Here is a 288,358-nt window from a genome sequence, read left to right as displayed (position 1 = left end):
ATCGCATCCGCCATGAGAGGGCGGATTTTGGACCTATATTATGGGTGCTAAAAGTGCAAGTTGAACCATTACTTCCATCTCACCAGTAAAGGGGGCAGACCATCGAGCCAAGCCGCTGTGAGAGGGTGGTATGACTTATCCCTCCTCCCCCCTTGGACTGTGTCGACCTGGAGACGGACTTGGCCTCTGTTGTGAGAGAACAGAGGACTGGGTTTTGAATCCTTTTGTGGCTCCTGTCTTTTTTATGTTCTGTGTCCTTGGGCTTTTCTGTATGGACCCTTTAGGGAAGGTCATCCCATCCCTGCGGCAAGATGTACGCAACAGTGGAGCTTCTTGGTCTGCGAGATTCCCCCCTCTCGCAGGCTTGGCCCTCCACGTTATCGAGGGCCTACCTCGATGACGGATTTTGGAATCCCGAGAGGTGGCATGCCGCAAAGAGGGGTCTGAGGGGCTTTTTAAAATTGTCTTTGTGTAAATTTTTAAGGGGTTTGGGGAGGGGGTGGGGAGGGAGGGTGATAGGTCAGGCTTGGCACAGGGGCACGAACTGGGAGGTGTGGAGCCGGGTGTGGAGGGGCTTAGTCTAAATAAGGGGTGGGGGGGTTGTGTGGGTTTGGGGGAGAACCCACAGGGGATGGCCAGTCCAGCTGTTAATGGTGCCATAGGAGGTACGGATTCTGGGGGAAAGGGGACTGTTAGAATGCCCTCTATTGAGGGCTTCTCCATCAATATGCTGAGTGGGAGGGGCAGGTATGGCGGGAGCAGGGGGCCGTATCATGTGGTGGGGGCACGCGCTCGCTATCTCCGAGCGATTGCGTGCCCCGGTCCTATTTTGCCACTCTTATCGCATCATCAGATAACCGCCCAGCCGCCCTGTTCAGGGTGACCCGCTCCCTCTCCATCTGGGAGCGCGGGAGGACCCCTTGCAGGGCCGAGCTGAGGACTTTGTACAATATCTGGATGATAAAATAACTCAGATTCGGGAAGACTTGGCCGCTGACTGGGTTAGTTCAGACGAGATGACTGAGGCTCGACTGACTTGAGAGTGTTATCTGGGAGGAGTTTGATCCTGTGGCTCCCGAGGACATGGACAGGATCTTGGGGCGGCTGAACACCACCACATGTTTATTGGACCCGTGTCCCTCCTGGTTGGTGCTGGCTTCCCGGGAGGTTACACGAGGCTGGCTCCAGGGAATTATCAACGCTTCTTTGAGTGAGGGTGTTCTGCCGGCTGCCTTGAAAGAGGCGGTGGTGAGGCCTCTCCTCAAGAAGCCATCCCTGGATCCGGCTGTTTTGGCTAACTATCGTCCAGTCTCCAACCTTCGCTTTATTGCGAAGGTTGTTGAGAGTGTGGTGGCGCGACAGCTTCCCCAGTACCTGGATGAAGCTGTCTATTTGGATCCGCTCCAGTCCGGCTTCAGACCTGGGTACAGCACAGAAACGGCATTGGTCGCGTTGGTGGATGATCTCTGGAGGGCTCGGGATAGGGGTTACTCCTCTATCCTGGTCCTGTTAGACCTCTCAGCGGCTTTTGATACCATCGACCATGGTATCATGTTGCGCCGGCTGGAGGGACTGGAAGTGGGGGCACCGTTTTGCGGTGGTTCTCCTCCTATCTCTCCGACCGGTCGCAATCCGTGTTGACAGGGGGGCAGCGGTCAACCCTGAGGCGCCTTGTTTGTGGGGTGCCACAAGGGTCGGTCCTCTCGCCCCTCCTGTTCAACATTTATGTGAAGCCGCTGGGTGAGATCATCCGTGGTTTTGGGGTGGAGTTCCATCAGTACGCTGATGATACTCAGCTGTACATCTCCACCCCAGACCATCCCAACGATGCCTTGGAAGTGATGTCCCAGTGCCTGGAGGCTGTGCGGGTCTGGATGGGGAGAAACAGGCTTCGACTCAACCCTTCCAAGACCGAGTGGCTGTGGCTGCCGGCGTCCCGGTATAGCCAGCTGATGCCATCGCTGGTTATTGGGGGCGAATCACTGGCCCCCACGGAAGGGGCCCGCAACTTGGGCATCCTCCTGGACGCACGGCTGTCTTTAGAAGGGCATATGATGGCCGTGGCCAGGGGGGCTTTTTATCAGGTTCGCCTGATACGCCAGTTGCGCCCCTTTCTGGATTGGGACTCCCTACGCACAGTCACTCAAGCACTCATCACCTCTCGTCTGGACTATTGTAACGCTCTCTACATGGGGCTCCCCTTGGGGTACACCCGGAGGCTCCAGCTGGTGCAGAATGTGGCTGCGGGGGATCCCATGTGACTCCTCTCCTGCGCGAGCTGCATTGGCTTCCGGTGGACTTCCGGGTGCGCTTCAAGGTGTTGGTGATCACTTTTAAAGCGCTCCATGGCTTAGGGCCAAGGTACTTACGGGACCGCCTTCTGCCATCAATAGCCTCCCACCGGCCAGTTCGCTCCCACAGAGAGGGCCTCCTCAGGGTGCCGTCGGCTAGACAATGCCGGCTGGCGACCCCCAGGAGGAGAGCCTTCTCTGTGGTGGCACCTACCCTTTGGAACAATCTACCCCCAGAGATACGAGTGATCTCCGACCTCCGGACTTTTCGTCGGGCCCTAAAAACTCATCTCTTTCAGTTAGCCGGTCTCTCTTGATTTTATGATTTTATGGTTGATTTTAAATTTTGATATGGATTTTAAATTGATAAATTTTAAACTTTGGGCCAAATTTAATTATTTTAAATCTATTCTTAATCGTACTTTATGTATAAATGTTTTATTTTGGCTGTTCACTGCCCTGAGTCCGAAAGGAGAAGGGCGGTATAGATGATACTCAGCTTTACATCTCCACCCCGGACCAATCCAGTGATGCCCTTTCTGTGATGTCTAAGTGTCTGGAGGCGGTGGGGGTTTGGATGGGTAGGAACAGGCTCAAACTCAACCCCTCCAAGACGGAGTGCCTGTGGATACCGGCATCCCAAGATCTAGTGGCCCCATCACTTTTGATGGGAGGGGAGATGCTCACTCCCTCTGAAAGGTTCACAACCTCGGCGTCCTCCTGGATTCACGGATGTCTTTAGTAGACCATCTGACAGCCGTGTCCAGGGGGGCTTTTGCACAGGTTTGCCTGATGCACCAGTTGCAACCCTACCTAGACAGGGATGCCTTTTGCACAGTCACTCAGGCTCTCGTTATGTCTTGTCTGGACTACTGCAATGCCCTCTACATGGGGCTGCCCTTCGGGTGCACCCGGAGGCTCCAACTGGTCCAGAATGCAGCTGTGTGGGTTATTACGGGAGCTTCCCGATACTCCTGGGTGACACCTCTCCTGAGCAAGCTGCACTGGTTGCCGGTGGTCCTTCAGATCTGCTTCAAGATTTTGGTTTCGACCTATAAAGCCCTTCATGGCATGGGCCCAGGATATTTGCAGGACCACCTCCTACCGGCCTCCCACCGCCTAGTGTGCTTACATAGAGCTGCCCTCCTCCGGGTGCCCTCCAGACAATGTCGGCTGATGGCGCCCAGGATGAGGGCATTCTTTGTGGCTGCACTGACCCTCTGGAACGAGTTACCCACCGAGCTCCAGACAGCCCCTGATCTCTGTTCCTTACGCAAGGACCTGAAGACATGGCTCTTTAAGCAAACTGGCTGAGTCTGTTCTGGGAGTTTTAATTAATTGTGGGTTTTAAACTGAATTTTAATTGTTAATTTTAAATCATATTTATTATCGTTGTTTTTATTGTGATTTTATTGCTGTGAGCCGTCCCGAGTCCTTTGGGAGAAGGGCGGCATATAAATTTTAATAAACTTAAACTTACTGTATATTACATACAGGAAACTTCACAAACCCGAACTTATGAACTGGGTGTACAGTTGGTATTGCTACATGTGTGCAGTGGTGGGTTGCTATCGGTTCACCCCAGATCGGGCGAACCAGTAGCGGTGACAGCGGGAGGCTCCACCCACCCGCCCAGACGCTTCTGCACATGCGTAGAAACTTCTGCACATGCATAGAAGCGTGCGAGCAAACTGGTAGCAACGGGCTTTGAAACCCGCCCCTGCAGGTGTGGTGGATGAAATGACACATGACAACAGATGGAAGCTTTCTACTCTTTTCCTTGGAAGCAGCAAAGAAGTTATAACAGCAGGGATGTTTTTTTTTCTGACCTAATAGATTAAATGCAGATTTATGTAAGCATATTTATCTTGGAGTCCATAATGGGTAGAGAGTAAAAATTGCCATCAAAGCCACCTTCCCCTACTAAAAAAACCTGAGGCTTAATCAGTATAAATACTTTATACCATTATGAAGTATCCCACTGAGTTCTCCGCTGAAGATGGTGATTGCATTAAAGTTCTCCAGATAGTTATATAGGATTTCAGCCTGAATGTCCCACTTCAGTTTGATTTCTGATTAATATCTAATAAGCATAAAACATAATAAATGGTAATTCAAAATAAGCTATTTTAAAGGCAGCGGCAGATAACAACACACTTTTAAATGTTTTTAGAAATTAAGGGAACTAAAATGAACACTCAACCTTGAAAAGCCACCTGCTTTTAGAATACAACTTCATATGCTGGGAAAAGATCTTCTGCATAAGAAACATTTGAAGCGGGAAATTCTGCATCTTTGGCCAGCTATAGAAAAATCTTTCCCTTATGTCACCCAATACCGTTTTTCAAAATGAAAAACTAGAATCACAGGAACATCTTTATATCAATACCAAAAGAACCACTGAGAGAATAAAAGTGAATATTGTAGTAGTATCAAAATATATTGCTGGCTGACAGCTTCCTTTCTTAGAGTTAGGGATAATACTTTGGTCAAAAATAGATAGGGCACAGATTGTTCAGAAATTGAAGGCTTTTCTCATCTCCCCTTCCCAGCACTCATTATTATTATATTCGTTCATATATTTTTTAAAAAAAGGAAAAACAATCAAGTAAATGAAATATAATTGATGCAATCAAATATCAGTGAATAGACAAGAAAGTTACTGAAGTTGTACAGTTAGCGTTCAGAACATCATTGATGAAAAATTAATCATTAAAAAACCAGAATACAGTAGGTAATTTTAACAATAAGAAAATATATTTTTGAATCTCTGAGTAAGTGCCAAGTCTCCACTTAAAAATACAAAAAAGAAAAAGAAAAAAAATCTTTTTTCTGCATTTGGAATGAGATCAGGGCCAAATTACTGATGAATGTGAATGCAAGGGCTATAACCTCAACAAAATTGAACTATCTTCTTATAGAAGTAGTTCCAATTGTCAGCAACCCAGCTAATGCTTTTGCTCGGCTGTCGTTTAAACTTCAAAATATTTAATTTTTAGTTACAGATTTGCCTTTGTTTTGCTGTAACCTTTTTACATTCAATATTCTTTGTATATATTTTTTTACTATCTTACTCTTTAACTGTTATCTTATTGCACACTACAACAATAAACTTACTGACTGACTGAAAATATTACAGGTAAATAGTTTCCTACTTCCCCTCTAACTGATTTTGCCCCATCTCACTTAGATGATGTATTGATATCATTAAACATACCCTTGTTAGCCCCGGAAGGCTTCAAAAATCAAATCTTCTGCCACAAGAGAACTTCACTCTTAAAGTAAAGTAATTGTAAATGAACTCTCCTTTCTAAGGCTATCGTGTATAAAGGAAAATAAAGTTAATTGGTCCAAGGATTTTTCATCAATCTGAAGAAGAGGTCCAAGTAGATACCATGATTGAACATAAGGATTGTGTGTTTCAAAATAGGCTGACTGACTTAGAGAACATATCAGTTGCTTCACATACTTTTTCCGAGACTGTATCACCTTCTGAAAGCTCAGCAAAATTTAGATTTTTTTCCCCTCTTTATTTTCAGAAAATGTTCCAGCGTTATTAGACACACTCTGCAAGCAAGCAGATTGCTTTACAGACTTTCCGGCTTAATTTACTGTAACTTTTCACCTTGCTGCTGACATTACAAAGACTTTCTGTTTGCATGTCACCTTCAACTCTGGAAGAGTTCTGATAACAGCAGTATAATAAAACTGATACAAGGTGATACATGCTGACATATTACTTACTGCACTCGCTTGAAAGGAAGGTAATCTTGAATGTAACATGATGCTTGTCTCCTGAAAAAAGGGGAACTGAAAAAAATCATAAATTCAGTCCAAATCCTTTTCAGTGTCTACCTTCTCAACACCACCTTGTCAACATCAGAATATCATGTCTTGGAGATATGTGTCTGCCTGCTACATGCTTGTGTGTGTGTGCACGCGTGCACGTATATATATATATATATATATATATATATATATATATATATATATATATATATATATATATATATATTGCATTAACCAATTAAAATAAATTGTGTACTGTATTCTACTCACAATATTAATTTATCATCATCTGCATATATCAACCATTTTATGTCTTAGAACCTACTGCCATACAAGAGACACAAACATGCATATGGAGCACTGGTGGGTTGCCCCCAGTTCAGACCGGTTTGCATGAACCAGTAGTAAAACCGGCGGGAGGCCCCGCCCACTGCCCCGGATGTTGTCATCAGAGATCTGCGCATGCGCAGAAGCAAGGCGTGTGCGCGAGCGAAGCAAAGGCACCCGCGCGATCCCATTGCGAAACGGTAGTAAAGGTAAGTAGAACCCACCCCTGATATAGTTGTCCTCTCCTTTTCTTTCTGGACTTTCTAATAAGAAATTAAAGAGAAGAAAACAACCATTTGAATTTACACTTGTGGGTAGAAATAACTACTATGAGTAGCAAAACTGGAAAGAAACCTGAATAGACACAACCATAGTATTCATGAGATGCCATAATGATGTTGCATTGTAGGGAGGGAGGGAGGGAAGAAAGAAGGAATGATCCAATGGAGCATAGGTTATCTAGTGGTTTTTTTAAATCCTGGTTTTGGGGGGTGGAGTGAGAGAGAGGGATAGAAGGAAAAAGAGAGACAGACAGGAGAGAGAATGAACTTGACATCAGATTGAGCTAATAATATTTGTTCAAATTATGGTTTCTAATAATTTTAGTAACAATTCCTGCTACCATAGTTCTGCACTTCCCCGACACATAAATTCTTCAGCTCAAATGTTGGGCAGAAAGTAAAATACTCATTTCCTTTCATGCTCTTTGAGATGTTTTTTTTTCCTCTTGGAATTGTGGAGCTTTTGTTTTTGCTACTAACATACGTATATTCTTGAGCTGCTTTAAAACCTAATAAATCTTCATGTATTAAACAGCTTTTCTTCCTATCTCCTTCAATCTCTTTGATCTAGTCATCCAGGAGTAATCCAGGGCTAATTATAATTTCTGAGCTTCTTTTAGCCTAAAAGGAGCCAATTTATCACAAACTGTTATGAATCTCCATTTAAAATTATCGAGAGTCCAATTACCAACAGAAATAAGGGATATTTCTTTCCAATTAAAATGATTGATTTCACTTAAAAACAAAGTAACATTTCAGTTTTTAATTATGCACCTCCTTATCAAATGTGAAGACATTTTTTTCCACACATTTTATTTAACATTCGAAGAGTGTAATATAACAAACATTAATCATATGCTGATATAATACCAAGCCTAATAATGTTTTCATCTTAATTTGACAGAAACTAATCCATCAAAATATCCTACCATCTTTAATGTTACTTCTAACATTTAATAATTTGGAGGCACAAAATAAGAAATGTGGTGTGGTTTTTTTTTTTTGTTTTGTTTTTTTTTGCCATGTTCAGTCACCTTAAGGTGATATTAAATTCACCTCTCAGATTTAATTTAATGTCAGTGCATCTTGGGTTGACAGACAAGATTAAAGATCTATGCTGTCATGTCTGTTAAAAAATAAAGCTATCTCTAGGAAGACAGTTTAATATCAAACATGTTCATGTTCAGGAATGAGATTACGCATTTCAGATAAATGGATATAACCTTTTAAAATAATGCAAAATAAGGTTCACATAGGAATTTATGTTTCAAAGAAATGAAACTGCATACCTTCAGTCTCCTCAAAACAGAGAATTGCCACATACATCATGAGGCACAAAATCAGTGCCTTTGACTCTAATGAAACCATTTTCCTTTGATTTGATAGACAAGAGGCACTTTTGATCACTTCCTATTCCACTAGTCAACATCATTGGCCATTGATGACAGCACCAGTCATATCTTCAGTTGGCACAGAAAAGGGAATTCTTGCTTGTAAAACTTCAAATACACAAGTTTGTTGTGATCAACAGTCTCCAAACAGGGAGCAGTGTAAGTAAGGAGGGATGTTTAATAGACTGGCTTCAGATTGGCAAAGGAATATAATGGGTCATAATCTGTATAATCTTCCCTTAATTTATTCAATATATATAACATACATACATACATACATACATACATACATACATATTCATGAGAAGCCATAATGATGTTGCATTATTGGAGGGAGGGAGGGAGGGAAGGAAGGAGGAACATATGAATATGTATGTATATGTATAATATATACTATACATACATATACATATATACACATACACATATACACATAGTTTTGAAATTGAAGGAAGAAACAATAATTATGTTGACTCAGGCCTGATAGCCAGAAATTCAAATGATTTGAAAGCTCTCGTGATAAAAAAAAATTAAGGGTCAATGTGAAAAACATGGTGCTAAAATTAAATACAAAAGACCAAACTAATGCCAACAGGTAGAACCACCAACCTTACAACTGACAATGAAGATATTAAAGTGATGAATAGTAAAGGAACCAGCCCCCAAGAAATATGTCACAGATTAGCACTTGGCAGAGTAGCCATGAGACTTTGGGGGGCAAAATTCAAATGCCATAATGTGTCTATATATACAAAGATCAGAATCATACCAGCCATGGTATTTCCAGTGACACTCTATGGAAATGAAAGTTGACTTTGAAGAAGCAAGATAGGAAGAATATTGACATTTTTGAACTTTGGTGTTGGAGAAGACTCCAGAGAATACTATGAACAGCAAAGAAAAAAAATGATGGATTACTGAACAAATCAACCCAGAGTTCTTCAAAGTACAAATGACCAGGCTCAAATTATTCTATGTCAGATACATTATGGGAAGACCTCTGGAAAAGGCTACAATGCTGAGAAAGATGGAAGAAAAGAGAACAAGAGGATGACCACCAGCAAGGTGGATGAACTCAGTTACATGGCAATGGGACCTGAAAGAGCAGGTTAGTGACAGATTGTCATGAAGAAAATCTATCCATGTGGTTACCAAGAGCCAAAACCAACTTGATGGTACATACTCAATCAATCAATCAATCAATCAATCAATCAATCAATCTGAGATAGTATCTTCTTAATACAGTTGAATTTTAAATTGCATCAGTCTCAACAAGTATGACCAATTATGAAAACTGTTAAGTCAAAATACTGGAGATGAAGGGTACTTAATTACCTAATTAGTGAAAAATATGGAATAAGATCTAAACTTTCATCCTGCTATATCGGTATCTATACCAATGCTTTTCAGACATTCCTATTACGCTTTGCTATCAATATTTGGCTTTAGCAACTTCCGGTTGACATTGTGGCAAGAACGGTTTGGAAAATAGTGGGCTCCGCCGAGCCTGCAAAATCCAGCCAGCAACTGCTGTGGGGAGACCCTATGGGGTTAAAGCCGCCTTGTAGGGGTGGTGAAGAAAGAAGAGGCGCTATGTGGATCACAAGGAACTCGCAATTTCATCATTAGGTCCGAAGTAAGCTCTTCTGAATGGCAGCAGGAACGACGGTCATTTTTGGCCAGTCGCAAGCTGGGACAACCAGGACCATAAGATTTATGCTGGAGCGGTCCATGGACAGAGCATTGAAGCTGGGTGAGATAACTTCCAACTCTTACTCTAAAGAGTTAAGTGCAAGAATTTCAAAAAATAATTTCCAGGCGTTAAGGAAGCGGCGATTAGAGAAGACTAAAGACTGAAAATTAAGAGACGAAAGAAATGCCCAAAGGAAGCTTTAAAATATAGAAAGCCTAGAAAAAAGCTAAAACAATCTGAAAGGTGATTTTTGGGAGAAACTGTCTTTCTTATTTGTATCTTTAAACCCCCTGGACTTATCGGATAATCAGCTGTTTTTGACATACTTTTAATGTTGGAGCAGGAGAGCCATCTACTGGAAGAAGAGGAGCACTACAGTGTGAGAACTTTCAATGAAAGTGAGGAATGTCTAATACATATAATAGAAGAAAGTAAACAATACCTGGAAAGCGGCCTGATGCTGATTCTATTTTAGAAGACAATTTGGATATTTTGAAACACTTAGGGAGTTTCTTTTCTTTTTTGAAGATTTTTAAGATGAACTAAATTGCAAATTTAAATTGCAAATAACTAAATAAATTTCTATTGAAACTGGCTATTTGATTGTGGATTTGAAAGATTGGAGTAAACCTAGTGGATTAATTTGGATTTGGTTTATTAATGTTATTTAACAGAACACTCTATAAGGCAAAAGAAGAAAGGTGATAGAAGAAAAGAGAAAAGAAGAAAAGTTTTAAAAGACTTTAAAATTTGGACAATTGGGAAGACCAATAACTGGAAAACCAAAAGGCTGTAAAATTTAAAGATTATAAATTTAGGGGATTTGGAAGTATAACTATGGGATTAACTAAATCTTATTAATAATTGGCTCTGTTGGAGGTTTTAAATATTGAGATGTTGGACCATAAAGGTATATTGAGTAATTTTTATCAAATTGTTACAAAATGGATTATCTGGGGATGATAGAGGTATATGAAGAAATAATTTTGATGCTCAAAAGCATGCATGAAACTATAAAGAACAATAAGGAGACAAGGGGATTGTCTAAAGATAAAGATATGAGTGTAGAAGCCTCTCAACAACTGGGGGGGGGATAGATGAATATGATATTCATAAAATAGATAGAAATTAGAAGGAATGGAAGAGAAAAAATCAAAATGAGATGCAGGAAGACAAAGATAATGAAGAGAAAGGATTGATAAGTAGGAATCAAATCGATAATTCCTTAAAAGTTTATAATAGAACAGAGGAAAAAAAGAAAGATCTCTTCCAAAAAAAGAAAGATTTATGGATGGGTGCCCAAATGATACAGCAGAAAGAGACAAAGCATAACCCAAAGGGAATACTCAGTGGGTATAAAAATATCAAAAAAGTTATACAATTCCAAGAGACGGAAATAAAAGGGTGATTAAAATGTCAACAACATTTGGAGGGGGGGAGGAGGAGGAGGAGGAGACTAAATGGCTGAGGAAACTAAATGCTAGATCTCAAATATGGCCCTCTGGTATTTGGGCACTTTGTAACTGGGTGCACAGCCAAAATGTGCTCTTCCTCCTAAAAAAAAAAAAGGTTGGGATTCTCATCCTAAACAAAGTTCAACTTTGTCAGAATAAAACATATTTTTCCATGATCTTTATGAAGTTTAAGAAGTTTTCTAACCAATGCTAATTATCCTACAAGTCTCAAAGAATTTACATTTATCATGTTCTATATTAGAAAAAAATCAAATCACAACAAGCTATTTTAAGTTTTTTTATTATTATTATTTTTTCGATTAATAGTGGAATACAAAAAATAAAACATTGCTATTTTAAAATCAGCACACACACCTTTAAATGGGTACATGGACATCTACTTCAGATCTTATGCCAAGAAATAAACAAGGAATATTATTAAGTATAGTAAAGATGTTTAAATAATGTTAATACTGTACAGAATGGTGCACAATGCAGCTGCTGAATGAATGCTGTGCAATTTTAGTCTTAAACTCAAGGAGCCAATTTTCATTTAAAATGTATTTATCCCATTTGTAAAGTTGACTCATTTCATAGTGACTCTGAGCAACATACAATATTAAAAACAAATTAACAACACTGGGAAAATAAAATTGCATATATCTGGAAAGAGTAAAACCCAACACCGCATCAAAGGAGCCTGCTACTAAATTTAACTCAAAGCTGGGTGAAATACCACATTTGAAGAACCAGGTTTGAACAAGACATATACAAATCTCAAGGAGGGGGATGTTGTTCCAGATGGCAAGCACCACGATATCAGACGATACTTTGTAATAGAAAGACCCAAAGTATATCAACTATCATAATAGGACAGGCAGATACTGTGGAATGATGATGATGATGATGATGATGATGATGATGATGATGATGATGATGATGATTTGAATTTGTATACCACCCTACTCCCGAAGGACTCAGGGCAGTGAACAGCCAAATAAAATACATATAATATATATGGAAGACAGAAGGTCTCTCAAAATGTAATGCTTTTAAATCCAGATGTGATTGGAGAGGTATAACATCTAATGATATAACCATTAAAAATGGTTGGAATTAAGAAAAATATAGCTTACTCTGCAGATGGACACCTTCCCCACCTTCATAGAGTCCTCAATGCTTCTCCCAGGGCACAACATATGGCCTTCTACCCAAATATAATTCTGCACTCATATTGAATGTAATAAAATTCTGCATTCGGTTGGAAGGTCTGTTCCTTGTTTGATAAGCGAAACTGATCAAACAACCAATTTACGATCCTGCTTATAATGTGCTGTTGTTGGTTTTTTAAAAAAAGCAGCTGGGGAGAGTTTGTTCAATGTTATAAATTAACAATATAGTTAATTATGAGATTATAACTGTTTTACTTTTTTTAAGAGAAACATTATTGGACAAGTGAGAGAATTAGATTGAGGGTATAAATATGGAGAATGTATGAAGATCACAATATATGAAGATGGCATTCAAAATTAAAGAATATGAGTTGTTTCACGGGGGTCAATTCTCCTAGATGGAGACCATGCAGGACTGAGGACAGGAACTCTGCAGTGGAAGGGAGTTGGACTAGATGATCTCCATGGATCCTTCCAATCTTTTAAATTTGATTTTGTGAATTAAGTGTGTAGAACTTAAGTGTGTAGAAGCTTACTGCAGTTGCCTTTTCTGAAAAAGCATAATTATACATCTGACCAATTATACATCTGACCAAATAAGGGGAACCTTGGGGTCAGTTTTATAAAAACATGAAAAGTAATTTAATTTAATTTAATTTAATTTAATTTAATTTAATTTAATTTCCAATTTATATACCGCCCTTCTCCCTGAGGACTCAGGGCGGTGTACAGCCAAGATAAAAACATAGAATACAAATATTAAAAAACAGTTAAAAATATATATAAATTTTAGCCTGAAAGTTAAGAAATCACAGACTGATTAAAAGAATTTAAAAATTTCTTAAGCCAACCCGGCTTGCTGGAAAAGATGGGTTTTAAGGGAACGACGGAAGGCATTGAGGTCATGGATTCTCCTAATGTTGACTTCAAAAGGGAAAAGGATAGGAAAAGAATTTTTACTTTTGTGCTGAGAACATAAGATTGCCAAAATGACTTAAGTGTACTATTTTAAAAGTAAAAAAAAAAAAAAAAAACCTCCACCTTGGTGTAGTTAACTATACTTATATAGCTATACACCTATATATAACTATAGCTAACAGTTAGAAAATAACAATTGAGCCAGGCCTTCAATTCATTAGGCATATTGTTTCAAAATATTTGCCAGATTGAGGCCCGTGGTCTGCATAATTGGCAGCAATTTCTTTAGGCACTTTTAGTGATATGCACTTGGAATGATCAGACATTGAAAAAGTGGCCAGCTCAAGCTTATGGCAGTCTTTCTGAAGATTTAATCTTTAAATTAAATAAATCAAGGCAAAAACAAGCGTCAGGGGAAATGTAACAAAGTATACTTAAATATATTTTATACAAGATAGGATTGTGTGTGGCACTGAGACTGTATGTTTCAGAGAATTCTTAGTACCTTATGACCAATATAATCTGTTTAAAAATTAAAATCTTACCAATTCTTTTATGGACCACTGAACAGTCACAGAAACAAGCACTGGTTTTAGGGTGAAATGTGCAGCTTGGGTGCCTTCAAGTAGGCCAAAACTGCTATGCACATTTGACTGGCCAGAAAAAAATATCAACATCTTTGTTTCAAAAATACAATGCCATGGAATATTTTGCATTAACTTTTTTTCTAGTTACTAATTCTTTGCTGGTTTACTTCACAAGCGGTTCACCACAACGCCATCTACTTGAGTTTGTTATGAATGCAGCTTCATGAAGCTTTTCATCAATGTTGCCAGCTTCTCAACATCTTCGATCGTCACCGCATTATACAAAGATGCCCGAATTCCTCCCACAGATCTGAAATATGAAGGAAAATGGGGAGGGGAGAGGAGGGGGGTGCATGGTGACTCGGTTTCACAAAGACATTTATTTCTTGGCAAATGCCAAAATAATTTATTTATACCGAAAGCAGGTTTATTCATCCATGATGACTTTTTACTGTTCTGCGAGAATATAAGCATAAAAGGAACCTCCAAGGCAAACCTTCCAGCAATATGAAACTGGGAAGAAAAACACATACAAGAATGTCCCAAAGGTGCTTTTCCAAAAGGAAATTGGAACTTTCTTGGGTTTTTTCCTTGAAAGCTAAAGAAACTTCTTGGATGAGAAGCAAAACATTTTTAAGGAAAAAGCCAAGAAAGTCCAGTTCCTTTTTGCAAAAGGATTGGACAATCATGACCTGGATGACTGAGAATCTCCACAGACACAACACAGGAATAGAAGAATGGAGAGTGTACATGTAAGGGATATGTCTATAGATGAGTATATATTTTCAACAAGGAACAGCTGAGTACTGGAACTTCAGCTCTATTAGAGAATACATCTGTATCCTAAAACCTAAAGTAATTGTTAAAAATCTCCAGTTGTCGACATTATACAATTATACATTATACAATCACGAGGTCAGAAACAGAAGAGGGTATTTTTCAAGAGGCTCATTTACCTCAGAACAAAACAATTTGTCATTTTAGACTATTGTCAATAAATTCTGACTAAATTCTGCTTTTCCCCTTCTGAATATGTTTCACTGTCCTTAAAGAAAGGATCCTGAATCACCCAGTATGTCTTCAGTATCTGTATTTCATCTTGAAATTATCATATTCATATGATCCAGGACTGTCAAAACTGCTCTGGGAACCAGAAATTATTGCTTGAGTGAAAAAATTATATTTTAAAAAAAGATACATGAGCAAACATTCACTATAACCCTTATTTATATACAACTAAAACTCTTGTGCCTGTTCAACTGTTTGTAACTTTCAACTGGACGAAACAGTGCGTCATAGGTCAACTGGTTTTGAATCAATGTAATTCAAATGAGCTAACTTACAGAATGTGTCCTAAATCCAAGACCATTATTTCTATGGGATTGAAATTTGGGAAAGTTGTGGCTGTTTCAGCACTACCACACTACCATGGTCAGCTGCAGTCATGTGACTGTCATTTCCAATACTGTCTAACAGCTTCCCATAAGTCAATGCGGAAGGCAGTAGGAAGTTTAAACACGGTTATGATTTTCAAGCTCCCTGCCTGCTTCTCACTAGCAAATTCATTGGAGAAGCCAGCAGGAAATTGCAAATCCAAGGCCAGCAGGCAGGAAAATTGCTGCTGGATGCGCAAGAGGTGGGGCAAGGGTCATGGAGGGTGTGAGGAGTGCCAAAGTGATGTGGTGAAGTCAGAGACGGTGCACAAAGGTGTTGCATGAAGAGAGAGCGTATATGGATGTGTAAGTGGCTGGCATAAGCGCAGCAGTACTAAGGGAAAGTGAGTGGCTGGGGAGACTTATCCAAGCAACTTGCAACCTTCCCTGCTGGCTTTTCCACTGACTTTCTCCCTGCAAGCTTATCATAAGCAAATTCAGTGGGGAAGCCAGCAGAAAGTCAGAAATCACTCCCGTTCCCATTCCAATTTTTTGCCCGCCTGTGGTCATTCTATTGAACAATGACACAACTGAAACAATCACCCAATAGGTTTCAGGTTGTCTACTATGTTACATTTTTGTCCATTAATTCTGAAAACAGAAGGTATTTATCATTCTTGAATGAATATGCGTAGATGCATCCACACATATATGTGTAACAGTAGTGGATTGCTCCTAGTTCTGTCCGGTTCTTTAGAACTGGTAGTAAAAGTGGTGAGAGGCTCCGTCCACCTGCCTGGATATCATAATTGATGATCTGTTCATGCGCAGAAGTGTGCGCGGGTGCATGAGCGAAGTGAGAGTATGAGCTCCCGTGGCGAACCAGTAGTAAAGATAAGTAGAACCCACCCCTGATGTATAAACCACAAGCTCAAGACTCATTTTATTCAGACATATCCTAAAAAGACCTGAGACAAAAAAAAGTTTTAAACAAATCTCTGTCTTACCTGTGACCTTTCAGGGATATCATGTTGTTTTCTACAGCTTTTTCAAGGAATTCTTTTTCTAGAGCTTCATCACCCTTAATGCTGCCAATCCGGAAGGGAACATTCATTCTGCTTCTGCTCTTTTTTTCCACGGGGCATCTGTAAATGTCACAGATGTAGAAGCTATTACCGCCTCACTCTTATTGATTTTGTATATATATATATATATATATATATATATATATATATATATATATATATATATATATATATATATATATATGTTGATGTATTGAATTATTAGTGAGCTAGTTATGTTTCTAAATAGCATGGTATTTGTTCTGTCACAGTCGCTGCTTTTCTCTGCAAAGATCTATTCCAGAGATAATGACATGGCATTTGAAAACTCTGCTCAACAAAAGGACTTTTTCCAGCAGTTTTCTCCAATTTGGTGTCCACTTGATATGCTGGAGGTCAACTTTCATTATTCTTAGCCAGCCCAACCAGATAAGCACTTCTCATGCAGAGGACATACGTGATCATTATGCACACCAGCTTGCATTGCACTGAACACTTAACATGTTGCGAATCAGAGTCAAAGGCTAATTAATGTGAACAGTCCTTAATTTTTCTTTTAAAAAATCATTAAGCCTTTGAAGCTTTTCTTGAACTAAAGCATAATTCTCATTAGTTAATGTAAGAGCCCTGAGAGACCAGAAGAGAGAGACTAGACTGAGTCCTACTGATTTTCCCCAGTGTCTAATTTGAAGCAGCGTATCACCTCTGGCTCCAAGAGCAGTATATATAAATGTCATGGCAATTGCCATAAATTCTTGGATTCACGCATGCTCTTAAAGAGATAATTGTTTTATAAGCACCAAACAGTAATTAGTAACTAAATTAGAGGCGTAACATTTTTAAAAAGTGGCAACAATTATTTGAAAAACTGTAATCTCTCTAGTCCTTCCAAATATAAGCTTCAACTAGATTTCCTCACCTAAATAAAAAGGAGGAGGCACTCTATAGGTCCGTGATGGTGAATTTATGGTACACGTGCCAGAAGTGGCACGCAGAGCCACCTCTCCAGGCACACAAGCCATTGCTCATTGCTCTTCTGGGTTGTGGCGCGCCGGCCAGCTGGTCTTCATATGTGCGGGAATGCCAGAAACTGGAAGAGCAGCTGCCTGGTGCATGCGCGCACCAGGAAGATGATCTTCCAGTTTCTGGCGCACGCATGCACACTAGCCAGAAATTCTTCAGGTGTGCATGCACGCCAGAAATTAGAAAACCAGGTGGCTGGCGCGCATGCACATGTTGGAAACCAGAAGATCATTTTCCTGGCATGCACATGCACACTGGGCGGCTGTTCTTCCGGTTTCTGGCATGCACAAGCTCCCGTTTCAGTACTTGGTGTCAAAAATATTCGCCAACACTGGTATAGGTGGAAGGACAAGGCCGAATGGCTTAAGCCATAATACTTTCTTGAGACATGATTATGCTTTGTCTTCAGCTCAATATGTTCAATTTAGAATGAATTTTAAATTTTAAATTGTACCTAAAGCAACCAACAAACCAAGCATCGAACTGGTAACTGTAAGGCATGCAGAGTTACCCTATGGTAAGATCAGTGGCCAATACATTTTATAAATAAATAAAAATAAATAAAATATCCCTACAATTAGTGCAATGTGTTAAGCCCAAGACCCTGAAGTTTATCCTTAGACAATCCGTAAGAAACTGTTGTTTTAACTGTTCGTTTTACCACATTTCAGAATAAAGATGCTAAAAAAATGAGATGGGAAACAGGCTTGAGAATAAACTGACTCCAAGATGGGAGAGCAACAAGCAAATTTCACTTGAAGATGGCTGATATTGAAATGTGTTTGAACATTAGTATTCAGCATTAATATACTTGAACATGGGCGATTTTCTTTAGTGAAAATTTAGTTTTTAATTTTACGTCTTGATCGGAAACTTGGAGAAAAAATATTTTACCTGCCAGATACCATAGCCTGAAAAAAATGGAACACCCCCCCACCGGACCATGACACTGTGGTGAAAGCTGAAGTTTCCTAGAGAAATAATGAGATAGTGGATTTCTTCCTCTTCAGAGATCCAACTGATAGAACCGGAAGTGGAAGCTGCCAATTACTGCTCCTGCTGTTCCTCTACACTTGGCAGAGCAAATCCTCTGTCACCTGTAGTCGAACATATGTCTGGGTTCATACATTGCACTAAGCCATCGTAAATTTTAATATGTTGTTTGCGAACCATTTCAAGAAATGTTTCAGGACAGTTTATTAAAAGTTCGAGAAAGTTTATTAGGATTGAGAAGAGATCCAGATTTGAAGGGGAAAGGTGATTCAAGGTACATACCTCACACCTGTCAGCCTCTCCTTAAATGAAATAATCGTTTCCTGGGTTGTACAAGCTTTATGGAATAAACACTCCATTTAGTCCAATCATTGCTTTCCTTTTAAAATCTGGCTTTCTGCACAAACTTTATATTTATGGATTAGCATGTTCTGCGCATCCGGCCAATTGTGATTCTTCAATCATGGTTTAAATGCAACATGTTAACCCACCTCTACATTATACAGTAACTATTCCACACATATTTTGCATATTAATTGAAGAAAAGAGGCAACTGAACGGTGAAGCACATTGTTCATCTGCAAGCCTACTTGTCAACTTGTTATTTTACTCTTGAACTATATTCCCTTCTTTTGCCAAACGGTAGGTCAAACTATAAAAGCGACCAAACTTGATATTAGGACTCATTTGTTTACTTTAAAAGTATTTATCTTTTTCTGACCCTTCCTACATCAGACAAAAGTTTTAAATATGTTTCCAAAATATTTCTGCTTTGCACAGTAATGTTTCATGTGCCATTTTCTTCTGTTTGCTATAGTCTTTCTTTTGTGTTTATTGAAAAGGACGCACATAGCCTCTGATGTGATCATTAACCTCTTTGCTTGCTTCTAACATGTGGAAAAGTTTCAGTGGCAATTTTAAGGGAGTTAATTCCCTCTTTCTTGACATGAACAGATATATTCGGGCATCAAGCCATGCCTTACTATAAGCCCCTTTCTTTACAGTACTTACGCATAGAATCCATTAGATTTGTCGATAATATCATAAATCATTTGTGATTTAATTTGGCTGAGTTTATCCATAGCCGTAACACCACCATTGTTTTTTATCCACTCCAAGACCAAGCCCATGATATAGATACTGGAAGAAAGAAGAAAAGACACCAATTACTCATTCAACAAATTCTGCTTCTCCAATATAAAATATTAGGCTTAGGAAAGCTAGCATAGAATTGACTCAAAACTATGGAGATTTGAAAGAGCAGGAAAAAGAAAATCTCTAACTGTATATCAAAAGAAATTTCCATCATTGGAAATAACCTCATTGGATAATTTTCTGTCATAGAAATTATGGTGAAAACATCTATGTGGAATATTAGTCCCTTTTATGGCCCCCAAAGTGCATAAAACTTTGGTCGCCACGATGTAAAAAAATGTGGAGACTCTAGAAAGAGTGCAGAGAAGAGCAACAAAGATGATTAAGGGACTGGAGGCTAAAACATATGAAGATCTCAGGAGCTGTCACAAAGAAGACAGAGTCAAGCTATTCTCCAAAGCACCTGAGGGTAAGACAAGAAGCAACGGGTGGAAACTAATCAAGGAGAGAAGCAACTTAGAACTAAGGAGAAATTTCCTGATAGTTAGAACAATTAATCAGTGGAACAACTTGCCTCCAGAAGTTGTGAATGCTCCAACACTGGAAGTTTTTAAGATGATGTTGGATAACCATTTGTCTGAAGTGGTGTAGGGTTTCCTGCCTAAGCAGGCGTTTGGACTAGAAGACTTCCAAGGTCCCTTCCAATTCTGTTACTCTATTCTATTCTAAAACCAAAATCTTTGTCCATTTAGTTGCTGTTGCATTTTGAGAACATCTAAAATTTACAGACATCTATTTTGCCTTTGAAAACTCCTGAACACCCTCCTCAAATACACTTTGACCAAACTCATTTTTGGAGAAGACCCTTTACGTGCAGCAGAAAACCTGACGTGATCTTTAAGTCAATGGAAATTGCACTCTCCTGGTAAAATTGCAAGGAAAAGAAATTTTCTGCAAGTGTGGAACATTTAATCTCAGTTCAAACAGAGGAAAGGGAGAGGAATTCGCTAAAAATTGCTGGTGTTATGCATGTAATATCCCCACCTATCCATTCCATCCGCTTCTTTCATGCATATACTGTAGCATGTTTTTGCAAAGCTACTTGCAACAACAATTACTAGAACACAGTAGCTTTCATACATTTGTTCGCTAGCATTTTCAAAGAAAGTTATTGCCTAGAAATGAAAGCACAAAATGCAAGCAATTCGCTTAGTGTGATTTTAGCGATGAAATTGCTGAAGCAGGGACCTTTCTTGTGGATTCTGTTTTGCATAATAATAAATTGTGTGCACGTTTGCAATGCTTCCAAAAGGTTTTCTTTTGCTATAGTGTTTAATGAATACTTCAAAAGCTATTAGACCAGCATTCTCCAATCTTGGGTGCTTCAGAGGTTGGAATTGCCTTCAAATATTAGCACAGTCTCAGAATTTTCACACAATATGTGACCTTTGAATTTGTCTTAAAAGAGCATAAGAAGCCTCCATTCTAAATGCTTTTAATTCATTTGCAGGTAAACTTTCATACATTTCTGAGCAACAATGCAAGAGGCTGAAACCAAATGATATTTACCACAATCACTAGTATGACTATTCTACACTAGAGTTTCAAACAATTTCAAGTACTCACAAAATCTCTCAACAATCCTTTCAACCCACTTTAAAAGATATGTATTATCCCCTTGCCAAGGTTAACAGTATTCAAAGCCTCTGAATACATTCAGGGCCACGGAAGGCTTTTAACCAAAATACTCCAGCTTCCTAGCTACTATGAGAAGTATTATGTTCACTGAACTTGAGGGGTATTATTATAAATCAACAGTCTTGGGACCAAACTATTGTCCAGCACTTAACAGTATTAAAGCCAACAGTGTCTTCAGTCTTTCAGTGGCCAGTATAGTCTTACAACTGGCCCAGTCTTTAGAAGCTCAAAAGTTACAATTCTTCACAGAGCAGGTGTACACTAGTCCCTGTAAAACTGGTCTCAGAGAATGTGGCCTTTTTCACAGTGAATGCTCCAAAGAAAGGCTTTGTGAAACAATGTTTAAACTAAATATTTTTTTAAAAAAAGCATTACAACAACAAGAAAAACTGTGGCAAAAGAAAGCAAAGATAGTACCAACAGTAATAGGTGCCTTGGGTGCAATTCCAAAACATCTGGAGCACCACTTGAACACCGACGGCATTGACAAAACCACCATCGGTCAATTGCAAAAGGCAGCTTTATTAGGAGCAGCTTACATTCTGCAAGGACACCTTTTATACTATCAAACAACATCTGCCTATCCCATGCCCATGGAAAAGGCTCGATAGGTGGATAAAAATGCCAAATACGGTCTAAACATCTGGTTTATTATGTGACCAGCAGTAATAGTTTATTAGTGTTCATTAAACTTGCATGCTGCCCAACTCTCAACAACTCTGAATGCCTGAAACCATGTAAAAATGTATGAGAAGAGAAATATTGCTCTCCCCTAAGATTTTGCTGGCCTTTTGGCTTTTTATTGGCAGAATATAATCTACAAACATTGATGACAGCATTCAGTTCATGAGCACTTTTTTTCCTGCCTCCCTGTGCACTCTTGCCAAGTCAGATTTGGCCAATGTAGAATCCTTTCTCCTGAGCTGAATTTCAACTAAGCTTCCCTATTCCCTAAGCAGATGGGAGGGAGGAGGAGGAAGAGGGGGTAGAGAAGTATAACTGAATGACCCACTTTAAAGCCACACTGCCAGTTTCAGTGCTGTCCCTAAAGCAGGTTTAGTCATAGATTTAAATATCAGGCAAATCCTTGTAGCTAGGAAATGAGATTTCTTCTGGGGAAAAAAGGTTATTAATATCTACCCAGAAGATTAATGTCAGGAAGGCAAGTCCGCTATTGACAGGAAGTTAAAATGATCCACACTGCAGGAATTTAATTCAGCGCATCAGTCTGCCAACTCTTGAACATTTAATTCAGGATCTTGGCAACCCATGCTGTCACTAAAAAGGAAGAAAAGTAGTAGGCAGTATTGAAAATATAGCCAATCTCTAGCAACACACACACAGCACAGTGAGTTTGATTTTAAAAATAAACTTGGAATACACATACCCAGCCAACTTACAGGTTAATAATTATCATACTAGTACATGGCATGTTCTGCAAATATGCTAGTACTATTATATATCTGTGACCAAAATCTTTACCAAATACATTGAGCTTAGAAATTTGAAGCTGATCAGCCCCAGAAGAAAGAGAGGGCTGTCCTACTATATTATGTAGCACAAAGAACTGACTGTTCTAGAGTTAACATTTCTTGCAGCACTCAAATTTTCCAAAATGTTCTTCAAAAGGTTTAAGGTTTTCCCTCAAGAGTAATCTTAGCACAATAAGTTTTGTGTGCTGGTACTAAATGGACTAGATAGGACAATACATCCAACATTCACCAATGGCCAAAAGGAAAACACTAAGCCAGGCTTTACTTGAAATTTGGGGCCACCAGAAAAAATTACTTCCCTTCCCCTTCCCTCCATTTCTTGATAAATCTAGATGAGGAGAAGAAATCTGGCACCATAAAGTCTAAAGCTACTGTATATATAGGCTCAGAAAGAATGTAGTCCAATTCTTTGGAGATTACCAAGTTACTTGATCTTTGGTTTAGTTAAAGCGAAGCTCTACTTATAATGCCATTGGATCCAGAGTTAATGGAACAGGCAGCCACTGTCATATTTGTTTGCTTGCTGGATTCATATCTCAACATTTCATTCAGGAGCTCAAGTTGGGATATATAGTACTGCCACCTGCTTTATGTCACTACAGCCAATCCTATGAGATAGAAAGTGACTGGCTCAAAGTTCACTCAGTGAGCATCTATTTCAACCAGGTGTTTGTAGGTGACATATAGAAGAGTATGATGTGGAAGGAGATACCCAGTCAAAGTAACGCCTGGGTTGGTTCTGAATACCTCTTGGTCTCTTTCAATACATTGTTGGGCAATAGTCAAAAGGGAACAACCACAAATAAGCTTCATTTAGGATTCTGTTTGCAATCATTGCATTCCTATTCAGATATTAAGTGTCCTCATATAATCTGAGCATGAGAAAGAGGAGATGCAGTATAACAATTAGTTCAAAATTGTCTTGGGACCTCAGAAGATTGAAGAACCTGCTGTATTTTAGAAGCCCTCCCAACTCAGAAGTTGATGTCACATACATTCTCCAACTTCTCTTGAAGTTGTTAGTCCTTTCCACTAATAATCAAAAAGTAAGTCAATTGTAAGAAACTTCTAAGTAATTAGTAGAATGAAATTAATATTAACTTTAGCAAAAGTACCTGTAGCATGGAGGTGTGTTGTATAATGAAGAGTTTTCTACTTGCACTTTGTAGTCCAACACAATGGGGCACTCTTTCAGAGTATACCCGAGTAAATCCTCACGCACTATTACCACTGTGACTCCGGCACAGCCAATATTTTTTTGGGCACCAGCAAAAATGACACCAAACTTATCATTGGGGGAAAAAATAAAAAGAAGATACATTACATTCATGAGTGCATTTGAAAAACATTTATACAGTTCTAACTGCTCCATTAATACATGGAACATATTCAAGTTTGTAAATTGAACATGATGAGCCCTCAGTAAGAGTAGCGGAGGCATTGGCCCTGGTGACCTTAAATTTGAGATCATTACGTATTGCAAAATGCCTTTTGGAAAGTTACCTTTGAAACATCCACTGGCCTGGAGAGGAAGTTTGATGACATATCACAAACTAAAACTGCTTTTCCAACATCAGGTACAAAGTCAAACTCCACACCATGAACAGTCTCGTTAGCACAATAATAGATATAAGAGGAATCGGGATTAAGGTTCCAGGTGCTTGAGTCAGGGATTTCTGAAAAAGATAAGATGATGGAAAACAATGGTGTGGTTTTTTTTAATTTCAGCCTGTTGGTTGCATTGATATGCCAGGAATGATGACTGTCAAAGGTCAAATGCACTGCCAGCAAAGTAATCTCCTACTTCAGCAAGGAACGTGTTTTTTTAAAAAAAAAAAAAATATGTAAGCCTCTACAACCTTGTGCAACTACTTGGAGAAAGCAGAGTCTGATAAACTGGGAGAGGAAAATCCACTTGATATGGAAAGAAAATAATTGACTAGCAATCAAAGTAAGTTTCAGTTTCAAAATATTTGGGCATTTAAAGGAACATACTTTTTTTAAATACAAAAGCTCCATGTGTGCAACTTACCTGGTATTTCACTCTAGGTTTGAATGTTAATTCTTATTTTGAAAATCATTCAGAAGACATTTTTCAAACTTTACATGGGTAAACTATTTCTGCTACTCATTAAAGTAGCCTGTTTTTTTTTTTAAGCCTCTGCATGATCCTGAAAAAAGATTGCAGCTACTGCAAGAATTGCTGTAACTTGAGCCAACTTTTGAAAGCAGTCATACTTTCTAAAGCTCACACAGCAGCCTTAAAAAAAAAAAGGTGGGCTGCTTTAATGAACAGTAGAGAAGTGCTCTGCTGAAAATTTCTTCTAAATTTTTGAAGCAAGTAAATTAATCGTCAATTTCTTCTCCAAACGTAGACTATTAATGCTCCTGAATATCAGCAGAATCTTTATAAATAATCATAAAATATGACAATTATGACTTTATACTTTCTCTCTCTCACACACACATACCAAAATTGTTCACCTATTTACTTTGAAATCCATGAATTCCTCATGATTGCCATCTCCCTGCCATCTCAGTCAGGGAATGAGCAAAGGTTGCTGGTTTGCATCAGATTCAAGACACAGAAGCAAATATTCAATACCTAATATTTGCAGTAGCTAAAGAAACCAACTTTGAAACACTGCAGCGAATCCAGAGTAACACAATCCATCTTTTAGAATAGAAAGATGATGGTATGTGTCCACTAGCTCAGTGACAGGAAACTAAAGACCTTTCAGATATTTTAAATTTCTATCAGTCAGTCAATGAGGGGGGCGGAGGGAATGGTTTTATGTGCACATCCGCCATTTGTGCAAATGGAGCTTAATGCACTCACTCGCCACTTGCATGGTCTAGTTCCCAATGGGCTACAGACCAGGTCCAGGTGATTTAGCAGTTTCACAAAGTTGGACACCAACTGAGCTAGTCTAGTCATGATGGAGTCAACATCATACTTGGTTAGTGGAAGAAGCCTGATCCTGTACCTCCTGATGAAGTAAACAGCATCTTTGAGACTGTCAACCTGGTCATTTGTTTGTTAGATTCTTGTCTATCCTGAGTGCTGAAGTCCTCCCAGGAGATTGCATGTGGTTAGTTCCATGCAGTGATATCAGCCTCTTTGGGTATATGTGTGCTTCCACTGTTGTGCCACCTCTTTAAGAGGCCATCGCTTAACCCAATTGCTCTAGACAATTTTTGTCCAGCCTCCAACCTCCCCTTTCTGTGGAAGTTTATTAAAAAGGTTGCAGTTGTAGAGGGCTCTGGAAGAAACAGATTATCTGGATCTTTTGTAAATGGGTTTTATGCCTAGGCACAATATTTCACCAACATTGATGGCACTTCTCAGGGATATACAGCAGTGCCAGAAAAGGGATGATGCCGCTAACCTAGCCTTCCTTGAACTCTCAGTGACTTTTAATGCCATCAATCATAGCATCCTTTTGGACCAGTTGAAGAGAACTGTAGTAGGGAGGAATAAGTGCAGAGAGATACAGGCATAGGAAAGTTGCATATGTACATGCTTCTATAATGTGAAGACTATCAAACAATAGAAAGAAAACAACCTAGTATTTATTTTCATGCAAATAAGTTAACTTACTTGTGTAACTTGAAAGCTTGGGATGCACAAGGTTCACCTTTGCATATTTCTCTGCCTCCTTTGCTGCTTTGGCTGACCAACCTCCCGTAACCACGTAATCGGCACACCTGGCTTCTTTAAGCCCAATGAGATTAAGTGGAATGCCACTGAATTGGCCAGATCCACCACCTTGGAGAAATATCACTTTGTAATTGTCTGGTATATTGCTGTGCAAAACAGAAGAAAGGGTTTGTAGGGAAGGGAGCGATAATTCATTCATTATGCCTGGTAAAAACAGCATCTAGGTAGAGAAAACTTTACATTACGTTACATGTACAACACATTACATTACAATATATTAATGTTTATTTAGAAATAATCACCCCAAATGGTGGCTCAAATGCATAATCTTCTTCTGCCAGAGTGATAAATACCATTTGTAAAGTATAATGCATATATTTGCTCATATTTAAAAACTTGAAGTATCTTGATAATCTATGAGCTTTATTCTGTTTTATTTTTTTGTCGGCAGAATGCATAACTATTCTGCTTCCCAAAATGCCAGAATTGAATTTTTAAAAAGTCTCAATATTGGATTAATAAGATTTAATTAGCTCTCCTAAAGAGAGATCTTCAAGAAATCAGAACCAATTTTATCAATTGCTCCAATCTAGATACATCACATGCCATCCAGTTTGGAATATGCAAGGTGACAATGTTGAAATCATGCCAGCTCCAAGTAGATGCCACATGCAGACATGTTTGGTAGAATCTGGTCTTCACAAAAGACAAAAACTGGCAAAAGCAGCCCTTGTTGTGACTGAAAGAATGTAGAGGGATGCTCCTAAAACTTCAAGGCAATTTTTTAGCCTCTGTTGAAATTAAAGTATGAATATGCCATCTCTGGAATATATTCTGAGTGGCATGCTCAACTATTGGCAGCAACTGTGTTAAGAATGAATCAAAACCCAGTACAGCATATGCCGCAGATTGAGGCCTTATTAAAAATGTATATATTCTGCCCTTATTAGCACTCAGGAGCTCCATATGGCAGAAGGAGACATAATGGAAAGTGAAAATATTCCCAATCATGTTATAAGGTAGTCCAGAAAACAAACAGTGTGAAACTCTTGATTTCCTTCCCCCCAATACATTTTCCTATGCATACTAAACTTTATCAAATAGTTGTATCAACTTTTGCAGAGCAATGTTGTGCTTCAGTCCCTCATAAGTATTTAATAATACACTTCAATGAAAAAGAGTCAAATCATTCTGATTGTCAGAATAATGTCACATAGCAAAGAGGATCTGCCTTTCTATGAAATTACCCATTACAATAATTCTCAGGACAATTGACAGCTACATCCTCTTCGCAAACCTAGCAGAAAAAGGATTTTAAAATCCACTCACCGATTCTCTACTTTAAATTACCCTCTTCCCAATAGTTAATATATTTGTTTAAAAGACTGCATTGGATCTAATTAGTTAAATTTAAATCCTGTTTAGATCAGTCTGAAAAATGCCAACCTGATTTTAACAATGGCTAAATGCAAAGAGTTTTGTTGAGATTCAACCATTAATGTTAAGTACTATTATAGACATTATATGTAACACATGGCTGTTACAAGCTATCATAAAACAGAAATGATAAAAGAACCTTCCTGAAAAAAATGCATAACAATCCATGCCAAAAACAAATCACAAAGTGTCCCATTTTATCTCTGCAGTAATAAACCATACACAGATAATGTTTCATTGAAACATCATAAATATACTATACATTCAAAGGAAAAACATATATTGCAGGCACAGTATTTTCAGAAGTCAAGCTTTTAATGGCGTGAATAAACAGGATAACTCACAGGAGTTCACGTAAGCAGTTTTCAGCAGCTTTGATTATTTTTGAAAAATCAGATGTTCTGTGACTCATTTCTAGAGAAAGGAAATCAAAAACATCATGTTATAAAAACAAACATACCGTAGCTTTTCAAATGTTTGCATTTTAACTTGGCTTTCTTCAGGCAGCTTAAAAAGCACCTAAGAAACTGTAAACAGAGCAGACTAATTAGTTTGCTAAACTCCACAAGGGTGTCATGGATAAATGGAGCTTAGGCCCAAATGAGGAATTATCTATCACATGCGCCAGTGAGCACATTCTACTTACGTATCATATTTCATATACTCAATAGAGGCAAAAGAACTAAGGCTGTAAAAATGGGGCGCATAGATCAGCTCCCGCCACTGAAATGACTTTCAGACACCAGAATGCACGGACATTCCCATGCTCATCACGTGATAAAGAATAAGAATAATATAGTGAAATACAATAAATTTTCTTGGTTCAGAAGAAAGAGCTGAAGCACTTGGAACCTCAATTCATTTCATTAGAGAACTTAAATGGGGAATAATAACAAGGGTTGGCATTATATACTAGTGTGGGAAAGCTGCAACAGGACCAAAACAATTCGATTACTGCTCGATCTCTCTAAAGATCAAATATTTTTCTTTTCTTTTTTTTTTTTTTTGTCCTAGCATTTTTCCACAAGCACAAGGTCACCTTTTTTGGGTCAACCAACAGAGTTGGAAGGGACCTGGGAGGTCTTCTAGTCCATCCTCTGGCTCAAGCAGGAGACCCTATACCATTCCAGACAAGTAGCTATCCAGTCATTTTAAAAGCCTCCGGTGATGGAGCATCACAACTTCTGAAGGCAAACTGTTCCACTGGTTAATTGTTCTCACACTTAAGATATTTCTCTTTAATTCTAGGTTGCTTCTCTCCTCGCTTAGTTTCTATTCATTATTTCTTATCTTGTCTTCTCGTGCTTTGGAAAATAGGTTGACCCCCTGTTCTTTGTGGCAGTTGTTTCCCTACATTTTTATTTTTGGTAACACCCCAAATAAAGATGAGTTCCTTACCAAGGACGCTAATACCAAGGCCTTTGTAATCCACCAATTCTTTCTGGGCTTCCAATAATACCTGAAAAAAAATTTGACATAATTATGCTCATGTCAGGCAAATCGTATGTTCTATATAGAGATAAAGTCACTTAGATTCATTATTGTTTGCACCTTTACATGTATGCTTTAACATTTATCCAAGAGTAAGTAGTATAATTCTACCAAGATCCTAGACAGGTATTGCCTCATTTGAGTGGTACAGCTCTGGGTGTTTCTATCAGCTGAGATGCCAAAGTTTGGTCCCAAGAGCTTCCATGTTGTGAAGTACCGGTATGTGCTTTGTAATACTGAGTAATCTTCTAGGCTTATTTTATCTGGCCTGCAAAAATCCAGAGGACCACTGGAGGGCAATGAGGAGATGGCAAACTCTTGATCTTTGTTGCCAACTACTGGTCATCTGAAGTTTTACAGTCTGCCATAATAAAACTACTATAACTGTACAATAATATGGATTCTAAGAGGAAAAATAATTTGAAGGATGCATTGGCCTGCATGTTGCATTTAATCAACTTAACTCAAATGGATCGTAAGTCTTTTCCTAGGATTACCTACACAATCCACCTCTTCTTCAAATTTGGATTACTCTGTCTTCTTTTCACATTCCAATATCTATTAGATTCTAAGATATTCTGGATTATTTAATTTTTTATTATTTTAAATGAGAGTCACTTTGGGAAATCTTTGCCTGAAAGACTCACCAACACAAAAATGTCATTTAGATTTTACAAGTAACACATGGATTTATTACCCAATTGAATCATAGGCCATCTGTAACTATTTAAATATAAAATCTGTTTTGAAAGCTGGAATTCCCAACAAGATGCCAAGAGATGCCAGTTTGCTGTATATACTTTCTGGAGGACTTTGCCAGGTTTTCATTCACAGCTGACATTTTATCCTTTTTATAAATAATAATAATAATAATAATAATAATAATAATAATGGGAAACTGGCATCCTGCAAAGTAAAGCATCAGCTTTCACCATCTTTATTTCCAAGATTATATCTAGACATAAACATTATTTTGGTTATACATTTTCTTAAGAAGTACAAAAAAATAAGCAGCTGCAACCCAGCAATTATTTTTGAAGTATCCCTACTGCCAGAAAAAAAGATTTTAAGAAAGAAAGCAGATGGATTTACCCCTCAATCTCTAGTACTAATGAAAATGATAAAAGTACATTTTTCCCCCACACTTCCCCCCTAACAGTTTTTATATTTGGATTTTATTTGTATTGATGTTGTTTTGTTAATAATTTATATTTTATTTACTATTGTAAGCTACCTTTGTCCAACAGAAAGAAAGGTAGGGTATAAATACCATAATAAATAAATAATAGAACAGCAAACAAAACAAGAGCGAGAAGTGGCCAGGAGTTTGTATAAACTAGTGTTTTATAACTGATGAGGACTTCTGTAACAATTATTCTGTAATTGGACAAGCCCACAATTGCAATTGACATGCTGCAAAAGTTCAAACATGTGAACAAAAATTCCGTGAGTGTCTAGCAGCCCAAACAGACCCATGTTCTAAAGTTTAGCAGACCACAGTAAAATCCTCATTTACACTTTTTACACCACTTTCATTTACATCCACATCTTGGATAAGTAATTCACAAAACAACTTTTATCATTTATTCTTCTTTTTTAGAACATAAAAAAAGAATCATTCTCTGTTTTGTTTCATTAAACTGTAAAGGGTTTTCTAGATCTTCAAAGTTTGCACACTTTTGAGTTACTATGACTTGCCAGCTCTGATAATGGGATCATCAGCTATAGATTTGGGCTCCCTGAAGATATTATCCTTTGGGTCGGCCTATTAAATTAACCATTTAGGCTGCCATTTTCAGAAAACTATCTATCCATCCATCCATCCATCCATCCATCCATCCATCCATCCATCCAAATCTAACTAAGAAATAAAGATGCCTTTATACAGCCGATTTCACTAGTGCCTTCAGGTGTAAATCTTACTAAACATCAAATCTGATAAAAAGTTCAGCTAGTTCTACTCTATTTCTGAAATAAGGCTCCGATACAGTAATCCTTACTAGCTATCCCAAAGCAAAGGTGGGTTTCAGCAGGTTCTGACCAGTTCTGGAGAACCAGTAGTGGAAATTTTGAGTACTTAGGAGAACCGGTAGTAAAAATTCTGACTGGCCCCACCCCATCTATTCTCTGCCTCCCAAGTCCCAGCTGATTGGGAGGAAATGGGGATTTTGCAGTAACCTTCCCCTGCCATGCTCACCAAGCCACGCCCACCAAGCCATGCTACATCCACCAAGCCACACCCACAGAACCAGTAGTAAAAAAATTTGAAACCCACCACTGTCCCAAAGGTGCTTTTCAAAAGGCAACTGGACTTCTTTGGTTTTTTCCTTGAAAATGTTTTGCTTAGCTTCTTCAGTTCTGACTGAATGGTGGGGAAATGGTAGGATTTAGATTCCTTGCATTGTTAGCACCAGGGGTGGTATGCACTTACCTTCGCTACCTGTTCGCAAATGTGAGCATTGAATCGGATGAATGCCACCACTGGTTAGCACTTAGGGTTTTGTCAGCACTCTGCTCCGTTGTTTAGGCCACTTGGGGTTTTATCTGTACCCTCAAGGTCACCTGAATCAGAGTTACAAATGGGTATGGAGTGCTGAAAGGACTATGTTGTAGACAAGAGATAGGTGGTATTGTATCCCTCCCCCTCTGTTAAGAGAGGGCTGTTCAGTTTTAACATTGGTGGGCTCTTTGACCCCTCTCAAACCAGTGATCCTCTTTGTCCAGGATGTGGAATTTGATGTCTTTAAAAGATGATTCAGGTTACCTGGATGTACAGATAAACTCCCAAGTGGCCCTAACAACTCTAAGAGTGCTTTGCAGTTGACTGCAAAGAATATAAATCCTTCCATTCCCCACCATTCAGTCAGAACTAAAAAAGCTTTCTGGATGAGAAATGAAACGTTGTCAAGGGAAAAAAACAAAAAAGTCCAGTTGCCTTTTGAAAAGCACTTTGGGACAACCATGATCTGGATGATTGAGACTCTCCATAGATACTCCTTACAAGCTGCTTCACATAGAAAATTGTTTCTTTTAAAAGGGAGGGGGGTATGTCCCAGATAAAATGTTAATTAACCAAAATAGATAGCAATGCCACTTTTTTCTCAACCTCAGTAAGAAACATGGTTATTTTTGAAACTGTTTAGACACGCAGTTCTGCTGGAAAGCTGAAAAACCAGATATAAAGAGCCACACCCTCCAAATGTAATTGGATCAAGACAGCTGCTGATGCAACATTTTGGATTAAATTGAGTTAAATACTTGGAAAATAGTTCAGTGAGCATGAAGCTGCCTGAAGTTGTACCCTGCTGTATCTATAATTATATCTGCCCTACACATTCACAAAGGATTTATTCAGCAAGAGAAGACAATGGACTTTTCAAATACTTTCCTCTCTTGAATGCACAAACAAAATGGTTAAGAATTAGATACTCCAGTTTTCCCAAATGGAAAAGAGTAGAACCTACTTTTTTGCACATATCAGAATTTGTGCTCTGGGGTACAACAATAACTTGAACAACATGCACTATTCTTAAAGCCATGAGGTGCCTCAATTAGCAATACACTTTTGCTGCTATACCAGAAATACAACTTGTTATCCCTACCATGATTGAAATAAAATGAAATGAAAATGCCTAACAAGTTGGAGATCCGATTGGGTCATGCTAATACTAGGAATTAAAGAGGGGGAAAATGCAAAGACAAAATAGCCTGCAATCCTACAATGTGGGCAGTTGCTTTGTAAATATACCTTTGAAATAATATATTATTTTTCCATTTAGCAATGTCTGTTTTGCAAATGTTAATGTTCTAGGTTTGGTTTTTTGGACTGCATCAGATATAGAAAGGTAAAACACCAAAATGCCAAGTTTCTATTACTTTAAACTAGGATTAAAAGATAAAAGTCAATATTATGCTAAGCATGCTAGGAAACTTAATCGAGTAAAATAGCTTGAAGAGTATAACGGAGATCCCTAACACGGAGTTTCCAGGACAACCATGTCAACAGGGGCACCGTTTCCTGCCTTTTTTTTTGCATCCAAAGAATTCGTTAAAAACGAAAATAAAATTGGCCCAATGCAAAGGATAGAAGTGTCTCCCCCATCGTCTCTTTCCAAGCACAGACCCGCAAAGTTTTGCAAGCATCCTTCCAAAAGTTGCTCTCTTAAGATGGGCACTTAACGAGAGCAACCTTCGGCATTCAAGTTTTAAAGTAATCCCTATTTAAACCAAGGTTTACTCGGTAGCAACGCTTACTCTCCAGGCATAGCGGCACCACAGCCTCAGGGCAAATTTCCCCAATTAAACAGCGCGGAGCATCCCTCCCGCTCCGCTTGTAGGACATCCTCCCAGATGCCTTCGGCAGTTCCGAGTACCTACCGATCGCGGGAGTTTCGCTGGTCCGGCGCCGAAATTGGCTACGTGTTTCTTAGCGTCCATGGTTGCCAACGGCGGAGCTCCTCTGCCTGCTTCGACGCGCGCCTCTCTATCTTCTACTTAGCTCTCTCGAACTCAGAAGTTCCCTAAAACTGCAGGGCTCCTCCGAGGTTCTGCTTTTCTATTGGTTTCTTTCTCAGGGGGTATGGCAATTGCTCACGATCCGATTGGTCGGCGCTTCGCAGCCGGCCCAGTTATTGACCAGTGGCCACGAGCAGGCGGCGTGATTGTCCCGTCCTTCAGTGCAAAGCAGGGAAGAGATTGCAACATCCGATCCACCGAGCCGGAGAGGCGACTGAGCTTGCCGAGTCAGCGGCAGCCTTTGGACGAGCCTCCCCCTCCGGCAGCTGAAGCTGAGTTGTTGGATCTTGCTGTGAAGAGTAACAACCTCCATTCGGGAGGGCTGGCTTCCACTGGAGATGTTTTATTAGCACGATCCTGTGTCATAAACTATGGCTCGACCAGAAAGAGGATGTTTCACAACAACGATGGATGCCCTCGGAGTATTGGACGGGAGGGGTGAAATCGTTCCCGTTTTCTGCCAGCCGTCTTTAACTTCAGCTGAGCAAATTGGGGTGGGATGCCTGTCTTGTGCGGTCGCTAAGAGTCGACACCAACTTGATGGCACACAATCAGTGCCTTTTGTTAACATTATTATACCCTGAATCACTTCCAGCATATTGCCCAATTTGTCCAGCTGCCCAATTTGTTATAAATGTTTTATGTTATGGGTCCTTATCCTAAATATAAAGATATCTTTATCTGAAACATTGGAGTCAAACAATAGGAGTGATAGTAAGACCAATGATTCAATTCAGCGTTGGGCATCTATGTTCATCCTGTTTCACAAATTTAACTCATTGCAAGTTAATTTTCAAGAAAGAATCTTGGGATTTCAATGTAACGCTGGGAATTTTAAAAAATTCTTTTATTCTGGTTAAGGTCCAATTACACAAGGATATATGTGGTGCAATTCTCAACCCACTAAAAATGATGAGGTATAAGGATCAGAAAAGACACTGATTTTTGAGCTATGTGTATTGCATTCACAGCGTATTTCATGATTACAAAATGGGCAAACTGATGTCATACTGAAAGAACAAATGTTCTCATTTGTGATAAAGGAATCTGGCAAAAACTTTATCAATTGTTGCAGATGACCTTCCAGAAAGTACACTACAGAAAAGTTGCATATGAAAAACTGTCCAAGAACCAATCTAAGCAAATCAGAACAGAAGAGAAGCTGAAAGATGAAAAATCTAAATGAGTGTTCCTTATCTTCTGATTAGTTATGCAACAAAAAAGGTCAGTATATCGATTTAAACTCTTTGACCCTCAAACATAAAGCATTCAAGAGTAAAACGTTAACCATCATGTGTGGCTTTCTTTTCCTCCAGTGCAATGATAACGAAAAGTCACATTATGCTTTTCTGTTATAAGCTACATATGCTGACAGCAAATTAAATACTGATTTTATAAGAAAGATTTAAAATAAAAGCCTAAACTATTACAATGCAAAGCACTTCATAGTAACTTGATTCATTTTGATGTTTTAAAATTGATAAAAAGTAGCTTTACTAATTATCCTTGTGGAAAACAAGGCATGCTTTTGTGTTGGTTTTTTTAGTGAATGCTTTTAATAGTAAGTGTTTTCATGGAACTGTAGGAAGCCCCCCACCTCCAGATTAAAATATTATTTATTCTTAATATTAAAAAGAGGCAGGATAAAATATTTCCCCAAAAGGAGAAATGGAGGAAAGTCTTAACAAAGGCAGAAAGGAAGCCCCGTTTTCCTGCCATAGAAAAACAGCTTCAAACTAAGAAGCTTGAAGAGGCTGCTCCTTAGAGTGCAGATTTTGCATCCATTCATAACGACTAGACCAGTGATGGCAAACCTTTTCAGCACTGAATGCCCAAACCGGAACATGTGCATGTGACGGTGCACACGTGCACTGGAGACCAGGTGGCCAGTGTGCATGTGTGCGCCGGAAACCAGAAGAGCAGCTGGCGATGTCGCACGTGCCCACAGAAAGGGTTCCGTGTGCTACCTCTGGCACACATGCCATAGGCTCACCATCACAGGACTAGGCCATCCTATTCATAAACAAAATGCCTTCAGCCACAGCTCCCCCAGGCTGGAGTTGATGGGATTAAGAATTTACATTCCCCACCCAAATTCTATGGATAGGACATGACCTTTAGGACATAGCAGTGTTGGAAGAAAAATCCAGGTCCAGTTCCAAGATGGGAATTAAAATGGAAGCTGCTTAAGAAAGAAGGTCCATTTATAGATGAGCAGAACCAACACACACACAGCATGCAGTTCTGGGACAGCTGACAAATTAGCTTGATTTGTGCAAGATTTTTTTATAGTTTCTGAAATGCTGCTGGGGGTTTTGCAATGTCTGAAATGCCCTTAGGAGGTTGTGCAATGTAGTGAGCTCTGTGTCTTTTGCTAAATGGTAGTGGGTTAATTCTATTATGTCCTAAAGGGTCATGTCCTGTTCTTAGAATTTTGGTGGAAGAGAATGTAAATTTTAATCCCATCACTAGAGATGAAGGTCATTTGTTTATGAATAGATTGGCCGGATTTCTTAATGGCCACAAAATATCTGCTGGGGCCTATTAAGAAAGACTGAGTCTGCTTTCTGTCTTTAAGAGCATATTTCTCCATTTCTCCTTTGGGGAAATATAATATTCTGCCTCTTTTAATGTTCCCCAAAATATTTCATTCTTCGGGGAGAGGGGGGGGCTTCCCACAATAGAATTAGCCTACCACCATTGAAATAGTAAAAAGCCCACGGCCCACTACATTGCATAGCCCCCTGGAGCATCTCAATCACAAAATCCCAGAACCCTATCAAGATCCATCCACTCACTCAGCTATTTTGTCAGCCACTCCAGAAACATGCTGCTGTCACTGAAGTTTCTGGAAACCTTTCCTTGTAGCCAGCCTCCATTGACTTTTTTTTTCTTCCAGCTTGGAACCAGACTGGATTTTTCTTCCAACAGAATTTTATCTTCTCTCTCTCGTTTGCCTGAATCAATTGTGTTTTGCCTGAATCACTTGTGTAATTTCAGCATCAAAAAAAGAGCAATTTTTAACCCAAATGATTAGATTTTTGTTTAAAACTTTACATTGAGACTGATTGGGACTAATGTAATAAATCTGTTCAATTAGTGTGGGAGAAAAACAAAACAGGTATATCAATAATAGATAGGAAACTCAATGACTTTTCACTTCAAAATAAATTGTAAATAAATAAACTGCTTATGCCAACTCAATAATTGGGAATTAGGCAGGAAACAAATGAACAGATAACCCAAAAATGAAGTAATTAAGCAGGAAGCAGCAGGAGTCTCAGGTAAGGAGTATGGGGTGGAGTGGCCAGAAAGACCCTGGGAGGCCTGAGGGAATGACATAGTAACAAAGTCAGTAAATACATCAGGACAAGATTCAGCAGTCTATCTGCATTTGAAAAACAAAGGTCATTCTTTTGAAGACAGCAGCTAAGTCCACATTCTGGATAGAGGACCATTGGTTTGAAAGGGGGGTAAAAGAGGCCTTTTATATTAACACTGAGCAGCCATCTCTCAACCAAGGGGGAGGGATACACCACTTATATCCTGTCTACAACGCAGTTCCAAGAAGATTCTACCCCATTTGCAGTCTGATACAGGTTTCAGTTTTCAGTTTCAGTTTATTTAGATTTATATACCGCCCTTCTCCCAAAGGATTCAGGGCGGTGAACAACCAAAGATAAAACACATACAATATAAAGTTTAAAAAACAATTTAAAACATATTAGATAAATTTGGCCCATACTAATTAAAACACCCCTTTTTAAAAAAACAAATCAAAATTAAACAAAGAGTTAGGCCAGCCCAGTCTGTTGGAATAAAAAAGTCTTGAGGGCACGGTGGAAAGTGCATAAATCTGGGATTCTCCGTATCTCCGGGGGGAGCTCGTTCCAAAGGGCAGGTGCCCCCACAGAGAAGACTCTCCCCCTGGGGGCCGCCAGTCGACACTATTTGACCGATGGCACCCTGAGGAGCCCCTGTGGGAGCGTACTGGCCGGTGAGAAGCTACTGGTGACAGAAGGCAGTCTCGTAAGTACCCAGGTCCTAAGCCCAGGTGACCCTGAGGGCATACATAACCCCCAAGTAGCCTCAAGAACTGTCAGGGAAAGTACTAAGATCAGATGACTGCTCTACTTCTGACATCATGGGGCCCCATGCTGTCAGAAGTAGAGAGTAGGGTAGGGTAGGGTAGGGTAGGGTAGGGTAGGGTAGGGTAGGGTAGGGTAAGGTAGGGTGGGGTAGGGTAGGGTAGGGTAGGGTAGGGTAAAGTAGAGTAGAGTAGAGTAGAGTAGAGTAGAGTAGAGTAGAGTAGAGTAGAGTAGAGTAGAGTAGAGTAGAGTAGAGTAGAGTAGAATAAACAGAGTGGAAGGGGCCTTGGAGGTTTTCTATCCAACCCCCTGCTCAGGCAGGAAACCCTATACCAACTAATCCCTCTATACACTATTACCATTCAGTGGCACAGAAAAAAAGTGACTTATGACCAGTTTTCCTCAGACAGGTAATCAAACTTTGGGTGCTTGGTAACTGGCAGGTATTTTCGATGGCTGCAGCGTCCCAGGATCCTGGGATAGTCATTTGCAACATTCCTAGGGAGTTTCCAACAAGCGAAGTCAATGGGAGAAGTCAGATTCACTTAATGACTGCATGATTCACTTAACAACTTCAGTGATTTGCTTAGCAACAGGGGCAAAAAAGTCATAAATAGAGCATGACTCACTTAACAACTATGCTGCTTAGCAACATGAATTTTGAGCTCAATTGTGATCATTAAGTCAAGGACTGTTTGTAATTTCTAAGTTGTTCAAATTTAAACATTATGTATTTTTATTATGACGAAGTAGATAGGTTGAGATTGATGGATTTTTTAAAAAAATGTATTTGGGATTTGGGGTAATCAGTGGCTGTGCATTGTGTCAGGATGTGTTGGGTTGTATCTTATTTAAAGTTTGCATCTAGTAATGGCTTAATGAAATGCAGGGATATAAAATCTAGTTATTAATGCAAACCTGTTCCACATACAAACTGGATATATAGGTTCCTTGTTAGAAGAAAATTATTTATGCGAAACAAATTGTTTTTAATAGCCAAATTATTAAATTTTAAAAAACCTTAAAGTATTCAAGCTATCATTTAAAACAAGTTATATTTCTGACCAAAAAAGCACCAAAGCTTTTTTTTTAATCCTTTTAATTTTAGTTGCTTCACAACAGCAATGAAACTCAATTTGAGAATGGATAAAATTTGGCATTAAGTAGATCACCAAAATGAATAAAAATAACAAACAAATATCCTTTTTTACTTAGAATCATGTAAAAACTTTATTTACATTTTAATTATAAATGATAATTTGAATCACACCAGATTCTTTATAAAACCATATAAAAACCAAAATGCGCAATCTTTTGGAATACTTGCAACAAAGTTCTTAAGACTCACATGGCAAAGAAGGTAGGTATAAAAAAGCAAATCCTTACATGCAAAAGTGAGGAAATTCTGATGTTCCAGATTGTTGCTAAGTTACAACTCTCAGCAGTTCCAACCAATATGACCAATCATATGGGATACCGGAATTGTTATTCACCAGCATCTGGTCACTGCTTCTCTACTTTTGCCACCATATGTAAATTATTGCATAATAATTTTGGATAACATCAAAGATTTATGCAGTAAATTGATTTCAGTGAACAATCCAGTGGATTCCTCAAGCACTTCCTACAGAATGGATACTTTCTTGTATTTCAGAATCAGACTCCACTCTGTCATTTCTAGAAAGGTCAGGCTGTTGTAGATTTTTATCTTCCGTAGTAAAGCCTGTGGTGTAAGAAAGTTTTTTTGAGGAAACTTTACTATTTTCAACAATAGGAGCACCAAATTTGTTACCAAGCACATTGATAACGGGTTCAGAGACTGAAAGTCGAGCAGTAAGTATTTGCCTCACAGAGGAATCCCTTGTTTCCAATTCTAGAGGCTGGCTATTCTTCTCAGATGCTGTCTGGGCGGGTTTTGATTCATGATCTTCTATTCTCCAACTATCTATTTTAGCTTCAATGTCTTGCCACAAGCTTTGCTGGGATGGACCAACACCTTGAAGGTCTTGAGTTTTTGCTGTTGCAGGTAGGTCACTATTTACTGCTTGACATGAATCAAAGTCTTTCTGGAAAGTGAGAGGACTCAGAAAAGAGGTAGAGCCAGCATTCTAGGAAAAAAAATTAAAATAATTAAAAAATGACTGAAATAATTTTGTATGTCTAAGTGTAATCTATTTGCAAACCTAGCAGGTATTTTGGCAGGAAATTCCACTGATAAAACATGTCATGATACACAGACTATCGTTGTTTGCTGCATAAAAGAGAAACTTAACTGTGAGAATAATTAACCAGTGGAATAGCTTGCCTTCAGAAATCATGGGTGCTCCATCACTGGAAGTTTTTAAGAGACTAGACAGTCACTTATCTGAAATATAGGTTATCTTGCTTGAGCAGGGGGCTAGACTAGAAGACCACCAAGGTCCCTTACAGATTCTATTCTATTCTATTCTATTCTATTCTATTCTATTCTATTCTATTCTATTCTATTCTATTCTATCCTCTTTCCTATTCTATTCTATTCTTTCCTATCCTATCCTTTTCTATTCTTTCCCATTCTATTCTCTTTCCTATTCCTATTCCTATTCCTATTCCTATTCCTATTCTATTCTATTCTATTCTATTCTATTCTATTCTATTCTATTCTATTCTATTCTATTCTATTCTATTCTATTCTTTCCTTTCCTTTCCTTTCCTTTCCTTTCCTTTCCTTTCCTTTCCTTTCCTTTCCTTTCCTTTCCTTCTTTCCTTTCCTTTCCTTTCCTACCCTACCCTACCCTACCCTACCCTACCCTACCCTACCCTACCCTACCCTACCCTATTCTATTCTATTCTATTCTATTCTATTCTATTCTATTCTATTCTAAACAAATAGCTGGGAAGTACAGGGAAACATGGAAATCTCACAAAACCTTCCAAAGGTGTACTTAATAATTGCTTCCAGTATCTTCCTTTCTGTAATGGTTTAGCCATAGTTAGCTATGCTGCTAATGGCATATACTACCATTAGTCACAAGAATGACAATTCCTATAAACCGAGTAAGTCATTTCACAATTGAACAGTGCCACTTCATATGTCTGAACTATTAGTTTAACACAGATTCAGCATATTGAAATACTACCATAACTCAGTTCAATTAGGATATAAACCTGTTCACTCCATGGTTCCTGTTTCAGAACTATCTCAGTAGGAAGATGTAAAGATAAAATATAACATAGAAGCATTTTGAGGCCTTGTCATTTGTTTTTTAGAATTAAAACATAAAGCACATCACACATTGCTTAACAATATATACATACATACACACATCGTGTTTCTGCAAAACTAAGACCCTGTTTTATATTTTTTTGACCCCTGAAAAAAGCGCTTGGCCTTATTGCCATGCGCTCAAAAGCCTGATTAGGTTTATTATCAGGGGATGTCTTATTTTCGAAAACCACTCACGCCGTAATAACAAAATCTCCAGAACCGTAAAGCCTACAAACTTGAAATTTGCCACGTATGTTCCTCTTGGCTTCTAGGTGCTCACTAAGAAAGGATTTTTCGAAATGACCATCAGAGTATTAGTATTTCCTATATTATTATTAACACGCTCTGATGCTAAGGAGTTCTACTCCCCCTCCCACCTGAAAAGAAATGTGTTCCAAATGCAAAACACAAGCAGAGGAATTTCACTTTCAGTTTTACTTTCACAGCAGCAAGCAGCTTTACTACAGAACAGTTGAGCTAAGCCATGCCCAGCCTCCTTCCTGTCTCCTTCTTGCTTACACTGCAAATTCTGTTTGAGTTTCCAAACACCCCTCAACTCTCTCACACACTGACAGGATGCTAGCCAGATGAATACCAATGGATGCTGCGAGCTGGGACATTCTACTCCCCCTCTCCATCTGTTCCAACTGCCAGTTGCATTATATTAACACACTCTGATGCTACGGAGTTACACATTCTACATTACGTTTCAGGCTGTAAGTGTCAATTTATCAAGCCCGAGCACTTAGTTTTGTAGCGAAGAACAGGCACGCGCACACACACACACACACACACTGTATATATATAATTTATTACATTTAGAAGATGATGTAATTTCTTTTTCAAAATGCTGTATAATGCTAATGGACTTTCATTAGTAGGTATTTTGAGAAACTGAATGAAATCACTCTATGTAAAGTGCTTGAAACACAAATTATTGTGTTAAATGTTTAGTTATCAGTGCTAGCTACAAATTATGAGGAAATGACTCATAATATGCAACGAACACCATTCATCTTCAATTTGTTGCACAGAAATACAACAAATGATAAAAGGGCAGAGAGCACATTCTAATTTCTCTCATATTATTCTCTATGTTACTGAGCCCATAACAGGCTAGTAAAAAATTAGTAACAGAATTATTTGAATACAAGTTATAGAAATGCTAGTAGTAATAACGATGATATCTGGTAAATTGTGCTTCAGGTATCTGTTGGTCTATTTTAAAATCCCATAGTATCTTCATCTTAATTTTCTAAGATTTTTTTTTTCAAATATGCGGTCTCAGTAGCTTTTGTTAATAGTAAAGCTAAACTTTCTATATAAATTCCAGTGCATAAGTTTTATCATGGCAGTGCTTTTAATAATTTTGATATAGCCATTAATGAAAATATCTATGGTTTCATCTTTGAACTTGCACAGTAATACAGACCAACAGACACCTGAATCAAACATAGCAATGTTCAGCATCATCATGATCAAAACAAATAAAATGTGGTTCATAGAGACAGCAATAAACAATAAAAAACAATAAATTTGACAAAAAACAAATAGAAAAAGTAACAAACATTGAGATTCGAACTTGAAGGACTTTGGAAGAAAGTCCAATTACTAATTAGTTATAATACTAATAGTAATTGGCGCTCAAAACAAACAAAATATTGAAAAAAAGATGTATTAAAACAAAGGAATCCTCCCCACCCCCACACACATACACGTATTATCCACCCACCCCCCCAGTTGAATTACTACAATATTGGTTTCCCACTTCTTCCAAAACAGGCCCAGAAAAATTTAGTAATTGGAGCTCTTGAAGCCATGCCATTTTCTATTTCTTAAACTACAGGGAGTCCTTAACTTACAACCATTTGTTTGGTGACCGTTCGAAGTTACCACAGCACTGAAAAGAGTGACTTATGACCATTTTACACACTTACGACCATTGCAGCATTCCCATGGTCATGTGATCAAATTGGATGCTTGGTAAGCAGTTCATATTTATGACAGTTGTATTGTTCTGGGGGTCATGTGATCACCTTTTGCGATGTTCTAGCAAGCAAAGCTCATGGGGAAACCGAATTCACTTAATAACCATGTTACTAACTTAATGACTGCAATAATTCACTTAACAACTGTGACAATGTAGGTCGCAAAATGGGGCCAGTCACTTAACTGTCTCACTTAGCAACAGAAATTTTGGGCTCAATTGTTGTCATAAGTCAAGTACTGACTATACCTGGAATTATATTGGAATTGGTGGCCTCTAAATCAATAAACCAAGTTATAAAATTAATAGATTCATTAAATATTTGAAAATTTAATAGACTTGACACTATTGACTTGGCAAAAAAAAATTGCTTAAAATTTCTTACATACTATGAATCCTACGCTCTTAGTTAGAACCAAATAATCAGACTACAACATAATTGAGACACTATGATTGTCGTTGAATGAATAGTTATTTCTATTATTTTCATTATTATTTGCAAGGCTGTTCAAGAGTAGCAGAGGAAAGACAGAAATGCAGAAGAGAACTATGTGAAAATTTTGTAGATAAAAGCAAGCAAATAGTTTTTTAAAAAATACAAATTATGTATTGTGAGCAGTGAGTTAACAAGCTTACTTTAAAATTCTGCATGTGTTCTTGTCTTTCTTCTTCAAATGACTTCTCCCTTTCTATCAGAGTTGGCTTTACACTAGAAGTCATTTGGGGATGATGTAATACGCCAAAATCTGATTGATCTATACCAGCCATTGTTGCAAGCTGTCCAAGGCTACAAAATATGAAAATATGACAAATGCACTTAAAAAATAGTGAAACTATAAATTTTTAATTTAATTATTTATATAATTAAGCTCTGAAATGGTAGAAGAAACTAAATTACTATTTTATTGCAAACAAGAGAATCCCAAGTACCAGCTGTTCTCTAAAATTATAAAGAAATGTAAATTGTCTTCAGATATATTTTAAATATATATTTTTAAATATATCACAACTGGAAGAAAAATAAATACAATACAATAAAAACTGCAGAAAAAGGACAGAGATACCAGTTATGAAATACACAATTTCTTCCTTATTTTTGCCCCATAATCTTGTTCCAATAAAAGGGTGTGCTGAAGATGTTCTGAACTGGACTTGTTCTGCCCAGCAATTTCTTTAAAACCACAGGAACAAGTTTTCAACAAATCATTTTTTGCTTTTCAAGAATGATTTGGTAATTTTGATATTTTAAAAGATAAAGCACTGCTATTCTTTAATCCTGTTATACACAGACATACACCATCAAGGATCATTCAAAAGGCAATCAATGGATTCTCTTACCCAGCATCTTTAAGAAGATCTAAAAAAGCATGAAACTTTTGGAAAGAATTCTCAATGCTACCAAGCACTCCTTCGTCTTCTAGTATTGTGCTTGCTACTGACTGTGCATGGACAACTTCTGAGAGAGAGCAATTTATATTCCGTAATTGAGTGTTTTCCAATTCCAACTAGAATAAATAATGAAACAAAATTGTAATACTGCAAATACCTTTTCTCCAATAAAGATTTTTGGAATGAAATGCTATCATTTCCTTTAGATGCCCCCCTTCCTTTCTGGTATCTCAGATTAAAGATGAAATAAGAAACACACTTGAGCGCAGTAAGAAAGAAATGCAGCAGTGATGGCCATCTAAATAAATAAATATTCATCCACTAGCTTGAGAATTCATCTGCAATTTGCTATTCCATACGGAAAAGGACAAAAAGAGATCAAAACTAGTGTTCTGTTTCTTCTCATTTGAGGAAGAAAAATGTTTTGCTACTATGGTATCAAAATTATGCAACTTATCGGAAATCACCTGGTGCATTATGAAAACTGTAAAATGCCCATTTGTTTATACAGGTCCCTGAAACCAAATATACCTAGATATTATATTAAAAGAGGGAAGGGAGAAAAATCAAAGGAGGGGGTTTCCCAGCAGATACTGCAGTGGTGTTACCTGACAATTCAGTGACTATATAATGTTAATGTTCCTGTAGGTTTCATATTTGGCCCTCATGCCAGGTAAATTTGGGCTCTTGCTATTTCTTACCCCAACAATATTACATAGCATGGAAACTATTTTTTTATAAAATGGAGGTCAAACACCTTGAAGAAAAATATTGTATCCTATTGCATGTTGGTATCCAAGAAAGAAAATGATTACCTCCATTATCCGTTCTTCAGCAATCATTCTTGCTTTTCGTTCTTCTTTTAGTCTTAAGTGACATTCTTCATACTCCATCTGTCAAAATGCAGACTGTGATCCTCTGAAGCATTTAACAATGCTATTTTAAAGACAATGCACTTAAAACAGTCTTATTTTAGAATTTTGAAATTTCTGAATTTCCTTGGTTGAAGCGTACATTCTGATCTTAAAGTGAAAGATTTTAACATTTAAAAAATCAAATTACCTTAAACAAAAAAGCGGTTTTCCTAATTAATTAAAAACCTAGGCAATACAACTGAAACATTTACTAGACTCATGCAAATCTTAGATGTTTGCAGTAATATATTCCTTTATTTTATTTTAATAAAAATAAAAATCTTTATATTTGAACATTAGGTAATAATACCTCAATTATTGGAATAACCTTGCTTGGATGTGAATTTGTTTTAAAATACTTATCTCAAAAGCACTAGTTACAATTCTGCAATTTTTCTAAACTGGTCCTGTAATAATGGTTTTAAAAAGTTGATTCCTTCTAGTTAACTTTGTTTGACACGTTTATTTTAGAAGAGATAACATCTATTAATCAAAAGGCATTGAAAAGTTATATAAAAGCTTTCACTTCCATATGCTAGTCCTCAAATGAAAATGTGTACATTTCTGAATTTGATGGCATCAGGTATTATTCTTTCATTTTTCAATAATTCTAGAACCAGTCTTCAGCTAAGAACAACAACAACAAAAGGCAATAGCTTAAAAATAATGGACTGGCTCGCATTATGCTAAGCCATGATTTTAACCATAATTTGTTGAATATGCCATATTATGCAAGCTAAAACCAAAAGTATACTTTAAAAGTATTGTGAACCACTTATCATACAAAAAGAAGAAGCTCAGTGGTAAAGTCCATATTCTTTATTTGTACAGAGGTCCCAGGTGCAACCTTGAAAAATATTTCAAGTATTGAGTTAAAACCTCCCACACACTAAGGAGATTGACTGTCAGCAGAAAAAACTAAATATATCAGTAACTTAATAAAAAGTAATTTTAAAGACTATAAGTGTGTATTTAAATATCAAGACATAGATTCTAAAAGGGATATGCATGAACGAGGGACTACAGACCAGACTTTCGTCAAAATGACAAAAGCAAGGCTGCACCCTGCCTGTTTTATTTATACATGTAATGTTACAGAAAACATAGAAAAAGAGTGAAGATAAAACAATGCTGATCTCAACACATGCCTCTATGGAAAACTCTACAGTTCCCGCTTAATGCCCATTCACTCAGCAAGTATTCAAAGTTTTAACGGCTTATGAACGGTCCTCAGAGTTCCACCTATAGTAGCACCCCTAATGTCATATTAACAAAGTTCAGGCCCATCTACCTTTTGGCCGCCTGCTTCCCACTGCTACCAACTGCCCCCACCATCTGATTCTGCCCATATTGCACACCAGAACTGCACCCGCAGGGGTCTTCTTTCGTGCCACTTTTTTTGTGTGTGTGCAGGTGGAGCCAGAGTCTCCATTCATGCCCCACCCAGGCCTTCTTTCTCTTTCCTAGGCAGCATCTCTTCCCCTTTTCCCCCAAAGTCATCCACAAGTTCCATTACAATGAGTTGTCCAGGGCGGAAAAAAAATCATATCTCTTTTCCCAATAATTAAGCAATACTTACATGTGTATTCTTTCACTTAAAATGTCACAGGAAAAACTGATACTATTCCAAATTGTGTAACTTTGTAACCCCTCACCAAGATTAAATGAAATGAAGATATTAATCTTTATTAAACATCTACACTTCATTTAAGATCCACATTTTAAAAAAAGGATATTGCAATCTTATTGGGATAATTTCCATAATATTGCTATTAATTTAATAATTGCTTTATAAATTGTTAAGCCATACCTGTAACTGATGCCATTGTTTTAAATTGGTTAATTTGGAGGATTCTGTAGCATCCTTTCTGCAAATCATATTGTCCATGGCACCCTCTGTCTCAGTTTCAGATGCAGAAGCAGAAGCACTTTCTACAGTCACTGTCACAGGAATACCTGTCTGAGTATATAAAGCAAATATAACTGTATTAGCTCTAATTCTATTGTCCCACTTTATAAATAAATGGTATAATATTTGGCAAAGTTGACAATAAGTCAAAGTCAAAATTATGTAACACTTGTTAAAATTTTCTGAATAAAGTACTCTTCAAAAATTCAATTATAAAAGCTTAATTTGTTGATTAGAATTCATTTTACTTACCTGTATCTGCAATGGAAATTCATGGGTGTTTTTTGCAGATGAAGCCCTAAAACAAAAAAAATGATATTTTGAAAAGATCTAAAAATAAAATACATTTGCAGTAGCCAAAGATTTAAATCTATCAATACAATAACGTAAATACTATTTTCTCATAAAACTTTGATCATGAATATATTTCAATACATATAAGTTAACCTCTCACCTTTAGCATCACCATCCTATCTATTATAAATGCAGATCTCCACAATAAATACATACAATTTTTTTTAAAAAAAACCCTTAGCTATAGAATGCAATGTAAACAAGAAGCCACACTTCTTAAACATCAGAATGTCAAGAACTTGGTAATGATGATGAAGTATGGATCATGAAAGACTATTATTTCTTTTTCTCCAGCAGACTGCCATTTATCCCTACTGTTTCCAGCAAAAATCAGAGAAGCAACATCCTTATCAACTGAATGTCAAATGACTCAATGCCAAATCTACTGTACCAAAATTGGATGCTGTTATTCCGGTGGGAAAAGAGAAGTGACTGAGTGAATTTGGGTGAAAGAATTAAAATACTTTGAACATAAGTGGCTCAATTTTAAGAGAGATATGACATACAGAAGATGATTTACATATTTTATAAAGACATACAATTGCATTGCATTTCCTTTTCAAGCAATTCAGATCCATTCTGTTAGCTGACCAGAATGATTGTTTCTTTGAATGTAGACAAAGTGTGTTTCATTGTCCATTAAAATCACAATGACCTAATATCACATCAACTATATAGCTATTTATTTTTTATTATTTCCTTTATTTTGTATGGTGTAAACTTTTATTTTGCTTTTAGAGGAACTCTAGCAAATGACTGCAATAAAATCTGTTCTAGCAGATAGAATTTAGGGTTTTTATAACTATATAAGTTTTCACTGTGTTTGTAAAAATATTGTGGTTTATATTGATGTCATTTCTTTTGTGTGATTTTAATAGATGTTTAATTCTTATCTGTTAATTTTTTATAGTCTGGCTGGACTATATTTCAGGAATGTTATTTTTAATTCCTTTGATTGAGTGCATATACTGTCAATATTGTGCTGCAGTTTAGGGTCTAGCTACAATCTGTGAAACTACCCTGTTTTCCCCAAAATAAGCCCTCCCTGGATAATATGACCAATCGGGCTTTTGTGTGCATGCGCTAAAATACCCCCCCCCCAAGTAAGCCCTCCCCGAAAATATTAAAACACATGCACAGCTGGTCTCTGCCATTTCCTCTGGTTAGGTTATGGAGACAGAACTTGAAATCAGGTAAGACGGCAAGAGGAGCCCCGTCTTACTCCACGTGCCCCAAAATAATAAGACCGCCCTGAAAATAAGTCCAAGCGCTTATTTCAGGGTTCAAAAAATGTATGACAGAGTCTTATTTTTGGGGTAACACGGTATTACTTAGATGTATTTGTGAATTCAGTTTTTCAAAACCCCAACTATATATGTGGACACACACACACACACACACACACACACACACATAAATTTAACACTTTCAGTATACATTACCTATGGTGCTTTGCACGTTCAGCAGTACGCCAGGGCAGGAAGCCATGTGTCCCTGGAGGTAATGGCTTTGGAGCATAGTTGTCTTGATCCCATGAAGTTGTCTTACCAGAACTGGGTGATTTTTTTGATGAAAATCCTGCGCCAAGCAAAAGAAAGAATACTTTCAAATAACCTACATAAACAAGTGTTGAATTTTTAGGTTAGAGAATATGGATGGCATTGAATTTCTACTGTAAACCCAGTCTAAAAAAGCTATTCAATCTACCAAGAAATTATTTCATTCTACAAATTCTAGATTTAATATTCAACAATTGGAAGCTACCACCATGTAATTTTAGCTGTAGAAATGATAATAGAATTATCTTCTTGATACATAATTCTTCCCAGTGACCCAAACTGTTAGTCTCCAGATGTCAGTACATCTGGAAGGTACCAGATTGGACAAGGCTGAAAAAGCAATTTGATTTTGCAGAATTTACTATTAATTTGCTTAAGGTTTCTTTTCATGCTTCTAATCTGCAAAATACAGGATAAACTAAATTCAAACCATTTTTTTTCCCAGAGAAAATGTTACTGCACTTAGGAACATTTAAGGTCATATGTCAAACGAGTAAGGCATCTTTTAGAAGAAAATTATAACCTGTTTGAATATTAATGTAATTTATATAATAAATTGTCTATGGAGCCCGATTTTTCATGCATCCTTTATATTGCAAAAGAAAAGAATATTTTTTTATACATATTTTATTTATTATTAGACTTGTATGCAATCCATCTCACCAGTGGTGATTCTAAGTAGTTTACAGATATATAGTTAAGATACACTTTAAAGCAATAAAATACCGAGGAACAAGTAACATCACATCTTATAGCAACTATAAACAATATTTTATCCAGTCTAACAAATGTTATTAGAAAGCATAACAATTTTTCTAACAATTTTTCCTACTAAAACTTTTATGAAAGGACAGGGTACTTCATTTTCTGCTCTCAAAGACTACTCCTTCGGGAGTAGGGCGGTATACAAATATGAAAAATAAATAAATAAATAAATAAATAAATAATGATGTTTTAAATATAGCTGCAATATATACTATAGTCACTAGAACATGGTAATATGATTCTAAACTCCCAATAAAAACAATGCACAAGCATGTTTTCAGCCTATTATAATCAGGATATGCAAAATGCTTCATTTCAAACTTTTTCAGGTGTGAAACTTCATGAAGTAGAACATTTCAGGCATTATGAAATGTTATGAGCTTGAAATAGTCTTCGATGCTCAGGACAATATTTCACATTTGATAGTGACAATACAATAAATAATATGCAGAATTACAGAATAAATATGTCCAATTAGTTTCATGCCAAAATGAATACAGGACTGCAGTTTTAGCTCCAAAAATCTCATTTTGTATGCTTACCTCTGTGTCTCCAAATTACTGAAGCGAAAGCAGAAAAAATAGCCAAACAGGAAAAATCAACCAAAAAAGCATAGTCTAGATGCCTTTCCATTTATAACATGAAATTTGTGACTAACTTGCTAAGACTTCTTGAATGAAGCTAATACAAACTTGCTAAGCAACTCCGTACTTTCAGTAGAGAGTAGAGGCATTACAAGGCTTGTTTTTCCTTTGTAAATTTGAATCAAACTTGTCTCATAAAATTTAAAATTGTAAATTAGAAAATCCAAATATACATATACACAATGAAAGCTATATGTATTAATGTTTATCAATGTATACAGATACTTGGGCTTCAGAACAATATTGAAATGCTTCCTTTATCAGATGACAAGTTTATATATATATGTAATTCAACATAATATATACATGTAATTCAACATATATCCAAACTATGCTTAAAATGGAACATTTTATAAAATTCTTAATTAAGAATAGTTAGCATTTAAAATTCACACACCAAAAAGTGCTTTGTGGTTGACAGGGACACAAATGTAGCATCTCTCCACAGAGTTTTAAAGCGCTTCTTTTCTTAGAATCATTTGCAGCTGATGAGAGCAACCATGCCATCCCAAGAAATCAGATAGCTGCTTTAAAAAGTTACCCACAAATATTACATTCAGATTCCTACATACTTTGAAGTTTCTTTTTGGAATTCACTCTGAAATGCCAGAGATCTAGTCTCCAGTTTAATAGACAGCTTCATCTATTCTACAGAATGGAAAGGTCAGAGCCAGATAAAACAACAACATGTTGGACTTACTTCCAAGTAAATTTGCACTCTTATACTGAGGGGAAAGGAGTAGCATATTAGTGATAAAAAATAAGTTATATTTTATCTAAATTTCCAAAAATAACCAAGAATAGGCTTTGAGAATCCTTGGTAAATTGAGTAAAGCAAGCATTCACTGCACATTTAAAATCTAGTCAAATTTGTTAGCCTTATAAAGGTATAATTTCCTTACTGTAATGTATGAGTAGAAATGCTACCAAAAGCCTATAACTGGATTGTTTGTTCCTATTTAGTATATATGAAAAGTATTCATATTTCTGTTCAGGTTGACAATTATCGTATGATAGAACAAAATACAAATTTAAACACTTTAAATGGTATTTCGTAAATTTTGGAGCTTTAAAAATACATTAGCTCTCTTGGTTGTTGAGATAGTTTTGTATCTTCACAGAAAGATATGAGAGCTGACTTTTTATTTGGTTGAAACACTGATTAATGAGATTAATCATAACACAATTAGATCATGTTTTCTTGTGATTTCTAAATGTTAAAAGATTAGGTAATCAAATTACCTGTATTAAATAATTATTGTCAGTTTATTTGGGCATTAAAGAAACTTCTGACAACTTGTTTCAGTTTTTAAATTGTTATACATGCATAAGAGAATAAAAACACCGGTGATGTTACCTAGTTTGATAATGAAATGTTTGCAAATAAATAACCAACCTCAGAGAGCACCAAGGACCACACAGTTCAACTATTCTCTTCTACTGGTATAAGACAGCGGCCCCCACCTTTTGGGCACCAGGGACCATTTCCATGGAGAGAGGATTTTCTACGGATTGGAGGGGACATGATTTCATGTGGTGCCTGCATCCTGTGGATGGGGCTTCCTTGTTTGTGCGGCCCACTTTCTGGCATGCTGTGGCCTGGTGCTGGTCCACGGACCGGGGGTTGGGGAACTCGTAATATAAGAGAATAGCAACTCGCTAATATAATAAAAGAATGTATATATCAACTCATACAAAAACAAATAAAATAATTACCAATACGTATAGTAGCTTTTCCTTTTCTGCCATTTCCCAAGACAACTGTTCTTTTTTTGGGTTTGTTTTTAACATCTTTTGAGAGTGGAGAAGGAAGCCACTTGTACTAGAATACCAGGGATGGAAAACAGCAGATATTTTGGTTTAGTAGTAGTTACTTTCAACTTTAAGTAACATGCAATTACACATACTAAAGAGGCTTTAGGATAGCACTAATTTTTTTAAAAAATTAAATAGATACCTTTTTCTTTATTAATAACATTGTTTCTTTAATTGTTTGGGTGGGATGGCTAATATTATAAAAACAAATTCAAAATAATCTTGATAGATAAAAGAAATGTGCTAAAACAGAATTAAATGTAAAAGAGAGAAAAGTTCTTCATTTAGATAACGAATTATACAGTTATAATTATCTAATTATCTAATTATATTATAATTATAGAGTAGGGAATCTCTGGCTGATAACATGTATCAAAAGGATCTTACAGTTGATCAGAAGCTTCATCAGTCAGTCAAATGCAATTTTAGGCTACATCAATAATAGATTATAGAAAATAATATTTCTACTATTTTGCATCAATTAGACTCAATTCAAGGACTGTATCCTCTTTTACAGAACATTCTCCACTAGTAAATTATCCATTTAAACACAATCTAATACCGGTATATTTAGACTAAACAGTTGTCTAAATATTTGCATGAATGGAACAAATGCTATCTGACCTATTTTGATTACTTTGCAGACAACCCAAAAGAGGTTCCTTCACCTACTGATTTCCATGACTACTACTTTGCAGAAGAAATAGTAATAATAAGTTTGGTGAAACTCTAACCTTGTCATTATACTGTCATCACATAATTTGAATTTTAGTCTGACCCGCAACAGCTCTTTTGCCTACTGACGAACATGAACCAGTAAGATAGCAGGTGGAAAAACCATGTCAGATGCCAGATGCAATTCTTTTTATGTACAGTTTTGTAAATAGCAAGTTGCTGAGAATATTACTTTCATACTATGGAATTCACAGGTTTCCTAAAGTACCAATATTATATAAATCTATATTGAGACCAATGGATGACATCATGCTGTGCTTTAGGACTGGAACAACTTTGATTCCCAATCTGAAAAATTGGAAACTAGATAACAGAACTGATATTGATGGAAAATACTCAATATCTATGCAAAATTTACTTGAATTGAAGTAACTGTCTCAAACATATCAGGAAAAATACACCTTTGAACAAACTGAAAAATAAAGTTCTTATACAGGTGGTCCTCGTTTAATGGCCATTCAAAGTTGCAATAGACCCCCAAAAGATACTTATAACCCAATTTTGAAGTTACAACAGCCATACTTCACCCTGCAATCAGATGATTGCATTTTGGTTCCTTGGCATTCGGCTCGTCTTTATAGCCGTTTGTAGTGTCCCATGATCATGTGACTGCAATTTTCAATGTTTGTTGCAGGTTTCTGGCCTTTATTTCTGACAAAGAATGCTCAGTGGCTACAACAGATTTGCTTAATGACTGCTGAAAAACAGGTAGTAAAATTGGGCAGTCTCGTGATGACTCACTTAATGACTGCAACAAATTACAACCATAATTTTGGCTCAATTCTGATCAGAAATTGAATACTACATGTAAGAGTTCCACTGTAAAAAACATAGAGGAACCTACAACAATTTCAACAAGAGCAAAGGCTAGCAGAAACATGCTGCATTATTTTATGTTCATTACATTTTTAATGTAATAATGAAGAATATTTAGCTTATACCTCCACGTTAGTGCCATTGGCATTCATGAGAACCTTTTCAATTATTTTCTTCATTAATGCATGATCTACAAAGATAGAATAAAAAGTTAATGCTCGCATCATATACTTCCAAAAAAGGAAAGAAATTTCTATGTAACTTATTGATCATTGCTTTTTTCTGCTCTTAGTTACAACTAAGTTACAACCAGAACAGAGCCTACCCACTATGGTTGCAAGTCATGATGATTGTTAAGTGAAGCACCTACATGAGCACCTCGCTTAACAATCCTCACTCCACCCCCACTCTCCCCAATGCAGTCATTAAGCATTAAGCAGAGTACAGCACTGTACATCTCCCTAAAGCACCTGATGCTCCACTTCCCACACCTTAGCATCCCTGCAGATCACATGGTGCTGTCCCAGAAATGGGCACAACTTTTAGAGAAGCTATAATTCATTGCAGCTTCTCCAAAAATGGTGCCCACTTCTGGGGCAAAGCCACATGGCCTAGGCATACTTAGGGGCAGAGTGGCCTGCTTTCCTTCCCCAACACAAGTACCAGAGCTCTACAAAAGGTAAATGAACAATTAGTGACAGGAAGGTGGAGGAGGCTTTAAGACCCAGTAAAGTGGGAAGCAGGCACAAGGCCTACAGGATGAGGGAGAAATACAATAGGTGAAAGGGCCACTGCAGCATCCTTGAATGGTAAGGGCAAATTTTCTTCATGTGATCATGGGGCACTGCAGAAACCATAACTTTTAAACCTTTTAAATAGCTTTTAAGGGTCTGTTATAACTTCAGTCACTAAGTGACCGGTCGTAAATCAAGGACTACCTGTATTATTGTAGTATAATACAGGTAGTCTATTCATACATAATTAGTTAATTCTTATACATAGTTTAGATTCAAAATGTAATATATTAATGCTTAGATTTCAAAAGAAACTAGTTTTTAAATAACAGTGCAGGAAAAGATAACCATATTTACTGCCTTCAGTAGTTTTGTACTAAACAAAACTCCAGGGTTCGTTAAGGTAATGTTTGTTTATTCTCTCATTATTAAATGTTTATTTCCTACTTTTTTCTTTTACATTAGGTAGAATATCATGCATGTACTTGAGTTCAATGCTGTTCTGGCTATCTAAGGAAAAGAGGTTAACCCACATACCGGTTTTGAACCAATTTTTCACAACCAATTATGATAACAATCAAGTCTTGCTGTCAGAAAACACATAGCATAAATTTATTGTGACAGACAAGTCAGATGTGGGCTCCTCATATCTTTCTCTAGATAGCTGTATAGCATATGAGGCTTATAAACATATAATGTTGACTGCAATTCCTCAAATCAAATGTTATCTTCTCCCGGGATTGAATTGTAGCCAAGTGATCTCAGGAAATGATTCTGGTGAATTTATGCATTGCAGACAGGCGCTAAAAAGCAACTTTGCATTTTGCTTTTAAGTCTGAAACACTATACAGTACAGCTCTACAGAAGCCAGCAATAGAAATCCATAAGAAAGTACTTTGGGATAAAAGAGTTGAAAGCCTAATGAGAATGGGTTGTCATTAAAAGTAGCAATCATGCTTCTTCAACCCTGTTTAAATTATGACCCTCTACTAAATTTTGGGCTTTGTTTGGCATTATCTTTTTCTATGCATATTTGAAGTCATCTTCTGATGTTGCTTTTCAAAAAGGAAAGTTATAAATGATGCCCTGATTTTTCTTATACTGAAATTGAAGGAAAATGTAAAAAAAAAAAAAAAAAACAGTATACAAAAATAAAAATATGTTTGTTCTGAACCTAAAAGAAACCATCATATTCTGAAAGTTCTAAAGTAACTGCAGCTTGGCAGAACCAGACAAACTAAAAGCTAGGAGGAACTCAGAGTAAATGGTGTAAGTACAGTAAGTCTAGTATACATTTCTCCCTCTTTCCTTCTTCTCCACACAATCTGTGTATTGTTCCATTCCTCCCCAACCCCATATTCTCAGTACCTTCCTTTTCCAACCCACCTTTCTCCTCAGTTCCCCTCCCCTCACCATTACAAATGTAGAAGTGAGGTACTGTATATCTCATAAATCTGCCTATTCCCCACCATTCCAATTCCCTCTTTCCCTGCTGCCACTAGGAATGTTTATATTTGCAATTGTCAAGGAAATCTTCACTTGACTTTTTCCTTCTTTCCCCCTTATCTAATCACTTTGCTCCAGAACAAAAGTTTTAGTATATTCTGAGAATAAATGGTATAGAACGGTTTTCTGAGAACATCAGAAATGTGTGCCAGACTACCCAAAACCAATTGTACATGAAACTGTTTATGCATGGAATGATTTGCACATCCCCATGAAAATGACATTATTTTATAATAAAGGAAATGCTGCGTGCATTATAAATTCCAGGTAAAATGGAATTTCAACTTTAATCCTTTTAAACCTTCAGAAAAAAGAAATAGAAACAGACATACCTACTAATGGATTTTTTCTGATGTCCAGAACCACCAATGTTCTGTTAGTTTTAAATGAATCCAAAAGTGATTTTGCCCCCTCACTGCTAATTCCACATTGCTGCAAATCAAGTGCTTGAATAATAGAGAGCTGACATTAATACACCACATGGTCTATGAATATTTAAGCACCAATGTCTATAAAACAAATATATTATTTCTGCCATCATCTATCAACACATAATTACAATTCAAAGAAAAAATAAACTACTTTAATACTATAATCTTCAATCTCAATAATAATTTGTCAGTTTCATGGTTGCATATGACTTTCACATAGCATTGTTTGACAATAGTTTCCTGATTAATTTTATTTAAGGCTCTTTTACGATTGATGATGCACTCTTTATAATGATACAACCTGGAATGGTCAGTATTGACCTCACATGGATTTTATGATGGTGCATAGGTTAAAGCACACTGACAGGAACTCACTATATGTTTCCATTTCACGAACAATAGAAACACTTTTCCTCACACAATTTCACTAAGTATAATGTAAGAACAGATGCTAAAAAAACACCAAAGCTTCAAGCATATCAATAGTGCTATCAGTTGGCAACTTGTAACACTGGAGACATTACGTTCCATTCATGTCTTGTTGTAACAGTACATAAATCCACTATGTGAATAACCCACCTCAGAAGAAAAGTCTTTTAGACTTATAATCTTCAACACATAACACGTATGTTACTTGCAAGTGAGGACAAACCCTTTAGAATTCAGTTTTTACATAGTCTTGAAAAAATTAAAAATTAGAAAAGATAGCAATTGTGTTAAGCTACATTTAAAAAAGCAGTCCACATAAATCTGAGAGCTAGAACATATCATTAAAAAGTATATAATAAACTTGAATTATATTAAAAGAATCATATTACATCTTTAAATAACTTGGAAAAGCAGCAGTTTGACATTTTAAAATTTGAATTACTGATCAGTAAAACACAAAAATAAATGAACATTCACAACTAAATCTACAAAACATACCTTTTAGCCACAGATCTTCTGCAAGGCAATCAGCTAAAACAGCAGCACCTCGATCACCAATAAGAGCATTGCAGTTGAGAGTGATGCGCCTCAAGCCAGCCATACAATCAAAATCAGGTCTCCTATAGCGGAGACTTTCAGCCCAAGCTTCACCATGTCTTTTCATTGCCTGATGCTGTAAAATACCGTAATAAACATAGCTATTGAAAAGGTGAGTTAGACATTAGCTTTTTAGGAAAAATAAAAACGGAACTCAAAAATGAGTTATTAAAAACAGATATAAAATATTTTATTTCAAATTATTTCCTCTAAGAATAGAGTTTTATCTTATATGAATTTTATCTTATTATGAACTTGAGAAAGATAGATGAGTGTTTATAGTACATTCCTAAACTATGCAATCCTATACCACATCCTCAGGAGAAAATATAATTTGGCTAACAGACTCATTAACAAAAAAGACTACAGTGTAAGACTATATTGTAAGCATAAGTATTTTATAACCTCCATAAATACTATTTATTTAAAAAATGTTTTGTGCAGAAATAAGTGTTGCCATTCTAAATACTTTAAACCAACTCTTCCCAACCCAGTATCCTCCATATTTCTGGGGTTGTTTTGGATGTATCTGATTATAACTATTATTCAAAATGACAGAAATGGATGATGACTGTAGTCTGAAAGAGAGGATGGGAAAATCTGCTGAAATTTAAGAAGCATGCAGATAGAGCAAAATTCAACATATCTACAAACAAGCTAAAACATAAACAAACATATGGCACAGAAAGGAAGAAGAGAATTTTTAAGAATTGTTTCAACAACTGCTTGGAATGGAAATAGACTCCACATTAGGCCCAGATTCACTGCTGTTTAAAATTTTTAACTAGTTCATAGGTTCTCTACGGAGCTTACAATACATTCAAATTTATGAGCTGCAGAAAAAAAGAACTGATAAGTAGTAAACTACATTTCTTAAATATTTTGAAACAGCTACAACCCACGAACATCTTAGGCAGAGAAATTATTAGCGTTATCTTCACAAACTGAAAGCAAGTAGAAATAGATCACTCAAATAGCACAGGTGGTCCTTGACTTACAACCGTTTGTTAATAACAGTTCAAAGTTATGTTGGCCTCAGAAGTGATTTAAGACCTTTCTTCAAGTTACATCAACATACCACCCCACCAATAAGTACTTGCCATTCAGGGGCTTGGCAACCAGTTCACATTTACATTGGTCACAGAGTCTTGTGGTCAAATGATCACAATTTGCAACCTTCCTAGCTGTTTTCCAACAAGCAAAGTCAACTGGGGAAGATGATCTCATGATTCACTTAACAACTGTGTGATTCGATTTACCACAATAAAAATGGTAGAACTGAGTTATCACATGATAACTCACTTTACAACCACACTGACTTACCAAATAAATTCTAGTCCTAATTGTGGTTGTAAGTCAAGGACTACCTGTAATCAAACTTTAAATGAGTTTTATACAAAGTTGTTTTTTTTTTTTTACTTTCAGGATGCTGGCCATGTGTTCTGTTCCTCGCCAGGTTAAACTGCATCCTGTAAAATCTATAGATTTGATGCAAGCCGAATTCTTCACACTCTGACAAATTACTGAAAACAAAAAAAAACCTCCATTATTCATCTTAAATGTATTTTTTTTAAAGTAAAATGATAGTACTTCATTTAAAGACTCAAATGGTTCACTTTGACGGATGGAACATTCTTCTATCACTAGAAGAGAGAAGCTCCCTCCTCCAGTATCCTCACCCATGCCTTTAAAATCTAGTCTGAAAGGATGGGTGGTAGTACAAGTGGGAAGAACGTATTTCTACATAAAAACATTATATTTGGTTTACATTTATAATCTCAGTCTTAGCTACTTACATTTCACATCATATAGCAAACTGGAATTTTAAAAGCCCTATTGTATAGCAACTTTTGTTCTTGCATGTAAAAAATGAATCCGATTTATATGAACCACATATGCCAGACAACATGCATATCATGCAATATGGGGAATTAAAGCATCACTTCTACATCCAACATGTCTTTTTTTATTCTCTACGAAATAATATTTCTCCATCCCTTAAAAAATTAGTATATAGCAGTTACCCAGATGTATATGGCAAATATGGGTGGTAAATCTGTTACTAAAATTAAGCTTATGAATAAATAGAAGGGTTTTACAAACAAGACAAAAATCAACTGATCAAACTCTCCTATTTACCCAAAATTGATCTCAAGCGTATGGTTCAAATCACACAGATAATTTAGGTATGAATAGCAAATTTACTGCCACAATAGGAAGAGAATGATGAAATCAGTGAATTTTTAACAGCACTGATAGATTTTGTATGTATGATAACCCTGTTCCCTTAATCTCTCTAACATGCAAAGGAAAACCTGAAAAATATTATATAGCAATAGCACTTAGACTTATATACCGCTTCATAGTGCTTTTACAGCCCTCTCCAAGCGGTTTACAGAATCGGCATATTGCCCCCAACAATCTGGGTCCTCATTTTACCTACCTCGGAAGGATGGAAGGCTGAGTCAACCTTGAGCCGGCAAGATTTGAACTGCTGAACTGCAGCTAGCAGTCAGTTGAAGTAGCCTGCAGTACTGCACTCTAACCACTTTGCCACCTCGGCTCTATATAGAAATTATGTTAGCATCAACCACTAGCAAGATGCTGTCAAAGAAACATTTATTCCTTACATATTAGTTTACTTATATCTCAGTATTTACTATTTTAACCAATATAATATTTTAATTAACTATCAACAGTTCATGTGAAATGAGACCAAAAAAATAAATATGTAAAAGGTTAAAATCAAAGTATTAAATTAAATGTACATTTTACAGCTTTTTAATAGTTAACAAAGTTGCTTGGCTAGCAGGTAGCTATGTAAAATGAACAAATAAATAGACACTTAACAAATATATGGGATTTACCCCAAACAGTGCTATTTTGAGAATATATTTTTCAGACATATTTTTTTTTTTTAGAAAAAGCAAAACTTACTTTCCAAACCTCCATCACCTATTGGTGAGTGGGCTAAAGATAGTCTCCCCAAAGATGATGTATCAGCCAACCCCTTTAAAAAAAAAAAGACTATTAATAATTTTTTAAAGCAAGTACATCTTGAAATCAAAAATATGTTGCAATTTAATAATCTTACTTTTGTCAATAATATTAAGTCCTTTTCCCTCAAAAGCAACCCATGTAGTTCTAGATTTCCCAGGGCCTTTGATACCATCAGACAACCTTTGATAGCTTTACACAATTGTCCAGTTAAGTCTTTGGATCGAATGGCTGGAATTCTTCTTCTTATACCTGTTCCTTGTTTTTCAAGACCTAGCAAACAAAAATAGCTTAAATATCAGTAAATAGAAAATTAATAAATCGATACAAGAACAGCTTAGTATTAATAAACACACGACGTGTCAATTAGTAAACACACGACGGGCTGGCTTGATCCCACAGTTTTGGTTAAATTTAATTGATTTTAATTGGGTTGTTTTAATTGCGGCCAAAAATATTTAATTATTTTTAAACTGTTTTTAAATTTTGTATGTTCTGTTTTATTCTGGCTGTTCACCGCCCTGAGTCCTGCTGGAGAAGGGCGGTATACAAATTAAAACAAACAAACAAATAAATAAATAAATAAATTGTTTTTTTTAACAAAACAAGACGATGCTTAATATGTTTTAATATCGCCTACCAAAGCTCTGAGAAGAAAGCCTTGTTAAATTCTAAATTTGATATTTTCTCAAGCTTTAAGGATAGAGTAACATAATGAAAGGCTAATTACCTGAGTCCCAAGGACCCTGATGGTGACAGCTCTTTATTGCAATGAAAGTTAAAGTCTTGTTATGTCTGACTGCACGTAGTAGAGGTATCCAATCAGCAGCTTTAATACGATCCGCATTGATATCAAGAATATTGTAAAGTTTTTTGGCTTTCACAGATGTTAAAGGGGCACAGCCTTCTAAAGCACAAAGCTGCTCATAATGAGCATAAAAATCCATACTGCATTGTCTCCTTACTTTGACAGAATCAATCATTTTCAGTTACATACTGAGCTATGATCCAGAGCTACAAAAAGAAAAAATATGAAATTTTTGTTAACAGCTACACATAATCTAACCAATTAAAATTTATCAAAACTATAGCCCTACTATGCCTATTTTTTCTTTCAAGATCAAATCCCAGACTGTAAAGAGGACTTGGCTTCCAATGCTATGTTCCTGCAGAAGCCAATATATATTCTACCTTGTAGAATGGATTTAACTACGGATAATCTCAATGGATAGACAGCTGAAATAAAGGCAAAATAGATTACAAATACAGAATCCATTCGCAATTTTCTTTGGGAAATCCTACAAACATTTAACTGGTTGTGACTCTTTATCTTTAAATACAATAATTTAATGAATAGGTATACATACTGTGTTTCCCCAAAAATAAGACCCTGTCTTATATTTTTTTTGAACCCTGAAATAAGCGCTTGGCCTTATTGCTATGCGTTCAAAAGCCCGATTTGGCTTATTATCAGGGGATGTCCTATTTTGGGGGAAATAGGGTATATAAAAGATGTTTTACAAAACTACTGTCCTAAATATTCCATTTTTAAAAAAGTAATCATTTCAAAGGACAAACTAAAATGATATATGGAAAAGTGACTTCTAAATGCATAGAAATGCTCAAACAGGGGGTTGGACTAGATGACCTTCCAACTCTGTTATTCTATGAAGAGTTTTTCTGTACTTAGTTTTCATACAATGGATCGTTTTTAGAAATTTAGCCTGAAAAGTTAAAAAAAAATACCCAGGAACTATTCATTTTGGAGGATTACATCTATAGACTAAGTAGTTTCTTAGATCACTCAAAGAATAAATTCTGTTACCATAAATATACATATTTTAAAGGCAGAAAACCAATCCTTTGAAACTTGCTGCTCAGTTTTAGAATTTCTGTGTTTAACCAATCAATTATGTTTTCTTTTTGCAGTTTTTAAAGTGTAATTTTAGAACTTTATTATGACTATGGTTATTAATTTTGAAATATTATCATTATTATGCATTTTCTTTTGTTAATTCATTTTATATTTAAATGAAAAATTAAATCTTTCCAATTAATTTGGAAGCAGACAATAAAGCAAATACTCAAGTGTTACTGGCTTATTAATCATCAAAAAACAACTTCTTACTTTAAAGCTCATTCCACTTCTTTAAATGCACTATTTCTTTTTAAAGGTTGTAATATTCTCATTTATCTCTTTTAAAGATACTGCTTTGCCCATTAAAAATACAAGGTATTCATATATCTTATTACAAAAGCAAATCTGTGTACCAAGTTTGGTTGAAATTGCTTGAGGCGTTCCAGAGTTATGGTGGAACACACACATACCCCGAGGGGTGTTAGGGGTGTCTTACCCCCCATAGTGTTTGTCTCCAGGAGGTAAGTCATATGTGTACCAAGTTTGATTGAAATTGCTTGAGGCGTTCCAGAGTTATTCCAGAACACACACACACCTACACCAAGAGGTGTTAGGGGTGTCTTACCCTCACAGTATTTTTTTTCCAGAGAGTAAGTCATCTGTGTACTAAGTTTGGTTGAAATTGCTCGAGGCGTTCCAGAGTTATGCTAGAACACTCACACACAAACACTGAGGGTCATTAGGCGTTTCTTACCCCCAGAGTTTGTCTCCAGAGGGCACATCATCTATGTATCAAGTTTGGTTGGAATTGCTCGAGGCGTTCCAGAGTTATGCTTAAACAAACAAACAAACAAAAAAACATACATATATCCTTTTTTTATATGTATAGAAGATAAATATTAGGATAAAAATCTAATTATCATGAGGGTCCTTGTTGGTGCTCTCTGAGCTTGCTTGTTTTCTTGCAGACATTTCATTACCCTAACTAGGTAACATCATCAGTGTGGGTGAGGGTGGTCTTGGAGATTCATTGGTATCAACCCCCATGTCCAGACAGGCTAGTCACCAGAATATAAACTGCCAGCGAACAGCTCTCTTTACTAGCACTGATGATGTTACCTAGTTAGGGTAATGAAAACGTCTGCAAGAAAACAAGCAAGCTCAAAGAGCACCAAGAACCCCTCATTTCAACCCTGAACTACAAATATTCTCCTTTATTGGTATCTAATTATCGTCTTTATATCAGATACTATTTAGACTTTTTGCTCTTCATAATGTTCTGCTATTGTTTATAACTGAATTGCTACCAAAGATATTTAAATCTTTATCATATACTATCCTACCAGACATCTCTAGTACATAGAGATGGACACGGACAGTGGCACAGAACTAGATTTGGAGGCAGTAATATAGAGGTGATAAATCATTTTTTCTTTTATATTGGCTATGTTTCTTCTATCAGAACCATCCTAAAATAGAAATTGAATGTTACAGCCAAAAATGTTAATTTGTTAAACTATCATGAATAAAATTATTTTATGAATAAGAAAGAATCTTACTGTAGGAAGGAAGTCTTCTAGCTGTAATAAAAGTGAGAACTTTCTGCAAATATTCAGGTTTTCTAAAAACAAAAAATAAGGATAAAAAGGGATTGAGCCAAGTGATTAGAAAAAAATCCAGAAAACTGTAGCATCAACAAAGAATTATACCATGGAATATACAAACAAAGAAGGAAAACTGGATATAATGCTAAAGGTACACGACTGCAAAAAAATACCCAAGCCCCAGGCAATGGCCCAGTCCTGTGCCACGGCCCATTGGAAACCAGGCCATGCAAGCACAGGGTGAGCACACAAAACTGCATTTGTGCAAGTGGCACGCACGCATGCAACTGTGACCATCAAATGTACTAAAAATTTTATTGCGCTTATTTTAACAATACATTTTAGAGCAATTCTGTTTTTAAATTAGAAATATTAAGTCTTAATTTCCATTCATCAGCTAGAAATGCAAAAGTCGTTGGTGCATATACGTTTTCAAAGCAACCAGGCCATCTGTCCAATTAGATGATGTTGACAAGATTATGGAAGAACTAGTATCTGAGTTTAATTCCTCTCCTCTTTCCTGATTCCCATTTATTTTGCTTTTGCTTTGAATCCACTTGACCTTGCAGACAGAACCATCTTATCTTCTAACAACTGCTCAAGATTATTTAGACATTTTTAGGAACTGTTGAGGCTAATACCAAGAATAAACTTTTACTTCTTTCCAAAGCAATTGTCTGTAGGGATTCTCAGACATCCAAGTCATAGATGTCTCAAAGGTCATTTCAAAAGGCAACTGGACTATTTTTTTCCTTCAGGAAGAAAAATACATTTCACTTCTCATTCAAGAAGCTTCAACTCATTCTTCAAGTCATTAAGCTTCTTGGATGAAAGCAAAACAACATCTTCTTCAAGAAAAAAAAACAGTCCAGCTGCCTTTTGAAAAAGCACCTTTGAAGTTTCCAGGCAATTCAGCAACATAAAATAAAGATTAGACTAGCAGTTCACAATCTTTCCTTTTATATGAATATTTTATTATCAAATGGTTTTGAGAACTACATATATTAAGAGTAACTATACAACAGTATTTGGAACCACCAAAAACATCAGTGCCCCTTCAAAGTGCACCAGTCCAAAGGAATTTACATTAAAGCTATTCCTACAGCATTAAATGGCAGAGACAACATGAGGTCACCAAATTTCACAAAGAAAAGTTCTACCATACGGCATTATATTTTGTAATAATAACATATTGCAAAAAATATTATTTTGCAATAATATAGTTTGCACCATTTATGCAAAAATTGTGCAAAATATATCTTTTTCATTTATTATACATTTTAATGCCGTGTCTGTTTTAGAACTTATATGATTTTTATACACCCTACCATTGAGTTTAGTAGAGAACTAAATAATCAAGCTTTTCCAGCAAAATCCTGTTGTTACCAATAACAATTGCCCATGCCCACCATGCACAAAATGCGTATTTGGCCGCCTGAGATAAGATGCTCAGAAATCATTGTTTTCTACCCCCTACGTGCAAACACTTATTGTTGTGTACATGTAAGAATGCCGCCCATCCACCACCCACTCTTTAACCCGTGACGTTTAAAAGCCAAGACTAAAAGAAGTATCTCTGAGCAAATTTATACCTATTGAACGTGGCTTTGGGCGGCGTACAAGCAATAACAATTAAGACATTAGAACAGCCATGAAAACAACCGTACGTAATTAAACCACCCCCTTCGTTTGCCTTTGGGGATTCAGTGCTCTGTACAACCCAGTACCCCACCTCCCTCACTCTTTCCACTCGCCTTCCTATTTACCTTGGACTAACCACGCACATATCCGAAACGAAGATCCACGCTCAAAAGTCGGTCATTCACTTCAGAAAAATCAGAGGCTCAGTGGGAAGCCAGTTGAGGGGGGGAGAGCTTTATTTGTTCAACCTATCCCACCATTAGGCACCTCAGAAAAAAGGGGAGGTTGATACGGGCGGACAAGAAACAGATCGGCGGGACGACGCGCGAAAGGAAGCAAGAAAGCCAAGTCTTAACACTCTCACACAAAGCCCCTCACCTGCCGCTCGCGCTCGGCCCCGCCCCCGCCCTCTCACCGCTTCAGTCCTGCTAACCGTTTCCTTGGTTTCCCAACCGTCTTTTCCACACAAACTTCCCTCACGTGGCCCCATCAGCGAGCTCTCTTATTGGCCCACAGCTCAAGCAGCGGTAGTTGTCAACGTCGCCCCTCTTTCCATATTGCTAACGTTTTCTCTGTTTGGGCGTTTATTAGTTATAGGATTTTCGGGCAACGCGGAGCATTGAGGATACCCGGAAAGATGGGAAAAGATTGCCGCGCTCACCCACGTCTGCTAGCACCCTAGTCCTAACCCGCCGTTCTTCTTAACGCTGAGCAATCCTACTCTTCCGTGAAACACGCCCCCCCCCCCCTTAAAAGGCCTTTGCGTGGCCTTCCTCAGGCTGCACAGTACTTCGCGCGCAGGCGCAGTTTCCTGTTTTCGTTCTCACAAAGAGAAGGGAACCTTTTCCCGTTCAGGGGTCGATTCCTCTTTTCTCCTTTCCAGAGGGCGTTTCTCCCGGGACTGTTATTTAGCCCTCTTTTTTTTTTTTTTTATGACTTGAGGAAAAGCATAACGCTTTTCTCCTTCGCCAGGATTTCTCGACCTGAAGAATAGTTTTGAGTTGGCGGAGACTTGGGCGTGGAGGAGTCTCCCCCAACGCAAACTATTGAAACGGCTAGCAGGATTTGGTCGCGCGAGAGAATGGAGATGACACGAGTGGGGGGGGGGAGGGAGACCTCCAGAAAAGTTGTAATAACCTCGAAGAGCGGCCGGGTACCGCCTTGGTGAAGACAGGAGCCCGGGGGGACCGTCTAACGGGGCAGTTGACTCTAGAAAGAAGCGAGGTGACTTGTTTCGAACATTTGTGGGCGAAGGAGGTCCACCTGAGGAACCAAACGGTAGTTGAGGACAACCAGTGGGGTAATGGAGGTGGGTGGAGGCTGGTCCTGCTTTATCGGCCGCAAAGAGGGTGGCTGTTGGCAGTTTCGATGAAAGGGACGGAGTTGAAGCCGCCGGTGAGAGAAAGGGAGCCTCCCTTATCTTTCAATGTTGAAGAAAAGGGCTGGGAGACACTACAACGGGTAAGGAACTATGGCTCTTTTTATAACTTGTGGACCTCAGTTCCCAGAATTTCCGAGCCAGCCATGCTGGTTCAGGAATTCTGGGAGTTGAAGTCTGCAAGTCAAAAGGGCCATAGTTCCCCACCTCTGGTCAACAAGGAAGCGCTGGAGGGGGGGGGCAATGGGAAGTCGGAAGAGGAAGGTAGGAATTGGAGGGGGACCGTTTGGAGCGACTTGCCGACATGGTGGCACTGATGGAAGGATGGGGCCTTAGGCGGCAGATCAGAGTCAAAAGTCTTATTTTGAAAGCTTTGCAGGCAACTAATCTGGTCTACCATGTGGGCGATTTTCGTCCCTTCTTAAAAATGCTTTTGTACCAAAGCACTTAAAACATACCAAAGTTATTTTTATTTGTACCTTTCAGGTTCAACAGAATAGTGTGAAGGTGGAGCTCCTTGATAAGCTATAGAGCAGTGCTTCTCAACTATTGTTTCTTCTGTAGAGGAAGACTTGTTTCCTCAGTAGCAGTGTTTCAGCATCTTTAAGATATGTTCCCCATGCTGGCTAAGGAATTCTGGGAGCCGATGTCTGCACACCTTAAACGTTGCTGAGGTTGGGAAATGCTGCTGTAGAAGAAATGAGTCTTCCTAATGGGACCTAAGATCATAGAAGAACAGCAAGAGATGGCCCAGAAAATGCAGAAGGAATTTCAGGACTTTACAATAAAAACAAATCTGATTCCTATTACATATTTCTCTACCCACAAGGAGGAAAGGTCATATGCTACGTGATGCAAATGTGTAGCAGCTACACAATTGACAGTCAAAGAGCTAATAAAATTTAAATTCATGGCCCAGCTAGCCAACCAGGTATATTATATGATCAAATCTAATGGGACTAAGCACTGTAGAAAGTGATGGATTCCAGACCTTGGGCAGTGCAAATATATCAGCATGACCTCAATGTATTTTTGAAATAGAAGGAAACCCATCCAGTCAGGGTTAACCCAAGGACTGCAGTGAGTAAAGCACCAGCCAAGCCATGTGAAGTACCACCCAGCTTCCAACAAGTGCACATGCCTTTTGGCAAACTAGCTTCCAAATGCGTCAAATATGGAAAAGCATATACCCTAAGAAAGATTCCCAAAATGAAAGCCCAAATAAATGAGTTTGAATCTTAAAGTCATGGACCAGAGGAACTTCCTATTCCATACTACCAATGTGTTGAGTGAATGTGTTAATAAACAGCCACCTCACTGGGCATCTCTCCATCAATGACTAACATCCTTACCAGTACATAGAGTATAAATGCTGCTTGTCAAGACCCTAGTTAAAATCCATGGGAAATGGGAATTTGCAGTAATGGAGGATCATATCACTGCTGCGCCATTTGGAAAAATTATGGCAGAATGCACATGAGAGACCCTCCCACCACGAGAGGTTTAGAATCAATAAAGATGATACCTCTAATCCTGACCACAAGAGTCATTCAAATACTTTGGAAACCAGGGACATACCTACAAAAGAGAAATCTGGTTGAAGTTTCAGTTCCTTTTCAGAAGGCAACTACAGAACACACTGAGACATCTTTTGGCCAGGAAAATTGGGGAGAGGGAGACCCATGTCAAACAGAAGACTTTGTGCGAGTCACATGCCAGGAAACACATTTTTGAGCAGTTCAATGTAATTTACATCACCAGGAACCAGCTTGGGAAGCTCATGCTACAGTAAAAGCAGATTGGAACAGGTAATTGCAGATACAGTAGTTGCAAGTGAACTACATTGCAGTTTCCAGGAATTAGGTTCAAATCTAAATTACAGCATGTGAACACTATCACTTCGGGGAGCAAATGGTATTTAACCTCATCAGGGATCTGTAGAGAGCATGAGGGCTTGGGAGTTTGCCATTGTGGTACAGTAGGAAAAAAAATCCCATTGCTCCTCTCCTGGCACCCAAACAAATGGAGAATACTAGGCAATTATGCCCAAAGTATGCTTAGACAATATACTAACCTGACCACCTTCACTTAGAGATGTGGAAGAGTAAGCCAGTATATCTTGGCTTGCCTCATAGCAATATCAGATTATTGTGAAGGGAGTTAAGGTGATGCAAGCAATGTATATAATTATTGTATGTCCAAGAGTATTGCGAACCTGAGAGAAATCCAAACCTGGTCTGCAAACCATTTCTGTGTGGTTTATACCGAAAATAAGAGTGGAATTGGCTCCCATATGTCTTGATAATTGCACTCCATGTTAACTATTGACACTCCAGAGATACACTGGAGCAATTGTGATAGACCAAGCTCTTCATTTGGAGTAACCTCCCCCCAAAAGTCTTGTTGGTTTCTGACAGAAAATTTATTATGCCATTATGCTGTTTAGAAGCTGTAGCATTAATTGTGGGACCCTCAAGTTGACCTCGGAACCATCCATAGAACACAGAAAAATATCTGTATGCTGGGGTTTATAAAGCATTGGATGAGTTTGATGTTAAGAATGAATATGTTCAAGGGAAGATATGTCTAATAGTAGATATTATTTTGAGGACTCAAGAATTTCTCCCAGGCAAAATATAGTTTTGTTTTTGTTTTGTAAAAAACAAGTCTGAAGAGCTGGGAGAAAAATGGTTGCTTATAGTTTCTGAGAGATTTTGGGAATCTCCAAGTGGTTGAAGAAGTTCACAAAATGAAGCATAAAACTACTGCTTCAGGGATCCTAGGGTTTCTGTAGAAATGGGTAACATAGTCAGAATTTGTGCTACATTTTCACATTTCTATGTGTGGTATTAAGTCTCATTTTCTTTGTCATATAGCTTCTAGGAATAAATGTTCAATTTCAGCCTTCATTTATATTTCATACTGAGGGCTTTGCATATTAACTTTATGGGAAAAAACATTTTATTATACTTATGTCCTGCAAATTTGATTTTACTGTGAATAAGGGAAATGGTTAAATCCTATAGTCATAGTGCCTCTACACAAAATAGCCAGCAGATGGCACTATAGAAATTATTTCCATTTTTGCATTTTGAGCTTTTAATTATTGAATGGCAATGCAGACTATGAAAGCCTCATCTCTTCTGCATACTGGGGTTAGAAGGTAGATGCCAGGTAAAATACACTCTCTCCCCAGAGGATAGGTGGGACATTGTGAACTGCCTGCAATTTGGCAGTTCAGATCTCACCAGGCTCAAGGTTGACTCAGCCTTCCATCATTCCGAGGTGGGTAAAATGAGGACCCAAATTATTGGGGGCAATATGCTGACTCTGTAAACCACTTAGGACTGTAAAGCACTGTAAAGCAGTATGTAAGTCTAAGTGCTATTGCTATTGTTATTGCCAGGCTACCCCGGGATGCTTCTATATCTACTCTGTTCCAGATATTCCCAATTCTCTTTTCCAGATATTAGATTAGATGAGATTAGATATTTGTCTTAAAGCAGTGAAAACATTATCTAAATATGTAAAATGTTATATTCAGTCCTTTGCCATTTCCTGATTCACTTAAATCATTCATTAAACTAAGCATCTCCAGGGTAAATAAACCCATTAAGTTTAAGCATTCTGCCTTAAGCACCTTATGGACCCTGCTGAAGTCCAGCATAATTTATTCAGCAATTTGGGAGGCAATTCTGTTGTGAATGCCTGGTAGATTTTTGGAATACATAAATCTAAAAGAACATTGACAAAATGCTCCCAAATGAAATTTCACTCCCACACGGATCCTGGAAGTGGGCACTTTTGTTTTTTGATAGAGCTTTAGGAGAGAAAGACATGGATTAGAATATGAGTGGATTAAGGCCAGAAGTTAACCTTATCATACTGGTGTGATATCATATTTAAGCCTAAAGTGTGGTGTTAAAGGTGTCAAAATATTTGTGATCAGCACCTCATTGGAAAAGAAGTTGATACTTACCAGTACCACCAGAAAAGAAATTGTGGTATATCTGCTCATCAAAAGAACATTCTGGAACTATTTGTGCTGAATAATTATCATCCAGGCTCCAAGTTTCTCCTTGATGGGGAGGAATGTTAAGAAAATGGAGGTGCTCCAATTCTAGAGCACCCTGAAAGGAAGCAGATCATTTGAACTTTTTAAAATTAGATTTTAGTCCAAGGCATGGGACAGACTGCATTAGTCATACTTGTTTATTTTTCTTGGGACTTCATGGAAGGAAATGCACCCTTTCTGGTTCTTTTATTTTTTTAACCTCTCAGGGCTATTCAATATTATCAATCATGATAGCTTTCTGGACTGCCTGCAAGGGTTAGAAATTGAAATACTGCTTCTTCCTGAGTAAGCTATTCCATTGGGGAAGGAGAGGTTAGCTTGCCAAAGCGATCTTTCCTTTTCCCCCTATTTTGTAACTTTTCCATGAAACCACTGGGAGAGTTCATACATCATCAGTAGGCTGGTCATACTCCGATATATATTATCCAGATCTTTTTAGTGGCTACCCTGGATAGGGTAGAACTCTTGAATAAACAGTTCAACAACTTGGAGGTCATTCTCAGTTTATAACTATAGGATTGGGTAGGATGGGCAAACAGAGGCCATAACTAAAAGTACCACCTATGACTGGTATTTCAGTTGTCATTTTCCTGGAGAAGGAACGTTGTGCTTACCTGAACGTTCGTTCTATGTGCACTGCGTGAGAGTCCAAGCAATGGGTGATAACCTTGTCTGATTGGCCAGAGATTGAGTTGTAATTTCTTTGTTTTGTCACGCCGCCTCCTTCCTGTTTAGGCTCAATTTTTTTTTTAATTGAAAAGTTTTACAAAAAAGAAATACAAAATTTTTCCCCCATGTTCCCCCCACCCTTTCCCCCCCTTCATCCCACCCTCCCTCCCGACTTCCCAGAGCAAAATACAAGTTATTTCATTTAATCAAACATAAACTAGATTAATCTACTTATCCTCAAAGTACTGCCTCCCCCACTGAAACCTTAACTCCACTACAGATAACCAAATACTTCTAATACTAACATTCATTCATAAGCTATTTGATATTTTCTTGTCTGATACTTATTTTGAATATAATCAATCCATCTTCTCCATTCCGATACGTATCTTTCTTGCGTGTGGTCCTTCAAATATGCCGAGATTTTCACCATTTCTGCTAGGTTTGTTACTTTCAATATCCACTCTTCAATAGTAGGCAAAGAGTCCTTCTTCCAATATTGAGCTACCAGCAGCCTAGCTGCTGATATTAAGTTCAAAATCAATTTAGTCTCTGAAACTGTACAGTCCGTAATTATACCCAATAGAAACAATTGAGGAGTAAATTTCAACCTTTTCAAAATGTTCTGCATCACCCACCAAATTTTTATCCAAAATGCCTTGATTTTCTTACAGGTCCGCCATATATGATAATAGGTTGCATCATTACATTCACATCTCCAACATTTAGCTTGCAAGTACATACATGATAATTTTTTAGGATCTAAGTGCCATCTATAAAACATTTTATAAAAATTCTCTCTCAAGTTTTGTGCTTGCGTAAATTTAACATTTCTGACCCAAATCTTTTCCCACGTTTCCATCATCACTGGTTCCTGAAAGTTTTGTGCCCATTTTATCATACAATCCTTCAATCCTGGAGAAGAAAAAAAAGTAAAATCTTTTTCCTCCAGGTTACGTTCTCTCCAGATATCTCTCAGTTCTATATCTTCCATCATATCAAAAAAAGATTTAGGTAGTTTTGCACGTGCTGAAGTCTTTGATAAGCTTTTTTTATCTTTCTGCGTATCAATTACTCCATTCCAATCACCCATTAATATAAAAGATTTATAGTCCCACTGTATTATTTTAGTATGTAAAAATTTATAAAACTTGTCTTGTTGCTGGTTAGGGGCATATATTCCAATAAGAAGCATTTTTCCAGACTGTGTCAATAATTCAATTGCAATATATCTTCCTTGATCATCTGCCTCAATTAGATTAGCTGATAGTCCTTTCCTTACATATATGACTAGTCCATTTTTCTTCTCTGGCGCTGATGCCACAAAATTTGTACCTAATCTTGAATTTATCAAATATTTTTGGTCTGATAATCTAATATGTGTTTCTTGTAAGCAAATAACATCATTGTTAAATTGTTTCAAGTAGTGAAATACTTTCTTTCTTTTTTGTGGTGAGTTTAGGCCATTAACATTCCAAGATAGGAATTTAGTTGCCATCTTTAGCCTTTCGAAGCCTTGTGAGCATCAGCTGAAGCTCCTCCTCCACCTTACTCTTCGGCCTAGCTCCCCCCACTGCTTCTGTTTTTTGGACTTCTTGAGATGAATCTTGGGATTGTTGCCCTTTTGATTGTTGTTGTTGCAATTTATAAGTTGATCAGGTCAGTCGTTGTGCTTTCGGCTCTCCCTTCTTAGGTGGTTCCAAAGTTGGGGGTAAGCCCCCAAAATCCAAATCTTCTTCCATAATAATTCCTCCAGCTGCAGCTTCAGCGTAGATTTGTATCTGTTTTCCATCTTTTTCTTGTTGTAACATCTCCATTTTCTTCCTTCCCCCCCCCCAGTGAGGGTGGGTATCCAGCCTGTAAAACATTTACATAAAAATCTTTTGCCTTCCAAACTGTGTTTAACCGGTATCTTTCTCCTTTATAAGTCACTATTAGACCAGCTGGAACATCCCATCTGTATGCCACTTGTTGATTTCTCACCTCATTTACCAGAAAGCCAAAGTCTTTCCTGCTTCTCAACAACTTTGGAGGAATCTCTTTCAGAACCACCACCTCCTGCCCAGCCACCTGAACTTTATTCTTGTAAGAAGCTTGTAGAATTTCATTTCTGATCCTCCTAGTTGTAAAGTAGATCACCACATCTCTTGGCAGCTATCTTTGTTTTGCCAACCAGGAATTAACCCTGTAAATTTTATCAATTTGGATTGCTACATCTTCTGGTCTTCCTTTAATTATCTCCGCAATAGCATCAGCACAAATGTCTTTTAAATTTTCTTTACTATTTTCCTTCAGGCCTCTCAATCGCAGAGCAAACTCCATAGATCTGTATTGTAACATTACCAATTCATCATCCACTTTCTCTGTTCTAGTCACGACATCACCCATTTTGCTTTCCAAATTTAAGTTGGCTTCATTAATTTCTTCAACTTTCCCATCAAGCTGAATAACAAGATTTGAGGGTCCTGATACAGCAAAAACAATATCATCTCTTATTTTATCGTGCTCCTTTGCAACTGCTCTCTTGATCGAGCTTATGTCTTCCTCAATTTTCTTAAATTTCCCTTCAACAAGTAATGTTAAATTGTTCATTGCTTCTCTCATTGCTGTTGCTTGATTATTCATGGCTTCTTTCATAGCTTCCTTAAAATCATTAAGTGCTGCATCTTGACTCTGGGTCTGGCTCTGTGTATCAGCCGGAAGCTGTGATTTCTGTGTCACCACTGACACAACTGGAGAGCCTCCCCCTCCTTTAACAACTCCTGGTTTCACTTGTCTAGAAGCCTTTTTTTTTCTTTCTCCCCCCCCCTTTTCTTTAAAAGCAACAAAGTCCTTAAAGATGTTAATTTATAGTCTCTAATTTGCCAGACAGAGTAGTTTTTTTTTTCTCTTCCCTCTGCACTCTCAGTTCCCAGCTGTTAATAGGCAGCTAATCCACTCTCCCAGCGCAAAGTTCTCAAGCACTTTCGTTTTTGGCTTTCACTTTCAAAGCCCTAACAAAGACGCCATCTTCCGCCTCCAGCTCAAGATTCAAATTGAAACAAAGTAACTTCGGAGTTAAGCTCTGTACTTTTAAGGCTTGTTCTCCTGTTTTCCACTCTGCCTGCACTTGGGATCAATCAAACTCACTTTTAAAAGCAGGATCGGATCACGGCTTCTCGCCCTGCTTTTGCAGAGTCGTCCTGGCTCCGGAGCTTCTTGGCAGGCTGACTGAGGAGCTCTCACCCTCCAAGCCTCTGGGAATGATCCAGAGGACTTTCCGGGGGCCCTACTCTCGCCCACCGGCTTTCCTCTCCTTCTTTTCCCGAAGGAGAGTTTTTCAGCCGCTAGACAGCCGATTTGCGCTGTCAAAGCGGCTTTTACGGAGACGCAGGGCTGGCGGTCATAAATGACCGTCCACAGAGCCTGCGGTGCCAACCGGAAGTCCTGTTTAGGCTCAATTTGTTAACGATGGTCTGGATCTGGAGAAGACATAACCTGTAATGAGGGAAAAAAAAAAAACATTCTCCCGGCCCTGGATCCTGTCCAGAAGTTTAGGGCAGTCTCACGCAGCGCACATAGAACAAACGTTCAGGTAAGCACAACGTTCTTTCTCCTGTGTGCTGCTTAAAGAGTCCAAGCAATGGGATATGCACAAGCTAAGTATCCCTAGGGTGGGAATTAGAATCGTCCAGGGGCCGGTCAACCGGAAAAACCTGTTGCAAGACTCGTCTCCCAAAGGCAGCCTCAGCCGAGGCAAACATGTCCAGTTTGTAGTTTCTGATGAAGGGAAAAGGCGATGCCCAAGTGGCTGCCCTGCAGATCTCTAAGATAGAAGCTTGAATAGCTCATGCCGCCATGGTGGCTGCGCTTCATGTAGAATGGGCCGTAATGCATCCAGGAATTGGTCAAGCCTGATGATCATAAACCAGAGGAATACAGGCCTTGAGCCAATGATCAATGGTGGACGAAGTCACCTTCGTGCCCAGGGACCTGGGCTGGAACAAGATGAATAATGTCTCCATCTTCCGGAATGGCGCTGTTCTAGAGATGTATGTGCGTAGGACTCTGCGGACATCTAAGGTGTGCCATCAGTGTTCACTGGGATGTTTGGGATGGGGACAAAAATCTGGTAATATAACCTCCTGGGCCCTGTGGAACTGAGTTGATTTTTGGGATGAATGTCAGGTCAAGGCGGAGGACAACTCTGTCCGGATGGATAATACACAAGCCTTTTCTTACTGATAGAGCCGCCAGTTCCGAGATTCGCTGAGCAGATGTGATGTCGATGAGAAAGGTGACCTTAAAGGTCAGAAGTCTGAGAGGTGCGGAACTCAACAGCTCGAACAGAGCAGATGTGAGAGCCTGCAATACGAGGTGCAGATCCCAAGAAGAGTATCTGTGAACTGGAAAGGGGTGTAGATTGGCGGCCCCTTTCAGAAAGCTATGAATCCTTGGGTATTGAGAGAAGGTCGAAACTCCTTCGCAGGAGAGAATGGTTGCTAAAGCGGAAACTTGCCTGTGAAGAGTATTAATGGCTAGGCCGGCATCAAGCCCATCTTGAAGGAATTCCAATATCTGAGGAACAGAAGTTGATGTTGCAACAAGACTTTTCTTGCTGCACCAGCGACCAAAGGACTTCCAAGTGGGGTCATATATACGGGTTGTAGATGGACGTCTCGAGGCTAGGATGGTAGAGATTACCTTCCTAGAGAAACTGTCCTTCCTCAGGATCTCCCTTTCAAGTACCAGACAGCCAATTGGAGCCACTGAGGTTCTGGATGTAGTTCGGCCCCCTGGCTGAGGGAGATCCTGTCTGGAGGGATTCTCCAGGAAATGGACATCAATAGATTCACGAGATCCGCAAATCAGTCCATCAGGGCCAATGGGGGACCACAAGGAGGACTTCCACGCCTTCCAGCAGGATTTTCCTGATGATCCACAGTATTAGAGGAGTCGGGGGAAATGCATACAATAGGCCCTGGGGCCATGGGCAGTGGAGGGCGTCCGTCCTTTCAGCTCCTGTGGTCTGGAATCTGTTGTAAAACCGTGGAAGTTGCGCATTCGCTGAGGTGGTGAAAAGATCCACCAGGGGGGCCCCAAATTGTGTCACCAAATGGTTGAACAGGTCGGGATGTAGTTTCCATTCTGTCTGATTGCTGGTGGTCCTGCTTAACCAGTCTGCCTGGGTGTTGGACAGTCCCAATATGTGCTCTGCTCGCAGGGATAGCAGGTGTTTCTCTGCCTAGAGACTGATCGCAGAAGCCTCATGCATCAGGGCCCTGGAGCGAGTGCCCCCCTGGTGGTTGAATAAACAGTTCAACAACTTGGAGGTCATTCTCAGTTTATAACTATAGGATTAGGTAGGATGGGCTGTGACATTGTCTGTCAGTAACAACAAGTGGTGGCCTGATAATTGAGATTGGAAATGGCAGAGCACCAAATGAGCGACTCTCAGCTCCAGCCAATTAATGTCGTGGCTGAGGTCGGATGGAGATCCTAGGTCACTTGTGATTGCAAATGAGCGCCCCAGCCAAAAAGGCTGGCGTCTATGTTCAGGGTGAGATGGGAATGCTTCTTGAAGGAACATCCCCATTCCAAGGCTGTTTACATCCACCACCCCAAGGATCTGAGAACCTTTTGGGAAATCCGTTTGTGAGCATTGCTGAGGCCCAACCATTGACTTAGCAAGAGCAACCATTGAAGAGGACAGGAGGGTAACCTCACCCAAGGTACAATCTGTAGGCAGGATATCATTTTGCCTAGCAATTGAGAAAGAAGCACCAATGGTACCTTTCTGAGGATTCGGACTTGCCATATGGTGGTGCGGATGTTGGACAGACGCGCTCTGGAGAGGAAGACAAGACAGGTCTGAGTGTCGATTCTTGTTCCCAGGTGGACAATGTTTTGTGGTGGGAGTCAGATGGCTCTTCTCCCAATTCATGGTAAACCCGTGATTCTTGAACCGTGGTCTTTAAATCTAGATTTGCCCACTGGGGAGAAGACAACAGGATTAATATGTCATCTAGATAACAGAGTAAATGTATGGGTCTTTCCCACAAGTGAGCAGCCACCATGTCCAGAAGCTTTGTGAATACTCTGGGGGCTGACGAGAGCCCAAAGGGCGTGGCTCTGTATTGGTAATGCCATCCGGCACAGGAGAACTGGAGGAATCTCCTGTGAGACAGCCTGATGGGCAGCGATCCCGAAAGGAAGGCCTGTCCTGCGGCCTGTCTACAGTTGGTAGGAAGGGCTTTTTGGTAGGTCGGACTTTGAAATCCTGTGTCAGATGCATGAAAGGGCTGTCTGTCATAAGGATACCCAAATTGTCTGTCTGCTCGACGGTAGACATGAGGGAGGACTTTCTTTTTATCTTTACCCTCCACCAGGACAGTGTCTAAGGTTTCCCCGAAGAGGGAGCCGCCCTTGAAGGGGGCCGCAGCTAGTCTCCATTTTGTTTTCATATCGGCCTGCCAGTGCCTCAGCCATAGGAGGTGTCTGGAGGTGATATTAGACGCTAAGGCTCGAGAAGCAAATTTAGCTGAGGTGAGGGTAGCATCTGCTGAATACTTTGCGGCAGCAATTAGTTTATTTAAGTCCTGATGCAAGTGGATGTCCTCAGGTGACATCCTGTCTTGCATTTGACGAAGCCAAATTAGGGAACTCTGAGAAAAAAAGGATGCCACTGTGGCAGAATGAATGGCTCAGGCGGCTGCTTGGTGGGTCTTATGAGCAGTGAGCTCCGCCCTTCAGTCTTCCATCTTTAGGCCCTCAGCTGAATCAGAAGAGAGAATGTTAGAGGATGCCAAACTGGCCACCAGAACAGCAATGGTTGGAAGTTTGAGGAGATCCTCAACTTCTTGTTCCACCGTATACATTTTCCGACCCATGCTATTAGGAGCAGAGATGGACCCGGGCTGATTCCATTGTCATTATATGACGTCTACAAAGAACTTAGGGGATGGGACCACCTCTTGCTCTGTAATAGGCTTGGCAAAAAGAAGAGCCATGGGATCTTGAGGGTCCGAGGATCCCACAGGTTGCCCAATAAGTGCCCCCATATTGGCTGTTGTCTTTGCCTTGTACAATAGCGTTTTAAATAGGTCATGACAGAACAGACCTGTGACGGGGCTTATCAGGAATGACCCTTTCATCCTCAGAAAAATTATAATCCACCACCTCCTCTTCTTCGCCGTGAAAGGAGGTGTCACTTTGCTGTGAAGGTGAAGGAGAATGAGAGTCCAGAATGTACTCTCTGTCTGAATGACCCACAGGTGCAATGGCTCTTGGATTCGGGTCTGTCGCTGGCAGTGGGGCTAAAAGTCCCTGTTGCATAAGAGCAGCATCAATGCCCTTAGTAATAGTTTGGGCAATCATATCGTACAAATCTTGTGACAGTGCAGTGCCCTGGCTTTCCTCTGGGTGAAGCCCCGCCGCAGTAGGCATAAAGGTAGCAGAGGCACGGGAGCCCCTGTGCTGCTGAGAGGATTCTGGTTCAGGAATGGCTATACCCAAGGGAGCATCCATATCTGCTGTCTGTGTGCTAGTGGAGGCAGTGGAAGACCAACCAAACTGACCTGGCTGGGATTCCAAAGCCAGAGGTTCCTTGTTTAATGAATCAGTTGTTTCCGTGCAGAAGTGGAAGGAGCTTTGCTAGCCTCCGCCCTTTTCTTGGCCATATCAAACTATTTATCTAAGGCACAGTGTCACCTCATGGCATCCTTATCAGATGCAGATGAAGTTGAGGCTTGAACAGAGGACTGGGATCTGGTAATTGGTACCTTGGATCTAGATTTCCCCTTTTTTGTGACTGAAGCTCCAAGGTTTGATGCCTAATTGAGGGACAGGCAGAGGAATGAGAAGGAGATCTACTGCGAGATGCCATTTTGAAAGGCATGAGGTAACTTGTGAATCAGCCAAATAAAATTCTTCTTTTGTAAAACCTCCAGTAATAGTTGTCAATTGCCTTGAAATCACCTCCCTCGTGTACAAAAACCCAGAATGGAGGACAGTTAAGGGCTTCAATCACACCAAGCCGACACCATGGCTTGAAAGCGGAGGGGAATAAAGGCTGCAGTGGGGTGCTGCGCCTACACCAAGGCTTTAAGCGCGAATTCTAACGCAGCCTGCCCAGGGAGCTAGAATCCGATACCACGGATCCTTGCCCAGCTAATAGAGGCGCAGAGCCGAAACCACAGTTCTCCCCGCCCTAATCCGCCGCCAAAACTCACAATACCAGCTCCGGAACAATCAAGGATAAGACTGGAGACTCCACATGCTGCGCAGGCCCCTCTGCAAGAAAAAACGCTGCTGCGGAGCCCCGCTGCTCAGCTGATCGGCGCTTGGCTGGGCGCGGTGCCAGAAACCACTTCCCAGCTGAAACGAAGCCGTTTACAAAGAATTCTGCTGCTGTGCGTTTCTAAAGCAGTCCAAGCAATGGAGATATTCAGAATATGTGTCTCTAGGCCGACTGAGTTAGCAAACAGCCTAAACAGGAAGGAGGCGTGATCAAACAAACAAATTACAACTCAGTCTCTGGCCAATCAGACAAGGTTATCACCCATTGCTTGGACTCTCTAAGCAGCGCACAGGAGAAAGAGACCTTCACAAAAATGATCTACCCCTTTGTCACATCCTATATAAATTACTACAATGCAGTCTACATGAAGCTGCCTTTGAAGACTGTTCAGAAAGTTCCAACTGGTACAAAATACAACAATCCCTTTTTTGAGTGAGAGCTCTTTTTCATATACAACACTGGTACTCCAGGCTTTGAAATGGTGAACAATAGGTTTCCAGGTACTATTCAACTTACTGTTTTCAACCTATAAAGCCCTCTATGATTTGACATTCAGGTACTTTCCAGAGTATATGCTTCAAATGGTATCTGCACATCCTACATTGGCGTCACAAACCAATGCTTTTTAGTGACCATCCCTAATTCTGGAGCCATCCTGCCAGTACTTAGATAAGTGGTGAAAAAAGAATGCTTAAATGAAATTGTTAAGAGGCACCTATAATAGTATAATTTTGGTATTTTAAGTTATGTTATAATTTTACATTATGTTTTTGTTTTTTTATACTGTACACTGCCAGGACTACATTGAAAACGTGTGGTAGATAAAGAACTTTCTGGAATGTCCTTGGAACAACTATAGATTATTACTGGAAGGAGGTCAAAATAATGATTATGGACAATAATGACTATGGAGTCACCAAGATTCAAACATGACTCTATTGTACCATAACTAACAATGTTTTGTAAGGCGAGAGTATGGCAGGCCTTCCAGACAACGTAAGATACGATATCAAATTTGGATGATTTCTGTGTCTCATCAAGTCTTTGTATTATAACTACCATTTTTCAGGAAGGTTGCTAACTCTTTCTATAAAGGTTTTTAGGTCTGAATAATTATTGCTGAAATACTTTACTACTAAAATAATATATTAACCAAAACCCTTTTTCTGGTCACCATTAAAATTGCATGTCCAGAAAGTTTAAAATATGTGACTTTAAAATTAATATAGTATTATGGTTTTATAGTGCTATACCTTCTGTTCAATTTAAGAAACCAGAAAGGATTTAAAGTATACAATGGAATAAAACTGTCATTTTTGTAGTAATTGTTAAAGTTATATGGTGGAGGGGAGAGAGATACTTAATTAAATATTTAACTGCAGTTCTATGCCTCTCATTAAAAAAGAAAACTGGAAAAATATATTGGCAATAATTAAATTCCTGGTAAAACTAGGTAATAAAATGGCTCCCATTCTGAAAATAAAATTAATCTATGTTGATGTCAGATGATCCAGTCTACACAGCTATGACATTAACATGGACAGAATATAGCCACACGGACACATAATTTGTAATACTCCTAACATATGAAAAATAAATTGTATTGCAATTTTGCTGCTTATTACAATGAGACAGCAATGATTAGGTAGTGCTAAGCACCACCCTCTAGAAACAGCTGTATGTGTGTGTTTAGAGAGAGACCACACACACAAATACAGATTTCCTGGGTTTCTTTCTCTAGTTCATTCTGAGATGTTTTTTAGACTAATGGTAAACAGCATGTATGCAAATTTATTTGCAAATATTCTTATGTTTGAAGACATTTTATATAAGAAAAGGCAAGATTCTTGATGATTACATACATTGGATCTGAGTTACTTCACAGGAAGGCATTTTGCTGTCAGCTTCCTGTCAACTGAAATGAGCTGGAATTGTACAGATGAATTATGAACCCCAGCAGTATTATTGCTGAATGTGTTTCAAGAAATGAGCTCAGTATTTATTTCATATGTTCTGCTTTTTCATAGTAGTCTGACCATATTTTGAAAAACAAATTGACCAGTCAGGCCAAATTGCTTACGAAAAATAGGGAATGGTGAGACTAAAGATGTAAGAAGCAATTACTCTCAAAAAACTCCTACTTAATACAATGCATTAGCTTCTATGAAGCATGAATAAGTACATGGCTTAAGAACTAGATGGATAATAGTCATTTTTCAGTCCAAATTATTTACAAAACTTTAATTGTACACACATCCTAATCTTTTCTAACTATTTGCTCACACATATGTTCAGAAATACAACTCTTCCCAAATAGGAAATTTTATTCTGAATTTTATTTTCAGTAGCTACAGAATATATATTTCAATGACTGTTGTGCCTCTGTCCAAGAGCATGGAATCAGGAATATTAAGATGTTAGAAAGGAGGCAAATTAAATATAACTAGTCCACCAGTTATAATCGTTTGTTTAGTGACTGCTCAAAATTACAGTGACACTGGAAAAAAAGGATGTATGACCATTTTTCACACAACCGTTGCACCATCCCATGATCATGAGAGTTGTAGAATCCCCATGGTCATGAGATCAAAGTTTGGATGCTTGGCAACTGGCATGTATTTATGATGGATGCCGTGTTCTGGGGTCATGAGATCACCTTTTGTGACCTGACAAGCAAAATCAATGGGGAAGCCAGATTTACTTAACAGCCATGTTACTAGTTTAACTGCAGTGATTCACTTAACTGCTGTGGCAAGAAACATAAAACAGGGCAAAACTAAGCATTGTCTTGCTTAGCAATGTAAATTTTGGGCTCAATTGTGGTCGTAAGTTGAGGACTACCTGTACAATTTAGCTATAGTCACTCAAAACTAATGAGATACTGAATTATATTGGTCAGTCTTATTCAATATTATCTACTATAGCTGTGCAGCACTTCATTCAATAAGAAAAGAAAATATTTAGAGTGTAGTTGAGCTCCACAGCTATAGCACAATTCCAAGAAAAGATTTTTACAGGAGTTGCATGCATCCATACATGCTCCAAAGAACCTTTTTCTTTTTGAGTTTGAAGTATTGTGCACACTAGCTCTGCAGGTTTTGGACAAAAGTTTTTACTTAACTAAGAAATTAACTTTGAGCATTTTTATGCAAAGCATGTAGTCAATTACTGAGCTTGATTTTCCCCTCTTGCAAGTTAGTTGATTCCCACTTGATGCTTCGATAAAAACCTCTGATCTTTAATGCCGCCATTACTGGAGTAATGCCATAGGATGTGCCTCAGATTTATTCTTCAGCTTTTAAAATGGTAAAACCCATTTGGTCAAGGTGACCTTCAAGATAAAGAGTGAACACATGTCTTATAAATCTCCTTTTTGTAGCCATTCCAATGTAGAGCAAAGATGTTTTCCAAGATGCAGACTCTTGTCTTCAGTCATAGGAAGACATGATGAGCCGTAGACTTAAAGGCTGAAAAGAATTTCATATTTCATCCTTAAAATTTAACCCTCACAATATTTGTGCATATGCGAACCCAAACACAAAAAAATACAATTTTTACAAAGTAAAAAGTAAAAATTACAAAGTAATTTTACTGTAAGTAATCTCTGGAAACAGGCTACCAATGATTTCCTCCACCACCACCACCACCACCCCCACATCACCACCACCTTTCTCTCTGCTGTTAAGCCCTGATGAATGTACATAAAAAATAAAATCTAGAAGGGAAAATTTTTCTCCACTATAAAAGGTAGAATTCTTCACATGGAACTTGACTCCTGTGGACATTTCACCTGGAAACATGGGAGAGGTTTATTGTATACTTTTTGACTTCTCAGTCTAGCTCTAAAATTTCATACTCGTCCTGCATTAAAGAATTAAAAGGTCTGATCCTCTTTAGCTATTAAGATCAACTAAAATCATCACATAATGTAAAGATCTAGCTCTCTGGAGAAGTCTATAATGCTGGGGACAAGTGGAAGCAAAATGTAGTAGATTGTTAGAAGCAGTGATGGATGCACTATTGGAAGCCCTGAAGGACTAAAATGGGCAATAGTACTGTAGAAAATCTATCCATGTGGTCACTAACAGTTAATACTAACCTGATGGCGCATAATCAGTCAATCAAGATTAGGAGCTAACAAGCTTCTGCTTTTTGGTTTTGCTAGCATATACTCTCTTCCAGTATTTGGGAGCTGCCATATCATGTTTCTTGAGAATTAAAAAAAACAGAAACGTCTCTCTCAATATGCACATAGTATACATGAAGGGGAATTCCCATTATCCAGAGGAAATCTTTTTATTTTCTGTGTTCTTTGTAAGCCTGGAATCCCTGTATGTGCAGAAAAGCAAAACTAATCCAGCTTTCCATTTTAAAAAAAAACCCTGCTCTCTCTCTCTCTCTCTCTCTCTCTCTCTCTGTGTGTGTGTGTGTGTGTGTGTTTCTTGATGGAACATGTTATTAAATTTCAATTAGCATATCTTTATAGAAAACAAAATAACCTGACCATGTTTTTTCAATATGCCTACAGTAGTTTAAAAAAACATAATAACCCCAACCAATCTGTTTCTTTTTCAGTCTTAGCACAATCATGTGCATGCAGGTTTTCTATAAATGATCTCATACCACATGGCTGGAGGCTGCACATTGAGTAAAGATACCACATTGCACAATTAAATACTGTAGCTCTCTATACCTGAAATGTTCCATGTGTGTAAGCCCAAGCAAAATGGTGAACTCTCCTTTGAGCCAAATTGGAACTCAAACTACATGTCATGTAATTTTCTTGGCAATATGGAATTGTATTCCATTACCTTCCACAGTGTTTGTTTGTGTTTAATCTTTCTAGTCTCGGCTATAGCCCTGGACTTCCCTGCTAGTTTCCCATCCAGGAAGAAATCATATCTCTTGGACAACTCAAACAACTGCTTGAAAGGTTATCTCTGGCTGTGTGAAGATATCGATATATACAAAGCCATTTCACTTCTCTAGCACTCCCACAGAAAAAAGAGTAGCTTGCAAAGCAGCTGTGTGAGCCTTCCGGAGTAGGTGGTTACATTAATGGCTCAAAAAGGGGTATTTTGTTCATGATAATATGCTTTCTTATGCACCTCTTTTAAACAGCTCTAATATTGATATCCAGTTAAGTAAAGACTATATGACTCAATGTACAAGTTTTTTTATTTACTTAATTGGAAACGTTTATACTGGCAAAACTCTTTATGGCTGTTTACTCTTAAAATGCAATGAAAGAGATCCAGAAAATACAGTATATGATTCTTAATGTTTTGCTGATAATCTGCTCTTAGTATCATATACCAGCCATCATTCCTTTAGGTCCATGATGGTGGACCTATGGCACGTGTGCCAGAAGTGGCATGCAGAGCCATTTTTCCAGGCATGCCAGCCATCGCCCGTTGATCTTCTGGGCTCCGGCACACACCTGCACATCGGCTAGCTGGTCTTTGCACGCCCATGCACATCAGAAACCGGAAGACTAGGTACCAAAAGCTCAACTCAACTGCTCTTCTGGTTTCTGGCACTCCCCCGGGAAACTGCTTTTCCGGTTTCTGATGCTCCCACACACACGCACGCTTCCGTTTCAGCACTCAGTGCAGAAAAGGCTCGCCAACACTGCTTTAGGTGCAGTTGAGAGAAAGAATAGCCATAACCTTTTTCTGTTTTAAAAGTCTAGTTCTTTTTAATTCCTCAGATTGAATAATTTGTTGAGTTCCTCCTATTGCAACTCAAGTAGTACAAAGATTGTGCATAATTGTCCTAAAATATCAAATAATTAAATACTTTATTATGACATGTATTCCCTTTCCTCAAAATATACTTTGAAACTCTGAAATAATTTAGGGTTTTTATGAGCAAAGGTTCATAACCCAATGTCCACTTAAACTATTGTTACAAGCCCTTTTGTGTACATTGTTGGCAATATTGCCAGGCCTGAGAGCAACTGAATATTGTCTTTTATAATAATAGGCACATCTATTCAGAAAGTCCTTCTAGAATCCAACAGGATACACATACAAATAGCAAAGCCTGGGAAATATAGATAAAGATAATATATTATCTTTATCTCCACATTATTAACCCTCACATACAGCCACCTTTCCAATTTTCCTTCTCTTAATAATGCAAATGCACAGATATATGTATTGATGTGTCTATCATAGTGAAAGTGTCTATTGGTGTCTGCAAATACTACAAAGAGGTGTTTCAGAATATCCAAGAGCATACAAATAATATGGTTCAGATGGCTTGAACAGAATCATTCAGGACATTAAAGAACCTTTTAATGATCCATAGACCTCTGCATGGACCATCTCTACATACTTTAAAGTATGTGGCAACATACTTTAAACTATTGGCACCAATGATTTAAAATATAATATGAACTATTTTAGAAAACAACAAACTTTCTGACCTTAAGCAGACTCATTATCCACTCCTCCAAAATTAATTTTGTTACTCCTAAAATGTAAGGCATTGGATGAACAGAAAATCTCTTCAGTCTAAGCTAGGATGAAATCACTTTTCCTCTTACAGACTGGTGGGAAACAGCCCTCATGCACTTTATGTGAGCAATTTTTTTTGAAAATGGCAGACAGGTTTCACTGGAAAATTTAATAAGTATTAATACTTTTGGTAAATTCAATGACAAAAATGCATTGGGGATGATTTGTTATGAATTTCAGCATATACAGCATTGTTACTCCAAAAAGAGAGCAATTCTTAAATATAGTTTATAGTGTTATTTAGGAAAAAGATTTTTTTTATATAATCTTGGTATATATAGTTAACAGACAGGGCAATATGGAATGGAAACACCAACTTTTTACATCTGTTTACAGAATGGTGGGGCTCGACACTAATATGAGTCATTATTCTTCTGAACTTGAGCCTTTGGGTCCTTGATACAGCAAAAAGGCAATGACTTTTATCCAAAAATATTTCTCAGCATCAGGTACATATTTCCCTCTACAGTACACAGATTTCTAAAAGCCCTCTGCCAGCACACTTGACCATGATGATCTGGGGACAAAGAAACAGTTCATGTAAAGAAATATAGATCATTTCCAGCAGTGGAAAACATTTAGAAAAATGGAATTTCAGAGCATCTCATTGTCCTTATGTGAAATCTGTATACAGGCCTGAAAGCTAAAATATTGAAATATCAATCTGAGCTATGCTGATGAAACTATTCTAATAGTCAAAAATATAAAAGAATCTGCAAGTACTAATAATAAAAATCAAGAAGCTGTATTCTGCAAAACCTGGGTGAAACAGCCATCCCCCCACCAGCACCACCAAGTACAAGAAGAAGTATGATTCTTTCAGGTCTTCTCTACAAGCTCCTTTTTTATGCTGTAACTTTGAAGTCCAACTTCTTCGCCTATTTTTCCTCTAGGCTCTTTCACAGCACCTTTCCTTTTAAAGTCTGTTTCCAAAGAGAAATTGGTTTGCTATTTCTCCCTAGTGTTCTTCTAAAAGCCAGCTGGCACAGAATACTAAATGGAAAATGCACAAAGGCACAACTTCCACAAGCATTTGGAATTGTTCTAGGAACTCCTGAAGCTGTTCTTTAGAGCTTTACCGGGAGGTCTTGAAGGGTAGGTTGGGCTGCTACTAGATGGCTATTACTTCATGCTAAAAGATCCTCAAAGAGCCTGAAAATATAATGCCTGTTCAAATAATTATTTGATTGCATTAGCATTCTCATTTGGTTCAACCTACTTTTGCCTGTCACACAATAGTGATACTCCTTAGCAATTCCACTGGATCATAGTAGAACAATGGCAAGAAGACTACATAAAGGCACAGTAAAACCACAAACTACTGTAAACATCCAGAAGAGTTTATGATACCAGATCCTTGATGTTTTCTACCAAATTCCTCTCCCCCACCCTTTAAAAAAATTGCTAAACATGCAACTGCTAGCATAAAACATTTTTTAAAAGTAAGCTCAAATGTTCCATAATTCAAGACACAGTTTAGAATATACTTTCAAATGGAAAACCTATTTATGAAATGTAAAACTAGAAATAGCAGTTGTAGATGTTTTAGTTAGAAAGAAGCTAGCAGAAATGCTAAGCAATCGCAATAGCACTTAGGCTTATATACCGCTTCACCATGCTTTACAGCCCTCTCTAAACAGTTTGCAGAGTCAGCATATTGCCCCCAACAATCTGGGTCCTCATTTTACCAACCTTGGAAGGATGGAAGGCTGAGTCAACCTTACTAACAATAAGGCAAGTGCCCATTATAAATTAACAAATACAGATTTAAAGAACTGCTGTCCTTATCAATTAAGGGGGCTTCTTATATAATATAAATTTAACATTAAAATACTAAACTATAGATTTTATAGTTAAAGGATTGGTGTTTAACAGATTTAATAAGATCGATTTCAAATGCAATACATTATTCCAAAATTAGCAAAACTTTTCACATTGTGATAATGTCACAAGACAGATGACTAGAAACTACTGCATAAATGTTTAGAATATATTACGATATAATTAAAATATTACTAAAGATAATCAGGAAAACTATAGATGTTTAGATTAATGATGGTGCTAAAGGGAAGGTAATATTTCCCCATTTTAAAAATAAAACCTATGACATTATTTTTAATAATATTTTAAGTACAACTAAGAAATTTGATTTTGATTGGAAAAATAGCCATAGATGTTTTCAGAGGCTTTAAAATTATTTATTAATAGACAGGTGTATCCATTATACCATTACAACAGACCATGCAACCCCACCCCCAATGTTCTATGCAATTTGGTACTTACTATATGTTTGTAAAAAAATAAATTATGTATTCCACACTCCAAACCAGCCCTTAAGATAATTATAAGAATTTGGAAACTTAGTCAAAAGAAACCTGCAGTGTGAAGAATGTGTAATGAAATTAACTGTTTAATTGCTTTCCTTACAATTTTGGCTCATATTCACTCCACTGTTTTATATTTTAAAATATATTAAAGGATTCACATATAGTTTGTCTTCAGGTTAAATGTGTAGTCTCTCCTACCCACTTCAGTTTAAAAGATTGGAGTATGTTATGCATATTTGTTATGTAATATCAGGTTTGTTGTTCATTCTACCTTCATTTACATATAGGCAGTCCTTGACTTACAACCATTTATTCAGAGACTGTTCAAAGTTGCAATGATGCTAAGTGGATTTATTGACAGGTTTCTGAAGTAATGGCCATTGTAGCACTCCTGTGTCACGTGATTGTGATCTGAGCAGTTGGCAACCCATTCACGTTTATGATTGATTGCCAAGTGTCCCATGATCATGTGATGACCATTTTCAAACTTCTCTGCCAGCTTCCACAGAAAATCAATGGGGAAGCTGGCAAGGAAAGTTGCATGCTGTTGTTGCCTGCCGAGGGGGTGGCTGAAAAATGATTTTGGCACTGGGAATTTTCAGCTTTCCTTATGGATTTCAGCATGGAGCTTTTTCAGCCAGACCCAAGATGAGAAGGAGTCTTCTTGACCCTGCGCTGGCTGAAAATACCCCATTCCAAAATTCTGATTAGATTTCAGCACAGAATTTTTTCAGCCAGCCCCCACAATCAAAAGGCTTTCCTCTTCATTCTGGGGCTGGTTGAAATTGTTCTGTGCTGAAATCCAATCAGAATTTTTAGCTATGGAAAATTTTCAGCCACAGAATGGAGAGGCTTCAGAAACATTTTAGCTCTGGGACTGAAAATCCAAGCAGTTCTCAGGCTCTTAGGAATCCTCCTCAACTCTGCCACACATCCTCAAGCACCTCCTTATTTCCTTCCCCATCTGGCAGGGCCTGAGACTTTCAACTTCCTAATGGTTTCCCCATTGACTTGATTGTGGGAAGCAGCAGGAAGTTGCTTCAGCTAATGACCACGGCATTCACTTAATAACAGCAACTCAGACAGTTTGGATTGCAAAGCGGTCACATTTTACAACCAAATAAATTAGCAATGGCAATTATGCTCCCAATTGCTGTCATAGGTCAAGGACTACCTATACATAGTGTACAGTGTACAATTACAGTATAACTTTAGATTTTTGCAATCCAGATCTGATAGATCTAGCTCATCAGCCCCTAGACTGCAGTACATGCTGTGACAAGAGCTTACACAATTTGAATGGTAGACTAATTGGGAAAACATATCTAAGGCTTTAGAATTTGTACTATTAAGATGAAATATATTATCTAGATTCAAATGTCACTTATTTGTAACACTAATCCGTCATGCCTCTTGGTGGAAGCCTCATTAATTTGTGCCTCATGGTTGCATGTTAAGAAGGTATATACAGTATTTTATCTTTTCTTCTATCCATTTTTTCATCCTGTACTTATTTTAGGTTCACAAATATAACATTTTGTGCCAAATATAACAAAATGTTATATTTGGCAGGTAAAAATAAAATATATAAAAATGAAGAACCTCCACCAGTAGAGGGTGGCATATTAGCTGCTGATGATAGCTTTTTGATCACAGAATAGGGAAATTTAACTAGTTGTCTAGATCTAGATACAGTTGTCTGATTTGTTCTTCTAGTTAAAGTCACAGTTAGTTGCCAGCTTACAACTACAACTGGAATCACGATTTCTGTCACTAAGCAATGCAATCCTAAACCATCACTTAACAACAGCAATTCCAGCACTCCCCATTGCCATTGTTAAGTGAATTCCACTGGTTATTAGCCAAGGACCCATCCCAAGTTTGGACTTGGTCTCTCCCAGCCCTGAGTTTCAGTTTTTCCAAGGTAAGGGAATGTCTCCCTTTCAACGCCCCCAACTGCCTATTGCCTTCACCCCCCCACCCACCCCCATTTTTCCTCTTTTGGCTTCCTTGCATCCTGTTTTGCAGAGTGGCCAGCAGCCTCCAAACTGCATGATTCCAAGTCTGCTTGCCGCGCTGCAGCTTGGGGTTCTTGGCACACTGTGATCCTAGGGCTGAAAAGAAGTAACAGAGACGCAAAATTTGGGCGCGTCTTATACATCAAATGTAGCCCCGCCCACCCATGGCCCTCACCCTTTTGAAGCTTTTGGAGGCTACAAATGCAGCTCCCAAATGGAGAGCCTCTCAAGCAGAATTTTTTTTCTTATTTTCCTCCCCCCAAAATAAGGGGCATCTTATACTCCGGAGCGTCTTATACTCCGAAAAATACTGCCCCTGAAAACCTCAGCAAGGCCAGCAGTGTGGTGCAAATCCTCTGTATCTGGGAAACCCCAACAGCACTGCACAAAGCCATAACTTCTTGGAAAGCCCCAGCCACTTATTAGTGCAATGCAAAGTCACAGTGCCCCAAAAAGCCCCAGCCATCCTGGAAACCTCAGTTGCCCCAGCCTAGTCCCAGCTACCATTACCTCCATCTACTCTCAATGCCCTGTGTTACACCACCACATCAGATCTTCATCATCTTCTTGCTCCTGTTGCTGATGGGCCATGTCCACCCTCTTCCCATGTCCACCCATGTCCATTCTTCATGAAGCACCAACTGGTCACATGAAGTCATATTTCCCAGATCTTACAAGAAAACCACCATGCACAACTTTGGGAAAGAACCCTCATGCGACCAGCAGCTACAAAAGTCAGTTTGGGCAGCAGGGACCAAAAGGTCCTGGGGGGGCGGGGAATAAGTAAATTGAAGCCCCTCTGTGGCTGTAAGTGTAGATGGGTTGCCAAGTGACCAAATTTTGATTATATGACTATGGGACCACTACAACAGTCAGAACGTCCGTAAGTCCCTTTATTCCACACCTCTGTAACTTCAAACAGCTGCTGAATGAATGGTTGTTAAGTCAAGAACTATTGTAGTATAGCTAGTGCTCTGGACTTATGGAAGAAGCTTACTCAAGACCCTTAGGTTATACATTTGAAATTGGTACAACTATCTACTGTTCCATTTTTAGAGCATCTTAGCATGCAATTATGCTGAACCGTCTATACAACCGTTTTTCATTGTTCCCTGCTTTTTTATATTATATTATAGGAGCTGGGAAGCATAATCCACATGGAGACATTTACTTTTGACAAGACTATGGAAAGCAACTGATTAAGTTGTGAACCAGCCAAAAAATAAACAGGAGGAAGTGGAGGAGACAATACTGGAGAATAGTTAAGCCAAACTGTGAACCAGTTAAATAAATAGAGATAGAAGTGGTGGAAAACACTGTTGGGAAATAGCTATTTAAATTATGAATTAGTTAAATATTAGATTTTAAAATAAAGTATTTTGGGAGTGACAAATTTTAGATGGAAATGTTGATTGATTTAGAAACAATTAAGAGAGGACGAAAATATTCTTTGTCAAGATTATGGATACTAGTTGCCATTTAAAAGAGGTACAATATAGACTCGATGTAATGGGTCTTAGAAATGAGGAATATATATGAAATATTGATTGTTAAAATGACAAAGATTTGGAATGATGTCTATTTAGAAATAATTGTTTAGAATTTAGGGTGACATAGTAGAATGTTCAAAATCTAAATGTTTAGAATAAGATTTCTTTTTCTTTTTTTCTTTTTTTTTAAAGAGGTAAATGGATAAAATTTGGAACAAAATTGGTTGAGGGAATGTGAGTAATTGTATTTACTTTATACCGGATCAAATCCTTGCTCTAAAAAGATGTATTTTATGTTTCATGTTTTAAAAAAACAAAAAAAAACTTTTCAAAAAAAAAAAAGTCACGGATCAGAGGATCTCTGGAAATTGAGTCCTGTTAGCCACATCACAAGGTAGAAGAAATGGCAGTCACCTGCCGGTGGAGAGTGTTGGGAGTTAGACCAGCATCCAATATGTCTTGCAAGAAGTCCAATATCTGAACTATGGAGGCGGAAGTAGGAGCAAGGCCTTGTCGTCGGCACCAGATGAAAGCCCGCCAAGTAGCATTGTAGATGCGTGTAGTGGAAGCTCTGTGTGAGGCCTGGATGGTTTTAATGACCTTGGAGGAAACGTTGGTCCCCGTTAGGAGATGCCGCTCAACCTCCAGGTGATTAATTGATACCATTGGGGCTCCGGATGAAATAACGCTCCTTAGACGAGAATGATTGAGTATTCGGAGAGGGGCAGATTGCAAATTGAATTAATAAATAAATAAATAATAAATGATCCTGTCATCGGGAATCCTCCAGGGCCTTGCCACGGACAGGGACACCAAATCCCCAAACCAAGGCTGCCTGGGCCAATGGGGAGCAAGAAGAATCAACTCCGCTTCCTCTTCCAACAGTTTCCTGATGACCCTGGCTATCAATGTAGAGGAGGGAAGGCATAGAGAAGGAGACCGGGGGGCCACGGACTGAGCAAGGTGTCCACCGCCTCTGCTCCCTGAGTCGGGAATCTGGTATAGAACCTTGGAACCTGATGGTTGTCCCAGGATGCAAAGAGGTCGACAAAGGGTTTGGCCGAAGCAGTTTGATACCTCCTTGAATAAGAGAGGATGAAGGCTCCATTCTCAACCGGGGCCCGGCTGAGGGAGTCGGCTTGAACATTCGACGTTTCTGAGATGTGTGTCCACCCCAAGCCCCAAGCGAAGAGGCTCCTGCATGAGAGCCTTTGAACTCTCATGCACCCTCCAATCCGGTTCACATGTGCCTTGGTTGACACATTGTCCATTAGGACTAACACGTCCTGACAGAGGACCAGGTCTCTGAAGCTCTGAAGTGCGAGATGGATAGCACGGAGCTCCAACCAATTGATGTTCTGTCTCAGATCCAGCTGAGACAACGGCCCTTGAGCCATATGGGGGCCGAGATGGGCTCCCCACCCATAGAGGCTGGTGTCAGTTGTTAGGACTAGCCACTGAGGAATCCGGAATCTGCTGCCCTTGGAAACAGTGCTGGTAGTCCACCAGACCAGGGAATCGACCGCTTGTGGCAGTGGAACTATCTCTAAGGACGTGCTCCTGCGAGCCCATTGGAACGGGAGAAGGAACCACTGCAGGTCCCTGCTGTGAAGACAAGACCAAAGAATAATGCCAAAGGAGGAGACCATCTTTCCCAGGAGCCTGAACAATCCCATGAGGGAAGTGAAACTCTCCGACTGGAAACATCTGCCAGCTCCATGAGGCTGAGCTGCATTCCGGAGAGAGAAAGACCTCCGACGTGACAGCATCTACCAATGCCCCCAAGTGCTTTAGGCATCTGGAAGGCATCAAATGAGTTTTAGACCAATTGATTGAAAATCTGTGATCCTGCAAAAGCCTTGGTGTCGGACTGAGGAGGTGATTTGTGCCCGCCAGGACCGTTTGTCATGAGAGGCTGTACCAGAGGTTCCCTCACCAGGGTTGTTGTTGAGTGGCTTCTTCCCCCTGGTAGATACCATGTGGAATGACTTAGAAGGAATGGAGTCTGCCATCTTGAATGTCCTTTTAACTGCGGCTGGGCCGAAATAAAGAGAACGAACGGGTCCCCGCGGGTGGATCCCCAGCCTGCCACTCACTGCATTGCGTAGGTGTTATTACAGGCTCACTCAGTATTCCCGCCATTGTGAATGAAAGGTGCAGCGAGAAAAAACCAAGCCGCGCTCGAACCGCAAGTCGCTAGCTGTCCGGCTATTGCACGAGTAAAAAAGGCAAGGGATGGATTGTCGCACTGATTGTGGCTGCTGAGCAAAGACTCTAAATGCAGCTGCCTCCACCCATTGCCGATGGTCTGCAACGGGGAGTTCTTTATCAGTGCATTGGAGAGAACTCGTGGGCACTGCCAGTCGGAGCTGCCAGCTAGCAGTCTGATGCCGCCACACGGCCCTCAGTGGAACAAGGCAAAGGCCTTTCACACTGGGAGACAATGTCCACTGATGTCTAGGGAGAACAAATGCCAGATGAATCCCAAAAACACAAAAAAACTGAAGGATAATATCTCTAGCTGAGAGAGGAAGAGAGACACATCTGTCCAAGCCAGACCAAGTCGATAAACTGGAGAGTCACAGGAAGAGGTGGGACTAAAAAGATCAGCAGACTCGGTCCTAATGGCTGACAGACAGAGTTAACCATGCCTGACTGCCGTTCCCACCGAGCAGGAGAATAGAGTCAGCCAGAATTAGAACAAAAATAGAACAAGGAATTTTTTGTATATATTGTTACTGGTAATTTAAACCATGCATTTAAAAGATAAATGCAAATTTCTTATGAGAAAAAGTAAGTAAACTTCATATAGCTTTTTTTTTCTGTTTTAGCATATGCGGGCATATAAATATTTATTTTTCCTCAATTAGTATATAAAGATAAAGGTGATGCACTTGAATAAAAAGAAATGAAAAATTGGGAACATTAAAGTTACTGAGGTTGATAAACACTGAACTAAACTAACGAGGATGCTAGGCTAGAAAAGGCTACTTTATTAAAACTTCATTTACTGTATGTACACAACACTAACTGGAAATCTCATCCGTTTTAAGGTAAGTGAATTTGTGGCGAGTACTATGAAGCTCTTCGCTAAATGAATAAAAGTACAAAAATTATATGCCTCATTATTTACAAAGTGCATTCCATTCTGAACATAAGCTTGCTAAAGCACATTCGTGATTCCATTTATAGGATCTTACAATTTGTCTTTCTAATTTGTTCCATTTAAAAGTCATGATAAATGTTATCCGTCTCTTCAATACTAAAAAATGGGAGAATAACTTTTGCTTTAGGTTGTTATGTTGTGAATTTGTTAATGGAAAATCTTGGTGAATTTTCCTCAGAAAGTTCAGAAATGTAAGCAATATAAAAGAAAGATAAGAAAAAGAGGCCTTTAAGTTGCAGTTTTGGGGAAAATAAAAGTTATTTATGTAGGATTTTGCCATATAATGTTGTTAATCAACATTTCAAGAATAAGAATGAAATGATGAATATATATTTCCTAAGCAAAACACTTTCCCAAAGATTTCATACTTTGTCACCAATAGCATGCTTTAATTTGAAGAAGAAGAAAAAAACTATTCAGTACTCTAGGTCTTGTGCACTGTTACTCATTTCCTTAGAAGAAATGAGCTTTGATGTTTTGAAATATAGGAGATTCACTTATGATTAGGATCTGTCCATGCTTAAATTTACTTCCAACCAGATAAACAGCATTTCAAAGGAAACGTTAGTCTACACCTTTTTAAGATTCGTGACTTTTGCAGGATTCAATAATGTAACCCCACCATGTGCACTCTTGAAATGTATAATCCAGTTATCACTCAGTCTACTATATGGATACCTTCACCTCAACTAGGCATTGCAAAAGAAGAACAGTTATGGGGAATGATTCTTTTCAGCATCTTGTATAATATCACCCTTTATTCTCCTTCCAAAATCTCAAGCATTCCTCAGACTGTAAGAGGTCTGGTGTTTTCAAACATTGGAGAATCAGTTTTGATAAGGAGCCCATCAAACCCATATGAAAAGTTCATCCATCCCCAATCTGCCCCCATCTAAATGTGCTGGGATTGCAATTCACAGAACTACACAATCCATTAAATAGGAACTGATTTTCCAAGACAAACCTAGAGATTTTGGGTTAGGAAAATCTGCCTTGATCAATGGCACACAGACATGATATGCACACAAAAAATATTAAATTCTTCAAAATTAACTCAGTTAAAGATGAAACCAAAATATTATTTATTATTTATTATTTATATGTGAGTCATTTGATTTAATGAACAACTTTATTATTACTGAACAAAAACATTATTTAATCATGGTCATAAAATATGGGTAGAATTAGACAAATGATTTCAAATACTGCAAGCAAAGAGGAAGAGGATTGAAAGTACTTTGAGTGTAATAATAAAGCCAATTAGTCCTACTACACTAAAGAAGTAGTTTGACTTTAACAATACAGACAGTAGTTTGTTCTTCAATCTCTATCAACCACATTCCATTTCAACTGGTGACTAAAACAATTGTTATCTTGTCACTTCCAATTACAGAGGAAGGACAACGCTTTCCAGTTTGAACGATTCTGCTGGCTCTGGAAATACATTTATCATCCAATATCATCAAGTCTAACTCCAATCATTAAATCCACTGAGAGGCATTCACAAGAAAACTATATTTTCTCAGTCTGGATCCACAAACAAAACAAATACTCTGTTATCTTCAGCATAGACTTTGAAAAATCAAGAGTGCATATTTGTATCCTATTTCATTATGTGATTTACTAAAATGGATAGTATTTTCAACACACATACTTTATATTAGCATAAGTTTACAAATGATTTTTTTCTTCCTGCTTCTAAATTCACCTCAATCCAATCTACATTTTTCTTATAATTCTGTTCTGATTTAAATAACCAAGCTCTACAGGCCTTTATGATATGTGCCAGCAAATTCCAATTTATGTGGCAGCCAACCAGCCAAATCAAGCGCTAAGATCAAAGGTGCTGTCTCAGTGCATCTTCCTGGATGCAATCAGCCAATTCACACATTAAAAAATTATATTCTACTTGGTAATCTCCAGATGAATCATATGTAGTTTCCATAATTTCCAATCAGCATCAGTTTGTGGACAGATACATCAAATTCACACGGGAAGATGTTAAGGAAAATAATCTAGCCTTCCTGGACTGTGCAGAACACATTAAGGAAGACAGAAGCCTTAACACTGAAGTTTACAGAAAACCCATTCACACAGATCAATATTTACCTTTTTATTGCCACTACACACTGGAGCACAAAATGGGAGTCATCACTGAGCTGAAGGTCTGCCTACCACCAAAGATGAGAAAGAAAAAGAACATAAACCCATCAAGGAAGCCCTCAGAATGTGTGGCTATCCCAAGTGGGCCTTCATCAAATCTCAAAAAAGACCCTACAGGAGCTTTTCTGTAACAGACAATGTTGAGAACAATAAACGAAGCAACATTGTCATTCTGTACGTTGCAGGCATATCAGAAAAGCTCAGGAGAATCTTCAGCCAACATAACATACATGCACACTTCAAACCCAAGAATACACTAAGGCAGAAGCTTGTCCACCCCAAGGATAAAACACCCAGACAGAAACTGACCAACGTGGTATATGCAGTACAATGCAGTGAGCCATGTGCAGATCTGTACATTGGGGAAACGAAACAACCACTTCATAAACACATGACACAACATAGAGAACAAACACCTCAGGACTAGAATTGGGAGTCCATCTGCATTTAAAAGTTGTCTTTTGAAGACAACAAAGTACATGTTTTGGATAGAGAGGATCTCTGGTTCGAAAGAGGGGTCAAAGAGGCCATTTATGTCAAAATTGAACAGCCCTCTCTCAACAGAGAGGGAGGGAGATGACATCATCTATCTCCAACCTACAACACAGTCCTTTCAACAGTTCCAAGGCGGCTCCACACCAATTTGCACCACTCAAGTGACCCTGATGACACAGATAAACCTCCAGGTGACCTTAATTACCTGCTAAAAGAATGCAAATGACCAGCTGTCTGCAAGGAGTATCAATCCTTCCATTCCCCACCAAAGCTTCTTTTATTATTATTATTATTATTATTATTATTATTATTATTATTATTATTATTATTATTATTATTATTTATATGCCGCCCTTCTCCGGAGACTCAGGGCGGCTTACAATGCGTTAAGCAATAGCCTTCATACTTTTATATATTTTATACAAAGTCAGCTTATTGCCCCCACAAACTGGGTCCTCATTTAACCTACCTTAGAAAGGATGGAAGGCTGAGTCAACCTTGAGCCTGGTAAGATTCGAACCTGCAGTAATTGCAGACAGCTGAATGTTAATAACAGGCTTTTAGTCTGTTGAGCTATCCAGGCTCCTTCTTGGATGAGAAGCGAAACATCTTCAAAGAAAAACCAGAAAGTCCAGTTGCCTCATGAAAAAAAGCACCTTTGGGACAACCTGGATGACTGAGAATCTCCATAGACACTGAAAAAGTAACTTTACTATTGGTCATTGCATTTGCATCCATTGCAGCATCCCTGAAGCCATATGATTAATATTTGAGCACCTTGCAACGGAAGGTATCTGCAGTATCCCCATGGTTATATGATTGTCATTTGAACATTTCACAATCAGCTTCTAACAAGCAAAGTCAATGGAGAAGCCAGTAGTAAAATTGCAAGTTTTGATCACGATGCCTCATTTAGCAACCTGAGATGACTCACAATGACTGAATGGAAAGTGATGTTGTAAGTCCATCACAGTCACATGATGTTTCACTTAGCAATCATGTCGCTTAGCAACAGAGTTCCTGGTCCTAATTGTGATCGCTATGTACAGTCTACCTATAGGCAGAAACAAAAACAGTTTCATTTTCGATAAAAAAAATGATCCTCACAACAGACCACAGATTACTCACTATCTTTCTATCAGGATTTATTTGATTTTTATCCAACCTTCATTACTTTGTAAATCTAATTGTAGAGCCTTGGTAGTACAGTGGTCTAAAGCACCCTGTTATTAACACAGCTGCCTGCAATTACTGTAGGTTCGAATCTTACCAGGCTCAAGGTTGACTCAGCCTTCCATCCTTTCTAAGGTAAGTTAAATGAGGGCCCAGTTTGTGGGGGCAATAAGCTGACTTTGTATAAATATACAAAAGTATGAAGGCTATTGCTTAACGCATTGTAAACCGCCCTGAGTCTCCGGAGAAGGGCGGCATATAAATCAAATTAAAAAAAAAAAAATTCAAAGCAGGAGACATGCACAATACTCCTTTCTCTTCTAATTTCCCTATACAACAACAACCCTGTGAACTGAGTTGCGCTGAGAGAGTGTGACTAGCTCAAAGCACATCCACATATTTTAAAATTTCTCCATCTCTAGAAACGTTCTATCAAGGTACACAGTTCATCAACCTTTTCTTGTTTCCACAATTTATGAAAAAACAGCTTTATAATCATTCATTTTTTAATCAAACAAAATTATTATGATTACATTAATTTTCAGACTCGAAGTTGTACCATACAAGGAATCTAACATTCACTGCAAAGCATTTGGGTTCTCAGCCAACCACACAGTATTATCTGCATACATAATAAATATACCTTCACATCCTCCACTAATGTGTCTCTAATGTCACTGAAAGCATTCCTTTTCAATGATGCAGAAATATATTAAACAATCAAGGGAACATCTTTATCTTTCTCCCTGCTCAACACAGAATCATTTTTAAATCATTCTATTCTAATTCATGCTTCTATCATAAGTCATGTTTCTCACATTTAGCAACGAATTTTCAACTGCATATTTGTGCAAAGCCTTCCATAATTTAAATGTATTAGCTTTCACACTTGTGTTGTCTCTAAATCCACAAATGTCCAATAAAAATTCCTCCATATGAATATTTCTATTACTTGATAACGGACAAAAATCTGGTCTGCAAACCCCATGCCTGACATGAAGCCACAGTATAAGTCCAAAAGTTTGTTGTTGTCAACCTTTGTGTCAGAATTCTGCTGAACACCTTACCAGGCAATCTTAAAATATTGTTTTTTGTAGCCTCTCTTGCTAGCTTTTTCTTTACATAGGAAAACAATAATGGCAATCTTCCAAACATCAAGCACAAATGGATCTTAACACAACATTACTCATTTCACAGTACAAGCATTCATACTCATATCTAAAATATCACCCCCATCTGCAGCCTTACCACTGTGCAATATTCTCCTAGCATTTATGAATTCTTTTCATCTATTTTTTTCTTGTACACTAATATTTAGTGGTTTTCAATTACATTCTTCAATATAACATTTACCATTCCCATAAACATCTATAAATTACTTCTTCCAGTATCTCAAATTATGTCACCACTTTTATCTTTAATTCCATTTAATGCTGGATGTATCTTGTTTAGCATCTTGTTTATCCCTTCATTCATTTCTAAATCAATCTTTTATTTTTATTAAAATTACTCTGCCTCTTGTAATCTCAAATATTTCTTATTCCTTTTGATTCTTTCCCTGAAACTTTTTCTCCCTGTATACATTACTTTTTCTCTCATATTTGTTTTTCACATTCTCAAATGTGCAATTTTTTCATCTATACTTTAATAATTTACCAAGCATATTTCCTACTTAGCACAATTCTGCATTTTTTTCATGATGTTCCAAGTTTTCAGATCCTCTTTCCTTACAACCATTTTCCATTTATTCTGGTTGCCATCCTACTTTCACTTCCCCCCCCCCCCCCCCGGTTTTTCATGTTCACTGTTTTCCAAGGGAAAAAAAATCACTTTTAATCCTACCCCAAATAGTTTGTTCCTTATTCAGAATTGTTCCCCATCTCTGCAGTCTTCACCAATTCTCTCAAACGTTTGTTATAAACAAGATATTTTTCTAAATAAATATTCCTTAAACAGTGCCTTTCCATTTATTCATGGGTTGCTAAATGGCCCGGTCACCTTTTCTACATTCTTTTATCTTGTTTCTAGCTATCCATTCATGTCGGTTACCAGAATAAGTTTTTCCTTTTGGTTGCATGTATTGAGAAATATAAACACATTTTTTTCCAACATTCATCTCTGGTGCTTCTATTGTGATTCACTAGAACAGGGGTGTCAAACTCAATTTCATTGAGGGCTGCATCAGGGCTATTGTTGACCTTGGGGGGCCGGGCTGGTGTGGCCAACTGGGTGGGTGTGGCCGACTGAGTGGGCATGGCCAGCTTGACACCACTCACTGGGCGTGACCAGCTTGATGCCACTCCCCAAACTGCTGTCATGTTTCTTCTTCGCATTGGGTAGACTGGGCCGAAGCTGCATTGGGTAGACCGGGCCAAAGCCATGCTGCCTGATGTTTCCCTGATTATGCCATATATAGCCCTCACTTCTTCCCTAAAAGTAAGCTGGGTTATCATCAGAGCAACCTAATTCTAACTAAGTTTGAACGCAAAGTACACAAAGTAAATTTCAAATTTGCATCTGAAATGTATTACTTCACTGTATTAAACATAGTAATCTAAAAATTGCTGAGTACTATAGAATTCTACTCAAGAAAATGTTTTACTATGAAATAAACATTAGCACTATGAGATTATAAAATTAGCATGTAGTAATTAGAATTCTACTGGGTTATCACAATTTTAAAACAAATAGATCACAATAAGTTATGTATGCCTGTTTAATAAAATGTTCAGTATCTCTGAAGTTTAAATAGGGAAAACATTATAGTCTCAGATATTTGATTGACCTCAGACCATTTATGACTAAATACAAGACTGTCTGTTGTGAATAATCTCATTTATTGCAATTGGATTATTTAATACTAGGGCTAGATTTAGTAGAACTGCTCATATTAGTAAGTATCCATCTTACAAACAATTAAAGTAAGAAGCAAGCTAGCATATTAAACAATACAATGTAAAATTGGTCAGAAATTAAACCAGATGCAAAAATGTTACCTTCAGTATCTATACAGAAATAGACTCGTATATATTGTTTATTTTTTTACATTTAGAGGCTGCCCTAATACAAAGTTTGTATTACAATGTAACATTGTTTATTACATTATTACATTAGAATTTTTTAAAAAACTAGTAATATCCAAAAGAAAAAGCAAACCTGAACACCCAGAAGGACAAACATAACAACCCAAAAAGTATCCATCCCAAAACACTGCAAAGAACCCCCCCCCCCAGGACAATCCAGATCAATCTACTCCAGGATAAAGAGCTGTCCTTTGAAATTTATAGTCCATTATCTACCACTGGTCCAATGGGGGTTGATACACAGGTGTTTTTGATTTCCCAGTGTAAAGTTAAGATAGACTGACTAGCCCAAAATCACCTAGCCAGCTTTGTGCGTAAGGAAGATTCTTCTTATTCATAGTCCAACACTGTAACTACTAATATACTTGGTCTCTGACTTAAACCATATATACTGTATACGCATGCATACACATCAAGCAGGAAAAAAATCTATGTGATAATGTAAGCAGTAGCACCAAAATGCAAAATATCAGATTGCTGATATTTATATGCATGCCCAGATGAGCAAACACTAACGTAACTGCTTTGTCAATATTTAAAATGTTGTATTTAAATCTGATCACTTAGAAAATGATATACTTAGAAATATCAATGAAAAGAATGACACCTATCATTTGTTGATCTTAGAGAAAAAGAAAAAAAATGGAAAAAAGCAATTATTAAAATTATATGTCTTTATGAAAAAGGACTGAAAAGAATCAAAGAAAAATGGGAAGAAATATTCACTGAACAAATAGGTTTTAAAGCAGTCTGTTTGATGTTCTGTGAACTGATGGGGAATGCTTTGCAGCTACTGGCATATATATTTTTTATACATTATATATGTGTTGAAATATATATATGATATATATGATATATAATACAATTCTCATATAAAAATATACTCAAAAACCTAACGTGCTATTTTGTTAATTTCTATTGAGTTCTTCAGCTCTGAATATATCTTTGAAAAAGATGCAATTATGAGTTAAATATGGGATCTTGAATTAGAACATTATGCATACCTTTTGAGAAATTTTGGACACCTCCACTTAATGCAAATTTTCATCCAGGATCCTTTTGGAATTCTCATATATAATACTTTTAATTAATTGGCCTCTTTTGGGTTCAAAATATAATAGATTTACTATTTCTTTTATTATTAAAACTGCAGTATATTATTTCAGAGAATCTGTGCTTTAATGGCTTTTCTTATGCTAAATTGGTGGTGATAGAAGTAGTCCATAAATTAAAGTTTATTAAAAATTATATAATAGATGCTGGGACCCTTACATTAGTGAATGAATGATAAGAATGAATTTTTATTATTTGCTATGTTAAAAGATATGTGCTGGTTATTCCCACTAGTATTGTTTACATTAACAAAATTTAATGACATCTTGATTTGCATCAGCAGCATTTGATACATATCAGAAGAGATAATTAAATCTTATGAAATCAAAAAACCCATAGCTTTATAATTATTTGTTATCGATAAATAAATTGGTATGCAAATTTTAAAAAGTGACCAGAATAAGAAACTGGAGATATCTGTTTTCTATTGGAAAATTCCCTGAACATCATGAGATTTTAGATTGCAGCTTATACAACAAATACATTAGCATTATTAGGCTCCATTTTGTTTGTATAGAAAAGTAAATACATCATCATGCTGTTGGAAATGCATCAAAGTAACACTTTAGTAAAACACATGTTTTTGCAATGTGGTAAAGTTACTGTATTCTGGGAAGAATTAGTGATATGGATAGATTTGACTTTGAGACAAAGTTTAATATTTTCAGACACATACGGTCCTTTTATTTACTATGTGGAAACTGATAACTGGATGATGGAAGGATTCTCTGTGCTCTTATAATTGGCAATTGGAAAGACAAGTTTTATGGCCCTAATTACCGAGTAGATTGAAGATCTGGTGTTATTTACATTTAATGAATGAATTGCCCATATATCTATGTTATACATGGATGATTACAATGGAATATTGCTAGCTTTTACCAAAGCATGTAGAAGAGTTTTTATTTGAGCAATGTCTGTAGGAAGCAACATGCTTCAGAAATGTATGGAGTGGTCACAGAGGCAGGGTGATTTAATGCATATCAGATTTACAAGAGTTGTTTTCTTAGCTTTTGGTTAATAGTTGGGGCGATTTGGATTTATTCCACAGCTTTCAGTAATCTTATTGTGTTTTAGGTTGTAAACTCCTATTTTTGGCAGTTGTGCCACTATAATTGGACAGTGCAAGTAGAGACATCTACAAAGCTATAAAGAGTAGAAGGCTTATGTTTCACATCTCTGCTTCACGGCTGAAGTACTAGATAACATATTGCCTCTTAAGTACTGTATAGGAAAGTAAACTATAGGTGCCTCAATGGCAATCAGAAAAGTATAAGCAATCTGACCATGCAATGAAGTAATCTTACCTATTAAATACTTCTCTATGTCCAAAAAAACCCTTATCTCTGATTTTTCCCCCCTGGAACCAAGGCTATCAACTTCCTGTCATAAATAAAAGCCAATACTTTATTATGTGTCTAGCCAAAATGGGCATGTAAGAGTACAACTACCAAGACCTGTCCTAAGACCTTGTTCAGTGCTGCTGCAACTTCAAACAGTTGCTGACTGACTAGATCTTAAATGAGAACTACGTGCAAATAAATAGTCATGATCTTTTGTGTACTTCTTGAGCCATAAAATGGATTTATGGGGATCACAGATAGTTCTGGGGCCATAGATTATCTATATATGAATCAGTGTACATTGTGATCCTTTATTTATTCTTCTTGTTGCACTGTCTATAGCCTGAATCACCTCCCGTGTACTCTACATGGGACTACCTTTGAAGAGCATTCAGAAGCAGCAACTCGTCCAGAAGCCATCAATGCATGACATTTTGGGTATGCTGAAGTTTTCATGTACAATTCTAGGTGTAGTCATATTTTGTGTTACATTGTTGGCATGTTTTTAATATTGTTAGACACTCTAATATTACTATAATCCCTATGATGAAGTGGAATAATCACCTAAATCATATGCATATGTGTGTTTAATTTAATTACAACATATTTAGTTCATCCAAATGAAATAGCACACAAAGCCATTGACCATTTGCTCCCTCAGTATGTACTTTTATGAATGAGTTTTAAAATGCATGATGAACCATGTCTGAGCTACATTCAATACTAATAATAGATATATAATTTAAAGCTACCCCTCTGCCATTTTATACACGCTTAAATTTATTGTATTGAATATAAATTAGTTATCTAATTTCTACACAAATCACTGTCATGACTAAGGTTTCTTTAGTTTTCAATCGAACTTTATTGTACCTACCGTACTCTAGTGCAGTGTGTTTCAAACTTGGCAACTTTATGATGTATGGGCTTCATCTCCCAGAATTTACCAGCTATGAAGTCCACACATCATAAAGTTGCTAAATTTGAAAAATCCTTTTGATTTAACATGCTAAATTCTAATCTGCATATACAGATAGTCCTCGATTTACGACAACAATTGAGCCCAAAATTCCTGTTAAGTGAGATATTTGTTAAGTGACTTTTGCCCCATTTTATGACATTTTTTGCCACAAGTTGTTAAGAGAATCTCTGATGTTATTAAGTTAGTAACCTGGTTGTTAAGTAAATCTGGCTTCTTCATTGACTTTGCTTATCAGATCACAAAAGGTGATCACATGCCTCTGGGACATTGCAACCATCATAAATATGAACCAGTTGCCAAGTGTCTGATCCAGCAGTGAAATCCACTTGCCTTCGCTATTGTTTTGGGAATGGGAGTGTGTGGGAGCGCACACTATGCACGTGCCTCTTCTGCATATGCTCAGAGGGTCAAAAACGGGATGTAATGACATCCCGGCGGGTGGGCGGAGCCTCCCAACTCTGGTGCTATCAGTTCGCGCAATCCAGATAGATCTGGCCAGATTTCACTGCTGGGCTGATCATATGACCCTGGGGATGCTGCAAAGGTTATAACTGTGAAAAATGGTCATTAGTCACTTTATTCAGTGCTTTGAACGGTCACTAAATGAACTGTTGTAAGTCGAGGACTACCTGTATTGCAGCCTTCTTGAAGTGACTGGGTTTTTCTGTTACTTGTCTTTCTACTTCCAGCATTTCATTTCAATGAACAGCTGTGTGTCTGAGCCAGCAGTACAATGTGATTTCCAGCAAAACACAAAAAGTCCCTTATCGTACAGGGTTATTTCCTGTGGGTTTCATGCTTTCAATTTCACATTATAGCACTAAATTGATGGAATTATGCAACTATGGAAAATCACCATTTGGGACCTTTTGTAAGCAATCTCCTTACTAGCTGCAGCTCCTCTACTGTAAACATCATACTGCCTACTTTCATCCCAGCTTTCTTAAAAGTATGAGTAGAAACCTTTTCCATAATTTATTGTTCATTAATTATGACCCTCTTTTTAAAAAAAAGATGTTAAAATTGATAATCTTGAACTATTGCTTTCTTTCTTATGTAAAATTCATCTGGAATTCATTCACATGAACTCAGTTTGGTATTAATGACCATAATTAAAACCAGAATCACAGGCACTGAGTGAGGCAGTTGTTAAATGAGACTACACACCAGGCACTCCCGCTTGTGGTCATTAAGTGATCTCCCAGGTCATTAAGCAACCAGAATGAAGGGCCTGCCCACTGAAGGATTTCAGCTCTGCACCTGAAATCCTCCTGGTTGTTAGTGAGTAAAAGGGTTACCTGCCAGAGGGTTCCCATGCATGGAAGGGAAATCCTTTGTCAGGCTGCCAGAATGGGCTAGGTTAGTTCTGTTCCTGCAGCCTGACAAAGGATTTGCCCTCCTCTCCATGCACAGAAAGGAAATCCTTGATAGGGGCTGCAAGATTTTGACTCCCTTCTGATCTAAGACCGTAAGTATGACTACTTGTAAGGACTATTTGCAATTGTACATTCTATAATTATCTTTTGCATTCCAATTATGGGCATATTTAGAACAATAAAGAACAAACTTAGTTCTTCTTAAGAGCCTACCACTTTGCAGCACAGCCTACCTATTCATTACGTAAAACAGTAAAGACCTTCTTTATGTCCCAATCAGGGGTGAAATCTAAATTTTTTTGCTACCGGTTCTGTGGGCGGGGCTTAATTAGCAGGCGGGGCTTGGTGGTAAGATGACTGGGTGGGCGTGGCCAAGTCAATGTCACTTCTTTGCCCTTTTTTAATCTACAAAACACAACACAACTGACTCACCCACAATGTAAAAGCAGCTGTGCTAGACCCAAAATGGCCCCGCAACAAGCAGGAACCTCACACAGCCACAAAAAGCCCAAACAAACAACTTTCACACTTTACACACACACAACACAACACAACACAACTGGCTCACCCACAATGTAAAAGCAGCTGTGTTAGAGCCAAAATGGCCCCTGCAACAAGCAGGAACCTCACACAGCCACAAAAAGCCCAAAAAACCAACTTTCACACTTTACACACACAAAATTCCACATAGTTTTCTGAGATTTTGTGTGTTTGTGTAGTTAGAGTGAAACACCACAAAAACACACTAAATCTCAGAAAGCTGCACAAATATTATTTTATTTTTATTTTTATATAAAAGCAGCTAAATTTAAAACTTCCTAAACTTTAAATGGCTAGGTCTAAAAAAAGAACAACTAAAAATACTCCCAATTAACTATTTTTTTTAAAGCTCCCAAAGGGGGAAAAAACTTATCCAATAGAACAGGGGTCTCCAACCTTGGCAACTTTAAGACTTGTGGTCTTCAACTCCCAGAATTCCTCAGCCAGCTTTTCTGGGAGTTGAAGTCCACAAGTCTTAGAGTTGCAGATAGAGCTGCTCACCGATGAGCTTGATTGCAGGCAGGGAGATTCAGTTGCTTGCTGATGCAATGGATTGTGTTGCGACCCGCAGCTAAGGTAAGCAAGCTGGAGGCTGGGGTTGTGGGGTAGAAAAAAAGAAACTTTTTTTTCTTTTAAATGGGTCTGACAATCCAAGCTGGGTTGCCTGATTAGCAGGCAACTCAGCTGGGATCGTCAGAGCTTGGATTGTCAGAACTTGGCTCAGGCTCTGGCTTCCGGTTTGACTTCCGTCGCTGTCAGACGGTCCCTTGGGACCGCCAGCCCCGTCGCCCGTAAAGAGCCGCCTTTACAGCTGAAAGGCGGCTCGAAAAACTCCATTTCCATAAGGAAATGTGAGATAGAGCAGGCGAGGGCAGGTAGAGCCCTCTGCGAAGTCCCCAGAGTTTCTCTTTTACTCTTGGGGATGAAACAGGATGAGGCTCCCTATTTTCTTCGCCGCTGCTCCGGGCTTTGGGAAACCTCTGCCTTTTGCAGAGCCAGGCGACGAGATCAAACCTTTCAATGAAAAACAACAGATTGTTTAATTAAAGAGGATGAGATCTGGACTTGGGACCCTAAATTGCAAGTATTTTTAATGATTTTATAAGCGTTTCTAAGTGAAGGAAAAAAAAAGCTTAAAATGGCGACTGCTGAGGCTTGAGAAGTAGCCGAAAGTGAAAGTCCTTCCGTAACAAGTTACAAAGTAGCGGAACAAACAGTGCTGGCTAGACTAGAGAAAAGAAAAATTTCTATTCTAAGTTTCTTTTTTTCTTGGAGATTTGATATTGATCTTGTTTGGAGAGAAGTCCTCTTTCTTTAAAAAGAGTTTGTCTGTGTGGCAGGATGGCGTTAAAATTAACAAAGCCAGACAAACAAGCAGCGGGGGGGGGGTTTCCCCCATTTACAATTATGTAAACAAGTTTCGAGTCTACAGACTCAGAAGAATGGTTTTAATTTAAAAGAATTTGTTTTGAAGGAAATGGCAAGACATGACGAAATTGTGAACCAGAATTTTGAAAAATTTAGGCAGGAAATTAAAGAATTCATATAAATATAATCTAAAAAAATGTCTCCATCTTTAGGGCCATCAGTTGGTTCTGTTTAGACATCATGTTCTATAATCAAACAAACCACATTATAGTTTGGTGTACTGTAATATGCAGAACCAACTAGTTTTGAAACCCATATGAATAAAAATCAAATGGGAAAACAGAAAAGTAGGCAATAGCCCAAGTCTTTCAGAAGCACCAACTGATGTTTGCAGTAGATTAATGACCAAGTACAGGTGGTCCTCACTTACTGACCACTCCTAGGGACTATTCAAGGTTGGGAAAGTTGGCAGGTCGCAAATAGTGACATGATGTCCTCACTTAACATGTACACAGTGATTCACTTAATGATGACAAACCATTGTTTCTATAGTTTAGTTTCTTAATGAAGAAAAGTGGACTAAATTGCCTTCCAACTGTACTACTAAAAGAATACATGTTTCCCTTCTATCAGTGACCAATGCAGTTATGGGTATTCATGTTCCTGTAACTGAGAGATTACAAACATTTGTGCACCTACTCTTTGTGATTCCACTGAACTCTTCAATTAAAAAACAATGGCCAAGTTCATTGGGTTGTTTTAAATTATTTGGGCCAAAATTATTTAATTGTTTTTAAATTGTTTTTAAATTTTGTATACTATGTTTTATTTTGGCTGTGCACCGCCCTGAGTCCTGCGGGAGAAGGGCAGTATAAAAATATAAATAAATAAATAAATAAATAAATAAATAAATAAATAAATAAATAAATAAATAAATTATATATATATATATATATATATATATATATATATATATATATATATATATATATATATATCAATGCTAAAACTATAATCAGGGAACCCAACTATTATTACAGCTTAGCATGTGATGTGACATATTCAGCAAGCCATGCTTAAACAATTCTAGCCATGTCAAGCCATTTTAGAAGACTAAAGTTTGAAAATTTATTATTAAGTAAATGTCACATTAGTCAATCTTGAAAATGAATGCGTATATCCACCATTTGTACAAAAACACAATTATTCTTCCTTGGGAGAAGGCCCTTGGTACACACTCTTAGAGAGTTTATGTAATTGAGTTCACAATATATCTGGTGTTCAATTCAATAATATAAAACTCAGTGGGTTTAGCAAATTGGAAGAAAAGTGACATAATATAATGAAAATAGGCATCATTGTATGTTCCCATCATATCTAAAGAACTTTGCATGAAAAGCAATACCTTAAAACAAATTATTCTTAATAAAGGGCAAATCTTCTCTGTAATATGACTATATTAATCTACACCTCACATTAGCTTTTTACCCTTAAGTGGTACAAATCAGCCCAAAGAGAATGTCTTACAGCTCTTGCCGGGAAGTGGAAAAAAACAAATCCAGAGTGTGCCTTGCCTCACGTATCTGGCTAGTTATTAGTGGAGATATCTCTATGGTTGTCATGGAGGCCATGCAGTCCCAAGCTGACCCTAAAGGAAGAGTTAGTCTTGGCATAAATGGTAAGGCTGTTTCTAAACAACAAGCTATTACATGATAGCTGCCAATACTGTGTGAAAACACATTTATATGAGTCCCCTGAAAAAACTTAATACTCTTAATGAAGATAACTACAGGAATAAATAATACTTTAAAATTCGTTTGCATGGTACCTAAGAAGTGCACAAACAAAAAAAGGGCATGGAGGATTTTTATCTGGAACAGAAAATGAAGTAAATGAGAAGAGGAAGAATGGCAAATATAGGGGAAAATGTAAAACGGGTCACAGCGGGATTCATAGAAAAGAACTACACAACAAAATTGAGTCCAGAAAACGTTTTTTGGATTCATCCCATTAGGAACTTTATAGAAATCACATTTCTTTTGAACTAAGCTAAATATGGTTACATCTTACCAGAGAAAGCGAATCAACCTAATTGTTTCTTACAACTATATGCTGCTAAAATCACTAAGTGATGTTTTATTTTTTTATACAATGAAAATAAGTGTTGATCATAAATATCCCACATTAAGTTGCTATCACAAACAAAAGCATCAATACTAGTTGAAAAGCTGAAGATCAAAACTATTGTGCGTGTGTATATATGTATGTTGTTCTGACCTAGGCTTCCTTAGAAAGTAAACAGCACAAAGTTAATCTTGGCAAACCTCTCTAATTCACATGGTTGTGAATTATTGTCATTCCCAGTCTGAAAGGCTTCTCAAACAGTCTTGCAGGGGAGTGTTTACAAACACTCACCTTATCTCCCTTGGAATGCTGCCAGAGAACTAATTGCCACATGCAGGGCAAGGCCAAACTTAGCACAGAGTCAAACAAAACTTTTGCACAGCTTTTACCGACCAGATGAACTAATTGCTTTCTGCAAAACCTCACATCCCATTCGCTTCTCTTTTATGTCTTTTGGGAGGGTCCAATCATCTCCAAGCCTTACTCCCAAGTCAACCCTGTTTTCTTAATTGTTCCTGTCTCCTGGCAGCTATATAACGTATTTTTCGGAGTATAACACACACTTTTTCCCCCTCTAAAAGAGGCTGAAAATTTGGGTTTGTTTTATACTCCGAAGCTTTTTTCAGCCCTAACAAGGTGCTAGCAAGTGAAGCGATCTTCCGTGCTTCGCCTGTTTTTCTCAGTGCTTCTCTCTCCGAAGATCAGCTGTGCTTTAGAAGCTGTTTTTCAGCCCTAACGAGGCGCTAGCGAGTGAAGCGATCTTCCGTGCTTTGCCTGCTTTTCTCAGTACTTCTCTCTCCAAAGATCAGCTGTGCTTTAAAAGCTGTTTTTTATACCCAACCCAGCGTGTGCAAGCGTGCACGTTCAAAACCAGCGAAATGTGCTGAAGCTGACCATACTAAGGATACTAGCCAGATGAATACCTGGTAGGCAGATTTTTTTTTCTTATTTTCCTCCCCAAAAACTAAGATGCGTCTTATACTCCGAAAAATACCGTGTGTGTGTGTGTGTGTACACACATACACGGAGAGGGAGGAAGGGAGAGGGAGAGAGAGAGATCTCCAATCTCATTCCAATCTCCCTGCAGGTATTAATTTGGAGGTCCTAGATTTGAGAAGATGCCTTAAGAACTGATACTTCAATAAAAGGAAGAACTTAAAAATACTAAATATTTTTATGTTATCATTAGATTGTTCTTTTACGACCAAACCTTAATGAATCTAGATTCTGGATGTTTTCTCTCATTGTGATTAAATGAGTGGACTTTAGCCAACCAATCATAAATATATGTAACAAATTTTAAAATGGTAAAGGTCTTCTTTTCATATTGTTGGTTTCCCATTCTCATCAGCTCCCACCAGTAGAGCTACTGTAATGACCAGGGACCAAGCTGCAATGGTCAGAACAGGAATGAGGACAGATCACATCAAGATATAATCAATCATGAGTCTGCATAGATATGTAAGCATTCTATTTCCTTGTTCTGTGCCCTTTTAAGAGGTCCACAATAAACCATTTGTTTTTTTCAAGATTTTTACTAAAAGACGCTCAATTCTTATATGTGTATGTATACCGTATACCGTATGTAAGCCATACTACCCATTTCCCAAACAAAAATATGAAATATTTTCATAACTTGCTCAGGATTCCACAATTTGACATAGAAGATACTTTTTATCATTAATTTTATTACTACTGTTCTAATACTGTTCATCACCACTGCTGCGTTGCTAATCTTTTTGTTCCAATTTGTTATAATTCATCAGGGTAGAATCGGCGAAGCCTAAATTTGTTGAACCTTTATTCTAGCATAATGTGGGAATGGTTTATACTTAAGTCTGGCACTTAAACATGGAAGATAAAATGTAAACTTGTGGTCTTTGTTGAACTTTTGTTAGTAAATATATATATGAATTGATTCTCTAACTGTATGACAGTAAATTTTATTTCAATAAAATTGTTTTGGCAGGTAGTCATGGAAATTCTCATATAGATTCAGGTTGTAATGTCACCCTGAAATTATGCAAGTGTTTCCTTAAACTTGCTCTTTCAAAAAATATATTGGTACTGGACATTTTTTTTCTTACAAAAGAAAAAAGATATAACCTATGGACTAACTCTAGAGTCTAAGAATAGTAGCAGGTCACTTAGAGAACAGACCTAAAGTGGCAGCTCTATACTGATGTTGCCCAGCAACAGCACAAATCAAGGAAAGCTTGATCAATTTCTTATGGGTACAAAACAAAAAATCTTGCATGTCCCATTTTATATATTTTGTAAATACATGTTCCTCTCATGCTTATCTTACCTCTAACGCAAATAAAGTTATGAAATTGTTAATTAACTGAGTCCAGTTTCCTCATTATAATTGGAAAGCTAAGTAAGTGAATGTAAAATATCCTATTGAGCTCAACTCCTTCCAATTTCATGGACCCATCTGTACTGCATCTTCACATGAAAACAGTGGTGTAATTCACCTGCAAAAATTGGCTGTGTGAGAATCACTTTCTTGCATAGGGGTGTCAAATTTTTGATTGCTGTGCCTATACTGTAACAATATTAAGTGTTGACAATGTGAAGGTTTTAAGATTATTCTAATGTCTCTAATTTTTGCAGACCAAGATTTTGGAAATCAAAACAGCTACAACTCTTTCTGGAGCCATAATCTTCAAGTAAGCATTTGTATACTCTGAAGTTCTCTTCATTCAGTCATTTGCAGGATTCTAGTTTCCAAGAGAAAAAAGTAAAGCAGATTAGGTCCACCCAGTAGTAATTTATGTTTGTCAATCCCAGACTATTTATTTTATTATGATTTTTTTACACAGGAACCTATCTTAACTGCATACAGGGTAGGCCTTACCTACAACTTTGGTTCTCAGCGACACTCCCCTGTAGAGGAAAACAGATATGGAAATGGTCTGGCTTAAACTTTCACCATCTGGCAAGTGGAGTGATTTAAAGATAATAAACTCTGTTTTACTCAATGGAAATATAATAAATAATGAACCAATGCGTTCAATTACTGTCATTCCCAACATTGAGGAAAAATCTGTGCTCAGACCAAGTAACCTTGGGTCACTCAGTTTCCCAACCAACCTACCTCACAGGGTTGTTGTCAGGAAACCTCGTAGAAGTGCTAGCCATATTGCCTGAACCAGAAAAGGTAGGATATAAATCTAAATATAAAAATAATAGCAGGAATTAAGCATGCAATTCTCTTGGTGACGCTCCTCTAACCTCAGACATAATATTTCTGAAGAACCGGATTTACCCCCACGCAATTCATCTCAGCTTCGCCTGATCCATTAAGCCTCCTTTCTCCCAACAGCGACCCATATCCTTTTAATAATAGGAGAAAGCGAAGGTTCGCCATACACACGATATCGTGGAAAGGGCAGAAAAAGGAATACAGAGCTGAAGAAGGGGAGGCGAGATTTAAAACTGTAAAATTCGAAGGTTTTCAGTTTTCTCAAGCGGCAGCCCCCTGCCCTTAAGAGAATAATAGCGACGCCCATAGTAATGCATTACTTGCAGCCCCTCGCGGGGGTGGGGAGAAAGGGCTCGGTCCTCCCTCTGTGACTGCGGGCGCTGCAGTGCGAAGCGGCGGGTGTGAAGCTTCCACTTCCCTGGGATTTCATTTCGGGGGGAGGGGGGTGCGCGCAGAACAGAAAGCAAGAGAAAAGATCCGCCATATTCCTGCCTTACCACGCCCGGAGAGCTGAGCTACTGAAATCCGTCTGGCTGCACAGTATATGCACCAGTCTCTGCCTCCCCCCCCCCCCGCCTCCCGCGGTACCCACCCCCGTTTCTTACACCAAAGGAAAGGCGGAACCGAGAAAGGAAGAGCTGGCCCTCCCTGGCTGTCGCTGCCGCCGCCTTCGAAGACAAGCAAGCGCAGCCATCTCTCTCTCTCTTTTTTTTTTCCCCCTCTCTCTTTCTTTCTCTCTCCCCCTCCCTCTCTCTTCGCCCTCAGGCTCCCTAGCGAGGGAAGTTGACTTTCCAAGAAGCAGTCCGGAGGGTTTGTCGGGATCAGGGCAGAAGCCGTGTCTCCTGCGCGGGACGCTTGGGGGCCGCCGCGTTTGGGAAAAGGCAGCGGGGGGGAAGCGGGGAGAAAGCGAAGGAAATGGACGGGCTCGGAGCGGAGGGCGGCTTCGGGCGCAGCCGTTAGGGCTTCCAGGCGGAGAAGGGAAGAGCCGCGCGGTTTGCCAGAGGGTCGGGAGGGGAAGCCGAGAGGCGGCGGCAGCGCAGGAATAGAGGGAGGGGTAGGAAAGCGGGGTTGTTTGCAAGCAGGACGCTTTTTGCTTTCTGCCGGGCGGCGCGCTTGCTGCTGCTGCTGCTGCTTCTGCCTGGGCGGATGTTTCTCCGCGGTTTGGCGCAGGATTGAAGGGAGACGAGGACTCGGAAGCGGCCAGGGTTTCCAAAGGCAGGCTTGGGGGGATTGTAGGTGGGGGATACCTGCCCGGGGCGGGGGGCACGTCGCGGAGGTGCCCGGGCGTCTCCGCGTGTTAGCAGCCAGAGTTCTCCCCGGGGCTCGCCTTGCCTTTGCCCGCGCCTGCCGACGGGAGGGGCGCTCCGACTGAGGAGCGGGAGGGCTTTCTGGCGCTCGCGGCTTTGTGGCTCGGGGTCTGCGTGTTTTCGGGGGGTGGGGGGGGCTGCGCCTGAACCAGCTCGGAAGAATGACTCTGGAGTCCATCATGGCGTGCTGCCTGAGCGAGGAAGCCAAGGAAGCCAGGCGGATCAACGATGAGATCGAGAGGCAGCTCCGCCGAGACAAGCGGGACGCCCGCCGAGAACTCAAGCTGCTGCTGCTGGGTAAGACTTAGCCCCCGGCGCCGTCACCCCATTTTGGGAAGCTGCTTTACCCCCCCCCCCACTTTCCCTTCCTCCCCCCCCCATGCCAATCTTGCTTCGTCCCAGACGAAAGAGGGGGACGGCATAAATGCGCCGGAGGAGTTTAGGAGCCCTAGAAAAAAGGGGTGATCCTGGGTGTGCTGGTGTGTGTGTGTGTGTGTGCACACGAGAGCTCTCACAAGGATAATTGCCGTATGGTATTTGGATTTATTCCCGTGCAATTGTGCACATTGTGGTTGCAGCCAAGCCAGCTGCTGCTGTAGGAAATCAGAACTTGGGTCTATTGGCGTGAAAGGTGTGTTCAAATGGCAGGCTGATGAGGGACCGTAAGGGGAGAATTGCAACCCCTTGCCGCTTCTTTGATTTTTTCCCCCCTATTTTTATTTTTGCAATGGGATTGTGCCATCTCCATCCATAACGAGATGCGTTATCTTGGGCGTAGGAGCGAGTTGTGTAGATGCTGGGATGCCTTGCCTTAGCCTCCTTGGCCCTTTTCCTCTCCTGGCGTTTGCCCGCCGTCTCCTCTCGCCTTTCCTAGCAAGCAGCGTGTCTGCAACGAGTCGAATGGCTGCTTGTGCTTGCTGTGGGTGGTTTCGTGTGGAGTGGACGCCTTCCCGAAAATGGAGAGAAAGAGGCGAGGTTGGGTGAAAAGGGAGAGAGGAGAAATAGAGCAAGATGCCGAGCTTCAGGCAGAGATGGGCGGCAAACGCCTGTTGTGGGAATGCGAACAGAGGAAGGAGGGAAAAACACAACCCCCAACCCGCCTTTGGCAAGCCTGACCCGAAATAATGAGCTGGACTGAAGGAGCTGCCTTCTAGGATTCATGGGGACAGGATTTCAGGCTGCAGGATTCTGAGTATATGCTCCCACCTCAGGAAGGCTGGAGTCCTTCCTTCCTCTGCCCTGGAGCTGTGGCTTTTCTTGAAAGGCAGCAGGATCTGAACACAGGTTAGGTGGAAGGCAAGCAAGGGTCTGGATCCAGACCCACAGTCTGCCAGAGGCTGGCTGTGAACAGGGAATCTTTTATTGGTACAGAAAGATGAAGGTTTTGGATCAGGAACACCTATAATTGGTGAGCTAGATAGGTGTGAGAATAGGAACATGTGGAGCTGTTGCCATTTGGGGATTCAAGCCACCTCCTAAATTAAAGACACATGGGAGATAGAAATACATTGTCCATTTGGTGAGGGTATGTATGTCATGCTGTGGCATCGTAATTAATTCAAAGGGGGAGGCTGTGACTAGGAGTAATGGCTTGCAAAAAAATGTCTGCAGCACTGTTTGCTTGGAAGGCGTGGTGTTATAAAACTGACTGCCATGTGTGAACCTCACAAAGAGCTTGTGGCTTTATTGAAGCTTGCCTCTGTTTTGTACCCAGAAATGATTCTTCAGTCTTAGGGACGTTTTCCATTAAGAAAAATTAAAAATGGTGGATACGGAGAAAACAGATTGTGTATTCAGGAGCTGCTCAGCAACATAAATGTCTTTTCTTATGTAAGTTCTGCTGTGTAGTTCATATTGTTATGTATAGAAAAAGAATAGTGCAAAGAAAAGGATCTTTGCTCTTTGGGCTCCATTGGCTCAGTCTTGTCAAGAGCAAGCAGACTTGAAATAAAGAAGTTGTATTCTTGTATTGTCACAAGAAGATCCAGAAAGAATATAACACCTTTGGGGCAAGTTACTGGTCTACTCTTTACCAGTCCACACCAGCCTTCTCAGAGCTGATGCCTTCAGTTGTGATGATACTACAACTCTCAAAATTTGTTGAATGCCTGTGGATTTTGGACATTACAATCCCAACATGTCTGAAGGATGCCAAGTTCAGGAATGCAGATCAATATTATCAGATAATTTGTTCTTTGGTTGTAGATTTATTAAAAATATAGTCTTTAGGTACAATTTCAGATTCGAGAAAAAGGGGATGTGTAGAAAGTCCATTTGGAAACTCGTTAACTTCCTTATGAGTCTTAATGTTTACCCATAGCTGAGGAATTAACCCATACCATATATATATGTATATGTATATGTATATGTATATGTATATGTCAAGGATGTCTTATAACAAAATCAGATGTCTCTGAGTGTCTGTTTTTTATTATTAATAAACTCAGATGATTTGATATATAAATAGATTTTTTGTTTTCATTGTGAACATAAGGAGTTTTGTTCTTTAGAATAATATCCATATTGCTATGCTAGTTAAAAACTTGACTCTATAATAGTGTGCCTCATTTAGAAATATATCAGTTGCCACTAGGAATGGGTCTTAAAACGGATGCATGGAGCCAAATTCTTATAGTATATTAGTTTTCTTCGGGTTTTTTCTAAAAGCTGACAAATGCACTGTTCAAACGCACCAACCTTCCTATGAGCATTTCAGTTATGTGTGTATAGAGCTTTCCAATTAAGCTTTCCAAAGGTTGGTAGATTAAGACTGTTGTCAGCAAACTGGTAGTTACAAAAATGGAGTTGACATTCAATAAGTTGCAAGTAAATTTAGAACTGTAATGGGCTCCTTTAAAAACTCAGAAATCTCTAAGATTTTTTGTGAGGAACAGAAAATTTGAATTTTTTCTTGAGGGTTTCTTCAAACATCTGAAAACATTTTGGCCTGCTGGATTTAAAACAGAACATACAATATTCACTCTGTTTTTGGCCTGTGTGTCAGAATGATTTTAGACATGTTAATCTGAGAACAACTTTGCAGAAATTAAAAAAGGCTTCCCTCAACTCCAAGTAGATGTTCTAGGATTGGAGAGTAAGCCAAAATTACCCTTTCCTTAATGTTATTTATCTGCTGCATTTGACATGGATTTTATTCACTATATTCCAGTTATCATTTAATAAAGGTATGTTTATCATTTGTTTCCAATATTTATTTTCTCGTTCAACTTACTGAAGCTAAATGGTAGCACCTAACTGACCCTGGGCAGTCTTAACAAGCTAAGTGGGATCAAACCTAGTCCATTAATTGGATGGGGAGCTATCAAGCAATAGCAGAACTATAAAGTAAAGTGGGGAGTTGAAACAGCACTTTAAAAAAATGCTATTTATATTGTGATCCACATTCAGAAGGAATATAGATCATAAAAAGAAAGGAAAACCGTTTTATTGAGTCTATTATACTCTTCATTGTTAAAAAAATAATGATTTTATTTAGTCAGGTTCTACTCATGATGTTATGTGAACACATCCATGGTTTTTTTCCTTAACAATAGTATGGAAGTTATGTTGCACTGTATTGTCATCTTGAATTATTTTTACTCCCCAGATTAGCCTATAGCCCTGGGATTTCCTGGTAGTCTCTCATCTCTGAATACAAGCAAAGTCTGCTTTAAGTTTTTTTACATAAGCCAAAGTCTGGTACTGCACCCAACAGATTTTATATACATGGAACCATACCTTGAAATGAAGTTTTTATAAAATATGTACCCAGTTTCTTGAAAGCATCTGATCATTGAAAGTAAAAGCTATTGAACTGTATGTTTTTTATTATTTTTTTAAAAAGCAATCCATGATAAGGGGAATGGCCTTTGGCCTTTATTAAGCCAAATAGAGTTTGCAAAGTAATATGCAAATCTTCCAGTATACAAAAACATAAGAAAAGTCAGCTTGAAATTCAGGACAAAATAAATAGAAAAATGTGGCTAATGTTTCAGAGATGACAGCAGTCTGCAGACTCGCAACTGAAATATTAAGAATCCAAGAATGATGGTCTGAGAACAGCTTGTACAGTAATAGATCTTTGTTGAAGCTGAACTGGTGTAGATCCTTAATGTGAAAAGCACCATTAGGGCCCCATTTAAAATGCATTATATAAATCCTATAATCTGAATAATTAGTTTATTAATATTTTGGAACCTTTTTGCCAAGAACAAACCATTTGCCAAACCATTGTATAAATAATTTGAAATAAAACTTTGATATTAGAACACTAGAATTTAAATATTATTTAAAAGGAACATTAGTGGCATGTCTTACCACTAAGAGATTCCTGGATGAAGTACATTTTGTACTTGGAGAACAACATAAGAGAAAAGCTCTGGACAAATGGGTTCAGTGAGTATTTGGAAAATCTTTTAGAAATTTTTTAAAAATCAGATGAGATACTGTAATAACATTAATAATATTAGAAGAAGAAAGCAACAGTCAGATTCTTGGATAGTCAAGTCCTAACTTCAAGGGTTTTAAAAGTTAAATTTAAGTTTCAGACAGCTGCCATCAAACCTAATTTTGTAGGATATCAAGTATTTTATTGTGCAAAACAAAAAATTAGGCCCTACAAATGAAATAAATAACTTGTTTAATTTCTTTACATTTCCGGTTGTAACATTTCTGGATGAAACATGTCAGTTCAAAACCATGGGGGTGCAGTGGTTAAAATACGATATTGAAAGCTAATTCTGCCCACAGCCAGGAGTTCGATCCTGACTGACTCAAGGTTGAGTTAGCCTTTTGTCCTTCTGAGGTTGGTAAAATGAAATCCCAGATTGTTGGAGGAAATATGCTGACACCGTAAACTACTCAGTGCTGTAAAGCACTATGGAGAGGAATATAAATCAAAGTGCTTTTGTTAATATATAGTTAGACTCGAGTTACAGAAATCTTTTACTAGTATTCCAATCAGAAAAAAACGTTGTTGTACACTATATTAATGCAGCCTTTTGCCATTGGATTATTGGACGATTTCAGGATACTTTTTATATTGATGAAAATAAAAAAGATTTCTCGACGAAATTCTTTGATTTATTGACTCCATTCATTCTGGTAACTCATATCGTCAATTTAGAAGATATCTACATCTTCCAGTTCCATAACTTTTGGTTTACAAATAGATATTTGCCCTTCATTATTGACTTCATAATTCCACTTTGACACCTTCCCAAATAATAGAATAATGAGCCAGCCTTCAGGAACCAAGCTAATGGCTTGTTTCAAAAGCTCTGTCTGTAAATCAGCTTCTTCCAACCTCTTGAGCCCCAGATATATAGACTACAATTTCTAAAATTCCTTGCTAATACAGCAATTTGAAAAGGCTACATCACCTTGTTCAGCAAAGGAGACAGCTGTTCTGCAACTAATGTATTTATTGCTGCTATTCCAATTTTGTTTATGGTGATTTTTTTTACGTTGGGCATATTCCTGAGCTGTTTGTAGGTACATCCCTGTTTCAGGATTGCATTGTTGAAATTCATTTGGAAAATGGAAAAATTTTATGGCATAACTAATTGCAGGAACTGGAGAAATACAGAACTCTTCTCCTTTATTAAGAAAAGGAACAAATTGGCCCTGTCTGCATGAATGATCCATAAAACCATGCTCTGAGAGTCTCACTTTTTGTAAAGACAAGTACTCCTCAACTTACAACTACAATTGGGCCAAAATTTCAATTGCTAAGTGAGTCAGTTGTTAAATGAATTTTGCCCCTTTTATAATCTTGGTTGCCACAATTGTTCAATAAATCACTACATTTAGTAAGTAAGTAACGTGGTTAAATTAATCTAGCTTCCCCATTGACTTTGCTTGGAAGAAGGTCACAAAAGGTAATCACATGACCCCAGGACTGCACCATCATAAATAAGAGTCAGTTGCCAAGTATCTCAATTTTGATCACATGACCATGGAGATGCTACAATGGTTGTAAGTGTGAAAAACAGTCATCAATCACTTTTTACATTGCCATTGTAACTTTGAATGGTCAGTAAATGAACTGTTGTAAGTAGAGGACTACCTGTAAAAACTATGATAAAACAACAAAAATACCCTGTCCTGTATTACCAAATAATCAAGTAAGAACTACCAAACAATGAAATAAAATCAACATTAGACCTAGAATATTCGGTTTCATTTTTTTAATTTTATGGCACTTAGGAAATAACAGTAAGTATTTACAACATTTTTTGATTCCACCAAATAATAGAATGTTAATTTAAAAAAATACATAAATTACTTTGCAACACTTCTTTATATTGATACAAGTCCTGACATACAATCTAGTGATCAGATGATATTACAATAATCTTAGTATTTTCTTCTTTAAAATGGTCTGAGTAGACACTTAGAGCAATATCTTCCAGGGCTAGTAATAACTAGTAAATAGTTACTCTTATAATAAATATATTCTAATTACAATACGTTAAAGTATCTATACACGTTAAAGTATACATTATAGATCTCAGTAAGAGAAAAAACAATTATTCATTTGCAAACAAAGATATCGCCTTAATTTCTTTTAACTTTTTTTGCATTAGACAGATTAACTGTTGAATAAATAATATAATATCAGGTTATATTTCCTGTGTTATTATCCAATGCTTTTATATTTTGATTGAAGGGTTGTAGAAATATTTGGTTGGTCCCTATAAGGAACTCCATATTGGATTAAAGGGACATTTGATTTGATTTAGTTGAATTCTTTAAGTACAAAACACATAGTGGATTATTTGCAGTAGAAGTGAACCCTAATTTAAATATCCAGGGAAAACTGCATTAAGAATAATACATACATGCATGCATACATGATTTTTTTGCCTAATAAAATCTTTTAAAAATTAGTTATTTTTTTATTATTTATTTATTTATTAGTCCAATTTATATGCCGCCCTTCTCCGTAGACTCAGGACGGCTTACAATGCATTATAGCAATAGCCTGCATACTTTTTATGTATATACCTGCTTATTAGGGCTTTCGCCCCCCCCCCCAAGAAGTGTTGTTCTATACAAAGCTGGCTTATTGCCCCCACAATCCGGGTCCTCAATTTACCTACCTCGAAAGGATGGAAGGCTGAGTTAACCTTGAGCCTGGTGAGATTCGAACTTGCACTAATTGCAGGCAGCTGGCAGCTAAGTGCTAGCACTTAACAGCACGTTAGTCCTCTGCACCACCGAGGCTCTTTTAGTTAGCTCAGTTAATGTCAGGCATGAAAGATCAATTCAATTCAAACCTTTATTGTCAATGCACAACATGTCTACAATGAGATTGGATGAGCCTCCCTTAGTGTATCCCACCACAACACAAAATACATCTCAATGACTCATAAGTGAAAGAAGAAGAAAAAACCCTAACCCAATAGATCATACTAACGGATACACAATCCTTTATACATATATGTGCATATAATATATGTAATATTATATTACACCAGTGTAGACATGTTGCACGTTGTGCTGGCCCTGCAAGTCTATCATACTAAGTAGTTACAGTGTTATGTTGCATTCAGAAGTCTGACAGCCCACGGGTAGAAGCTATTTTTCAGCCTGTTCATTCAACTGGCTATGCTTCTGTATCTCCTGCCCAGTGGTAGGAGAGTAAAGAAGTGCTGACCAGGGTGTGAATCGTCCCTAAGGATTTTCCACACCCTGCTAAGACATCGAGTCCTAGCGATTTCGCCTAGTGAGGTCAGGGGACAGCCCATGATATTTTGTGCTGTTCTCATCACCAGCTGTGATTTATTGCTAAGGGCCTATGCATAGGGACCTTCTCAACTAGCGGTCAGTACTTGGGGCTCAGTGGCACTTCAAAGGGGGATTGGAGTTGTGGCCACACAGGGATACTAGGCTGCTCCATCTTGTCACTCCACCACCAGCTTCTGCCATTCCTTGCCCTACATTTGACTTATTTCAGCATGTTATGTTCCATCATCTTAAAAGTGAAAAGATGTCATAGTTAAAAATGTAAAATTACTATGTAAATTCTTTAGCATTATTGTTTTTTAATTTATTTGTTCTTGATAAACTTATGTCAATTTAGCTTTCTTTGACTCCTCCCAGCCAATGCGAGGTCTCCAAAGAGGCAATATTTTACCTGATTGCTTAAAACTCCTTACAGTAAGATGCCTGTTTCAAACATTACAGCACACATTCACCCTCTCGGTTATTCCCATTCATTATCACTCACTATTACCTGAACTCCTTGGATCCCATCTCCTATTTTCCTCTAAAGCTGCCCCTTCTTACTCCCTTCCACCCCCTATTAAACAGTCACAGACAGTAATGTTATCCCTCAAGCTATTTCCCTTCACTGAAACCTATCTTCTGATGTTTTCACTGCTGCTGTTTAATTTTTCATTGTGCATTTGTCCATGTTGGATGATCTGTGCCTTATCAAAATTCTGCTCACCATGCATTTTGTCTTTATTTGATGACACCTTTCCCCTCTTCATCTCTGCATTTCCATTCTGGGCCTTATCCCACCATCACTACTTCTAACTTTTATATTTCCGGTATCTCAAACTCTGCCTGTCCTGCCGAATATTTTGCTTCCCTCGTATGTGCTACAGCTAGCTTTTTTTCTGTGCTCTTCCTCCTCACATATAACAAATAATCCATATGAATTTGGCCTGAGTTAACAGTTCATAGCATCATAGAATTGGAAAGGACTTTGAAGGTCACCCTGAGAGCCACCCTTTGCCCAGTGCAGGAATCCTCATGTTGTATCATTCTGAACAAATGGCTGTTCAATCGTCACCTTTAGTGGTGTTGCTCCCACAACTTCAGAAAGCAGACTATTTTACTGCTCAATAGTTCCCATAGTCAGGAAGTCTATTCTAATTTTAATTTTCAATCTCTCTCTCTGGCCATATTCCAGCATTTGGTTCTTACCTTAATCTTAGGTACTCTGGAGAATAAATCTACACCTTCTTCCCTGTGTCACCCCTCCATGTATTGGAAGACTGCTACCTTGTCTCCCTTTAGCCTTTTGTTCTTAGGTTCTTCTAAATTTTTGTAGGATTTAGTCTCCAAGCCTCTTGCCATTCTTGTTGCTCTCCTCTCCCAACTATTAATCACTTTCTCAATGTCCTTTTTGTAATGTGGCAGTGAGAACTGAGAACATTATTCTAGGTGTGATCTGACCTGTGTAACATAATGCAATACTGTCGCTTCCTTGGGCCTTATATCTCTATTGATACAGCCTTAAACTGCATTGGCTCTTTTCACAGTGCAGCATATTTCTGGTTCAAGTCCACCAAGACTCCCATAATGTTTTCACAAGCATTACTGCTAAGTCATGTACCATTTAGTTTGTACCTATATGTCTGTTTTTTCCTGCCTGAAGTGCAGAACCTTACGTGGCCAGCATGTATAATATATTGAACATTATATTAGATAGAGCTCAGTGTTCGTCTATCAAGACTTGAATCTTGAACCAAGATTCTGGGATGTTACAAATCTCCCTAGCTTTGTGTAATCCACAGATTGTATGAGCATCTTTTGTATTCTCTTATTTAAATATTTAATGCTGAAGAGTATTGAACCCAAGATAGAACCTTTCTGTGATATTCACTGCTTACCTCCCTCGCTGTGGACATAGACTCATTAAGAACTATGTATTGGCTACAGTTGTTCAGCCAGCTGAATTCATCTGATACTGACATAATCCATCCCATATTATTTAAGTTTTATATCAAGGAGGTTATCACTTACTTTATCAAATGCCTTACTGAAGTCTTAAGTACACTACATCCATAGCAATCCCTTGGTCCACTAATCTAGTCACACTGTCATACACACACACACACACACACACAAAGAATAAGAAAGTAATAATTGTCCACTGACTTGGAACACAATCCAAAGTGAATTCTACATGTATGTCAGAGTAGGATGGGAAAAGTATAAATGTAGATACAGAATGGGCTGAAAGTTGAAGAAGCAATAGATATTTAGTTGTGTATAAAGATTAATTGGTGTTAGAAAAAAAATAGAGATTTTAGAACTAGCCTACTCAAGATCAGTGATGATCAGAAAATCACTTGGAACTTGGCTGCATTTTGGAAATTGTTTGGAAAGAATTACAGTAGAAAAGTTCAGCAGTTTGAATCCCTAGTGCTGCGTAATGGGGTGAGCTCCCGTTACTTGTCCCAGCTTCTGCCAACCTAACAGTTCAAAACCAGATAAAAAATGCATGTAGAAAACTAGGGACCACCTTTGGTGGGAAGGTAACAGCGTTCCTTGCGCCTTTGGTGTTTAGTCATGCTGGCCACATGACCACGGAGACGTCTTCGGACAGCACTGGCTCTTCGACTTTGAAACGGAGACTCTAGGGAGCACTGCCCCCTAGAGTCAGGAACGACTAGCACATATGTGCGAGGGGAACTCTTTAAAAAAAGCTTTACAAGTTCACAGTTTACACATTACATTGTTGGTTACTGGGAGCTTTATCATAAATCCCTGTTTTTTACAATATGCATCTGAAAATACATGTTGACTATGAGTGTTTATGTTTTTTAAAGACTTACTAAAAGAAAAAGGTATTTTTAATGTGCTAGTAAGACTGAAAGATGTGCATCCACGCCCTTAGGATTTCAGTAAAGATGTATCAATTTTCCCCAAATAGTTGATAAAAAATCTCATGAAGAATCTTATTAGGATCTACAGATCGCATTCCTACTTTTACAGTCAATAAATAACTTAGGTAATGTTCATTATTTCCAATGATTTTTCCATAAATATTATGGTTCTGTGTAATCTTGGGATACAAATTCACTGTAAAGGATTACATTGTTCATTCAAAAACCCTTAGAGTTATACTATGTATCAGTAACATTTCCTCTTAAACTATTTTGTGTTGATAAAACTGAGTCAGTAACAAGGCAATGTGTGTTGACGTTTCATCGTTGTCTAGTGTTTCTCAGCTAAACCTTTTGTATTGTTCCATTTCCTTTCTCTTGTCTCATATATCTGCATAAATAAATACAGCAGTCCTTAGTTTAACTGAGTTTCATTTTATTTCCATCACTCTTCCATATTTTGCATGTTATATGAAGTGGCAAACTTTTTTACATGCACCTAATCTAGTTAAATTTAAAACAGCATAAAATCCTCAACTGCATGATTCCTTGTATTGGAGTTCAAAATGCATAATACCCGATTAGGTCATGGGTGTTGAGTATTACATCTGGCAAGGATCATATTTGGAAAGAATGCCTGGAAACTACATTGGCTGTAGAAATTTATTTCTACAACTGAGAGCATTCATATATATGCCTGGCAATAATACACCAATAAGTTAATGTTTTGAAGCACCAGTAGTGTTAAGGCCAAAGGCTAGAAACTAAAAGATCATGAGTTCTAGTTTCTAGAGCTAGTTGACATAAGCCAGCTCGGTGTCTGTGGATCAGTCATTCTTGCTCAGACTGGGAAGAAAGTAGTGGCAAACCACTTCCGAAAATCTTGTCAAAAAACCTCTCTAGGGACATGTCCAGGCGTCATCAGGAGTCAAGAGTGACTCAAAGTGACAAAAAATGTTACTATTAATTACTATAAGTTAGTGTACACAAAAGAAAGAATCTACTGTATACTGTATTTGTACCAAGAAAGACTATAGATCAAGGGTGTCAAACTTCAGTTCATTGAGGGCCACATCAGGGTTGTGTTTGACCTCAGAGGGGCCAGGTTGGGCATGGCCAGGATAGACATGGCCAGCTTGACGTCACTCATGTTGGGGGCTCCTGTGGTGGCTTGAGCACTCTGCCAGTGAAAACAGGCTCCTGAGCTCCATTATTAGCTGCGACAGCCTCCTGCAACCCTCTGCCAGTGAAAATGGATCTCAGGAGGGCCGCCTGTGTAACCTGAGCTCTGTTTTTGCTGGCAGAGGCACTGCGTCCTTTACTGTTTCCAGGGTGGCCCCACAGGCCAGATCTAAGCACCAGGGGGCCAGATGTGGCCCGCGGGCCTTGAGTTTGACATCCCTGATATAGATGATATTAGGGAGAGATTTTTGGTTATAGTATGCACCATTGAGGACTTCAACTTGTGTATTTCAACACCCAAAATTCCTCAGCCAGAATTCTGAGAATTGAAGTCCATGAGTTTTGAAGTTGCCAAGATTAAACTATTAAGATTAAACTCCTGCATTAAACTATAAGGCCAATGTTAAAGTAAATATTAAACCTTGCAAAGATGCAATCATTTTTGGGGTGGGGGTTGGGAATAGTCAGTATAAAATAATATAGTTTTCATGAACCAAGAATATTCTTATTTGATAAAGGCAATACTTCTATACAATTTAGGTTTGTCTTTAATGAAATTATATCTTATGATACATGGTGTTAACAGAGCAGGTAATTGAAGATCAGTTGAAGTCAAATAAGAAAGTTTATGTATATTCAGCAACGAGGGCATTTTTGTATTCAAGTCCTGCCAGGTCCTATTGGATCAGGAGGAAGAAAAAATAATGCTTTATTTCATTTTTAGATGTCTTGAAAGAAGTTTAGGCTGGTGTATCTTTCACAGACTTTGGAATTAATATATCATTTGGGAGGAGGGGGGTTGCATTTGTAGAAAAAATATTAATGTGTTAATATTTTATTAATAATTTGTTATAAAATTAGTTTCTGTATTGTGGCCATTACTGAATTTATTTTATCATACATTTTTAAAGATGAAGTATACTATAATTCCTATTATGCATTAACTTCTTGATTGATTATCCTATCACATTTTTATGCTTATTGTGATTGATCCCACAGTGAGCCAGATGTTTAGGTTGGATTTGGCATTTTACCCCCTTAATTGAGTGTCTCCCAAAGACTTGTGGTAGACAGTTATTGCTTGATGATGTTGATTGCAGATTGCTCCAAGTAAAGATGCCTAAAGATGCGTAATTAATTGATGGTGATTTTGTTAATGTTTATGGTGCTTCAGGTGTTTTGGGATTGCATCCAAGGCACCTTCAGTATTACTATTGGTACTATCTTTGCTTTCTTTTGCTACAGTTGTTCTACTTCTATTTGCAGGTCTTTGCGTTTTGTGATTTTGTTCTGCTGTCTCCAGGCACTGCCATGTCCACTATCCAGACTTTATGTTATTAAGTCTGGGGTGTTATGTGGCAGGTGCTTGTCTGTTTTAATTCTGAAGCCCCAGAGCATCTTTGCTTCTTCATGTTCTATTACTTTATCTATTTTGTGATCTACCTGTTCTTGCTTGGAGACAAATGATATTTCTTTAAGATTTTCCAGTGCACCATTATTACTACTTTGTTATGACATTGTTTGTAATCAGTTTGTGTGATCTTCTTGCAGCAGCTAACCAGGTGATCCACTGTTTCTTGAACTTCTTTGCAGAGTCAGCATTTGTGGTCTGTTGCTGTCTTTTCAATTCTGGCTTTGTATGCATTTGTTCTCAAAGCTTGGTATTGTGCAGCCAGAATTAGCCTCTCTGCTTCTCTCTTCAACTTTCCTGCTTTTAACTATTGCCAAGTCTTGTTATCTGCTTTGCCTCTAAGTTTTTGTTTTTGATTTTTTAATGTACTTTGCCATATCTCTTTTCTATTCCTCATTTGATCTTACTTATGGGCCAATTTGGTCTCTCTAGTTTTCATAAATCTTCTTCAGTGTCCTTCAGTTATTCTTCCAATTCCCTTTTTTCTTCTTCAACTGCCTGGTATACTTGGAACATTCCACACCCACCTGTGCTCCTTGGTAAATAGAGTACTGGTATATCATTGTTGCTGTGTGGATGAAGGGCATGATTTATTGTCATTATTTTTCTGGTCTTCCTATCCAGGGCTTTTAGTTCTGCTCGAGTCCAGTTCACAATTCCAGCTGTATATCTAATACCACTTCCCAGTGCTTTACAGCCCTCTCTAAGCAGTTTACAGAGTCAGCATATTGCTCCCAACAGTCTGGGTCCTCATTTTGTGGAAGAATGGAAGACTGACCTTGAGCGGGTGAGACTTGAACTGCTGGCAGTCGGCAGTCGGCAGTCAGCAGAAGTAACCTGCAGTACTGCATTCTAACCACTGCGCCACCACAACTCTTACCCAGTGTTCATTCCTTGGTGGTATTTCCACCACTGAGTTTGGATTTTAAGATCATCTTCCCTCTCATGATCAATTTTCTTCTTGACTTCAGTGTGCTTGATCTTGTCAGCTTGAAGAATGCCCAAGTGTTTGAGGTAATCATCTTCATCCAAACTCTTGATATTATTTCCATTGAGCTATTTTGATTCCTTCCATTTTCCGTCTCTCTCTCTCTCTCTCTCTCTCTCTCTCTCTCTTTCTCTCTCTCTCTCTCTCTCTCTCTCTCTCTCTCTCTCACACACACACACACACACACACACACACGTTGATGGTAAGGATAGCACATTTGCCCAATCCTAAATCCATTGCAGTATTTTGGCTGTATATACTAATGGTGTCTATTTCACATGGTATTTTCCTTTCAGCTTCATATTATCCATGTAAAAGAGGTGGAATAGCTTGGCAAGCTTTTAAAAAATTAGTATTAGTATTATTCTACTGTTTGTTATATTTAGATTGTTATGTTTTAGCATGTTACTTTATTTTGCTTCCTTTGTGCTGATTTGCAGTTCTACCCTGTAAACAGTGGATTAGTTTATAGTTACAGTTTGAAGATTTTGCTGTAAAAGAAATTATTATCCTATCAGCTAAGAATCCACAAAAATGAAACAGCAAGTGACATCCAGAAATTTAAATTGATGCCATGGTTTTGAAGATTTTTCATCTACAGAATAGGAAGCAGAGATCATTGTTTTCACAGCAGCACAGCGGGTGGTGTCAGATGACGAACTGTAACATACTGTAGTTGCTTGATTTAAAACAGTGGGATTGGTCTAAGTGCTCAAACAGGAAAGATTCCACTTTGATCCACGCTTGAAAAAGCTTTGCTTGGCAGGACATACAAAAGGAAGTGCAACAGAAAACAGAAAGCTGAGGCTTACTAACTCCTGGAAACCATGATAAGTTACTAAACATGCCTACTGGAGTGTGCCTCCTTTTTGACTCTTTACCGAAGAATAGCTTTTTAATGGAGCATTAATTTGTTTGGTAATATTTAATGACACATTTGCTTTTGAAATCTGCTAAATCAGAAATCGGTCCAAAGATATTCTATTTACGTGGCTGCTAAAAGTTGATGTGGACCAGCATATAAACCAAATCAGAACACTGAAATTCATGACTTTACTGCATATGGTTCCCATCTCCACCTATATTCTATGTAGCTATGTAGGTTTGAGGGAAGAAATCACAAAGTGTTGTCGAATTTATATGTGAAATTGTAAAAAATGTTCCATGTAATATCTTGCCATTATATGTTAGAAAGGAAAATGTATTACTGAGAATCTTTTTCATTGGAAATATGGAATAAGAGGTCTTGTAGTATATAAATTAATAAAATTACATTGCACACATGGTTAACAAAGATGGATAATTTAGCAGTGTATACACTCATACATTTCCTCTCAGCCCTAGGGAGAAGGCAAACTACTTTCAAAATTATTGCCAAGAAAAATGCATGGACCTAATCGTTACCAGGAATCAAAATTGAGTTGAAGGACCATAAGACATATACAAGTTAAACAAAGTTATGAACACTGCACACTCTTGTTTTACTGTTTTTCTGTATTCTGAACACTGTTTCTTCAAATTCGATTTTATGTTTGTTTCTTGTTTATTTAGAAGATTCTTCAGAAGAATGATTAGACTTTCTGGTGTATCTCTTAACTGTACTTTGTCTCACATTCTGGCAGGGTGGATTTGATTTAAATCGAGTTGATTTAAATCATGATTTAAATCACTAGTAAAAAGGCTTGATTTAAATCAACTTGATTTAAATCATAATTTTTAAAGAGCAACTGTCATCTCTGCTACTCCTTTGACCCACTGTTGATTCACCGATAGTCCCAGTGTTGCAGAATATACAGCCTCATGCTACATAAGCTCCATTTCATGCTGAATAAACTAAATTATTTATGTATCTTAAATAGAAAACTATCTTACGATAGATTTTTACCCCAAAAGTTTTTTATTAAAATAAATTTGATAAAAATCAAAAAAATCCGATAAAAATCAAAAAAATCCGATTTAAATAAAAAAATCTGATTTTTTTGATTTTTTTAAAAAAATCATTGATTTTTATCGACCCTGCATTCTGGCAATATCTGTATATCCAAGGAATTGTTTACAGTCAATGAAGTAATGTCTTTGTATCCTCCTCTCTCGTTATCTATTTAACTGTTTCATCTTATTACAGCCATTTGTAGCACCTTGCAGTCATGTGATCACAATTTTCAGTGTTTTTGCCTGTTTCTGGTATTTACTTCCAGTTTTTGGCAAAAAAAAAACCCTTTGGGGAAAATAAACTCGCAAATGACTACAACATTTGCTTACAACTATCACAAAAAGTGTCATAACATTCAGCAGGATTGTGTGGTGAACTATTTAATGACACAATTTATGGCCATAGTTTTAGGGTTTTATGGTCATAAGTCAAGCACTACTGTATTAAAGGCCAATATTAGACAAAATACAGTGTTTTAAAATGACATTTCAAGAGTGTTTAACTGTTGTCCCATAAGACATAACATGCAGGTGAACTAGGTTTTGTGGAAAGAGATATAGATAATTTGCATTAGAAAGATAAAAAAAATATAATTCTCAATTGTTTAAATATAATAATAGCAAAATGTTCTTAAATAGCACATTCAGTGATACTATTATCATGAAAAGGAATCATGGAAGAAATATAGAAATATATTTATATTTATTTATATATAGAAATTAAATTCCTTTTAATTTTGCTATTCTAAACAAATTCCTGCTCATAAGCAATTTTAATTCATTGTAATTTTCAAGCTAGGTATATATCTGAAGTAGTTTCAGGCTTGATTTAGGCACTGTATAATAACAAACGTTATTACATTACCCTCTCTCTACAACTTGATCTAGTATAAAAAAATGCCTCAAATAGCTATATAGCAAATTTGACATGAAATTATTTTTCATCAAATTATATCACATTGGATGGATTATTTAAACAAAGGACATTGGTTTTGTACAAAATAATGTCTATGGACCATCTTGAAACTGAACATTTCAAGTCATTTTTTGTATCCAGAAATGACCATAATAAGGGTTAATTATTTTTATTGTTATCAGTTATAGTCATATCCAGACTTTGTTTGCCAGCTACACAATTGATAAACTATCAGCTCTGTGACCAAAAGTTTTGCTAAATAAGATTCCCATAGCTTTGTAAATGTTGATAAGAAAGTAGACTCAGCGTCTAATTTTAGAGCTTTTGTGGAAAAGTCTTCCTCCTTTTGTGTTGATCTTAGCTAAGAGTTGCATGTGTTTTAAAGCAGTGGTACACAACCTTTTCCCTATACATTTAATAATTTTGCTGCTTTGACACATTAACACTGTATTTCCCAACCTTGTCAACTTTAAGCTGTATGGACTTCAACTCATACAATTCCACACATCTTCAAATTGGCAGGGTTGAGAAATACTGTATTAAAAATTCACTGGGTAGCAAATGAAGCAAAGCTGTTCAGGAGGTACATGTGATCCTGAGGGCATCATGATAAATTATATAAAAGGAGCAATAGACTACGAAGAGAAATCAAGTTCCAAAGAGTTTTGTCAACCCTTCAAGGCCAGGTCAGGAAAAAAAGAGATTATAAAGATGGCTTGAACTCTCTTGCTGCAAACATTAATAACAGAATCTTGAAAGTCTTGATAGTCGTTCCCCCCATCCTCCTCCAATGCGGAATCAGTATGGGGTTATTTTGAGTCTCTTTCTCATGCTTCTCATCCTTTCCCAGGACAGGAGTCTGTTAACAGATTTGCTCATGATTCTTGCATTCCTTCAGCAATATTACCTCTGCATTCCTCCATACCCCTTCCCCCAGCAGAACCCATCTCCCCACCTACATGCAAAGACATTCCAGGCACGTTGCCATGGGAATGATTGCAGACTCACTTCCTCCACCCTCACTTGGCATTTCCCAGAGTCAACCGACAAGTTTGCTACACACTCAGATGGAGTTGGAAGGTTCCCCCCCCCCCGCTTTGATTGGAGGCAGAAGGTCCTCCTCATCCTGGGGTTCCCTGTCTATTAATACTGGGCAGCAGGTCACAGGAATGCCCCAGTGCCTCTAGATAGGGAAAAAACAACTCCAGTTTAATCCTACTGCTGCTATTCTGAATTATACTCCTGCACAATCTAGGCTATTAAAGTGTCCATGAAATGTTTGCTTTTCACTAAAACAGGATGAAATTAAATTTACAAGCTAGCTTCAACCTTTATGAAGGGATACCTCCTGTCATATTCTATCCTGTGTACATGAACATGTACTGCACTTTCCAAAAGAGACAGGAAAGAGTTTGTTTACAAGGCCAAGAGACAGCAGACAAATATGGCCAATGATATATTACTTTTTAATGTAATAAATATAACTAACTTAACAAACCTTAATTAAAAATGATATCTTAACATATACAGTATCTTAATAAATATTAGTATTTACACAAGTAAAAAAATAGAAGATAGTAAATTATTTGTGAGAGGGATTAATGAAGAAGACAAGAGAAAAAAAACGAACTTTGAAAATATTGTCTTTGTACAAAATAGAAAATTAGAGTACGTTGTAAAAAGGAGGAAGGAAAGGAAGGGACAGAGAAATTGAATGAACAAGCCAAAGGAAACTTACTTTAGATGGTTGTGTACAAGAAATAGCATTACTAGAAATATAACCACATAGTAATACATTACTGGACAAAATAAAAGAAATAGCATCCACATTGTATGTGCATCAATATAGTAGTATTGTGCAAACGTGTAAACATCTTGAATTGCCACAGCTTACCTACTGCTATTAAAATACGCTTTGCCTTCCCACAGCTGGGTGGATATGAGATTTATTTTGCAGTAGCAGTAAACTTTACTAGCAGTAGCTTTTAAATGACTTTAAGAGCAATGTGCTACAGAAATTGATCTTTAAGTTACAGAAGTATGGATGACAGTAGCTAGATCCTTTTCTTCTAGATAGTCATTGTTGCTATATCAGCTGTACTTGATACAGAAATAAACATGATGTAATCACTGTGTTGAAAAATTTATGGTGATAAGCAGTTCTAAGTTGAAAATAAACCTCGATGCCAAAAGATTGTGTATACCATCACTTGTGTATTGTGTTGTGTATTGTACACAGTGTATTGCTTGGCCTTTATAAAACAGTTAAGTGATTTACTCATGGAAAAAAAATTCAATGTAATTTATATTAACTAAACAGAGAGATGTTTAGGAATGAAGTTCAAAGTCCCTAACACATGTTCTTTCTATTTCATATAAATTTCAAAAGCAATATTTTATTGCAGGATAATTAGATTGATTATTGGCATCAAATTAGGAAGGGGGACTTTTATTTTTTTACCTAGCATGGTTTCTGCTTTCTTAAAATATGGCAGACTTGAGTTTATACTAAATAGTTGACATTTGTACTACGTTCTCACAGTTAACATTGTTGTTTAACAGACTAAATTGCTTGCTCAATATTTTCAAAAATAACTGCTTTAGTTCAAGTACTTTTCTATGTTTTTTACTTTTTAATGTTTGGTTTTCTGTGTTTTATATTTTAAAAGTTTAACAAAACACAAGTATAATCTTGAAAGAACAGGCTTTTAAAAACTAGTTTTACTGAAAATATCCAAATCATGCTTTATATGATCACATACATATAATAAATATGGCATAATTATCATTTTGTCTTGATTATAATATAATTATTTATGTTTACAATTATACTTATATTATTATAGGTTGTTTATAATATATATTTATAATATATATTTATAATATATACTGTGTGTGTGTGTGAGTGAGTGTGTGATAAACACTACATCTCAAAATATCACTATATACTTTCTAAGACTTAATAAAGTATAGTAAGCTCCTGTCCATGGCCTGTTTAATATATTCTTGACTGATCCAAAAAGGATATTCTTCTTTACCTATGCACTGCTGATCTCAGACGTACATAGGTTTCATAATTTACTAGTAATTTGAACACACATAGCATTGGCAAATGTTTTCTCATTAAAAAATATACTTTTCAACCTCCCATTTTGTCTTCCAGGTTTTAGTAGAAACTCGTGAAATTTTCAGGGAGTGGTTTAATCTGTGCAAAAAGCCACGGAAATTGTTCAGTTCTGTAATTGATTTCTTATCCCTTGTATTGGAAGCGCATTGCTGGCAGATTAGATGGGTTCACTGGGTAGCCGAGCAAACTGCTTTGCCAGTGTTTGACCCAGTTATTTTTTTTCCTCCACTCCTGATTCCACAAGAGTAGTGAGGGAGATTATTTAATATGCATAGCAGCATTTTCTAGCCAGTTAGATGCCAGGTGAGAGGTTATACCATAGAAAGAGAAAGGACGGAGAGGCAGTTTGTGAAAAAATGCAATGCATGAATTGATTAGTTCAAAGGAAGAAAAAGAAATCAGAAGCAGCTGAGTTGGGAAGCAGCTGCAATTCCTTATCTTTAAATCTTTTGGAATGTTAGTTTTGTGTCACTGACATGATATCTTGTAACACAACCAGTCAGACTATTTGCTGTTTTAATTTTAATATAGTACAGAATCACACTTCATGGTCCATCAGGTTATACTTGCTGGTCTTGGGAAGTAAAAAAGAATTGAAAACTATTCCATTTCCTTTAGGATTTGATTCCCAACAATTATATTGCTATATACCGGTAATACATAGCATGGTACTGAGTAGCCTAGGGGATCATCTTCCAAAAAATTCTGTGCAAGCCTGATTGATAGTTGATTTTCCATAGCTTCATTCCTTTTACTGATGGATTACTGATGCAGTCATTGGTTACCATATTTTTGTTATCTATTTGTATAATGGTTAAGCTGTTGGACCAGGACCAGCATATTCTGGGTTCGAGTCCATTCTCAGCCATGGAAACTTACTGGAGAGCCCATTCTCTTAGGCCAGTCAACCTCACAGCATTGCAGTTGTGGATATAAAATAAAATATTTTTGAAGCTACCACAAATTTGTGAGGTAAAATGGAGTTTTAAAGGTAGCAAACAAACAAATAAGCAAGCAAGCAAAACTACTGACAGCAACCACCATAGCATATTCTTAAAAAGCTTTCCAGTCCTCATTTGTCTTGTCTTTAAAATTCAAATCAATCTAAAATCAGATTTTGTAAACTTCTAGCATTTAGTTAGAGGTAGAATCTTAGTACTGGCAGTGGTGCAAATGCTTCAGTTCCATAAATGTCTACTTTAATGTGTCTGTGCTAAATTCTTTCATGCAATTTTTTAGTGTTGGAAGTAGGGGATTGCATCTTTCCAAACTAGTGCCTTCCAGATGTATTGGACTGTAGCTCACAGAATATGCTGTAACTATGGTGAATAGTTAGGAATCTAGGTTACAGTCAAACACATCTGGAGGACACCAAGCTTATTTAAATGTATGATTTATTGTTGTAAACTTCTGGTACTTCCTGGCAAAATTAGTGATATACAAATGGAATAAATAATCTTCTAGAAGACAGTTTTTAATGAAGCTGGTTTTAGATTATTTCTAGGCTTCATCTAGTTTTATTCTTGATGTTTTCATGTATATTGTTCAGTAGATGGACTTTCCATGGGGATGCAAAGAACAGATGAATTCCAACGAATAGCTTACAATACCATACACTTAATTCTGTTGCTGCTGCAGATATTAGGTCCTTGATCTCTACTCTTAGTCAACTAATTTGGATCAGAGTTTTGATTTATTTTTAAAATAACACTATCATAGAAGTAAAATTTACCAAGATTCCATATAATTTTGACTCAGAAAGATGTTGATAAATGAGAATCTTTCATTAGAACTAGATAACATATATAGTATTGTTGTATTTTTAAACTATTATACAGAAATGATTTCTGTGAAAGTGTGTTGATGTTTTAAAGAGATTCCTAATTCCAGTTAATCTAACAGCTGTCTGTGAAGCCACATTGTACCAGCTGAAGCATCCAGGTAGTTTTCAAGGATATCCCCAGGTAGAACACATTGCATAATCCAAATCGGAGATAACAGGGAGTATGAGTGACTGAGTCATCTCCCATTTGGACTATTGAAATGCACTTTACATGGACCTACCCTTGAAGAGTTTCCAGAAGCTTCAGCTGGTACCAAATGTGGCTGTACAGGCAATCTTGGCACCCAAAGAATGGCACATGTAACACGTCTACTATGCAAGCTGCATTGGGTACTGGTCTGCTTCCAGGTCCAATTCAAGGTAAGACCTATAAAGCCCTACATGGCATTGGCCCAGATTACCTAAAGAACGGTCTCTGTCCTATTATATCAGCCTGCCCCACCTGGTCAGGCAGGAAAGGTATGATTGGACCCCATCAGCCAAAGAATTCTGATGGCTGCCTTTCCCCCCGCCCTGTAAAACCTCTGCCCCTGGAAGTGAGACAGGGCTGCACTCTCTTGGCCTTCCGTAAAGGTGGAAAACATGGCTCAATGGCCTTGCTTGGGACACACAAAGGAGCATGCAGCCATGTGGCTGCTTAACCCCCTGAAAGTCGTCCCCCAGCTTTTTTAAAGATTCCTTGCCGCTTTTAAATTTTTACATACTGTTTTTATGCTTTTATCTTTTATTATAATTAGTTATAGATTACCTATAGGATAGAACATTGCAACCAGACTGTCTTTGATAGAAGACGTGTATTGTTTGGGTCAAAAGGAGGGCTGAGAAAATATATGCAGACCCCTCACATCCTGGACATAAACTATTTCAATTCCTCTCTTTGGGATCTCACTACAGAGCATTGCAGGCCAAAACAACTAGACACATTTTTGTTGTTTTTTCTCATGCTCTCACTCTGCTGAACACCTAATTCTCACAGTGTTGTGACTGCTGTCTAATGTCTATGTATTTACCCATGTAGTATGGCTGTAGTATTATTATTTATCCTTCTTATTATCTTTCTTACTCCCTCCCTCTTATTGGTCTTATGCTTATGATTCTGCTGCTTTATGTGTACACTGAGAGGTTCTGCACCGGAGACAAATTTCTTGTGTGTCTAATCATACTTGGTCAAATAAAGTATTAAATTCAATATTGTACACAGAGTCCCCCTGTGAAGGAAATGGGCAGTTCTTCAATATAATTAATAGATGGATGGATGGATGGATGGATGGATGGATGGATGGATGGACGGATGATAGACAGACAGACATATTCTGTTTGGATAGAGAAAACTTTCCAGTTAAAATTGCTAGTTTTAACCTGTAAAACCTTGCATGGTTTGGCTTTTAGGTATCTATCTCCATGACTGTCTTTTTTCAAGTTGAATCAGCCCACCGTGTTAATTTGATTGGGGAATAAAGGCTATGGCTCCCTACCTTCACAAGATTGCTTTTGGGCAAGTTTGTAGGCAAACATTTTGGTGATGGCATCTACTCTTTGGAACAGTCTTCTCTCAGATATAAGATGCCAATTACCCTGCTAACTTGAAAAAGTACTAATGGTTTTATGGAACTTTTGGCCTAACAGCAGTTGGATTCACCTGATGTGTTCGGTACTATCAGCTGAGGTACACTGATTTTGTGTTATTAAAATTTTAATTGATCTTTAAATATTTAAGGGTTTTTAAACTTCTATTTTTTATTTATGTGTTGTGAACTGCTGGGATTAAAATGACATAGAGCAAAGCATAAAAACTGTAAATAACTATTGGTTATATTTTTCCACTCTGATTAGTTATTCTCAGTGGTAGTTAACTATGGAGAATACTTCTGGTTTGCTTCTATATTTTTGTTTATTGTTTATATAAATTCTATTCTGATAAAATAAGAGCTCATCCTAATAAACAGATGGAATTTTGCCTAACAGCAAATGTCTCATTTTGAAAAATCCTGGTACTAGCAGCTAATTCTGAACGTTCAGAAGTATTTTTTTGATCTTAAAGAACAAAAATTACTGTACTGCAAGATTGCAAGATATATGTCTGGCCAGTATCACAACATTTAGAGTGTCAGATTTTCTTCTGAAGATTTTCAGCATAGTTGATCAAAATTTGAAGGACCACAACTAGCATTCTGGCCTTCCAAAAACATGGGCCACCCAACAGCATAGATACATTGCCAGAAGGGGTGGGGACTTCTTATCTGCTTGTGTTTTTTGCTTTGTTAAGGTTTTAATAATAGGGATAGGAGCTGGAGACCTGTATTTGACAAAATCTTCTATTCTTCCACCTTAAACTCTTAAAAATGGTCCCAAATCTTCATTTGTTTTGAAGACACTCAGTGTAATTCAAAAGATTGCTGCCAGTATTTTAAGGTGATTTGTTTACTTTTGTTGGCTGTTAAATTACATTAAATAGTAGAATTCCAGCACTAGTCATTTTTCATATTGATTAGAGCAGGTGTGGCACCTTTACAACCTGTAGACTTCAACTCCCAGAATTCCTAAGCCAACTACCCCTGGATAAGACGAATAAGTAAGCTATCTTGAAAATCTGCATAGCCAGGGAATTTTGATCTCTGGTGTAACTGTAGTGATAAAAATAGTAAATATATCTAGCAGATTATATGTAAACAGGTACATATAAGAGGAAGGGATGGAAGCTATCAAACATTTAACTTCTCTGGAATTGTTGGAGAAAGGGAAACTACTAAGATGTGTTTAAGTGTGCTGTACGTCTTTTGGTTTGCCCCTATGGAGAGAGTTAAATTATGGCTTTAAGAATAATTAAATATGGGTGGAGCTTGTTGTTGAAATTTAGTTAGGATAATGAATGTGTGTGTAAGTGTATGTAAGTAGGACTTCTATTACTGCAACACACAATGTCTGCATCTAATTAGCCATTTTGTATTACATCTTAACAATATTCTTGCTGTTACAAATGACTAGTGTTTTCATGCATTTGCTTAAATGCTTTGCAGCAAAATAAATCAGTGCTTGTCTCACTTCTCCATGCAGCGACTGGGTGCTAACTGTTGGGAAAGAGCTGGAAATGAAACACACATTATTGTCAACTTGATGTTGTAGAACATTGTGTGTAAGAAGAATGGTAACTTAATTTATTTCACTGGTAAATTTTGTAAAAATAATACCTGCTATTTGGAAGGAAGAAGACAGTGAAGTTCTAAGAATGGGTTTTGCCTGTGAGAAATTGTGGTTGTTAAAATGGAATGACATTTGATGTTGGATCTTTGCCTTTGGAGTATTTTATCTGTTAGAGTACTTGGCATAATAGTACTACTAATGTATTCAAGTTCCCAGGAAACAGGCTTTTTTACAAAATCCTTCTTTTTATGTAAGTCCCTTTTCCTCCTCTTCGTTTTGGAGAAACAGCTTCTCCCCGCTCCCCACCGCCATAATATCGCCTTCTGTACTCTTAACGATGTCACATAAGGCCAGGGAGAGATACGTGCATCTCATGCATGACATCAGTTGAGTTGTATGCTGCCTTTGTGGGCTGTGTGTGTGTGTGTGTGTTTGTGTATTATTTATTTAGAAAATTTATATGGCCACTTGTTTATTCACACCAACTCTTTATCTATATATGTATACATATGTGTGTGTGATCTTTAATTGGGCAAAATAAGCATCATAGGGCAACAATTTTTGAACCACAGTACCTCAAATGGGCTTAGAAAATATGTTCAAAATCCAGGACAGAAAGAAATTAGGAAAAGGTGTGGCTACTTCAGTGTTACTGGCTGTTGCTACACTGCTGAACTGACTGCATGATCTTCATTTACAGTGTTCTATGACAGTTTCCCAGCCAGTCTCTCAATCCTGGGCTCCCTCCCCCATCCAGCAGCAGCCACTTACCTGTCTGCTAAAAAGGGAAGGGAAAGGAAAGGAAAAGAAAGAAAGAATTTTCCAGGGCTCGCCATCTCTGGGTCCACCTGGGGTGTTTGGGACCAGACGGGGCGCTCACCTGGCCTCCCGGCACAGCGGCATCAGCTCTGTGCAGCAGCTAGAGAATCGGGCGTTGCAGCAGCTGGAGAATCGGGTGATGCAGCCAAAACCTACCAGCGCTGTCCTATGACGTCAGAGCTTCGACGCTGGACAGCACAGAACTCAACAGCTGATGTGGGAGGGGGGAATTTTGAATTAGTTTGCCGGATGGTGGTTTGGGAGAGAGGGAAAAATATAAATAGTGCTGCACAGCGGCTGCGTGCAGTGCTGACTTAAACTGTGTGTTCCGGCCCATTTTGTTCTTCTTGCTGTGCTGCTGTTTATCTTGAATAAAAGATTGTTAAAGGATGCTGCTTCTGATGATTTCTTGGTGGACACGGTCTGGATGACAGACGGAGCCGAGAGCTATCTGCCAGGTTCCCTCAAGAAAATGTAATCACCTTTTGTGATCTTCTGACAATCAAAGTCAGTGGGGAAGCCATTGGGAAGTGGGAAATAGCTCCTGGTCCCACTGTTTTTTTTGTGCATCTTTGGTCATTCTGTTTTTTTGTTTAGGTAAGGAAATACCCCAAAATTTCTATTGCTAAATGAGACAATAGTTAAGTGAGTTTTGCCCCATTTTACAACCTTTCTTGCACAGTTGTTAAATGAATCACTGCAGTTCTTAAGTTGGCAATATGGTTATTAAGTGAATCTGGCTTCCCCATTGACTTTGTCAGAAGGTCACAAAATGTGATTTACATGAAACAGCAACCGTTATAAATATGAGCTAGTTTACAGCATCCCAATTTTAGTTACGCGGGGATGCTGCAACAGTTGTGTGAAAAATGGTCATGTCACTTTTTTCAGTGCCATTGTAACTTCAAATGGTCACTAAATGAATGGTTGTAAGCCAAGGGGACTGTACATAAAAATTGTGGGCATGACGTGAATTGATATACATTTTAGATTCAGACATTTGAGTTCACTTGGAGAAAATTGATGGTGGAACAACTTTGTCCTTATATGGCTTTCTTCCCTCCACTATAAATGTTAACTTCAATGGGAATGAAAATGCTGATATTAGCCCTTGACCAGATGAAAAAAGTTTGGGATAATAAGACATGATTATGGTTCATATCAGCTCAATATCTGCCCTTCAAAGTATGTATGTATGTATGTATGTATGTATGTATGTATGTATGTATGTATTTATTTATTTATTTATTTATTTATTTATTTATTTATTTATTTATTTATTTATTGGTTCGATTTATATACCGCCCTTCTCCGGAGACTCAGGGTGGCTTACAATGCATTAAGCAATAGCCTTCATACTTTTGTATATACCTGCTTAGTAGGGCTTTTGCCCCCCACCCCAAGCGGTGTTCTTTCTCCAACGCGCTGATTGGAGAATCCAAAGTGAGGGTTATTCAACAGTCTAGCAGTCAGCACTGAGTGTATGTGTCTTTAAATTTTCTTCAGACACGCCCCCTTGCACGTCATAGGCTTAGTTTTTATTCACTCAGTCAGCTATTCAGACTTGTTTTCATCTGTCTCTGGTGTTAAACTATTGAATATAAACCTTCACTTTGGATTCTTTTGGTATTTTGACTATTGGACTGGATTTTAATTACGCTTTTGGATTTGGATTGAACTTGGTACAAACGGTGAAACTATAAGCATTTTTCCTGATCAAAGTAAGTCCTTCTGGTTTGCCAGTCTGGCTGACCAGTTAAGTCTGGGGTAATTTACAAAGATATACCTGCTAGTGAGCAATTTCTAGCTGGGGATTTAATTGACAAGCTCAGGGGCGGCTACTGAGTCCCTGCCCTGCTCTCAGAGGTACACTCATATTTAGAAAGCTATTAGTCATGCCGCTATGGAGTCCCTGCCCTGCTCTCAGTGGTATACTCCCCCTATGCAGGTACTAAAAGCACGTTTGGGCTACTTCTGAGTAGCCACGCGTTTTCTCTATATTTCTGTGGGTGGCTGGATCGGCGCTAGGCTGTTTGTGTGTTTTGTGCCATCGTTTTAAGGCTAGAGGGGCCGCCATTACCGCATGGTTAGTTTCACTTTCGTGACCATGCTTCTTTCACCCGGCAGCAGCCCTGCACATGCGCAGTGGTCAGCAGCGTTTTTCTGACTGACTGGGGAACTTGCGCGTGCTCAGTTCCCTCCATTGCATATTTCTGCCCAGTAACAAGACTGCGGCTTTAATTACTTAATTAATTAATTACCCCTTGCCGGCTACAGCGCTGCGTGAGCGTGCTGAGGCAAATTTAAAGTTACAGCTTGCCGGCACAGGGACTGCCTGTGCAAGACCGGCATTGTTAAAGACAGAGGGTCTGAAGCAGCGACTATAGTAAAAAGAGTCGCTCTAGCGCCCTCAGGTGTCCATAGGAATTACTACAATGTAAAAAAAAAAAAAAAAACATTAACTGTTGCTTGGCCATATAACTGAAGCCTGTTACAGGACCCACCTGTCTGATGTTTCCTGACTCCACACAGGGCATGTCTTGACCTGTGTTTAAAAAAAATAAATAAATAAATAAATAAATAAATAAATTAAAAAAAAGGGGGGGGTGTAAGCTGTTTAGCAAAAAACCCCTGTAAACCAACCCTTTGAGGGAAACAATAATGAAATAAAATAAAATAAAATGTAAATAAATAAATGGACCAATGAATTCTGCAGCGTAGATGTATTTTCATACAACAACAACAACTACAACAACAAAAGTTAAAATTAAATAAATAAATAAATAAGAATGAAATTAATTGAAATTGGTGATGTTTACTTACCTTATCCCCTCGTATCCTCAGCATTGAGATGGCAGACTGCGGACTCTCATCTGATTCGGAACACAGCTCTGAGCCTCCTGTGGCTCCAGCCTCCCCGGGGCCTGCGAAGAAAAAATCAAAAAAACGATCTAAGCACGCAGTAGCGACCGCTGCGGCTACCTCAACGGGGGGTCATAAGTCCTCCTCAGCTGCCTCCAAAGACGCCGAAAGAAGACACAAAGCGCTGGAACGTCAATTCGAATTAGCGCAACGACAAGCACTGTTATCTGCTTCGCAGGCGGCTGATTCAGACGCCAGCCCGGAGGAACTGCCTGCTTCACAGTCAGGAAGCATGGCTCCTGATGGCCAGGGTATCGTCCCTACCACCAGTTACCCTACGCCACCTGAAGTGGCAATTCATTCCGCTGCCTTTTCACACAGCATGGCAATTCCGGTGGATCTATCGTGTAGACGGCTTCCTGCACATACGCCTCCGGAGGCTACCTTCACCCCCACGGCTGCGGGGCTCCGCCCTGGGGGGCCTTCACATGTCATGTTCCCTTGCGACATTGAGAGTCTCATTTCTCAGACTGTTTCTAAGACATTGGCAGCGAGTGCTAACCAATCTAGGGTGTACAGCGCTGCGCAACTGAAGGCTAATCCCCCGCCACTTCCGCCTCCACCCCTTCCTCCGTCTTCCCAGGTCTTTCATTACGATGACCAGGCAGAACAACTGTCCTCCCAGCTGGACTCGGCGTAAGCAGACACCTCATCTCTGGAGGACGAGGAGGCCCCAAGGGAAATGGAATTTTCCGATGATGAAGGCCTCCTTCCGGACAGACCGACCTTTACTGGACTTTTTCGACCATCTCTGTTTCGGTCTTTGTTACACAAGGCGAAGGCAGCCACCCATCTGGCTACATCGGAAGGTCTCTCGGATTCCTCGACGACTCCTCAGCCTCATGAATCCTTGTTTAATGTGCCTAAAGCTGAGCCTAACTATATTCCGTGTCCTCAACTATTCACGGAAGTAGTGCAACGGTCTTGGTCCTTGCCATCCTCGTTACCTGCACCCACCGGTCTTGATCGCAAGCTATATTGTTCAGCCCCGTCTCTCCAAGACGTTTTGGCGTTACCTGCTGTCGATGCCCCAGTGGCGGGTTTGACTTCATCTTCTTCGATCCTGTCTCGTGACATTGCCGATGGCCTCCGGACGGAGGACCGGAAAGCAGAACTAACCGCCCGCAAGACGCATAATGCTGCGGCCTGGGCAGTCAAAGCTGCCACTTCAGCGTCATTCTTCAATAGGGCAACCCTCATTTGGTTGCGCCAACTCCAGGAACGCTTGGCCCCGGAGGACTCGAGGGTCCACCAGGATATCAACAAAATTGTGGCGGCCACGGAATATTCCGCTGACGCCTCTCTTAATGCTGCCAAGTTCGCGTCCCGTGCCTTGGTCTCGTCAGTGACATCCCGGCGCTTGCTTTGGCTGAGACACTGGAGGGCGGACATGAAGTCGAAATGGCGACTTGCATCAGCTCCGTATAAAGGGACCCATCTGTTCGGGGAGGCGTTGGAACCGATTCTTGTTGAGGACAAGGACAAACGTAAGGTCATGCCCTCGTCATACAGGCGGACCGAACGCAGAGCTGTCCCATATGGCCAGAGGCAGTCCTTTCGGGCCGATCAAGGGACCAGTGGATCCTTCTCAGGACATTACTCTCACGGCTTCGATCGCTCCTACGACAGATCCTCGTTCCGGGACCGTGGCAGACGATTGGCACCAACCAAGCGCCCCTTCAGAGGCACGGGGACCCGTGCCTTTCGGAGAGGGAAGTGACTACCTAATTCACATTCCCATTGGGGGCCGCCTCCAACACTTCGCGACTCAATGGGAATCAACGACGTCGGATGCCTGGGTCATCCAGACCATTCAATTGGGCTTAACGTTGGAGCTTCGCTCGTGCCCACACAACAGATTCATCCAATGCCCCGTGTCATCCAGCCCGTCCAAACGGCGACTGATGGAGAGAGAGATACAACACCTCATAGACATCCGCGCCATAGAACCGGTTCCCGCAGAACACCGTGGGACCGGTTTCTATTCCATCTTTTTCCTTGTTCCAAAACACTCCGGCGGCTGCCGGGGTATCCTAGATCTCAAGGAATTGAACAAGTACATTCTCTACCATCAATTCAAAATGCAGTCCCTGAAATCCATCTTGGGGTGCATTCGGGAAGGGGATTGGATGACATCGATAGATCTTACAGAGGCCTACTTACATGTCCCAATTCGACAGTCACAACGTCGCTTCCTCCGTTTTGCATACAACAACCGTCATTTCCAATACAGGGCTATGCCCTTTGGCCTTTCGTCCGCCCCCAGGACATTCACAAAACTCTTATCAGCGGTAGCAGCTCGCCTCAGACAGATACCTATCAGGGTACTGTGTTATCTGGACGATGTACTCATCCTCTCAACTTCAGAGACTGTGGCCAGACGGGATTTGGCTACTGCATGTCACTACCTCCAACAACATGGGTTTTCACTGAACCTGAAGAAAAGCCATTTGAGGCCCACTACCAACATTCTCCATCTGGGGGCGATCATAGATTCCGTTCAAGGACAGGTTTTCCTGTCTCCGGACCGTTGCACCAGCATCCGGTCGCTGGCTCTTCAAATACTTTCACTCCCGGCCATTCCTCTACTTCTATTGTCCTCACTGCTCGGAAAGATGATATCCTGCATCTCGATCGTTCCGTGGGCTCGCTTTCACAGTCGCAAACTCCAGTGGTTTATGCTCCCGTACCAACGCTCCCGCCGCAGCAATTCAAAGGCTCGCGTGCAGCTTCCTGCAGAGGTCCGCAAGTCACTCCGCTGGTGGACTTCGCCGGCCCTGTCGAAAGGCTGTGCCTTCCTGGAACCACCTCGCCTTACAGTGACAACAGATGCCAGCCTGTCGGGCTGGGGTGCCCACATGGTTTCCGGGGTTGCCCAGGGCAGCTGGTCACAGACGGAAAGTCAGAACGAGATCAACTGGCTGGAACTACGCGCGGTTCGCCTTGCTCTCCTTCACTTCCAGACAACCGTGGAGGGTCAACATGTGCTTGTCCGGACGGACAATGTCACCACAATGGCACATGTAAACCGCGAAGGGGGCACGCGCTCGAGACCACTGATGAACGAGGCGTCCCTGTTGATGACTTGGGCGGAGTCCCACCTTCTCTCCCTTCGAGCCCAGCACATCTCCGGGACGACGAATGTGACCGCGGATTGGCTGAGCAGGACGCTGATAGACGAGTCGGAGTGGCGCCTTCACCCGAACATCTTCCACGACCTGTCTCGTCGCTTCGGAACTCCCGTTCTCGACCTGTTCGCCCGACGGGACAACGCTCAGCTTCCTCGATTCTTCGCTCGCTACCCGTGTCCACAGGCAGAAGGGATCGACGCTCTCGCCATTCCCTGGCCTCCGGGACTGCTATACGCTTTTCCCCCAACGCCGCTCATACCGCGACTTGTCCGCAAGATCCTGCGCGAGAAAGCGGAGATAGTACTCGTCGCCCCTCACTGGCCAAGGAGGGCTTGGTACGCGGACCTCCTGAACCTCTCGGTCGCCCCTTCATGGCGCATCCCAGACGACAGGATATCGCTCAGCCAAGGGGTCATTCTGCACCCAGAGCCTCAATGGCTGCAGTTGACCGCCTGGCGCTTGAGCGGATCCTTCTGAGGCGAGACAACATCTCTGAGAGGGCCATACCTACCATTCAGGCTTCCAGACGGCCGTCCACGTGCCGCATATACAACGCCACGTGGTCCTCCTTCTGTGTCTGGTGCTCCAGGAACCACGTGGATCCTACTTCAGCGTCTGTCTCCGAGGTTGTGGACTTTCTTCAGGACGGCCTGGACAAAGGTTTGGCCCCAAACACACTTCGCCGACAGGTGGCGGCGTTGACTACAGTTCTGTTGGTCAAGGACGGCACTCCACTTTCCCATGATGCCAAGATTAAGGGATTCCTACGAGGCGCAGCGAACTTGAGACCTCCGGCGGTCCACCGCTATCCTACCTGGGACCTGTCTCTAGTCCTACAGACTCTTACACAACATCCATTCGAGCCATTGGGTTCCGTCAGTCTGCGGCTCCTCACCTTGAAGACGGTGTTCTTGGTTGCGATCACCTCGGCGCGTCGCATTTCAGAGCTGGCTGCCCTCTCGGTTCGGGAAGATCTCTGTGTGTTCTTCCCCAACAGGGTGGTGCTTCGACTGGATCCGTCGTTCTTGACAAAAGTTAACTCTCCTTACCACCGTGGACAAGAGTTGGTTCTTCCGGACTTCTGTCCGAACCCGAGGCGGCCACAGGAGACCCAGTGGCACACTCTAGATGTCCGCAGATCCTTACGCCGGTACATCCGTAGAACCAAGCACTTCCGTAAGTCGGAGGCGCTGTTCGTCTCTTTTTTGCCAGCTACAATGGGACGGAAGGTCTCCTCGTCCACCATCGGGAGATGGCTGAAGGCCTGTATCTCCATGGCTTACATGATTCAGAAGAAACCTGTTCCAGGCAAGATTCTTCCTCACTCTACACGGAGTGCGGCCACCTCGGCGGCCTGGGCGACCCAGGCCTCTGTTGAGGAGGTCTGCAAAGCGGCTACATGGTCGTCGTTGAACACCTTCATACGCCATTACAAGGTTGACTCGTACGCTTCGGCAGATGCTGCCTTCGGACGGCGAGTTCTACAATCAGTATACACCGCTTCAGACACGCAGACGCAGCCTGCCACCCCCCCGGACTAGAACTTGCTTGGGCATATCCCTCACTTTGGATTCTCCAATCAGCGCGTTGGAGAATGAACGTTGCTTACCTGAACGTTCCTTCTCGACGCGCTGATGGAGAATCCAACCCGCCCGGTCAGGCTGCCTGGACTTGGACCTATGCGTATTCTTCTACTACCTCTTCGTGAACAAAAACTAAGCCTATGACGTGCAAGGGGGCGTGTCTGAAGAAAATTTAAAGACACATACACTCAGTGCTGACTGCTAGACTGTTGAATAACCCTCACTTTGGATTCTCCATCAGCGCGTCGAGAAGGAACGTTCAGGTAAGCAACGTTCATTTTATACAAAGTCAGCTTATTTCCTCCACAATCCAGGTCCTCATTTAACCTACCTCGGAAGGATGGAAGGCTGAGTCAACCTTGAGCCTGGTGAGATTTGAACTTGCAGTAATTGCAGGCAGCTGGCAGCTAAGTGCTACTTAACAGCACTTTAGTCCACTGCACCACCAAGGCTCTTGTAAATCAAATCACAGGAAGAAGAATCAGAGGAATATTACTTTATTATTGTAGCGCGTAACAACTTAATTATGAAAGCCTACCTTTGTCTCCTCTCATAGCAACAGAGTTAAGTGGCATTATTTTGAGTTCCTTTCTTACACTTTCCCTTTCCAGGACTAAGTTTTATTTTATCCTCCTCCCTTAGTGCATATCTGCATATCTATATCTAGATTATCTCCACATTCTTCTACATTCTACCACATCTAACTTGTTCTTGATAAAATATGTATAATAAATACTACCTGCTATGTAATTGTAATCTAAACAATGACATAATTTGGCTTTTGAAATATAAACTGGGTACAATCCAGAGTAGTGAAGTATACTATTGCTTACTATATTCTTTCTTACTGATGAACTGGTAAGGTTTCAGAAGAATGGAGGAATGTAAATGTTGCCTCTGTATTCAAAAAAAAAAAGAGAGAAAGGAGGACAATGCAGGAAATTACAGACTGATCAGTTTGACAGCAGCATGGGACAGGGTCCTTCAGCAGATTATTAAGCATCAAGTTTATGAACACTTCAATAGGAATGCAAAGTTAATAAGAGCAGGCATAGGTTTGACACAAGGAAGTCCTGGCAAAATACTTTTTTTCTCGGTACTTGTTATTGGCTTTATTTCAACTTTGATTGGAAAATTGAGACAAGTACCGTATGCATTGCCCTGATGACACATAATTTTTTAAAAAAATGTTTTTATAGTTGGTCACATAGCTAGATGTTTGGATTGTTTTTGGCATCTTATATCTACTGATCAACTCCTCAAGGACCTGGAATAGGCAGATGTTCTTTGTTGGTATTAAAGTGTTGTCTCATGATAAAACCTGTTCCAAGCAAAGCAGTTGACTGATAGTGATTTTGTCAATGCTGATGGTAGCATTGTGGTCAGATGTTTTGGGATTGTTCCCAAAGGGCCTATTACTATTGGTAGTACCTTTGCTTTGTTTTCCACAATAGTTCTACTTCTAAATACATTATAGATAAACTTCATCAGTGGACCCAAGCAGAATGAAGTTTAATAGAAAGGCACAAGTAAAGGATAGAGGAGAACTGGCTTGAGAGTAGTACATATGAAAAACATCTAGATGTTCTAATAGAAGAAAAGTTGAATGTAGGCCCATAGTATCATGTGGCTGTTAAAACAGTCAGTGCTATTTTGGGATATACTAACAGGAACATAGAGTCAGCAAGTAATTGTTCACTATGAGCCATGATGGCGCAGTGGTTAGAGTGCAGTACTACAGGCTACTTCTGCTGATCACCGGCTGCCAGCAGTTTGGCAGATCGAATCTCACCAGGCTCAAGGTTGACTCAGCCTTCCATCCTTCTGAGGTCGGTAAAATGACGACCCAGATTGTTGGGGGCAATAGGCTGACTCTGTAAAACTGCTTAGAGAGGGCTGTAAAGCACTGTGAAGCGGTATATAAGTCTAAGTGCTATTGCTATTGCAATTTACACTGCCTTGGTCAACACCCTCTTGGAATACTGTGTCCGGCTCTGGGCACTGCAGTGTAAAAGGACAACAACAAATTGGACTGAGTTGGTAATGGAACTGGAAATGAACTCCTATGAGGAACAGTTTAATTAAGTTTAGCTTGCAGAAAATAGAACAGAGAGAGAGAAAGATTATAGTAGCCTTCAAATATCTAAAAGATTGTCACAAAGAGAGGAGAATGGGCTTGTTTTTTTGTTATCCCCAGGGCCAGGATCAACGTAATAAGTTAAAACTACTGGGAAGTAGAGTCATTAAGAATGGTTGGACATTAGAAAGAAGGCAAGGCAAGTAGTGGCCTTCAAAGAGAGGCTGGGTAGCCATTTCCCTGAAGTGCTTTGGCAGATGCTGGGTTGAGCTGGAGGTTGTAACATTTGAGGTCATTTTTTGTTCAACTCTGATTAGGCTGAATAGATCCAATGAAATTGGTGAAATAATGTGGTCACGACAGACCACTAAACCTGAATTCACTGTATGACCATTGCAAAGCAAAACTCAGTTCAGTGAACTCCACAAGTTTCATCTGACACATAGAAAGCATAAAGGTTCAACAGAATTTTTCTGCTATTGTATATGTAATAGGCCACTTAGAGTTTTCATGCCTGTTAATGAACTTGAAGAAGCAAGTTAATCAACAACTCCTTTATCTTACTGACACTTCATCTTTAGATAGATGGTACAAAGTTTGCTGCAATTCATTGTTGATGAACTTTAGACCAGAAACATTATCAAAGAAAATCTGCTAGAGTTTCCTTTCACTCCATCTTAAAACAAAGAGCTGGGTTACATTGGGTCAACTATTTATTTATGTTATTAATCACATTTATATACCACTCATCTCACTGTCTCTGAGCAGTTTACAAATATTTACAATAGCAGTTTAATGTTAAAATATGCTGGCATTCCAAAATAATATAACAGTATCTCAAAGTTATCGTTTTCCAGGATTTATACTTACAGCCAACATGGTGATTTCTGTTGGTATAGAATTTTAATGCAAAAAAAAAAAATCATCAAAGAACAGAACCCCAGATCTGTTGAGGATTTAAATTACTTTTACAATACAGAACAAAGAAAACAGTATATGGGAAATAATTGTACCATTTTTCCCTTCCAGAACTGAAAAAAATGATAGTATATTGTGCCAGCTTGGTATTATTCAATGATGTTCAAAATAAACTATGAATTGGATTTTCCAAATTTTCTCCTCATGTTTAACAAATACATTGAGGGTCTAACATGCAATCTTACATTTGTCAATGAAAAAGTAAATTTGATTAAGTTGAGTGACCTACTCCTTCTTTTAAGTTCACTTGTTGGAGTGGTTCTTTTAGACTACAACAACAAATTTTCTGTCTCTTATGCTGTATTGCTTTGTAAATCAGCAATGTGTTTGAATTCAAATAAAATTCAAATACAATCCAGCTTTCTTCATTCCATTTAAGCATCCTTCACTATAAGGGAGAAGGCTGATTGTAATCTACCAACAGCTAGCATTGCCTACATGTGATATAAATGGCCCATCTTGGCTGAACTGCAAACAAGATGGTTAATAATTCCTTATTAGACAGTTTATGAAAATAACACTAAGAATCATGTTCTATAGTATCAGTGGCAGGTATGTGGAACTTCAAGGACTAGAGAACCATATCATATCAAAATAATGTTGAGAGTACAGAAACTGCAAAATTGTTAAAAGGCACTAATTTCATTACGTGGGGATAAATTTCTTTTTCCTGCTATCTGCCTAGTCACAGTTTGGATGTTCTCATTTTTCTAATTTTCATCCTGGATATAAAAAAAATATTGAATGGTTGGCAGGCAGATATATAGAGTTGTCTTCCTTTGGGGCATCTACATTAAACATCTGGAGTGAAATCAGGAGATGAATATGAGTTTCATTTTTTTTAGTGCATGAACTTGTTTATTGTGACACAAAAATAGAAGCATTGCCTCTCTGCTGTTATGTCATGTATATAGGGTCTTTTATATTTTGTATGCTTGTAAAATGTTTTCTTGCAGAAAAGGAAAAAGGGTCCCTTATAGGAAAGAGAACGGGCACATAAATACTTCCAAATGCAAAATTAAAACTAATTCTAAAGTGTAAACAAACTTGGGGAATTTTGAGTGCTTTTAAAATTGATTGAGGGGGTCTAAAGCAGATATTTTTCTGTATTTCATTATCACATAAGGTTCTAGTGGTACAGTGATGAAGTAGCTAATTACTTGATTATTAGTGACAGAGAATATTCTCACTTGGAAAATGAGATCTACACTGTATATAAAATGTTTAATTGTTAGGTGCAAATTACTTCTTCATGTGACAACAAGGCAGAGATTAAGTAAAGCTTATAGTGACAAAGGTTTTAGGTTTGATTGAATTCATTAACCTAGTATTGTGAAATGGAATAAGTTACTTGTTAGGGTTTATATTCTTTTATTAGTTTAATTCTTAAAATAGGCAAGTAAAGCTGTGGAGCTGATGCTTTTTCTACAACCATTGTAACCTAATGATGCATCTCTTTTCAAATGTTTTGCAGGTACGGGAGAAAGTGGCAAAAGCACATTTATCAAACAAATGAGAATCATTCACGGTTCAGGATATTCTGATGAAGACAAAAGAGGGTTCACAAAGCTCGTGTATCAGAATATATTTACAGCAATACAGTCTATGATCAGAGCTATGGATACACTCAGAATCCCATACAATTATGAGCATAATAAGGTAGGCTATCTATTTTAAATATACTGGAAGTTATTTTCCAATTATTGTATTGGATGGCTTTGAATTTATAGTTTTACAGTTCTGGAAAATAAAGCACTCTATCATCTAGTGTAAAGAGTAATAGAAAGATATATCCTGTGACATTTACAGCATATTGATAAAAAATATTAAGTCTCTATTAAGTACTACTCTGTTGGATGTTTTATCTTCCTTAGTTTTTCTGTAGTAATAATAATACTAGTAGATACGTATGCATAGAATTATGGACTATTAAATGGGAAGTCACATGACTAATCACTCTTCCTTTCACATAGAAAATCATCCTTATTTCTCTCTCCTTATCTAACCCTAACATGCTTGCTTTGTATGTCTTTTTCTGTAGTGTCATATTGAATCATATGATCTCCTGTTTGTATGCCAAATTGCTATACTGTAGCACCCAAATATTTTTACAACCTAGGTGAAAAATTAGGAAATCTGTATAAACTAGACCTATAAAACAGAACAGAATTTCATAGATAAAGTACAAAATGTCTGGAAGGAAATCTTAATTTTTAAGTATTTATTGTCATTATCTCCAGCAAGTAAGAAAAAGCTGAATGAGTCTTTTGCTGTCTTCTTATCCAGAATGGCTTCTGCAGGTCATAAGAATAGTTCCCCCAAAGGAGAATGTCTACTGTTTACTTAATATAAAAAGATACAAGAAGTGGTGCCAGTTTCACAGTTTATGGTATCATAGTATGCCAGTGATTGAGGAAATTAAAAACAACCAATCTGTGCTTGAAGGAACACATCCTAAAAATAACTTAACAAATATAAGCTGCATGGAAGCACATCAAGAATTTTGCCCTTAGGCAGCATGAAATCTGCTCATTGATGATATAAGGTCATGGATTATATTCAGAATATTGTCTTGATTCCACCTTATCTCCCCTAAATTTTTGCTGAAATGTGCTTGGAAAAATTGTGTCTATTTTTTTTTCCTGATGTTGTAATTATCTGCAGGAGAAATAATACTGGGCATTTCCTGCTAAGTTATTCAGAAAAATTTTCAAAATTCTAAGGACAGGTAGTCTTCAACCTAAAACAGTTCATTTAGTGACCGTTCAAAGTTAAAATGGCACTGAAAAAAGTGACTTATTAGCGTTTTTCACACTTACAGCCAGTGGTGGGTTGCTCCCGGTTTGGCCCGATTTGACATCACCGAACCGGTTCTCTTTGTTTGGGAGCTGGGGGCCCCCGTCCCCTGCACATTATTCTTACCTTTTATTTGGCCCCACCCCCAATCTTTTGCTGCCTCCTGAGTCCCAGCTGATCGGCTAGAAGGAAAAAAACTGTTTAAACTCTTGCCGCGGGGCTTCAAAGGGCAGCTCTACAGCTGATCAGTGCCTCCGAAAACAAATGAGTAGACCGGTGCCTGCAAAAATAAATGGGTAGACCACTGCCTCCAAAAACAAATGAGTAGACCGGTGCCTCCAAAAACAAATGAGTAGACCGGTGCCTCCAAAAACAAATGAATAGACCGGTGCCTCCAAAAACAAATGAGTAGACCGGTACAGCTCTGCAAGCAGTTAAAAGCCTGGTAGACCAGTAGGTCTGCTAAATCCTAAAGAATTGTCACATGATCATCAAGCCATGCTCACAAAATAAGCCACACCCACAGAACCGGTAGTAAAAAAATTTAGAACCCACCCCTTTGGGCAGCCATTGCAGCATCCCCATGGTCATGTGATCAAAATTCATACACTTGGCAACTGACTCACATTTTTGACAATTGCAGTGTCCAGGAGTCAGGTGGCCACCTTTTGCAACCTTTTGACAAGCAAAGTCAATGGGAAAGCCAGATTCACTGAACAACCGTGCTACTACTTTAACAACTGCAGTGATTCATTTAACAACTGTGTCAAGAAAAGTCATAAAATGGGACAACATTCAGTTAACAACTGTCTTGCTTAGCAACCGAAATTCTGGGCTCAGTTGTGGTCATAATTTGAGGACTATCTGTAACTTGAGTCTGAAAGAAATAGAGGAATGCTAACTTTGAAAAATATTGGAGGTTTATATGCCAATGCTTAGAGCAGGGGTGTCAAACTCGCGACCCGTGGGCCAAATTCATCACGAACTGGCCACACCCACGCTTGGTTTAGCAAAGGGGGAAAAAGTTGCGATAAATCACGTGATGACGCGAATTTGACACCCCTGGTTTAGAGAAAGGAAAAGTTTATCTCCCCTTGTCATGAGTCTAATTAAAGCCTATCACGTGTCAGCTGCTGAAGATAATAAATGAGAAAAGCGGCCCACCTTTCCATTGTGATTAAATGTAATTCTGGTTTGCTGGATGATTGCTTCTCTTGCAAATGGAATGGGGTTGGAAAACAGAAAGTAAGAATAGTCAAAAAGAAATCAGAAGTGGCATGTTGTCCACTTCAACTCCTTTTGTCAGAACAACATTATTACTGCTAAGGCAGACTGGACCCCCTTCAACCTCTTGGCCTTTTTCAGAAGCCCTCTGCTCGGGATGAAAGCAGACTTCTGGCACCAGCTATTTGCAGTGTGCTATGGTTAAGAGGAAGAAAAGAACGAAAAGAGTATCTATAAAAGAGAGAAGTGAAAAAAAGGATCTAAGAGGGGCGAGGCACAGGCCATCCTACTCCCTTTGCCTTGACATATGTTGCAACTTCCAACAAATGATTTTGGTGGGAACTATTGCTTTTAAACAGAAAAAGTAGTTGCTCAATCCTGATATATGGCATCACAAAAGGGAAACCGGTATCAGAGAATATATTCTGGGAACAGCTTGAAGAAACAATGGCAACAGAGCAGATTAGAGTGAAGGGGGTGAAAAACAGAATATAAGGGCCTTGCTCGAGAGGCATTTTTATAATGCTTATTATAAACCACCCAGAGAGTGCTATAAAACAGTATGGGGCAGTATATAAGCCTAAAGGCTATTGCTATTTTAGGTAGATTGTACCAGGGGTGGGTTCTACTTACCTTTACTACCAGTTTGCAACGGGACCACGCGTGTGTGCTCGCTTCGTTCTCTCTCACGTGTGCTGTTCTGCACATGTGCAGAAACTTCCTGATGATGTTCGGGTCAGTGGGCAGAGCCTCCCGCCGGTTTTACTACCAGTTCTTGTGAACCGGTCCAAACTGGAGGCAACCCACCACTAGATTGTACTATAAACTGGCGGTATAGATGAAATTCATGAATCTTTATAGGCTGACCTGGGAAGAGTTTGTGTATATAGTAATAGTAGTACTGATTCCTTAGATCCATATGAAAAGTCCTGATTTTGTTAATAAGGTTTGACCAAGACAAAGGGTAATAAATGTCACAATATTATGCATATGCTTGCGTCCTTAGAATTCCTAAGTAAAGAAAAAAGAATGGGAGGAGAAATCCAATCAAAACCATTTGATTTATCCCCAAGTTGCAGTTATTTTTTAAGTCCAATTGTTAAATTAAGTTGATGATTATATAACTTGGAAGAATTTCAATAAAATAAAATACTTTTGTGATTATTGTTAATATTGTTACATGCTGACTTTATTCTAGGTGTTTTATACTCATTAGCAGTACAGCTTCTTTTTAAATATGCCTGCTTTTTTAATTGACCAGTATGTGTCTTTTAGCAATTCATTTGTTCAGAAATATCCATTGTAAAAGCAATTGGGTTCATATGTGATTGGATGGTTAAATCTGAGGAAACTAGGAAAAATGTAGCATTTGCTTTCTAAAACAAAACATTACGCAATAATATTTTTGGTGTGTATCAGTTTCTTCTGGGATGAAATGAAAGCATGTGCGTGAGAGATCTGTTGGGGATTTACTTTTGGCTCTCGCTTAGGTAATTCACTATAGCATTTCTCACTTTGTAGGGTGTTATTTGTGTACAACAGCTCACTGAATGAGCAAAGCAATTCTTGACTTTGGTCACATAGCGGAAATTACAGGACTGGCTGATGAGATTGGTAAAGGTACCATGAAACAAAGAAACAAAGGTTCATATGATCTGAGGGAGAAATACGTCTTTGCGAAATATGCTTTCAGCAATAAGAAAATATCAACTGAATCAGGAATACCCCGGCCTATTCATTGTCAGTGAACAATATCATCATTAGTGTTCATTATCAGTGGAACATGTTTGTGTGAAAAATGATATTTCTGCACTCGGGAATGACCAAAAAACTGGGTGGGAATATAGTGGACTGCATATACTGTATCGCCCAAGGCCACACCATTAAAATTAAATCATTTAGTTGACAAATTGTAGTGGCACAATTTTGGATCTTTCAAGATTTAAGGGTGGTAACAGAATGGGTTTGCTTCTTTGAGGCAACCTTCTTGCATACCCTTATCCCATCTGAAAAGCCACAAAATAATAATAATTTTAAAAAACCTTTGACCATGCACTACCTCACAGATGGCCTTTACAGCTCTCCAGAAAGTGAGGCAGCTGAGTTGTGGCCCTGTAGCCTCTGAAACATTGCCATCCCAGATTGTTCTGCCCCAGCTACGGGTCCCAAGAAGTGTAGCACACACACACACACAGCTCCAAAAACTCTGTTTAATACAAACAGATCCCTTTCAAAATGTAGGCTTTAACCACCAATGTCCTTATCAGCCTGCTATGAATTACAGGGATTAAACGAAGTCCGACCACCAAATGTTTCCATCAACATTTGCTATCTGTGTGCGAACTTAAATAGGCTAAGGGAGTGTTAACCCCAAGCCTTACTCTCGAGGAGACCTCCTCCTGAGTAGCCACTCCTGCCTTTTGGCAGCCCTGCATGCTCGAGCATTGAGAAGAGGCTCCTCCACTTCACTCTCTTCACTTGAAGGAGCCCCTGGAGGTTCTGAAGGCCCTGGCTGAGTCTCTGCCTCTGGCACCACATCCTCTTCAGCCTCCTCGCTGTCTGACTCGAACGCCGGCTGCACAGGCTGCTGGCGCGACACCACACCAGCCTCCTCGTCGTCGGGATCAACCACAATCCGCGCAGGCTGTTGGCGGGCCACAACACAGATCTTGAACAGAAGCGATGCCAGATCAGGAGAGGAGTTAATTTAATCCAACATTTCATGTCGCACAGGTCCACTGAGATGCTTTCAGGAAACATGGAAAGCAGCAACCATTTTCCACTGAGAGGCCATAGCAAATGGAACATAAAGTACAATAAATCCTCAGTTCATTTGACTTAAGATGCAATCTGAATTTCAGGCAAAAAAGTTAACATTTGCAGTTACTAACTAAACTTCTGACTCTATTGCACATGGTTTCCCCCATTAGACTTTAAGTTAGGGTTTACTTTTGTTGCCTATGATATTGGGGGTTCTAGAGCAGGAGTGACAAACTCGCGGCATCATGGCAACATCACGTTACATATCAGGACTTTTTTCCCCTTCCCTAAACCGGCAGGGGTCTAGAGATAAAAGACCAGTGCCACTGATAACCTAAGGCAGGGGTCCTCAAACATTTTAAACAGTGGGCCAATTCATGGTCCCTCAGACTATTGGGGGGCCAGACTGGCTGGGTGAGCATGGCTAGGTAGTCATGTGACTGGGTGGGTGTGGCCAATTTAGCAGTCCCTTAAGCAATACAATCCTCTCCCTCCCCCCCCTCTCTCTCTCGGGAGGCCAGGGAGGCCAAAAATGGGCCATTTTTGGCCTCCTTGGCCTCAGCACGTCTCTTTTGGCCTCCTCGGCTTCCAAAAGCACTCTGCCACCCAAAAACGGGCCCGGTTTTGGCCTCCTGAGGCTTCTGAACATCCCAATGTTGGCCTCCTTGGCCTCCAGAAGGTGGGTGGGGGCCAGCAGGGCAATGTGGATGGGGCAGCCTCATGGTCCTGCGCGGGCCGGATTAATGGCTTCGGTGGGCCGTAGTTTGAGGATCCCTGACCTAAGGAAAGCTATTTTGGAATTACTTAAATCTGAGTAACTGGTAATTTTAGTAAGATATTTGGTTTTTTTTTCCCCCATCAGCTTTGGTTTTTAAAGGTGAGCTATTAAATTGACATTTCCTTAAACTATATATGCAAGCTTTTTTTCCCCCTGATTGCTGCATGCATAGGACTGATAGGTTAAAGGTAGTGACTTGAAGAGTACCAGAAATATATACAAATTTAACCTTTGCTATCACAAAAGCAGCCTCACTATAAAGTACCAAAGTTGTTGATTATTTATTTTCCCTGATGAATCCAGATTGTAGTGAACTCCTAATACTGTATACTGTTTTAAAAAATATCCATGAATTATATAACATAACCCAAAGAAGCATGTTTAGGACTGAAGCCTAATTCAGTGGATAAGAAACAGGTGGAACGTTGACAATGGTGAAAGTTAAAGGAGATATATTTTTGGATTTGTTTTCCTTGCATTTGCTTTGCTTTTGTTCTTGCTTTTTAGTTCCTGCGTTTTTACGTTTGTCTTGAGTTGTTGCTTATATATCATTGTAGCAGATTCAAAAGAAGCTTAAAATAATGGTGTGTTTTTTTTTAAGTAAAGTGTAAAGCACTGTTAAAATTTCCTTCTGGATCATTTGTAACCATTGAAGAAAAAATGTATGGCTCTTGAAAGACAGCTACTGTCCCTGTAAAACACTGGAATAGTTTCTTTCTTATGGGACTTATAGTGGCTTATTTTATAACGAGTGTCTCTCTGTCACACTTTTTGTTTTGTTTTGAGCTGTAATATGCATAGAGATAAGGACAGCTCCAGAATTTCACAAAGCCAGTAGACAGATGATCAAAAATATCTTCTTACACATCAGAGAGAACAGGTAGGTGTTTACATTAGGCTGAAAAAATTGTGTCCCTTCTTATATAAATGAAGGAATGGAAAGGGGCTAGCCACTGACACTGTATCAGGCCAGGGTAGCAGTGTAGTTCTTTGGGTAGTGAATGAACAACCAGGAGGTTTGAAAGTCTCCACTATTTTTTATCATCAACAGGAACATCGTCCCAAAGTAGGGGTGAAATGTTCCCGGTTCAGACCGGCTCGGGCGAGTAGGTAGCAATAGCAGGCAGTTCAGAGAACCGGTAGCAAAAATCCCTGCCCCTGCCCCCCATGCCCAGCTGAGCCATGCGATCATCAGAGCCTTTTTTTTAATTTTAAATTGCTCTGACGAGCCAAGCTCTGACGATACCAACTGAGTTGCCTGCTAATCGGAAGCAAAAATCCCTCCCCCTCCCCCCCTCAGCTTGCTTACCTTAGCTGCTGGTCGCAATGCCTTGCTGTAATCCCTGCAATCCATTCCATCAGCAAGCAACTGAATCTCCCAGCCTGCAATCAAGCAGGCAGGGAGTTGTGGACTTCAGCTCCCAGAATTCCTCAGCCAGCAAAGCAAAGCTGGCTGAGGAATTCTGGGAGTTGAAGTCTACAAGTCTTAAAGTTGCCAAGGTTGGAGATCCCTGTTCTATTGGGTAAGTTTTTCCCCCCTTTGGGAGCTTTAAAAAAATAGTTAATTGGGGTTTTTTTTAGTTGTTCTTTTTTTTTAGACCTAGCCATTTAAAGTTTAGGACGTTTTACATTTAGCTGCTTTTATATAAAAATTAAAATAAATTTAAATAAAATAATATTTGTACAGCTTTCTGAGATTTAGTGTGTTTCTGTAATGTTTCACTCTAACTACACAAACACACAAAATCTCTTAAAGCTGTATGTGGAATTTTGTGTGTGTACAGTGTGACAGTTGGTTTTTTGGGCTTTTTGTGGCTGTGTGAGGTTCCTGCTTGTTGCAGGGGCCATTTTGGGTCTAGCACAGCTGCTTTTACATTGTGGGTGAGCCAGTTGTGTTGTGTTGTGCTGTGTGTGTGTAAAGTGTGAAAGTTGTTTTTTTGGGCTTTTTGTGGCTGTGTGAGTTTCCTGCTTGTTGCAGGGGCCATTTTGGGTCTAGCACAGCTGCTTTTATATTGTAGGTGAGCCAGTTCTGTTGTGTTGTGTTTTGTAGGTTAAAAAAGGGCAAAGAAGTGACATTGACTTGGCCATGCCCACCTGGCCAACAAGCCACGCCCTCCCAGTCACCTTATCACCAAGCCACGCCCATTAATTAAGCCACGCCCACAGAACCAGTAGCAAAAAAAATTAGATTTCACCCCTGTCCCAAAGCTACACTGAAGTAGGGAGTTTTAGTAATGTCTCCTGTGCTTTTCGTGAACCTCACATTTACTGCTTCTAGAATGGAAGGGTAAAGCAAGACCAGTTCTCTGGATATTGTGTTTTGGAAAAAGATATCAGAAGAAATTAGATAGTTTTCTGCCATTTCGTGGACCCTTTTAGTCTTGGACAGATTGCACAGGTGATATTTTTTTCTTTTTCCTCTTTTTCTGGACTTACCTGAAATGTTTAAGAAAGTTTTGATTTGGTTCTCTCACGTGCGTACAGGATCTCGCCTTTTGTGGATGTCTTTGTCTTGGACCATGTCTATCTTTTCTAGGAGACAAGTACATTGTTTGTGTATGTATTAGATAGATGTTTGGATGGATAGACGGACAGACAGACATGCATCTTCCATTTATGATAGAATACAAATCAAATTTGAGTTTATATTATGAAAATGGTTCATTTAAAGATCTTATTAGCCTGATCTTTTGGGGAAGCATATTTACTTGAACTTTATTTAAGTGTTTTTTGCTTAACCATTTGAAGAAATTGTTTCTATTTTTCTATTTGAAGAAATATGGTAGCAGAAATTATGTAGGGTCCCATCAAGGATCACTTGAACAAGAATTGGTGGAATACTAAATAAGCTTTCAACAATCATTACATGCCTTCAGGCTCATGTTGTAATCTATCACACGGCGCCCCAGATAGCTCACAGTTCAGAGAAGTTGGTTTTTAGTTTAGTAATAGATCCTCTGATAAAAAATAAAATGCTTGCATATACAGTTTAAGGAAATGTCAATTTAATAGCTCACCTTTTAAATAGCTCACCTCACTTAAAAGGGATAGCTTTTGAGATAATAAAAAAGATCAGTCACTTAAAAATATGCAGATACTAAGATCTCTGACATATTTATGGCATGGTGCTACTCATCATTTCTGTGTGCATTATGGACATGAATATTTGTCATTTTCCTCTTTGCCAAAATTGTCATCAAGAAAAGATTGATTCCATATTAGAAAAATACCATGCTCGGTGACAGGAAGTGAACCTGTGTTGCTATTGATAATCCTGCAATACTGTGATTCACAATAAGATCAGAACTTCATCTAAGTTAATAAGGAAATTTTGGTTAAACAAACAGTATTCCAAGAAGCATTGTGTATTATGTTGATCCAACATTCACTGTAGGATAATCAACTTTCCTAAGGGAGTAAGTTGAATCAAATGTTCCAATAAATGAGACAGTAATCAGATTTGAAAATGAAAGTCCCTCTCCTAAAAAAAAAATACAGAATGTATTGATTGCTCCATTGGAGACCACTCTGTAGAAGTGAATGAGGCATACACCCCAAAGGGTACTTGATAGTTGCAAGGTTGGAAAGAGCAAGAAAACTGTCACAAAAGATTTTGGTATCCATCAGCTCACCAAATCAGATCATGATTAGACAGATAATGGAGAAAATGTAATGCTATTGTTAATTTTCCCAGAAGTAATCATCCAGTGAAAATCACCCCAGAAAAATACATACTGTTCCAATATATTTCCCATACGACAGGAAACCCAGGGTAAAAACAAAGGATTCACAGATCACTTTTGTATTATATATTACGGTATGTCCATTATAAGAAAGGCACTGAACAAGAATAATAGGTGTAAGAAAGATAGTATGGAAGAAAGCACTGTTTGTGAGCTGAAACTTAAATTAACGTGGGTCATGCTGCAGGGCAATAATTGTGCAGGTAGTATTGTATAAGACTGTCTTAGTTAGCGACTGCTCACAGTTATGATGTTGATGAAAAATATATATCCAGATATGAAATAGTGGCTGCCTGGGACATACATAGGAAATTAAGAAACTGAGAACAACTTTTTTTTCTTCTTATGAGATACATTTTGCTATCGAGTTCCTCCCCCACTTATTGTGTTCCATAAATTTCAATCAGCAAGATGCAATATCTATTGCCATTTTAGGCAATTAATTAAATACCGTATTTTTTGGAGTATGAGACGCATCGGAGTATAAGACGCACCGGAGTATAAGATGCACCTACCTTTTTTGTTTTGTTTTGTTTTTAAAGTTTTTTTTTATTTTTTAGACAAAAACACATATAAACATACAATGTATTTTCTTTGAACAGAGTATTTGGCCGGTTCACGAATTTAAACAGTGTTTAGTCATTTCAATTAAATTTATAATTTCTATATTTCCTTTTTGCCATATTTATTCCTCATCTATTTTTTTAAAAAAACCAATATTACCCTTCATCTTCATCTCTAATTTTAAATCAAATTCAATTTTTCCCTTCTATTCTATATTATACCCCTTCCCATTGTCATCTATTTTTATATCCATCCTCACATTGGTTAATTATGTAATATTACAATTGTTTGATACAAATTCAACATTTTAATATAAATCAATTAGTTATATAACTATCTTTTTTTTGTATATTCCCTAGTTAAATAGTTTTCGCCTTATGTTACTCATTTTCACATCTTAAACTCTCCCAATAACCCAAATAGTTTTGCCCATATAATCCTCCAAATCACAACTTCATAATTTCTACTTTCATCATAATATATAATTAAAAATAATTCAATAGTTACAATTTCCCTAATTAAATTTTAAAATGTTCTAGCTGTTATCCAAGCTACAACTTAATCCTTTTTACTTTCACCACCATATACCATTAAAGGTATTTCAATTGTTAGAGTTTATACTTTATACTTATACTTCCGGCGTATAAGATGACTGGGCGTATAAGACGACCCCTGTCTTTTCCTGCTAAAATATAGGGTTTGGGCTATACTCGCCGTATAAGACTACCCCTCTTCCAACGCACACCAAATAAAAATTAAAAAACATCAACTGGCTCACCCACAATGTAAAAGCAGCTGTGCTAAACCCAAAATGGCCCCTGTAACAAGCAGGAACCTCACACAGCCACAAAAAGCCCCCCAAAAAAACAACTTTCACACTTCACACACACAAAATTCCACATACAGCTTTGTGAGATTTTGTGTGTTTGTGTAGTTAGAGTGAAACACTACAGAAACACACTAAATCTCAGAAAGCTGCACAAATATTATTTTATTTTAATTTATTTTAATTTTTATATGAAAACTAAATTTAAAACATCCTAAACTTTAAATGGCTAGGTCTAAAAAAAGAACAATAAAAAAAACCCCAATTAACTATTTTTTTTAAAGCTTCCAAAGGGGAAAAAAACTTACCCAATAGAACAAGGGTCTCCAACCTTGGCAACTTTAAGACTTGTAGACTTCAGCTCCCAGAATTCCTCAGCCAGTCTTGTTTTGCTAGCTGAGGAATTCTGGGAGTTGAAGTTCACAACTCCCTGCCTGTTTGATTGCAGGCAGGGAGTTGCTTGCTGATGGAATGGATTCAGGCAAGCGAAGCAAGGCAAGTGTTGCAATTAGCAGCTAAAGTAAGCAAGCTGAAGGGGGAAAACTTTTTTCTTTTTACATGGCTCTGGTGATCCAAGCTGAGTTGTCTGATTAGCAGGCAACTCAGCTGGGATCGTCAGAGCTTGGATCATCAGAGCCATTTAAGGCTCATCAGAACCTTTCGGGCTGGTCTGCCTGGTTACAGGAGAACGACACCCGGCGTATAAGACGACCCCCGAATTTTGTGAAGATTTTCATGTTTTAAAAAGTCGTCTTATACGCCGGAAAATACGGTATTCATATTTCTAAAATAAATAAAAAAATAAAAACTTATCATTGTCTAGATTTCAAAAATACAGAGACAAATATTCCAATTATTATTCATTTCATTTTTACAATCATGATTTCCCATTTATTTCTTACTACTATTCATATTTCAATTCTAAATATGTATAACACCTTTCTCTTTCATTTCTTTTTCTCCCTTCCCATTTTTATTTTTGCCTTTTTCTTTCTCCTTTTTTTTTTTGTGTTTTAAAATCTTGAACTCTCCTCTTTTGCCCTAAATTTTCCATTGTTTGCACCTACCTTTTTTGGTAAGGAAAAAGAAATCTCCCTCTGCTGCTGCCTCTGAGCAATTTTGCCTTGTTGCAGCAAACAGCCTGCTTTACTTTCATTTTTGTTTTCAGCATAACTTGATTAGCACAAGGGAAAAAAAATCTGCTCCAGCAATTTACCTCTTTGCAGCAAGCAGTAGAGCCCTGCACAAAACAGCTGAGAGCAAATTAGCTGAGAGTCGGGAGGCCGATCCAATCAACTTGTGCTAATTAGGCTGTGCTGAAGCTGAAAGGAGCTGTTTTTTTCTTGCTGTTTGCTTGCAAGGAGGTAACTGCTGCGAGGCAGAGGCCAAAGGGTGGGGGCCAGTGGGTGGCTGGAGCTACATTTAGTGTATAAGACATACCTAAATTTTCACCCCCATTTAGGGGGGAAAAAGGTTCGTTTTATACTCCAAAAAATACGGTACTTTTTTCCCTAATCTAGTTTTTATTTAAAAGGACATTTTTAAAAAGAATTCTGTAGTAAGCAACTTAGCCATCTCTGTGCTTTTTTCCTTCGCCTTCCAGAAATAACTGTTAGCCTCGTTTGGCCCTTCTGGAGTTTTAAGTCCAATCTAGTAGTGCATCCTTCTTTGCTGTCTTCCTGTTGGGCTTCCTGTGCTGCTGTGTACATTGATGATACTATGTGATTCAGCACTGTGTCTGGCGGCTTGTCCATTTGACAGTAGATAATGTTAAAAACAACAATGTTTACTGTATAATAGTTTCTTTCTTCAAATCAGTTTGTTCCAGATGACATAAAATAAATTATCTTTTATTCACAGAGCATGTGTGTGTGTATGTAAATGTGTGTGTGCCATGCACACAAGCATGTATGCATTTTCAACCAAGTAGGATTTTTTTAGGTACAGTTCCTGCCCATTGACATAGTAATAGGGTTAGAAGGACCCCTTTTAATGTGCATCTTATGCCAACCACTGCTTCACAGAAAAATTGCATTGCTGTTCAGATGGTAAAATGACTTGCATTATTGTCCTAGGAGACTAACTTACTGTAGCTGAAATTCTTTAACTGCACCATAATGTAATTATGATTCCTTAAAATTGGGAGATGACATCCCATTTTAGATAGCCGGTTCCCATTAAAGGTAAGCAAGAGATAGTCTTAAACCAGAAGTCAATTGGCTTAAAGAGCTATTCAATCAATCGCATTAATATTATATTTAGTTCTGTTTCAGTCTTTTCAATACTACTAATCGGCATTGCTGTGGAGGTGCTAATTTTAATCTTACATTAAAAATATAAAAGAATTTTATTTAATCATTCATTATTTTATTTATTTATTGGCCACCCATCTTACAGAATGAAATGAGTTGGCAAGTTATCAACAGAATTTTAAATGGGAAAAAAGAAAATTGTTCATTTTTGGGGGGATTGTTGACAGTAGAAGTAAATATGCCATTCTTATTGCTAAAAAACAGGTGCTTCAGCAGCACAAACCTACAGTTATAATGCCAAATACTAAATAAATTGAATGTCTGATGTACTTGCAACTTGTTTAAAGATTTGGATTATGTTGGGACAATTAAAATAAAATACAGTAATCTTTTGTAGAAGCTATGGTGTAAAACTTTCTATACTTACGTATATGGACAAAAAGCTTTAGTATTTATTTTGCTGTTACTATTTTGCTTTTTTCATTTTCATGTTCTTTTGTTGCTGTTCTTCTATTTAATTACATAAAGCAAAAAATGTTTTTTTTTCCCTTCTCCTCCAACACAGTGAGTTATGTGAACACAATGTACTTGGTTAGCTTATGTTTCAATTTACTGTATGACACTTTCATATACAAGAATGTTATCTGAGTATAGTTATTATATAGTAGAGAAATTTCAATGTGAAGACTGATAAGCTTAATTCTGTAAACTGATCGTATCTAGTAAAGTTTCTTTTATCATATGAAATTATTTTTATCATTAATTTGTTCAAATACTGTGCAATTCATTGAGAAGCCATAGGAAATTCTTTGCATTTATTTATTTGTTTGTTTGTTTGTTTGTTTATTTATTTAATCAAATTTAGAGACTGCTCATAGAGCAGCGTACAATATACCTTTTCCCTCCTTTTTTAATTGGTAATGGCCGTTGTAAAATATTTCAGAATTTATAGATTATTCTTTATCTCTCTTCATCTTTTTGTAATTGTTTATTTGTTGGAGAAGTAATAGATTTAAATGAACAAAAGTCTTGCTGTCCAAAGACAAAAGAGAGATAATCAGGGCCTCCCAAATGATGGGGTTTCTAACTTCTGAACAGTTCCAGACTATGGGTTAATTTATTTATTTGTATGCCTGAATTCTATATTCTACAGACTTATATATTACTGAAAAGAGTTATATGTCAGCGGTTCCGGTTGCATATTTAATCCATAAATTCATAATATGAAGACGGTAAACTTGAGAAAAAATAATTCACTAGAAGCATATTCTTGAATGAAGTCATAAATTAGTAGTAAGACAGTAGTTACTGAAAGTAACTTCTGCTTTGTCTAAAACATAACTGTAACAGAAATCTTGTTTTGTATTCTCTTTTATATGCTATACCTTTTAACAGTACATGATTTAAAGAGAATATTTGGTTTTTTTCACCTCAATTGCTCCTACCAGGACTGCTAGAATAATCCCTTTTATAAACAATAGAGATTTTGTCCTCAAAAGAAACTCCAGTTTCATGAGATTTCTGGCAAGCTTGGACTAGCTTTTAGGTCAGAGCAGACAGTCAAGCTGGGAGGTCTCGCAGCCCTTTAATGCAAAATGCAGCATTAAAAGATGGTGAAAGGATATAGATTTAGACATTTAGAAGACATTTGCCGACTCTAGGAAAAAAAGATCTTGCTGTTTAGAAAACAGATTTTGTTTCTTTATATAGTAATTTATATCTCTGCCTATGCAGTGTTTTTCTATACATATGTGTCTGTGCAACACAATACATATATACACAACCCTTCAGGCAAAATCCAATCAGAGTTAAACAAGGACATTTATTTGTTTCTTTTCAGGTATTTCTTAGAGTGTGGCATTTTCCCAAGCATATGCCTTATCTTTTTTGGAGGTTTGTATATATATATATATATGCACACTGGTCTGACCACATTGTAAAATACAGGTAGTCCTCTACTTACAACCACAATTGAGCCCAAAATTTCTGTGGCTAAATGAGACAGATGTTAAGTGAGTTTTGCTTCATTTTACAACCTTTCTTGCCACAGTTGTTAAGTGAATCACTGCAGTTATTAAGTTAGTAACACTCTCGGCTTGGACTCGACAAACACACTTGTTGAGCAAATCAGGCTTCCTCATTAATTTCCTTGTCAGATGGTTGCAAAAGGGGAATGTATGACTCTGGAACATTACAACTATCATAAATATGAGTCAGTTGCCAAGCAATTGAATTTTGATCTTATAACCAAGGGGATGCCGCAATCGTCATAAGTGTGAAAAACGGTCATGCCACTTTTTTCAGTGCCATTGTAACTTCGATGGTCATTGAATGAACTGTTGTAAGTCAAGGACTATCTGTAATTGTATCACAGATCTTGTAGAGTTAGATATGTAGCAATAAAGATAAATAAATAAAATAATTGATGAACAGGAAAAATACAGAACACAAAATGGGTATATGTGCTCATATTTAGTAAATTCTGTGTCAGAAGAATTCTCTGCCTAGTGGGGATAGCAACTAACAAGTACTGAGAGAAAACTCTTTTAAAACTGATTTGCACTGGAAGGTCAAGTGCCCAATTCTTACACCTCCGTTAAACAGTACATTTCACATTTGAAATTCACCATTCGCCTTACCCAGAGGCCTACTATTGTCTTGGATCCTAATATGGGGATAATAATTTTAATTGTCTACTTCCCAGATACAGTCTTGTGCTGCTTCTCTCTAAGGACCCTTCCACATGAGGATTCTGTGCCAGTTTGAAAGCAACTCTGGGCCTCTGTATTCCCATGATGTCAACTGAGTGGGAAAACTAAGCTGATTTATTTCCAGCCTAGCTTGAAAGGGTGGGGAGGATTCTATTTACTTTAAGTTACTTGTTTGTTTTGTTTTTGAGATGCTGTAGCTCCCTTCTCTCATTAGGGGAATTCTTGCCTCATATCTTCATTTGGCTTCCCTTGAGGTTCTGTAAGGGGAAAACCTACCCAGTGGCTTTGCTGCTACCCATCATCCCCAAGTAACCAAGGTAGAGGGGGGGAGGTGCAAAACTGTCTTTAGCCCTGTGCTTTTCCTGTCCTGTCCTCTGGAGTAAGGATGAGCGATTTTTTTTTTCATAGTGCAGAACCTGAAATAAACCAATTTGTGTTGCTTGATCTCACCATTTCAAATCGATAGAAATAAAAACTAAAGATACCTCTTCCAAATGTTTCTAAGGATTTGGGTAGCAATGTGAAAGGGTTCTGACTTCTGGCTAAATATTGCTAATTTCATATTTCCTGAAGATAATAATCTCTCTGAGCATGCAATAAGAATATCTTTGTTTGGGATACTGGTTTCAGTCAAATACCTGAATTATATTGCTACATGTTCTGAGGCCATCTATTTTAGCCTTACACAGATAAATTTGATTACTTTCTAGGAGACAGTGATGGATCGCGATAACAATTAAGATTTGATCTTAAGCTTCTTTTAGCACCTATCTAGTTAAGCTCTATTCCTTAGAAGAGAGCAAAAAGAATTTTAAATTGAAAAGGAGTGAAAAACAGATTAAATATCTTCAAAATAGAAATCAAAGGCAAACCCTCTATTTAACCTCCAAGCCATCACTGAATTGAGTTTTGTTCACACCAAGAATTATTGAGTGGCATATGAAATCCATCCAAAATTTCAATACATGGATACACCTAAACCAGTCCCCGCTGACACATTTGAAGAATGTATTTCCTCTCATCTGCATCATTGACCTTGATATTTTACATGCCAAGCCTCAATTTAACATGCAAGTTATTCAGGTTTTTACATGACTGTATTAGACAGGCTCAGGTAGGAACAGCATTCTCTGTCCATGTTTGAACTGAGAAAACCAAATAAGCTTGCACCTGGTCAGTACTTCTGCACTCTGTGTTCTTCAGTGTCCTTCAATTTAAGCTTGATTTCTGCTGACTTCATGGTCAAGCCCATGTAGTTCTCTTGGAAACAATATGGAAATAATTTGTCATTTCCTTCTTCTGGAATGGTTTTCCTTTTGCAAGTAGTCCTTGAGTTACAACAGTTCATTTAGTGATAGTTCAACATTACAACAGCACTGAAAAAAATGACTTATGACCAGTTTTCACACTTACAATCTTTGTAGAATCCCCATGATAATGTGATAAAAGTTCAGATCCTTGGCAACTGGTTCATACTTATGACTGCTACTTTGTCTCATGCTCATTTGATCACCTTTTGCAACCTTTGGACGAATCAGTGGGGAAGCCAGATTCACTTAACAACTGTGTTATTAATTTATCAACTGCAGTAATTCACTTAACAATTGTGGCAAGAAATGTCACCAAATGGGTCAAAATATACTTAACAAATGTCTCACTTAGCAACAAATTTTGGGCTCAATTGTGGTCATAAGTTGAGGACTACCTGTATTTTTTAAGGCCCCTGGATTTCTTGAAGATCCCATCAAGCTCAACTTGAAGGACACCAAAGGACAGAATGTGCAGAACTAGCACAAGCATTTTCCCACAGAGGAATTAAGTAGCTGAGCAGTCAATTAAGTCATCTATTTTCTCATTATCCTGCACAATCTAATTCAGGCTAAGTTTGTGCCCACTAGACAATTGGAAGCCAGAACTGATCTTTCAGTGTAAGCATCATATACAGTAATCCCTGTGTCTTGCACTGGTAAGCTACCATAATACATACCAATTGCAACTTTAGAGTATTTCCAATGGTAGCCTTACATATTAACTGTAGTTGTACAACACGCCCCTTGTCACAGCTGCAAATCCAGCAACAGCTGCGAGTCAAGGAACACTCCTAAATTAAACTTATTTTTGCTGGGTGCAAGCCCATCCCAAACAGGATTCACTTCAATTCTCAAGTCCAATTTCCTCTTTACCAATAGCGCTCCTATTTTATCTGAATATAATTTCATCTTGTTCTCTCTCATCAAGCCATTTACAAGCTCAGCCAAAATTCAAGGATGCCAAGTGGAATTAGAGAGTAGGAAGCTGTAGTCTTCTTATTAGCATTCTGAATACACCTCATTCCAAAACTCTCAGTGATCTCTCCCAGCAATTTCACTATTAGATAGCAGGGACTGCAAAGATCAGTAACCTGAGTGCTGAAAAATGTACCTCTAGCAACACCTTTTGAACTCAACTTTAAAGGACAGGACACAATTGCTATAAAACTGCCCCAATATTGAACTCTGCCAGTAGTCCCCGAAGGATATCATGGTGAGTGGTACTGAAGTCCTGGAAGTTTATTAGAGTTGCATTCCTCCCCTCCCCTTTCCAATCTCTTTTCTTGCATAAATCATCTGCCAAGGTGGGTACATGGACTACCAATATTTAAAATATGGGATTCGCTTTAAATGTATATTGTTATCAAAGCCCTATGCTAGGTATGCTAGATACATTACATAGAAATATCCTCTGTGTGTGTGTGTGTGTGAGAGAGAGAGAGAGAGGGAGGGAGGGAGACGAATGATCAGGGTTACATAAATTTGCCTCTTTTCCAGCAATGATTATCATCTCCCTTAACCAGCAAGCAAAGGAAAAGCTGTACTGAAGCAAGACAGTACCCTGTCTTACTGGAGAAAAGACATTCAGCTTTTGCAGAAAGTACAATTAGTGTCTTTCTGGCATTGCCTTCAGCAATTGTTGGCATGAGGAGAAAGAATCTGTTTCTTTGCATTTGTGTTCATTCTCACATGAGCAGAATGACAGCGCTGACACAGAAGCATAATTCACCGAAAAGAAGAGAATATCCTCTCTCCCTCCCTCCCCAAAAAAGAAAGGAGGAACAATATCTCTGCCTTACTGTTGGCTCCATCTAGGAGGCAACGACAGAACCATGCAGATTCTGATTCTACAAAAACACAAAGGAATTTTTTTTCTACCCTAAACTTTTGGCATTTGACTCTTCCAGCACTGTACTTAAGTAAAAAAAATTCAGTTACAAAGATTTGAAATAGATTTGTGCAATTAAATACAGTTAGACCTGGGTTAATGATAGCGATTGGAAGTGGAATTGCCATCGCTAAGTGACACTGTCGCAAAGCAGAACATTGCATGGCCAACCCTTTAGCAACAACAATTCTCTATAAAGGTGGGAACAATAGCCAGGAATGGGTTAACTCTGTCTGTTATCTGATAGGACTGAGCCTGCAAACTGTTAAACTCCCCCTCTTCCTCTTGCTTCTCAGCTTTTAGACTCAGTTGACTTGGACAGACGTGTTTTTCTGAGCTAAGCATTCCTAACTGCTTGAATCCTAGCACACACCAATAAAGTAACATCAAGGAGGGCTTCCAGTTCAGCTGGTCGAGCTCTCTTCTCTTCCAGAAGGGCAATCCAGCCTGATCTTGCTGAAGGCCGCTTGATGGCAAGAAGACTGCCACCTGGCAGCTCTTCAGGGAGGCACTCACGGGCCTAGCCCCAAACCGCCGATCCCAGAGAAGAAGGGGCTTGGAGGCTTCCACCCCCAATTGAGGGTTCCACCCCCAATTGATCGCTTGCTCTGCCCTGGAGGATCCATCAGGACAGGATCTCCCTCAGCCAGGGGGCATTAATTTTTTTTAATTTGATTTATATGCTGCCCTTCTCCGGAGACTCAGGGTGGCTTACAATGGTCCACCATTGCATTGGTCCACCCGGACCCTCAGTGGTTCCAACTGACTGCCTGGTGCTTGAGCGGAGCCTGCTGAGGAAGGACAAATATTCCTCCAGGGTCATCAAAACTATTCAGGCCTCATACAAGGCTTCCACCAACCATATCTACAACACCACATGGAAGGCCTTTGCAGCTGGTATGCCAAACGAAATCTGGTTCCCACAGAGGTTTCCACAGCTCACATCTTGGACTTCTTGCAAGATGATCTAAATGATGGGTTATCGCCAAATACTCTTCAAAGGCAGGTAGCAGCCCTTTCCTCCATTTTGATTTGTGGTGCCAAGAACTCCCTTTCTCAACACCCAGTGATCAAGCAGTTCCTCAGTGGTGCCACCAATGTTTGTCCCCCCGTGGCTGACCGATTCCTCACTTGGAACTTAACTAAAGTTTCAAATTCCCTTACCTGGGGTCCCTTCGAACCTCTGAGGGAGGCCAGCCTATGGTTCCTATCATGTAAGGTGGCATTTCTAGTGGCCATAATCTCGGCCAGGCAAATTTCTGAATTGGCTGCTCTGTAGATCAGGAATGACCTTTGTGTCTTCCATTCTGACAGAGTGGTTTTACAACTGGACCCTACATTCATTCCCAAGATTAACACAACATTCCACAGGGCTCAGGAATTGATATTGCCCAATTTCTGTCCTGAGCCAGTCCTCAGTTTAGAATGTACTTGGCATACCTTGGATGTGCCGAGGGCTCTCCGCATATATATACAAAGAACCTCTTCCCTAAGAAGGACGGAATCTCTTTTCGCCTCCTTCCAATCTGCCACCCTAGGTAACAGGATTACATCCTCAATCTTGGGGAGGTGGATCAGGGCTTGTATTGCGAAGGCCTATCAGATCCAGGTGTTACCTGTTGGTAGATGTATCACCGCTCACTCCATCAGGAGCGCAGCCACCACAGCAGCGTGGGCTACGCAGGCCTTTTTAGAGGAGGTCTGTCAAGCCGCTACCTGGTCATCCCCTTCACCATTTTCCACCGCTATAAACTGGACACTTATGCCTCGGCTGAGGTGGCTTTTGGCAGGTGGGTGCTCCAGAGAGTCCACATGGAGCAGGGACACCGGACCTGATAGCTCCTTTCCAATAGGAGAGCCAGCTTTGGTATGTCCCATTCCTGGCTGCTGTTCTCACCTTTATGGAGAAGGGGTGTTGGTCTTACCTGACACGCCCTTTCTCAGGACGGTGGTAACAGCAGCCAGCCCCACTCGGTGTACCGTTCGGTCCCGTGACCCGCGGGGCATAACTTTTATTCACAGCTCAACACATCAGTCTGCAGCGTCACCCTCGTCAAAAGCTGAGAAGCAAGAGAAAGAGGTGTAGCTTAATAGTTTGCATACTCAGTCCTATTGGATAACAGATGGAGTTAACCCATTCCTGGCTGCTCTTCCCACCCTCCTGGGAAAGGGCATGTCATATAAGACCAATACCCCTTCTAGCACTTTCAGTTGCATTGTTAAGCAAATTCCTTGCCATCGTTAAGCAAGGATGTCACACATGGTCACCATTTGCAATCTCCTGCCAGCTTCTTCATTGACTTTGCTTGCTGACAAAGAACAGCAATCTTGTGACCGTGGGGACACTGTGATGGCCAGATGATTGAGGATTGGTATAAGTACCATTTATCCTGTGCCACTGAATGGTTGCTGAATGAGTGGTCATTAACCCAGCTCAGAATTTACAAAATATTGAACTATTTGTCAAGATCTGTCTTGTTGAAATCATCATGGAAAATTGAAAGGCAGTTTGCCATACTCTTATATCCCAAGTGTCATTTTTTCCAGTCATCGCAAAATTCTTGTCATATACAGCAGTGGTCCCCAATGTTTGCTGTTTGATAGCCCAGCTTGGGGGGGGGGAAAACTGGGCTGCGCAAAAAGTGGACCGGTGCACATGCAGTTCGACTTTCACAAGTTGAGCAGCACGCATGTGTGCATGCACACTGGCCTGTCGCTCGCAAAAGTTGAGCTGTGCGCACCAGCCCACCATTTGCGCGGCCTGGTTCCATATGGGTCACAGACTGGTGGTGGGCCATGGCCTAGGGGTTGGGGCCTCCTGACAGAGCAAAGCCTTTGTAAATAATTATTACTTCTTAAGTATACTATAGTACAGTTCTTGAGCTTCTTTTGAAATTGCAAAATACATAGCTAATTTTTTTAAAGATAACTATATACCAAGATTTTCAAAACTATACTTTCAGCCATTGGTCTTTTTCTTCCAAACTTTCAGATGTTTTTGTATTAGCAGTTGAAGAGTTGGCAATGTTTTATACTTGTGGAATCAATTATTCAGAGACTAGTGTAGAAACGATTGTTTAACAAGGCAAGTACATAAAGCCAAAGGAATTTTTTCCAATTTTATCTCTCTATAATAATATTCATAATAGGGTCTACTCTGTTCTACCTGGCAAGCTAAGCAAGACCTATAATGTTCTCAGGCTCGACAGTGGGAACATAAAATTTCATAGAATTCAAAAATAACATGTTTCCAAATGAGTCCCACGAAATGCTTAAAAAAAGGCTTTAAGGTTAATTGTTTCCTTTTGCAGTTTAGAGTATTTAACATGCTTTTGTGGCACAGTGCATGGCTATGACATGATGTGTATAGCATGAGAAAAATTAGAACACTCTGTACCTTGGACATCCAATTGTAAACCATGCAAATTAAAAATCTGCATCTTGCATATAATAATCAAGGAGGGTGAAGTTAGTCAGAACATGAAAATCTTGTGTGAACATAGGAAATCCTGTTCATTTTTTTTAAACAAACTTTATTAAATTTATTAAATTATCAAACAATTATAAAAACAATTAAAACCCCCCAAAAAAAGGAAATCCTGTTCAACCATACACTTGCATGCCAATATTCGCAACTTGAAGGCAAGAAACTTGCTTTATTAAAAATTAAATCTATTATTTGTTAGACCAGAAATGATACAGGGGGTTCTGCTCTCTCTTTGACACAAATTGAAAATTCTGTTATAGCTTTTCCTCTGTGACGTGTTTTTGTTTTTGTTTTTTTATAATTTTCAATCTTTACTAGAGTGTGATGTGTATCTTTGCTTCAGGGTGTAAGATGTAGAAAAATGCTCTTGTAGCTTCTCTACTTGCAGGAATCAATTTTATTAATTTATGTAAGATCATTAACGAAGAGAGCATGGGGTTCTGACACAATATATGGCGAAAACTACAGCTTTTTTTACTGAAATTTAAGCATAACATATTAAGAAAAACGTAATGGGAAAGAAAAAGAAAGCTGCTGTCACAGAAATAAATCTTGTGGGAGATTTATTGGATGAATGTTCTCTGTTAGAAACTGAAGTGCCTTGCTATCTCATTTACATTGCCCATTAGAAAGAGATTTGTCAAGAAAGACTTCAATCCATATGAAGTCTAAACAAAAAATAATTATTCATTCTTTTTGTTACTATCTGTAATATAAAATACAGATTTTTAAAAGGAGACATATTGCAATTTAAGCTTATCCCAAAAGTGTTTTATCTGATTAGATATGTTAATCTTGTACCATCAATATCTGAATTAGATCTGAAAAAATTATGATTGTGTCTCACTCGGATTTATGATACTTAGCTTTCAACTTAGAACTTACTTGTTAATCAGGTTGACAACCTTGAAAGCTATCATTTCCCCCAAGGCCAACCTTCTATCTGCAGGATCTCATACTATTCCCTGCAGATCCTTCTCAAATATCTTCTCCATTATCTTCCTCTCTTCTCCTTGAGGCTTTATTTTTCATCAGCTTTGTTAAACCAGCTAAAGATTCTTTCCAGCCGATTAACCTCACTTGCAAGACATTTCTAAAAGTGATGCTCAGAAATCATATAGAAACATGGGAGGCAACATAAATATGAAAGGTAGTTTTATTTTAAAATACATAAAGATATTTTCTTCCGGTATCTGAAGTTTTAAAACATTTTGAAGTGTGTTAATAAATATTATATAAGCAGTAACCTAATTTTTGATGAAACAAATCACCAAGGATAATTGCAGAACACCATGTGCTTATTAAAGTCCAGTTTTCATATAAATTAATTTTGGTAACAAATCGGAAAGAAGGATAATTCTGTCTGGAACAAGTAGATCATCAATCTATGGATGATCGACGGGGGCATGATCTTGGGATATATCTCCTTTGGGATTACTAGAAATAATGTATGAAAAGCAAATCTCCTATCTCTAGGACAACAGTCCAGATGAAAGTAATAAAAGTGAAAATCAAGTAGCAATGAATAGCTCTTAAATACAACTATATGCCGGGCCTGATGTTTTCATCAAATCATGGTCACAGTGCATATGTAAAAGGGACAGATCTTGCATCATAACAGTACAATACTGATTTTATTAGTTAAAGCACTTTAGAGTACCATACAGTCTCCTCCCATAGCACTTCCATCCCTGAAGATGAATTTACAATAGTTTTCCTAAGACAAAGAGAAACACATCAGTGCTCTGCTATAAAGGAAGGGGAAGGTTGCTTTTAATGTGCTTCCTTATTGGAAGATAAGCTGCTGTTTAATTCTCATACCATTATTTTGTTATATGTTTTGAGTTAGCATTATTGCAGGGCAAGAAGAGTCATGAATCTCGGGCCAGCAATCACGGCTGTTAGAATGTAGTGCAATACTACTAAAAAGGGCTTAAGTGGTTATGAAGACATTTTATCCTGAGTTGCCCAGGAAATTATTACAATATGGTCTATTGTTTACAGGGTGGTGCGGTGGCTCAGAGGTTAAGATGCTGGGCCTGTCGGCTGAAAAGCCAGCAGCCCAGGTTTGAGACTCAAGCGCCACATGACAGGGTGAGCTCTTTGTCCCAGCTTCTGCCAACTGAGCAGTTAGAAAGTATGCAAACATGAGTAGATAAATAGGTACCATTGTGGTGGGAAAGAAACAGTGCTCCATGATGTCATGCTGGCTACTTAACAGCAGAAATGTCTTCTAATAGTGCTGGCTCAATGGCCTTGAAACGGAAATCAATACTGCCCCCTACAGTCAGCAACGACTAACAGAGTAAAATCCACAGGGACTCCTTTATCTTTTACCTATTATTTACAGTATTTATTTTTTATATATATTGCCGTTACCTAGAGTAAAAAAAGATGAAACAAATTTTCACTGACCAAGGAAAATTTCTAATGCTAGTACTTCTAAATATAGAAATGACACACCGGGCTTAATCACCAATCTAAAATGTGAGCAATTTTTATTTAGAATATACTACAGTGTATTTTCTATTTATGACACCATTAGACATCACACACTTTTCTGAATATTATGATCCATTAATCTTATACTGTCAGATACTTTTGGAAGTACAGCATGTGTTCTGTCTCTTACATAAACCAGATGTTTCCCAGCATTATTTTTGCTAATTCCAAACTGGCCATTTTGTTATACCTTATTACACTTTAGAACCATTTTCCAATTACAGATTAACAATTGCATCCTGTTGATGCTTATTTGAATATGAGATCCATTATTTAAAGGAGTTCTTTCAATGGACTGTGTTCTATTCTTTAAGTGTTGATCCCTTATAAAAGAACAATTTTTATAATTTTAGAAACAATATTTAATGCATAACAAAATCGTTATTTCACTAGACATGTGTACAGATTCAAACTAGGAAGCAAACATTTTAAAAACACTTTGTACAGAGCTTATTTTTCTATCCCATAACAATTTACAGCTATTAATTTATCACATAACTACATTTTCTGTCGGTCAGTTGACATCAAAATACATGTTTGTCAAACACTAATTATAATAATTTTTGCAATTATGAACATAAAACTCACTGTCACTGTCAAAATATGTTATAATGCTATCATATGAGAGTAAAAGTTTTTTTACAGTACTATTAAGTAATGAATAGGGGTACAATCATATAATTTCACCACACAATAAAATAGATAATGTACCTTTTCAAATGTGTTATTATTATATTCCAAGGAACCAGTCTAGGACAAGAAATGTTGTAAGTCATTTACTGGAACCTGTATGTATTTATAGATCCTCATTCAAAATAATAATAAACTTTGGTTGACTGGAATGTCTCCTGTTGATTGTTAATGATGACAATGAAAAAGTGAGTCATTGTAGATATTTTGCATTTCATCCTAAATAATTTTTAAAAAGACAAGTGCAGAACTGTTACTATCCTTTTCATTTTTTTTCTTAATTTTACTTTCAATCCTATCTACTCTTACTACTATTAATGTGATTAATGCTGTCAATTTAGGGGAAAACATTAAACATTAAATAGAGCCTTGTCTTAGTTGCACAAATGCAATTTCCACTGAAAATTGAACCTAATTTTTTCAGCCAAAGAAACTTGCTTTCTGGATCATTAGCAGAATAGCTATATATTTGCTTAATATGTTCTCTTTACTTTGAATGAAACCAAGAGGGCAGTCATGATTTAATGAGGTCTAAGACATTTAAGCATGATTGTCTATTTAATCCTAATTAATGAGATGCTCTAAATTGGTGATGGTTTTTTAAAAAGGGGGTTTAAACACAATAGTAGTTTTGTTCCTATTCTGTTCTTCCTTCTTTTTATTTCTATTTTAGAAATAAAAAGCAAACATATAAGTTGCTAGCCAAGTCTGGTTGATTCATCTGACAGATATTGATGGATTTTGTCAAATTCAGAACAGTCAGATCTGGTTAGTACTTGAATGGAATTCAAACACAAAAGGCTTGAGATATGGGGTAAACTTGGAAAATTAAAAAGGCAAGAAACTGAAAATAGCAAGATGGTAACAAACCGTTTCCACATTATTGTCAAGAAAACAACAATAAGGACAAATTTAACTTGGAATGACATTATTCATAACTGTGAAAAAGCTTCCTTTCCCTTTTTCTAAAGTGTTGCAGAATTTTACTGTCCTTTGCTGGAAAGGATGGTTGAGTTTTCCATTTCTCCCCCCCCCCCCAGTCTTATCACAGAACATGTATTTATGTACCAGTCTTCAATCCTCAATCCTTCAATCCTTTATCAAAAATATTGCATCCAATTTGATCCCTTTGCAATAAAAACCAGTGATGATTAACATCTTAGTGTGGCACCCATGATCACCTGTGTGCCTGGAGACATATCTCTTGGTACCACCCCAGCATCTTACCCAAATCTATGTTTTATTTATTTTATATCATTTCAATTCATTTCAATTTCAAGGCTGCCTATGTCTATCACAACTCTTGGCAGTTTACAGATAAAAATTGAAAGAAAACAATGTAACCAAAGAAAACGATACCTTACTGGCTTAGAAATGTCGAAAGGGTTTAGTTGTAAGAGAATGGCACAGTGTTCAAGTTGTTATTTAAATTCATTAATTGTGATAGCATTGTTACCTCTGAATCTCATATTAGTTAAATGACTTGGAAGTTTAGTTCCTCATCTTTATAAGAAGCTTTAAGTAACATATGAAATTATTATCAAATATTTATACTATCTTTGAAATAATAAACTGTTCTTGCAAACTGGATATTTTTAAATATGTTATATTGGGAATTTCAGGAAAATACTTAGTAAGATGAGATTCAGAAGCTGGAACATTCATTTATAATGTTTGAACGTGTCCTAATATTGCTGTTTTGATCTGAAATTTGTAGAAATGTGAACATGACTTTGGAACATCATTGTTTAACAAAGATGTCTAATTTCCCTTTTATGATATATCTAGTTTTTGGAATCTATTAAAGAGGGAATAACCAAATATATTTTTATATTCTTAGTTAGTTTTTCAATTGAATTGTGATTAACAGACATCCAATAACTGAATAACTTGAATCCATGATGCACATTTTAAAAATACTATTTTTCTTCTGTTCAGACATATCCAAGGGAGCGGCTAGACAAGTCACTGCAGTTTTCTTGGCAAGGGTTTTCAAGTGATTTGCCATTGACTTCTTTGTAGGGCTGAGAGAAGTGAGTGGCCCAAGATCACCCAGCTGGCTTCATGCTTAAAATGGGACTAGAACGCAAAATCTCCCGGGTTCTAGCCTGATGCCTTAACCACTATACCAAAGTGACTCCCCAAAAATATTTAAAATCCATCAAAAAAGAAATAGACAATATACATGTTGGGGCTCCTCCGGGTGCCGTCAGCCAAGCAGTGTCAACTGGCAGCCCCCAGGGGGAGGGCCTTCTCTGTGGGGGCACCCACTATCTGGAATGAGCTCCCCCCGGAGATACGGAGGATCCCGGATCTGCGCACTTTCCGCCGTGCTCTTAAGACCCTCCTATTCCAGCAAGCCAGCCTGGCCTAATTTTTTTCTCCCCTTTCTTTTAATTTTTTAAACTGAAATTTTAATTTGTTTTAAATTATTGGGATTTTTAATTGTCTTGGGCTAAATTATTTAATTTGTTTTTAAATTGTTTCTAACTTTTGTATTTCTGTATTTTATTCTGTGCCTGTTCACCGCCCTGAGTCCTTCGGGAGTAGGGCGGTATACAAATTTAATAAAACATAAACATAAGCAAACATGTTAATATTTATTGTATATCAAAAGTATTGTTGATTATAGAGCTGTTGCAATTAAGGTAAGTTATAAAATCATCTCAGGCTGAATAAAATTGTGGTTTCTGTCTCTAATGTTTATTTTAACCATCTATAAGCTTTTCTAACGCAACAATTGAAGAGGACTTGTTAATCTTCTTAATCTATATTTCAATTGTTAAAGTATCTAACATTTTCTAACATTGAAGCATCATTATTTTAGCTGCTGATAAAAATATATTCTTCATTATTAAACTTAAGATTTTATCCTCTACATAAATGCTAGTAACTCTAGCTCTGGGGAGCATTCGATTTCTTGTTTAATATTGATACTTATGCTCCTATAAAGTTTGCACCAAAAGAGATCACAAGACCATCACATATGAAGGAAAGACTCTTTTGTAAACCTCTTCTCCATCATTTGGAAGAGAGTGTGTTTGTATATGTGTGCGTGCCAATCTGATTGGAGTGAAGTTCCATTAATTTATAATCTTCCACTGAAGTCGTTGCAGAGATGAAGCCGAGATGAATTTGCTTGATCTCCATAATACTTACCATTCTGTCTCCTGTATAGCTTTAGCAAGATTAGTATCCTAAGCCTTCTTGGGGAATAGCCAAGATATTATAATATAAGACTGGAAAGAAAAATCTACACCTGATTTATGGCAGTGAATTCTCATAAGTGCAGTTTAATTAGTCCTTTTTTAATATATATATAGGGAGGCCTGTTGAAATCTGGGTTGCCAAAATCTAGGTATCAGCAAAGACATAACTAAGAACATTTGATTAAGCTGATTTTGGCCCTGGATTTCTGCAGCTTAGATATGTTAGCCCTGTAATCAAAGGCAATAAAATAGGGCATTTAAATAATCTGGTTAATGTTTTAGATTTATTTTATCTGTGACATAAATCTCTAAATATTTTAATTTAAATGTTATCTATCGTTTACTGTTAATTCAGATTATATGATTTATTTATAATTATATAAAAAAGGTACATTTGATAGTTTCTTTTCTTTTTACCACTATTTATCACTGCTGGTACAGTAAAATAGTAATTATTATGTTAAAAAAAACATTAAGCAATTGTTTGAGCAGAAAATGTATAATATAACCTAATTAATTTTTACATAAATAATGGGATATTTAAAGTGAAGTTCACAAGCACGAGTTCTTTCTCCTAACATTTGTGCATATCTACATGAGTCACAAACCTGGCAACCATGAAAATGTGGGTGCTGCATTTAAGTTTTACTAAAGCAAGATTTCTTAACAATATGATTTGGATTTATTCCGAGGGGTTCTTTTGCTTCTTTTTTGTTTGGTCTGGTGGGAGTAGAAAATTAGTGTTGTATTTTATCTGGCTTTTTCTTTTCTTGCCTTATAGTTGTTGACTCCTGGCGACTGCTTGAACTAAGTCCCTGCAGGCTTACAATGTTGTCAAATAATTTAGCAAATTTTCTGCAATTGTTATTTAACACAGGTCCCAATGGGTTACATTTGCCTTACTTGAAGATGACTTTTTTTTTCTCAAGCTCAGACTACTGGGCTGTCCTTTTTTTTCTCCTTCATGAATTTGAAGGCCTGTGCTGGGGACATCCTTATTCTAATACTCCAGTGGATAAAAGCTGCTGTGTGAAATATATACAGCTCTGTGCTGTGGACAGTGACTTGTACATACTGTCTGAAATTTTTGGCTTTTATATTCATTGCTTCATAATCATATTTCTTGATCTGATATTTTATTCCTGGATCAAGGTACCTATACGTTTTGTCCAGAATTTTCTTTACAGGATCCTTTCTGACTTACATATATAGAAAGAGTTGATATGTGTACAGACTATAATTATTTTAAGCAATTAAATTAGCACTTCAGCTGGTTGAGCTAATAGCTTCATTGAAAAGTGTGCGAAAATAATTAGCAAACATTTACTACTACTTCAGCGTAGCTGCAGAATAGTCCAGGAATGAGTGTTGCTACAGTCAGATCTGCCCAGAGACTGAGTCATAAATCTTTAGACACGCCCTCCCGCCTCTCTCTCTCTCCAGTTTTTTGGCTCAGTCGGCCCGAGAGAGACATTTGGTAGATTTCTCTATACTTCTCCATTCCTGGACTATTTTACACCAAATTTTACTTAGCTTGGGAATCACCTCAGTTCATTCTGTGCTTCCCAATCGGGCGTGCTGGCTAGTTTCAGCTTCGCTGACACGCCGCCGCTATTTTAACCCCTTGGAGCTAGCCAGTGTCATGAAGTTGAGGGGAGCACTTCGGAGGGCTGCTGGCTGACCCAGCAGCCAAAACTTGGCTTCGCCATTTTTGCTGCCACCGCAGTTCACCTCAGCAGGGTGCCTGGACTTACAGCGATCAGAGCGGTGCCCTTGCTGCCTGGTGCTGCTTCCCAGGCTTTCAGCCTGGTGGCCGCCATTTTGAAGGGACCATACCGCGCACACAGGATGGAGCCTGCAGACCTTCAGGAGTGGCATTCCCTCCTGGTCACCTTAGAAAATATCTCATTGGGGACAACTGTTCTAAAATACAGATCCAGAACATTGTCCCCAGCATTTAATTTTCAGGGCAGGAGAAGAATGTAGATGTGTCTTGGTGACTGTGGAGCTAAAATTGATTTCTTGTTGTATAAAAATTCTCTGTTTCTCTCTCCCTGCCTCCCTGTGTGTGTATGTATAATTTTATTAAGAATTTTGAGTATATACTAAAATCTAATACAAATTAAATGAAGAAAAGAGAATAGGTAACAGTAAAAAGTGCAGGGTGAAAGAAAAAAAAGAAAAAAAGACTATCTTCTCTATCTATTATACCTATGTATATATCTTTTAACCTTCAGCACAAGTATAAACAAATTTAGTAACTCTTCACCCTCTTTAAATTATTTATCTTTTCAGTACATATCCCACCTCTTCTCTATGAACAAATCCATAATCATTTCAATCCTGATGTTAGTAGAATAGCCAGAAGTACCAACACACCGTACCTTATTTTAACTTTGATCAAATAAACCAAATTTATATTGCTTCCTTTTATATCTAACAGTCATAGGATTTGATTTCTCTTCATTTCTTCCTTGTTCCATTGCACAAAGTTCTTCAAGGCTTTAACAAGCCTTTATTGTAAATCCAGTAGAAAAATATTATCCAGGTCACTCTCTTTGTTTGTCATTTATATTTCTTTTGTAGAGCCATTGAAACATCTTTTCTAAATCATTATCAATCAGTATCATTATTCCTCTCTAGTGTCCATCATGGAATCATGGAATTCTTTATATTATGTAATCATGGAATTCTTTATATTATGTCTTGCAAAAACTAAAATAGGATCTATTTCCCGTAAGAATCTGTTTGCACTTTACAGTTAATTCAAAAGTGGTGTTGTATTTCATAATTCCAAAATTGTATTGTAAAAGTTTCAATATTCCAGTTTTATCTGGATTCTTATTCCCTTTCTAACTTTTTAGAATCAAAATCTTGTGTAGCTTTTTGCTTTTTTTTCCCCCAGGTTCTTTTAATGCTTAAGTTTGCAAGTAAAATGAAAGGAAATTAAAATTTCCTTTCATGGAGGATTAGAGTCACCTGGCATTTTCAAATCTGTTATTCCAAAGGTCACTTAAAAATAGTTAAAGAGCAATTTCCCAAGATAATTACAAATTTGTAGACCTGTTATGTAAGGGGAGGAAAATACATTAGATTTTTGATACATTTGTTAGCATTCGGCTGAGGTAGATTTTTTAAATGTTTAATGTTAGTTGTCAATGATGTATTGGATATCGGGGGGGGGGTGTTGTTTGTACATAAGTTTTTTTTTTATTTTTGTTATTAGTGTCTTTTCTTTGTTTTGTATTTTATCTTTGGAGACAAAGAAAAATAAAAAGATGTGACACACTAGTATATAAGCAATTCACACAGAATGCATCCACTCAAGGTACTGGAAACTAGGGTTGTGCAAAGCATTCAAAAGACACCTTCACAAAGAATAATGCAACTATGTGGAGCAAGTACATGCGCAGTCTGCATTTCGTTGGTGGTCCAAATAGAAATATCAGTACCTTTACACATACTACATACATATAGGTGCACATTACCTGAGGTGAAGTTCATTGGTGGCATGCAGCTCGCCTTCAAACTATCCCAAGGTTCTGCTACTATGTCTACGGAGGTTCTCAATCATCCAGGTCGTGGTTGTCTCAAAGGTGCTTTTTCAAGAGGCAACTGGACTTTCTTGTTTTTCTGTCAAGATGTTTCACTTCTCATCCAAGAAGCTTCTTCAGTTCTGACTGGATGATGGGGAATGGAAGGATTTATACTATACCTTTGTAGCATAAAACAGCCATCCTTTTCTCCCTCCACGGCTATTTTTCCTCTAACTCTAACCCATGCTACTCAGACCAGGAAGAGAAGTTACAGGAGAATCATCAGCCTGAGAGGATTGAGCTGGAAGACTAGCAGATAGGGAAAGCAGTGTGGCCTGGCAACCAAGAGTGACAGCTATCGCTGGCCTCTGAACACAAAGAGGCAGAGTAATGTCCCCACCACCACCCCTGCTCCCCACCAGGAGGAGAGGTGGCTGAACAAATGCTCAGCAAGACTATTGACCAGAAAGAACCCGCTCTGCCAAAGTGATAAATCCAGGTTTCACCACCCCTCCTATATAAAGGGCACCATAAGCCTCACAGATCCATTGGCAGCAACTCTGTTTACCTCTCCACAGTGTTCCTCAACTTCTTACTTTGTGTTCTCAAGTAATGATCTTGGACCCTCATACCACTTTGTTTGACCTTCTACTACCTTGTTTGATTTGAATTCTCCTCTAATTTAACCTACTTGAGCTTGTGGGCTGTTATTTTGGCGGTGAGGACCTACAATTTTTTTCTTAAACCCTTTTTTCCTTTTTTTCTTTTTATAAAAAGTTTTTTTATTTTTCAATTTTAAGAATGTAAACATTCCATCTTTCCTTAAACAGTGTGTCGTCTGGGTACAGGTATCTCTGTGCAACATCCTTCACCATTTGCAACATCATTCACATTAATATTGTTTCCCTAAACTTAAAATTATAATATATTAAACAATTAAACATTGTAAAGCTCTTCATTTTTTTCTTAATGTTTTCTAATGATAATATCAAAGTAGCATTGAACATCGTTATTCTCATCTTACGTCTACTAACACTTTTCATCTTATTTATATCTCTATCTTAATATATTTTCTATTATTCCTTAGTCGTCTTCATTTCCAAACTCCTTTTTTATCCTCTAACCATCGATAAAATACTTTCCATACCATACAATATTCAGTTTGTTCCCTATCACCAATATTAATCAATTCACCTCTGCACATTCTAACATCATCTCAACCACCCTCTCATCAATGGGAATCTCCCCACTTCTCCAACTTTGTGCAAACACAATTCCAAGCTGTGGTCAATACATGAACAATCAAACATGCATTCTCTTTACTATAAATTTCAGGCAAAATCTGCAGCAGAAACACATCCGGCCTCAACTCAATACATTACTGTATTGTCTCCTCCAACCACGTCTTAATTTTTATCCAATATTTCCCTGCCTCTACACATGTCCACCACACATGACAGCAAGGTCCAGGTATCCGGTGGCACCTTCAGCATTCAGCTGATCCATCTTTAAAAATCTTTGCCAACCTCGCTGGTGCAAGATGTCATCTACAGAACATCTTATGCGAACCCTCCCCATACACAGCCGACATCGCCAACCTATAATTCCTGTCCCACAATTTCTGCCATTTATCCAATTCCATCATATAACCAAAATTCTTTGCCCATGCTACCATTGTCTCCCACACCCACTCCTCTTCCAACCTTATACCCAGCAAGTAACTATACAGTTTCTTTATTAATCCTTCTTCTGTTCCTGTTAAGATCCTATCCAATTCTGTCAATTCTTTATAAAAACCCTGTAATTTAGCATCTTTCCCATACCTAGATCACACCTGGACTCATGAACACCACGTTACATTGATTGCTTGGTCACTCATTTCTTCTTTCGTTTTAAGTTCCCCCTCTTCATTCAAAACATCTTTATATCCAACAACATCTCCCATATCAATAACATTTTTCAGCCACTTATAATGATCTTCCTTAATCGTTACACATCTCGCTGTTAGCCGAAACCCCAAATATTTAACCCTTTTTGCAATCTGAATATCTATTCTCTCCACCAACTCCTTCTGCCTATCCGTGAGATTTTTAACTAAAATCTTAGTCTCTCTATTCACCTTCAGACCTGCCACTTCTCCATATTCCTCCATTCTTTTTATTAATTTAGGTCCTGTTATTAGTGTATCCTCCAAGATAAAAGCCAGGTCGCCCGCAAACGCCTGTAATCTATACTGTTCCCCCCTAATTTCCATGCCTTTGATCTCTGTGTCCTGTCCAATATTTCTACCCAATACCTCCAACGTCAATATAAACAATAGTGAAGACAGGACATCCCTGTCCCGTACCCCTCCCAATGCCAACCCTCTCAGTCATATCTCCATTTACCATCACTTTTGCAGTTTGCTTATGATATATCACCTTAATTTTTTAATAAATCTCTGTCCAAAGTCCATCTTTTTTAACTGTGCCAGTTCACGTTGTCAAATGCTTTCTGTGCATCTAAAAAAATCAACACCATTTGCTTTTCTGGATGTGCTTCATAATACTCCAAAGTATTTAAATTATTCTCATATTATCTTTAATTTGTCTCTTAGGTAAAAAAAACCATTTGGATGTATGAATTGATTTAAAAATTGTTTTAATCTTTCTGCAATTATTGACACAAATATTTTATAATCTGCATTCAACAAGGATATTGGTCTGTAATTTTTTATTTGTTGTAAGTCTGCATCTTCTTTCGGTATGTTCTCTTCCATGAATTGTTCTGTCCCCAACCCCATGCACACATACCAACAGATGTTCAGGAGTTAAAGACCAAACCAGCTGGCAACATCCTTTTCCTTATGATAATGGAACTTGGCAACAACCTAGTGGCTGCCTGCCAAAAGTTTATTATTTACAAAGAGGAGAGATAACTTCTCCCCACCTCTAATACATCAAAGGAAAACAGTTCAATAATTATGGAATTAAATTAAGTCCAGAGATACTTCCAGCAAAGTCTTAAAGCAAAAGTCCAGCAATGCAGAATGGCGTGGAAGCTTTCAGCTTTGTTCGTCACAAGGTTTGACTGGCCACCACGCTCCCTTTTATATCCTGTGGGGTATGGTCCAGTGACTCAGCCCAATCTCGGGCACGCCCTTTCTTCTGTTGCGCGCGCTTATCTCTGCGATGCTGGCGTGGGTCCAGCCAAGACTTATTACCCTCATCACTGTCCATCTGTGGCTGCGTGGACGTGCTTGGCCCCGCCCTATCTCTTGCTCTTCAGCGGACACCGAAGGCATTGCCAGAGAGGAGGGTCCTGGAGAGGGAGGCCTTGCCAACTCCTCTCCTTCACTCTCGGAGTCCTCTCCTGCCGATGACACAGGCTCAGGTAACGGAGCCACAACATGAATTCTGTACCTTTGCCTCTAACAAAAGTTCATTAAATAGTTCCAACATTGGTTTGCTCAAAGTTGCAATTCTTTATATATTTCTGCTGGCAGACCATCCGGGCCTGGTGTCTTCCCATTCTTTTGCCTCTTAATTGCTTCTGTTAACTCCATCATAGATATACATTCATCTAACAATGCTTTCAGGTACTTTAGGTAGCTCCGCTTTGTCTAAGTATTGTTTTATTTTCTGGTATTAATTCTTGATCATATAAATTCTTATAACGGTTTTGAATCATTTTCTTTTTGTCTTCGTTTTGGTAGTAAATTTTCCCTTCGTTATCCATTAGTTTATCTATCAATTTCAATTTTTTTCTTTTTTTAACTTCTACGCCAGCCATCTTCCTGATTTATTTGCATTTTCAAAAAAGTTTTGATTGACATTTTTAATTTTCTGTGCTAGTTCTTCTTTATCCATTAAGCTCAATTTGTGTTTCATTAAATCCATTTGATTCTTTATTTCCTTTTTTTGTGGGTCTTTTTGTAATTCTGTCTCTAATGTCTTATATTCTTCTTCTAATATCCTTTGATTTTGTTTCTTCTTTCTGTTCTATTTTCCTCTGTATGTTATAGCTAATCCTGTAATATATGCCTTAACTGTATCCCATACATTTTGTAATGATGTTTCTTCTTTTCTGTTCTCTTTAAAGAAAAAAAATCTAGTTCTCTTTCCATGAATTGAATACATTCCTTTTCTTTTAATATTTCTTGGTTCAATGTCCATCTCAATGTTCTTTTTTGTCCCTTTCATATAACTTTTATTGGATTATGATCCGCCCAATTGCTTATTTCTGTACTTATTTCTTGTACATTCGCTTTCAATTCTGCTGTCATCCATATCATATCTATTCTTGACCAAGACATGTGTCAGTTTGTGTAAAATGAATATCGATTTTCTTTGGGATGCATTTCTTGCCAAATATCTTAAATGGCTAGTTCTTCCGCCATTCTAGAGAAACCCTTAGGAAGTGTTTTCCTTTCTTTTCTTATTTACCTTTCTAGTTTTATAGTCCATTTCTGCATCCACAATTGTATTAAAATCTCCCAGAGGCATTCAACTGGAGTAAACACCAGAATTGTTCCTCCTGGGGATAATGAAAAAGACTTATGATAAGAAGTCAAGACACATCATTATACATATAACAACTGCGGCAAGATTGCACAATGTTGGAAGAATGCAAAGACGCCCTCCGATGACTTAATAATTAAAAAAATCTTTGACTGCACTGAAATGGACAAACTGACATTGGAATTGAAAGGAATGACAAACTTGGAGTACTATGTATCATGGGAGAAATGGTACAAATGGGTTGAAAACAGAAAAATAAAACAGACTCAGACATAGTAGAATTAGATGAAGTAAAATATATAGAGTTTAAGAATTTCGTAGTGATATGTCGTGTAAATGGTCACAGTCTTGCACATTTTATTTTTGTATTTATGTTTTTGGGTTTTTTTTTTTAAGGTTTGAAAATCAATAAAATATTTTTTAAAAAAATAAATAAAATCTCCAGATATTTTATCTACAGATAAAATTTTATCTGTAGATAAAATCTACAGATATTTTCATACACCAATTCTGTTATTTTTTTATGAAGTTTTCTATAAAAGTCCTCTTGGTCAACATTTGGTGCATATATTGCTAACAAAAGTATCAGTTTGTTATTCATTATTATTTCCACCATCAAAATTCTCCCTTCCTCATCCATTAAAATTTGTTTAGCATTTATTGTCTTTTTTATATATAGGGCTGTTCCTCTTTTGTTGTGGTAAAGAAGTATATAACTTCCCAATTTTAGGATATTTCAATACTGTCATATGTTGTTTTTTTATGTGAACTTCTTGCAAACAAATTATATCTGATTTTGATTTTTCTAATCCATTAAAAATCCTTTTCCTTTTTATTACCAAATTCAGTCCATTTATGTTGATTGACATTAATTTAAATTCTTCTTCCATAGTTATTTGTAGATAAGTTTTGTTGTTCTAGTCATTCTTATCTCTTTCGGTTCTTTTGCTCTTGCTCCCTCTCTTATTGCTATTTCCTCCCAGTCTCTTTCATCATCTTCTTCTTTTTTTTTTTTTTTGTATGCTCCTCTCTTCCATCGCTCCTTCTCGTTGTTTTGGCTCTTCTTTATCACTTATTCTCATTTGCTCTTGTAATCCAAAATATTGCTCATTAAATTGTTCTGCTTTTTCTATAGAGTCCAATCTGTGTCTTTGCTCCATCCAGGTCACCCATATTCTTTCCAGAATCAGCCATCTAAAGTTTACTCCATGCTTCATTAATTGTCTTGTTAAGAATTGGTATTCTCTCCTTATTTCTCTTACTTTCCTCGGGACCTGTTTTAGTACTACGATTTCCTTCTCCTTGTATTTTAAAGGCTCATCTCTCACTCTTTGTAGAATTTCTGCCTTCATTGCTTTTTTTGTAAATCTCACATGGACCTCTCTGGGAAGTTTTTGTCTCACTGCATAGCTAGTGTTGACTCTAAATATCTCATCGATATCTGCCATAATTTTTTCTTTGTCCACTTCTAGGGCCCCTGACAATAATGCTGCCATTATTTCTGCTAGATTTTCTCCTTTTTCTTCCTCCATATTCTGGAACCGCAAATAATAGTCAGACGGTCCATTTCCAGAAAGATTATTATTCTTTCCTTATTTTTATTTGCCAATGTAAGTCTATTATCAACTTCATCCACTTTCTTCTCTGGTTGTTCAACTTTTTCTTCTACTTTCTGTATACATTGTTCATTACTTGCCATCATTCGTTGAACATTCTCTAACCTATCTTCTATTTTCTCTAATTTGTCTTCTACTTTCCTTATTTTTTCTTTGACTTCTTTAAAATCATCATGCAACACTTGGATCATTCCTTTCAGTTCTAGCTGCATTGCGTTTGCTTTCTGTTGTTGTAATAAAGCATCCAAGGTCCTCTGTTCAGAGGGACTCGAAACTGCTGACGATGGTGCTGACGGTGTTTTCCTCATCTTGAGTCTTTTTAATATTTGTAATCCACAAAGAGAAGAGAGTGTAGTGATCAATTATAATCCAAAAATGAAAATAGAAAAGAAAAAAAGAAAAGAAAAAGAAAACAGAAGACAAGGAACCAAAAGAAAAACCAAAGTAATTTATAATCCAAAAATCCAAAAATTCCAAAAATTTTCAATCCTTTAACCCCCCTTCTTCTTGTTGTTTTCTTAGGGCTCTTCAGACCCTAATCTTTTAATATCCAGCAAAAAGGGATAGTATATCGATAAATTGTAGGTCTACCAAACCCAATTGTTTTATATTGCCTGAGAAAGGGTTCAAAGAGTTCACAGAGCCAGACAGAAAAAAAATAAAAATAAAGTCTTACTGCATATGTTACCCTTTGGTTTCAAGAGCTAGGCTATTTAAAAATAACAGGTTTCAGTCTTACGCTCTCTATCTTAGTTTTCAGTCTTCAGTCTGACCAACTTATAATATCAAGGTTATTTCTAGTAGTCAGTTCATATCTTTATTTACACAATTCCTCAAGGCTGTGGCAGCTCCCAGCTTCCACTTCCTTTCAACCTTTTTTTCTATCAGAGCTCTGTTTGAAAAGCTTTTTAGAAAAGATGTAAGACTTACCTGTGTCTTACATCTGTGATTTCTATGGGCCGGGATAGGACCTGCATGTCTTCCATTTTCTTATCTTCCACTCCTCATTTCCATTTCCATTCCTCACCCCTGCTGCTGTTTCTCTTGCTTTTCAGTCTTCTCAATCACTTTTGGATTATCCTGTCACTCATCTTTCTCAAACTGTCATGTATCATTACTGCATTTTTCCTTTCAGGATGAGCAGGGTCATAGAAATCACAGAAAAGAGCAAGTCAAAGAAATTATAGGCATGAGATTAGAACAAGGAAAAGAATGATTGCTAAAACAAGGTTCTTTTCTATACTTGCTATCTTTTCAAACTGTTCATCTATCACAACCATACAGCTGTGGCCTTTTGCTGTGGTCTGTCTTTCAGATACTCATTAACCCTATCCAGACGAGACTTACATAATCTTCCTTTTAATAAGATTGGTAAGAGTTGTATAGATAGTCCTCGACTTACAACCACCATTGAGCCCAAAATTTCTGTTGCTAAGTGTGACAGTTGTTAAATGACTTTTGCCCCATTTTACAACCTTTCTTGACACAGATGTAGTTGCTAAATTAGTAACATGGTTGTTAAGTGAATCTGGTTTCCTCATTGATGTTGCTTGTCAGAAGGTCACAAAAGGTGATCACATGACCCTAGGACACGATGTCAAACTTGATCACATTGCGTGACGTATCGTGACATTTTTTGCTTTTGTGGAGCCAGGTTGGCCGTGGCTTGTGCGTGATGCATCCAGCCCATGGGCCGCCAGTTTAACACCCCTGCCTAGGATACTGCAAACTTCATAAATACATGCCAGTTTTCCAATTTTGATCACATGACCATGGGGATGTTGCAGTGGTGTGAAAGATAGTCATAAGTCACTTTATTCAGTGCCATTATAACTTTGAACTAAATGGATGTTTGTAAATCAAGGATTACTTGTAAACTTAATTGCTCTCATGCCAAATGCAACATTCCTGGCAAATAGCACAATAATGTAAATGCAGTATGTAAAAACACACTCAGAAACTTGGGGTTCTTCATAGATATTACAAATATTTTTGACTGAGTCACCCCACTGTAGCCCTCCATATTTTATAGAATTAAAAAAAATACTCTTGAAATCAAAGGAGGCCCAAGTGCTGACTTTGAAGCTGCAGAAAAGAGATTCTGGTCAAAGGAAAATAGGATAGTGAAGAAGCAGCACCCTATAAGAAAGCTCATTTATACAGCTTCAAGCAATGGTTTGCTGTTATATCTGAGGACTGTAGCTCTAACTCTAACTTTCTTTAAGTATTATATCAATATATATTTATATTTATTAACTATAAACATCACATGTAGTGTTGTATCAAGGTTTATTTGATTTTGTATACAAATCGACTTATGACTACAATTTAGCCCCAAATTCCGGTTGTTAAGCAAAGCAGTTGTGAATTGCATCCCGGTTTACAAACTTTTTTGCCACAGTTGTTGAGTGAATCACTACAGTTGTTAAGTGAATCATGGTTTGTTAAGTGAATCTGGCTTCTCTCATTGACTTTGCTTGTCAGAAACCGTCTGGGAAGGTAACAAATAGTGATCATAAATATATACCAGTTGCTGAGCACCCGAATTTTGATCTGTGGGGGATTCTTCATCAGTCATAAATGTAAAATCCAATAAGTCACTTTTTTCAGTGCCATTGTAACTTCGAACTGTCACTAAATGAATGGTTTTAAATTGATGACTACCTGTCATAGGGTCCAGATAGGATGAAACAAGCCAAAGTTCAACCTGAACAAGATAGAGTGGCTGTTAATTGTGGTGGTTTGTTAGACCTGTTTTCTTCTTTTTCATGGGGAAGCACACTACTCTTAAATGAACAGGACTATGACTTGAGGCATCTTCCTAAACTCATGGCTACTGGTGGATGGATTTATTTATTTATTTTTATCCCATTTTTCATTTAGCAGTTGAAATGGAATAAATATCAAAATGTAACAGCAACAATAAAAAGCAAAACATAGTAACAGAAATAATAGTAATAGTAGTATTGATTGTGTGGTCGATTCAGGGGAGAAGGTATTTTAGGGAGATACTGTAAAACGGGTTCCCAATCCCCAGGCCGCGGCACACTATTGGGCTGTGGCCCATTCAGAACTGGATTGAGGGAGAGCCAAGCGCACATGCAGCTCAATTTATGAAAGCGGTGGGCGCACTCACCCGCCGCTCATACTGAATCATCCCCTCTCCCACCGTTCTACAAAGCTACTGCAAAAGACTAGCAGAGATAGTAGTCAGATGCAAGTTTAAATTATGCAAATTGTTTTATATTTAAATTTAATTTCTCCAAAATGCACTGTTTTTCATTTAAATGAGAAGTGCATATGCAAAATTTTGAAAAGAAAAATACAAGAACAAAGCTAAAATTAAAAATCACATAAGACCAATATTGGAAAGAAAGTATGCCTTTTTGGGGATATGTAAAGTATATTTGGAATCTTAAGGCAGTATAGAAAAATTTAACAATGCATATTCAATATTTGAGTCCAAATACAGTTTTCTATTAAAAAAAGGGAATTATTAGGGATTATTCTGTTAATATAACATAACAGCTGCTTCTGGGTCTTCCATTTACTTCCCTGTCCAGATGAAAACTCTTTTGAAGTAATTATTTTGTTGAAAATTAGATGGTGGGTTTTTATTTTGTTTGTTTGTTTTTTAGAGCCAGCAGGTCTCAAGGGAGTTGATCACCTATGATGCAAGACGGAATTAGGAAATTAATTATTTTAAATGGCTAATCAAAACTATGAAAAAAATCTTAGTGCATTTATTTCTAGAAAAAGACTGTCCTATTTTCATTTCCTATCTATAGTGAAAATGTATTGCTATAGTATTGCTATTACTATAATGGTATATTCCTTACCTGTAAGTCAGTTTCTTGCTCAATGGAAATTCAATAAAGAAAATTGGTTTTTGTATATTTTATATGACAAATATCTATTGATTTTCTTTTTTATTGCAATAGGCCAATGCACAACTAGTTCGAGAAATTGATATAGAGAAAGTGTCCTCATTTGAGAATCCCTATGTAGATGCAATAAAGAGCTTATGGAATGATCCTGGTATTCAAGAATGCTATGACAGACGACGGGAATATCAGTTGTCAGATTCTACTAAATAGTAAGTATATATGTTTTATGGGGATTTTTAGCAATGTAATTTTAAAATGTATATAAATGTATACACATTAATATTGGGTTTTCTCATTTCAGTTTTGAAAATTAGTTAATGTAACTTCTTAACTGATGCTTCAACATGCCAAATTAATCAGATATTACTTAGATGTATATCTCAGATATAATGAGATGCTTTCTGAAATGCTTTGACAGAAGATCCTAAATCTTCTGGTCAAATGATGATCATGCTGTTAGTATAGCTGGCATATATAAATATGCCACCTTGCCTATCCTACTCTTTTCAGAACCCAGTTTTTGATCATTTTTTATCTTTCAGCTTATCTCATTAAAAATTAAAAGAATTTTTATTAATTTTCACAAACTACAATAGCTGTAACAACAAGGAAATATTTAATTATTTGAACATTCTTTTGTTCCCCCACAAAAATTAAAAAATAATCTGGTTTAAAAATAATAAAGTTCTTATTCTGAGTCTTGTATGTATGTATGAGTCTTGTATGTATGTATGCATGTCTCCTACCTTTTCTCCAAAGATATTAAAGAAACATGCATTGTTTTCTCTTCTTTTCTTGTTTTTCCTTACATCAAACCCAGTGAAAGCTAGACTAAGAGATGGTGACAAGCCTTAGATCATGCATTGAATATTGTGGCAAAAGAGACATCCTGTACTTTGGTTCACACTTGTTGCTATATGTGTGAAAACAATACATTACTGTAGGACAGGAAGAGAAATAATATCTTATTTTTCAGAATTTCTAGAATAAAGAAGATAGGGTTACTTCTTTTGGAGGTAATATTTTCCAGTAATATTTTTGGTATATTTTCCAGAATTTCCTCTTCATATGACCAAGAAGTAGAATTGGCAGTCAGAACTAATGGAATTTGACTGATAAGGCAAATGACTGTGTATGAACATGAACATTTTGAACCTAGACCAAAATGTCTGGATATAAAAGCTCAGAAGTTTTATTTGGCAAGATTTGCAAAATATATTTATTTGTCTGTTATACTTTCTAGCCTTCAAAAGCTCAGCTGAATTAGTTAAACAGCACCAAAAATAAATATATGCTTGGTTATTTTGGTCTTCCCCTCATACTTGCATCCTAAAGTGCTATGTAGGGTTACTTATACACAGTATGTACAGAATAGATGATACAAGTAATATATTATCTTGAATACTCTTTTTCATTTGCAGCAAATTCTAGTTGAAAAATTGTACTTTCAAAACTGATATGTTTTATATAGCAGTTTATATTACATTTCTCTCTAAGCAATTTAGAGTCAGCATATTGCCCCAAACAATCTGGGTTCTAATTTCACCAACCTCAGAAGGATGGAAGGCTGAGTCAACCTTGAGCTGGTGAAAATCAAACTGCTGAAGTTCAGGCAGCCGGCAGTCAGCAGAAGTAGCCTGTAGTCACATAGTGTGTTTATTTTAACCTATAGTTACATAATTTCAAATTTAATTATAATTAGGCCAGCTGTGTCCAGAGTTGAGTAGTTTTATCAAGCAGTTTGTACTGCTTGATGATTAGGTAACAAAAAATGCTAATATCCTAGGAAGGTGCAACCCATTAGTGGTCCTTTCGTACTTATATATGTGGGTTAATGCATCCAGAAAACAGAGGAGCATAAATTAGAGGGCTTTTGATACACTAAAACCCCAGTAATGCATACATTGGCAGGGTCACTTTTCAATAATTGTTGCATACTGTATCCAGCCAAATCTCATAGGGTGTGCTGTTCCAAAAGGCAGGCACTACAACCAAAAAGGACCTTTCCTAGATCCAGCTAAATGACATTTTTCGGGGAGGGAACCCAAAATATACCCATCCTTATGGAGCTCATAAAAGTAGCAGAAAGTTGGAGAGAGATGATCCAAAAAATAAACCAGCCCCATGCCATTAAGGGTTTTATTGATAACTATAGCCAAAAAGCCTACAAAAAGCCAATATAGCTTACCTGAAAACTAGCTACAGATATACAGTATAGCAAAATATAGAGAAGGGGATTGAGGCTTTTAAGTCTCTCTTGTTATCCTACCTAAAATGGAAATCTCAACCAAAGACTTACATTCTGAGAAACACATAGAAAATTGTAGACTTCTGTAATTCAGAAATGACCTATTTGTTTTTGCATAATTTATATTTACAGTAATGCACTGTAATGTTTTTTCCTGGAAATTCTCATTAGTGAGATGGTTTTAGACACCTTTGAAAGATGTGTAGCATAGAAGCTCATGGTCCTTGCTTCTCCTGATCTCCTAATCCTTTATTTACCATATTTTGTTGGGAAGTAGTGTAGATCTATCATCATAAAAATATTTTAACCATTTAAGCTCATCATTAATGGTTGGTGGCATACAGTTATCGAAAAGAAATTGCACGTCTAAATATATTTCCATTATAAGCCATATTTTGAAAGTTAATTATAGCTGTAATTCGTCCAGTAAAATCTAGAGTGGCGGCTGCAGTAATTTTATTGGGTTGCCATAGAGATAGGCCTGAGGTGCTATAGCAAGGTAATTTGTGTGGTCATAATGCAATCATGGCTCTCTGAGACAGTCACAAATTCTAATACAACTAAAAGTTTTAGAATTGCACCTTTATATTATAGTACACTGGAGCCCTTACAATGAGCTAATTCAGTTGACTAGTAAGCAAGATAGAATATGATGAGAGGCCATGTGATGATCTTTTCTATCAATAATTGTGTAGAGAACCAGTTATCAAGACAAGCCAATTTATCCAAATGTGAAAGTAAGTTTAAAAAAAGAATATCAGGGAAGGATGGACAGAAAAAAGCTTACAGATATTAAGGATTTTATTACAGAGCATAGCCTATGTTTTGAAAACGAAGTATCATGCTTTTTGGTAAGAGTACCCTTATGACAAAATTTCTTCTTCCCTTGGGGAAGTCCAGTTTATCTCTTCTTGCTCGTTTTAGCTAAGAAATTAAAACTTGTTTGTTCAGCAGAAGTATGTAGATATAACCTAATGTTGAGCTTGCTGTGATATATTTCCTTGACCGATTAATAGATTGACTCATTGATATGGCTGCCCAACTTACAAAATGGCTGGGTGATATATAATTATATAGAAGTGTGAGAAAAAAAATTATAGGGAGCATCTGGAATCAAATAATGGAATAATAATATAATGAAGTAAAGAGAAACAGAATAGCCAATTTGCTACTGTATGCACATTCAAAAATCTCTCATTCTGCATGTGTTTATTTCATAGTCTGGCCTGGTGCCTGGAGGAAGAACTAGATTTTCAGGACCTTTATAGAAGGATAGGAAGCACAGGGCTATCTGAATGTTGGGAAGAATCATATTCCATAAGCTGTTTGCTGCAAGCAGAGAAGGCATGCTTCCTGGCTCCTTCCAGATGACATGGCTTCAAAGAAGGGATTTAAAGATTGCTCACTTTGCTCATTCTCCTGGGACAAGCAAAGGTAGAGTTGCAAGTAATTCAGGTGACTTCATAGATGATAATCAGCAACTTGAATTACACAGACTTCCGTTGGAAGGCAATGCAGGTCACAGAGGAATGGTCTTTCAAAGATCTCTCAAGGTGGCCCATGCTGGACCAATTGCAGCTTGCAGGGAGTTTTCAAGAGCACCCAGTCTAAAGCATGTTTCAGAAATCCAAATGTGAATTACCAGGGTCAACCAAGTTAGGAATGGCACAATTGAGCACATGATGGAACTATTGAAAGAGGCTGTCGTGGCCATTGCTGTTGCTTGGTCTTCAACAAGAGCCAACAGTCCAAAAGGACCACCTAAATTACATACCAACTGGAATGTTGGTATGACTGGAAAATCCAATCCAATCCTGAACTGAAAGAAGAGAATCTTCAGAATTAGGAGACCTCAAAACCCACAGCCATTTGATCATGTATTGAGCTGAAACACTTTCATCCCCACCCCCACAGCCTTCAGTACTGGGAAAGAACACTTAGCCATCCTAGGATAGTGATGTGTAGATGGGTTTCATCAGCGTATTAATGATACCCCATAGCAATGAATGACTTCCCGGTGACTTAATATAAATGTTAGACAAGAGTAAAGAAATAGTAGGCCCTAAGAGATCACACAAAGAAGGGGTGGATGGGCTAGATTCCTTCTCCTCCCACTATTACTGATTAGATCCATTGTACTTCCCACTCCCAAAGCTTGAAAATGGTCCAGAAACATGCCATGATCAATGGTATTAAAAGCTTCTCATCATTTCTTTTTTCTTTTTCCTTATTCTAATTTTTTTAATTCTGTGATTTAATGCTTTAACATAATGAGTCCTATTCAGTTTTATTGGTCTTATTAAACAGTTTTATGAGCATATGAAATAGGTGCTCTATGTATAGCAGGGGGTTCTGTTTCTTTTTTTATAAGATACATTTTTAAACAATTTGTTATCTTTTTTGTACATGTAGTGCACTGTCTTAAGCTGTATATCTCTGCATGCTTCAAGAAAAAGACTCAGTTGAACAGATTGGTACCTATTTTTATGTAAATAATGGTAAATTCTCATTGCAAATCATTGAGGCAGCAATGATATTCATGCTTACAGGAATAGGATTGTACTGTGAAGGAGAGCTTGACTGTCAGTAATTTCAAAGGAGATATTTAGTTTTCAATATTAAACATAAGAACAAAAGTTGACCTATTGTAGTTCCACAATTGTGCAATATGTGCATAACCTAGAAATTTGCTAGCATCCATTTTGGCTGTAAGTCTATCCAGATTTTTCTGGGAGCACACCGTATATGACTCAGAATAGACAGTTTTCAAAACAGTAAGGCACTTACTCAAGCTTTGCAATACTACTGGGTACAACCCCTAAAATGCTAAATGAATTTGTGCAGCCTTCTCCCATGAAAAAAACCAGTTATTTCATTCAAGTTAGTGGTATATTGCTTCTTGCCAAAATCTAACTGAAAGATGTGCAATTTCCATTGTATTTTCTTAGTATAGATTTACTTCTACCAACCAATCTGATAGATTTGTCATAGTGAGCTTGTTTATCATCCACCAAATATACAAAGGAACCAATTGAACTGCCACACTTTTATTTTGATCAGAGCTATTCAATTTCATTTGGATAATAGCAAATTAGTAACTACCAGTATAAGTTCATTTGTTATTCAGTCGCTAAGTCGTGTCTGACTCTTCATGACCCCATAGACCATAGCACACATACACACACCCATCTCTCTGAGTCTGCCCGAACTCATACCCACTGCGTCAGTGATAAGGTCATATAGTATTTAAAATTGTCCTTAGAACCTTGAATAATACAGAAACACATATTGGCCTCTAATCTGCCTCTTTTTATCCCAATTCTTGATCATGCAATGCTCAATAAGAGGAGAAATTTGTTCACTTCTCTGAAGAATAGGAGGATAGATTGCTTTCCTGAATTAGTGTCCCAATCATAGCTATTAAATCAATTACTGCAGAATGTATTGTAGATAGAATGGAAACAAGTCCTCATTTAATTTCAGAGAAATTAAATTCTTCAGAAAATGTATCAGTAAAGTTCATTGAAATATTTGAGAAATGGTTTTATTTATTTATTTATTTTTATTTATTTTTATTTGATTTATATGCCGCCCTTCTCCAGAGACTCAGGGCGGCTTACAATGTGCTAAGCAATAGCCTTCATCCTTTTGTATATTTATACAAAGTCAGCTTATTGCCCCCACAACTGGGTCCTCAATTTACCTACCTTAGAAAGGATGGAAGGCTGAGTCAACCTTGAGCCTGGCGAGATTCGAACCTGCAGTAATTGCAGGCAGCTGGTCTTAATAACAGGGTGCTTTAGGCCACTGTACTACCAAGGCTCTTTTAGCAGTATACACATTGATATTTGATATTTCCAGGTACTTTAGAAAGACATGAAAAAAGTTGGGAATTAAGAGTTCGATCTTAGTGAATCTCAGTGGAATTTTTTGACAAAATAATTTATTTAATATATTTTTCAACAATTTAATCCATTTCAGGAAATAAGTAAAAAAATACAATTAAAAAATAGTGGTAGCATTACAGTCGATAGTGAGCCCAGTTTCTATCTTTTCTTTATCATTTATGTAATGATGTCATTGTGTCAATTTCTTTGATTTACATTATGTTGTTGTCACACAAATTATTTCAATTGCTGTGATGACACATGCTTTATTATTACAGACCCTGAGGAATAATGGACTTTCCCCAAGTTAGTCCATTAAATCAAGGCTTCCCTATATAAATAATTATGTATTCCCATAGTATAACTATTATTTCTTTTTCTTTTCTTTTTTCCTGGCTTAGTTTTAGGCTGGTGGGGAGGGTTAGTTTATATCTGGCTGTTCTATTAAATGCTATGCTTCTTCAGTAAAAATGTAAAAAAGCTCCCATATTTTCCTGTTTTAAAATAATATAAATTTAAAATAATGGATAAAACCATTACTTCACTAACTTCACTTCATTAACGCTGTTCTACAGAAATTCCAATGCCTATGGATATACTCCAGATGCCATGATGAACCAATCACAGCTCTAGTGGGGTTAACCATTTCTTAGAATTTCCCCTGCTCTTGCTTTTCCTGAGCAAGCTTATTACCGCCTTCTCTGGACAAAGTGGGAATGAGGGTTGACATTGTCTCATTTTTCCTGCAGAAGCCTGGTCACAGCTTTAAACAATGATAACTTGTTATTATCTGCCAGTTGCTTACAGCTACCTAGAATGTAACCCACAGCTTGAGAACTTCTTAAATAAGACAATAAAGTAATCATTTTGCTAGAAATACTTGAAAAGCAGGGCAAGACTATCCAATTCCAAGAAAGCATTCGCACCTGCAAAAGGAATTATCTTAAATTGAGACAAAAAAATTTAGGTTCTTGATCCAGAAGCCTGATGTTTAGCAACTTAATGTAACTACCAGTATATGCCTCTTTAATAGTGAAGATTAATATACGTGAATTCAGTTTAGCTAAATAAGTATTTTAATGCTAAAGTTAAATTATTTTAAAGATCTGCTAATTTGAGATGATACATTGACTTACCAGTAGATCTGTGTGTTCTCTCTGCCTATGTATTTCTTTCTCTTTCTCACCTACATTAGAATTGAAATTTAGCAGTTAGACTTATGCCCATATACATTAGTTTCCTGAGGATAAATATAGCTCCCTGTGATTTCATTTAACAGGGAGAAGACTGTATTATGTGTCACCCTGCTTGGCAGCTGAATTGAATTGAGGATGGAGATCAATCTGGGCATCAGTTACAAAAATAACATAATTGATGCAGTTATGATGAGCCGGAAGCATATTTTTAGTCGACTCATCTCGAGTGAATAATTGGATACTGTTGATCTATTCCAGCTTGGTCCACCTGAATCCGTAATGAAACAGGCTCAGGAAAGTGAAGCTGGTGTCATGTATCAGACATCTATAGCAAAAAGGAGCACTGTCCCAATATGACATGCCAAAGAAAAAGGACAAGATATGTAGACCAGTTTCTGATACAAAATACAAAAATTTGTATCTGTAGAAAAATTACACAAATCAGTACAGTAAAATCTGTGGTCAACCACCTCCCAGCTTTCTCTGAAAATTCCTGTATTAATTGAAATATTCCAAATGTACATTCATTTACTGACCTTTAAGTTTAGATTTATGCTTAGTAATCATTTCATTTAAAATCCTAATCTTGCCAGTATATAACTTAGTTACTTTGTCCTCTGAGTATTTTGTCATGCATGGCTGTTTGTATAATTATTTTGCAGTGAAATTTGTCCAATTCATGTTCTATGTACATGAGATACAAAGATTTTCTATCAAAACTGATGGAATGGGAAGAACAGCAGTGTATGTGATTGGCACGTTTTTATGTGTTGTATGTGTTCTTCCTGTGTTGTATGTTATGTCTATGATTTAATATGTGACAAATACATCAGTATAGTAGGTATCTATAAGATACCAAGAGTCAAAATTGCTCCCGTATGTCCTTTCCTGCAGCGTAAATTCCATTATTTGTTTGTTTCACTTGTTTTTATTTATTTATTTAATGTTTACAACAATCCATCTCACCTTTGTTCCATTCCTACAAGGTAGACCAATCAGGGAACTGACTTCGGAAGAAGACTAGAACCATACTTTGTTGAGACAGGCTGTAGCTGTGATGGCAAACCTATGGCATGCGTAGCCATATCGGTGGGCACATGAGGCCAGCTGATTTTCAAGCCTTCTGGGCCCACCAGAAGTAGGGAAACAGGCTGTTTCCTGCCTCGGGGGGGAGGTGTCCCGTTTTTCTCTCTCCTCAGGCTCCAGAGCTTTTCTAGGAGTCTGGGGAGGGCAAAAATGGCCTTCCCCACCCCCCCAGAGGCCCTCCGGAGGCCAAAACGGCCTGTTTGCCAACTTCCAGTGGGCACATAGAATTATGGGTGTGGGCACGCGATGGCAAAAAGGTTAGCCATCACTGGACTATAGCAATAGCACTTAGTCTTATATACCAATTCATAATGGTTTACAGCACTCTCTTGAGTGACTTACAATGTCAGCATACAGGTAGTCCTCGACTTACAATCCACAATTGAGTCCAAAATTTATGTTGCTAAGTGAGACAGTTGTTAAGTGAATTTTGCCCCATTTTACAACCGTTCTTGCAACACTTGTTAAGTGAATCGCTGCAGTTGTTAAATTAGCCACACTGTTGTTAAGTGAATCTGGCTTCCCAATTGACTTTGCTTGTCAGAAGATCACAAAAGGGGATCATGTGACCCCAGGACATTGCAATCGTCATAAATATGAATCAGTTGCCAAGTGTCTGAATTTTGATCACGTGACCATGGACATGCTGCAATGGTTATAAGTGTGAAAAACGGTCATAAGTCAGTTTTTTCAGTGATGATGTAACTGAACAGTCACTAAAGGAACTGTTGTAAATTGAGGACTACCTGTATTGTCTGTATGGGTCCTCATTTTACCAACCTTGGAAGGCTGAGTCAACCTTGAATTGATGAGAATCAAACTGCTGGCAGCCGGCAGTCAGCAGAATTAGCCTGCAATACTGCATTCTAACCACTGTGTCACCACGGCTCTTTTCTACAGCACTGTAGTAGTAAGTAAGCACTGTAGTACTACAGTACTGTAGTAACAGCACTGTAGTAACAAGGCTATTTTCTACAGCACTTGCGAAAACCCCTGTGATTTCCATTCCCTCGCTCATATCTAATACTGTCGGGGAAGCCAGTATCGGGTTTTTTTTGTTTTGTTTTTTTATGTTTTAGTGCCTCCCTGGCCGTAGTACACATTTCTTCACTGCTCGTCTTTACAGCTTCTGGGTGACATCTCCATTTTCACGTTCTGTATACCTTGCGACCCTAAGCAATTCAAAACAGAAAATAATAAAAACATAGAATATCATAAAACATTTATACTTATAGCCAAGCTCCTAACCAAAAACCCATATATGTTGTGTTCTACTAAGATACCTGAGGAACATGAGATCATTGAAGAGAAAAAAACCACGGAATCAATATAATGAAAATAGTTTCAATTCAGTCAGTCAGACCTTTATTATTACTCTAAGGCCAGTATTCAAATAAAACCAGCCAGATGAGATGATGACAAGAGAACAGAAGAGAAGGGGCTGGTCAAGTGTGATTGGACACCAAAGGAATTTGTCTCTCAGTTTACATGCAAAGTTATATAATCATAAGGAGAAGATAGTAGAAAAGATGAGAAGGATAACAGTAAAGCAGCCATATAATGTGGGTAAATATCCGTAGATATAAGACAGTACTGTGGTAATTAGATGTTCGGCAGAGTGATGGCACGAGGGAAAAAGCTATCTTTGTGTCTAGTTGGTTTGCAATGCCCTATAGCAGTGGTTGGCAAATGTAGCCCTTTTACAACCTGTGGACTTCAACTCCCAGAATTCCTGAGACAGCTTGGCTGTCTCAGGAATTCTGGGAGTTGAAGTCCACAGGTTGTAAAAGGGCCACATTTGCCCACCCCTGCCCTATAGCAACGTACTGAGGGGAGGAGTTGAAACAGTTTATATCTAGGATGTGAGGGGTATGTAGATATTTTCTCAGCCCTTTTTCTTTTTTTCTTTTTTTAATCAAGTTTTATTAAATTTTTCTTTTACATACATATTTTATGAACAGAGTGTTGACCAGGTCTTCTACATCTTATAACATAGTTATATATTGATTTTTATAGTCTATTCCAATCTTCCTTTTTGTTTTTTCCAAATACAATTTACATATTTCAGTTTCAGCTATAATATTCTTTGTCCTTACTTCTTTATCTTACCTTAATCTCTTCTAAATACATAATATATAAACAATATCACCATCCGCTCTTCAATTCCTAGTTTCTTAGCATAACATCAATTAATTATCTTATTTCTCCATTTATAAAATATATTTCTCAGAATCCCCATCATACTTTTTGTCTATAAACAATGTGCTTCATCATATTCAATTCTTACACTGAAACCCTTTAACTTAATTAACCTTCCACATTTTATCTTAATCTCTTCTTAGTACATTATAAGCAATATCGCTATCCACCCTTAATTCCTGATTTCTTACTATAGCATCAATTATTTTATTTCATCATTTACAACATGTTTTTTCAAAATCCCCATCGCACTTTTTATCATTTCAATTTTGTCTCTTGATTTCAGTTATTTTCATAATTGAACCAAATTGCCACTTCATATTTCATCTGCTATTCTGTTTTACAATAAACAATATACATCATCATATTTGCTTCTTCATTCACAATTAATAATGTTAATACAGTTCCCTTTGATCTACTAATATATACTTCATTTCCCTTCCTCCTTTCCACTATTCTTCCCCTTTTATCCATTTTCTCTTGGTCTTTCCAAAATTCCACTTCTTAATAATTTTCTTCTTTCATCCCATTCTCTTAACTTTTTATTTTTTTCTTTTTATATTTATTATATCTTTTCTCCTGAATCCCTTTTCTAACTTTTGGGTCTATTGCTCACATAATTCTCCCCAAACTTTTTCCTAATCTTTTTCCATTTCCTTCTCTTCCCTTTGATTGATTCTTTTGGGGGGGGATATTCTCCCCTATCCACTCTTTTTTTGCCACTGTAAATCCTAGTGTAATCATCTAACTTTTTACATTCAATTCCTTTTCCTTCAGTATTATTTTCTTGTTCTCATTTATATTCTCTTTTTCCTGTTTTGTGTGTTCTAGCAAAATTTCTGACTTTTTGTTGCCCTTTAATGATTCATGCATGTTTTTAAACATCTCAATTAATTCCTCACACATCCAAGACTCCATATTGTCAATTTAAAAAATTGTTAATATTTTAGCTTATATTTAATTAAGATTTTAAAGTCCATTTAGTCTCTTTTTTATTTCCGGATAATATCCAGTTCAAATGTTTGTCTAATCCACTCCAATTTAAAGCTTTGTTATTTTCCACCTCCGTTGGAAGTCAAGACCAAGCAATTTAAAAAAAAAAACCAAATACTCCTTAAAAGTTCTCACAATTTCTTTTAGTAGTCAAGGTCACTGCTATTATTTTCTTCAATTTACAGGCCAGTCTTGTAATGCTTGCTTTCTACCAGCAGATGTCTCCAATCCAAACTGTTCTCAGAACAGCAAAGTATCGAGTTTATAAAAGTATATTAAATCTACATAGAAAATACTTTCCCTCGGATTTCTTTTCTTTTGTTATTTTTAGTTTCTCCAAAATCAGTTTTAAGTCCAGTTATAAAATTTCCTTTCTTGGGCTTTAATCTTTTAAGTTCCTCTTTGTTCTTCCTTCAAGTGTCAAAAACTATCAAAAATATTTCAAATCCTCATAAAAAGTACTTTTCCTCAGTTTCTTTTTCTTACTAATTTTCTTATTAATTTTAATTTCTCCAAATCCAATTTTAAATCCAATTATAAAGTTTTTTTTCTTGAGCTTTAGTACTTTAACTTCCTCTTTGTTCTTCTCTCTCCATTAAAATTCCCAAGTGCCAATTAGCTGCTCTTTCTGCTCCGGGACACTTTAAAGTTTTTTTTTTAAAAAAAATTCTTTTTTACCTGTGAGTTGGCCAGTCACTCACCCGGTATCACCACTCTTTTCCAACATCACTCTTGCACAAAAACCTTGTTCCGTTTGCCCCAGCTTCAGAGCAGTCATTTTTTAATGGCCACCAACCCGCCATTAAAGAGCTGCCTCCGACCTTTCGAGGAACTTGCCTGTTCCTCTTGGTCGTCTGAGGCACCTCTTCTTCTTCCCTGTCCCTACAGATCCGAAGACACCCCAACAACGGTTTGTCCGGCTGGATTTTTGTGAAGCTTATTGGAGCCCGCTATTTTCCAGCCGGTCTCACTGCGATGCTTCCAGTTTCTCTTTTTCTCAGCCCTCTTTCTGACCTGTGCAGTATACAGGTCCTTGATGGAAGGCAGGCTAATTGCAGTTGTTTTTTCTGCAGTCCTAACTATCCATTGAAGTCTGTCCCTGTCCTGTTTGGTTGCTGTACCAAACCAGACAGTTATAGAAGTACAAATTATAGACTCAGTAATTCCTCTTTAAAACTATATCAACAGCTCCTGGGGCAGTCCAAACTTTCTGAGTTGATTCAGGAAGAACATTCTTTGTTGCGCCTTTTTAATGACGGTTCTAATGTTAGGTGTCCATTTCAGATCCTGGGAGATCATAGAACCCAGAAACTTGGAGGTCTCTACTGTTGATACTAAGTTGTCTAATATTGTAAGAGGTGGTTGAATAGGAGGGCTCCTCCTAAAATCCACTTTGATCTCTACAATTTTAAGTGTATTTAGCTCCAGATTGTTCCAGCTGCACCACAGGGTCAGTTGTTCAATCTCCCATCTGTATGCAAATTCATCACTGTCTCAAATGAGATTAATCACTGTTGTATCATCTGCAAACTTCAGTACTTTAACTGAGGGATCCTTCGAGATGCAATCATTGGCATAGAGAGAAAAGAGTAATGGAGAGAGCACATAAACCTGGTAGTGCCTGTTCTAATTATATGGGCATTGGGTGTGATTTTACCTAGCTTCACCTGCTGCTTTCTATCTTTTAGAAAGCTTATATAGATAAAGGTAGAGACATGAGGTTGACAGAAGAAATCAGTATCTATTTTCAAATGCAAGGGCAGTCAGCTGGTTTACATGCAAGTGAAGAAACTTGGAAAGATACAGCCAAATAATAACAGGATGGGATAAGCAACAAATGGAAATCATGCTTTCTACCAGGGAATTTCTTCAGTATGGAATACATTAAAGCCAACTAGAATTCCTTGTAGACAGCCATGAAGAAGACTATGGCTGAAGAATTCTACTGACACCCCACCCTCCCGAGGATATATGTGTTAATATGGGAGAGTAATTTTATAGTACGCCACTATAACAGCAAGAGTTTGTGCATCAAGCCGAGCAAAATGGATGGGCTGGCAAACTTTCAGGATTGAGAGGAGAGATAGGAAGCTGTCACTTACTCACTTGGAAAGACCCCTTGTGTTGCGAAACTGGGAACCATATTTTGCTTTGAAGATCACTGTCCCAAATACACTGCTTAAGGATACATCCAGTATTTTGGGAAGCTTAATCTTTCAGTCTTTGAAAGAATACATCTTTCCTTAAGAGTCTTAAGGAGGAAAGCTTGCCAATGTTTTTTTTTAACCAAGTTGATTTAAAGTGCTCTCTAAGAATCAGAGGGAGCAGACCCATGAAAAAGAAATTAACATTAGCCAAAAGTTAAAAAGGTAATTCAAAGTCTAGCATTCACAGAGACCATGCTTTGTTTGAATGTAGAGCAGCATTCTTAATTCATCACGGGGCTGGGGCTGCAAGGGTAGCTCTAATAAGAGTTAACGGCTTCAAGAACGTTGAGATTTGTCTAACTACAGTACAGATTTTGATACTATAGAAAAGCAGAGAGCTGATCTTGGCTATAAAGATCTGGCAAGCTGCTTAGGATCAAGTGGTAACAGAATAGAATAGCTGAGATGCTATTCTAAATGCTGTTTTGTTAAGTAAGTGATCTGCCGAGAGGCAGGTAATATAAGATCACAGTTCCTTAAAATGCCAGTGAAAATGAAATGACAGTGTGTATAGAATAGCATGAAAATTGGGGAGAAATTCATATTACTTAACTACAGTTATGTGATCATTTGTCCTACTGCATTTGCATTGAGCCAATTGATGGTGAACCATCTCAAGAACCATAATTAACTTAAATTGCAATGTTATATCAATGAACCTGTTTTAACAATAACTAAACTTATTTGTTAATGCCACTGCTAGATGTACATTTATAGAAAAAGAAAACACAAAACTTTTGTGTTTAAGGCAGAACCTCACTCTGTAGCGAACAACTATTCTATATTGAATTCAGCACTTTGATCCAATTCACTTCATGTGCGTTTGATTTTGAATCTTACCAATCCACATCTCTTTCACACTGAAACATAATTTGTACAACAAGACTGCCAGGACAAGTTAACACATTTTAAATTGTCACCCTTGATGCTTCGAATATTCTGGAGATAATGAAAAATTCTAGTAACAATGTAAAAGTTACAAAAACTATACAGACTTTTTTTTTTATTCTCTATAAAATTCTATTTTCAATAGTTTTTTCCAAGTGTGCCCTATCCAAACACTTCTGCTTTTTTATCTTTATATAATTCCTTCTGTCAGTGGAGCATTATCTTTCATTCCTGATGTTTCTCTTCTATCTATAGTTATCTTAACGATTTGGACCGCATAGCAGGCCCTGGATATCTACCCACTCAACAAGATGTTCTTAGAGTTCGAGTTCCAACTACAGGAATCATTGAATACCCATTTGACTTACAAAGTGTTATTTTCAGGTAGATAAAAGGTTTTTTATCTTTATAGTGCTACTTCAGAGGAGTTTATTTTGGGGGAGGGGGTTTTCCTACCAGGAGCATAAAAATATATTTAAGTAATTGTACCAATAGAAAATGCTATTTTGGAAATGTATTCTTTTCTCCCACTCCCTTTCTTCTTTTGGCTTAGAGGTAGCAATTCAAGCAAAACAATTCAACCTCTGAGATGTTCCTTGTTTAAATCAATATATTACACTGATCAAAAATGGAGAATGCAAAACAGAGTATTGTGTTAAGTCATAAACAACATGCTTTTGTTAGTGTTAAGATATGAATTTACTCTATAAATTGCAGACAAATGGTATTTTATATATTTATAGATCGAATCCACCAATTCTTATAAATATCCTAACTACAAATTCTGCTTCATCTTGTGTAAAGAACATAAACTGAAAAAATAATAATAATGTCTTTATAAGAAGTCCCCTTCTTCATTATTCTGTCACTATACATAAAAGATTATTACTATTACAGTTATTCTGGAAAAGATTGGACTCTTGCCTATATTGAACAATTTAAATTTCCTGTTTCAATTTTAATAATTACACTCATTTTTAAAGATGTGTTTAACTTGTATAATAGTAGCGGCTATATCAATTTCTGTTCATCTGTAGATTTGTTGAAATTCATTCGTAGATTTGTTGAAATACAAAGTTTGACAAATGGGGCCTCTTCTATATGAATGTATAATCTAAAGAACGTTTTTGAAGTTTTTTATTTTGATTTTCATTAACTGTAGTCCTGAAGCAAAATAAAAGAGAGTCCTCTTGTTAGTAAACATGTTATTTGGCTTTATTAGTCTATATGTCCCTTAAATTTGGAAATAATTTGGAAGAGCAAAGCACCTCTCAGGGAGTCATATAAGCAAAACAAAAATTTCTACCTTCCTAGAGCCATAAATGCAAAGTCTCTGGGGATAAGGAATGTTATGAAATCCACAGTCCAGGAGGAAAAACATTAAATGGGTTTGAGAAATAGCCCATCTATATTTATTCCAAGTTACAGTTTATAAATGCCTCACGAGGGTAGGCTTGTGGCAGTTTAATATTTAATGATAAAATTCAGGAACACTGGTGATAACCACTCTGATTATCAGTGCCCCTAATTTGTTCCGTTACCATTGATTTAAGCCTTATAAGACTTAATTGGCTTATATTTTCAAGAGAAAGGCTGATACTGATTTGACATCAGTATGACTGGTAGCAGTCTGTCAACAGTATCTATACCTCTATGCAATAAATTTGTTCTGGAATGATGGTGTTCAGGAATATTAAATTGTTGCTGAGTTGGTTTCTACACCATTACATATCTCATTTATCTGGATGTCCCTTCAAAGCAGAATAGTAGACTTATATACAACTCTATAGTACTTTACAGCAGTCTCTGAATGGTTTACAACATCAGCATATTACCCCCAACAATCTGGGTCCTCATTTTACTAACCTTGGAAGGATGGGAGGCTGAGTCAACTTGAGCTGGTCAGGATTGAACTCCTGACAATAGGCAGAGTTAGCCTGCAATACTGCATTCTAATCACTGCACCACCAGAATGTATGCCTGCTGTCAATGTAAATATTTGCAGAATGCTGAAGTGTAGATGTGTTAATTCTATTGTCATGATCCTTGAGACCTAGCATATAAATAGTATAATAATGAAAACATCCCTAACATTTTAGAATTTGTACATTGTTTTGATTTCTATGAATTTTGCTCCTATTCCAGAATGGTGGATGTGGGGGGTCAGCGATCGGAACGAAGAAAATGGATACACTGTTTTGAAAATGTCACCTCCATTATGTTTCTAGTAGCTCTTAGCGAATATGATCAAGTACTTGTGGAGTCAGACAATGAGGTAGGCTATTATCAAATACCCTTGAGAAGTATGTTTCTAATTAAGGCAATAATTGCTTTCCCAAAAATCATATAATTTTGTGATAGTATTCTATGACCGACCAGGAATTATTTTTTCTGTGATTTCATCCTGGTTTTGAAATACTGTGCTCAGAGACATTGGTCCCCATGGTTCCGCTTCAATCTTTTTGGATATTAACTAATATTTCTTATTCTCTAAAACTGGAAATTCTGCTTCTCCAAAATTACATTTTTATTTGTAACTCATAAGGCTTATTTATAACTCCTCTAGTCAGTGTAGAGAATAGATATAAATTAATGTTAATTGATGTTTTTATCTCTGAGGTAACTAATCAATTATAAACAAAATTATGTTGACATTATTTCAACTAGTTACGCTCTAAGCCTAATAACCCCAAATTAATTGATATCTATTATATGATCTATACTTAGGATCCCTTCATAAAGGCCTGTTCTTAAGTCTAGTGGGACTCTGAGCTCCATTTCTATGTTCCTCATAAGTACTGTATTCTCATTTGGTCTTTATCTCTCTCTCTCTCTTCTCCTGCCTTGAGTGGCAAAATAAAGGATGAGGGAGGTTTCTCTTTAGTTCTCTGATCCCACAAACTGATAGCAGAACTGATAGCAGGAGACCTTATTCCTCTCCTCTCACTTTTCCAGCAATCCCAGAGAAGAGCAGGGGTGGGGCAGCATTGGGCAATGGCTCTGCAAATAGTAACTGGCAGTGAAAGAGGTGCTCCCCACCCCACCCCACCCCACCCTACCCTCTTGTCCCCCTCCCACTTCGTATGTGCAGTGTGAGTACTTTTCTAAATTAGCATAGTACTTTTCTGCAAGCTCCTGCAGGGAATAATGGCACTTTAATGCTTCTGTATGGAAGAACCTACAGTCCACGGACTATTTTTCCATGTGATCTGCCCTTTGCTTTGGCAAGTGCTAATTGAAAAGGTGAAAGGTCTCATATTATATTCTTCATTCTCTTCACTTGGTGAAATATGCCTCTACTGATCCTTCAAGCCTGAATAATTATATAGACTTTATTATTAATACCATTAAAAGTAAATGGTAATATGCATAAAATTCCAAGTTGGAAGTTTGTTAACTTTCCTTCCTAGGCAGATGAAAGATGGCTTACATGTTCAAATTCAGTAATTTGGAAGAAGACTAGCTTCTATTTACGAAAATGTTTTTCAGAACCTGGGAATGAAAGCATTTGGACACCTAATTCAGGTATAACATTAAGGCAGTGAAAATTCTGGATTTAGTTTGGAAGAGATGCTTCTAAATAGGCTATAATCTGAATATACACCTATCATTAAAGCAGAATTTTGTTCTCCAGGATTGCATAGTTTCTGCAAGGAGGCTATCACTACAACTGCAAAATCCTACAAATAATAGCAATTGCTTTAAGTTCTTGGTTTGATACTCTTGCCTATTTCAAAGCACTTCTCAGATCTGGAGCACTTCAGAGCCCTAGTATTTACATTTCTCGTCAGTTTCTTTTCTTTCTCCACTCTGAAATGTTTCTATTGACACAACTTCTCCCAAAATGTCATTTAAAATGCAAGTATATTAGAATGAGATATTTATAGAAGTAGAATTGAGGCACCAGGGTAGAAACCAGGAGTTTGTGAATTCTAGTGCTGCCTTAGGCATGAAAGCTGGGTGGGTGACTTTGGGCCATTCTCTTTTAGATTAGAGTGACAAGCTGGTCATTAATTCCTGTCACAATTAATGGACCAACACTCAGTTGATCTGAAAAAAAGCAGACCCTGCATTTGCAGGAAAAAAGAGAGGAAGTTTAAAAAAAAATAGTAAAATACAACTCTGGAAGGCTAAAAAGTGCAACCGTACTATTTAGTAAAGGAATTTCATATTGCATATTATGAATTAAAACATTAATCTATGGGCAGTCCTCTTTTCTTTAAATAGAACAATGGTTTTATGCTTGATTTTATGCTTGAGTGGAACACAATCCATTGGGAGCATTTTATTTTTATAATGTCAGAGGTCATTTTTGTGTTAAAAACTTTAACAGAATATCTCAACCTATTCTGAAAGAGAACTCCACATCTCACTTATCCTTTAGCACAGGGGTGGGCAAATGTTAGAACCTTTTAGAACCTGTGGACTTCAACTCCCAGAATTTGCCCACCCCTGCCTTAGCGTCATTAAAATGAACCTGTGATATAACGTAATCCTGCTTTGCATTTTTATGTATCAGTCCTTTTATTGATACGTGATTAAACAAAGTTCTGCTGTATTGCTTTGATTGTTCTTTTGGTTACGTTTTAAGAAGATGAACAACTAGCAAGTTTTCCTTATTGCTTTCTGATTTCTGTAGCATTTTTAATGACACAGGAAGCATATTTGATTGACATTACTTGGAACTGCTATTTTAGATGGATTGGGTCTTCATAGAAAGATTTTAAGATTCTTTTATATTGGGAATGGTGAATCTGCCTCTTTAGATTTGGGAGAACATAGACTTTGGAGAAAGGATGTAAGAGCTATACTGGCTGGCAGTTCAACTTATAATCAGCCACATACTCTTCTTCCCACTCTACCTTTTCTTACCTGCCACGATCAAATAGAAATCTTCTATTACCTGGAAACTGTTCAGTGTTCAGTGATGGGGAACATACTTTGCCTGCATAATGTCCTAATTAAATAGGCTATTAAGATAATGGTAGCAATAAAAATATGTACTTCCAATAGAAGAGAATGTATCTAGCTCCTGGTTGAATTGTGGAGTTCTCATTGCTTTCCGAGCATGGTTATTGCTTGCAGGCTTTTCATTATCCAACTAGCTAACATCATCAGTCCAAGTGAATATAGGATTTGCGGCCCATATTTTTTGTATATAATAGCTTGCCCTGTTAGTTTTGACATTGAAAAATATGTGCCTCATTGCTTGGGAATAACTGCATCTCAAATTAGGTAATGCCAATTTTCTGTATCTGTGTCTCTGCATTATATTTAGTAAGGATTATAGAATAATTTATGGCCGATAATCTGCAAACCTCAAACTTTTTAATAAAGTACATCAGGAAATGTGTGACTCTTTGAGGACTTTCTTATCTACTTTTCTTTCTAGCTCAGAAATTTGTCATATTGTAGTCATTAAATATAATATACAAATCCCTATTTTCATTAAGGGAATATATACTCCAAGTTTTTTACTTTATGTAAGTGTAAATGTTTTAAAGAAATATTTACTCTCCATATGGGACTGGGATGCATACCTGTGGATTTTGGAAGCTATTTTCTTTATAGCGTTATCCAAAATAGAAAAATATATTTAAAAAGCAATTACAGTATTTTGCATTGGATTACTTTAAATTAACCATATCAAGAAATATTCTGATCTGCAAAAGAAAGATGAGTCAGATTTCATGCATATTATGCTTAATTGTAATGTGCAGATTAGCATGGAAAAATATTGGCAAATATAAGACATGGACTGTTGTATAAATTATTACTTAAAACAAATATTTGGGAAATGTTTCCATTTTTAATTTTCCACTTAAAGCAGCAAACAAAGCAAAGCTGAAAAAAAATCATAGGAAATATTGATATATCAATTCATTACACATTTCTATCTGTATATCTCTTCTCTAAACCAATTTTATTTTACATGAATTTTTAATATTCCACAGATGCAGTTATACCATAAGTTCTTCTGCTCATCATTACATTGCAAGTCAGCTTGGATATATTTAATTTATGTACTATGTGAACACTAGAGGGTTCTATAAGCCTTTAGGTAAAATGGCTAATTGTAAATTATTTACGTGTTCTTCCATTTCTTTTCTTTTTACCTATTTTAATCTCTTCCTTTGTAATTTAACTCAGAATTATCTATCAAATGCTGCCATTAAGGCAGAACCTTGACTTGGTTCTGAAGGCAAATGTAGATGCATGGTATGACAAAGACCTAATATAAAAGATTATGCCTTTTATCATCTCTGGTGAAAGTCTCATGCTAGAACAGCGGTCTCCAAGCATGACAACTTTAAGCCTGGAGGACTTCAAGTCCCAGAATTCCCCAGCCAGTTTTGCTGGCTGGAGAATTCTGGGAGTTGAAGTCTGTCAGGCTTAAAGTTGCCAAGCTTGGAGACTGCGGTTCTAGCATGAGATTTTCACCAGAGATGATTAAGTCTCCATGTAGTTCACTGAGTGATTTTGAGACAGTCATATTCAGTTCTTTTCACCCCAGAACATGTAGAGGATCCTAGAGAAAGCAATTAATTCGTATCCTTGGCACTCTTAGGCTGAGTAACATTACAGAATCTACATCAGTCATGGTGGTAAGAGATCATGATCAGGCCAGTTCAATGCCCATGGTCTTCCTTAACCTTTTGGTGGCTTTTGCTTCCATTGGCTATGTTACCCTTTTGGTTTGCCTTCAAGGGATTGAAGAGAGAGTGCTGTTTTGCAGTGCTTTTTCTCCATCTTGAAGAACTTGTGGAGATTTCTTTTTATGGAATAACTCAAGGAACTCTCCTCTCTTTGCTCGTCTGTAATATCTAAATGAAACTTCTGAGAGATGGTTAGTATCATAATATGTGCGTGATACACAGTTATACATCTTGTCCCTAGACAAGATAAAAGATAAACAGATGATAATGGTACAAGTGTTGATCCAGTGCCTAGAGGAAATAAAGATTTGGATGGGTAGGAAGAATCTTCAACTGAATTTTTCCAAGACCAAATGACTTTGGGTTTATTCCAGGGAAATTCAGTCTTTGATTCTAAATGAATTTATATTTCTTGACTCAGAGATGATCTGCAATTTAGGAGGAATTCTACTAAATTCAAGTTCCTGTTCAAGGAATAGCTGGCAATTATGGATAGGAGGGCTTTTACACAGCTACATCTTTTGCACCAATTGTAACCTTTCTGGATCAGAATGCGCGCAGTCATTCATGCCATAGTCACACCCGTTTTGATTCCTGTAGTAGCAATAGCACTTAGACTTATATACCGCTTCATAGTGCTTTTACAGGCCTTTCTAAGCGGTTTACAGAGTCAGCATATTGCCCCCAACAATCTGGGTCCTCATTTTACCCACCTTGGAAAGATGGAAGGTTGAGTCAACCTTGAGCCGGTGAGATTTGAACTGCTGAACTGCAGCTAGCAGTCAGTTAAAGTAGCCTGCAGTACTGCACTCTAACCACTGTGCCACCTTGGCTCTTTATATGTAATGTCCTTTACATGTAATGTCCTTTACATAGGATTTCCCTTAACAAAAATCTGGAAGCCATAATGGTTGCAGAACCTGGAAGCCTGGATATTGAGTGGAGTATCTCAATATCCTCAGGTGTCCTTGATACGTCAGGAGCTTCATTGGCTACCGGTTGGTCTTTGGGTGCATGTCAAGGTGTATGTTGGCATTTTAAGACTCTGTATGAATGTGGACCCAGTTATCTGAGAAATTGGCTTCTCCTGTATTAATCTGTCCATTCAGATAGATCAAATAGAGTCATCTTTTTCCAGATTCTACCCTCTGATTGGCTTCAGAGGTAGGCATTCTCAGTGGCTGCCCCCAACTGATTGGAACTCCCAGTGGGAATCCAATTGGCCTCATCTTTCATAACTTTAAGGTAAACGTCAAAGACTTCCCTGTTCCATTTGCATGGAAAGAAAGTATCCAAAGACTGGAAGCTGGGGTTGACTCTAAACAGGATTGATATCTGGCATGTGGTGTTTGCATTTGTCAGTGTTTATTTATTATTTTTATGCTTGTATGTAATTGAGGTTTCCAGGAGTAATTTATTTGTTTAGATTCTTAGCTACCTAAAATCTGTGAAAATGGGAAGTATAGACTTTGGGGTAACTTTCACTAGGATCAATAACTATGGCAGAAAGGATTTTTTTTTCTTTATTCTTATTTTTCTCCCCCCCCCTTTCTATTCTTTGTGTATTTCCTATTTTTTCCCTTTGCAACTTTTACTTGTTCTATTTTCCTATCTCTTTGTAGTTTGCATTCATTTTTACTATAGTAATTATAATCTTTAATAAGATTACTTGAAAAAAAAGCCTCCTCCATGTGTGCAGCAACACACCATTCTATTCCATCCTATCCATTTTCCATATTATTTTTTTGTTCAGTTTGTAGCAAAAATATTTACAATAGATGCCACATTTCCTGAATGTACAGTAATATTGATCTGCCCTGATTGATTATATGCCATCAAGTCATTTTCAACTCCTGTTGACCACATGGATAGATTTTCTCCATGAAAATCTATCCCTAATTTGTTATTTCGAGGCTCCCAATAGTGTAGTCATTGCCACTGAAACTGAATCCATCCATCTTGCCGTTGGCCATTCTCTTCCTCTCTTCCATTTTTCCTAGCATTACGACGTTTTCCAGAGAGCTGGCCTTAGCATAAACTGTCCAAAATAGGATAATTTGAGCCTGGCCATTTGTGCCTTGAAGGGTTAATTTGTTTGATGATCCTTCAGTTTGTTTTGTTGCTTGCCCAGGAGTCTTCTCCAGCACAAAAGTTTAAAAACGTCAACATTCTTCCTATCCTGCTTCTTAAAGTTCATATTTTGGTTCCATAGAGTGTCACAGAGTATACCATGGTTTGTATGATTCTGATCTTGGTAGATATAGATACATCATGGTATTTGAATACAGTTTTCAAGACTTTCATGGCTGGTCTAGCTGGTCTGCAGCATATTTCTTGACCACTTGTTCCTTTACCAGTGATAGTAGATCCTAAAATGAAGAAACTAGCCACCATTTTGATGTCTTCATTGTCTATTCTAAAGCTGTTTGTTCTACCTATTGTCATTAGTGTAGTCTCCTTTATGTTTAATTTTAGTTCCTTCTTTTCTCACTCTGCTTTTTGACTTTTCGTACTAGAGCTTGCATTTTCAGGGTAGACTTATCAGCAATGTGCCTTGAATAGTGTTCCAAATAAAAAAGAATTGGAATATTTTGTGACTAAGTCAATGAGGCATTATCTGCCATATGGTAGACATCATCAGACATTTTGACAGGCTCCCAAACATAAAGATATGCACTTAGCTCCCAATATAAAGACAAATGTTCCAGAGAAATCCACAAAACATTTCAACATTCAAACAAGACACCCATAATTCTTCCTAATATTTTTAGAGGAGCAAAAATAAAATATAACAGTTTGCGTATTGTGATCTTCTTTAAGAAGAAAAGAAAATCTTTGGAAACAGAATTATTACACAGTAGATGTACTTATTTTTTTGTGAACAATGCCAATAAATAGGATTTGAAAATTATTTTAATGTCTAAGATCCTATTTAAACCTTATTTCACTATTTTTTTTTTTAAATCAAGTAGTCTGCCATGCATTATGATAATTGATAAAGGGCTCGGGTTATAATCAAAATGTTTATTGAGAATCATAAATTGGTAAAATAAAGTTATAACTTTGAAGCCTCAAAATACATGTATTTAATTATTGCTGCTATTTTAATGTGCAGAATAAGAGTCAACGATGATTTGATGGCACATAATTAAGCAATCGAACATACCACAATAAAGACAAAGAATGAGCATCTAATCCTGCCTACATTTGGTCATCAGTTTATTGATTAGTCAACTGTACAAAAAGTCAGTTCACTTTGAACAATTCTTGGCCTTACTTAAGCTTTATTTATTTAGAATCAGAGATCTATTCACTAGCTGTCTGAGGGCTGAAACAACATTTGCCTTTCTAACACCAATCTTGCTATAAAAGCTTTTCCAGTGATCATAATAATAAATAGCTAATTTACTATGACCTTTCCATTAACTGCATTACACATGTGCACTACTTAATCCTAAATGCCATATTGTATCAAAATTGTTGGTTAATGAATCCCAAAATGCTTCTATAGCAGAGTTTTCTACTAATTATCAAAAAAACTGCAAGTGTTAGGATCATAAGGATTAAACTTGGCCTTGCCATTAAAGTAGTAGTAAAGTTTTGATTCAACCGGGGTGAAATGCTCCCGGTTCGGACTGGATCGCCCGATCTGGTAGCGATGGCGGCGGGTGGTTCGGAGAACCGGTAGCAAAAATCCCTGCCCCCCCCCCACCATGCCCAGCTGAGCTGCACAATCATCAGAGGCTTTTTTTTTTTTTACTTTTAAAAGCATTTTTTCTACAACCTCTTCCGACGAAAAAATGCTTTTAAAAGTTAAAAAAAAATCTCTGATGATCACGCGGCTCAGCTGGGATCGTCAGACACTTTTCAAAGCATTTTTTTCTGCAACCTCTTGGCCGAAGAGGTGGTTAAAAAAAATGCTTTGAAAAGTCTCTGACGATCCCAGCTGAGTTGCTTGATCGGCAGAGGCTTTTCAAAGCATTAGAAAAAATGCTTTGAAAAGTTAAAAAAAAAAAAGTTGACCACGCCCACCCAGTCACATTACACCCCCCCCACCAAGCCACGCCCACAGAACCAGTAGTAACAAATTTTATATTTCACCCCTGGATTCAGCTCTAGAAAAATCCTCCATACACGAACTGCTACAGTGTTCCAGACGTTTTGGGTACTTGGTGTATGCCTTAGAACAGCGGGCCCCAACCTTTGGGGCACCAGGAACTGGTTCTGTGGAAAGAGGTTTTTCTGCGGACCAGAACGGCCATGGTTTTGCATGCTGCCTGCATCCCACGGATGGGGCTTCGCTTGTTTGTGTGGCCCACTTTCTATCATGCTGTGGCCCAGTGCCAGTCCATGGACAGGGTTGGAAACCCCTGCCTTAGAATATACTTAAACATATTTTGCTTAATCTGCCTAATGGAATTTCAGTATTCCTGTTAACAATTAAATAAATTGTTACCTATATGAAACTGGTACTGAGGATACCTCAAGTCAACTAAGGCAAACTAATGAGTATAGAAACTGTCTCAAAAAATATACCATTAGGATAGGTTAAACTACCTTTTGAAAACTGGTTATCTCTGCAATTGTCACACCTCCTTAGAATTAGTGTTCATATTTTTTAACATAATGGTAGTACATAAGATTGCTATACTTATGTGGTTCAGCATAAAATAAAGTTTTACATTGTCTAACTATAACTCTAAGGAGAACAAACAGTAGTCTGTGTTTGATTTTAGCTTAGAATGAAAAACATAGGAGTCATAATTTGCTGATCGGCAAAGATTAAATATCTTAATTTGGGGAATTCCACTGTATAATAAAGTATTCTAAACCAGGTATTGATATTTGCAGATAAGCTGTCCATTATTCATAAGTCCCATACCTATGGTTTTATTTTGTAAAGATGAAAACTTAGTAATGTATAGAGAAGACACAGAGTATTTAAAAATGTGAATTTGGAGTAGTTTGAAATCCAGGAATTTTGGATAACTCTTTTTAGGAGGTATGTGTGCAAGTATCTAGACCAGCAAAGCATATGTTCACAAAAGCTGCTGTGTCTGAAAAAATGAACAGGGCATAGCATCAAAGCAACTTCTATCCAAAATTTATGAAAGCAGAGAACTAAAGAGCAGTCTTGTATACAAAGAATTGTCCTTCTGTTCTTGGTATTACTAATTAAATGGGTAATCCTGATCAAGAGAAAAAACAGATAGTCTAATGACTAATAGATGATAGAGACGTTTAAGTGCGTTATGAAATTACTGTAATGAACTACTGCCAACGCATATTAAAAAGCCTATCTAGAAGCAAAGACTAAGGAACAGATTAATCCGCAAAATATATTTATGTGTATATGTGTGCACATCTTTATTCTTTTAAAAACCATTTACTAATTTTGATTCTCCCATTTATGCTATTAGAGCCTTTCTGTGTAAAAACAATACAATTGAAATGGTTTGGTATCTTTGAAGAATGCAAATTTACCAATCAGATTTATAGCCAAATCATATAATAAAACCTACAGCTGTCTAACTGCAATAATTCCTTACTGCAATGATACAGTGTTTATAAAAATAGGATATTTCTTTGTTTACAAACTAATAGAAGCAAAGTGGGTGCCATAGGCTTCAGTCAAAAATAGAAGAGAACATCCTTCATGGGGCACTTAGTATTTATTGGGGTGATCTCTTCTTTTCTTATTCCATCACTTACCTTCAAACAAATCCTTAAAATCTCATAATTTCAGGTCTGTGTCAATCTTGTTTTGTTTTTTTATTTATACATCCCTTAATATAGTTTAAACACAATCTATCTATAGAGGTAGACTGTAGAGGAAGGAATGGCAAACATTGGAGGTAAAGTTAAAAGAGGGATCAGCCTAGAATCTACATAGCCATAAGTAAACTAAATCAAATCCCCTTGAATTCTGTTGACCCTTATCTAACTCCTACCAGGTGCTAACCATTAGTTGAGAATAGTCTTCTGTCTAGGCATGAGTAGCAATAAATCCATTTAATTGAAGCTTCATGTGTGGATCATATCTTTCACACCCAGCATAGATAGTCTTAAAATTAACTTTTGGGCCAGTTGTTAAAAAATATCCTTCAATATGTCTAATGTTATGCTTCATTCCACATTAGTACTGTAAATCACATTAAGTGTTCCTCTCCTTTAATTGTAATCTTTAGTTCCTTCTGGTTCCTTCAAGTGTCCCCCTTCAAAGTTTCATCCTGTCATGTTTTTTTAAAGAGAATTCAAAACAAAAGCATTCTCTTGTAGGAAGGATTCTTATAACTAATTCTAAAATTTTATTTAAAAATTAGTTTGCTAAGGTTTGAAGGAAACCTTCCCAGTGCTGTAAAACTTGTCAATCCAAAGGTTTCTAATAGCTGAAAAGCGGTTAAAAAACAATTTCCAAAAGTAATTTAAAAAGGAAGTATATTTGTCCAGTGTCCTTTCAAAGATCCTGACTGTGGTTTGAGTAAGGTGACTATTCCCTGGTCTCCCAGTGCTCTAAACCCATCAGATTTATCTTGCGGCCTCTTTGTGAGGAACAACTATATGGAGCATCTGTGGTGATCCCAGGTCCTTTCCTTGTTTGAAGAGGACATATGAAGTGCGGGTCTTCTTAACGAGTCTTCATTTTGCTGGGGTCATCAATTTTTGGCAGAGCTATATTCAGTTCACCATTTCTTCCCGGAAATTTCATCTTGGGGGAAAAATATTCTATAGTAAATTTATTTCAAAATCACTTCAGCCTATAATTAATGCTAAACAAGAAACCGAAAGTGGAAACCATGTGCTAGAGGGGAATATGAGAAAGAATGCAAATCTCCAGTTATTTTCTAATTGATTAGATGAATTGAGCCTTGGAATTTAAACAGAACTCCAAATTCATCCATTCATATATTTGTGTCTATACATATGCCAATATCTATTAATTATATGATTTGTGCATCTATCCAAGAAAAAGAAAACATATGAACAGATTGTGCCTTTGAAATAATCACTATAGGTATGTTAATGTTTCTTGACTATTTTTTGCTCTTCCAGAATCGAATGGAGGAAAGCAAAGCACTATTTAGGACAATTATCACATATCCCTGGTTCCAGAATTCTTCAGTCATTCTATTCTTAAATAAGAAAGACCTTTTAGAGGAGAAAATAATGTATTCACATCTAGTTGACTATTTCCCGGAGTATGATGGTAAGTTTGTGTTTTTTTTTCATAAAACATTGTGTGCAAATACTGTAACAGCACTTACAAGACAACATTATACAGTTGATAGGTGAGAACAAGCTTGCCTTCCGTACTTCTGTAATATTGTGGCCACCATTCCCAAACTTCTAATTAAATGATGCATTCTTAACTACATGTTCAGATTATCAGTTGTTATTTGTTAACCAGAAAAACAGGCCTTGAACATACCATGGTTTGTGTCTTCAGTTCATCTGAATAAGATTTGAGGTGGAGGAAATTCTATCCATATGACTGGAAGATGTTTTGCTTATTAAAGTATCTGGTTGTGCATGTGTACATAATTAGAGTGATGGAGTTTACCATATATGTCATTCTTCCTAATCTCATGGGATGAACAGAATAGGATAAGTCAAATTCACATGCAATGCAGGGAGACTTGCATATCTTACTAAAAGGATGATGTGGTTTGTTAAATTGATAATTATACTTTCTATGCCTTGTCCCTCTACTTATTGAGAAGTAGAGAGAGAGAGAGAATGCACCTGTTGAAAAATGTTCCAATAATGGAAGCAAAGAGAAGGGTTTTTTCCCCCCTGCACTTTTCTCTCTACCCTTGAAAGTTGACATGTTTCTTTCCCAATGGCTATATTGCCTGGTGTACTCTTCCATCTCCCAGTGATAGTCACTCTAATCTTGTTTTAAAATGAGGCCCTATCTTTTTTCTCAATCATTTCTCCCTCTATACTTTTTTTATTTGTTTAAAGCAGAGGTGACAAACTTGATTTCATTGAGAGCCGCATCAATATTGTGTTTGACCTGGGGTGTAGCGTGGCCAGGGTGGGAGTGGCCAGCTCAATGTCACATGTGTCCGGGGGGGGTGCTGTGGTGGCCCAAGCACTCTGCCAGCGAAAACGGGCTCCCGAACTCCATTTTCAGCTGCGACAGCCTCCTGCAACTCTCTGCCAGCGAAAATGGTTTTTGCTGGCAGAGGCACCATGGGCCAGTCCTTCACTGTTTCTAGGGCAGCCCCGCAGGCCAGATCTAAGCACCCTGCAGGTCAGATACGGCCCCTGGGCCTTGAGTTTGATACCCTGGTTTAAAGTATAGTAGTACAGTAGCTCCCATTCTAATGTACTATGAAATTCTTGCCTTTGGCTTGTTTTTAACCATCTTTAGTTTAAAATTAAATGTCAATTCTCCAAGTTACCATGATTGTTGATTAAGATGTTGGGATGTATCCACAACTTCTCTTCCATCCTTCAATATTCAGTCCTCATTTCTTGCTTAGATATCACCACAGTGTAATAATAGCCATTTACAGGTAAGTCTTTGACTCATGAACACATTGAGCCCAAAAATTCTGTTGATAAGTTATAAAGTGAGATTTGCCTCATTTTATAACCATTCTTGCCACAATTGTTGAGTGAATCATTGCAGCCATTAAGTGAACCTGGCTTTCCCATTGACATTGCTTGTCAGAATGTTGCAAAAGGTGATCACATGATCATCACCCCCCAGGGTCAATGCAACTGTCTTAAATACATGCCGATTGCCAAGCATTCAAATTTTGATCACATGACCATGGGGACGCTACAATGTCATAAGTTGAAAAATGGACATAAGTCACTTTTTTAAGTACCATCGTAACTTCGAATGGTCCCGAAACCAATAGTTGTAAATCAAAGGCTACCTGTATTTTTCTAAAGATAAAATTCAATCTACTTCTTTTCTGGTGTAACAGGACCTCAGCGAGATGCACAGGCAGCAAGAGAATTTATCTTGAAGATGTTTGTTGACCTGAATCCAGAGAGTGAAAAAATTATCTACTCCCATTTCACGTGTGCCACAGACACAGAGAATATCCGCTTCGTCTTTGCTGCTGTCAAGGACACTATCTTACAGTTAAACCTGAAGGAGTACAACTTGGTCTAACTGTGCCTCTTAGATCTCTATCCACCCACTTCGGGCAATTGAAGATATTGAAGAGGGACTGTATTATCTGTGAAAATGATCTGCGTAATACTAATTTATTGCTGGCCTGGACTCTGTTAATATTTGCAGAGTTTGTAGTTAAATATTACAATTTTATTTAAACTTTACAGAGGAAAAGAAACAAAAGATGCTGAACTACATTCACAGCTCATTTCCTCTTTTTTTAAGTCAAAATTTTGTGACTTAATGTGTTCTAAACTCTCAGTTGTGCACTCACAAAACGATAGGGGTTTGGGTTGATTTTTTGTTGTTGTTGTGATTGAAGCAAAATCAAGTTGGGCTCTCCCTCCTCTTGTCTCTGCCTGTGTCTGTCTTGATTTATTTTTTTCAGGTACAATACCTATCCCCACAAATTTAATTTTCAGGTGTCCTTCTTAGATTGGTGGGGAGGGGGGGGGGGAACCTGTCACTAGAATTTAAGCCATCAGAAACTAGTTTTGTGAAGGATCAGATCTATTGATGTTCTGATTTTATTTAATTTTTGGCAGATGTAAAGTATACCTACCTTTCAGTATCAACTTTGCACTGAAGGAATGTTGTTCATTGGGAATATTAATAGCAGTGTTATAGATTTTTATCCATAACAGTACCATAAAAAAATCAACAAACTACATAGAACACAGCAACAAATTACTGAGAAAGGGCATTTTTGAAGCAGATTAGCTTTGATCTGAACTTGCTATTTACTCTCTTCCAAAACCAATTTTTTTTTGGGGGGGGAACCCTCCTCCTTCCCCCTTTTTTTGCTTCTTAATCAAGATGCCAAATATATACCATGGAGATATTATACCCTAAAACCTCTGTTTTGATTAGTTTTTAAATTAAGCAGACTATCTAGATTTCTCACCCAATTTCAGATTTTTTTAAAATTATGCAGAAATTTATTGGCCAGATTTGGCTCTTTTCTTCTTATAAACATAGTGATTACAAAATATAAGATGGTGATTTAAGATACCAAATTAACTGATTGGGAATCTCTTCCAGACAACTGCCAAATATTAAAGCAATGAGATTTTAGCTTTTTTGTTTCCTCTTTGTACTGAAAAGCATTCCATTTCTCAATGCCAAGCTTCCCCCCATAACATTATGAGTAAAAAAAAATGGTGCTACATACATATGCATATGGCCTAATTGACAAACAGTTTTAATACTGTATCTAAAGTGCTATAAGATTGGACACTGTTCTTATTTTCCTTCTTTATTAAGGCACTTTTAATGGAAAAAAACAAAATAGCTAAAAGAGAGAGAGAGAGAGTACATATAAAGTTATATTTGTGTGTGAAATGACAAAATGGAAGGTTAAACCTATATATAATTGTTTGAGAACAAGTCCAGTGGATTCAGAAGAATGGTTTTTGAGTAAATATATCAGTTTTAATAATAGAAGGGGGGGAACCCACTATGCCTGTTTTGGTGGATTTTCTCACTCTGCCTCTCTCCTCTTCTCTCTCTTTATTTTGGACTGAAATAAGATTTTTAAAGTTTTGTGTAAAACAACTCTGTAAATAAAAATTGTCAGTTTGGAAAATTGTACACGAGGTAGAAAAGTCAGATACGAAATTCAACTAATTTTTCTAAAAGGTAATTTTTGCAGTTCTAGGTTTAAAATAAATTATCTGCATTATACTTTGGGGCAACAGAGGAGACAATGAATGCGATAAATTACGACTAAACCTCAAGTGTAGGAGCAATTTGCCAAGCTTTAGTATTACTGGCACAAGGGCCAGATTCCCAGTATAACATTCTTAAAATAAGGCTTCATGGATAATCTACACCATATTACTAATAAGATTTCATTGATCCTTAATTCGTTCTATTGGAATTGATGAAAACTTGGATTGCTTTTGTTCCCTAATCATGAAATCTTGTAATTTTAAAATAGTAGGCCTAGTGCAATTATGAATGCTATAATCATTGTGAGATATGTATACGTATATGTATACGTATCTCACAGCATCCATACTGGCTTTGTAATCATTTTGGGCAGATTAAATGTGCTGTATTGATATGTATCTATGTAATTGTAATGTATGTCTTACAGATAATTCACAATTTAAATAATGTTATTTTATTTACTTTTTTAACAGAGAAGAATGTACATTTTGTCAGTTTATTTCTGACTAGGATTTTTTTTTTATTTTTTAATCTACAAACAGTTATTATAGTTCAGAGTGGTACTAGCGTCATGCAGTATAAAAAAATCATTTGCACTGCCCTGAGTTAAAATTGGAATGGACACTCACGTGCACATGCATACACACAGAGGAATTTAAGCTCTTTCTTGTCGGACTACATTGTTCTTTGGCAAATGGAAAGGTTAGTTTGCATCTCCAATCTTTTCATGGTAAAAATGGGGGGGAGGGTATTTTTGTTTTTACCACAGTGAAGAGTCTCTGTGGCCACTTAATATTGAAGGCATAGCTATCAAGAGCCATTGAGCTGGCAACTCTGCAATTAGTTAAGCGATGGGAGCATATGTTGAAGCTATTCACAAGAAGGGATCATAGGAATAAGGTGCAAGAACATGATCATGAAAAATCGCTTTAAATATAGGGCGCGCATTTCAACATGTATTCCATTTGAGAGTTTTTGGTGGGTTTTTTTGTATTTCCAACACCTAATGGAAATTTTAAACATAGAATTGCTTCATGCTACCAGGGGTTCATAGGAATTCATTTTTGCAACAGCTATCATCTGTTACTCCACAAAAAACCAACGGCTCAGCTGTGTCACTTCCTCACTTAAGTCATATTTCAAATTTTAGTTCAAACTAACATTTGAAAAAAATGCATTTTTTTTAAATGTGACAATATTGCAGTTGATATCTTTATAAATATTTTATGTTGGAATGTCAAAATTAATTGTAAAATTGGCATTGTAGGGAGAAAATGACACATAAATCTTTTCTTACAGGATTAGGGATTTTTTAATGGCATTACCAATTTTACAGGATCCTTATAATAGCTAGGAAGACTGTCATCATAGGAGCTGAATCTCGGTGTAGCATTTGAAATGGCAAACCCCTCATTCAGTTTACAAAGTTTTCCTGTCAGTTCTGAATGGAGACCAGGAAGAAGTGATGGCATACCAAAATGGCCAGAAAGTAGCTAGTAACCTTGGTTCATCTTTTTCATCACAATTGACCTTGTGAAAGCGACTTCGTATCTGATGCCCAGGATCTCAAAGCCAATTCACCAGATCTTCAGTGAGGACTGCACGTGAAAGCAGTGTTTGAAAATAATTCAGAAAAAGTGCTTTGAGCCTCTTGTTAGAAGGAGCCCAGTACCTGCTATTTGTTAAAGAAGCTGCCATTTTTCAGGCTTCTTTGTGGGCCTGCAAAAAAAATCATGACAGTCTGAAGAAATCCATGCATTAATGTTAATGAGACAAAGCAGGTGAAATTTTTCTTCAGCTTTACTCGAGTATGAAGGAGCAGAAAGGTGCTGGGCTTGTGATTGTGTGAGGTCAGAAAAGTTCAGAGCCCAGGCCTACCAAATATTTTTGTCTTGAATGGAAGTGGCAACTAAGTCCCGTACCTGGTGTATGACAATATCTCTTCTCTTTAAAAGGGAATAAACAAACCTTTCCACTTTAAGTGGATTTTTTTCTTCTTCTTTTTCTTCTATTTTTTAAATGGGTTGAAGGAAAGAAAGAACGAACAGAAGAGGTTAAATATGCTGTAGGATATGGAATTGTTCTTTATTATGGATCCTTGAAAGAATTTTGGAAGCATCAGAAGTGGGGAGAATCAAAAACTATGAAGTGACAACCTCAACTGAGGCCATCATCTTGACCCCCTTCAGACCTCTGTATTTTTCTATATAATTTCCATAATAAAGAATTTAAACATGACATATGTAGCTATAGTATAGGTAAATTACATTTTTTGTGGGAATTTGAAGGAGAACTTTGACTGCCAAGTCAACTTTGAATTGTCATTGCTACATTGCTTTATGCCAGAGATCAAAATGCAACACAGATTTTTAAAGTGGTATTCCTCATCCCATTTAAGATTTATTATCTGAAGATTAGGGTGAGAATAGTTACAGGTTTGGTTTTGGTATATGCCTTAACAGATTTTGAGTCCAGATATTAGTGCCTCCTAAGTTATCCAAAGTAAACTTAAAAAGATTTGTAACTTTGCCAAAACAATGTAACACTGCAAATCAGTTTCTTGGAAAGCTGTGTCTTAATGATGATTAGGATCCCAGTCTGTCTGAAATTTGTTCTCAGTATTTTATATTTAATGGAAGTTGTGCAACAGTGTTTCCCATTGAATTCAATGGGGCTTGTCTTAAGAAAGCTGATGGATCATATCTATGCATAGAAATGATCTTATTAGAGGAGATATTCATAGCTACTCTTTTTCTAAACTTCTTGAAATCTGCCATCTCACTCCAGACATACAGTCCAGACATACAAAAGATGAATAAATGGACAAGAAGCTTTTCCTTTTTTCTTCAAAAGTATTTCCATTGTGAAGATTATCTGAACCAGTTTTATTTTAATTGTACCATGGCGGGATTTTTGTTTTCCTGATTTCCAGGTTTTAAAGGGAACAGACTTTTTATGTGATGTATCAGTCAAGAATGACTGCATGATTTGCCAAAAAAAAAAAAAAAAATGATAGGGGGAAAATGTCTGCATATTAAAGAGACAGCTGGGCTTTCACAGCTTTTGGTTGTGAGTGTCAAATTACTTTTGACGTACAGGTTGACTTCTCCCATTTGTTTTGGAGTTATCGCAAAAGACGGATTAAATGATTAAAAGAATTTTAATAAGTGTTAAAACATACAGCAAAAATAAAATGTACACCAGGTATAAAGATGTGCTCCTCTTCTTGAAACGTTTTTGTATTTCAAAACAAAACACTTATGCCTGCAGCAACAGTATCTTCATTTCACAGGTGGTGAGCACAGCCAGATCTACATTCACGGATGTCTGCAGGTGAGGTCAAAAAAGTCAAGGTTACAGCCACAACCATATGATCGAATCCCACTTCTTTTTTATGTGGAATGGCTGTGACTGCTACCATTACCTTTGTACCTCTTTCTAAGGCCCTATTTAGGGAAAATGGAATCGTATAATTAACATGGCTTTGGAGCCCCCTCATATTGTTGACCTCAAATTCTGGAACATATTGCAAATGGCTGATTCCTGTTATTTAGGCAGATTCCTGGCTTTTGTAAATAGCATTTTAGCCCACATACCTCATATACATACACCATAGTTGATATTAAATGTATATTTTCGTTCTATAGCCTTATTCTAATTTGGAAATTCATTTGCACATCATCATAGCCCCTAATCTGGAGTTTTGTGTTTGCTCTCTGGGCCTTTTAGGTGAATGAGACATTATTCACTTAAAGATACAGTGTTAACAAATATACCATCTGCTTTGCTCTCAATATTGAATTGAATTGTCCAGGAATAATTCACAATAACTCGTTTACACATTGCAAGGCATGCTTTATCAGCAGTACATTTCCATTTTAGTCTAGTATATGGGAATTCATTTGAACTGTGATTAAATGGCATTTAAAACATGGATAATCCCAGTGATTCTTATTATGCCTATATTCTTGCAAATGGGTCACTGTCCTTGTATTTCCTTCAAAGTAAATCTTGAATGCAGTTACTACAATTTTATAGATAATACTCATGTTTGAACAAGTTCTCTGGAAATGAAATAGGAGCTAGTAAATTTAAATAGAAAGATTAAAACAAGATTTTGAAAGTGCCAGGTAGCAGAAGGATTCAGCCATGTGTCCTTCCTTCAACATACTTGTAAAATTCAATTTGTTAGTGATTTCTTTATAACAATATCTTGAAAACTAGCCTTATAGGACCTACATATTGACCAGATGGGACTCTTGTACTTTTAACTCAGCAGTATTTTATTACTTAACGCTTGTTCTTAATATCCTTCAAATGCATGTATCATCTATGATTTGAGACTGAACCTTTTTGGCAACAGCTAATGTATAATAATACCCAATTGACTGCACTAGTTAAAATTACAGCATTTTGGCCATACTTTTGTACTCCAGCATCTTTCTTCCTCTACATTTGCATCTCTTAAAGTACTTTTGCCTCATTGTTATCTTTAAATGCTCTTTTATAATTATATTATAGGAATAAATACTTTTATTCCCATTATTGTTTCAAAGTGCAGTACTGTATCCTAACCAGGCATGCTAATCTGTAAAAACCTACATATCCTGAATATATTTGAAAAAGGTAATATGTTCTCCCACTCTCCCATATTGGATGGTATAACTTCAACATCTTTAATATAGATGGGTTACTTCATTATCAAAATATATTAATACACCTTCATATACATATGTGTATAACAAGAACACAAGGAAGTCCATACTATGTGTATCACTTTATATTAACCAAAAAGAACTCAAGGAAGTCCACACTATGTGTATCACTTTATATTAACCAACAAAGACCGTGCACTAAAGAATATACAACTATAAAACTTAATAGATTTTTCCTTCTTTCTGGAGATTTACAACATGAATTTCGACTGCACAGCTGTTGGCTTTTGATTTTGAAATTGCAACTACTTTAAATGAATGGTGGTAATCTTCCTAATCCAATTTAAAATAATGTTCAGAAGGAAGAACAATCTTAAATATCAAATGGGAATCAGAAGCATACCTTTCATTATAGTTAATAGTGAGCAGTCTAACACTGAGTCCTACTTTAATCTCTAGGAGAACACACTTAATTTTTTGCTTGGTGAGAATTGTGTTGAGTGCTTAAATAGCACAGTACTTAAATAGAATGGGAATTTCTAAATTCAGGAGAAAAGCTAATTTGATAACTTTATAGATGATCAATTTGTAAAAAGGTAAAAGTAAAATTTTTCCTGTCACTCATGTTGACTGGGGCATGGTGCTCATCTCCATATCTTGGCCAAGGGAGCCAGATGGTCTAAGACAATTTCAATGGTCATATGGCCAGCATGGCTACAGCCCAAAGGCATACACAATGCTGTTACCTTCCCACCAAAGTGGTACCTATTTATCTACTTGCATTTTACATGCTTTCAAACTGTTAGATGGGCAGAAGCTGAGGCAAGTAATGGGAACTCATCCCGTTGCACTGAGGTCGGGTCCCAAACCCGGGCTGTTAGCTCTCCAGTGCCCTTCTTGATCAATGTGTAATTAATGTTTTATTTGAGTTAATATTGCCTACATTTTTAAAAATGGTTTTGTACATCATACTGCCTGGTCCTTAAAATCTAGTAAGTAGAAGCATGTTATGATTATGTTTGGTCAATGATGATCAGTAAAATTTAGAATGATTGTGTCAGCCAAGGAAAAAGCTATATATTATTCTCTATGATATAATCCCTTCTTCTTTGTTTCTGTATAGGATGGTAATCATAGAAGACTAAATATTGCAGTAGGAAATGTAATAATAATTGTAGTTGTTAGTTCTTAATGCTTATCCACAAAGTACAAATGGTTAAGTATATGAGCACACTATTAATAATTAAAATCAATCCGTTTCCTTAAAACCATCTGTCATGTTTCACCCTGACATTATTAATAATTTATTGTACTGATCTCCCCAAGTATCCTAATTTGGTAGGTATTCACTACCTGTTGGCCTGCTTTCTGTAAGCATAAATTATTATTCAATGATTTCTGTTATTCTGCTGTTCTGTCTCCCAGGCACATAAAGGATGAGAAAGGGAGATGAGTCAGACAGATGAAATCAACACATAGATTGATTAGGCAAAAGAATAATCAAGTCAACATTGAAATGCAACAAAGGGGTTTTAATGAAAATCATGGTTAAAGTTGAAATCCAAGAGTAAGACTTATTGACGCACAACTCAATGTGGGCAATTGCAATTATTTGCAAAGGTATTTGTTTCTTTTTTGACAACTCTTTCAGAATTGACCCCAGGACTTGGCCAGCATTCATCTGTAGACTGGTGGTAATTCTCAAGGACCCTGGTTGCATAAACAGCATTCCTGTTATTCAATTAGCCACTTTTTTCTGTCACATTCCAAGACATCTTAGGCATCAAAACCTAAGTGTTGATTCAAGACTATGGTTCACAAAGTCCCTAAATGTGGAAAGGGCAGATATGATCAAGTTTCTGTCTAGGGGTAGGACTGAATTCTTGAGTAAGGAAGTTCTGTGAGGTCAATTACTGTGGTTTCCATCATCACTTCTTCCCCTTCTGATCTTAAACTGGCAACAACATATAGTAGCTTCCCAGATAATTTACCTTGAAAATAGGAACATGTAATGTGCTAAGAATCATAAAGGAGGCAAACAGCTTCAGTCTAAACTGATCATTTTGTGGGCAACAAATCTTAAATTTAGGGACATTTTCAACTGCAACATCCCTAGTTCTTTGGAAACCCTTAATTTAGTTCAGATTGTGGTTAATAATAGAGCCACATGGTTTGAATATTTGTGTCGGGAAATTTTACAGAGAAATCAAATAATATTTTCCCCTCCTTCCTGTGGTCTTTCACATTTCTCTTTTTCTCACTACAAAAAAATGGGGGGGAGGTCAGGAAATATACATAGTGTCACACAATTTCTCACAATTATTGCTTTGAAGGCATTCTGGTAAAAGTAGCTAGCATGCTGATCTCCATTTTCTCATAGTTGTAAGTGGCCGGAGCATCTTGCACCTGCACAGGCAGCATGTCGCATAGGCTGCAAATCATTGTCTGACATCCAGGTTAACGTTTGTTTAATAAGATATCTGTGTACAGAGCAGCTGAGTTTGAGAAATAAATGCTTGGAGGTCTGATTCCATTTCTCACAAAGTCCTTTAGATTTTCATAACCTGACCTGCCTTCTGCTTTTGATAAAGCAGCTGGATAATTCTGGCTGTCATCTCTTATCTTCTATGCCTTGCTTTGATGCCTCACTGGAATCTTCCCTCTAACCTTGAGAGATATAGGGCTGTCATAAGCTGTCCTAGCCTTTTTGATATTCAAAAGATCAATGTGATGCAACTTGCTGCCCATATAGCTTATATGCATGTATCTAGAGGTTTCAGCCCTTCTGCCTTTTTTGTCAAATAGACGATTTTCACCAAAGGCAAAATAAGCTCTTCTTTAAGGAAAAACAAAACATCTGAAATCTGAAACGCAAACATTTAGTACAGTAGTTATGGAAATTGGTTCTAGAGGGGTTCAGATTATGGGAAAATAGCTGCTTTTTTTTATAATGAAATTTATGGAAGAAGATGTAAGACTCCCGACAGACCACACAAGGCCACTCACGTGCTACAAATGAGTTTCTGTCAGGATCTATAGATGCTGGAGCAAGCTTCAGATTGGATTTTAAGGAGAAGTTATTCCCCTATGCACAATCTAAGGATACAGATGAATGCTAAAATAACTGTACAGAGGAGTGTTAAACAAAAACTTCAGCACAGTGCTATAAACCAAAGATCAGACTGAAGACTATAGTCATGTTACCTGTCTTTTCAGAGGTAGTACTTTCTCAAGAATTCTTTCTGCCTCAGTTATTCTTCAACTTTTCTCTTTCTCTGGATTGTAATAAATTGAAAGGCTGCTTACCTCAGATATTTTTTTTTTCAGCTTCAATCTACAGCAGTGTTTCTCAACCTTGGTAGCTTGAAGATGGGTGGACTTGAAGTCCCAGAATCCCCTGGGGGATTCTGGGACTTCAAGTCCACCCATCTTCAAGCTACCAAGGTTGAGAAACACTGATCTACAATCTCTGTCTTTATTAGCTTGGATTCAAAGACATTTGCCCCTCTATATGATCTAAAGCAGGGGTCTCCAACCTTGGCAACTTTAAGACTTGTGGATTTCAACTCTCAGAGTTCCTCAGCCAGCAAACCTTGTGTGGTCTGTCAGGAGTCTTACATCTTCTTCCATAAATTTCATTATTTTAAAAAAGCAGCTATTTTCCCATAATCTGAACCCCTCTACAATCAATTTCCATAACTACTGGAATCTGGCTGAGGAATTCTGGGAGTTGAAGTCCACAAGTCTTAAAGTTGCCAAGGTTGGAGACTCCTGATCTAAAGTCATGCCTCGGCCAGAGTAAATATTCATCTAGGATGGGGTTGACAAGTATCCATTCTTTCCCCTTCATGCTACCACAAAATTAAGACAGAAATGAGGACATATTAAACCTATTTAAAGAGGCCCATGTAATTTTATCCTGATACCATACAAATGTTAAGTATTTGATTCTCTTGAGCTGCTGCTGCTATTTTGCTAGAACAATAGAATGGACTTTTTTAACTGATTAGAGGAGTCTTCTCTCTTTAGCAATGTTGCAAGAAATACAGGAACCAAAAATATTAGGAAAAAAATGACCAACCAGAACTTTCCTAAACTAAAACTAAAGGTTCTGACCAATGAGTTATCAGATAACAGATAACTGTTAAAACTTGCCTCTTGTCCAGCACAGTCTATGATAAAGACTAATTGCTCAATGGACCACTGTGTCCTTAATTGCTTAATTTCTCCAGTTCTACAAAACCTGTTCCCTGAAGGCACTTCCTTGTCTTTTCTTCCTACAAACCTTAAGAGCAACTCCTTGTGGTTAAGACCAAATAAACACAAAACTAGAAAATCTATAAATGAAATACAGCCTCAGCTGATGGAGATCTACATTCCATTTTTATCATACTTGAACAAATTCCCTTGTATTGTGATTACCTTGGCATAATTATGTTGGCTTGTTATCATTTTAATTAGTAAGTTTCAATCTTTTGTATAGGAAAGTGCAAGCTTGTTTTATTGATACATTTCCTCATTATATTATTCTTGTATTATAGGGTGATAACCCCAAAGTATAAAGTGAAACCAAAGGAAACATATTATGTATAATCTTGTTGTGATATAAATAATATATTAAACTCCCTATTTACAAGCCCATAATCCCATAATTCAGGATTCAGTTGGGGTGACTGGATGGAGCTGAGCATTTACTGGCCGGATGCCCTTCCTGATGTCACACAGAGTTCAGAGCATTTGTGTGTGTGTGTGTCTGCTCTAGGAGAGAAACATCAGCAGCTACCCATGGTTGAACTCTCAACTTTCCAAGTGAGAGGCAAGCATCTTCACCACTAGGCCACCACACTGCTCATATACAAATAACACACATTTTGCAAAAATCTTCTATCAGCTTTCTATTATGCATCTGAAGGTAGGCATATGACAGCTGATTAGATCTAAAAGTGACTTTGCATTCAGATACAACATCTCTTTGTTTCTCATTCAAGCAGCCAGACTTCAGGCCTTCTGTAAACCTCAACAAAATGAAGTTGATGTTTTATGGGATACACAAATTAATCCAGTTTTACTTTTCAGTTCCCAAAATATCTTTTGATGAAACCAGACACTTGAAACTATGGATAGACATATAAAGTGTACTTAAAACTATAGGTAATCCTCAACTAACCAGTTGCTTAGTGACCACTCGAAGTTATGACAGAGCTTGCCAGAAGTAGTTATAACGCTGTTCCAAAGTTCTGACAGCTGACCCCCCTGGTCACATGACCACATTTCAGGCTCTTGGCATTTATGGCTGTTTGCAGCATTCTGCAGTCATGTGACCACATTTTATGATGTTTTTGCCTGGCAAAACCTGGCATTTACTTCTGGTTTTCAGCAAAACCATCCCTTAATGAACAATTGGTTTGCTTAATGACCACAGCATTAGCTTTACAACTGCTGCATTTGCTAAACGTCCCCCCCCCCCCAAAAAGTAAAATCAGTCACCTGATGATCATTTTACAACCATCATAACTTATCATAATGAGTAGGCTCCATTACAGTCATAAGTCGAAGACTACCTGTATGGATAGATCTAAAATGCACTGATACTCTAAAATGTTAAAATATTAATAAATGGAATATTAAAATGACAGGAGCCTAAAGAGCAATTATTGTTCTATGTAACACTGTTAAATAAGGCATTGAATGTTAAAGCCTGTTTCACCTTCATTATTATTAACAGCAGTACTCCCAAAAGCAAAATTCCATTTTAACATTTTTATTGAGTTATAAGATAAAGTAAGATACAAAATACGAAAGTAAATAGGAAAACAGTGGGGGGGAAGGGGGGAAGAAAAGTGAGGAAGGATTAGGAAAAAGAAAAAGAAGCATTGACTTCTGACTCTCTGTTTCAGTAAAATAAGGCATTAACATCAAATCACAACTTTTTGTTTTTTTCATAATAATATAAACTAGCCATTTCTATAAGGATCTAATCGGTAAAACCCAAAATCAAAGTTTCATTCTTTTCCACTTCAAGCACAAAGTTCAGAAGCAGCCTCCATGTGGAAACAGAAGTACTTATATTCTTTTCTTTAATCAAAATAGTCAATTTTTGCCATTTGAGCCAACTCCATCAGCTTCTGCAACCATTTGTCCATGGTAGGAATCGAAGTGTCCTTCTAATACAATAGTCTTGCCACTGTCAACATATATTATATAGTAACAAAGTTCCAATATTAGTCTTTTTCTATTACACTCAAGAGAAAAATTTCTGGTTTCATCTTTATCTTCATTTTCAAAATTTTCTGTATTAAAATATGAATCATACTCCATTTTTTTTTTGCTTTATCACATATCCACCATAGATAATTAAAAGTCCTTTCTTTACTTTTACACTTCCAACATTCACTCAAAAGCAAAATTAATTATACTGGCCCAGAGAAGAGACAATGTCTAATATTTTTATTAGACCAATGCATAGAATGTCTTAAACTCAATCACAGCCACTTTCTTCTCCTTATTTGCATTCTGTATATAAAACATAGATTACCTGTGACTTATAACTCCTGTTTACAATATAAGAAGCAGTCTGATATTAATAAATAACTAGTTACACCCATGAACTGTTCCAGTCCTTTCATTGTCACCACTCCCTGATTACCAGATTCTCCTGCTTAGGCCAAGGGCACCCTTGCTCTTATCATATCAAAGAGCAATATGCACTACTGAAGATAAGACATCAAGCTCGCATGAAGCTCGCAAGATACTAATTTGTGGAATCAGATCACAGAATTTACTAAATATTGAACATAGATGGAATTTATCCGTAAATGAAAGGCAGCACCTTATATAATGTCTATGAAAGTACATATGTATCTAATTTCTACCCTACCATAAAAATGCATGCCATCCCAATTGTAAATCATGACCTTCCAGTGTTAATAGTCTTGTATTTCTTAATTCAACCCATTCCTTCATCCAAGTCAATGCTGCTGCCTGGTAATACAATTCCCAATTTGGTAACCCAAATCCTCCACGTAATCTCATGTCCTGAAGCATTTTTATGCTTATTCTTGCTTTTTTCCCTTGCCATATAAATTTCCTTATTATCTTATTAAGCTGTTGAAAATAAGTCTTTTCAATTTTTATTGGTACTGTCTGAAATATGAATAATAATCTTGGTAATATATTCGTCTTTATTATTGCAATCCTTTCCATTAGTGACAATTGAAGATTCTTCCACTTCTCCAAGTTATTTATATAAGGAATGCATTGTTATTGGTATGGGAGAAGGTCAGAGATTGCATCACCCAGCAAGGCTCAACCAAGCCTGGAACTCAAAAGACAACCTACAGAGTTACCCCTGCATGGCCCCGCAGGACTCTGACAACCAATCAGAATACAAGCTCAAATTCAAAGCCCTCTCTCTTGATTTTATGATTTTATGGTTGATTTTAAATTTTGATATGGATTTTAAATTGATAAATTTTAAACTATGGGCCAAATTTAATTATTTTAAATCTATTTTTAATCGTACTTTATGTATAAATGTTTTATTTTGGCTGTTCACCGCCCTGAGTCCGAAAGGAGAAGGACGGTATAGAAATTTGAATAATAAATAAATAAATAAATAAATAAGTAAATAAATAAATAAATAAATAAATAAAGCCCAACAGAGGGCATAAAATCAAGGCGCTCTCAGCATCTTGGCCCTTTTTCTGCTCAGGAACTCAAGCCATGTGATCTTGTTCATCAATAAACCTTTTTTCCAAGCAACTTCCATGAATCCAGTGTCTTTTTCCCCACTTGGAACTGAACCCAGAAGAATATTTCTTCCAACAATTGAATGCCCTTTACCTCACCGTTCCTGATTCCCAGAAAGAGGGCCATCCAGCCTAACACTTCCTTAGGCCCAACTATGTTTATTAATTGCAGTACATGAGCTAATATTGCCTCAGTATGGATCACAATGCAGTGGGAGTTTGGGGAATTCCCATAATATATCCCCATTGGACTTTCCTTTCAAGGTTAGCAGGGTCAGCCTGCAGGAAAAAAAAGAGTAAGAATGTCGAACTATGAGTAATAAAATAAACAGTAAGAACAAGAATAAGCTTTATAGCTTTTCAGCACTGCAGCCATCAGCTGCTAGCCTCCCATGTGTAAACTGTCTGGAAATAAATCCAGTTTAAGAAATTTCTTCCCAAATTTCATCCTCAACCTCCTCTAGAAATTAGGATTTAAGGTGAAAGTGTATATATAACAATGGGCGGAGGGAGGGTGAGGACAAGGAGACCATCAACTGAGTTGGAAAGAGTATGAATGCATACCCAAGAGAAGACGTCAATATTGCAAGCATCAACAGAGTGGAACTGAAACAAAGTAAAGGCTATAGATCAGCAATCCCGTAGGAAGTATTTCTCATCCTAATTGGAAGTAACTAGCTACAACTTTTTTTGAAGACCACCAAGAGAATATGTCATTAAAATATAATATCTAGCCAGTTTGATGACCTCAGAAACTCCTTTATACTAAGTCTGTCTACTAGCCAAAGTCTTAAGCCTCTTTAGGAAATTTCTTACAAAGATTTTGCTAGATTTGAAAAGAATAAAAAGATGGAGTAAACCTTTTCCCCCAACTCTTTCCCAACAGTATTCATACGAGGTGGTTCCATTTTCTGCTGTAGAATGAGGTGCCATGTCACACCTTTGTACCTCTATACGTGTTTCTGCAAGGACTGGGAGGTACAAAGCAGGTTATATACATCCTCTCTGGGTCACATGACTAAGAGGGAGGGGCATTTAGAATGGAGCAATCAGCACATTCCGAGTCACTGCTCAACTGTCTCTCTGACAGGAATGCAGTAAGGGAGTTTTTCTGGAACATTTTTCTACAGATCTGGATTATGTTGAATTCAATCTTTCCTTCTATGGCTCCCTCTTCCCAATGAAATTTCATCCCATTTAGTTTACAAAGGTCTTCTGATGATAGACAAACAGACAGATGGAGTGAGTCCATCTCAAGGCCCCTCAACGATTTATTTCCAAAATTCTGTTGGGCTGGAAAAATTATATATATATATATATTTCTCTATCTATCTATCTATCTATCTATCTTTCTATCTATCATCCATCTATATCTATCTATCTATCTATCTATCTATCTATCCATCTACCTATCTCTATCTATCTACCTACCTACCTATCATCCATCCATATCTATCTGTCTATCTATCTATCTATCTGTCTGTCTGTCTGTCTGTCTGTCTGTCTGTCTGTCTACCTACCTACCTACCTATCATCCATCCATCCATCTCTATCTATCTATTTATCTATCATTCATCCATCTCTATCTACCTATCTACCTACATACTGTTGGAAGAAACATCCTTCTAGGTTCTGCTCCAAGTGGGGAAACAGACACTGGAAACATGGAGACTGCTTGAAAAGATGGTTTAATGGCGGACAGGATCACATGGCTTGAGTTCCTGAACAGAAAAGGGGCAGATACAGTAAATCCTTGGGTTTTTATGCTCTCTCTGGCTCTGCATTTCTTGGGGCCCCGAAAGAGTATCCTGATTAGTTGTCAGACTCCCAGGGGGTGGGGGCCTTGCTGGCTGATGGTCACATGTGCTTCCCAGGTCACATGTGGTGAGTTTCTGCTGCTATTGTGTAGAGGGCTAATCCTATCTTTGTTGGATCTTTGGCAGTTCCTACTATGGCTCTGCCTGAAGGAGGCAGATCTTTGTTATGTAGAATAGACTGGCCCAGGCCTTAATGGCCCATTAACAAAGGGTGGGGGCAGGAAGATGGGAGCTGCTTCAAAATATGCTTATCCCAGGGAAATATAATATTCTGCCTTTTTCATATTTCCTAAAATATTTCACTCTTCCAGGAAAGGGGTGGGTGCTAACTTCCTACAATACCTACCTACATACCTATTTATCATCCATCCATCCATATCTATCTATCGTCTATCTATCTATCTATCTATCTATCTATCTATCTATCTATCTATCATCCATCCATCCATCCATCCATCCATCTATCCATCCATCCAGTACTTAATCCAAGAAAACTGTGTTTATATATAGGAAACACAGTTTTCTTGGACTAAGTACTGTATGTTTAAATTATTATTGCTTCTTGTTGGTGGTCTGTGGTGGTTCCAGGGATCCTGCTTTTCAACATCTTGTGACAGGAATTCACTACTAAAGGTGTGCAAGGCAATATCCACCCAACAGGTGAAAGTTCAAAAATTCAGCTTGGTGAAGTTTATTTATCGTGCCTGGAGAGGGATGTGCATTGTGCAATGATATCTGTACTGGGAAGAATATACCTGTAAAGGCATGCAGAAAAAGAGAAGGACAAAATTGGAAAGTTACGGGAAACGAGATTTGCTACTGAAGGTGTGCAAGCAGTATCCACCCAACAGGTAAAAGTTCAAAAATTCAGCTCTGTGAAGTTTGTTATCCTGCCTGGAGAGGGATGTGCATTGTGCAATATCGGTACTGGGAAGAATGTACCTGTAAAGGCATGTAGAAAAAGAAAAGGACAAAATTGGGAAAAGCTATGGGAAATGAACAAGCAGACCCCTCAAATGTTGACACTGATAGAAAACAGAGGCAAGTAAAGAATCCAGAGATGCAAAATCACCAAAGTCAATAACTGATGACAACTGGCCCTCACTAAAGAAGTGAGCTGGATCCTGTTGTGAAGTTACTAGTTCAAAAAAAAATATGTTTTTTTCAATGAGTTTTGATACTTCTAATTGAATCTACTCACCCGCTTCACATGTATCATTGAATCATGAACCATGATTAATGACCTATAACAATCTGGACCAAACCTTATATTAACCACATTAGGATTTAGAAGCTTCCTCCAAAGGAGGCTGATCAAAATCAGCCAGATGGTGGGAGCTCTGTCACAACCCAAGCTCTGCCTGTTTTGTATGTGCACATGACAACAGGCATGTGGAGCTTGGATCACAACACCACACCCATCATCTTGCATTTCTTCCTCTTCCCCTTCCCCCCAATCTCACTGAGCAGCAAAGCATAAACAAAACTGGTTCTGATCCATAACGTGGTTTAGCTTCGGCTTAACACATTACACCAAGCCAGCCATTGTGGCTTGTTAAGCCACGATTTAGGACATTGCGCTGGGTAACTCTGTCAAACCTTTGTGTTTTGTTTTGTTTTGTTTTGTTTTGTTTTGTTTTGTTCAGTAAACCGTGGCGTCGATTCGGTGCGTTTAAACGGACTTTTAGGAAGAAGCGATCCCGAAGGAACGAGGGCGATGGCGAAGGTGCGGCTGCTGAAACGAAGACAACCCAGGTAACCTTGAGGTTGTCGGATGTTCATCCCGAACGTCTGAAGGGAGGGGGGGAGGGGTTAGGGCCGGATCTGCTGTTCCCGGAACAGCAGCCGTAGAAGGGAAGAAAGTAAAGGCTGCAACTTGCAACGCTCCCTTGCAGCACAAGGAAAACAAACCCGCGTCGGGCAGAAGCGGAAAGGCTCCTTCCCGAAAAGTGAACGTGGGTTGAAGGGGCGTGGCCGACCGAGGGACTTGCGCTCTCCCTGGGGGAACAAGCCGAGTCCGCTGACAATTCAGCCGGAGTTGCGGCCTCCCGCCGTTGCCCTCGACTGGCCCGATCGGTGTTTTGTGCCTGGCGGGGAAGAAGCGCCCGAGTTATCCGAGGGATCTTCGAAGTTCCCAAAGGAAGGGGCGCCCTCAGCCCGGCTGCCGAGCATGGGCGGGCAATGCTGCTGCTTATCCGAAGAGCAGCTCCTGAGGCTGGAGATCGAGCGGCGGCTGCGTCGAGACAAGCGGCATTCTAGCAAGGAGCTGAAGTTGCTGCTCTTGGGTGAGCCGGCCGGCCCGTCCTGCCTGGGTTTTGGGTTCGGCCAGGGTGGGGTCAGCCCAGGAGGCGCAGCCTTGGGGATCCGCTTCAGGAGCGATCTGGGGACAGATCGAGAACCTGCTGAGGGCAGGAGCAGAAACCCCGGGCTCACCCCTGCCAAGATCGCAGGATTTAGGGCAGGATTCCCCGAATGGTTAAGTTAAGAGGTTCTGTTTCAGAGCTGAAGAAGCTTCTTGAATGAGAAGCGAAACGTCTTCAAAGAAAACACCAGGAAACCCAGTTGCCTCTTGAAAAAAAGCACCTTTGGGACAACCATAACCTGGATGGATGACTCTCCATAGATGTTCTGGTTAAGAGTTGCTAGTATTATTTTGGCCTGGTATTTTAACATGAAAGTTGAGGCTGAGATTTGTAAATGTGCTTATTCCTAATTTAAAAGGCTTGTTTTAAATAAAATTACTAGTAAATTAGGTCATATAATCCTAATTTAAGGGGCAGGACCGGAGACCAAGGTGCTGATGTTTCTAGGGAATTTACTTGAGGCTATTTCCAACCTTACTTTACTGAGAGATACAGACAGCTGAATGCAGGAAGTTTATTCAGAAATTGTTGGGGAGGGGCAGTCACTGGCTTCTTATCTAGGATAGGTGAGTAATGGTGTAGTCTAATTGAATAGACTTTGAAGTCCAGTTTATATTACACGGAATTGAGGGAATGTGGACAGAATTTATGTACATAATTGCCATGTGATTTCTTTGCCACGTTTGCACAGTTCATGCTTCTGCTGTGACTGGGCGCTTTACTGCATGTTATCACTAAGATTAGGACTTCTTAGAGGCAACCCCTCTATTGTGGTGCAAGAACCCCAACACTCATGGTAGCATGAGTCGATATTCAGTTTGGACCAGGACACTGCACTCAGTCCAGCCATGAAACTCACCATGTGACTTTGGCAAACCACTACCGAGATAACTCCATTCCCCAAGGTTGTTATGATGATAGACCAGAGTGGGGGGAGAATGATTTTTGGGGATGGTTCAGCCAGCATGCAGTTAATAACAATCATCTGCATTGATTCTGCAGTCCCTCTGGATTTTACTAAACCGCTATTAGATTAATGTGAGAAAGCTAAAACCAGCCCAGAGGAAGGAAGCCCACACTGCAGCCAAGGCAACACACAATAGGTAACATCAGGCTGCACCTTTTGCTAAACTTGGTTCTCTGCATGGTGTTTTTTAAAGGAAATTTTTAAAATAGAAGCTGTGAGCGAATAAAGTTCTTATTGTGGTCCCAATGAAAACAATCACCTTCAAGACACTCCTTCCCGCCTCTTTCTTTAAGTATGGAATTCCACAAGACGAACATCCAGCCTATGAACCATTCTTGATGTCTGTGATCTAATCCACCTTTATTGTCTCTGTTTCCAGTCACTGTCAGGCATCTGACTTTCCTCCATGGTAAAGGGTGATGATGCTTAAGAGATTTTATGCACGTAGAGGTTGTTCTTGGATAGTCTTGAAATAAATAAGCTTTAACACTGGTATAATTAACAGCTGATAATCTAAGGATGAAGTGAATGCAATGTTTTGGGAACATCACTCTTGTTATAGTGATTGTGGTGTGATTAGGTAGAGAAATATGATCCACATGACCACAGAGATGTCTTCGGACAGCACTGGCTCCTTGGCTTTGAAACGGCGATAAACACCACCCCCTAGAGTTGGGAACGACTAGCACATATGTGCGAGGGAAACCTTTACCTTTACCTTTAGTAGCACTTTGCTTTTACAACGTGGATATTCTTCTTGTCCAAAATATCGTAATTGGTTGTTAAGGATGGGAAGCAGCTCAGGTGAAAGAGAAATGTATTTTGAGGCATTACAGATAGTCATTGACTTACAACTGTTTGTTTAGTGACCGTTCAAAGTTAGAACTGGAAAAAAGTGATTTATGTCCAGTTTTCACATTTGCAACTGTTGCAGCATCCCTATGGTCGCACGATCAAAATCTGGGTGCTTAGCAACTGGCATGTATTTATGACAGTTGCACTGACTCGGGATCATGTGATCACCAGTTGTAACTTTCCTGGCCGGCTTCCGACACGCAAAATCAATGGGAAAAGCCAGATTCTCTTAATGATCACATGATTCATTTAACTATTGTAGTGATTCACTTAATAACTGTGGCAAGAAAGTTATTTTACTGTTGTAAAATGGGGCACAAGTCACTGAACAACTGTCTTGCTTAGCAATGGAAATTTTGGGCTCCGTTGTGGTTTGTAAGTCGAGGGCTACCTGTATAGAGAAGGGAAAAAAATGGATATTGACATTGCTGAGTCAGACAGGCCAATGAATGACATGGAATAAAAAACTTTGTTATATTCTAATTAAAATTTCAGATGACTGCTTGGAACTTGGGAGGAAGAATTTTAGTAGGAAAATGGTGAACTATTTTTTTGAAACATTTTTATGTTTATTCATACAAACACAATAGTTAAATAGCAATAGCCATATTCTTTCTTGCTCATAGGATAAATGGTGATATTCTATTTAGTATATTTCAAAACGATTTTAAAGTACTGGTTAGAGTGCTTGAAAAAAGGGGTAAAGCTCATGTGTGAAACCTTGGCTTTCTCATATAAGCAATAACAGCTTTTTGAGTGAATCTTCTGAAACATGTATTTCTGTTCTAAATATCAAAAAAAGAAAAGAAAATTCATTTTATCTGCCAATTCAGTTATCGCCATTACTATTTATGATTAGTACTAGCAACATAGTCTTAAAACAATTGAAAATCAAGGATAGTGATTTGAATCGGCACAGGTAAAATAGTTAGTAACCAAAATATTGACGCAACTAAACCTCATTAAAGCCAGTAATGTATTGTATGATGCTTTCAAAACCGCATTAGTTATGCCTGAACCTCATTTGTGGTTAATTATTTGCTCATTCTATTTTGTTACTACTGCAACAGTGATTTTGAATGAAATTCATGTCTGAAACGGAAAAACTGTATTGGATGTTCACAAATCAAGACAAAAGCACCTTTTAAGATGTGTTCCTGAGAACTGTTTAACAGAATGACAGACCCTAAATATTCATTTTACCTCCATTCCCACAATCTGCCAGATTTAAATAACAATGACAAGACCAAGTCCTATATAACTCAAGATCTGAGTATCTAAGCTCACATCTATACTACTACCTCACTCACCACTTCTAAAGCAGCCTATGCCTGAGGCAGCCCAAGATTAGATAAGTGTTTTTTTTCCTTACCCCAATGTATGTCACTATAAGGTTAGTGCTATGCAATATGTGACTCTAAGTTTCTAAGTAGTGTCTCCTTTGGTTGCTCTTGTGCTCAACTGGAGTTTATGATGGGGCACATGACTTTTTAAGCAGTAATACTTTCAGAGTATCCTCCTTCCCAAGCTTTCTGCAAAACAATTATTTCTGCAACCTCCTTAAAGTGAAGCTCAGAAGCTCTTGGAGATTTTCTATCTCAGGTAAATTCTGCATGACAGATCTGGGTGAATAGATGCTCTTTGCTGAAATCTCCTCTTATCAAGAGGTAGGACAGGAAGGGTCAAAGAGGCAGGCATTTTGATGACTGCTCCCCTCATTTATAACAGTTTATCCCAGTGGTGGGTTTCAAATTTTTTTACTACCGGTTCTGTGGGTGTGGCTTGGTGGGCGTGGCATGGCTTGGTGGGTGTGGCATGGCTTGGTGAGTAGGGCAGGGGAAGGATAAAGTAAAATCTCCATTCCCTCCCCACTCCAGAGGAAGGTTACTGCAAAATCCCCATTTCCTCCCAATCAGCTGGGACTTGGGAGGCAGAGAATAAGATGGGGGTGGGGTCAGTCAGAATTTTTACTACCGGTTCTCCGAACTACTCAAACTTTCCACTACTGGTTCTCCAGAACTGGTCAGTACCTGCTGAAACCCATCTCTGGTGTATCCTCAACACAAGAGTGGCCTCCCTCTTATTTTTCTTTGTGTTTTTCTGCAAGTGCAGAATCTGCTTTTTCTAATTTTGGCTCAACTAAGTGTTGGTCCATCCCATTCCGCAGGAATTGACTGATCGGCTTGTCATGCAAGCCTGACATGGGCTAGGAGAGAGTGATTGACCCAAAGTCGCCCAGCTGGCTCTCATGCCTAAGGTGAGACTAGAACTCACTGTTTTCTGGTTTTCTAGCCTGGTGCCTTAACCACTAGCCCAAACTGGCTCTCAGTGTCCTCTCTCTTATGTCTTCCAAGGAATGGTTCTGGAAGGCCTTGTTAATTTGGTAATTAGAAAAATATTTGTCCCATTATATTTTTGTTAACATTTAATTTATATTATTTGTTGCATTAATTTTGCCTTTGATTTTGATTACAAAGCCTCTTGAGTAAGAGTTTATACACTATATAAATAAAAGAAATAAAATGTGGTTAAACAAAAGTGCAACGAAGTGAATTTACATTTACATTTTGTTCATTTTCTTAGTAAAATTGATTATATGCCTACAATTTCTGGTTACAGTTATTGGAACATACATTTAGAAATATTGATTAGCACATTTATATTTTTTTAAATGAAAATGATTTATGTTTGCTTGATATAGTCAGACATTTGCAATGTTTGTATGCAGCTCATTTTCATGACTTGGCATTTTCTGAATAATTTTCTTTATTGTCAGGTGGCACGTTGAACCATACCTGTGGGCACGCGATTGTTGCCCTAGCTCAGCTCCAGGGTGCATGGATTTTGGGTGCGCTGGCCAGCTGATTTTCGGGCCTTCTGGTCCCACCAGAAGTTGGGAAACAGGCCATTTCCGGCCTCTGGAGGGCCTCTGGGGGGGAGGCCGTTTTTACCCTCCCCAGGCTCCAAGAAAGCCTCTGGAGCCTGGAGAGACTGAAAAATGGGCCTTCCGTTCCCATCAGAAGTCGGGAAATGGGCCATTTCCAGCCTCTGGAGGGCCTCTGGGGCAGGTGGGGAAGGCCATTTTCGCCCTCCCCAGGCTCCAAGAAAGCCTCTGGAGCCTGGGGAGGGCAAAAAAAACGGGCCTACCAGGTAATTTTTTTGCTGTTGTGTGCCAAAAGTAGGGGAGCCCGGGGGTGTTGCATGCACATGTGCGGGGGCATGGGGGCAATGGCAAAAACATTAGCCATCGCTGCTATTTACAATACTATGCTATACACACATACCAGTTAATAAGAATAGCAAGGTTTTACCCAATTTTTTCAGTTTTCCAGAAAAAGGAAAAGAACAGTGAAGCAAGTAAATATATAAGCATAAAAGCTTGAAGACCAGTTATTGTCATTAGTCATAGGACCCTGAGTCATTTTTGTATTTACTTATACAGAATCGTTATTGTTGTATTTTTATCCCATCTTTTTTTTTAAAGTCCTAACTATGAGTTTAGGCAAACAAGGATGTCTTTACTTCCTGATCTGATGGAGTGACAGGGTGACATATAAAGTAAGAAACTTGTGAATGATAGTACCGTAGTAATTGAATCAGGGAGAGTTTTCTTAGCAATTACTGAAGTAATAATATACTTCTGATTGAAACTTCTACTTAGCTTTCAGATATGCCATGGTTCTCAACAGACTAGCTGTTCTGTCCTGCGTTACCTCACAAACTCTTCACAATAAGGAATACTTCAATATTTTCAGTTATTAATTTTTTTACAAACATGTAACTAATCCCTTCAAAATCTCAGTATCACATGAATGAGAGAGCATTGTGGTTGTATTAAGTCTTGAAGTGGATTTCCTGTCTGCAAAAACCAAATACAATTATTGCTTTTTCTGAGTTATGAAAAATACTCAAAGGAAAGGGAGAGCGACAGCATGTCTCCTTGGTAACAGTAAAACCAGCAGGTTTTTCAATTTCACTAGGGGATGAATATAGCTCTCAATACAATTTTTAGATAAGTTTTTGTTAAATTAATGATCAATTAAGCTTACTGCACCTACTATGACAAAGGAAAAATGTAACATCAGCTAGTTCTAGGGACTTCTGGTAGATCTCTGGAGTATTTGGAGTAGACGGGTAAAAAATTGCATTCAATTACTTAATGTAACAGTAGCAAATTGTTTTCTCCCATGCCTGCATGCACCATAAATTATATTGCTGAAAAGACCAATGTAAAACTTTATGTGGAAAGTATGTGGCTCATTTAGCTCAGTTCAAGCACAAAGGCAAATTCCTGGGTCTTGGCTTATTTAGCTTCTGGTTTTCTTTTTTTTTTTCATTAGGTTCCATTTGGTGGTTGGTGGGCTTCTAAGTGACTTGTATGACATCTGAAATCTCCCCAACATTTTGTAAGGTCCCGCTCTGTTGTTCTTGTGAAGCAATATTTGCCCTTGTTTTAGCTGCACTAAATGCTAAAAAATCTCAACCTGAGGAATAGAGCAAGATATTTCTACTGAAGTCCCGTGATGATGTTACCTAGGCTGGTAACGAAATGTTCAGGAACTAAATGTGAAGCTAGGAGAGCAAACCACTGCCAAAATCTCAAGATGTATCAGGTCCACATTAAAATTAATGTTTAAAGGTCAAGAAAAATGTACAAAGGAAAAAAGGGTCAGGGGAGAACAATGAAGAGAGAAGATGCTGTCAGCATAGCAATTTCAGTTACAAACACCCCCCCCCCAAACTTCTGTAGTTAGGATATGAAAAGTAGCTTTTGTGCTTATAAAGTCTCTGCGGTCTGAAATTGATAGGGTTTTGATAACTACGGGAGTCTGGCTTCTTCACATTTTTATGGGAGTTGGGTCATGTCTAGACCAAACCTTCATAATCTGATATTCCCGCTGCCACTTTCATATGTTTGACTATAAATCAGTCATGTTGGAGAGAGTGATGGGAATTATAGTCAGTGCACCTGTAGGATACCAGATTGTGGAAAGTTTATCTTGACAGTTTATTACAGTACTTATTTGTTAAATGGTCTTTTGACTTGGGGTTGAATGTAAGTGTTTATCTTCTGGATACCACTCTATAAAAAAAAATCAGCCTTTGATCACAGCTGGACTTAATTTTCCCATAGGTAGATGCTTTCATGCTTTGAAGCTACGTCCAAAATTGCTCTGCTCATTAGAAAATGCTATGTGGAGATGTGCCATGATAGCTTCATTGTATTATCAGATGATGAATCCATAAGAATTGAGAAAGAAAGGGTTTGTATCGTGCTTGAGGCAATGAATCTTGCTCTTGATTTTAGAAGAATGTGGAATAACGTCAGAGTCTGTATGGATCAGCCACTGGTTACAAAAACACCAGCAGGTTATAAATTATTCTTATTATAGTGGGGAAAGTAAAGCCTCTTTGTCAGTTCTTGTGCTTCACTGGAAAATGGAAAAGGAGAACAATTGGGGATAATAATACATTGAGAAGCGGCAGTAAGAACTGATTGCTGCAAATGAATTTCTTTCAGGAAAGCCACAACAGTCTCTAGATACTGAAATTGTGGGCTTAACTTTTAGACATCTAAAGTAAACACTGCCTCATTGAACTATCAATTGTTGCAGATTTGTGCCTGTATTGGGATGGCAGTATTATTTAAGCACACAAGGTTTAAGCACACAATGGGATTTCAATGTATTTCCTGTTATGACAAATATCTTAAAATCAGTTATGACAAAGATATTATGACAAATATCTTAAAATCAGTTTTATGAAAGCTCAATTATAGCTGAATTCAGCTGAATTATAAGGCCCAAATGAGAACATTACCACCAGAGAGCACGCAATGTGTTTTTGTCTCGGCAAAATGCTAAACTTGCAACTGCATATGTTTTACTTCAGAATATTGATTTTAAAAATTCAATCAGTCAGAATAGAGCTGGAAGGGACCTTGGAGGTCTTCTAGTCCAGCCCCCTGCTCAAGCAGGAGTCCCTATACCACTTCCAGCAGGTGGCTGTCCAGGCTTTTCTTTAAAATCTCCAATGATGAAGAACCTACAACTTCTGAAGACAAGCTGTTTCACTAGTTAATTGTCCTGACTGTTAGGAAGTTTCTCCTTAATTCCAGGTTGCTTCTCTCCTTGATTAGTTCTCATCTATTGTTTCTTGTCTTGCCTTCTGGTTCTGGAAAATAAGTTGATGCCATCTTCTTTGTGGCAGCCCCTCTAATATTGGAATACTGCTATCATGTCACCCCTATTCCTTCTTTTCTCTAGATAGGTCATGCCCAACTCCTGCAAACGTTCTTCATAAGTTTTTGTCTCCAGGACATTAATCATCTTAGTTGCTCTTCTTTGCACTTTTTCCCAAGTCTTAACATCTTTTTTGTAATGTGGTGACCAAAACTGGATGCAGTATTCCAGGTGTGACCTTACTAGGCATTTATAAAGCAATACTAATACTTCAAGTGATTTTGATTCTGTGCCTCTGTTTATACAAGCAAGGATTGTATTAGCTTTTTTGGCTGCTGCCGCACACTGCTGACTCATGTTTAAGTGATCGTCCACTAGGATTCCAAGATTCCTCTCACAGTTACTGTTTTTTGAGCCACGTTTTGTCTAATCTGTACTTGTAGCTTAGATTTTTCCTGCCTAGGTGTAAAACCTTTCTTTTCTCCACATTAAACTTCATGTTGTTGGATAGGGCCCATTGTTCAAGTCTGTCAAGATCTTTTTGTATCTTAAGCTTGTTTCTAGGGTGTTGGCTATTCCTGCCAGCTTAATTCCATCTGCAAATTTGATAAATTCCCCTTCTATTCCCTCATCTAAGTCATTTATAAAGATATTGAAGAGTATTGGAGTACTGAAGTACTGGAGTACTGGAGTACTGAAGAGCTGAGGTGGCGCAGTGGTTAGGGTGCAGTACTGCAGCTATATCAGCTGACTGCTAGTTCAGCAGATCAGCAGATCAAATCTCACCGGCTCAAGGTTGACTCAGCCTTCCATCCTTCCGAGGTGGGTAAAATGAAGACCCAGATTGTTGGGGGCAATATGCTATTTAGTATACTGTCTTTGGTGTAAGCCGCCCAGAGTCCTTGGAGAGTGGGCGGCATAGAAATATGAATAATAAACAAACAAACAAACAAACAAACAAACAAACAAACAAACAAATAAATAAATACTGAGCCTAAGATGGAACCTTGTAGTACCCCACTACTTACTTCCCTCCATGTAGATATAGTACCATTAAGGACTACAATAGTTTGACAGCCATTGTCAGCCAATTTTGTCAAACGGGCTGTCAAAAAGCATGGTTGCTTAGCTTTATCCAATGCTTTAGTTTCCATATAGATAGTTTGGTTGACTGATTGCAGAAGTGTGTTAGGCGGGACACAGAGAAACACATTCTGGCTTCAGAATGGCTTTCACTTGGCAGCCAGACTACACCGGCACTGTTTCCTTTTCAGTACTAGACCTAGTTTTACTTGTGTATTTGAGGCTTAACAGTGATGGCCTGCCAGTACTCAGCTGTGTTTTCCTTCAAGAAAATCTGTGCCTCTCCAAATCTGTGCTCATTGCTGTTTTAATTTTTAAAACTTTTCATTTATTTATTTTTATAGAAAGGGAGGGACGGAGGGAGAGAGGAAGGAAGGAAGGAAGGAAGGAAGGAAGGAAGGAAGGAAGGAAGGAAGGAAGGAAGGAAGGAATGGACAGGGAGGGAGAGAGAGAGAGAAGATTTTTGATGCTCTCTGCCAATTTCCCACAAAAAAACTCAGGAAGTTGGAAGTTGCTCTGGCTCCCACTGCTTTTTTTGCCCAGTAATAGTCATTCTGTTTTTCTGTTTAGGTAAGGAAATATCTCTGGAATGATGACCCAACTAGGTAAGAGTTGTCTAGTGATAGTTTAAAGTGCTACAGTAGTGCCTAAACCTATGACCACCTTGTTAACACAAATTAGCAAATTAGTTAGATTTTCACAAGTTAATGAATTGAGCTTCTTATATCAACCCAACCAGTGCATTCTACCAGTGAAACATATTGTTTAGTGAATTCAAAGACAGAAGCTGTCTGCAGGCCCAATTACTATAGTTTTTTTTTAAAAAAAACTGTTGAGAAGCTATTAAGGAGAGGTTAAAAAGAGAAAATGAAGAGAAGGCATAGTATTGGTGAAATGAAAGATGAGAAACGAAAGATAAATAATAATTTAAACTTTTAAAACATATACACTATACATAAAAATAACCAGTACACGCAGAGAGAACTTGCTAGAAATTATTAGCTTCATTACTCAATTTTAAAATACCCTCAGTATACTGGAGACACAGGCATTTTCAGATCATTTGAAGCATTTCAATACCCCAATATTTTTATTTGTGGTATTGAGAGACCTCTACTGGTGGCATGGGAAAAATATTTGAGTTTTTTTTTTAACAAAAATGTAGTGTGCTCTTGCTGTTTCCTAAAGCAGTCAAACCACCGTTCTTATAGCTTCTAACCTTTTAAAGATATAATACAATATCTAAGTAGATTATTTAGTAACACTTTAAGAGAACATTTTTATGCTAAATATATCAGTTGTAAATTTACCTGAAGAGGAAATGTTGTGACTTTTTAAAGAATTTTCTTTCCAAAGTATAGGTATGTTGGTGTATTAGAAAGATTTTCAATAACAGACTTATTCTTTCAGATTCTCATGGGTTAATGTAATATTTTCAATCCCTGCCTCTGACTTCGTTTACAGTGACTTAAAAGCATTTAATCATATGTATGTTATTGTTTATATAAAAACTGAAATTTTGTGGCTGTGCTTCAGGCCATCTCAGGGGTGAAATCCAGCCGGTTCTGACAAGTTCTGGAGAACCGGTAGCAGAACTTTTGAGTAGTTTGGAGAACCGGCAAATACCACCTCTGGCTGGTCCCAGAGTGGAGTGGGAATGGAGATTTTGCAATATCCTTCCCCCAGGAGTAAGGAGGGCATGGAGATTTTGCAGCATCCTCCTGCCACTCCCACCAAGCTTCACCACGCACACCAAGCCACACCCACAGAACTGGTAGTAAAAAAATTTGAATTTCACCACTGGGCCATCTCCTTACTTACAGATGCTATATTTGCTACTTTTTGGATAGGCCTATGTGTGCGTCAGTTGATATTAGCATGAAGGAATAAAATCTCCCTTCCCTTTAAAAATTTGCCACTTTCTCCATGTTGCTTAATTATTTCTTTCCTTTCTTGCAGGTACAGGAGAGAGTGGGAAAAGTACATTTATCAAGCAGATGAAGATAATTCATGGATCAGGCTTTTCAGAAGAAGAGCGGAAAAGCTACACAAAACTGGTTTATCATAACATATATTCTGCTATACAAGCTATGGTGAGCGCTATGGATGCTTTACAAATTCCATACTCATCTGAACAAAGCAAGGTATATTATTGCCCATACATTGAAATCACTTTTGCTGTTTATTGTATAAATTGGATTAAGTAAAAATGCTCTGGTATAAATCCATTCAGTCAATCTGGGTAGGGCATGATTATTTAATGTGCAGATATGGAGTAGCTGGAAATATGTGAGTGATTCTATGGATTCTAACCAAGAATTTCAACGTTATGCTAAAACATGTATTATTTCACAGTGTGATGGGTTTAGGAATATGTTATATGTAAAGGAGGCTGCATTAAGGTCACTAGATCTGGATTGCAAAAATCTGGATCATCATTAGAAGACAGCAGCTTATTACTGTAGGTTACACAGTCAGCCAGATGTTTAGGCTAGATTCGACATTTCATCCCCTTATTGAGTCCTTCCCAAGGACATGGAGTGGGCAGATGTTTTGATGGTGTCATCGCAGGATGTAAGTTGTTCCAAGTAAAGCTATCTTTGGTATTTATTGCACCCAAGACTTTCTTTTTACCACAGTGGTTCTATTTCTAGCTGCAGGTCTGTGTATATTGTGATTTTCTCCAATTTTTTCTCTTCTGTTCTGCTGTTTTCAGATATTGCAGTGTCTACTTTCCAGACCTCTTTGTCTTTCTTATCAACAATGGTTAAGTCTGGGGTATTATATGGTAGGTGCGTGTCTGTTTTAATTGTAAAGTCCCAGAGCACTTTAGCGTCTTCATTTTCTATTACATTGTCTATTTTGTGGTCCCACTGGTTCTGGCTTGCAGGCAGATATCTTGTAGATATTCCAATGCATCATTCTTTGCCATACTGTTGTTTAGAGTCAGTCTGTGCAATTTTCTTGCAACAGCTAACTAGGTGGTCCACCATTTCTTCAGCTTCTTTGCAGAGGCGGCATTTGCTGTCTGTTGCTGTCTTCTCAGTTTTGATTTGTATGTATTTGTATTAAGGTTTGATTTTGTGCAGCCAAAATTAGTGTCTCTGTCTCTTTCTTCAACTTTCCTGTTTTTAGCTATTGCCAAGTTTTATTATTATCTGTTTTGCCTGGTAGTTTTTTATATACTGGCCATGTAAGGCTTTTGGTCTCTCCAATACTTAGTAAGCCTTCATGATGTAGTAGCTTCATTGCATCTTCGTCACTGTCCTTCTATTCTTCCAATGACCTTTTTTATTCTTCAACTCTCTAGTGTGCTTAAAACATTCCATGCCCCCTCGTTTTCCTTGGTAAGTAGAGTCTGATATTGTCATTGTACTATGGATGAAGGCAGTGGTGGGATTCAATTTTTTTAACAACGGTTCTGTGGGTGTGGCTTAGTTGGGGGTGTGGCTTGGTGGTCATGTGACCGGGTAGGCGTAGCTAGCTGGTCATGTGACTGGGTGGGCGTGGCTAGCTGGTCATGTGACCGGGTAGGCGTGGCTATCTGCATAGGGACTACTCAGAGGGCTGAAAAAAGTCATTTCTGACTGGTCCTCGAACTTTTGACTGGTCCTCGCACTTATGACGATCCTCACATTTATGCCCGTTGCGGCATTCTTAACAACCGTATCACTCATTTCACAACTGCTTCTCTTCATCATGGTGACAAGATAGGGCAAAAACGTAAAATGTGAGGACAGTTGTAAATTCGAGGACTGGTCAAAAGTGCGAGGACCAGTCAAAAATAACTTTTTCAGCCGTCTGAGTAGTCCATATGCACAAAAGAACTACCCAGAGGACTGAAAAAAATGATTTCTGACAGGTCCTCGCACTTTTGACCAGTCTTCGCACTTATGACTGGTCATCATTTATGTCCATTGTAGCATTCTTAACAACCGTGTCACTCATTTCACAACTGCTTCTCTTCACCATGGTGACAAGATAGGGCAAAAACGTAAAATGTGAGGACAGTCGTAAGTTCGAGGACTGGTCAAAAGTGCGAGGACCAGTCAGAAATAACTTTTTCAGCCCTCTGAGTAGTCCATATGCATAAAAGGATATAGCAATAGAGAGGGATGAAGGAAGAGAAATTAGAGTAGGAGTGAGGGTAAGAGAGGGAGAAAGAGAGGAGGAGAAGGAGAAAGGAAGAGGAAGTAGAGAGGAGAAGAAGAGGGGGCGAAGAGAAAGTAAGAAGGAAAGAAAAGACAGAGGTGGTAGGTTTGAGGAGAAAGATTGCTGTACAATAAAAAAGATGAAAGGGAAGAAAGCCAACCCCAAACAAATATAAAGATATTAAGATAAAGAATGAATTGTTAAACTAAAGAATAAAAGAGAACAAATATGAATAAATAGCAATAATTAGAAACACACATACAAACATACAATGTATTTTCTTTGAACAGAGTATTTGGCCGGTTCACAAATTTAAACAGTGTTTAGTCATTTCAATTAAATTTACAATTTCTGTATTTCCTTTTTGCCATATTTATTCCTCATCTATTTTTTAAAAAAACCAGTATTACCCTTCATTCTCATCTCTAATCTTAATCAAATTCAATTTTTCCCTCTATTCTATATTATACCCCTTCCCATTGTCATCTATTTTTATATCCATCCTCACATTGGTTAATTATGTAATATTACAATTGTTTAATACAAATTCAACATTTTAATATAAATCAATTAGTTATATAACTATCTTTTTTGTATATTAATCAATATGAACATGAATATTCCAATTATTTCCATGCAATCCAATTTCTTACAAATCAATTAATTATATTTACCAATAATAATAAACCAAATAATTTCCCCCATATATTCCTCCAAACCACAACTTAACCATTTCTGCTTTCAACACAATATACAATTAATAGTATCTCAATTATTACAATTCCCTAGTTAAATAGAGCTTTTTTTCTTTTGTGTTTTAAAATCTTGAACTCTCCTCTTTTGCCCTAAATTTCCCATTGTTTGCAGTTTTGCACCTACCTTTTTTGGTGAGGAAAAAGAAAAAGAAATCTCTCTCTGCTTCATTTTGTCATGTTGTAGCAAAGACCCTGCTTTACTTTCAGTTTCGCTTTTTCAGCATAGCTAGGCTAGGGGAAAAAAAATCTGCTCGAGCACTCTTTGCAGAGAGCAATAGAGCCCTGGCAAAACAGCTGAGAGCAAATCAGCTGAGAGGAGGGAGGCCGATCTAATCAGGCTTTATTTGCAAAAAAAACAGAATTTTAAGTGGTGTTCCACCAAGTGGCTTAAAAAAAATAATAAAGCCTGAATTGCATTAATGTTCTTATTTATTGGAATGCAAAATTGGATTACTCAAGAGATTTCAGGATTTGCAAAAGCTTTTGCGCATTTATTCTTTATGAATGAAAACATGGATGAAATAAATATTTACATTTGTTTGGCATTTTAAAGACCCTGTTTGAAAACTACTTTAGACTGAGTTTCTGCTTAGTAGTCTCAGAGTCTTCATTCTCTCAAACATAGTGAAAGCTAATATTAAAAAGGGTTTACACTAGGCATTGTTGGGCTACTGTATTCCCAGAGATCATGTCACATGACTGCAGTGCTTACAACAGCATTTCCCATCACTTGCCATTGTTAAGCAAGAATGACAGGTTAAACAAGGACCTCACGTGACTGCAAGTTTCTACTTCCTGCTGGTTTCCAACAAGCAAAGTCAATGGGGAAGTTGATCACAAGAAGTCTTAGGTTTGGTGGCTTGCAAACAGGTGGGTAGGTGAATGCTGTGGAGTGCATGTGAGCATAGGCAATGAGTGCTGCCGTGTGGCGTGAGTACAGGCAGGCAGGTGTGCAGGTAGAAGCTATGGCATGGTGCAAATGAACATAGATGTATGTGTGTTTGTGTACTACAGCCTGGCACTCCTCAAGAGATAAAACAGCAGGATTGTGAGCAACTGACTGGAGTGACTAGCAACCTCCGGCCAGCTTCCCCACTGATTTTGCTTATGGGAAGTTTGCAGGGAAGATCACAAATGACAATCATGTGATTACAGGGCTGCGGCAACAGCCACAGTTTGAAGGACTGGTTGTGAGTCTTCTTCATTCAGCATCATTTGGACAGTTGCTGAACTAGTGGTTGTAACCAAGGGCTACCTATGATATGCAGGCAGTCCTCCACTTATGACCACAGTTGAGCCCAGAATTTATGTCACTGAGTGAGAAATTTGTTAAGTGAGTTTTGTCACATTTTATGACCTTTCTTGCCACCTTGGCTAAGTGAATCACTGCAATTGTTAAATTAGTAACACGGTTGTTAAGTGAATCTGGCTTCCCCACTGACTTTGCTTGTCAAAAGGTCACAAAAGGGGATCACATGACCCCTGGACTCTGCAACCATCATAAATATGAACCAGTTGTCAAGCATCTGAATGTAAATCATGTGACCATGGGGATGCTACAACAGTCATAAGTGTGAAAAATGGTCATAAGTCACTTTTTTCAGTGCCACTTTAACTTTGAACGGTCACTAAAGGAAATTTTAACTTTGAACGGTCACTAAATGAATTGTTGTAAGTCGAGGACTACCTATATATGTATCTCTACAGAATTTAGCTAGAGAATCTAGCCTATTTGATCATCCCTTCCCATCCTTTTATGGCTCACTCTGCAAGATAGTATAATGTAAATATATACCTGACTAAAACAAAGAGACCTATAATTCAGTAATGTAAAGTGCTGTTAGGCAAAATTAATTAGGCATAGATTGCTAGTGAGAAAGTTAAATTGATTTATTTTATTTATGTATTTATATCCTTTATAAATAAAGGATATAAATAGTTATTTCTTTTTATTTTTTTGAATTTTGAATTTTTCCAGCTCTTACCTGTCTTTTCCTATAGTTAGTTAGTTTAATCTTGTGTAATTGTGTAATAATACAGTTGGAGGGAAACTTTTTTTCACAAGCTGTCAAAAAGGCAAATTTCATGCTTGGGATAATTAGAAAAGAGATTGGAAATAAAATGCCAACAGGAGAATGCCCTGTGTTATGTCATCTGGAATACTTTGTACAATTCTGGCTGCTGCATTTGAAATAGAGCTGGAAAAGGTGCAGAAGAGAGCAATCAATTATCTACCTTACGAGAAAGAATATCTGGTACTTCTCAGCCTAGAAAAAGGCAGCTGAGAGGGAATATTATCAAGGTATGCACAATCATGGATAGCTGTAGGGGAAGGGTGAGAGAACCTGGGGATGGAGTTAAAAGAGGAATCAGCCTACAATCTCTGTGTAAATATAAGTGAGCTAAGTCCAACATCCCCCCCCTTTGAATTCCATTGACCCCTATCTAACTCCTACCAGATGCTGACCTTAGTTGAGAAGGTTCCTGTGCATAGGCATGTTGTCGTTGTTGTTAGTTGCGAAGTCGTGTCCAACCCATTGCAACCCCATGGACAACATTCGTCCAGGCCTTCCTGTCCTCTACCATCCTCTGGAGTCCATTTAAGCTCAGGCCTACTTTTTCAGTGACTCCATCTAGCCACCTTGTTCTCTGTTGTCCCATTCTTCTTTTGCCCTCAATCTTTCCCAGCATTAGGCTCTTCTCCAGTGAGTCTCCAGTGAGTGCATAGCCATGAGTGGCAATAAATCAGTTTAATTGGACCTTCACATATGGACATGATCTTTCACACCTTGACAATGTCTGTCTCTCGAAACACTAGATTCAAGAATCACATAAGGAAGTTGTTAGAAGGAGATTTGGATGAGACAGATTAAAGCACTTCTTCACAGAATGCATAATCAACCATGGAATTTGTAGCTGTAAGACACTTTTGCATGGCTTTACAGAGAATTGATTAGTCATGAAGTTTCATCGTTAGAGATAACGATGAGTTGGGTGCAGAACGCCTCCAAATATACCCATTGAAGATGAATAATCACAGGCGTCCACCATCTCTCACTTATTGCACTTCAGAAGTTTCTGATTTATCATTGTGAGAAGCAGTGTTCTTACATCACCTGGCAGCGTTTCAGGATATGGAGAATACAAGTCTCATATGAGACTCAGGTTGGTTGAATGGCTAAGATATTGGGTTAGAAGCTGGGAAAGCCTGGTTCAAGTCATCACTTAAACATGGAAGTCAGTTGGATGACTTTGGACTAGTTGCAAATTGGAGTCACCACAACTCGGCATCAGTCATCTGCAACACACGACTGAAAAACAAAATCCCTTGTTACAACAAGTGTTGAGGAGCTTCCCTGTAAAATTAGGTGGGTACAGTGAAAAACAAGCAGCCCTGGCAAATGAGTGAGACAAACAATAAAACTGCTATGGCTTCATAATTTGGCTTTTCAATAAATCTAGAATATAGTTTGAAGGGGTGACAGTTTTTGTTCACTCTTTTTACTACATTTGCATTTTTAATTGGCTTTTAATTGCATTGTTTTTGTTTTATATTAGTTTCCTGTGGATTGCATCCTGACAGAAAAGTGAAACGTTGTTCTCATATTTTTATATTAAATATTTCTTATATTTATATATTCTCTAATATATATTTCTAAGAATCTCTGAAACAAAAAAGAATTCTTTTCACCCGCCATCTCAGCTTAAATAACCTATCAGAATATTTTTCCTTCAAAGTTCTCTATTATTTGTTTGAATTCACTACTCTTTCTGCGCTGCAAGTGTAGAGAATTTGTAGCCCACATGTTAGTATCAAATAAAAAATGAATTAATAATGGGTTATGCCTTTAAAAAGAGCAAATATGATTATACTTCCAGTAGAAATATAGGTAAAGGTAAAGGTTCCCCTCACACATATGTGCTAGTTGTTCCCGACTCTAGGGGGCATTCCTCATCTCCATTTCAAAGCTGAAGAGCCAGCGCTGTCCAAAGACATCTCTGTGGTCATGTGGCTGGCATGACTAAACGCCAAAGGTGCACGGAATGCTGTTACCTTCCCACCAAAGGTGGTCCCTATTTTTCTACTTGCATTTTTTATGTGCTTTCGAACTGCTAGGTTGGCAGAAGCTGGGACAAGTAACGGGAGCTCACCCTGTTACTTGTAGAAATATAGTTTCCACTATAATCTGCATTGTAAATACATTAAAAGAATTTTTGGCAATGTGTAAGAGTAACAAAGGGGATAACCAAAGGAATGGAAACTGATAAATCCTATAAACAGTTATTGAGGAAACTGAATATATTTAGTTTTGAAAAAAAGAGATCCAAGAGATCATCTTTCATGTACAGTATTTAGGGGGGGCTGTCACACTGAAAAAAAAAAGAACTATTCTTTGTTGCCTCAAAATGCAGGATGTGGAATAATACCTTTAAGTTAGCAGCAGGCAAAGTCTGCTTCAGTCTTAGAAATAAATCATAATGGTAAGAGTTAAAGCATAGTAGAAATAATTTTCTGTGGAGATTTTGGGCTTTAAGCAGAAAGCAGGACAGCCATTTAATTTCTATTCCTGAACTGCAGAAGGAATTGGCTTGCTCGGTTGTCTATAGTGCTCCTTCCAGTTGTGCAACCCTGACGTGATCAAATCCCTGCCTGTGGCCAAATCCTCCAGTAATTCTCATAACTTTGTTTTCTAGGTTGCTATCATTGTATTTAAGGAAGAGAATAGTCCAGTCTAGAGAGGAAAATGTGGTAAAAAATGGCATTGGATTGAAGGAGAAGTTCAATTTCCTTGTTACTAGTTTGCTTTCCAAAAATACCTTATCTATACAGGTAATATTTGATTTATGATCAGTCACTTGGCAACTGAGATTATGATAGACCCCCCAAAAGCAATTTACAACCCAGTTTTGAAGTTATGGCCACTACAATACCCAATGTTCATTCACTGTTATGACCCACCCACTCCCTGTCACCAATCACACACTTAAACTGTAGGGACACCCACCTATTCCTCCTATTTCCCCCCATCCCCCCATGCCCTGCCAGGTCCCTTCAGGTCTTGGGTATTTGTCCCCCCCCTCCGGGTCCCTGCAGGCCTTGGACTGGTTTTCCACCCCACCAGGGCCCAGGCCTCCTCCCGACCGACTCGCTGTCACCAATTGCACACTTAAACCTTTCAAAAGTCTCAGAGCTCGCGGCTTCCGGTTTGGCTTCCGTTGCCACCAGACGATCCTTTGAGACCGCCAGCCCCGTCGCCCGTAAAGAGCCGCCTTTATAGCTGAAAGGCGGCTTGAAAAACTCTATTTCCACAAGGAAACGTGAGACAGAGCCGGCGAGGGCAGGTAGAGCCCTCTGCGAAGTCCCCAGAGTTCTTTTTTACCTCTAGGGAGGAAGCAGGATGAGGCTCCCTATTTTCCTCGCCACTGCTCCGGGCTTTGGGAGAACTCTGCGCTTTGCAGAGCCAGGCGATGGGACCAGACCAACTAAAGAAAACTAACAGACTCTCTGAATAAGTAGGATGAAATCCGGATCTGGGACCCTAAACTGCAAGTACTTCTAACAACCCTAAAACTGACTTTAAAAGTAAAGAAGAGTGGAAGGGGGGAAAAAAGAAAGTTTAAAATGGCGACTGGCTGAGGCTTGAGAAGAGCTGAAAGCGAAAGTCCTTCCATTTGACTAGTTTAATATGTTACAAAGTAACTGAGATAACAGCGCTGGCTAGAAGTGAAGAGAAAAATTCTTATTTCATGCTTCTTCCTTCTTAGAGATTTGATATTGATATTGTTTGGAGAGAAGTTTTTTTCTTTAAAGGGGAAAAAAAGAAAAAAAAATCTGCTTGTGTGGCAGGATGGCGTTAAAACTCACAAAGCCAGACAACCAAGCTGTGGGGGGGGCTCCCCCATTTATAAACCACATGAACAAGTTTTGAGTTTGCAGATGCAGAGGCTTTAAAGATCTAACGCAATTTGTATTGGAGGAGATGGCAAGACATGATGAGATTGTGAACCAGAACCTTGAAAAATTTAGACAGGAAATTAAAGAGTTGGTTCAACAAAAGTATGATAAATTCAAGCAACATATGATAAGTTTTGTAGACGCAATGATAAAGATGGATGAAAAGTTTAATTCAGAAATAGAGTCTAATATGAAGGAAGTTGATTATAAGATTCATAATTTGGATAATAAAATACAAAGAATTGAAAATGATTTAACAATGATTCAAGAAAATAGCTCAGAAGTAGAGTCAAAAATAAAGGAAGCTGACTATAAGACTTACAACGCAGATAATATAAAACAAAGGATTGAAAATGAAGTTATAATGATGCAATTCAGATTTATGGAATTTGCAGTCAGAATTAGGGGAATACAGGAAGATAAAAGAGAAGATTTGAGAAAGATGTCTGCTGAAGTTCTGGCTGGGATTTTAAAGGTTAGTCCTGAAGAGGTATCCTGTAAGATTGATAAGGCCTACAGAGCAAATTCTTGGGTGGCAAAGCAAAGGCAGTTGCCTAGAGATGTGGTGATTTACTTTACCGATAAAGGAATAAGAAATGATATTGTACAAAAGTCTTTTAACTCCACTCTTGAAATGTATGGAAGGAAGATTTGGATATTTAAAGAGCTGCCGCCCAAGATGTTAAAAGATAGAAAGGATTTTGGTTTTTTGGTGACTGAGCTAAAGAAACAAAACATCCCATTTAGGTGGGATGCTCCTGTTGGAATAATATTGAGATATCAAGGAGAAAGATATCAACTAAATACTGTTGAAAAAGCGGAAGAATTTTATTATAAGGTTCTTAAAATGGATTCAACATCTCCATGTATAATACATGAGGGGAATAAAGAAAAGCAAAATCAACAAGAGATTGAAACCCAGGCTAAGCAGATGGAGGTGGAGGTAATGGAAAAACAACAAGTTACAGAGGCTTTTGTGGACGAGCCGCTTATGGATTCTCCTTCAGAGGTTATAGTTGGATTACCTATAAATACAAGAGAGGTGGCTTTGGATTCTAATGTGATGACTTATCAAGTTACAGACCAGCATGGAAATCAATCAGTTGATATACAACTCCTAGAAAGGCAACCAGGATGGAGATCTAAGCCATAAAAAGTTAAGAAAAGAAGAAGCAGGTCCTACAAAAATAAAAATTTTTAGACTAAACAACAGTGTAATGCCAATTACTTAAGAGACGATTAAAAACATGAAAATATAGCTGAGGCAAAGTATTGGTTTTTACTATTTTGAGGAGAGTAACAGATCTCTGCAGTGTTGTGCTTTTGGGATGTGGAAGATGGCCTTTAATTGAGTGGATTGGAACTTTCTATTTTGGACTCTTTGACAAATGGATTACGTTTATGCTGAGCTATAAGGCAAGAGAACTATGGGACTGGGGCATGCAGAAGATCTGGTTGTTACCCTAATACGGTGGTTGGAATTAATAATCTAGATGAAAGACATTACAGAAGACACTATATGGAATATAAATATAAAGTCACTCGGGTGGTTTTTTATATACGAAAACATTTATTATTGATAGGGGCAGATGGTAACTGAAGATACTGAATATACTGTTGGAACTAGAATTTGATGTTACCCTAACATGGGTGATGGAATTAACAATCCAGTTGAAAGACATTACAGAAGATACCATATGGATTACAAGCTTAAAGTCATTTGAGGATTTTATCTATATATGGAAATATTTTTTAGTGGTGTGGGCAGAAGAACAAAGATATTGAAAATATTATGTATGGTAGACCTGCAGGAAAGTGGGTGGAGATAGGCTAGCTTACTGATTGTTTAGTTTAGGAAAAGGGATGTTATGTTATATTAATATACGTAAAAGATTTGAATTAAGAGATATATGTATGGGGGAGGAGGAAATGGATAGATTATGAGTTGAAATTGCTAAATTAGGATTTATTATATAATTTTACAGCTGAATGTTGCTTTGAAATGTATAGTATAAGGGGGATATAATAATATTGTTAGAAAGAAAGGGTCAGCATATGGGGGGTGGAGTAAAAAGGATGGTAAAGTATTATATAATCTGTTATTAATTTGGGTTTTATTCTGGAGAAGCCACAGGAGGAGGGGAGGGGGAGGGGGGGGTTAGGGAGGAGGGGGGGAAAAAGGGGGAAAATCTGTATTTGAAAAACTTTTTCAATAAAAAAAAAAAGTCTCAGAGCTCCAAACTTCACATTAGGGAAGAAGGGCAGGCCGCTCTACCCCTCAATATCCTTGGGCCACGTAGTTGTGTCCTGATGCCAAAGGAATCAGGCTTTATTTGCAAAAAAACAGAATTTTAAGTGGTGTTCCACCAAGTGGCTTAAAAAAAATAATAAAGCCTGAATTGCATTAATGTTCTTATTTATTGGAATGCAAAGTTGGATTACTCAAGAGATTTCAGGATTTGCAAAAGCCTTTGCGCATTTATTCTTTTTGAATGAAAACATGGATGAAATAAATATTTACATTTGTTTGGCATTTTAAAGACCCTGTTTGAAAACTACTTTAGACTGAGTTTCTGCTTAGTAGTCTCAGAGTCTTGATTCTCTCAAACATAGTGAAAGCTAATATTAAAAAGAGTTTACACTAGGCATTGTTGGGCTACTGTATTCCCAGTAATTTCTAATCCATTTTGAAGAAGTCTCTTAAGCAGAAACTCCTTTTATATGTAACCTTTTCCAGACCTTTTTATGTAACCTTCGTCAAGCTCAGACTAGAAATTTCATCCCCCAACAATTGCTCTGAATTGAGTTGCAGTTTAATTTGAACCAACTGCCCAGTTTTTGTAGGGTAGTAAAAACTCTTCATCCAAGAAGCATGGTTCCCTACAATTTGCCCTTGGCCTATTCCAACTATTGTTCGATTTTTACCAGATCCCACTGTAATGCCCTTTCTTCAGCAGCACTATTATGGGATAGATACGGGAGTCTCCTCCAGACTCATTGCTTGTGCTCTTGTGGTGATCAATAACACACACCTTTATATTGCAGGAGTTATAGAACATTGCACCAAAGTCTTATTTTTCTCCATCTAGCAGCAATCCCAGGCAGTCAGACAATCTCTATGTCTATTTTCTAGTTGCTGATAAAGGTTTATTTATACAACCTACAATGTTGTTGTAAAGTTTTGTTATTTAGCATCCAAGCTTTCACAGGAGGATTTAAGATGGATTGTTGTATATGCTATTTCTGTTTATTCATTTATTTGTTTGTTTGTTTGTTTATTTATTTATTTATTTATTTATTTATTTGTCGCATTTCTATGCCGCCCAACTCCCTGGACTCTGGGCAGCTTACAACAAAAAATAATGCGAACAATATACTACAAAAGTTGTTTTAAAAAACATTAAAAACTCATACACTCCATTCATGACCGGATCACGCAAGATTGCAGCAGTGAGATCAACGGCCCCAGGCCTGCCGGAAGAGCCAGGTCTTCACTGCTTTCCGGAAGGCCAATAGGGTGGGGGCGGTCCGGACCTAAGGAGGTAATTGGTTCCAGAGAGTCGAGGCAGCCACAGAGAAGGCCCTCCCCCACGGGCCCGCCAGCCGACATTGTTTAGCTGACGGGATCTGGAGGAGACCAACTCTGTGGGATCTTACCGGTCGTTGGGAGCTATGCGGTAGAAGGCGGTCTCGAAGATAGCCTGGCCCTAAGCCATGTAGGGCTTTAAAGGTAATAACCAACACCTTGAATTGTGTCCGGAGACTGATAGGGAGCCAGTGCAGCTCGCAGAGAATTGGTGTAATGTGGGTGTATCTAGGTGCATCCACAATAGCTCGCGCAGCTGCATTCTGGACCAACTGTAGTCTCCGAACACTTTTCAAGGGTAGCCCCATGTAGAGCACATTGCAATAATCCAACCGTGAGGTGACAAGGGCATGAGTGACTGTGAGGAGAGCCTCCTGATCTAAGTAGGGTCGCAGTTGGTGCACCAGGCGAACCTGTGCAAAAGTCCCCCTAGCCACAGCTGTCAGATGTTGCTCTAATCTTAGCTGTGAGTCTAGAAGAACACCCAGATTGCGAGCCCGTTCTGAGGGGGACAATTCCCCCCCCCCAGGACCAGAGATGGACAATCGACATAGTCTTTAGGAGGCAATACCCACAGCCATTCGGTCTTGTCTGGGTTAAGTCTGAGCCTGTTGACTCCCATCCAGACCCTCACAGCCTCCAGGCACCGACATATCACATCCACTGCATCGCTGAACTGAACTATCTATTTTATCTATTTTGGCTTTCTTTTTCTTTCCATTTCGGGCCAAAAGCAGTTATAAATCACATTGAAATTGACTTGCATGTGTGTTTGCAGTTTGAGTCGCTCAAGAGAGAGATGTCCATCCAAAGAAAGTAGCTAATGTGTACAAAGAAAAGGAAGGAAGATAGATTCAATTAAGACCTGAACTTATAAAAACTCTTGGAAAGTATTGATTTAAACATAAACTAGATGTGGAATTTTATCTCCATTAAAGCCTATCTTCTTTGTTGTGAAATATAGATCAATACTATTGTCCTCAAATATTATAGATGCTGGGTTATAGAAGTTTTAATAATATAAATTCATGGCACACATGAGGTGGATTTTTTGTTGTTGTTCTAATTATTTACTTAAATTCAGGCACTTGGGCATCCTCTTTATATATTAGGCCGGTATTATTAATCCCATATTGGGAGGTGTGGTGTGAAATTAATTAAAATAATAGAAACCACCTACAGTATTTCACCATCTTCTCCACATCACCCAAATAAAATTAGAATAATAAGCATTTTTTAAGGGATTCCCTGAGATTGTTTTTTAAAGCTAAAAGAAAAGAATGTCCCAATTTTAAACCATCACTCTAGAGAAGAAAGGAATGTTAAATTTCTTCATACACCACTTTTTCTCATTTGAATTGCTTCCCAAGAATAGCTATTTTTAAATTCATTTGCTCTGCTATTAACATAATTCTATGCTGCATTATTTCTTCTGGCCATGATTAAAGTCACAGTGGCATGTTAGATTAAGCAGGTGATCTTGATTATGTGATTTAGGATTAATTATTCAACTGGAAATTAACATAAATCCCTTTGTTAATCAGGCAAGAGAAATACGCTAAATTCTGGGGTGACTGGGAGCCGGTATTTAAACATCTGTAAAAAATCAATGACTGACCATCACAGAATTTATGCTATGTAAGTCACTTAATGATGCCTTATAAATTGTGATTGTAAAGGAAGCACAGGAGTGGGTCACAGCATATTAGTATATTTAATCTATAAAATCCTAATAAAATGTATGGGGCATGGTTTCAGAATGAGACACGCTATATGAGCACTATGGTGGGTAGGTAAATGGGTCTCTCCTGCTAAACAAAAACCACTAAGACTTTACAGTTATGCACAATAGATTTTTTTTTATCTTATTCTTACTTAAGTTTTATGTGCAGTTTTGGGATCATCCAAGTAAGGTAGAAAGGGTTTCATTTCCTGATTTGTTATAGCTACTGAATATTCTTTTCCCGACATGAATTGGTTTCATAAACCTGGATGATGAGGTAGGATCAAAGAGGAAAGATTGTTCAAGATACAACTCTGGACATGTTCCAGTCTTATTTTATCTATGTAGCTTCATGTCCTAGCTCTTACCGGAAAAACTAATGAATTATAATCTGTTATAACAGCTGATAGGTAGCAGTGCAGGGAGGAAGTGCTGGAGGAGGAAGAGGAAAAGAGGATTCAGTGAGAACAGGAATCATTGTATAGGTCTCCTGCGTCAGCAGGGGGGTTGGACTAGATGACCTCCAAGGTCCCTTCCAACTCTGTTACTGTTACTGATTTGAAGACAGTACAAGTCTGCTCACTGTTGGGTGACCAACACCATCTTTACAATTCATTCAGTTTTCTTGAATTTATCTTTGGTGCTTTGGACAGGAATTCAAAATGGCACACATTCCATTCCATCCTCCACTTTTCCCCTACATCAAAAACCCTGTGATGTATTTCCATGCAGGATGTAGAGAACTTGGCAGTCATTATAGCCTAGTCTTTCCTACCGGAGCTCACTAATTTGGCTTAATTATTCTCCATTGTGGAATTATTATTCCACATGGAATTATTTCCTGTGGAAAAAAAAACACCAATATTTTGAACAAGCAAAGGGCTCCAGTATAGCTCTAAAGCACTGACTTTGGAATTATCCCATCAAAAATTGGAAGGGTTACAGATGTTCGTTTTCTCAGGTTTGCTTATGGGAAAATGTATACCATACATGCATGCTGGATAGACAGACAAGCACACTCTTCCCTTTCTAATTTCCACCTCATACATTTCCAGTTCATGTGTTGCCTTCTGTTCTTTAAACCTAATGGGGCTTTCATTTTTTGTGGATCTTATAAATTGCATCCCACCCCATTTTCCAAGTGAATTACAATTACCTTGGTCCTCTGCATATTATTTTTCACATCTGTCCCCCTCAAATATTTTACAATTTGCTGCAAGTCATTCTGGCCATGAAAACAACATTGTCTGCATGCAAAAGTACACACATATTCATATCACCAGCCAACACACTTGTAACAGTACAATAATAATTCCTTATATGTTTATCCATAGAAATAGGTGACTTCCGTCTCCTATCTCAAGACGCATTTCAAATTCCTTTTCAGGCTTCATTTTGGCTCCCAGAGAAGTTCCTTCTTTCATTTTGTGATTTAATTACCTTATCCCCCACCACCGCCATTTACCTTCCTGTCCTGTTTCCTCTTTTCTGCTGTTTACATACTATGGACATTAGATTCTTAGAAGCCAAGTACCATAATTTTCTTGCTTCTTCTGGCAAACCTCCATCACAAATTGTACAACTTTCTTCAATCTCCCCACTTTACTGGAACACTCTGGAATGCCTAAATTTTATTACACTGAAATATAGATATTGCTTGACTTACAACCATTCATTTAATGAGTGTTGGAAGTTACAACAGCCATTTTTGACACTTACAACCATTGCAGCATCCCCATGGTCATGTGAGCAAAATTTAGATGCTTGGCAACTGGCATGTATTTATGACAGTTGCAGTGTCCCGGACTCATATGATCTCTTCTATGATTTTCTGAAAAGTGAAGTCAATGGGGAAGCCAGATTCACTTACGAACCATATTATTAACTTAACAGCTTCAGTGGGTCACTTAACAATTGTGGCAAGAAAGGTTGTAAGATGGTACAAAATTCACTTAACAACTGTCTTGTTTAGTAATAGATATTTTTGGCTCATTTTTGCTTGTAAGTCAAGGACTAGCAATAGCAATAGCACTTAGATTTATATACCACTTCACAGTACTTTATAGCCCTCTCTAAGCGGTTTACAGACTCAGCATATTGCCCCAACAATCTGGGCCCTCATTTTACCAACCTCGGAAGGATGGAAGGCTGAGTCAACCTTGAGCCAGTGAGACTCAAATTGCCCAACTGCTGGCAGCTGGCAGTCAACAGAAGTAGCCTGCAATACTGCATTCTAACTACTGTGCCACGATGGCTACCACGACTACCTGTACTGCAGAACATGAAAGAGAGAACATGGGAGCATCAATGTTCTGGATATGGAAGATGAGGGGAGAATAGAAAAGGGGTTGAATATTTTTTTTCCAATAATTTTTTTTTATTTTCAAAAACACAAACAAAACAAAACATAAAAACATTATCATTCCATACAAGAGGGGTTGAATATTGAAGTCAGTCAATAGGGTGAATATAGAGCAAAGCCCATGGCATCATCTATGATGGCTACTTCATTTTGGAAACAATGCAAAGTGCTAACATTTATAACATAATAAAAAGGAGACTGACTGAAATAAAATAATTTTTAACTCTTTTCGAACTTAATTCAAGCCAGTTGATAAGTGGTTGGTATAGGTGAAACTGCATACATGGAACTGTAACTCAGGAAAGATAAGATATTCCTAATTTATCTAGAAGTAGCTATATTAGAAGAAATAATTAGGTCAGGCGGACACCAGCATTTTCCAGGTGTTTACCTGAGTCTGTGTGTGTGTGGGGGGGAATGGAGATGTTGCTGATTTATAAGCTTTATTGAGTTTATAAAGCTTTTATAAGCTTTATTCCTTAAGGTAGTTGCATTTGTTTTTCGGGCTTGCCCCAAGATGGTGTGCTTTTAATGAGCAACAAAGCTGCACTAGACTTTCATGAGTCCCAGTGCACTTTTTCGGAATAGTTTTTGAAACATGCACTGCCCTAGTAATTATAACTTGTTCACACTGTTCCTTTGAAAACAGTTTCAGATTTCTAGTAACCCAGAATGCCACAAACAGATTATTCCCTGAGGTTACATGCAGGTCTCATTTGCTGCTTTGATACCCAGTTCTATCCCGGGCACACTTCAAAGGCTTTGAAATGACAGATTTTTTCAGCTACAGTAGTGGCCAAAATTGTGGGAACCTTTTGGGAAAAGTGTATTTTTGAGGTTTTATGGCTAATAACACCACTTTTTTTTTTTTTGAGTTTAAAGATAATCATATTTCACCACTGGAATGGCCTGGGAATAGTCTAGACCTTAACCCAATTGAAAATTTATGGAGCCAACTAAAGAAACTTGTTAGTCAGAAGTGACCCAGCAATAAAACCCAGTTAATAGAAGCAATCATTCAATCTTGGTTTCACATTATAATAGTTGCAGAACCAAAAGACTTGATTCACTCCATGGGAAGATGTTTGTAAGGCTGTAATTCATGCTAAAAGTTACCCAACTAAGTATTAACTGACGTGGTAATTTTGTATATCTTGTTTTTTTCTAGGGTGATAATTTTTGTATATCTCATTTTTTCTGTGTTTCACTTTTCTTTTTTATACTGTAACTGCTATTCTAATAGCAAATCCTTCATAAAAGTTATTGCATTACATTCTTGATTAAATTATCTTTCCATTGATATATAATTTTATGGTACTACTCCAAAAAAAAGTGGTGTTATTAACTGGTTTTAGAAAATACACTTTTTCCAAAAGCTTTCCACAATTTTGGCCACTACTGTACTCTTCTCAGAACCCTTTCTCAGATTTTTCAAAACCCTTTCTCTCTGTGAGGGACAATTTTGGTGGCAACCTGAAAGAGAGTTTTTTTTTAAATGACTGGGAGATTTTAGCAAGGAAGTTCAGGCAGATTAGTTCCGTCCTTATGTTTGCTGCTGGCAAGGAAACGTTTTGTTAATACTGGCAGCATTTCGACATCTAAGCTGATCTGTTTGCTGAAGGAGGTGGTCTATATTTTCCTTTTTACCTACCTTAATTTATTTTCTCTTATGATGTTGCATGCTATCTTACCCGCTTTATTTTCTGGCCTCTTGAACACTATGTTGAAATGGAAAGTGGGATAAAAACTTTAAATAAACAGTAGGGTTTTGTCAACATCGCTTATCACTTCATCAAAAGAAGAATTTATTTATTTATCGGGAATTCAGTGTGTGCTGGTTTCAACTGGTGATAGCAGTAAATTATGCATTTAGATAAGCAGATTTCTAGCAGGCTTTGTATAATTTGGATACAGGGGGACATCTTGGTCAAGTGCATTTTTCACTTCATTCTCTCCTCAAATAGCATGGAAATGCTGTAATCAAAGAACCGATTGTGGTGTGTCTCTGCTATTACTGGGTAGCAGGCATAATATCCAGCCCAGCCCAGATGCAGACAAAATGGCAGTGCTTAGTTACTATGGTGACCACCTTGGGTATGACTTTTCAAATAGAAATAGACTTTATAATAGAATATTTCAGTTTATGTTCCTGGAAGGAAGCGGCAGGTTTTATAAATAAGCTGCAACCGTCTTAAGTAACAATTAGATTTACTGCAAGGTTTTTAATTGTTTGTATTTTTCTGTAAATGTTTTACTATATCAATTAGCTTTATATTATGAACTTTACCATCTGTCGAATAAAAGACTGCATTATAATACCTGTAGTAATTTTATTGAAAGTGATGGTTGTGTCGGCCTTATGAAGTAGACCAGAGCTGGAAACAGACTCCGTAGGAAGACGAGAAGTATTCTGCTCATTGAGATTGGTGGCAATGCAATAATGGCATTGCGCAAGACTGGTTGAAATTTACCTCCCCTTATTTTAACTTTTATCAAATAAACTAGAGTCCTTCCTTTTAGTTCTGAAAATGTTAATTAAAATATTGTTATACGATTTGATCTCTCTTCAGTTCTTCTTTCTCCCATTACAAAAGCTTCTTCGAAGCTTTAACAAGCCTGTTTTGTAAATCCCTGAAAAGAGATATTATAATTGTCTTGGTTAAGCATTTATTTATTTATTCCATTTTTTATAGCCACCCATCTCAACCAAATAACTTTGGGCAGTTTACAGTTCTAAGTACTACAGTTGTATTTCCTTTTTAATTGTTGAAACTTCAGCCAGCTTCTTTTGAATAGTCTGTAAAATGTTTTTATCTGAGTCATTCTCTTGACTTGTCACTTGTATTTCCACTTTAAATGCCTTTTCTGTTTATAATCCACAATTTTTAATCCAATATTTCTGATTCTACTATTTCTGATTTATTTCACATCTGTCATTCCTTCATTAACACTGGATGATTGTCTATCTATAGAAGCATACATTCTTACTGATATTGCAGTTATTAATTTCTGGTCCCATTCTTTAAAGATCTCCTTTAATTTTTAAAATCTGAAGCATTTTGTATTATTTTTGTAAATTCCAATACTGATCAAAACTTTTGGTTTACATTTTTTTTGCCTAGAATCTTTAATCCCCAATAGTGTCCAATTTAAATCATAATCTAATATATGATACAACTTACAATAGACAAAATAACTTCATTTCCCATAAAAAGCTGTTTATTTTATATAGTTAGCTCCAAAATCTTATAGTAAAAGTTTCAAAATTCCAAAATTTTTAGTAGTAGCACTAGTAAATGCATTACAATCAAAAGACCTAGCATGTTTTTTTTTTTTATTGAAGTGAGAAATCTAGATATTTTCATGCCTGTCAGGTTAGTTTTATTCACATAGTCAAATGCAAATAAAATGCTTTCATCTGTTGGCCAGTCATTTGTATAAAATTTCCAAAGTTCCTGATTTCTTCGTTCTTCAAAGTCACATTCTGACTAATGCTAAAGGAATCAGAGAGTCAGCCTAGTGTAAATGGAAATGCCAAGTACTTTAGCAATGACGAGATTTATTTTCAGTTTAGATTCATTTCTATCATGGAGCATTACTGCCAAAAGTTATGCCTGCATGTATGGATTTTAAGAAGATCATAGTTGCTTGTTTTTCTTTCTTTCTTTTTTTGAAAAAAAAAAAATCCAAGAAATAATTTGGGATACTTATTGCTAGGCCAGTAAATTCAAACGCCACTGTGTGTTACTGCTTGCTTGCTTATTTATTTAACATTTTTCTTTTCCACTTGGAAAACACTCATTATATATTCGCTTATAAGATGAGCACTGAGAAAGGAGAGGAAAAACCACCAAAGTAATAACAATCTGTTACTGTGGTATATTGTCTATTTAAAAGCTATACTATTTCTAAGGTCCACTGAGAGCTTTGTGCTTGCAGGAGTTGGTGTACCTGGGTGAATTATTTTTTTCCTTGTCTTCATATATCTAATTTAGAAGGTGCATTGTTACCTTCAAATTCAAGTTGGAATTTTTGTTCATCGCTTTGCACTTTAGGCAAACTTTTAAATGAACAGATAGGTATTTATTTTGTACTTTAGAAATAACAAATAGCAATAGGTAGTTTTTGTAAGGCTGCTTTAATTAGGGTATTTGTGTAATCAATGTGGAACACAGGGTCTTCCACTGTGTAATCAGTGGAACAACCTGCCTCCAGAAGTTGTGGATGCTCCAACACTGGAAGAGATTGGACAACCATTTGTCTGAAATGGTAAAGGGCAATGATGGCTAACTTTTTCCGGATCGAGTGCCCAAAGTGTGCACGCAAATACACGTGTGTGCCTGAACCCCCAAAATGCAATGCATGTGGGCCCCCCGCCTGCACCACTGCATGAGCCCCATGCATGTGTGCACACCCGCTCATGCGCCCCATCCCCCGTGCATGTCCACGCACCCCCAGCACAGGTGCCCTGCGCATGCACAGCAGAGGGCCAACGACCAGCTGGCCAGCGGGAGGCAGGTGCACATGCGCGGCAGAGCTGAACTGGGGCGATGGCTCATGTGTCCACAGAAAGAATGCTACGTGCCTCCTGTGGCACACATGCCATAGGTTCGCCATCATGGGTATAGGGTCTCGTGCCTGAGCAGAGGGTTGGACTAGAAGATCTCCAAGGTCCCTTCCAACTCTGTTATTCTGTTATGTCTTTTTGGTTGTCAGGAGAACCAGCCATTCAGAGTCCTGATTGCATATCTAATCGGAAGCAGTTCAGATCTACATCATATAGAGCAAGGAACATGCATCTCCAAACAGCCTCCTTAGATATTGTAGGTTTCTCTTCAACAATTCAAAGCTATCGATGCACCATGGAAGCAATAAAAGATTTAGCCTTGTCCTCCATAAATTGCATGTTTGCCACAGTTATCTCAATCAACTTTATAAGGATTGCTTCATTCCAACATTGGACAGATTACTTTATGTGTGTGGTTATGCTTTGCTTAACAAAGAGCTGATGACCTCCAGTTTGACATTTTTTGTTGTTCAAACTGATTTTTCAATCTATAACTGTAGCTACCCCCCACTCCCCATTTCAGGATGACAGCCGGATGATTGAAGAGGTACAAACAGACAAAATAGAAAGCCTGGAAAGAAAACATGCGGAAGCAATTAAGAGGCTATGGGAGGATCCAGGCATCCAAGAGTGCTACCACCGGCGGAGAGAATACCAATTGTCAGATTCAGCTAAATAGTAAGTATGGTAATCTTTGCAAACTTGACTTTGGCTTTTTAAAAAATATTTAAAAAAAATTATGGCTTCTTATCACTTTGTTGTATGGAATGTTAATGAACAGATTTTACTAAGTGTGCATGTTCAGTTTTTATGATCTTGAACAGTTAATAAAACATAGTTGAAATAAATGCATGATGTGCATGAAATGCACATAGTGTTTCTCTGGTTGGAACTGGAAATTCCTCCTCCCCCTCTCTTCTTTCCTTTTTTGGGGGAGTCCTTGGAGGACTACAGTGGACTTATTGACCCAGTGGCATCATTGGAGGCTCAAAGCTGAAGATTTTAAGTCTCTTTTCAGAGTTTGGGGGGCATTGAGTTTATCCCCAATTTTGATAAGTCTTCCAGAAGCTTGATTTTTTTCTTTATTAGAGAAGAAATATTGCTATCGAAAAATATAATTGTAATGCCAAATTTTGATCACATTGTTTTAGGAGACTGTCATCAATATAATGCATGCTTTTCTGTATGAGGCATATGCATATAAAATGTTTCCAGTAGATTGTCTTCCTCTGTTAAATGGACATTACAAATACTTCCTGTACATTATCTAGCTATCTGTAGAATAATTGGATATTTGATCTTTGAGGCCATCATCATCTTTATCTTCATTTTACACACTTATTTAGCTCACCAAAGCAACTCTGAATGAGTACAAGGAATTGAATTTAAAAACAGAAGTAAAGTAATATCAAGATGTACATATGTCAGTTCACATCAGGGAACAACATTAATGGGAAAACAGTAATCAAGAATTGGACTTACATATCACTTTATCTCAGATCCTGCTGGAGAAGTCAAATCTTTAGGGCCGTTCTGAAATTCAGCAGGTTCAGAACATATAGGCTTCAGAGGGAGGATATAGGGCAGTGGCAGATATAAAGAAGCATTACAACTCTCTGCAATCTTCAAATAGAAGTAAGATTTCCACAACAGCATCCTAATTCGGAATACATTTTCAAACATACATTTTGATACATTTGTTGTTGTTGTTGCTATATTAGCTTTCATGTGAAATACCAGTTTCAGTCTTTGTTGAATCATGTGAAATGCTTTCTGATGGCATGAACTAAAAAGATGTGTGACTTTGATTTTGAAGTTTCCTTTCAGATTTAGAACGTATTGCTGTGCCATTATTTGTGCCAAATGAGCAAGATGTCCTCAGAGTAAGAATACCAACCACTGGAATAATTGAATACCATTTTGTGCTACAAAAAGTTCCTTTTCGGTAAGTCTATCCTGAAGGCCTTCTCTTAGCCATCATGATTATCATATGCCCAAAATTGCACCAATTGTTTTCAATAAATGGATAAGTAAAGAAAATACATAAGACTAGATCAATTCTCTCCAGTCTTGTTTCACCTTTGCTATTATGCTACATCCATTTCTGTACAGTCTTTACAAGATTTCAGAATCATAGAATCAAGTCTTAAAAAATATCATTTAGGAACTCAAGACCAAATTAAAATATCCATGGTGGAAGGCTAACCTGTCTTTGCTTGATCATATTCAGTGAAAAGAAGCATACCCTCTGTAATTGGTTCCATTGTTCAACTGTGCTTACTGTAATTTATAAGTCTATTTCCTAATATAAAGGTTTCCCTGTCAGTTGTGTCTGACTCTAGAGAATGGTACTTATCTCAGTTTCTTGGCCGAGGGAGCCAGCATTGTCCAAAGACAATTTCCATGGTCATGTGGCCAGCATGGCTATATGCCAAAGGTGCACAGAAAGCTGCTACCTTCCCACCAAAGTGGTATCTATTAATCTACTTGCATTTGCATGCTTTCAAACTGCTAGGTGGGCAGGAGCTGGAGCTAGGAACGGAGCTCACCCCATTGCGCAGAGCTCGGGTTTCGAACCCAGGCTGTCAGTTCTCCAACTGACAAGCTCAGTGTCTTTAATTGCTGAGCCATCATGCATCATATTTCCTAATCTATAAACTACTAAAATTGTAATTGTCTTGACCTTTAACTGAGTGAAACCGTGCATCATAGGACAACAATTTTTGAATAAGGTACCTCAGCTGTACTCACAGAATGTGTCCAAGATCCAGGACCCATGACTGTTGAGGAATGAAATTTAGGGAAGTTATGGCTGATTTAGTGCTATTGGCTGCTGCTGCACTTCTGGTCTGCTGTAATCACACAAACTTTCTTTTCAACAGTCCATAGTAGTTTCCCAGCCAGTCTTGTAATCCCTTGCTCTTTCCCCCACCCAGCATGGGGAACAGTAGGGACTGTTTTCCTGAGAGATCCACATTTGGACTCACTTTATTCAGTGCATTAGAAGTTAGGGAAGAAAAAAAACAAGTCTTGAAGCACTATGCATCTTCACTGCTTCTCTTTCAGTGCAGCAGGCACTCAGAATGTGCGTTGTGGAAGAGTTGTGGAGATGGATGAAGTTACACATTATTTGATCCAACAATAGAATTGGTACCCATGAAGCTCAGATAACTTGAAATAACTTTTCCACCATCATTTTAGTGGAACATAATTTACCTGTTAATTTTTCCAAACATAAAATATACAAATCAATTGTATAAAAATCAGTATATCTTTCTAGCAAAGTGCAGCCTCGAAGTTGGTGCTTGGTGAAGTGCTTTACAGGATGATTAGTGATTTCTGCTCCTTTTTACAGAATGGTAGATGTTGGTGGACAAAGATCAGAAAGAAGGAAATGGATCCACTGTTTTGAAAATGTGACCTCAATTATATTTTTAGTTGCACTGAGTGAATATGACCAAGTCCTGGCAGAATCCCATAATGAGGTAGGAAAAAGAAAAGTAATTGCTGTCATAAATAGTTATTCAATACTCATGTGTGCATCTTAACAGAAGTTACTATAGAAGGCTGACATTTGTGCCAGATATGTAGGGAGGGAAAAGGAACTTGACAGATAACTGCCCAACTATGCCCTTAACACAAAAATTATACCAATGTAATTGGCTTGGACTTCTGACAGAGGTATATTCATGTTCAACAAAAGTAATAAAACATCGATGCTTGAAAATAAACTAATATATGATTAATAATAAATAAATGACAATAAATAGATTCACTTAACGATCACAATTGAGCGTGGAATTTTGGTTGAAAGCCACTGTGATTGTTAGGTGGATCACCACATGACCTGATTTGATTTTATGACTGTTTTTACAATGGTTTGTAAAATGACTCACCACAGTTCTTAAGCAAATGATATGGTTGTTAAGTAAATCCATTTTTGAGAATGGGCATATTTTTTGCCAGAAACTGCCTGGAAATTGTCAAAAAACATTGCAAATTATGATCACATGACTATGAGGTGCTGCACCTGGTCGTAAATGCAAACTAGTTGCTAAGCAACCAAAATGCAATCATGTGACCTTGGGGTGTGTGTGCACATGTGGCAATCATAACTCGTATATAATCCCATCCTTCGAGCAGTGTGGGGGAGTCTGTCAGAACTTTGAATAATCTTTAAGTGACAAGTCATTAAACAAGGACTACCTCTAATCGCCACAAAATCAAACCTAGTGGCATCAAGAGATGTCCTCTGGAAGAGCATAATTTTTAGCATCTTCAAAGAACAATCAAGGGGACATATCTGAGCTCTATAGGGAGGCTGTTCCAAAGAAGGACCAGTTGCTCAAGAGCAATGCTTCTGAGCCGCGTCAGATGGGTCAAATCTGGTTGGAGGATACGGTCCTGAACGTATCTAAGCGTCAAAAGCATAGATAGGTCAAAACCAGAATTTTGAATTATACCTAAAAGTTGTTTGGAAACCGATCAGGTATAATGTTATTCTGGCCACTTGTGCTGGCTAACATATAGAACACACCATCTACACTATCTGAGGCTCCTAAGTGATCTTCAGAGACAATCACATGTACAAAGTGATAAAGGCTCGAGTTACTGCAACATAGCCTGCTCCAGGTATGGCCGCAATTGGTGCACCAGCATGAGCTGGTCAAAGGTCCTCTGCCTACACCTTCCATTTGCCAACTGATATTAGCTTTGAGCATCTCCTAATTCCTCCTTCAGTCTCTCTATTCCTCCCTACTAATGAGTTTTCTGATCTCACAATCTACATCATCCAAAGCATTCCACTATGAGCCAGCCTCCAGGAACTTTGTACAGGTAGACTTTGAGTTATAAGGGCAATTGGATTCAGAATTTCTATCATTAAGCACTGGAATCATGAAGCACAATGTTATGTGATTGCATTGCTTAATGATAGCAATCCCTGTAGTGCCCATGGCCATTATTAAGAGAAGATTGTGGGTTGTTAAGTGAGCACCGCCTCACAGCTTCTAACAACCAAAGTCAGCAGGGAAGTCAGCAGAAATTTGCAAATCCCTGGTAGATTGCAAACAAGCCAGCAGACAGATCAATGACTGTTACTGGGTGGGAGAGAGTGCATAAGGGTGTGCAAATGCCCTGGAAGGCACATGGGTGGCTTGGGAGGTGACTACAACAAAACTTGGGGTGGCTGCTGCTGGGTGGGAGAGTCAGAGTGAGCTGCTGGGGAGGTATGGCACAAATGCAGCAAGGCTTGGGAAGAACTGGTACAGACTTGGGATGGCTGCTGACAGGTAGGGGAAAGTGCACAAGTAGCTAGAGAGGCACGGAGTGAGCTCAGTGAGGCTCAGAGATGGTGTCTAAGGGGTTGGGAGGGTGTGTGAGCAGAGCAAGGCTCAGGGAGGATGCGTAAGGGCCAGAGATGGTTTACGGGTGGCAAGCAAGGCATGTCATGAGTGCAGAGGGTGGGACATGTTGTGGAGTGGGGCATGTTGCATGGGTGGAGGGAGGCTAATCTGAGCAATTTACAATCTTCCCTGCCAGCTGCCCCGTTGACTTTTCTTGTGGGAAACTGGCAGGGAAGGTTGCAAATCAGGATCATGTGACCTTGGGATGCTGCAACCATCATAAGTGTGAGCTGATTGCCAAGTGTCTAGGTTGCAGCTACGTAACTATGGTGGTCCTGGGATGACAGGAACATTGAGAAAGGTTATGACCACCATCTTCAGCGTTATGGTGACTTTGAACAGATGCTTATTGAATGGTCGTTAACCGAGGACTACCTGTATCACAATCCTACAGTCCATTGCAATCCTTCAGCACAGATAACTAACAATAACTATAAAGCACTCATAATAGACATTTATAAGGAAGTGGTCTGCTATCAGGAGCACTTCGATCTTGTAGTAGGGCTCATCTTAGTAATTCTTGTATAGTTCTAGTCTTACATAGACTCCATGTTATTAGTCATACACAAACATCACCATTCCTGGGACAGAATACTTGTTTTCTTGCCAACTGTGCCATCTGGAGGTGGTCCAATAGTTTTCTGGAAATGTGCCAGCATCAAGCATTTCCTTTTCTGGGAGATATTGCACTATTCCCAAAAAGAAATAGATCATTGTGTTCCCGAGGTGGTGGGGAGGAAGTTCCAGTGTTCCCAGGAACATTCTGTCCACAGGCCAGTGAGGTTTTCCCATCTCCATATGTCTATTTTAAGAGGTGTAATAGAGTTTATGGCATTGTCTGGATAGCTAATACAGTTGCCCAAATTAATTAAATTTTGTGTACATGTCATGATGCAAAAAATGGTAGAGTACGTTTTGTTTTGAATATTAAATAAAGTTACTTTAATTTTTGAAGATAACCTATTTAAAAATGCTTCTTTGTTCTTTTATGCTTTTCTTGTAGAATCGTTTGGAAGAAAGCAAGGCCTTATTTAAAACAGTAATTACCTACCCTTGGTTTCAGAAGTCTTCAATCATCTTGTTCTTAAACAAAAAAGATATTTTAGAAGAGAAAATTATGCATTCTCATTTAATTAACTATTTTCCCCAGTTCCGAGGTAAATAATTATTCTAAATAGGGCTTATCTCTGTTATGCAGGGATACAATTTCTTCTGTTCGCTTACACAATTGGCACTCTCTTGGTAAAACCTGTCAGCTATCAGGGTTCTTTCCTATACTATCAAAATTTGTTATTTTATTACAATTTATATTATAGAGCCGTGGTGGCACAGTGGTTAGAATGCAATACTGCAGGCTACTTCTGCTGACTGCTGGCAGCCTGCAATTTGGCATTTCAGATCCCACCAGGCTCAAGGTTGACTCAGCCTCCCATCCTTCCGAGGTCGGTAAAATGAGGACCCAGATTGTTGGGGGCAATATGCTGACTCTGTAAACCGCTTAGAGGGCTGTAAAGCACTGTGAAGCAGTATATAAGTCTAAATGCTATTGCTATGCTATTACTTGGAATACTTAGTTTGTATTATTATAATTGAAGTTACACATAATCAGATTCTAATCCTAACAGATGGATACTGATGCTAGAATAAAAAATTATCATCTGTTCAGTCTAGCATGTTTGAAAACAATGGACTGGATTACACTAATAAATATTGAAGGCAAAAGGAAAAGGGAATGGCAGGAGTTAATTAGATTAGGGATACCCAATCCCCAGGCCATGGTCCACTACTGTGCCGTGAGCCATTCAGAACCGGGCCATGAAAGCGGCAGGAGAGCATGCGCACACCTCCCCCCTTGCATGAATAGTGGGCAAGCGTGCACGTGTTTGCTGGCCTTTCACAAGAAACCATCCCCTCTCTCCTGCAAAGAGTCAGACAGATTTAGGTACTGAATAGCGAATACATATAAAAACATATTTGGAGATCTCAATCTGGGTTTCTTAAATTATCGATTTTGATTTTGAACAGGACCAAAACAAGATGTCAAAGCTGCTGGAGACTTCATTCTGCAGTTATATAAGGATCAGAATTCAGACAAAGACATCTATGCTCATTTTACGTGTGCCACTGACACCGAGAACATTCGATTTGTGTTTGCAGCTGTTAAAGACACCATCCTTACTCGGAATCTAAAGGAATTCAACCTGGCATAAATAAAAGGGAATCAGCTACATACGTTTGATTATACTGCAATTTTATTTATTACTTATAAAATATATTCTGTGCAATAGATTTTTTAACAATTGTTTGTGTCCTTGCTGAACATGGAAGGGAACTTCGAATAAATTTAGAACTTTTTAAGGAATAGATTTTGAATATTCTGCTTTTAATTTTTTGGAGGGGATTTGTGAGCATTTTGGTCATAATCAGAAATCCTTTTGCCTTTCGTAATTTATAATAGATGTGCATTTAAACCTAGTGAGGGCCATGAGAATGAGTTTAAGACTAATTGTATTCTTATTATTCAACAGAAAGAGGGGTGCTTAGTTTTGAGTAATTATTTATTAAATGTTTTTAATGGTGCCTTTCTTCTTGTAGTGAACAAGCGGCCTTAACAGGTGGCAGCAGTTGATTGCTCTTTTTTTAGACTCAGGAAAACAAAAACAAAGTAGCCTCAAGCCTAATTATTACTTAGGTGTGAATTATCTAATCCTCTCAGGCTAGATTAAAAGAAAATTGGAACTGGTCTGATGAAGGGACTAATTAATAAAGTCTTCACATGCTGTTCCTGTGAAATTTGCGTGAAGTTACCATGAACTGAGCTTCATCAGAGTATGTATTTTACTTGGAATCAAACAATGGATACTAAAGAGGCTGTTTGCATATCTTCTCACTTAATGACAGGCAACTACAACATACAGGTGCTTTTATCCTTGATGATTTAATATTATTTGAATTAATATTAATATGTTAGCAAACCAAAAGCAGTTGTTTGAGGGACCCTCTCTTCCCAATTATATCTATCTGTCAGAAGGGATGTATTATGGGTCCAATCTGCTAAGAAGTTCCACCTGAAGGGAACCCAAATATCAGCCTTTTCTGCTGTGGTTCCTGCCCTCTGGAGCCCAAGTGAGGTTGGCCCTTTCCTATTCCAGCTTTCTGGAAATCCTGTAATAAAACATGGTTTTCCCAACAACCTTGAGGTATCCATAGGGCAGTGATGGTGCGCGTGTGCGCATGCAGGTGCATGCGCACACCAGAGCACTGGAACCCAGAAGATAGCAGCTGGCTGGTGCGCATGCACGCGACGGAACCTGGAAGAGCAGCTGGCGATGGCACGCATGCACAGAGAGGGCTCTGCGTGCCACCTCTGGCACATGTGCCATAGGGAGTCTGCAAGATGGCTCCACTGTACTTAGAATACTGATATTCTCCCACAATCTTTGTTTCTATTTGTGTTTAATTTTTTAAATGATTGTTATGTTTTTAATCATTGGTTGACTGTATGCTGCTCAGTGACATGAGTAGCTATATCAATTTGCAAAATAAACAGTGGCTTTCTATGATCAACTAATCCTTGTTTATAACTTAAATAATGCTTTGATTCTCCATTCGATCCCTTTTAAGAAAAATGTTTTACCTATTCAAATCTTTTATAGCTCACTTACTCTACAGCAGCCTACAACTGGATCAATAAAAGCAATCTTCATTTTCAAGCTTTACAATCTCAGTCACTCAATACAAGGGGAATGAGGCAGGGAAGGGAGATAAAATATTTGGGAAGCAATCAGAGCCGGTTCAAGGGAAGGCAGGCTGAGCTGCTTCTACTGGCATGGCCTCTAAAGTGCTGCCCGAGCGTGGCTGTAGCTAGATGACAATTGTGGACGGGAGACCATGTAATGTTTCAAGTTTGGCATTATTTTAAAGCAAACTCTGGCCTCAAATTGTTGTTTATTTGGTGAAGGTAAAGTGTAAATCAGAAAATAAGCTATGCCCAGATCTGTGTGGATCCATGGTCCTTCTCAATGCACAAATATGTTATTGTGCTAATTGAGGAAGAGAATGGTTGAAATTGAGATGTTTGCTTATGAGATGGTGGTAGTAAGGTAGAGGTTTATTGTGAAATGTTATTATACAAGTAGAAGTTATTTGTATAATACAGGCGTTTGATAAAAACCCTCTGAAATAATTGCTTGCATCTCCCTGTTAATTTAAAAAACAAAAAATGATTGAGCGATGTATTAAAATTGACCCAACAACTATATTATGTAATTTGGTTTCCACAATCACATTTTTCCCGAGGATTTTTGTTTAATCTAGAAGAGAAACCTTCCCAATACCTATAAATATATCTGTCTACACAAGGCCATGAAAGTTGCTCCATGGTGATGATGATTATAAGAGCTGACCAATCATATTTTTCTTAAAAATTATCCACTTTATTAGCTTTTTTCTGATTGAGAGTTAATGTGCATCTAAAATGTGCCTTTCTAAGAAGGCAGTTTCTTCCTTCTTGTACAGCCTATCACTTTTCTTTTTTTGAATGACCACTTTACAAACCAAAACCAAAACACCCAAAAACAAAAAACCAAAGCAAAGCAAAGCAATAAAAAGAGTTGTATTCAGATAGCCCTCAACTTAGGTCCGGTTGCTTAGCAACCATCTGAAGTTACAACAGACTCCACAAAGGCGACTAGATTTCAAAGTTTAAATGTTGCCCCAGTCATGTGACTGCATTTTTGGCGCTTAGCAACTGGCCACACTTATGGCAGTTTGCAGCATCCTGCAATATGTGACCATGATTCATGACTGTTTGCTGGAAAATGGCATTTACTTCTAATTTCCAGCAAAAAATAATCCACAGCAAACAATGGATCTGCTTAATTAATGACTGTGGTGTTTGCTTAAGAACCCTGGTGTTTGCTTAATGACTGTCATGAAAAAGATTTTTAAAAAATGGGTCTGGTTACCTGCTTTACAACTCTCACAATTTACAACTGTAATTGCCAGGCTTAATTATGGTCATAATTCAATAATTACGTGTAAATGAATTTCTCTACCTAAACATAGATTTGGTCTTGAAACAAGTATTCTTGGTTCTTT

The 288,358-nt window shown here is 38.0% G+C and overlaps 4 protein-coding genes and 1 long non-coding RNA gene across 5 annotated transcripts; 3 read left to right on the top strand and 2 right to left on the bottom strand.

Moving 5' to 3' along the window:
- Positions 1-13,439: 13,439 nt before the first annotated feature.
- On the bottom strand, positions 13,440-33,717 carry PSAT1 (phosphoserine aminotransferase 1). The gene is made up of 9 exons (XM_070935624.1): positions 33,609-33,717; positions 29,139-29,199; positions 28,085-28,154; positions 26,244-26,449; positions 24,146-24,318; positions 23,758-23,927; positions 19,368-19,496; positions 16,284-16,421; positions 13,440-14,213 (listed from the first exon to the last, which is right to left on the bottom strand). Exons 1-9 carry the CDS (start codon positions 33,666-33,668, stop codon positions 14,111-14,113), a joined length of 1,110 nt encoding a protein of 369 aa, XP_070791725.1. The 5' UTR covers positions 33,669-33,717; the 3' UTR covers positions 13,440-14,110.
- Positions 33,718-39,050: 5,333 nt separating this feature from the next.
- CEP78 (centrosomal protein 78) lies at positions 39,051-66,216 on the bottom strand. Its single transcript, XM_070935623.1, has 17 exons — positions 66,181-66,216; positions 64,080-64,141; positions 61,393-61,676; positions 60,760-60,935; positions 60,603-60,675; positions 59,085-59,188; positions 57,567-57,741; positions 56,541-56,654; positions 54,094-54,158; positions 52,319-52,424; positions 49,077-49,212; positions 47,533-47,578; positions 47,182-47,331; positions 45,273-45,350; positions 44,407-44,573; positions 43,705-43,855; positions 39,051-39,942 (listed from the first exon to the last, which is right to left on the bottom strand). Exons 3-17 carry the CDS (start codon positions 61,643-61,645, stop codon positions 39,448-39,450), a joined length of 2,289 nt encoding a protein of 762 aa, XP_070791724.1. The 5' UTR covers positions 61,646-61,676; positions 64,080-64,141; positions 66,181-66,216; the 3' UTR covers positions 39,051-39,447.
- LOC139311230 (uncharacterized) lies at positions 39,733-44,413 on the top strand. Its single transcript, XR_011599924.1, has 3 exons — positions 39,733-39,860; positions 42,928-43,064; positions 44,358-44,413. It is a non-coding gene; the product is annotated as an uncharacterized lncRNA (long non-coding RNA).
- Positions 66,217-116,123: 49,907 nt separating the features above from the next.
- LOC139311228 (guanine nucleotide-binding protein G(q) subunit alpha) lies at positions 116,124-227,408 on the top strand. The gene is made up of 7 exons (XM_070935621.1): positions 116,124-116,259; positions 154,112-154,296; positions 196,970-197,124; positions 211,875-212,003; positions 213,765-213,894; positions 225,329-225,482; positions 227,218-227,408. The coding sequence occupies exons 1-7, from the start codon at positions 116,124-116,126 to the stop codon at positions 227,406-227,408; spliced, it is 1,080 nt and encodes a 359-aa protein (XP_070791722.1).
- Positions 227,409-245,472: 18,064 nt separating this feature from the next.
- On the top strand, positions 245,473-285,568 carry LOC139311227 (guanine nucleotide-binding protein subunit alpha-14-like). The gene is made up of 7 exons (XM_070935620.1): positions 245,473-245,587; positions 256,712-256,896; positions 278,377-278,531; positions 279,670-279,798; positions 281,209-281,338; positions 284,262-284,415; positions 285,284-285,568. The coding sequence occupies exons 1-7, from the start codon at positions 245,473-245,475 to the stop codon at positions 285,466-285,468; spliced, it is 1,053 nt and encodes a 350-aa protein (XP_070791721.1). The 3' UTR covers positions 285,469-285,568.
- The last annotated feature ends 2,790 nt before the right edge of the window (positions 285,569-288,358 follow it).

The sequence above is a fragment of the Pituophis catenifer genome, unplaced genomic scaffold (assembly GCF_029215685.1).
Source record: "Pituophis catenifer annectens isolate HBS135680 unplaced genomic scaffold, rPitCat1.0.hap2 SCAF_2, whole genome shotgun sequence".
Taxonomy (NCBI): domain Eukaryota; kingdom Metazoa; phylum Chordata; class Lepidosauria; order Squamata; family Colubridae; genus Pituophis; species Pituophis catenifer.
This window is presented reverse-complemented; position numbering and strand designations above follow the sequence as displayed.

Bases quoted from the DNA above. Each gene is read 5' to 3' on its own strand.
- PSAT1 (XM_070935624.1), bottom strand. From the start codon at position 33,668: ATGGACGCTAAGAAACACGTAGCCAATTTCGGCGCCGGACCAGCGAAA. The intron at 29,200-33,608 runs GTAGGTACTCGG...ATTTTTTTTCAG, and splicing joins CAGCGAAACTCCCGCGATCG to GTATTATTGGAAGCCCAGAA. The intron at 23,928-24,145 runs GTAACTTTCCAA...CCCAATGATAAG, and splicing joins GGCCAGTGGATGTTTCAAAG to TTTGGTGTCATTTTTGCTGG.
- CEP78 (XM_070935623.1), bottom strand. From the start codon at position 61,645: ATGATTGATTCTGTCAAAGTAAGGAGACAATGCAGTATGGATTTTTAT. The intron at 47,332-47,532 runs GTAAGTAAAATG...TTATATACTCAG, and splicing joins AATTTCCATTGCAGATACAG to ACAGGTATTCCTGTGACAGT. The intron at 43,856-44,406 runs GTAAGAGAATCC...CATATTTTGTAG, and splicing joins GATCTTCTTAAAGATGCTGG to CCTTGGACAGCTTGCAACAA.
- LOC139311228 (XM_070935621.1), top strand. From the start codon at position 116,124: ATGACTCTGGAGTCCATCATGGCGTGCTGCCTGAGCGAGGAAGCCAAG. The intron at 116,260-154,111 runs GTAAGACTTAGC...AATGTTTTGCAG, and splicing joins ACTCAAGCTGCTGCTGCTGG to GTACGGGAGAAAGTGGCAAA. The intron at 213,895-225,328 runs GTAGGCTATTAT...TTGCTCTTCCAG, and splicing joins TTGTGGAGTCAGACAATGAG to AATCGAATGGAGGAAAGCAA.
- LOC139311227 (XM_070935620.1), top strand. From the start codon at position 245,473: ATGGGCGGGCAATGCTGCTGCTTATCCGAAGAGCAGCTCCTGAGGCTG. The intron at 245,588-256,711 runs GTGAGCCGGCCG...CCTTTCTTGCAG, and splicing joins GCTGAAGTTGCTGCTCTTGG to GTACAGGAGAGAGTGGGAAA. The intron at 256,897-278,376 runs GTATATTATTGC...TCCCCATTTCAG, and splicing joins ACTCATCTGAACAAAGCAAG to GATGACAGCCGGATGATTGA.